This window comes from Podarcis gaigeae (assembly GCF_964106915.1).
Source record: "Podarcis gaigeae genome assembly, chromosome: 6".
In the NCBI taxonomy this organism is placed as follows: domain Eukaryota; kingdom Metazoa; phylum Chordata; class Lepidosauria; order Squamata; family Lacertidae; genus Podarcis; species Podarcis gaigeae.
In genome coordinates, this window is record NC_139682.1 from 43,461,143 (window position 1) to 43,742,414 (window position 281,272).

A 281,272-nucleotide genomic window follows, 5' to 3' on the forward strand; every position below is an offset into this window, starting at 1 on the left:
AAAACACATACTAGATCACTGTAGCACTTAGGTTTTTGTTAAGCTTTCCTCCCTACTCCCAGCTATGTCAATTTATTTTATATTATTTACTCACAACGTTTATAGACTAAAACAGTTTTCAGGGTGGCACATAACAAAAAATTAAACGTTTAAAATTCAATAAATAATAAAACCAACTGAAGAAAGGTTCTCAATTCTCTCTGTGTTAATTTTCTTTAATGATGACAGTGTTAGCTAATCAGATTGTTGATTACCAGTTATTGTTTTGTTTTTCTAATATGGTTAGAATGCCTGCTTGTTATTCAGTTACCACTCACTATTAATACTCCAATAATAATAATAATAATAATAATAATAATAATAATAATAATAATAATAAAGTAGTGGGTTGACAAAGCAGACGACACACAGATTTCTCTAAGTGGTTCTTTATAGTAAGCTAGAACTGAACTGAACTGAACAGCTCAGCCAGCCTGCTTTTATAGGCGGCTGGCTGTCAACATTGTAACAACCACACATCAGGGTTTCCCGCGTAAATTAACTGATGTGGACCTGAGTGAAAACTATATACAGTACACAATACCCCTGGTGGCCAGGGTGAGCACTTCAATACATAACAACAACAACAAATTTTTAATAGTCCGCCATTCCTGGTACGTGTTGGGTGAGGGAAAGGCATTGTCTCTTCATGTATAAGATCTTCCTGGAACTTGGTCCATTCTTGGGTCTGAAGATAGTGTGGTAAGACAACTTGGGATTTTAAATGGAAGAAGCTGCTTGGAATAGGCATTGGTCCAGCAAGCCCATAAAGTCCATATCAGCTAGCATCAAAGCAACTTCACTAAAAGTATTTGATTGATAAAGTTAGGTCACATGTACTTCCTTGGTCAGAATATGGACAGGATGTAAGGCTAAGGGCATACACCGCCATCTTTGATGGGAATGCCCCTGCATATGCAACTTTTAGTAAAAAGTATGCCAGGAATTAGTATCACCAGGACCTCCACTTTACAGCTGAGCTTTTCCTGCTACCAATCTTTAGAGGCCGAACAAGGATGTTTTAGCAAAGGAGTTGTTGTAATTTCTGTTGATGGCTGCCAGAGAAACCATTGTCCAAACGTGGAAAGCCCTGGACAATTTGGACTTACCTGCCCATGGACAATTTGGACTTACCTGCCCATGCAATAGGAATGCCTGTTGGGTGGCTGTAACAGGAAAAAATAATCACACATAATTTGCAAGGAAAGGAACAACCACAGACTTTCTATGCCACCTAGTGGCCCTTAATTACATATAGTTCTAACAAAAACCTGCAAATATATAAAATAACCACTATTATACGCATTTTGACCATATGATTTCATTGTGACCTTACTTGGGACTTCACTATTATTGATCTTGATTTCCTGTATGACTGTAAAACAGGTGGCATTGATTAGTTACTATTGTCACAGGTCATCAATGTGGCAATCACAGACATACATACACAGATTAAGAGAACAAAGGAAAGGTGATGGGCCATTAAGAAAGCAGGGAGAAGGCAGATGGGAAAGCCCCTCTCCAAGCTGCAGGACTGCATGAGGCTCTGAATCTCAGAGTCACAGGTTCAAGCCCCACACTGGGCAAAAAGATTCCTGCATTGCAGGAAGTTGGACCAGATGACCCTTGTGGTCCCTTCAAACTCTATGATCTAAAGTGAGACTGAAATAAAAGCCTCCCCTGAAGATCTCCAAACCTGGGCACGTTCAGTCCTTTTCATGAGTGGTACCTCTCAACTTACTTAGGCCATCTACATTCATATCACAAGATATAGCTACTTACAACACAATCCTATGCACATCTACTCAGAAGGAAGACCTGTTGAGGTGAGTGGGCATGGGACTGCAGCCTCAGAGGACTAGCTCTTCTCTTCATAGAACTTCAGGGTCATGTAGTCGAACCTCCTGCAATGCAGGAATCTTTTGCCCGTGGGGCCTGAACCCACAACCTTGAGATTAAGAGTCTCATGCTCTATTGACTGAGTGAAACCAGCACCCGCCAGTCTTAGTGGTGATTTATGAACATAAGAAACTAAGAAGAGCCAGCTGGATCAGGCCAATGGCTCTATCTAGTTGCCGACCAGATGCCTTCAGGAAACTCACAAGTAAGATACGGGCACAAGAGCACTTTCCACTTCTGCGGTTTCCAGCAACTGGCATTCAGAAGCAGTGCTGCTCCAAACACTGGAACCAGAGCACAGTCATCATGAATTTGTATAAACCTATTTTAAAGCCATCTAGGTCAGTGGCCATTATTGCTTCCACAGCTTAACTATGTGCTGGTTGAAGCAGTGCTTTCTTTTAGTCTTCCAACATTCGGCTTCACTGGATTTCCAGGAGACCTAGTGTTGAGGTGGAGTTTTCTTTTCAGTTCTTTTCCTAATAGTCCCTAACATGGAATTTGCCTTTTTCACAGCCTCCACACATGGGCTCGACACCTACCACGACCCCAAGGTCTTGTCACCGCCATTTCTGACCCCACAAGGGCAATATGTGAAATTAAGATTGGAACCATGGTCTCTCAGGTCCTAGTTCAAGCACAAATTACTACACTGCAATTTAACGCACTTAGCCTTCATTTAAAAACAACAGGCTAAGTACTTTGAATGTGTAGTATGCAGAAGATTCTTACTGCCGTTATTCAGTGCTCCCTCCAACAGGGGCTAGGACAGGACTGGATTTAGGTTTGATGAGGCCCTATGCTACTGAAGGTAATGGGGCCATTTATATGTCCAGCTGTAGGTTTTATTTTGTTTTTTATCTTAAAATTTTGAAAATGTACATTCAGGTGTTTTTTTCTTTAATTTTTTTTGGGGGCCCCCAACAGAATGGGGCCCTAAGCTATAGCTTGTTTAGCTTATACCTAAATCGGGCATTGGGCGAGGAAATGGAGCGGTGCAGTTGCAAGTTTAGATTCACAACCCACGTCAGGGCGGTAACTCGGTGAACAGCCTGCAAGCCGTCATCTCCCTCAGCCTTCCACCTTCCTCCCTAAGTAGTTGAAATGCGGAGATAACGACACAGCCTTGACTAGTTAATGGAATGGAGAAGAAAGTACCCGCGCAATGCGCCATTTGACCAACTAAGCCTTATCAATCGCCTCGTGCAATTCTCTTTTTCCGCTTCCATGCAGAAGACGCCTGCAGCGATCTCTAAAGAAATCACACCCATATAGATTTTATGCCCGTTTGGCAGCCCCAGGGAGACGCAATCGCTTCCCGACAGCCTTTCGCAGCTGAGGGGGATTCTCAAAAGCGGGCCTTCTCCTTCTCTGACTTTCGGTTTCAGCGCGCGCGCTTTCGCCGGCTCACTTCTCCCATCTGCCTGCAGGGGAGAGCAGAGCCCGCGCCAAGGTTACTGGGGGTGACAATCGTACACAGGCAGAAGAAGCAGCGGCGTTGATTTGGAGCGCCTTTGGGCGCCTCTTCCTCTTTTCGGCAGCCGAGGCGCTGAGAGCAACTTTTCTCCTCGCTTTCTCTTTCAATGGGCTGCACTCGTCTTTTCGCAACACCGAAAGGCTTCAGCCAGGTTTGATTTGGTACGGAAGGCGCAGCGTGCAGCTCTCCTCCCAACCACGTTTCTTCCAGCAACAGAGAAACAGCGACTGGAGCTCAAAGGTAAAAACTTTTGCAGGATCCTGCTGGTAGAGGCTATAATATGCTGCTGACAGACCTCTGGGAAATGAAGTTCATTAATGTAACTGCCCCCACCCCCAAACAAAAGCCGATACTATGGAAATGCATCCCTGTTCCTTGAAACAGCGATTGTATGAAGGGCGGGGCGGAGAGCGACCAGTTGGGTTTATGCTGCGTGGAGGAAGATGCTTTCCTTAAGGAAGAGGCCTTCTTGTTGGGAAGGAGAAGGCTTTCCCTTTTTAAAAACTACCCGCGCAGAAGGGCAAAACTAGTTTCCTAAATATTGCGATCACCGTATTTTGTAAGGTAAGCTGCACATGGGCACAGCTAGGACTTTTGTTGGGGGGCAGAACCGACGTGATTGGTCAGTTAAGTATTTCTATTGTTTTACTTGACCTGGGGCTATGCCCTTGTAGCTGCACAAGTTTTTAGTCTAGGGCTAGTCGTTTCAGAGGTATTGTTCCCCTCTCCTTCAGTACTAACCGTTTAAGTTATACTGCTACAGAATTTTAACTTTCGTGGTTTCAAGGGAGTTGTAGCTGTTTTGGGTCATAGCCAGGAGTTATTTTGGGGGTGGGCAGAACCGAGTTATCTTTGACTCAATTGGTCAGTTTAAGTATTTTTATTTATTTACTTGATTTAGGGGGCGCAGCTGCACCCCCTGGCTACGCCCATGCCTCAGGCCCTCTGATTTTGTATGTGGTGTTATAAGAAAAACTGCTCCCTTATGGGGTATTCCGGAGCCTGTATAGAGTCCTTAAGTGGGTTCTCTATGGGTGGGTGAAAATAACAGGCCAACCAGAGTACCATCTTTTTCTGTGTATAAGATGCCTCCATGTATTTTTGGGGACTCAAATTTAAAAAAATGCGGGGAGATGGCACGGAGTTGTTGAGCTTTTTTTGCGGAGGATTGTCCAGAGTTCTTACATTTCTTATGTTCTTCATCTAACCCTTTATTCACTGTGATTTGCAGCAACTGGTGTTCAGATTGCTTACTGCCTCCGATACCCAAATAGAATGCAGCCATTGTGGTTGGTAGCCTTATGCGCCATGAATTTGTCTAATCTTTAAAACCATCCAAGTTGGTGGCCTCATGTAGAAGCAAATACCATAATTTAACTATGTGCTGCGTTGTTACCCTTTGAAAGGAAGGTCTGAAAATACGCCTCGTCCTCCTTCTTCCCAGTTCCAGAGAAAAGGTGTGGTGGAAAGAGCAGCTTTATTACTTATTGAAGCAAGAAAGAAAGGTGCCCCAGTGGATAATTCCAAAAGCTGAGGCCGCAATACAAGAATTCAAGGCATCTATATGGCATTCTAAATACATGAAACCCTCATGCCTGTATCATCTCTGCAATATTATTGGTTACAGCAACATCTGAACAGCTCATGGTTCTTTACCTGGCCTTCAAGTTACCTAAAACTCCCTGTATCTTATCAAGGTCTCTTCCTCAATCGGGGGTTGGACTATATGATGCCCAGGGTCTCTTCCCACCAGGATGGATAAAAATCAATGATTTTTAAAAAATATATATCAGATTTTTAATATTTAAATTAGATTTTTCAAAAATAAAATGCTTTTGGAGGAAACATCTTTCTAAAGAGAGTTTTCTGTTTAAGTTACATTATAGTCCAAAGGCTGTTCATTAGGAAATAAGGATTTGTTTTTCATGTGTGCTAAACAAAGTCTGAGTTTTTGTTTTTGTTTTAAATTGTTTAACTACATTGGTTTACAAACTTGGATACATATGCTATAATGTTATTGTTTTAGTTAAATAAATTGTTTAAATTGTTATTAAGGAAATGATTATTTTTCTCCTTCTTGTAAAGTACAGCAGAAAAGTTGTCCAGATATAAGCAGTAAACTTATTAAACCTCACAATAATTTCATAATGATCAGTCTATGTATTTCTAATAGTATAACCAAACCAGTAATTTTTGATATGAATGTAAAAATGACACTGAAAATTTATTATTCCAAAAATGAAACCTTCATCTCATTGTAAATATTAAGATTATACCAGCAAGAATTAGTCTTTCTGTAAAAAAAATGATTTAAATCAAGCCTTTACTGACTAGTGACTTAAATCATGATTTAAATCAAATCCACTCTGCTTCCAACTCTACAGTTCTATGATCTTCCAGCTGGCTCTGGTCAGTGTAATTGACTCTGTACCAGCCTTTCCTTTACACTAGTATGCATACCTAAACTCTGTTAACTGGGCAGAGGCCCCTGCAAGTGCTACATGCTCTCCTCACTTGCAAATAATGGTACAGCTTTGGTAAACTGAAAAGAATAACAAGAATACAGAAATACAGAGAGAAGCATACAATACAGAAAGGCACGTTCTAAATTGGGCAAAGGGGCTACCTATGTGGCTATTTGGCCGCAGTGTGAAGATGTACTTTCTTTTGTCTGTCCTAAATATTTCAACATTCAGCTTGTTTGGATGACCCTGCATTCTAGTACAACGAGTGAGGGAGAAAAAAGCCCTCTCTATCCACTTTCTCCACACCATGCAAAATCCTATAAACTTCTGTCATGTCCTCGCTATTCATATTTTTAATAAACTGAAAATATTGAAATCTTTCCTCATAGAGGAGTTGCTCCTACCCTTGGATCATTTTGTAGCTCAAACCATTCCAGATCCAGAGCAGACAGCATGACAAAGTTTGGCAGTAGGAAGTCTTGTGCAATGACTTCTGCTTGCACAATGCAGATCTCCCCCTTCCACCCACATGGGAGAGTTGGGAGAACCCCAAAACAGTGTGCTTGGGGGGGTTGAGGGCATCATCACCTCGCAAGCTGAAATGCCTATGCAGATGGAACAAACATTCATCATAGCACAAGACTGATTTCCACCATATATAGCTAAAGCACATTTATACCACTTTCAGAATCATGGCTTCCCCCGAAGAATCCTGGCAACTGTTGTTTACTCCTAGTAGAACTACAATTCCCCTGGCAGCAAACTACAGTTCCCAGGATTCTTTGGAGGAAGCCATGTTAATGTTGTATAAGAGTGCTTTAAATGTATGATGTGGATGCAACCTTTCTCACACCTAAAGTCTGCCCACTTCTGATCTAGATAGCAACAAAGTGAGAAGCTATGGGCAACTCTTGAGTTCAGTTATAAACTAGAAATGCCATGCTTTGTTTTAAAAACAATTCTTTCATCTTCGCTTGAGTACCTTTGTGCATAAGCAGAGTACAGTGGTACCTCGGGTTATGAACTTAATTCATTCCAGAGGTCTGTTCTTAACCCGAAACCGTTTTTAATCTGAGATGCGCTTTTGCTAATGGGGCTTCCCACTGCTGGCGCGCAATTTCCATTCTCATCCTGGGGCAAAGTTCTCAACCCAAGGTACTACTTCCGGGTTAGCAGAGTTTGTAACCTAAAGTGTTTGTAACCCGAAGCGTTTGTAACCTGAGGTACCACTGTAACTTTCTGTTTTAAAGCAGATACAGTGGTACCTTGGGTTACATATGCTTCAAGTTACATACTCTTCAGGTTACAGACTCTGCTAACCCAGAAATATTACCTTGGGTTAAGAACTTTGCTTCAGGATGAGAACAGAAATTGTGCTCCGGCAGCGCGGCGGTAGCAGGAGGCCCCATTAGCTAAAGTGGTGCTTCAGGTTAAGAACAGTTTCAGGTTAAGAACGGACCTCCAGAACGAATTAAGTACTTAACCCGAGGTACCACTGTACTCCCTCCACTTTCTGGGCATGCCCTAGATCAGGTGTGTGGACGCTTTACTCCTTCAGATGTTGTTGAACTACGAGTCCCATAGTTCTGGTCATTACCTGGGTATGTTGGGACTGATTGAAGTTGTAGTTTAGCAACAGCTAGAGGGCCAAATGTTTCCCAGCCTTGCCCTAGAACCTGGAATTGATGCTTTTATCTCACTCTGATTCCCTAGGGCAGAGCCTAGGTCAACTGGCTGAATGTGACCTAAGAGGACAGGCAGCTGTTCAGCTGAGGAAGAGGCTTGGCCTGTACTCTGAATTGCCTGGTTCATTTGCACAGTAGTGGCTGAAAAGCTGAAAGTATCCTGAAATGTCTTTTTTTACCTCCTTCCACAGGGCTTGAAATATGGAGAGGGGTTACCCCATGTTCTGGGGTAGGCAACAGTATGGACCTGGGTTTTATGCAGCCGTAAGTTGTTGTTGCTGTTTTTGCTTAAGTTTTTTTTACATTCCCCAACACAGTCTTGATCTTTGGTTGACTCAAGTAGTTTTAGCATATATTGATGCTGTAAAAGAAACAGAATATCTATTACTGAAAGCTGGAGCAAACTAGAATGGCTTTTGTCCCTAAGGAATGAAGATAACATGCAGGGAGCTTGATCATTTTCTGCAGAAAAAGAGCTTTAACAAAAACTTTTCTACCGTTGTTTTTTGCTCAATAATATTTTCCAATTCTAAAAATGAGTTGTTCCATAAAATTAATTGGAAACACAATAAACCCGTGGTACCTCGGGTTAAGAACTTAATTCGTTCTGGAGGTCCGTTCTTAACCTAAAACTGCTCTTAACCTGAGGTACCACTTTAGCTAATGGGGCCTCCCACTGCCACTGCACCACTGCCGCCCGATTTCTGTTCTCATCCTGAAGCAAAGTTCTTAACCCGAGGTACTATTTCTGGGTTAGCAGAGTCTGTAACCCGAGCCACCACTGTTTATAATACTAGTCAAAGTGTAGTTTTAAAGTTTTAATTAACAGTACCTTCCTATAAAGATGTTGTGGAGTTCAGTATACCCAAAGTATCATTTTTTGCTGAATCAGTCTGAGTTTTAAATCTAAAGAAAAATATGGATTCTAAAGCAAATTCAATTGTTTAGACTGTACAGCATATTCTAACTCCCTGTTCCAATGCTTCCAGTAAGCTAGCAGAATCTTAGGAGTCAGCACTCACAATACTCTACCTTGAACACCATTCATTATGATGGGGAAAAGGGACCTATGGCTCTCCAGGCAGTGTTGGACTATAACTTCCAATATCCTTTGGGTAGAAATGGTTCAGAATAACATCTGACATGGCATGGGGACAAAGGAGGAAGGAAAGAAGCAGAGTTGGCAGCATTGACCAATTACGGTAATAATCTAATCAAGAATCATCAAGTAAGTTATAAAAGTTACAAAGGAGGGAAACTGGGGTTGCTGCATTGCTTCTGGTACCTGAGATTTGGAGGTGAGCTATCCACTGTTAGTAAGTTGCAGTTCTTGCATTTGCAAAACTGTTCTTTCCCTTTTCCTGTTTTGACCAGTTAGTCTAGTTGTGGGTTAGTAACAGTGTGAAATGTTTTCCCCTGCCCAGAATTCGCAAAATGAAAACTATTGGAGGGGCTCTTGGGATTGGCAGCAGGACAACTACTGCTCAGATACACCACCTGCGTGGTAAGTGACTTCTGCATTTTATTTTTATTCATATTATATATGCATGTACACATATTTGTCCCCACTTTTTCAAAGTGTAATATAAATTAATGACAAAATTAAGTTAATAAACAAACTAAAAACTAATAAAAAGATGCTAAACTTTAAACTTTCTAAGAACATGAATATGTTCATCCCACACTTTTAACAAAATGTATTTTCATAGTAGCTTATGAATTAAAATTAAGTTATGAAGCGACGTAAAAACTAATAAGATGTTAAAATTAACATTTCTAAAAAAGCAGCTCAGTAGGCTGTTGGTCCTTCTAGAAAGTAAAAACTACAAAACATCCATTGGTCATGCTGGCTAGGAGTGATGGGAGCTGAAGTTGTACCACATATGGGTGGCTACAGATCCCCATCCCTGGGGCTATGCTGGGCTGAATCTACGAAGGTGACTTGACCAACTCTGGTTTACAGCTCATGATTGATGGCAGTAAAGGCAACTTATGCAGAATACTGTGTTTGTGTTTCTTCAGGGTACATCGTGGCAAACCTCACAACTACAACGTTGCTTACCGAGGCCGTGGTTGGAATCACTCTCAAGGATATTTCAGTGGGGCACATTCCAGCCGAGGCCATCATAGAGGAGCTAAAAGTAGTGCTAAATATTTGGGAGCAACAACCAAAAACAGAGGCAAGGCTGAAAATATATATGTGGGATTGAATATTGGACCATTTCCTCCTCTGATCCTCTACCCATTTCACAGCTATGTGGTGGACAGTGCCCCCGTAAAATCTTACTCATCCATGCTATGTTTGTGGTTGAAGGAGCACAGTTTTATTTGTGATAGATAGTTTTGTTTTTATCTTGTTTTTATTTTTTAGGAAATTGTTGGGTTGAAATAAACAACAGACAAGTGACAAGTGTCATATGGGAGGCATCTCCCGAACATGTCTCGGGGAGTCCCTTTTATTGAATATTACATCATTGCCACGTATGTGCTTGTTGCTGATTGGTTAACACAAATACAATGCAAAGGTTGCATATAAGCATTAATCATAAATAGATTAAAGGTTGGGAAAGGGAACACAGAATTGGACAGGCATGAAAACCTCCTTATTAAACTGTTACTAGTGACTGATGTAGCAAGACTTAAACTATTACTAGTGATTGATATAGCATTCATCCATAGATGTGGTCAACCATGCATTAAGAACAGGTCAGGATGCAATGTTTCATGAACTCAGTGTGAACTGAACATTCTAGGGTGGATGAAGAAGGAATGCTTCAGCTGAGAACGGTTTGCCAGAGTCATGTGCAGAAGCAAAACTTCCCATCAGGAAATGTTACTGAATGCCACTTTTAAATGATTTTTAGATTTTTATTAAGTGGTACAAACATGAACAAAATAATAATAATGTGGTGAAATGTACACGCTATCTTCTTAGTTGTACTAGTTCACTTCTCCCAATATCAAAAGCTTGCTTTTCACTAGAACCAGCCTCTCTGGTTGAGAGAATGGCCCAGCTAGGCTGACCTGTTTGGCTCATTGAGCTTTCAACATCTAGGATCTGCAGTTGAAGCCCGAAGCAGCTAAATAAAAAAGGAGAGGTTCTGGGGCTCAGTTCTGCTAGGAGTGCCTGCTCCAGATGTGTGGCAGGGACAGCTTTGTGCTTAGAGAAAAGACACTGGCATTTAGCATGTACTCAAAAGTAGTGTTCGTTAATATTGCTTCAAATATCCCAGAGTGGAGATCTAGTCCATACTTGACTTTTGCCCTGTGCTTTCTAGGCACAGGTCTGCAGTTTCCCAGTCCTTGTCTGAGGGCTTTTTTCCCCTCTTGTCTTACACTTTCCTCAGGAGAATCTGATCTTTACCACTGAATTGAGTAAATTGCCATTTGCTTCAATTCAGCGGTAAAGCGTAGGTTTTCATGGGGAAAGCAGTGTGGCAAAAAATCATGTTTGGACACAAACCTGGAAAGCTTGGAGCTGTCCTTAGAATTGTAGAGTAAAGCTCAGGTTGGTGAGCCCCGAATGAAGACTGGCTCAAATTAAAAGCTTGTCATAGATTTCCCGCTCTGTAGATATATACAGTGGTACCTCGGGTTAAGTACTTAATCCGTTCCGGAATTCCGTTCTTAGCCTGAAACTGTTCTTAACCTGAAGCACCACTTTAGCTAATGGGGCTTCCCGCTGCTGCCGTGCTGCCGGAGCACGATTTCTGTTCTTGTCCTGAAGCAAAGTTCTTAACCCGAGGTACTATTTCTGGGTTAGCAGAGTCTGTAACCTGAAGTGTTTGTAACCTGAAGCGTATGTAACCCATGGTGCCACTGTACAATAAATAACAGCAGGAGCTTTCAGGAATATGTCGTAGGAAACTGCATTCTACCTAGTCACACTATAGCTGGCAATGGCTCTCCAAAGCTTCCAGTATAAACTTTTTGTAGCCCTACCTGAAGATGCTAGGATTTGAAAGTGGCACCCTTGTGAGTGCAAAGCATTTGCTCTATCCACTGAGAGAGTCTCTCCTCTCTTTTACCTGATCTTTGGAATAGCATGCCATCTATCTGTAACTGAAACTCCAGTACTCATCCATTTGCCCTGAAAAGACTTAACAAAGCAAAGTTGTCCCACACATCCAAACTCTCAGGTTGTGGCAGAGGCATTGCATGCTGAGTTTGTTTCTCTATCTGCAGGAAAAGGTCGTTCTAAAAACTCATCCCGTTCCTCGTGCTTAATCAATATGACGGTAAGCGATGAACCTATGCTGTGGCTAGTTCCTACAGGGAGGGTGTCTCTTACACGTGTAGCAGAGATCAAGGGATGGTGTGATGTGGGGCAAAGTTTGGGAAGAAGATTTCGCATGACTATGTGCCTGGTCTGTATGGTTGAAGAAGTAGCTAACTAATTCAGACGGCCTCTGAGATACACAAGCAAAATTTGCCATTTTGCCTCTTTTTGACATCCCACTGTTCAGGGTTTGTCAACATTTTCCAACAGGGCTCTTGTGCCTTGAACAGCTGTCTAATATGGGGGGAATAGCTAGAGAAGCTTTTCCCATCACTTTGTGACAACACCAAAGGCAGGGGTGGGGGGAAGCTTCACCTGCTACACTTTTGTTGGTAAAGGTGCTGAAGCTCTGTCAAAACAAGCTAGAGTTCACAGCACTAGACTCATCTTTCTATTCCTGTGCTACAGCCAAATAAAAAGGGAAATAATTCTGAAAAAACTGGAGGACCATCAGCAACACCAGAATCTAATCAAGGGCAGAAGAATTCAACAAGTTTGAGGAAAGAAACTGACACGTCCAAGGTAATTGTAGGAGAAGTCTGGGCCACCTTGCAACAGGTAGTTCCCGAGGAAGGTGGTGAGTTCTCGATCTGTGAAGGGACATTTTTCCTGTGGTTTCTCAGAGCAGGAAGAACTTGTAACATTTTGAAGAGTAACATGGCTTTACCTGGTTGCTGAGAGAATAAAGGTTTATGCATTAACTGAATGGAAATGTAGATACAAATCATGGAAATGTGTTCTGATGTTTGTCAAAATGTGGCTTATTTAACAAAACCTGCATACTGCTTGATTGAAAGGAAACCTGTAAGTAGTGTTGCAGCACTCTGTGGGAGCTCATTTCTCTCTCATCCCCCCTCCCCACAATCAATGAGAGTTATTTTTCTTCCTCCTTCCCTTTCTCCCATGATTCCATCTAGATCTACCTCCTGCCTTTCTGTTTCACCCCTCCCTGCCTCTGCTGTGAGGGTTCTCTAGCACAACAGACCCCAGCAGAAAGTGTTGCTTGAAGTCAGTGCTTATTGCTTGTCACTTCAATCCTCACTTAACTGGGCCAAAATCCCCACCTCCCCAGGTGCTACAAAGGGAAAATGGATCACCTGATGTTGTAGTGTTATCAGGCGATTGATGGATGAGCCAGCCCGCCCACCTTTCAAAATGACCCACCGAGGGTGGGGGAAACACAGCATCTGACCCACCAGCTGGCTCCAGTTCTCCAGGCCCTGATCCGTCTGAACATTGTTTCTTATTCTGACTGGCAGTGGCTCTCCAGTGGCAGACCCTTTAAAAATGAAATAACCTTGCAATCCTTCTCATAGTTGCATAATTCCCAAGATTCCTTGGGATCGAAAGCAGGTTTTCAGTGAGTCTTTCCAGAGCCATGTTGGATCCTAAAGCAAACACAGCACTGGCAGCAGTAATATAAGTGTCTCTTATTTGCACATTTCCCCCTTCCTGCTTGGCATTTCTTTAGGTGGATCAGATGTCCAGCAAAACCATCATGTCTGCAAAGGATTTCAGTTTTCATTTGCCCTCTGTTTCCTCAACACGCCCACAGAGCAAACAGGAAGTGCCATCAAAGGAAAAAGAGGAAACTGAGGTAAACAGCTCCCTACACATTACTAAGAGCAGATGTAGCTGGGATATGGAATATGGGTGGAAGATGGCATCCCTAGTGACCTCCTTGTCTCTATTAAAGGTCACAGTACATCACACTTTCGCTGCATGAGAATACTTGTGTGTAGGCACCTCGTTAGACGCTTTCGTCCATTTAGCAGTGTTTCTGGAAGCAGTGATCAGCAATTGAAGCTACACTTTGAGAAGAAACACTCACAGGCCTTGTACAACTTACTGAAGTGATTTATTGCTTGACTGGTCATAAATGCATCATGCAGCACTATTTACAATCATAATAGCAATAGCTGTAATGGCATACTTAGGTTTCAGTCCTTTCTCTTTAGCAACGATGTAGGCATACACAGTCTATCGGCAGTCGTGATGCAGCAGTTTGCAGACAGCATTTGTTGGTCAGTCATCTGTGAGTGTTTCATCTCAGTGTAACTTCAACTGCTGACCACTGCTTCCAGAAACTCTTCTAAATGGACGAAAGTAGCCCTCCTTCCCCACCCCCACCCCCAGCCCTATATGTTTTCACCTATTGATAGCTGGGCACCATAACCCTGAAGCGAGCATATCACGTACATAGCTGTCCGGTCTGCTGAGTTGCTGAGCCTGCATAATGATGTTCCCACAGTCTCCCCCACAAGGCTGGTTATGCCCAACCTGAGATAAGGGAAGGCCAGGGACGTATCTTGAACTAAAATGTAGCAACCTGAGGCTCCCAAAAAATATTATCACAATAAAACCCCATTAAAATTGGTATCAGCTGTTGTGACTGGGAGAACTTTACATCAGTTATAAAACTGGATGTAGGTATTCTAAATAATAATAAAACCTCACACCTTAGCAGTAATATTTTATTAGGATACAAGGCCGTTTTTGTTCAAGTATCGTCTCTCAACACTGGTTAGGTTAAGTTCAACTCTCCACTGACAAAGCAGTCCTTATCATCCTCATCATTCCTGCATTGCAGGGGGTGGGACTCGATGACCCTGGGGGTCCCTTCCAACTCTATAATTGTGTGATCATCATCCTCTTAACGAATCTCTGCAGGTCAAGTTGGAAGACAGTCAGACCTCTGAAGACCCTCCCACTGAGACTGCTCCTTTGTCACCTGTGCATGCTCCATCCAAGACAGCAGCAGAAGGTCTTCCAGCCACAGTAAAGGAAGTACCTGTGGTGAGATGAAAAACCTTCTCTTTTTCATTTGCATAGGGGTGTGGATTCTTTAGCTTCAATTTCACTGCTGTTAGTATTTTGCTTGTGCAGCCTGCCAGTGTACAAGTGTGCCCATGAGTTGGAGTAGTCCTGAGCAGGAGTGAGTAGTGGGGATTTGTGACTTGTTTTTCTCTGGGCTGGGACTTGTTCCTCCTCTTCAGTTGAACCATGTGCACCTCTTGAGACTGGAGAGCCCAACCCTTGCTCAGGAAGTGTGAAAAGGGAGCTGGTATTGTTCCGTTAGCTACCTTTTTCATTCTCTCTTTGTGTGTGGTTATGTACATACACATGAAGGAGAAAGCTCAATTTTTCTTGTGTCTTTTGAATCCATTTTTGTAGCATAGCATAAGGATGTGAGTTGTAGCTAACCCATCTTCAGTAGTAGAGTGTTCATAATCACTATAGAAACTTGAATGTCCCCACCCCACCCCCTTTGCGGCCTTTTATACTTTCCTCCACTATGTCTTCTGGTGCTGCCATTGTCAAACAAGAACTGCTGGTAATTTGGACTCCTCCTGCCTCACTCTCATTCACGAGATGTTTGTGTATAATCTCCACTTGTGTTAAAGCCCATGGGCATACCAATTAAACTCTTCCCTCCTATAGCCTTGCTGCACTGGTGTACTCAAGTGTATTCTCTAGAGGTTCCTCCTGTTTTTGTTTTTACTTCTCCTGAATGCTCTACAGGATTTCTTTCCTCTCTTCATGCCCACTGCTGCTTCATCTTTCTCTTCCCATGCCCTTACGTCAAATAAACTCTCTTAGAGGCCGCATCTTCAGCCCAGATTTGCAAACAGAATACAAGATTTACTTTGCAAAGGAGATGGGTAGCTAGGATGAGAAAGGTGAGGTATAAGTGCTTTGTTTTTTCATTCTGTATTGCAGTTGTATATTCCCTTAGTAGTGATTTCTACAGCCATATTATATGAGATGTGGCTTTTAATGAGCAGGGAGGCTGGGGTGTGAAAATGAATGAACTTGAGATGTCTGGGTCTGAAGGTTGGGAAATTATCATCTAACGGAAGGAGGAACAGTTGGATATCATCCTGGAGTAAATACTTTGAATAATCTTTTTATATATAAACTGACAGACAGAAAATCGAAAGCCCTTTTTATTTATTTCTTCTATTCTTACGATCTTCCTGCTTCTTTTTCTTTGTGGCTGTGGTACTGTTTGGGTGTATCTACTTGTGGTTCAAAGAGAAGAGGGGACTCTCACTCTTAGTAGAGTCATACCTCGGGTTGAGCATTTTCGGGTTGCGCCCCGCGACAACCCGTTACTTCCGGGTTGCGCTGCTCGCGCATGTGCAGATGCTCAAAATGACGTCACACACATGTGCAGAAGCGGCGAATCGCAACCTGCGCAGACGCGGGTTGCGTTCGCTTCAAGATGCGAACGGGGCTCCGGAATAGATCCCGTTCGCATCCAGAGGTACCACTGTATTAAGATTGTAAAGATTGCTTGGGATATAGGGATACTCTTGTCTTGTATCTTTTATCTTTGTTGGAAGCTGCCCAGAGTGGCTGGGGAAACCCAACCAGATGGGCGGGGTACAAATAATAAATAATAATTATTATTATTATTATTATTATTATTATTATTATTATTATTGAAGTCTTCTCTCTGAAGCTTGGGCTGAGTTCCACTCCCCTCTGGAACAACAGAATTTCTCTTTCCCTATACAACTTTACAGGTGGAGTTGAAAGATAGGCAGGCAGCTGAACAACTTCCCAGCCAGGCCTTACCTTTTCCATCTGCTGAAGCATCTATAGGAGACCAGTCACCACTTGTGACCACAGAAGGCATTCATACTACAAAAAAGGAACCGTCTGTATTGGTATGAACCACTTTTTTTTTTCCCTTTGCAAGTCAACCATTTGGGTGAAGTAAGGTAGGATGAAATTGGTATCCTGCCTATTGTTTTGGAGATGAGGGCTTTATTCTCAATGAGTTAGCTGTCACCATTGAGTTGATTGCTAGAAAGCCGCTGCCCATCTTCTGCTGAAAGTTCTGTGAATATCTGCCTAGGACATTCTTTGGCGCTAAGTTCTTAGTTTATTTGGAGCTGGTATTTTACAAAAGACTCTGCAAATGTGTAAGCCTTGTCATGTTTTGGAGTGGTCCTAAAAAGGGATAAGCAATGAGGCTGTTTGTGCTCCACAAGGTCTTGTTCAAATCTTGAGAAATTTGTTGTTGTTGCTTTAAAAAATGGATACTTCTAGCCCTTTAAAGTGTGGAGGCAAACTTTTGAATAAGATGACAATTGTTGGGAAGTTATGCACAAACTCTGCTGATGGTTTGGAGAATATTCTGGGTTCAGAAATAGCATGAAAACAAATGGTTTGTTTTAAATTCTGACCCTGCCACAGACAATGTTTGTTTTGGTCCTGACAAACCATGATCTCAAACAATGAGTTGGAGGTAATCAGCAAACTGGAGTTTGTATTAACTGTGATTTGCTCTTATTTCTGCATAACAGCAAACCAAGTGTTTGACATTATTTGTGGGCTCCTTAAGTGAGTAGGATATTTTCATCCTGCCTTTTAAAACAGAATTGTCATTTACATTTTTCTTTGTTTTGTTATATGCCAGTTTTAGTGTATGTGATTGATTGTAAGTTGCTTTGAGTTACCTTGCTAAAAAAGTGATAGGTACGGTAACTTTAATAAATAACAATCCACAGGCTGTTAATAGACCACAAGCCTATCTAATCTTCTCACGTGATTTAGGGTTTGCATTAACTGAAGCCATCAAGTAAAATCACTTTGGGTAGGATCCAATGAATTCATTGCATGAGTGGAATGGCTTTTGCTTGTGCAGTGGGGGTTTCCCACCTTTCAGGTGTAAGATCTTTTAAATATATATATATATATAAACTCAAATCACACAGCAAAACAAATGGGGGGGGGGGCGGAATCCAGCTTTTAAAACAAAAGGGACATGAGTTTTGTTTAAGGTTGCAGTGACTTTTGTGAGCTAAAGCTGTGGGAGGAATGGCAAAAGGAATGTTTGAACTTTGCAAAGCCACTGCAGTGGCTACAATTGCTTTTCATGCTTTTTGTTCAGTTTTCTGTTGGTGGCAATGGAAGCATGTTTATGAAGTACTTGAATTGCCCTTGCATGAAACGCTCAGGCATTATATTTTGTCACATTGATTGCAATTAGGATCTGATCCTTGCAAACCCACAGTTTCTTTCCTAACATCCTAATATTTCTTTCTCTCCTGAAGCTGGAAGCCATCCCACCCAAAGACGATTTCAGCCATGTTGGCTCACCTCCCGCTGTAGAAATACCATTCCTTTCTGAGACCACAAATGATAATCATTCAGAAGGAAAGGAAGACATTGAACTGGTATTAAATTACACTCTCCTTCTTTCCCTGGAAGTAAACTGCTTTTGTAAGGATTCTAAAGTGAGAGTTGGTTAGCCTTTTTCAAAATATCAAGTACGGTAGGAGGAATAGGGAGGAGGGTAAATCAACTTCTGTTGTATTGCTACAGAGCCAAACTGTCTTGTTTTAATTTTAAATCACATAGGATTCAGAGTGAGAATCAAGGAGGGGTGAAATTCCAGCATGCCTCACTGCTTTGGCCAAGTTTCCAGTCCAATATTTATAGCCTTAAAATGTTCTGCATCAGCTTGTTCTGTTACAAGTAACTGAGATAATGTGGGAGGAATTGGCAAAGAGGGATGGGGGGATGTGTGTCCTAGAAATGAGGAAACAATACTGATCAGGTATTTCATTTGTGTTTCACTAGCCAGTCATTTACTCATCTCAGACTATTCTAACCCTGTTTTCACTTGAAACTGATACAGAACCAAATCACCAGCAGTCTTAAGGATGAAGACCTCCCAAGTACCCTGAGTGATGTTCATGTTGTGCCTGTGCTGGTGAGAGAGAAAAAATATGAAAAGGTAAGACTGCGGGAGCTTCTTCGTGTCTTTGATCCCTGAGAACATGGCTGGGCCTACTTAGTATATTCTGAATAATAATAATAATAATAATAATAATAATAATAATATTTATACCTTGCTCATCTGGCTGGGTTTTCCCAGCCAATCCATTTGTATCCAGTTCTGCAAGGTATGGTAGAAAATCCCAAAGAGGCAACTCAAATGGAACTTTTCAGGCATTATATTTGGTCATATTGATTGCAATTAGGATCTTATCCCTGCAAACCCACAGTCCTTAATATTTATTTCTCTCCTGAAGCTGGAAGCCATCCCACTCAAAGACCATTTCAGCCATGTTGGTGTTGGTGCTTCTGGGTGGGAGACGGCCTTCTTCCGGCACTGGTCCAAAACACATAGCACAGCATTCACTCCTCCAGACGTTCAAGCAAGCAGCAGAGCTTAGAAGAAGCTCATACTGAGGATATGTAGCATCTGGGTTTAGTGATTTATTTACAGGATCAAAATAAAGAACAGAGCCATTATGGCATGTCTCTTCTCCTCTGAGAGAGGACAACAACAGAACAAAGAAGACGGAAGCGGCGTACAGTTCCTTCTGTTTGCACGCTTCCAAAGAATAGAATGTCAATACACAGAGCATGTGATCTAGTAGTCACACACTGTGGCACGAGAGAGAATGAAACTCCTGACAGTTGGCTCACCTCCTGCTGTAGAAATACTGTTCCTACCTGAGACCACAAATGATTATCGTTCAGAGGGAAAGGAATACATTGAACTGGTATTAAATTACACTCTCCTTCTTTCCCTGGAAGTAAACTGCTTTTGTAAGGATTCTAAAGTCAGAGTTGGTTAGCCTTTTTCAAAATATCAAGTACGATAGGAGGAATAGGGAGGAGGGTAAATGAGGGTTCTTCTGCAACCTTCTAAAAGAGTTAAGAATTTCATCTTAAAGTTAACTTTGGGTTATGGCCAGTTTCTACTGATCTGTGGCTTACTGGGAAGCACATATTGTTCCACTTTAATTTACATGATGGAGAATACTGTATCTGGCAGGAGGAAAACCACTTGCTGAGCTGAGAGGATTACCTGTTGTAAAATATTGACCAGGCGAATCCTTTTCTCGCCCCAGTGTTTATCAACTCCTGTTATATTGCTACAGAGCCAAACTGTCTTGTTTTAATTTTAAGTCACATAGGAATCAGAGTGAGAATCAAGGAGGGGTGAAATTCCATCATACCTCACTGCTTTGGCTAAGTTTCCAGTTCAATATTTATAGCCTAAAAAATGGTCTGCATCAGATTGTTATGTTACAAGTAATAGAGATAATGTGGGAAGAATTGGCAAGAGAGATGGGAGAGGGTATGTCCTAGAAATGAGGAAACAAAACTTCATTTGTGTATCACTAGCCAGTCATTTACTCGTCTCAGACTATTCTAACCCTGTTTTCACTTGAAACTGATGCAGACCCAAATCACCAGCAGTCTTAAGGATGAAGACCTCTATCAGTCCTCTGCTGTGCTAGCTGCTAGCTCCTCCAACCTCCCAAGTACCCTGAGTGATGTTCGTGTTGTGCCTGTGCTGGTGAGAGAGAAAAAATATGAAAAGGTAAGACTGAGAGGGACTTCCGGTTTGGTGTCATGGAGGAGGCTGGAAGTCCATCGCAGACTTTCGCACGGGTAATTAGAGGCTGAGATTGGAGTAATCAGCCTCCCAACTCCCCCAGGGTCAGGGGTGGCAGTCTCATCCTCATTTGCCCAACACCTGGCCCCAAATCTGGAAGGAATGAGGGGGCAGGGGCCGCTGGATGGAAAGCACCGTGCGTTTCTTGGCAACTCTCCAAAGTCGCCTCCGTGAGCAACAAACTTCAATTTCTTAAGATGAAAAATCGGATTTAAGTCATGGACATGCTCTGAGTGAGGGGGGAGAAATTACTCTGCTAATTAATTCAGCCACTGAGGTGCTAAAGTGGAAGAAGGATTATCACCTGCGTGGAGCTGGTGTGTCGGAACGGAAGGGGGGGGTGAGCATTCTTTGTTTCACTTCGATACTTCCTTTTGCTATGTTACCTGGCAAAATCTCCTCTGGAAGGACTGACTACCGGATTATTTATGCAAGCAAGCGAGACTGGAGAATATTGCATTTACTGATGTAATATGGTTCTAGCAATTATTAACTGTGTGGAAATGGCTTTGCAAGCGAAAAATCAAGGCTGTTGGCATTAATTGCTTGGACGAGAAAAGGTGGAGAAACTTTTGACATATGCCTGGTACAACTGGCAGAAAGTCAGATCTCCTCCATATTGGAATGTCACAGGCAACTATAAAAATCAGAAAGTGAAAGTGGAATGCCATAGCTGGATTGGAAGCACAAAGAAAGAAAGAAAGAAAGAAAGAAAGAAAGAAAGAAAGAAAGAAAGAAAGACATAAGAACCCACACAGAAACACACTGTTTTGATTTATCTCACTTGCTGGATGAACTCAGAGGCTGTTGAAAACAATGAAGGATTAACATCAGAATGACTTATGGGAACTATCGGAAATGACTACAAAAGCAGCAGAAATTGTTGAATGGTTTTTCTTTAAATATTAAGGTTCATTATTGTTTCACAAGATGTGTATCTCTTTAAAGGCCAGAGCAAATAACATGACCTAGTTTTACAGCTGTGAAGCAGTATAGCAGGTGCTGTTAAGTTGTGGTAATCAAGCAGTGTCAGAAATTGGGTATATTATATAAAGAACAGCATATAGCTCTCTCAGTACCCTGGTGAATGGGTCATACTCATACCTTCTGCAGCACAACTAATCTGCAAAATAACCAACAGAAATATAAGATTATTTGAACCCCCCCCCCGACCTCAGAACATGGGAAGTCTGCCCAAAAATTTATAATTTGGTATTACATTTGGATTGTTTGATTATTGGATAATTTGTATAATTTGGAATGTTTAATGTGGTTTGATTGGATTGTTAAAATGGAAAATTTAATAAATATCATTTACAGAAAAGAAAAAGAAAAGGTAAGACTGGGAACTTCTTTGTGTGTTTGATCCCTGAGAACATAGCTGGGCCTACTTAGTAAATTCTGAATAATAATAAAAAATAATTTTATTACTTATACCCCGCCCATCTGGCTGGGTTTCCCTAGCCAATCCTTTTGTAACCAGTTCTGCAAGGTGGGATAGAAAATCCCAAAGGGGCAACTCAAATGGAACTTTTAATTCAGCTTCTAGTGCTTAATTAACAAGGGCTATGCATTTTACTGGGCACAAAATACCACAACAAACATAATGAACAAAATGTTCCCCTTTCATATTTTCATTTTTAGCTTGTCCTCTTCTGCCTGCTGCCATCTCAGAACCTTCAGAGTCATTTCCTTCCTATTTCCACATGACCCTTCTCTCAGCTGTAGTGGTTTTTATTCTCTCCCCCCCACACCCCCCCCCACCACTGGGCATAAGGAAGATGTCTCTTCTTTCACTAGGCCCTGCCTTCCCCAAGCATGGCAACAATTCAGAAGCTCCTTGGTTTGGTTGCAGTACACTGCTTCCTGTGGGGTAGAAATGGTGGTAACAATAAGGGGCAGGATCTTACAAGTGGGATGTTCTTTTATTACCTAGAAGAATATTGCTTATCCTTATATTTCATTGCTGTCCTTGTTCTCCAATCTGGCATTGTTAATCTTCCTACCCTTATTCCTGGGAAACTGCTTCTTTCCAGGCTGAAAATGTATGGGCACCTGAGGACCGTCAGGCGCCACCCTGCAACGTGAATGAAGCTGGAAAGTGTCACAGAGTCTCTGAACACGACAGTGACTTGGTAAGTTGAAAAATGATGAAAATTGTTTTTATGGAGGGGGGTGTAGGGGGAGAAAGAATAGAATCAAGAAGGCAGGCAAGGGGTGGAAGGAAAATAGCTGGCAAGAGAGGAGCAAAAAAAGCAACTCTCTCTCTAACCTCTGGCTTTCCAGAAGTTGTTAGACTAAAACTCCCATCATCCTTTATCATTAGCCACATTGGCTGGGGCTGATGGGAACTGTAGTCCAGCAACCTCTGGAGAGCCCAAGGTTCCCTGCTATTGCCCTAAAGGACATGAAGGGGAGTGTTAAAAAGAAAATGGGAAAAGAGGGACACTCTCACTACTCTTTTGGTCACAAATAAAAACGTGGCTTTCAGGGCATCCTAAAAGCATGACTGTGGTTTTAATCATTGTTTGTAAGGATTCTGGGATAATCAAACTAAGAGCACTAATGATTGGACTCTACAAGGAAAGGATGGGAGACAAGGAAATGGTCCTCGGAAGAGAGCTAGAGAGGGATAGAGAAAAAGGAGACAGCTTGTAGCACCAGGCAGCAGTGAGTCCATGAGTCCAAAGTCCTAGCCCAGATCAGGAAAAGTTTAGCTGTGTCTGCTTAGCATTTGGGTTCTCCTGAGTTCTCACTGAAAGCAGTAAGATATTTAGGAAGAGGGGAGACTTGTTTTATATTAACTTATATAAACTTCTTAGAGATTTTTGGCAATTAAATAAATATTGTCAAATGAACAAAATTGCTGTTGTATCTTATTTGATCACCCTGCTCTTTTGCCAGGTGCTCTCACAGTCCCCACCTCACAGTCTCATTTCCTGTGATCAAAAAAGTGATACTGAAAGATGGCTGGAATACTGTTCTAGTTCACCAAAGAACCAACACAGCAGTGATTTGAGGCATTCTAGCGCAAATAGGACCTCAAGACAGTTGCGTATTCAGCGTTCAAGATCCCCTCACAGACGAGAGCGATCCCATGGAAGCAGCGACCGGTCCCCTCGTTCACAAAAGGGCCAACACAGCAGTGATTCACAGCATTCTAGAGCAAGTCATGCCTCAAGGGAACTGCATATTCGCCGTTCAAGATCTCCTCATAGACAAGAACGATCCCGTGGAAGCAGCAACTTGTCCCCTTGCAGGCAAGAACATAACCTGAGATTCCCTCAAAGCTAGAGGGCAGGGCCAGCACATCCATAAGGTGGAATGAGGCTGCTACCTCAGGCGGCAGAAGCATCAGTGCTTGTGGGTACCCCTCTGCTAGCGGCAGCAGCATCAGTGCTGATTTTGGCCAAGATCTCAGGCAATTTCAGGCGAAATCTCACTCAAAATCAGTGCTGGTGACAGTGCTTCTTCTCTGCCAGCAGTGGAGGTAGCAGGGCAGACAGCACAAGTGACGGCAGGGTGGCCGGGCTCAGCAGAGTGGCACTTCCCATTTTGCCTCAAGCAGCAAAATGGGACGAGCCGGCCCTGCAAGAAGGCTACAGTTCTTGGAACTCAGTGGGGGAACACCAGGGTAGCGGGCTTCTGTTTTAGAAACTGGGTAGTTTTGAATCATATAAAATGATATTGATGCCAGGCATAGAGAAGAAAGGAGTCTGAGAGAACTAGGATAATTTGGAGCCTTCTTGGTGGTGCTTATGTTTAGAAAGAAATGAGCCATGGGAAATGGGGAGTTCTGTTGCAAAATAGGATAGATTGAAAGGATTCCGAATTGAATGGGTTTCAGGCTGAACTCAATGGCTACATTTGTACTGCAAACTGAAATGAAACTGGCTTAGCTATCTGGCTTCCCTTGGTGAATCATGGGGACTGTAGTTTTGTGCTAATTAGTCTTAGCCACCCACCTTTCCAGTTGGCCTGTTCCCAGAGTTTTGGGATGCAGGGAAGCAGCAACAGTCAGGCTCTTGATGATGTGTTCAAAATGCAGGCGGGCGCAACTTTTCAAGTGAGTCATGTGCTTCTTTTCACAGGAGAGAGCACTCCAGCTTCTGTCACTGTGGATATTGCTACAATCCACACCGAAAGAATTTATATGAGAGAGATTCCCCTCCCTCTTACTTGGTTCGGAAAAGAAGTCATCGCTATTCCCCAGAAGGTTTGTTTTTATTGGGCAGTTCAGTGTGGGAATCTTCATGTTCCAGCTGAAGGGACAAAGATATTAGTGTTTACAATATTGTCTCCTTGGCATGAAAGGGTCCTCTTCAAGCTGTGTAGCCTTTTGGATCAACGTTTGATGCTCCCATTGTGCCAGTGGCATTTTGCCACTGGCAAGCAACCTTTTGTGACTGTATGAAGATGTCTAGGAGCTATGGGTGCGCCTAGGATCTGCACCCCTGCCCGGCTCCAGTCTGCTGGTCTGCCAGACACAGCGGGAGCAAAAGATGCACACCTTTTGCTGCTGCTCTAGCCCGCAAAACACCTGATTTGCCCAGCAGAGCAGTAGCAAAAGACATGTCTTCATGGAAACAGGACTTCACGGAAACAGGAATCACAGTGAAAGAAAGCAGTATTTCAAATGCAGTTGCAGAGATGACTGGCTATTCTCTCAGAGACTTCAGGAATGTGTAAAAGGCCCCTTGTCGGATAACTGTGTGAAAGAGCAGGTTTCCCAGCATATCAAGTCTATCTGACTGTCACATAACTTAGCAGCTTTGCTATCCAAGCGTTCGGTACAATCACTTCGTCTGAACCAATTTGGACCCCGGTGTACTGAAAAAAAGGGAGGATAGAAGGGAGAAACCTTGAAACACAACTTGGTTTGTAAGCAGCCACAGTTCTCTTTCAGCTTAAAGATCAGAGACACTCATTCCTGGCACTGGAATGTGAGCCAGAGAGATTTTGGTGCCAAGAAAGGAACTAGATAAGATCCTCCTCTCAGCAGATGGTGCCTCTGTAAACTTTATGGTCTGGGTCTTGTCAGTTTCCTCAATTAAAGATGATACAACAAAGCAAATGGTTGTCTTTTGGCAGTGAGGGATTGATGTTACAAAGTATCCTGGCTTGGCTGTTCGTAAGTGCAAATGTGGTTCTTTAATTGGGGTGCATATGGGTGAGATACCAAAAAAGTTGCAGTGCTGACAGGGGAAGAAAATGATATATGTGAGGAAGGGGAAAGAGTTTCGTTCTTTCTTGAGGCCCTTTGTTTTTTGCTCTTTCCCTGAACTGAGTATTTCATAGATTGTCTTCACATGTTGTTTTCACAGTTATAATTACATACATTTCATCATTTCCCTTTTTTCTATTAACATGTTTTCTTAGTGTTCAGTTCTTTTTATATTACATTTTATAATTGCTGTTTTTCTGAGTAAATACTTATTTCCCCCATTTGGCATTATATATATTTTTTGTTGATCTTCTTCAATTTATATCTTTTTCATAAACTATTTCTTTCAAATTAACTTAAGGATTCCCCTTAAGTTTTATCCATCAGCTCCATGTTTGCTTGGTAGCTATGAATACATTTTTAAATATTCTTTAGCCTAGACTTTTTAGACTTCTTGTTGAATTAATTTTAATGTATAATAGGAATATAGCAGCTTAACAGAGGATATTTTGAAGCAATGTTAATAGAACTCTATATAACCTTATTCTCTTGCCATTTTATGCACTTTCTATATAATTATTCCATGGATATAACTCTCTTTTCAATATTCCTACACATTTTAATGTTGATCTTAGAGTTTCAACATTTGTATGCTGCAATACCAGTAAAGCTCTCAAGTCCATTTTATACATAATCTGGCACTTGGGTCCATTTCCAGTTGCACTTCTTGGGTCACTAGAGCCAAAAAAAGAACTTGGTCTTTAATCACCATTAGCAGTCTTTTATCCCCAGAGTTAGGAAGCCATGCCTCCCCACCCACAAATCAAAATGCTGTCTAACATCTCTGTTTTGCAGCAAGAAGTGAATTGTACGAAGCACCACATTCCTACAATCGTGAGAGCCCCAGAGAGGTAAGAGAAGATGCCTATATCTTACTGGCTTAAGTTGGCATATGCTTGATAATTGTTGGCATCCATCTGTCTCAAAAGACAATGGAGTGCACCTCTGGAGGTGAGGTCAAACCATTGGAGAATCACAACACCTGCAGTGGCTGCAGAGACTGGTAACTCATAACAGCTGCCTTCCTTGTTCTTGCTGTGCTAGCAGCACCAAAGTGACCTCTTTAGGATGCAAGCCTGGGCAATGTGTATGGAGATCCTGGGCTGCCCAGGCAACAAGACACCCACCCCACCCCCTTGGCCTTGCTGATGTGGTCCAAAAGAAAGCAGAGCACTACATATGGCACCAGTTTGGCTGCAGGAGTTGCCAGAAGGAAGTGTAGAAGGCACCATCCAGCCATTTTAGGGACTCCACTCTGGATTTGTGTAGAGTTTACTCCTTAGCCTTTTCTTCTCCACAAGGCAGCATGTTATGCTTCATTAAGCTGTGAATAGATCTCTGACAATATCAGTGGAGGAGTTTGAAAGAGAGCTGAAATGAGATTCCTGTTCTCCCTGTCTCTCGAAATGAGCCCTTGAGCATGTACAGTTCATGTGCCACTACAGTGGTACTTTGGTTATCAGACATCTCTGATGCCGAACGTTTCGGTTTTCGAACGCCGAAAACCCAGAAGTAAATGCTTCTGTTTTCAAATGCACCTTGGAAGTTGGAATGGCTTCTGCTGCATGTATCTTGTTGCTTTCCACAATTGTCTCTATTGAATTGGCAGGCCGCCTTTTGTGCCTCAGTTTTCGAACCTTTCGGAATTCGAACGGTCTTCCAGAACAGATTACGTTTGAAAACCGAGGTACCACTGTATAATGATTCCTCCACTTAAATGCCAAGATAACCTCTGCCTGGGATATGGAACCTTTGGTCATGCAGATCTTGTTAGACTACAGCTCTCACCATTCCTCTCCATTGGCTATGCTGGCTAGGACTGATGCGAGTTGGCATTCAGCAACAAATAGAAGGCCACAGGTTTCCTGTTCCTTATCTAAGCAAACACTGCTTTTGGTCTGACATGGTGCACTAATTTTACAAAGGTGGGCATTTATCTAAGAAATCTCTGGTGGTGGCTTATTTCAGACTCCCTTTTATTTATTTATTTATTTCTTCCTCCTGGCCTGTAAAATGAAATCCAATTCACAGAAGTTAAAGAAAAAAATACCATCCTCTCGGAAAACTGAAAAGAAGAAGGCAACAGCAATTTCAGAGACAACAAGAAAATCTACCAAGGTAGCTGAAGAAATGTATGGGTGTCTTAATATGATGTATATGATCTCGTGTCCTGCTTCTAGCCTTCCCTTAAGCAGTTGGTCGACCAGCACAGGAAACGGTATACTGGACTAGATGAGCTTTCTATCTGATCCAGCAGGGTTTTTGTGTACATAACCCAAGTCAAGCCAGTGAAATGAGTATAAAACCTGCATGGTCCCAATGATAGCATGAACTCTCAGTAATAGAGGTTCTCCAGTACAGAGCTGTCTTCTTAGTGGAAGGTGGTGGTAGTGGTGGTTGTCATCATCATCATCATACCTTGGCATGTGTCTTTCCAGCATTTTCTTTAGCTGAACAAATGTGCTTCCCTTATACCTCTTACCCTTGTGGTACCATGTAAATGCAGGCAAGTTGAGGTGGCAGTGACTGCCTATTAATAAGTGGAGTTTTCCAAGCGGTATCAGTTCACTAGATAATACCTTTTCTAACATAAGGCACTTCAGAATGCTCCAACTGGTTTAGCAGCATGAAGAGATCTACCCCTCAGTTTTGGAAACTAGTCATAAGACTAGTGGGTATAGTCTGTTGACTGGATAGTCAACATCCTTGGGAGCTCACGGTGGGATTTTTAGTCCACAGAGTAAACGGTAAGAACAAATGCATTGGTGTCCTTAGGTGTCTTGGAGTTATTTCACTCTGATGCTCTGATTAGTACCTACCCTTCCTCTACAGAGCTCAGGATGACATACATGGATGTGGATTATACCATTACCTTTGAAATAACCCTTTCACATAGGCTGGAGAGTGGCTGCTCTTAGTAAGTTTCATTATGTGAGTGGAGATTTTAACTGATCTCCCAGCCATTCTGGCCCTCCATCCATTTGCTCATCTTTTGCTGGAAAGCTAGGTCTATGTCACACCCTTTCCTCAAAGAATTCAAGGTGGGGTATATGGCAAAGGTTTTGTTTTTTGATATCCTGCCAAGGTTGATATCCTGCCAATCCTTTGCATCCTCCTTGGGTTGTTGGCAAACGAATCCAGCTGTAGCAACCAGTATGCACTACAGAGTTTCCTGCTTGGGTAACAGTGTTAATTTTTGGCATGAACAAAGCCTTGCTTTGTTAGTGAGCAGATCCAGTTAGGTCCTTTTCTTTTCGGTTTCTACAGACTAAGAAGAAAACCAAAGGGGACCAAGCTGGTGGTGCACCAATCTCATCAGAGACTGCACAAAAGTTACAGCCGGTGGAAACAGAATTGCCTGACCCGGTAGGAAGGAGGATTCAATCTTGCAATGGCTGGTCTTCGGCCTGGACTAAGCAAGAGTCTTTCCCCTTAGCCCTCTTTTCCACATGTTGGTATTTGTAACTGATGCATTTATTCTGCTGGCTGTACAAGTCATTTGCTGCAGAACAGGGACTGGGAACAGTTTTCAGCCTGGGGGCCTGCTGATTCCTTCTGCATAACCTTTGGAGAGTCACAAGCCAAGGTTGAAGCAGCAGAGGCCAGAGTGGGTGGAGCAACAAATGTGTCTCTCCCCCCCCCTCTTAGTTTCTATACACACTCAAATGCCCCTCTCTATCCTCCATCCAGACAAGTGAGAGGGGAGTCATCAGAGCTCAATGACATGTTCAAAAAGGAGTAGGAGGCATTCCACAGACAAAAGCGCTTGGTTTTGTGGAAAGAATGTTGGAAAGTTTCCTGTGTAGTTTTTGATTATTTTTTAACTTTCTGTTTAATGTCACTGAGTAGAGGTTGCTAGCTTGTATTGTACGCAATCAAGTACTTTGTGGCACATACACAATTGAAGGCCAGACATCAGGAGAGGGATGTTATGTAACAAGTACAAAGAGAACTGATGTGTGCATGTCCCTTGCTTTATTTTACCAGTTATGGAAATGTATAAAAGCTGTAAAAACCCTTTGCTCAGTGACGTTCCCTTCAGACTTGCTCTGGGGGTGCTGTCCTGCAGCAATAAATAAAGCGGATACCTATTGAGTGCCTTGCTTGATATCCTGAACCTTGTCTATTATTTAAACTGATTCCTACCTGGGGACAAACTGGGGAGTGGCCTCCCTTAACTATGGGGGTGCAGAGCAGTGAGGAAGTGTGGCCTGGAAAGGGTTCTGACCACCAGATAGACAGGCCTAGAGGACTACATTCAGCCCCCAGGCCTGAGGTCCCTGTTCCTCCCACTGTAAAGGCCAAGATGCAAAAGATAATGGAATCATTTCCACAGCCCATAGAAGCATCTGGCTTAATGAAACATCATTGTGTGATACCTAGATCTTAGTTGTGACACCTGAAAGCAGCCCCCCCCACCTGGGTTTCACTCCAGGACTACTGTCAGCAGCCTCACCAGAAAAATACTTCATTCTGTTGTGAGCCAGTGATCTTGCCTTCCTTTTGCAAGAGCAAAAACTATCTTTGACACACCCCTAGTTTTGTTTTAGGCCATGTTAACACCTTATCCCATTGGGAAAATCTCTATAGATCCAGGCAGCAACCTGCAGTGAGGATGCAGACCCCACTCATGCCCTGTGTGCTGGAGAGAAAGATGGCTTTTCATCATCCTCAAGGACTTCTGAGGACCGTTCTGCAGCTGTACTAGCAAGAAAGGAAGAGATAGAGCAGGTAACTGAGCCTCTTCGGCATGTCAGTATGAACTGGGAGATCTGAAGCACGATTATTGTGAAGGTCACATGCTACTTTCGCTCCTGTATCAGACACAAAAGGCTTGTGCGAGGCCAAGCATAAAGGGGCCTGTCGCAGACTTAAGAGGAGTTGTAGTCCAAAACATCTGGAGGGAACCAGGTTGACAAAGGCTGTTTTAGGGGAGTAGTCCTATCCTCCAGCCATATTTGCTGGAGGGTCCCAGTGGGGCGCCTATAAACAAACATGGTCCCAAGACTCAAAAAAGGTTCACACCTCCGACAGCAAGTTTGCGAAGTGTATACATACTGCTTTGCGACATCTCAAATTGTCTTGACTGACATTTAAAATTAAACAAAGCAGCAAATACTTTGTAAGCACATGTCTTGGTCCTCATACACAGGGCAACACCATAGGAAGACGCTTTATACTTGGTCAGATCATTAGCCCATTTATCTCAGTGTTATCTACACCGTCAGCAGCTTTCCAGAGTTTCAGGCAGGGCATTCCCAGCCCTACCAGGAGACGCTAGGGATTGAACCCAGGATATTTTGCAGGCAAAGCAGATGCTGTACCACGGAGCTACAGCCTATCTCCCCACTACAGCATTAAGTAAATAATTCCTTAGAAAAATTATTTTCTTACAATCTGGGTTTTTGGTGTGCTAGGACTCTGGACTGAATGTGACCAGCCCAGTAGATAAGTGAGGTAGAACTGTGTAGAGTGGCAGTCTTCAGATCGCTGGTGCTTTTGCCTGACAGACACTTTGCCCTTTCCTGCAGGCCTATCAGCGAGTCCTCCTCAACTTTGCAGTGGTGACTGCCATGCTGTTGGAAACAAAGCCATGCATGGAGGAGGCGATGGAAGCAGCCTTGCGGGCCAACTTGAGAAGGATCGGGAACTACTATGAATGCATGCTGAAGGAGTTCATTGACAGCTATGACTTGGCCAATGCCATCTAATAGGATGATCTGACTAGTCTTAAGGCATGTTGCACAACAGAGTGAATGGGATGGGAAGCTGCATGATTTGGTAGCTGAGGCACTGAGGTTACCTTCCTCTTGGAGGGAAGATGAGAAACTCCGAGGGGTTTGACTGCAGCAGCAAGGGTAAGGCTTGAAAGTATTGTGCAGATGCTTAAGAGTATGGGAGAAAAAGAACACCACCTCATAAGGACATTTTTTCAGAAGTAGATTGTTTTGAGAAGTGTTGACTCACCCCAGGGACTTCTGAAGGTGTCAGAAATTCATTGCAGGAGTAAGTTGAATGGGAGTGGTAACCTGGTTTTGGCATACTACCCTGTTAGGGTTAGCTATTGGAAAGGTTTGCCTTTTAATCTTGCATCAAGATTTCCAAGTAGGATGGCTAATTTTGCATTTTTTAGATCTCTCTAACCACGGCTCTCCTGCTATTATAGGCAGAGAGAAAAATGGAGGATTCCTGCCAGTGCAGAAGCTTTAGTAGCTCCCCGCCCACAAAACTCTTGTGAAATGCTTTTTAGATTTGTTTCTCGAGAACTTAAAAACATCTTTTTAAATAAAAATGACTGATGAAGGCAACACATCTCTTGGAGCTGCCTTTATTTGCTGAGTGTGGCTTCCCTGAACTATCACTGTTCAGACAACTATAGATAGAACTGTATAACTTTTTTTTAGCATCCTGCTTACAGTTGCCAAGTCAAGCATTCAATGATTAAGGCAGGGTTAACCTATTTATTCTTCACACTGCACCTTTTGAAAACACAGAAATTGGAAGGATGAGCTGGTAGGGAGCCAGAAGGATCTTGGAACTTGTGCAAAATGTCTGCAGGTGGTGAACAAAGGGGTACAGGCTTGTTTCACACGCTCTACACTACAGCATGTGCTGGCCAGTGAGCTTCTTTAAGTATTCATGCTGTAGTAGAGAGTTTAGAAGCTGAGAGTGTCCTGCCCACAAGGTGCTGCTGAATTATACTAATCTTTACATGGGGAAGGGGGAGCTGCAGGCCTTTGAGGAGGAAAATGCCAGTTCTAAAGCCTCTGAAAATGCACAATGTGACCAAATTGGCAATGCAAACCTCTGTATATGTGAAAGTCTTGCTTCTCACTCAAGTCTGCTTATTCGCAGTTCTTCCTCAGCTTTGCACTTGTAGGGAGATGATTTTTCACTTTTCAGCACGCACACCCATCAACCGCATTGCTACATAAGATGTCTGCTTGTGACACTATTTCCACCTCCCCCCCCCCCCCCGCAAACACTTTTCGGGTATCCAAGAACTACGTTCCCTTTCTCTTCTCCCTCCTCCTCACCAGCCCAAACTAACATATACTGCAGTGTTTGTTGCTCGAACGTGCTCTGGCTGCCCACCCTATGCCTTTGCCAAGTGTCTCTTGCTCCATATCGGGTAGAACAATCCGCCTGGCCCCAGGCTTTGGGATGGGCTTTCCGAAAAAGAAGCCATCTGGCTCCGAGTCAGAATCTGAAGAAGACGAGCAAGTAGGGCACCAAACATCGTCTTGTTCCACCACAGCTTCCTGCTTGCCCGTGCTGTCCTCGGGTGGCATTTGCGAGAAGTCCCTGTTCCACACTGATGCATGTGGGGCTTCGGAGGCGCTGCCCCTAAAGGGATCGTCTCCAACTTGCTGCTGAGGTGTTAGTGGGAAAGTGGACCCTAGCAGTTGGTTCTCCGTTAAACTGACAGTGCTGTGAACTACCTCTAGCCTAGAGGGGCTAGAGGTTCCCCGCTCTGCTTGAGGAGAATCAGTCAGAAGTTCAGTTTTATCAAACTGCTGGGAAGCTATTCTCTTTCGGAAAATAGTGCTTGCTTCTTCTTGGCTCCTGAACTCAGGACACAGTGATGAATCCCCAGATGTGTGAAGTGTTTCCATTGCTGGTAAAAAGAAGAACAAGCATATATTAGAGAATTGGTCTTCAACTGGTGGGTCATGCCTTAATCCAAGGTGGGTTGCAACAGGAGCAGCCGCACCGCCATGCAAATATATGGTAAAGTATTAAGAAATGCATCCCCAAATACAGGTTTGCTTTAATAGTGGGTCTTGGGTCTGAAAAGACAGAAGTCACCTGTATGACGACCCTAAACTCCCAAGTCTGACTGCTGAATAAAGTCTATAAGGCAAGGGCGGGGGAGGCTGTGTGGCTTTTCCTCCAGCTGTTGGTCTTACCCAGCATGACAAACTAGTTGGGGATGAAGGAAGGTGCAGTCCAGCAACATCTAGAGAAGGGCAGTCCAACTTTATATACCAAGAGAACTTTGACATGGGACCTGCAGGCTGCACACTGCTTTGTCACCAAAGGGGGAGTGGGAGCAAGGCCAAAATTTTACACACAACTGCTGGCTAAGCAAGGTGCCGGGCTTTGGGAAAGGGATGCAAGGACCCTGTCAGAACCCTCATGCCTCCTTCCCAAAGCCCAGCATCTTGCTTAGCCAGCTTTGGGAAGCTAGTGTGAGGGCTGGCAGGGTGTGTGTCAGTATTGCTGAGGACCACCCTGATCTAGAGAGCAACAGGCTCCCCTTCTCCATTATAGATAATCTTATCAGGACAGACATGTAAGAAGCATAAACATCAACCTTTTCTATTACCGGGCAGAGATGCTATCTGGAATCAGAATCTGGCATCTAGTGAAGCCCAAACCTCGCCAGGGCTGAGCCCTGTGGCCTCTTTTTGAGCCTTGACAAGGGAGGAGCAAGCAAGCGTCTCTTGCCCCTTCTGTGTAACAGTGTGGATTGGGCCTCATGGCAAGCAAATGTGCTGTGGTTACGGCAGCAAGCTCACTCAGTAAGGGCAGCTAACTAAGTCACTCAAGAGACCTTTCCCCCCACCACCATTTAAAAAAAATCTGGAATCAACACTACATTAGGAGTAGAATAAGGTAGGACTGGGGAGCCTTCTATTGGTTTGGCTCAAAGGTGCCTATATCATTATCCCTGCTGCTGAAGGCTGATCACCACAGACATCTTACCATCTGAATCTGCTGTTTCCTCACAGGCATTAGGGTTGGTTCTTGCAGCTGCAGAGGAACAGCCTGGGCTGCTGTATCTAATTCTAGAGATGGGTGTTGAGTCAGGGGATGGAACAGAGATGAAAGCGGAGTCAGAGGAATCTGAGCCAGTGGAAGACAAGGCCGATTCCTTCTCTAAGCTGCAGGCCTCAGAGCAGAAGAGAAGCCCATTTTGAGTAGTGACCAGCTGGCCTTGCAGTGCTTTTTTGCAAATGCTGCAGCAGAAGCAGCAGGATTTGGCGTGCCAGTGCTGACCTTGGAGGGTGGCTTGCTCACTGTCAACACCTGCAAGAGCAGAACAAAGCACACTAGTTTAACTATAGGCAATTTCAATGCAGAACTTCGTTTGCATTTATTGCTGATGTGGCCTCCTTGCGCCCCCTTCCCCGGTTAAATAGGGGATATGTCCAGGTACATTTCAGACCCCAAATGAGAAAATAAAAGGAAAACTGGCTTTCATACTGCTAAGACAGTATGATGATGAGATAATACAGGCTGAAAATTAATTTGGCCACTTCACCCAGCCAGCCTATGGTTTATCACATTCTCCACCAGGAGCCCCTGCATGATACAAGCTAAACTTTTACCATCTATCTGCTTGATCACAAAGAGAGTTTAGTTGTAGTGCCAATGGTGCTACAGAGTCATACTGATGTTTCTTCATCATTTACCAGATTGCCTCTAGTTTGAAGAGGGTGTGACTGGATTTTTGTAAGGCTTTTACATTTACCAGTTTTGTGAATAATATTAACTGAAAGGTTTAGAATCTGTCTGATTATTATACGATTGCTTTAAATGCTTATACCAAGGGGAAAGCTTTCTAAAACTATACTATGAATGATTAAACCAATTACTGCAAATAATATTTTAGAAGGCTTGGGATTAGTGAAATGCATGGAGAATAATAGTGCAGTGCAATACCTTACTCAGAAGATCCATTGGCTCATCTTGCATGCTACAGTAACATAAGCCATAGCTTAGTCAGTGTGCAGACTTCTGGGCCACTAGAGAGGAGATCACAGCCACTTTGCTCCTTCTCCAGTCCTACTGCTCTGAGCCAATCCATTTTTTGGATCTGAACCCGGGTTCATGGTTTGTTACATTTCAGACAAACCATGAGCCATAACCAAGGTCTGTTATGATTTGCGGTTTGGCTGGAGTGAGACGTGTGAAAAGCATGGAAGTCAAACCACGGCTCAGTATGCAGCAGTACTAGAGGAAGAGCAAAGCAGCTGTGATATCCTGGCTGGCAGCTACATGCAGAGGCATGGTTTAGCTTTGTATTACGTGAGCAACAGGTTATCGAGTTCACTGGAGTTCACTCAGTATAGGACTGCAGTTACACTACTGCATTCTATGCAAGACCACAGAAATGCTCAGCACCTACCAATGATCTCTCCACAGGCTTGGCAGACATCTGCGTACAGACTCTCAAAGCAAGCACAGCAGCAGGGCTGGCCACCCTTCATGACATAGCGCCGTGCCCCCAGGGGCAAGTCACACTCAAGGCAGCAAAAGTGCTCTTCATGCCAGCGCATGCCTTCTGCCTCCATGCACTCCGAGGTGAAGATCAGCTAAAGAGGCAAAGAGAATGCCAGATATCAAGCATGCAGTGTGCTGAGGGGTGCATTTTCGCCCCTAATTCTTTGAGGTACTTTTGTCATTGTAGACCAAGAAAATAAAGCTTTCTTCACCAAAGCTTTACTACATTCAGCAAAATTGGCAGCATAGTTATTGTACCTAAAAGCAAGGCTGTACGTAAAGGTAAAGGGACCCCTGACCATTAGGTCCAGTCGTGGCCGACTCTGGGGTTGCGGTGCTCATCTTGCTTTATTGGCTGAGGGAGCCGACGTACAGCTTCCGGGTCATGTGGCCAGCGTGACTAAGCCTCTTCCGGCGAACCAGAGCAGCGCATGGAAACGTCGTTTACCTTCCCGCCAGAGCAGTACCTATTTATCTACTTGCACTTTGATGTGCTTTCGAACTGCTAGGTTGGCAGGAGTAGAGACCGAGCAACGGGAGCTCACCCCGTTGTGGGGATTTGAACTGCCGACCTTCTGATCGGCAAGTCCTAGGCTTTGTGGTTTAATCCACAGTGGCACCCGCGTCCCTACTCTGTCCCAAAATAAAATTCTCTGAACTGAACACATTGTGGAAACATCATATATTCACGTATTGTTTTATTTTGATTTTCTCCTTAATGGGAACTGTGCCGCAACATTATTTCCTGGCTACTGGAATTTAAGGCTTGAAGGTTTCACCAAATCCAGCCTACGTAATTTCTAACTTATCTTCGCAAATACAGAAATTTAAACACCAACTCGCATAAAAACAGAACAGATTTTCAAACTTGGGTATTATTTTTTGTGTGGAAATGCAGAATGCATAGCACTAGCCTCAAGCCTAGTATATACACACAGACCTAGTTTTGTTGCACTTCACTTTGTTGCACTTTGCAGATATTGCTTCTTACAAAGATGCAGGTGCAGCTGCAAGCAGCCTGGCCACTTCCTGCGGAAGGAAGCCCCGCACCTCTACAGCAATGGAGTTGGCTAGGGCTGGGGCTGGGTTTCCCCCCTCCTACATCCACAGCTGGGGGGGGGCAGGCTTAATAGAGTGCAGTATAGTGTAAATATAACTTTTATATGCACCCGGAAACACCCCCAAAATAGTGTGTCTCGGTTTATTACTCTATTTCCTTTATTATGGGGGTCAGGAACTGAACCCACAATATCTCCAAGATATGCCTATATTTACTTAGCATGGAAATAAGTTTTGTGCCTTTAGCAGGTCATACCACAGTGAACCAGTGGGCCTGCTTTAAGATACCACTGTAGAACTTTTCAGATTAAATTTGGGAAGGCTCCTCCACGGTATCTGGATGCCTTCGTGGGATAGTCAAAGAACACACAAGGTGGATGAAACTTCATTCCCCTGTATAACTACCAACCTCATATCCCTGCTTACAATATAACATCATTTTAATTGATACTTCTCACTACAGAGAAAGGTAAAAGGGATGCAGGTGGCGCTGTGGTCTAAACCACTGAACTTCTTGGGCTTGCTGATCAGAAGGTTGGCAGTTTGAATCTGCACGACGGGGCAGGATGCCATTGCTCTGTCCCAGCTTCTGCCAACCAAGCAGTTTGAAAGCACACCAGTGCAAGTAGATAAATAGGTACCGCTGTGGCGGGAAGCTAAATGGTGTTTCCGTGCTCTGGCACTTGTCACGATGTCCCGTTGTGCCAGAAACAGTTTAGCCATGCTGGCCACATGACCTGGAAAACTGTCTGGACAAGCGCCAGCTCCCTCGGCCTGAAGTGAGATGAGCGCCACAACCCCATAGTCACCCTTGACTGGACTTAACTGTCCAGGGGTCCTTTACCTTACTACAGAGAGAAAAGTTTGGTCTTTTGGAGACGACAAATAACCACCTCATTGTGGATAGGTGGAGATTATAAATAAGGTAACTGCTGATCTCTAGAAAGAAATCTTGCAATCCCTATGAAGTTTTCAATCTTTCATTGCAAGTCCTAACCAGATTGAAGGTGGTAGATTAAGATCAATAGTTTCAAGCAGAGATTAGGAATTGACACAAGACCCCAAGTGTTTTTATATGTGTATACCTACTTGATCACATGAAGCACAGCGTGGGCGGAAGAATTCTGCGTGGTGCCGGCCACAATAGATCTTCCCATCTCGCTGGAAGTAGATGAGATCTACTAGGGGCTGGTGGCAGGTGTGACAGACAAAACAGGCAGGATGCCAGTAGCTCTGGTCTCCCAGCTTAGGTGCATAAACACCTTTTTCACCTCTGATCAACCTCTTACCACACTGCAAATCAAGCAGAAAGGACCTTTTTATCTATGGTGCATCTTTATCTGCTCTTCCTGCAATACAATATTGCTGGCTACCCACAACCCAGGTTGTGATCTTCATGGACATGTGATATCCTCTTATTAGCCTTTTGGGGAGGGGGGGAGAGGGAAATCAACTTTTTCATTTCAACAATTTTTTGTGAAAAAGGATTTCATTAAATATTGTGTCTTTCTGCCTCACAACAGGCTTCCAAGGTTCCTGACATCAGTGAAAATTAATACATAATAAAAGGGTTATCCACAGTTACCTTTCCTGGCACAGTCCGCACTTTAAAGCTCTGCATCCAAGAGCCCCCCTTTGCATAATAATAATAATTAATATTAATTTTATTATTTATACCCCACTCATCTGGTTGGGTTTCCTCAGCCACTCTGGGTGGTATACAGCATTTCTGGGCAGCTTACAGCTTTGGACCTTTCCCCACTAAAACCCACTCAGCTCAACTGGAGCAAATGGCAATCCATAGAAAACATGTGTGTAGCGTCAATCTTCTCTAGTTCTTATGCTTAGCCAGGGGAAAGCAAACCCAGATCGTAGGCATCTCAGCCATGAGAACACTAGTGTCCAGTTTTAAACAAAGGATGGCTCACCTTTTTACAAAAGCACCCGTGAATTGTGGGGGGCACCAGGCATGTGACTCCCTGTCCCAGGGATTCCTGCCGTCGCTGTGAAGCAAATATCCGTAGCCGCTCCCTTTCCTCCTCACCAATGGATGGGCAATATCTTGCCTTAATAAAAGCACAAGATTGTGTCAAGACCCAAAAGAGCATTCAGATTTTCTCCAGGCAGACAGCTGCTATCAAACAATCCACAATTGATTTCAGAAGAACTGGACATCAAATATGTTAAGCTGTTGGTGAACATATCAGACGACACAGCGATTCTTCAAACAGCTCTTGTTTATTCACAGGCCAGAACAGAACTGAACTGAAGGGTTCAGCCAGCCTGCTTAGATAGAGCTCCACTAGAACGCAACAGTAACCATTGTCAGTAACTATCCAATCATTGAACGTCACTTTCGATCCCTTATTTGCATATGTGGACCTGAGTGAAAACTATCTACAGTATCCCCCTGCTGGCCCAGGGTGAGAACTTCAGTACATAACAAAATAAATTCTACTTTATTTCTAATAGTAAATCCTGATACCGTAGACAACTGTCACCCAACTCTTAACACATGCAATGCTGCACGTGTCTATTCAGCAAGCCCCACTGTGCTCAATGGGACTGACTTCTAACAAGTATGTTGAATATGACTGCAGGCTAACTGACTTTCCTTAGTGCCTTGGAATGTTTTTGTCCATCACATACATCTTTACACTAAGATTTTAAAAGAACAAAGGCATTGCACTATTGGGTTTAATTGAGCCAGTCTTTCAAACAGAGTGCAAGGAGAACTTATTTGTGTGGACAGTGTCAGTGCATGGTCCAGTCACTAGGTGGCAGCAGACTGACAGGTGGAGTCAGGATTTTCCTGTAGCTGTTCTGTCTAGCTTCCTAATTGGTGTGTCTTATAAAGCCTTCCATTAGTACAGTATTTATAGCAAACTCTGGCTTACAGGTCCTAGTATGTCATTAGAGCTACAAAACGTTTGAGGCAACAAAGAATTTGTGATAGGAATATGTATGTTACCCAAGGGGATCAGCAAGTGCAGAAACAAGTACACAGTCTCTAAATTTCTGAATGCTAAATTTTGGGAACAAATAGCAAGGGCTAAATAAGCCAATCTTCATTTCCTGTTCTTCCTTCCCAGTAGCACCCTTTACCTGTCTTATTCCATTAGAGGAAGGAAATGAAGGTAGAAGATTTGAACTGAACCAATGTTACACTTTTACCTTCACTTATAAAGGGGCTTCTTTTGCAGTACTTCCATAGAATAAGTATGAAGCTATGTGGTTAGACTTTAATTAGAATTACAGTGTGCTTCCAAGACTATAAATAAGAGCACAAATCTGTCCCAAACCACTTTAGAGGCACTGGCTGTGTTAACATTTATTAGTTAATAAAATGAGTACCCAACTATTTGTGGTCTGGAAAAGAGTAGAGTTTTAATCAGTTTTTCCAACCAAGGCAAGATTGCCTAATGAAGACAGAATGTAAGAATGGGAATCTTACATCGCAGTCTTGCGGGGGCAGCTGCTGAAGGAGAGTTTTGATGCGGAGCTGGTTCTGGGTGGCAACAGGGACTGCATCTGATGAGTGAGAGTCAAAGTTTGGTGACACCTGCAAAAGCAAACAAGATTGAGAAGCAGAGATGGAGTTGTGTTTTCCCTATGAGTTTAGGGAACAATGCCTGCTTGCACCGCTGTCTTCCCTCACAACCCTCCCCCTGGCAGAGTTGGCTGGAGATCTGAGATGTTTCCCCTGGGAAAGGGTAAAGCCCAATGGAACTGGGTCTCCTGCTGAAGGACTAATGAAAAGGAACTGGCAGAATAAGGAGAGGAGAGCTGGCTTAGCATTCGTCTGCATTAGCATGCAAAAGGCTTATCCCCCAAAAGGCTGTGTTTCTCAAAAGCTAACCTTTCTCTGCTGCATTTGTACTTGGGCAAGCAGCAATAGACAGCCAAATTTGCTCTGCTGTTTTTGACTGCCCTACCCACAACTCTTCTTCTTTCCATGGAATCAGAACCCAGAAAAGGTAGGGTATGCCACAGCACTGATGGAACAGATCTGGGGGTACTTTCCAAGCTGTTGCTGCTTTGGAGTGGAGCTGAATCACATACCATCAAATTCAGATTGCACAATTAGAGTTGATTGGGAGTTTTGTGAAAGCTAACCAAAATAATGGACTTTTAGTAACAAGGGAATGAGGAAAGGTGATGAGGACAGGCAGTGGAAAGTGTGGAACAACAACTTGTTTTGACGCAATGTCATCTAACCTCCCCACAGACATATAAGAAGGAATTCACTCATTAAATAGACAACATTGTCTAATCCAGGGGTAGGCAACCTAAAGCCCGGGGGCTGGATCCGGCCCAATCGCCTTCTAAATCCGGCCCGCAGAATCAGCATGTTTTTACATGAGTAAAAATGTGTCCTTTTATTTAAAATGCATCTCTGGGTTATTTGTGGAGCATAGGAATTAATTTATTTCTCCCCCTTCAAAATATAGTCTGGCCCACCACATGGTCTGAGGGACGGTGGACCAGCCCATGGCTGAAAAGTGTTGCTGACCCCTGGTCTAATCTACCTGCAAGCAAATCAAGATGAATGCTCAATAGAAAAGGTTGTCTAGAATTGCCCTGGGTGCTTTTGGTTTCTAACCCCAGAGGGAAGTAAAATAATAATCAACAGCAGCCTTGCCATTGTCAGCAATTATAAGTGATGAAAATGGAGAAAAGGCAAACTTGCCATGAGATTTCCAGGAAAAACTATTGCAACATTTAGAACAGTCTTCCACATAAATATATCATCAAGTTCTGCCTTACCTCTGCTGGGGGAATTTCCGTGACAGGCCCCGAGTAATCTTCCAGGGCGCAGCCAGAATCACTGTCTGAAGATGAAGCAGGTAGTAGGTATGCCAGTGTTCCACCGCATGGAGCCTTGTCTCTCTGGGACCAAGTAGGGCTTGGTTGAGACATCAGCAGAATGGAAGCGCTGGAAAAGAAGTGCCTGTGTGAAGTGACTGGGCCCCTCTTGGATAGACTCCCCAAATGCACATAGCAAAGTCACCAATAACTGTGATCATCTCGGTCATCCATCTGTTCAATGGGAAGCATCACTGAGAACTTTAGGAGCATTAAAACTATAGCAGGATCATTTGGTGTACAGTAAGAGGCAGGGAGTTAATGCAGTACAAAAATAAGAGCACAGCCAAAATATTGCTATATCCAGAAGAACACTGTGCTGCATGGGCTCCTGGAACCGGGATCCTCCCAAGTGCTGCACAAAATTTTGGAGATTTGCTTCCATAACTAGCAAGGGGTTAGAGTTCAGGTGCTGTTGTCATTTTTGTATCACCTGTTGGACTTGGTCATGTGTGCTGTAAGAATGCTAACTGGGGGTAAATGAAGGCAACAAGTCACACACACAGATTTTCAAAATAAAAAGACCAATATGACCGAGCTGCATTTTACCACCTTAAGCAGTGTATTGGGTTTTATCTACTTGAGTAGTGTTGAGACCCTGAGATGAATGCTAAAAAAAGATGCAGAAAACATGTTCAGAGAAAGAGTGCAAGTACCTACAGAGCATCTTTGGTCTTTGGGTAGCTCCAAGGAGAAAAGGCAACTAAGAAAATACTTCACACATTTATAGGAAGTTGAGACCTATTTCCTTAGAAAGAATGTGGTATGAGCCAGCAGTGAATTGTGACAGGACTGGGCAGAGGCAGTAGCATCTTTCTTGCAGTAGTTCTGTTACATTTGTTGAGATGGCGATGGAGCAGGATGAGGTGGCTGTGACATGGGGAGGGGGACAGACGGACTCTGGAGTAGTGGTGGCCACCAGCAAAGACCCAACTGCCTATGCCTCCCTTCCTCACAAGCAACCACTGGTGTGAACCAATAGAGAAAGAAGCTCTCTGTCTCTGATGTCATTGGTATAAGTAGCCAATCATAAAGATGTGGGTTCCATTTTCTTGATAGCTCTGAACTTCCATTACAGAACAACTAGCTAGTGTAGACCAGCTGAGATGTTGTATGAAAAGCATTTCACTAGAAAGATGTACTGTATTGGAAATAAAATCCATGATATTGGTCCATTTAGGAATTCCTTGCAGGGGTTCTAAAGAGGGTTACCAGGTGAACTTTAACAGTTGTGTAGAAGACAGAATTCCAGCAGAGGTGGCTTGTCAGTTTTCCTCAGCTGTTACAAGGTGCAGAAGCCCCTGTCCTTTTTTTCATCTGCTACCTTAGTTTGAAACCCCAGACACTCTAGATGGCACTGTTACATCAAAATATAAGGGTTCTGTTTTTCTGAAAAAGGACCCTCAGAAGTGGAAAACAGAGATGCTGTATGTACTTTTGTAATCCAAGATTTTTTTTTTAAAAAAAGAATTATTTAAAAAGAAAAAAGGGTGTTAAAAACTGCTGAAAGTTTGGCTCAAACCTTGATAACTTTTCTTTATGATAAGTGTTAAAACCTCTCCCCTACCCCCTTGATCTAAAGCCAAATAGTTTACACAAGCAACCAATGAAGTGCAAAACTATAGCAGACCTGTAGCACTTCAGATTGTGGAAAGGAAATTGGATGGTTTAATGCTTTTCTGTTTTGGGGGTTGGGATGTGAGAGAAGGCTAAGCTGGAATTTGTCTCTCCGGCATCCCCTGCCTGCAGTCTGAAATGGTAAAATCCAGGAACATTTGTTGCTTTTGTTAACTAGGCCTAATGCTTTGCAAAGCCTGCCATTTTAGGCAAGCCTTTGGAAATCTAGCTGCGGTTTTAATTTTGCTACTTTAGGGTTTCAATACCGCCAATTTGCTGCAATTATTTTTATGTGGTCTTTAAGCCTCCTCAGGGATTTGAGAGGCGGGATAGAAATTTCAATCAACACACTTTTAATGTTCGTGTTGTGACTGGTTGCCTTCATATGCTTGGCACATGCCCAGATCACCAGCATAATCCATTACCATTGTGTGCAAAATGTTATACAGTTGCTGATATGTATGCTGGCATCTGGGTGTGTAGCAAACCTATCAACACTGTGACTGTGCTAATTCAGATGAGGCTGCCATAGAATCTTCTCAAAAAGGTTGTGTGAGTCAGAGCGAACTCTGCTGTATTTTCTCTAGTGCTGCCATAATTGCAAGCCAAGTATGTTGCTGCTGCCCATAAATTCATTTTCGGGAGACAGGCACACTTTGACTTCGGGCATTAGGATGAGCTGTAATCTATTCTTCCCCTCTGTGGCGGCGGCGGCGGGGGGGGGTGGGTGGGTATTTTTCCCCTCCACACCCTTACAAACCTGCAGTGTTAATCATTCCCTGAAGCTTGGGGCACTGGGGGCTTACACTGGGTAGCTTTCCTGGTTAATGGTTACACCATGGAAAGAAGTGGACTCATCTCCCAGTTCTCTTTTCCAGGACTTGCTCATTTCCTTCCTCCCGTGTATCTGTTTCCAAAACAAAAGAGAGATTGCAGTTTGATGGCTCAGTTCAACTGCTGTGATTGCTTGGATGCCTTCCCAGAGTCTAACACTCTCCAGCTAGATTTCCTGTCCCAGCTCCAAATGAAGGAGAGAGAGAAAAGAGATGATTCTGGATGGGGGCTGGGGAAGGGTTAGTTAGATGCAACAGAGTCATGATGAATGATCAGCAGCTATGCTTTTAGGAAAAGAGTGGAAGGAGGTGACAAGATCATATATACAACAACAAGGATACTGTTTCAGCATGCAGGGATGTGAAAGCTCCTTCTGTCTAACTAGCACAAAATTCCTTGTTCAGTCAGAAAGACAGACACACAGGAGTTCTGTCTGATATAAAGACAGCCTTCCACAGCCTGCGGCCCTCCAGATGAATGTTGGACTCCCAATTCTCATCAGCCCCAACCAGCATGGCCAATGGTCAAGAAGGATGGAAACTGCAGGCAACAAACTTCTGGAGGGCTTGTTTCATGCAGAAGGTTGTTTAAAGGACATTTCACTGAGCCACACACAAAGGGGTTCTAGAAAGTCTATTTTATAGTTTAACCACCCACCCAAGTGCTTTGTACTTTAATAAAAAATATTCCCTGACCTCTTTTGTTAGCTTACATAAGACTGAAAACAACTTTGCACAAATTCACCTTTACAGTTCTGTTAGTTATACCATTACTCTTGCTTTTTTCAACACTATTCACAGAAGCACACTGGGCAACTAGGCACCTGAAGGAGCAAACTGCAGCTTAGAGAATGGAAGAGCCAAGCTGCAAACTTTCAGCTTCAGCCTCAAACTGAAATCCCTTGGCCTAATAAGCCGGCTGTTATTTTTCTCGGGTCTAGCCACACATGCCTGTCGTTGGCTCAGAGCTGCCTCTTCCAATGTAATTAGTGCAGAGAGCTCAGGGTTATGCTGCTGTGCACTTGGGTCAATAATTAACTCAGCAAATTAGCTAGCAAACAGGAGAGAAAACAAAAAGTTCAGATTCTGCTGGTTCCCATCACCTTACTTCCCAGAATCCAGTAGTAGCACAGATAACTTAGAAGTTTCCAGAAGGGTAGTCATGTTAGGCTGCGTATACACACATCCCCTAAACAATCCTGGGAACTGTTTGCCCCACCAGAGCTACAACTGCAGCACCCTTAAGCTACAGTTCCCAGGATTCTTGGGGACGGGGAATATGTTTTAGATGTATTACATTTTCATAGCCAAAGTCTGTTGTAGAAAAAACAGCAGTCTTGTGGCACCATAAAGACCAACATATCTATTACAGTAGATTTGTTTGTGAACCACAGTCTGCTCCACCAGACTGCATGAAGCAAAAGCCTAAAATGTAATCCCACCAGGGCACTTTCTAAGATGGCCATATTGAATAAAGGAACTTTGAAGGGAAGGGAAACTTCAGCAGGAAACCACTGAAATACATTTTTCCAGACAATTAAATTCTATCAGCTGTGGCTGTAATCAAGACTGGGGGTTTATCACCACGCTGTTTTTGTTAACTAGCTAACCAATGCCAGCATCACCAATAGTGCTTTGTTGACAGATGACCCTAAGAATTTTGCTTTCAGGTAATTTGCAGTCTGTTCTTTTTGTGTTTAATTTCTCTCTGATCTCACTCTTCTACATCCCCCCTCCACTTGCTAATTTAGGATTACACTTCATTCATCTGATGAAAAAACCACAAATTACGTCATAATACAGTTGTTAATCTTTAAAGTGCTAGCTAAGGAATAAAAGGCATGGGAGACTGCTCTTTCTCTGGATTCCAAGAAACAACCATGTTAAGGTTTGTCTAGCTGTATATCACATCTCTCTCCAAGTCCAGTACATTTTAACATGTAAAAACGAAGCCCGGCTTGATTTCACCAGGAGGGCATTATCATGCAAAGAAGGTGGTGTAATCATGCAGGTGAGAAGAACCTTGCACCACAAAATGCATATTCAACAGGCATTCAAGAGATGCAATCTTGTTCAGCAAATTGTTGAGAGATTTGAATAGAATAAAAACCTCACTTATCTCCCTACATCTGTTTTACTTCAAAGCTTTTTCAGTTATGAATTCAGGACACTACAGCACATAACGCCCATTCTCTCTGGAAGTAGATTTCTGCAGGATGGCGCCTTGGATCAAAACTAAAAGCTCCATACACCTTGACCACCCATAAAACATGAAGGCAACTGTTGACTTAGTACAATTGTCACATGACAGTCACTTGAGACAGCTTTCAGCTGACAGCTTTTTGTACGCAGCATCTGTAATGCGTACAACAGGTTGCCAGGTGGATCACTGCCATTGTGTGAAGAGAGTCCATGTCGTGAGCAAGGGGGATCCACACTTGAAACAGCTTGCACATTGTAATCATAACATACGGGCAAGACCAGCCTTGCTACCCTGGGTCCTCACCTATAAATACCATCATGGGTCCAAAGGCAAAAATACAAATTAAAAGAACAATTTTAAACAGCTTGTGCTTTCCCCCACTATAGTTTATGGTATTTGAATAGCTGGAAGGGGAAATAATTAATCTCTAATAGTCCTAGAACACCATTAGTGGATAATTCCTAGCTGGGAGGACCATCCCTATTGTAACACCCCATGACAGGATACTAGACAAAGGATGCTTTACTGGACTGGAGCTCAGCCAGCACTGGACTGGGATTCAGCGGGTCACATATATGATGAATTATTACACCTGTTTTAAGCACACCCCATCCATTCTCTCATGACAAAGTAGGTTGACTGAGCAATGGAAAAAACCCAAGCTTTCCCATCTTCCACCTGGTCAGAAGTGGCAATGACATCTGCACTACCTGCTTTGCTTATGGCTGCGGTCTCCAGCAGCGCCATAAACTAGAAAGCTTTAGTAAGGTAAAGGTAAAGGGACCCCTGACCATTAGGTCCAGTCGTGACCGACACTGGGGTTGCTCATCTCACTTTATTGGCTGAGGGAGCCGGCGTACAGCTTCCGGGTAATGTGGCCAGCATGACTAAGCTGCTTCTGGCAAACCAGAGCAGCGCACGGAAACGCCATTTACCTTCCTGCCAGAGCAGTACCTATTTATCTACTTGCACTTTGATGTGCTTTCGAACTGCTAGGTTGGCAGGAGCAGGGACCAAGGAACGGGAGCTCACCCCATCGCAGGGATTCGAACCGCTGACCTTCTGATCGGCAAGTCCTAGGCTCTGTGGTTTAACCCACAGTGCCACCTGCGTCCCAATAAAGCTTTAGTAGCACTCGTTAAAAACAGGCATTCTGAAAACTGTGTGCTATGGTGATGAGAGAACGAGATGCTGAGAGAAATAAATCAGTCAAAACAAGGGGTCTCAAGAGACCCAAGTACCCACCCAAGAGGTTATCCATTTCCTGTCTGTATTGTTTATTGCTGGGGCCTGGCCTTTTTCCAAGCAGCTTGTGCTGGGGCATGGTGATTCAGCCATGACTCTACCATCAGGTGTACCAGCTCATTCAATCACACATGATGCAGGCACATAGCAGATTAATCCAGCCTCAGAGAAGATGGCCCTATCATTGTTCTTCGAGTCAAAAGTAATGCCTACAACAGGAACTCATACAGAAACAATGCTGAGGGTGAATAACCTTTATTCTTATACAGGCACGACCATTTTAGATGCATCCAATTGACGTGTAATTGCAGACACACGGGTTGGACCCGAAGGAAGGAAGAACGGGGGCAAAATGGGATGGGGAGGGCACTTATACAAGCTATGCCGATGCACACAGGGTACAGGAACTCCTGCACAGAATAGTTGTCGCCTGTATAATCTAAAATAAATCTTCTGCAATGTAAGGGTGAAATGTGCCTTCAATTTTAATTCAGGGGTGGCTGGGGAGAAAGTGTAACTCATCAAAAATGTTGTGAACCCACAACATGAAGCTGAAAAAATAAACAAAACTGTGTTACCATCTGGCTTAATCTGGCAACTATCCTTCCATGAGAATTAATCCTTTCATGTGCTTCTAACTCAATGGTTTTATGTGACTAATCAATCAGACCGGCTGTTGGCTGTTGACAATTCTTTGTAATCAGTCCTGGTAATTAGTAAATTCCATCCTGCCTACCAGCTCAAAGGGAATGGCTTCCTTTACTAAACTTACTCCTTTTCCCACTTTGCATCTCATCTTCCTTTCAAAATGAAAACCCAAAGCAGCCACCACCACCAAAAGTACATTAAAAAAACAAACAAACCATATGAACAGTATAAAGAGAAATTGTTACTTTATGGAAGTAATTAGCACATGTCTTCTTTCACCATGTCCTCCTACTCCACTTCCAAATTACTTCCACCCCCATCACCAAATTTAATATCCATGTATAGGATTTTCCAGGACAGCCTATGCTCAGAGGAAACAATGCTGAAGACAATGAACTTAGTAAAAATAAGTCTGATTAGAAACGTGTAGGCAAACACTGGAATAACAGGATTGGAGCAGCAAGCAGAGACAGTGCTGCTCCAAGACACAAGACACAATTAAGAACAATCTTGGCCACCATTCAAGACACCCCAAAGTGCCACAGCACACTGTCTTAAAAAGCTATTACACAAATCTATGGTGCAACTGCATTTGAAATACTGTATACATTTCTGGTTACCTCACCCAGAAAGCATCTTTATATAGTTGGAAAGGTTCAGAAAATAGCAACCAAACTGATCAAGGAGATGGAGAAACTCTCTCAGGAAAGGTTGCCCACCATATGGAGATTTTTAGTTAAGGCCAGTCTGAGGTGATATGAAACAAGTGTAGAACATTAGGCACAGAACAGAGAAAGTGGACAGAGAATTTTTTTCTTCTCCTCTCCTAACACTGGAACTCGTGGACATCCAATGAAACTGAACATTGGACGATTCAGATCAGAAAAGAATGTACTTCTTCACTCCCACAGGAGGCAGCGATGACCACCAACTTGGGACAGCTTTGAAAGAGGTAAAGGCTTTCAAGGGCTACCAACACAATGGCTATCTTCACGTTGAAGGCAGTATCCTTCTGACTGCGAGTGCCAGGTGTTGGAAAATGCAGGAGGGAAGAGTGCTCTTGCACTCAGGTCACACTTGTGGGCTTCCCATAGACATCAGGTTGGCCACCGTGAGAAGAGAATTGCTGGGCTGGGTGGTCCATTGGCCTGACCCAGCAAGCTCTTTTTACGACTTCATGAGTGGTGAAGCTCTTAACTCATAGGCCAGGTCCAGTCCCAAAGGCACTCCAAACCAAAGCAACAGTGTGAATAACACCACAGCACCAGGTTGAGAGGAGAGGTTTAAACCTTTTCTGCCTGGCTCATTTCTGCAATGGGAAGGAAAACTGCACCCTCTGTTCTTCAAGTGATCTATCTAAAAGATCTTCTGCAATGATATTCCCCTCTAGTGCAGCCCTGGGTCAGGCAAGGGAAGTTTCCTCAATGGTGAGGAAAATAACCCACCACACCTGCATTGCCCTTATTATAGAAGTATAACATGAAAATCCATTCTGTAGATTATCCATGCAAAATGGCGATAATGTTCTTAAAAATATTTTTTTTTTATTTTCCAATATCATTCCAATAGCAGCCTCATAATAACAACACCAATTTTATCCGATTAATACAATTATTCATGTCTTCCTTCACCATGTCCGCCTACTCCACTTCCAAATTACTTCCACTCCCATCACCAGTGATAACTCAGAAGTTGAACGGAATCCATTCTGGAAGTCTGTTTGACTTTCAAAACGTTTGGAAACCAAGTTCTTGTAACCAATCAGAAGCCGTGGAAGCCCCGTCAGATGTTTGGGTTCCAAAGAACGTTTGCAAACCAGAACACTCACTTCCGGGTTTGCGACATTCAGGAGCCAAAACATTCAACTTGCAAGGCGTTCGGGATCCAAGGTACTACTGTATACAATTTAATTAAACTGCCCCCTCACATGCTAGAGTTGATGGCAAGAATGTTCTACTTTACTGTTTTGTAGCCTCCAATAATAAAGCCTAACTCTAAATAAACCTCTGATGCACATCACACTATTCCTGCCTACTAGAATACACAGGTATACCTGCCTCCCAGACCACAATGTGATTGGTCTTCTCTTGACAAGCAGCATATGCAGCAAAAAATGACAATTGTCATCACATGAATCCTTGGTACCTGGGGTAGACCTGGATTCACTGAATCAGAACGAAAGAGGGATGGGAAAGAAGAGTAGAAACTGTGAGAAGTATCCTTGTACAAAACACACGGCAGGTGTTATTTCATATCTACTATCCCTAACAGCACAAACACCCAGAATGCATCCCCAGAGGAAATTGTGCTCATGCTCACAATCTGCTGTGTTTTCCCATGACTCCCACCTAGTGCTATGAATCGAAGGCTGTGCTTCTGGCTCCCACTGTGTGGAAAGGAAAGGTTAATTTCCATCCCGACCTGCATTTGACTTTCGGAGCTACAATGTGGCATGCAGCACCCCCCACGGCCGAAACATCATCCTGAAAACAATATTTTCAGTTTACAGCTGTAATCAGCCTGGGTGTGGTATCAGCGTGGTCTTATCTCATGCCAAACTGTATCTCTTCAAAGAGGAACAAATTTTCCCCAAAGCAAATAGAACAGATTTGTATAAATCTGAAACAATAATGTTCTGCAATAAAAAAATAAAGAAGAGAATTGTAGCTGAGATAGGGAAGCAGAGAGAATGCCAACTGGGGAACGGTTGCAAATCTTTTCATGATGAACCACAACTGACACCACACCTATCAGGAAGAGGCTGAGGCTGCAAGGTAGACAAACCCTAACGCACCTCTGTGATGGGATAGCATAATAAGGAAACTGTGGGTAAGAAACAGCATAAGGGGGGAAACAACATGACATTCAAAATTACCATGAGACCTTGACGTTGCAACACAACAGTAATAACCTCAAAAGCACTTTCTTATCTATACAACCAGTTATCCAGGGATAACTGCTGCTGTGGCTGTTGGGGGGGACTGCCATCTTCCCCACCCAGAGACTCCTGTTGTTGTTGTAGTGGCGGCAGCTGTTGGGGAGACTGCTGTCTCCCCCACTTGGAGGATTGCTGCTGCTACTACAGAAGTGAAGAGGACTGCAGAGACCAGGTCCCTGGGAAGGCAAGCAAAGTGGGAACAGTTGCTGCCCCAGCTGGGCCTGGTCCAGCTGCTGGGACAACGCTATAAAGCCTGCTTAGAGACATCTAGTTTGGTTGTCCTGGGGATTTTAACATCCATACCAAGGGGCCTTACAAGGGGCCACTCAGGACTTCATGGAAAGCATGGCCTCCATGGGGCTGTCCCTGAATAAGTTTGGCCCAACTCATAGCCATGGACATGCCTTACACCTGGCGTTCACCTCTATGGACATAGGTGATCTGACACTAAGTAAAAGTGAAACAAAAGAAGTGCCATTGTCGGATCACTTCCTGGTGCAACTGGACTTCTCTGTGACCCTTACCCTCTGCAGGGAGGTGGGACCAATTCGGATGGTCCACCCCCGCCACTTAATGGATCCAAATGGTTTCCAAAGAGTGGTAAGGGATGTTTATTGCATGTTGATGGCCTTTCAGCTGATTCCCAGGTGGCCTGCTGGAATGCGGAGTTAACCAGGGCTATCAACTGTCTGGCTCCAAAGCATCTTCTCCAATTACATAGAGCCTGGACGGCCCCGTGGCTTTCCCCAGAGCTGAGGGAGAGGAAACAATTGCTGAGATGGCTAAAGCGCTGGTGAAGGAAAACTCATTCTGAATCAGACCAAACACAGGTTAGAGCTCAACGTCAAGCCTACCAAGTGACGATAGCGACAGCGAAGAAGACCTCCTTTGCCACCTCTATTGCATCTGCAGAAGACAGCAGCAGGAGACTCTTTCAGGTGGTCCGCAATCTACTGGAACCAACTTCACCACTGGGGTCTAGTGAGGACCACAAGATCTCCTGCAATGATTTTGCAAAGTGTTTTACAGATAAAGTTGCTCAGATTTGGAAAGAGGTACCATAGATTTCACCGTGGTAGTGGGGCCAGGGCAGGAGAGTGCTAGAGTCCTGTCTGGTCAAGTTGTGTGGGATCCATTCCAATCTGTTACCTCCAAGGATGTGGACAGGCTTCTTGGACAAGTGAAACCAACCACCTGTCTCCTTGATCCTTGCCCATCTTGGCTCATAAAAAGGAAGGGCTGGGCGATGAGCTCCACAGGGTGGTGAATGCCTCCCTCTGTGATGGTGTCTTCCCAGACCTGCTTAAAGAAGCGGTTATTAAACCACTTCTTAAAAAACATCTTTGGACCTGGCCAATATGGCCAACCATCACCCAGTCTCAAATCTTCCATTCTTGGGCAAGATGATTGAGCGGGTGGTCACTGAACAACCCCAGGCATGCCTGGAGGATGTGGACTGCTTGAATCCCTTCCAATCGGGATTCAGGTCTCATCATGGGACTAAAACTGCCTTGGTTCAGCTGGTCGATGATCTCCGGTGGGCCAGGGACTGAGGTGGAAGCTGTTTCCTGGTCCTGCTGGATCTCTCAACGGTTTTTGACACCATTGATCCTTCTGGACCATCTAGAGGAGTTGGGAGCTGGGGGCACCGCTCCTTCCTCCTGGGCCGTGTCCAGAAATTGGTATTGGGGGATGAGTGTTCAGACCCCTGGGCTCTTCACTTGTGGGGTGCCTCAGTGCTCTGTCCTCCCCCCCAATGCTTTTAACATCTATATGAAGCTGCTGGGAGAGAGAATCAGGGGGGTTGGGCTGGGCGTTCACCAGTATGCAGATGATACCCAGCTCTACCTCTCCTTCAAATCTGAACCAGTGAAGGTCCTGTGTGAGTGTCTGGTGGCAGTTGGAGGATGGATGGCGGCTAACAGATTGAGGTTGAATTCTGAAAGTGCTGCATTTGAGGGCCAGGGCAGGCAGGTGTGGAGGACTCCCTGGTGCTGAATGGGGTAACCGTGCCCCTGAAGGACCAGGTGTGCAGCCTGGGAGTCATTTTGCATTCACAGCTATCCATAGAGGCACAGATCAGTTCTGTGTCCAGGGCAGCTGTCTGCCAGCTACACCTGGTACTCCGGCTGAGCCCTAACCTCCCTGCAGACGGTCTCACCTGTTTGGACTACTGCAATGTGATATACGTGGGGCTACCTTTGAAGGTGACCCGGAAACGACAACTAATCCAGAATGCAGCAGCTAGATTGGTGACTGGGAGTGGCCGGCAGGATCATGTAACACAGATCCTAAAGGATCTTCATTGGCTCCCAGTGCATTTCCAAGCACAATTCAAAGTTTTGGTGCTGACCTTTAACGCCCTAAATGGCATTGGCCCAGTATTCCTGAATGAGCATCTCTACCCCCATCGTTCAGCCTGGGAACTGAGCTCCAGTGCCGAGGGCCTTCTGGCAGTTCCCTCACTGCAAGAAGCAAGGTTACAGGGAACCAGGCAGAGGACCTTCTCAGTAGTGGTGCCCTCTCTAGAACACTCTCACTTCAGGTGTCAAGGAAATAAACAAGTATCTGACTCTTAGAAGACATCTCAAGGCAGCCCTGTATCATGTTTTAATGTATTAATGTATCATGTATTAATGTTTGATGTTTTAGTATGTTCTCATATATGCAGTGAGCTGCACAAAGTGGCTGGGGAAACCCAGCCAGATGGGCGGGGTATAAATAATAAAATTATTATTATTATTATTACAACTACTACAATAAATCAGATGAAACATTTTGACAAAGAGAGACCACTCCCAACAATACAAAAAACTTTGGACTCACTTCTTTTTCATGTTGTATTTTTCACTAAAAAAATAAGGTGGGATTATCTCTTTGGGTGCCCCAAACTTAACCACTGATATTTAGAATATTCAGTGGACAGCAAAGGGGTACGGCTAGAATAGTCTGGAATTATTTGCTTGTGTGGATGGAAAATAGTATTCAGGATAACTACCTTGTGATAACAACCTCTGAATCTTGAATTTGTGAATTACCTACAGTGAACAATCATACACCTGCTACTGTTGATTGCAATGTCTGAAGAAACAAATACCATGTCTACTCAGAATAGGACTTATTTCTGAGTAGGCATGGGATTGTATCTAAAGTGGTGCTACCTGATTCACTCCATAAACAAAATGATTTCTGCTTCAACAATGAAACCCACTCCTTTTACACTGCCTAACACCCTAATCTGTTCTTGAGATTTTCGTAACACCCCAGAGCTGATTTGGGGAAGGCATGGGGTACTCATGGCAGAAGGAGGGAGGGAAGTGCTGTTGCACACACGTAAATACTTGCAGTCATGGAATGATTAGGACTGCACTATTAGTGGCTGATCTATATCATATAGTAGTACAGTATTCTCTTAGAGATGTACTGCTGATGGCTACATGTAAGGGATTGTATTTTTGAATGCTTTCCCATGTAACCTCCTCGCATGAAGAAAATAAGCACATCAGGCAGAGGGTTAGACGGGAGCTTTTTCCTTTGGAAGATGAATTTGCAGGGAGCTTTGAAGAACACTTAAACTCCATGCACACATCCTATCTGCAGCCTAAAGATTGCCTCTAGCATTTAAAAGGCTTAATGCAGACTGATTCTAAACAGGTTTACTCAGAAATAAGTCTCACTTAGTTACTTGTGACCAACATGGAATTAAGTGTGCTTTGGATTGTGGGCTTCCCCTTTCTACCAGCATCCTACAGGGGAAAAAAGCCTCAATAGTTCTGAATTAGGGTTGTTAAATTTTAGCCTGGGCACTGACTTTTTAATTTTGGGAAAATTTGTTTATTGGCTGCTCCCCCTGCAAATAATAGCACAAATCTCAGTTAGGAACTATCTGGCTGTGGGGAAGGGATTGACCTCGACGTGACAGAATTAACTGAGGAGCCTGATGTTAGTCCACTCTACAACAGAAATCTCCCTAAAATATAACTGACATAGGTAATGTATACTTTAGTAGATCCAAAGCAGTGGGATGCATTATGCCCAGGCTTAACCCGAGAAGGTGACCAGCAGGGTTTACATCAGAAGTGGAGAATCTTTTCCAGCAAAAGAGCCACAAGCCAGTAGTGGGTGGTGCTGGTAGTAGGTGGTGCCAGAAGCAAAAGATGGTGGAGCAATGAATGCAAATTAAATCTTTATACAATCCTTTCTGCTCTTCATCCAGGCAAGCAAGCAAGCAAGCAAGCAGCATGATCATACTTCCAAGAACATAGTCCTGCCAGACAAAAATGTTTAAGGATGATGCAAAGCAGAGCCAGCAAGGGCTGGGGGAGTTTAGGGAGGGTGTGTGGCCTGCAGAGTCTCCAGGGCCAGAGAAAGAGGTTTGGGGAGCACATTTCACCCCCAGGTCTGATGTTCCCCACCCTAGTTTAGACTCTAAACTTGTTTCATTGACAGGGCCCATTCTGGGAATATGTGATGAATCTGAGAACACCCCCTGAGCATGTGCAGAATGCAGTTAAAAGGGAAGTAGGAGTAAGCAGAGCCAGCCTTGCTTCCCTTATCTGAATTGAAGGGAAAGATTTCCAGGTTTTAAAAGTTCAGGCAAATTTAAACTAAAGCCCTGACAGCTCCTGTTTCCTTAAAGGAAGTATTAACCGTACTTCTCAAATTATCAGACTTCTTTTTGGAACAATACAGAAAAACCTGGCGGACACACCAATCTCGACATTATTTCAGGTCCCCTATCAGTGCTGCACCGGCAGATGCACCTGTCAATAATGTAGATTGCCCAGGACAGATCACAATGCACCTGAATACAATTAGATTCAGCACTGTAGTCACAAATCTCAGCAGACCAAATACTCAAAACAACTACCTAACATTTACATACACCTGTCAATCTATTAATTATCTTTTCCAGATTTCATTTTAAACTCTGTAACAGAAAGAAAGTAGTTTCTAGGTCAACCTTTGCCAATCTAGCACCCTCTATATATTTTGGACTGCAACTCCCATCATCCCCAGCCTAGGACTCATGAGAGTTGTAGTCCAAGACATCTGGAGGGCACAAGGTTGGCAAAGGCTGCTTTAGGAATAAAAGGCTACAGGCTCACCTTTTGAAAGGGGCATATTTCACAAATGCACAAATCCTACATGGGTATATCCTCTGTACTGAAACTCACATGTACCTTATGTGTGTTCCAAGGCTGCAATATTCTGAAGTTACCAACCAGACAATATGCAATCTATTTTTTAAAAAAAGTACCCCAGCATCTTTGACTTTGCTGCAATGCACCCTGGGTCATACCTTTCAGATTGTGTGCTGCTGTCACACTAACTAACTTGTCTTCTACTGATCTTATGCATACACAAGTTTTGCTCCATGCGCATGCTAGAGGAGGTTCCAGCTGGCAACATGTTCCTGTATATGCAATGAAACAGACATGGGTGCAGCCACATGTTAATAATGTAACTTGTACCCTATGGAGCCACAAAGAGGGGAAACATTTTGCATGTACTGTTATTTCTGTCCACAGGTGAGGGATAACGAAGAAATATTTCTTTCTCATCCAAATTATCATCATCTGGTTCTGTTTTCAGTAACTATCAAGGCAGGAAACATTTTTACAGGCCGCCTGTACACAGGTACACACTCACTTGCAACAAAAGATTTAGAAGAGGACTAAAGATGTAACCTGTAATCCCAAGTAAACAAAATGTGATATTTGTGACCAATTAGGATCGAAACGTTATTCTTACTTACCAGGGTCGAAGTTCCATTGAGCTCCAAGGGAGCTCTTACTCCCATGTAAGGGTTGCAGCTTTACTGTAAATAGTTTGAAGCTTGCAACAACAATCTGGGAAAAATAAACATCAGCAGATGTCCCTTATTTTAAAAGGATTATCCCTTATCCCAGACTATCGGTTTTTCTCTCTCCAGACACAAGACCTCCAGGATGCTGCTGGTGCAATCCAGAGTCTGTCCAACAATTGCCCTGGCTTTAACAGAGCCTCATTACCCCCTTGTTACAGCACTTTGGTAAACCTGCACAGGACTGAACCACTTCATGCCCAGCCTCAAACCACGGCTCCCTCTAGCTCAGTACTGCCTACACTGACCGGCAGCTGTTCTCAACGTGGGGGGGGGGTCTCCCCCAGGCCTACCTGGTGACGCCGGGGATTGACCCAACCAACCCCCCAGGCCCCTTCTGCCAGCAGAGCAGGTGCTCCTCCGGCTAAGGAAGACTAACAAGCTTTCAGGTCGCAGGCGGCGTCTCCCGTCCCTTTCCTCTACCAGGAAACCAGCAGCCCAGCCCGCTGCTTTCCCCTCCCCACACTCTCCAAGCTTCCCGGGGGGGGGGGGAGCGCCGAGAGTGGCCCCTCAGAAAACCGCCCGCCTCCTCAGCGGAAAGCCGCCCCGGACACCTTCATTACCTGCTGCTGCTGCCGCCCTGGACTCCCCCCCGGGCTCGGCTCCTTCCTGAGGGAACGCAAGAGGCGGACGCAGCGGCAGGAGCCAGTCGCGCCCTCGACGCTGCTTTTTTTCTGGGGCGGAGGCGGCGAGGAGCTCTTTCCCCGCGCGCTCCACCTGCCTTGGCAACAGGAGCCTTCCCGGCTCAGCCCTCAGCGGTGGGAACTTTGAATGCCGGGGAGAGAAACGAAACCAGGGAAACGAGGGGTGTCCGGACTCCCCCCCCCTCCGGCTCCTTTTCCTTTGCTGCGTCTTTTCCTCGCCCAGGAGACGGGCTCCTCTTCTGTGTCCGCCAGCGGGGTCCTAATTACAGAGCTTTCTGTGCAGCCTCAACCGGCGGAGGGAGCCAATGGCAGAGAAAGCCGAGCAGAAAGCAGAGCGCCTGTCCCTCCCTCTCCTCCCTCTCCCTCTAGTTTTCCTTTGCTTTTATTTATGTTAGTTGCTTCCCCCAGTCGCCTTTCGAGGCTTGAACGCCTTCTCGAGATGGCTTCCGCTTGACAGCGAAAAGACAGTCCCACCAAGAAATAAATAAACATGGAAGCTGCAAGACGCCGTTCGGATTGCAACAAAGCAGCGGGTTTAAGCAAGCCCTGAAGTCCCAAGTAGCAGAAACTGACACCCGGCAAACGCTTCTTGCAGAAGCATGTACAATAATAAACACTTCAGTTAAAAGCCAGGGGAAGCAGAGGTCTTGGCTTTGTTTTTTTAAAACATTTATCCAGAACAGTGGCTCTCAAAGGGTGTGCCAGGAGAGGGTGGCAAGTGTGGCAGGAAGGTTCAAGGGCAATCAAAGGAACATTTAAATATTTCAGTGTACTATAATAGAGTATCAAGATATTATTTTTATTTCCAGAATATGGAGAGGTATCTTTTCAAAATGAGAGCAAGAGCATCAAGTGATACTGAGGACGATCCTAGTTGCGCTTTCCAATGTATTTCTTATCAATAAAAAATTTCAGTGTAGGAACCACGGATCTAGAACTTGGAAGTGTTGTAGTCAGCTGCTGCTGACTGGAAGGGAGTTCCAAGGGGTAGAAGCCACCAATGGGAAGGCCCCGTCTCTATGGCTGTGGTAGCTGCAGTGTGACTATAATTTGAGAATTCATGATTCATCATATTCCTATAACTGTAATATTAGAAGGGCATGTAAGAAATCACATAAATAATAATAGTCCTGTGTGATAGGCCACGCTAAGTAAATATATATTGTATACATAAGCAGCAGTTCTTGCCCATAGATTGTTGCAGGAGGGGACACCCATATACAATATGGTGTGCCCAAGTAATCCTGGTGGCATCCCTTTTTCATTCTGCAATATATCATCTGTCCCCTGTTTGCTAGTAATTAAAGGAACATGTACAGGGGCTCTATAGCAGGGGCTCTATAGCAGCTATAACAAAGGCAGCATTTTTTCATCTCCGCCAAGCTAAGCAGTTGGCTCCTTACCTCTCTCGCCCTGACCTAGCCACTGTGATCCATGCAACGGTCACCTCCAGACTGGATTATTGTAACTCGCTCTATGTGGGGCTGCCCTTGAGACTGACCCAGAAACTCCAGCGGGTGCAGAATGCCGCAGCAAGACTCCTTACAGGGTCTTCGCTGCGAGATCACATTCCTATACCAGCTGTACTGGCTCCCGGTGGAGTACAGGATCAGGTTTAAGGTGCTGGTTTTAACCTTCAAAGCCCTATACGAGCTAGGACCCTTGTACCTATGGGACCGCCTCTCCTGGTATGCCCCACAAAGGAACTTACGGTCTTCAAATAAAAACATCTTGAAGGTCCCAGGCCACAGAGAGGTTAGGCTGGCCTCAACTAGAGCCAGGGCTTTTTCGGCTGTGGCTCCAACCTGGTGGAACGCTCTGTCACAAGAGACAAGGGCCCTGCAGGACTTGACATCTTTCCGCAGGGCCTGCAAGACAGAGCTGTTCCACCAGGCCTTTGGTCAGGGCGCAGCCTGACTCCCTCCTTTGGCAATCTTTACAAAACTTTAGTTTATGGTTGCCATCAATTTTGATTTTAATTAATTTTTATAATGTTGCACTGTTTTAGTGTTGTTAGCCGCCCTGAGCCCGGCTTCGGCTGGGGAGGGCGGGATATAAATAAAATTTTTTTTTATTATTATTATTATTATTATTATTATTATTATTATTATTATTGAATCCAAAAGTCCTGCATATTTTCTCAAGAATGTTGAGGCAGGCATTATAAAGATACAGTTCCCACGAAGCCCTTGCTTGCTAAAGAGTAATCTGCTATTTGGGTTCACTGAGGTTGGAAACTCAGCCTCGTTATCTCAGTTGCCCTCTCTTCTGGACTTTGTTCCATTACCCTGGTGGGCCTCTTTCCCCTTTGTGTATTCCTGGTATGATTAGTATTTCCCTCCAGCATTTCTTTGTTCAATAAGTTAAATGGCATTGTGTTAGAGAGACAAAGCTGAGAGTAAGTATTCAACAGTGCAATCCTATGCATATGCACTCAGAAGTCCCATTGAATTCAATGAGATTTACACCTAAGAATGAGGGTTAGCAGTCTTTTGCAGCAAAAAAAAAAAAAATCTTCCTTGCAACTAGTCCACAAAAGCTTATGGCTAATAAAATTTGCTTCTCTTCCAAGTGCCACAAGGCTCTCTGTTGTTCACCTAATGTGACCTGCACCACATCTGGCAAGCATTGGGAAGCGGATGAGCTCAAAGAGCTGCTCTTCCTGGGGAAGATGGCCCCATACCTTGGTGGGACAACATGGTAGGTTGTGTGAGGAGCTGCTGGGACTCAGTGCACCCGAACTTCAGGTTGCACCATCTGTCTATGCAGGCCTTGGACTGACTCCATGCACCCAGTTTACCACTGGATCCTCCCAAATGGGAAGAGGTACAAGGAGGGCTTCCTAGCTCAGTCAGATGGGCTGGACACAGTATTCCCAAGCTTTAGTATGTTCCTGGATCCTTTGGTCACCTCCACACCAGACATTTATAAAGAACATGACTTCCCCCAAAGAATCCTGGGAACTGTAATGCTCCCACCAGAATTTCCAGCACCCTTCACAAACTACAGCTCCCAGGATTCTGTGGGGAAGCTGTGTGCTTTTTACACATGTGGTGTGGATGTAACGAGAGATTGTCCTCCGGTCCTGGCTTGTGGAGTGCTTCATGCTCCTGGCTTGCCCTATGGTTCTGAGTACTGGCTTTGCTCCTCAACCCATGGCTCCCGACTTCTGGCTCATCTCCTACCACTCCCTATGGCTCAGCCCTGACAGGTGGAGAGGCTTTCTAAGCCCAGATGCTTCAAAATGAGAGGAGGATGTCTGTCTGGGAAGGCTACTGCTTAAGCTTCCTAAGAGCTAAATTAACCCACATAATCCAGACCACAGTGTGCTGTAAGCAAAGAGCAAGAATGAACAAGGTACCTACCCCAAAGTTAGTTTTTGTGCACAATGTAGAGCTCTACATGCTTCTAGCAGCTGGACTATTGATTGCTGGTCAAAGAGAGGATTACTACCCCTTTGATCCGAGTAAGAATTCATCCATGTATTTTGATCTACTTAAACCTGAGGGTAGAGGGGTCTCTCCAACATTATTTTTTCATTGGGGTAGAAGCCAGTCAACACTCAGCATTTTATCAGGAGCTCTGGGAATCGCCGATGCTTTCCAGGAAGGAGGTCCCTTTGCCCCCCCCCCCCAATAACTAAGAGTTGGGCAAAACATGACTGAGAGACAAAAATAAGACCCCATACAATATATGTCATAAGTGTATCCAGATTTGTCTTGGAACCATTGAGTGTCTTTTCTTTCATGATGCCTGACCTAATTCTACAGATAGTTCCTGCTAGCCTCTGTTTTTCTTTGCCCATAGTATTTTGTCTTAAGAACTTTGTTCCAAACATATATTTAAGGGCACAGCATAATAAGCATATCTTCTGTAGTGGGTTAGGGCTAAAAATGCAGCAACACTTTCACTTCAGAGGAAAATGTAATTCTTTTGCTATTGCAAAGTCTGACTCATAAAAGTTAAAAAAAAAAAGACGACTGCATTGATCTTCAAAACCTGGTGCATGTAAAGCACTGGAGGATGTCTCTGTGGAACTGTGATCTAAACAGACATTATTCTGTGTAATCTGTCTAGGCGCTTACTGTGGTACGTGGGTGTAACATATTGTACATTACTATTTTATAATGTTAATTAAAGCTATTGAGGCACTACTAGTGCTTTCTGGCATGCATCAGTGGATGTACTTGACAGTTATAAACAGACATATGGAGCAGGAAAAACAGGGGCACACCTTTTTTTAAAAAACAGCATTCCATGCCATGGGTATTTTTTTTTTTGGAGGGAAAACTAAATATTTTGCCAGCACAAACTGTTTTGAGTGAAGGCCCCATGTAGCAGTTGGCAAGAGAGAGTAGAAAGAGAATTATCTATGTTGTGGTTTTTTTGTGTGGTGTTCCATCTGTGTTGGAAGAATGCATGCGAGTTGTTTGACAACTGTTGTGGCATAAGCTGGGCGCAGAGTGTTGCGGTGTGCACCCTAGCTGTGCCTCCAAATGTCTTTTCTTGTCTTCACATGCAAAAGGTCTAAAGCTAAGCTATTGTTCACAACCTTTGGGTGGGGATAGAAGGAAGGTCTTTTACCCAGAGGGTGTTTCCAAGGTTTCCTCACAACATTGCCTGTCTCAGGGGTGGGCGGACTTCAGGGCAGAGGGATCTTCTTTGTTTTTTTTACTAGAATCCCGAGATCCATCAATTGGAACAAAGTACAAAAGGCTTACAAGGAACCTTGAGCCCATTAATTTTCCTCTGAGCACTAGAACCAAACACACTTTCAGTCCTTCAACACAAAAATCCCTTCCTGGTTACCTACTCACTCCAGTTTCTTCATTTAAGCAGCATAATATTGTCTGTGTGTTGTGGGGTCATTTTGTTGCTGATATTGTCAAACCATTGTGAGTCAGACATCCTTGGCAATTTACGGTACTTCAAGTTCCACAGAGATCAGGAACAGCTGGTGTGGAGGCCTGGTGCGCAGGAGCCATCCAACCAGTAGCAGTGTCAGTGGTGCTTACCTGCATGGGGCAGGCAGGGCAGCAGCGAGGTCAGAGCTACCAAGGCACACCAGTTGAGCCAATCCAGCACTGTTGCTTTTGTGCCTGTGCAGTACCGAGCCCACTACCACCATGCCCCATTCAGACAAGCAGCAGCAACATCCCTGTCAAGAGAGTGGCTTGGCTTCACCACCCTTCCATGTCAGCTGTTCCTGCCAAACATACCAGTAGTAGATTCATATCTCCCTTCTATCACCCCCTGCTAAACTACAGTGGTACCTCGGTTTTCGAACACAATCCGTTCTGGAAGACCGCTTGAGTTCTGAAACCGAATACAGAAAACTCAATACGGAAGCTGTGTGGCATGTTCGACTCTCGAGGCATGTTCGAAAACCATTTACTTCTGGGTTTGCGGCTTTCGAAAACCGAAATGTTTGTCAATGGAGATGTTTGAAAACCGAGGTACCACTGTATACCAATGAGTATACAGATGGAGATGTTTGAAAACCAAGGTACCACTGTATACCAATGAGTAGAAAATATCACTGAGGGGTGTCATCTTCTATAGCAGGGGTCAGCAAACTTTTTCAGCAGAGGGCCGGTCCACTGTCCCTCAGACCTTGTGGGGGGCCGGACTATATTTTAATTTTTTTTAAAAAATGAACAGATTCCTATGCCCCATAAATAACCCAGAGATGCATTTTAATAAAAGCACACATTCTACTCATGTAAAAACACCAGGCAGGCCCCACAAATAACCCAGAGATGCATTTTAAATAAAAGGACATATTCTACTCACATAAAAACACGCTGATTCCCAGACCGTCTGTGGGCCGGATTGAGAAGGCGATTTGCCTTAGGTTGCCTACCCCTGTTTTAGCATCTTGCTGTTCAGCTGTTTGTTTGTTTTTCCCCTAGAGGTGCTTGTTACAATCTTGCTTGCAAACCAAGTATTTTGTTTGCAGAAAAATGAGTACGAAAACTAAGTTGCGAGCAGTAAACTGCTCACATATTTTCTCGTTTCATAATCCTATTTTGTTTATCCTCATTTCAAAAAGTCATTAATATCTTATTCTTAAAACATAAAGAAAGGTGCTGCCGCCACTTAGTACTGTCCAACAGAATCTTCTCAGTAGCAGCCCCTCACTTATGGAATGCCCTCTGTCCCCTTCATTATTTGAGTATATATTAATATTCATGCAGGCATTTATGGTTGTAAGAAAATCTCCCTGCCAGCCTTGAAATTATTTAGCAGTGAGTATATTTGATTGTGTTGAAATGTTTGAATTGGTTCCATTGTTTGCTGCCCTTAGGCTACGCTAAGAGGAAGGGTAGGATAAAAAAATAATAATCTATTAACTAAACAAATAATGATGCACAGAGCCACTCAACACAGATCCGAAAGCAGTTTGCTCCTGTGAATGGGATGCTTACAGCTGAAGGCTCCCAGCACAGTAGCATGCATGCAATGGCCTCATTCCCAAGCCCTAATTTAAGAACCCTTGTGTCACACCTTCTGCAGTAGTGAGAAGACAGCAGGGAAAACTCCAGAAAAACTAGTTTGGGAGAGTAAAGGAGTGGCAAAGACCATCGTTGTGGAACCAAGGAATAAATTACGCAGTATAGTATAGAAAATCGTAATATATGGTAGCTGAAAACCTGGAGGAGCAGGAAGTATTTTGGAAGCGACCCATCCTGCCTGCCTAGAAACTGCTCTCCACATGTTCAAAGGCAGTTTTATTATTATACCCACACAGCCAGATATAATATCATTGCCAACTTCTGTCATTCAGAGGCAGGTTCCACAACTGAGCCCTGGCTTAAATGAAGCCCTGCGCATGTAATATTATTGCTATTACCGTATTACATTTATACCCTACTTTTTCTTCATTTTTATCCTCACAACAACCCAGTAACTGGCCCAGTGGGTTTCATGGCTGAGTGGGGCTGTGAAGCCTGGTTTTCCCCGCACGCTCCCCAGGTTCTAGCTCAGTGCTCTAGCAGCAAAACCACGTTCAGGAGAGGATGGCTATTCTTGACCGCTTCGGTTTGCGTCCGCTATCGACAAGCTTAAAGCCTGCGATCCGAGCCATGCGCGCGCAGCTCCCCCTGGCGGCCATTGAGAGAACCCTTGGGATCCCGAACACTAACCGGCTTCCGGTTTGACTTGGAACTTTCATTTTGCGCCGGGCGAGCAGAGCTGCGAGAGCATTAAATTTCCAGCAGCCAAGCGCCGGTTTGGGGGCTGAATTGCAGCCCCAGGTGCTACGTCGTAGGGGCGGCGGAGGCAGCGACACAAAAGTCCCGTCGCAGCGTTTTGAAGCGCTACTTGCTTGACAACCGTGGGGATCCCGGTACTCCCGCTCCCGCCGGCCCCAGCCAACGCGGCCGGTGGTCAGGCACGATGGGAGTCGGAGTCCGTCCACATTAGGAGGTCCGCACCTCCAGCCGCGCCGCGCTGCCGCTGCTTCAGGGAATCGGAGACTCATACAATTGTATAGTTGGAAAGGGGTTCCGAGGGTCATCCAGCCCAACCCACTGCAGCGCAGGAGCCTTTTGCTCAACTTGGGTCTCGAACCTACGACCTTAAGATTAAGTGTCTCTTGCTCTACCAACTGAGTAGAGCAGAGTGGAGGCCATTTCTGAGATCAGCCTCCTCGGATGCTTTGTCACCCGCGGAGGAGGAGGATGAGAAGGGCTTTTCGCCGGCAGGAAAGCAACTGCTAGAGTCCCCAAAACGGGCCGATCGGGAAAGAGTTAATCCGCCCCGCTCCTCCCTGGCACTGTGGCCGAGATCAGCTTCCCAGCCCCTGCCAGGACTACGGACCGAGCAGCCAAGGTGGGCTAGATGTTTCCAAGCACACAACGACCCTGGGCAAAGATTTCTCCTCCTTCGCCTCCTTTCCATGTGGGAACCATAACACAGAATATGGAGAATCGTAGGGTTGGACGTTGGGCGACATTGCAGCTTTTGTTGACAACCCCCTTTCACCCTCAGCTGCGCCTCCAGTTTACAATTCCAGCAGTGGGCTACCCCGCAGGGTTGTCGCTAGCCATTAGTTCTCAGCCCCCCCCTCCGGGTAATGTGGCCAGCATGACTAGTTCTCAGCCCCCGTTCCCTAAATCTGCAGCTAACGGAGCTCGTATATATTGCATTTGGGTTGACCATTTTTAATGCTTAAAAACGCATTGCTTTAACATAATTTCACACGAAACAAGACCTGAGTTCAGAAGCCTTTTTTGGAGGGGGGTCACAGGCGGATCCACCTCCCCCCCCTCCCTCTTTGCTTTCTTAATGGCAGCTGTCGCTTTGCCCCGCTGCAGGGGGGGGGGGAGAAAGGGAGGGAAATGGCGTCAAAAGCATCCAGGAAGTCCCGTCATTAGACCATGAAATCATCACTCTACTTTTTCCCCCTTTTTACAAAGTCTACGCTGGTGGGCGCTTTCCCTCGCCTGCCCGGCTTACCTTGGGCCCGGGTCCTCCTGCCGGCGAGTGACGCTCTAGGCTGCGTCCGCCCGCTCGCTGCTCCCAGCGTCCCCGGCCGGAGCTGGACTTGGGGAGAAGGGGCGGCGGCGGCCACTCTGCTCCCCCCGTTACTGACGGCTCCCTCCGCGCCTGGACAACGCCGCAGGTACGGAATAATTTCCCCTCTCTGTCCCCGGCCAGCCTGCGCGGTATCCCTAGGCCAGGCTCTCGGCCAGGTCCCGGGTCACCCCCTCCCCTCCCCAGGACAGCAAGCCTCCCCCCCCCTCGCACCTGCCGTATCTCCTCCACAGCCCAGAATTTATTCCCATTATTCATTACTATTATTACCCTCTTTTTCAAGTCATGGCCCCCTCCCCCCCCCATACATGGGCACCTCGCACGCCTGTTTTCCTCGTGTGCTTCTCTGCAGCCTCTCAGGGGTCGCCTCCCCCCAATAATCTCCCTCCTCCCTTCACCATCTATCTCCCAGGGTTTGCATCTTTTTTCATGGTTGCTCTTCACCTCTCAGCCATTGCACTATTATTGTCAAGCAAATAACAGTCAAGCGAACAGCAAACACCTCGTTCCCTCGCATGCAAGTGATGAATCACTGTAGTTGGTGTGCTACCCTGTAACTCTCTGTGACGCTGCTCTCACCCTGCGTCCCTGGTTGTGTGAACGCGTCTGGAGGGTTTTTTCCTGCTTTCCCGGACTAAACACTGAAGGCAGTTGCTGGAGCCCCTTTTTTTGCATAGCAGGAGTACATTTTCCCAGCCCTGCCCAGCAGAAGGGTGGCACTTAGGATGTTCTGCATCTTTCATCCTTGTCAATCGCCTCGTCTTGCTTTGGCTTTTTATATTTCTTTTCACTCATCTCTTGTATATTGCTGCCTTTTTCACAAATGCTTTATGGTTGGATGTCAGGACCGACATTGGATGCTGAGCCAGATCCTTGGGTTAGCAGTGCTTTCGTTGACTGGCAGTTGCTCTCTAGGATTTGGAACTAGTTAAGCATGCTAATTTTTCAATGTTTATCGAGAAGCAAGTCCTTTTAAGACATCACAAAGTTTGCATACAGCTGCTCCATGTATAGAGGGAAGGGAAGCTAACCTGTGATGGTTCAGGAGCTCTGAAGAAGCAGAAAAGAATAAAAGGGTTTCCAAAAAAGGTATGGCTCACCGTGCAATCCTATGCATAGCTACATACTCTTAGTGAATTCAATGGGACTTACTCCTAGGTAGGTTTATATTGGATTGCAGTTTCAGACATGTTTTGGATTGGAATGATACAAGTGGTACCATTTTCCATTTATATCTATATTTCTAAATATATCGGCACTTTTGGGAAACTTGCATTGATAACTGTGATGAGTGCATTACAGGTGCTAAGTAGTGCAAAGGCCATTGGCTAAAAGCAATAAATATGACTGACAGTCATATCCTAGGCTCAGAATAATTTATGCAAATTAGTCAGATTTCAGGGGTCAGTCTTCGAAATGATTTCTATTTTTTGTCAAGGGTTTTGGTGGCATAAAGCAGGAAGTAAGGGAAACCAAGACTGGGCGGCAGTAGAATTGGGGTGCAGGTAAAGTATCCAGAGAGTTGTCCAGGGCCCAGAAACACTGTTACTCTGATAAGCAGAAACTTCACATATTATTATTTTAATGGGCAAAACTAGATTTGAACGGTATAAAAAATAAGCCACTTGTACATTGCTGAAAACCATTGACTTGGAACCAACTGGAGTTCTCTGTGAGGTGGTTTTAAAAAATAGAGTTGTATATCTTTCAGCCATGGCTTTAATGGGAATGCAGTTCTGATTTATAACATCTGCAAATTGAAACTGTACATGTAAAGCTGCCCTTAGTGTAGATACAACCAACATAGTTTCCAAATTTTCCTTGGAGTCATGGGGGTTTTACACAAAGCCACTGCTGTGATTCTCAACTCCAATTTTTGCAGTAGCTAACCGTTAAATCATCAAATTGTAATGTTGGGAGGGACCCTGAGGGTTATCTTGTCCAACCTCCTGCAATGCAGAAATCTCAACTAAAGCATCTGCAACAGATGACCATCCAACCTTTTAAAAATGTCCAAAGAAGGAAGGAGAGTCCACCACCTTCTGAGGGACTCCATTCCACTGTCGAACAGCTCTTACCATCAGAAAGTTCTTCCTGATGTTTAGTCAGAATCTCCTTTCTTGTAACTTCAATCCATTGGTTTGGGTCCTACGCTCCAGAACAGGAGAAAACAAGCTTGCTTCATATTCCATGTGACAGCCCTTTAGATACCGGTATTTAGATGTTAGATAACCAATTCTGTAATCTTACAAACCCAGAGAATATGGAAGAACACTGAGTATATCCTTCGCTTGTGGTCTGCTTGAGAGCCATATAATTATTTGAAATTATCATTAGTTCAGTGCTAGTGAACTCTATCTACTTTCACTTTTTGCAAATACAACCAGTGAAACAAGAAAAGGTGGTTCAGTTAGCTATCCAGGTGTCAAAAGCAAATGTGATGTCTTGACATCAGTGTTTGTTTGTGTATAGGCTGCTGGGATCTTCAGTTGATAGAGGGAGCAGTTGTCGCAGGGTAGGAAAGGTGAATATTGAAAAATGTATTCAGGAACATGAAATTGAAATAGGTAGCAAATAAAACACTTAATTTCACTACCATAGATCAACTGGCTTTAAGATGTATTTTACATCATTTGTTTTCTGAAAAGGACTCATATATTCAGGATAGATTTGTCAAAAAAGAAATTCTTCTCCCACTGGGGGGATGGGAAGTGTTTCCCCCCTAGAAGTTCCTGGGGAGCATTTTGAGAGTGGGATGGCTCCTCCCATCTTGCAAACCATGGCTAAGGAAACTTGGTTTTTGTTAGTGCATTGTAGCATGGAACCATGGTTAATACTGGGAAGGAAATAAGGAAATTGTTTGCAGGAAACAAATGTTAATTATCTACAAGACTGAAGTGTTTGAAGACAGCTTTTAACTGTCTTAAAATGAGCAAGGAATTTTGTTGTGTGCTAGACACATAACTGATGCATACAAGTTCTGTAATACAAATTTATGTTTGAATATACTACTACTTTGACTGATGAGACCTGCTTGTGTTGTTACCAGGTCCCCTCTCATCCTAAATATATATTGGGAACTTTGAAATACAGTGAAACCTTGGTTTTCGAACATCTTGGCTGCTGAACGCTTTGGAAGTTGAACGCCGAAAACCCAGAAGTGAATGCTTCCGTTTTCAAGCACGCCTCGGAAGTTGAACGGCTTCTGAGGCATGTTTCTCATTTTTCCCCCATTCACTTTGCCGACAGCTCTTTATTCCTTGGTTTTCGAACATTTCGGAAGTCGAACGGTCTTCTGGAATGGATTACTTTCGAAAACCGAGGTGCCACTGTATATAGATTGCCCAGCATTTACACACCTGAGTGCTTAGTGCGGATCACTGTCTGTTTTGTTTCCTGTACGTTGTTTGCCTTCAGGTATGATGCTCTATATTAGAAATTTGATTTACTTTTTATAGGAATATGCATTACAGATTTACATTCTCTAGGACTGGTAGATCATTAATGTTCTTTAGGTTAAGACCAGCTTTTCATTTTGATCCTGGCTGTACACACACACACACACACACACACACACACTGTGAAAGCCTATTATACTTTAAATTTCATTTTAATTTTCACTCAAAACCTACTTGATATGCTTTGTATGTTGTTGTGTTAAGATAATTTTACAGCAGGCTTTATGTCTGAGGCAAGTTACCATATATTAATTAACATGATGACAGAGAAAAGGGAAATGTATCATTATGAAGGCACTTCCTGTTGCATAGGTTGAGCTCTGTTAGGATGCAATGGTAACTCTTTCCTGTTCAGATGCCGTGGGAAATAGCTGCCAGCAGAACAAATTTAAAGTAGCAATCACCTGTAAATATTTTGTGTGGAAGCAACTTAGAGGTTTAAATAAAAAGTTACATTTTGATACCTTTTATCAGCTTTCAGTTGTGATGCCACATCCCCTTGATGTTTTTAGCGATGAATCGGCTATTTTTTTTTTCAAAAGAGTTGATCATGTTTCACTTGAAATTCATTAGCATGTCACAACCCTACTTTTCCTCCTTACATGCTAGGTTGAGACTGGTGCGCTTTGTACATGATGCCACTGTGAAAATATTCTGAGTCATGTTCAGGGTATAACCTGAAGAACTTCTCTGTGAGATACAGTAGTGATGTTTGTTGTATATTAATTGGTTACAGAATGTTTGGCACTTCATGCCTGTGCAAAGGAAATATAATTTACAGCCAAGCCGGAGGCAGCAGGAAAAACAGCCAACAAAAACATGGAAGACAGGTGAGCTTCCAGAGGATGGAAAAAGGCAGGCACCATTCCTGATGATAAACCAAGACACTAGAGGCTTTTTAGTTTGCTTTCCATCTTAATTTTTTTTAATTAATCGTTTTACTGAGAGCAGGAGGAGTTTTCAGTCACGGTCAGGAAGTGGAGCAAATCACTCAACGAATTTCTGGAATCCAGAGCATTAGGAAATTCTAAAACTCTGGTTGATGAAAATGATCTTACGATCCTCTTTAGACCTCAGGTGTGTTGTAATTTCTTGAATGACTAAGTTGGCTTGTCTTCATTTTCTCACTTTTACTAATTTGCCTTGCTGCAATCCCATTGCTCGTTTATTAAAAATTACCCACCATATTCCACACTAGTCTGTGTGTATTTCTTACTTCTCAGTTCTAATTGGCGTAGTTTGAGGCTTATGGCTTTCAAACTTTCTGCTTGCTTGAAATGCTTCCCACATCAACTTCTCTGCCAAGGAACACCTGCACAGGATTTTGGGAAGCTTTGTGAGAGGGACAAACTCAGTTCATAAGGGACACTGGAGAAGACTATTAGACCTCAAAGTTGCCCCATGAACTGTGCGTGTGCCCTTAAAGACACCCAGCCTTTTCCTGTGGCAGCACATTACAAGGGGAAATTAGTAGTAATGGGAAGGAAGTTTTTCTGTCACTACTCGTCTTTTCCATTGCAAGAACTCCTGATACACTTCTTAGGAACCTCTGTTGTCCCCCAAAACATGTTTGGAAAACCACTGCTTTGTGCGAAGGTCATTCAAAAGTATGTGTTATCTGAGCTTTAGACCATCTACTAACTTATTTTATACAAATATTGGGCCAAAATTATGTCTGTATACCCCATATTTTAAATGAACGATAGACAAATGATCTGGGTGGTGTTAACCCATCTGAGTAAAGGCTATTGCCTATAAGGATTAAAAAGTTAAAGGGACCCCTGACCCTTAGGTCCCGTCACGGACGACTCTGGGGTTGCGGCGCTCTCATCTCGCTTTACTGGCCAAGGGAGCCGGTGTACAGCTTCCGGGTCATGTGGCCAGCATGACTAAGTCGCTTCTGGCGAACCAGAGCCGCACACAGAAACGCCGTTTACCTTCCCGCTAGAAAGCGGTCCCTATTTATCTACTTGCACTTTGATATGCTTTTGAACTGCTAGGTTGGCAGGAGCAGGGACCGAACAACAGGAGATCACCCTGTCGCGGGGATTACTTCTGCAATAACTACTTGATATATGGGTGTGGGCCAACCTCTATGGAAGGTGTTCAGCTGCAGCTTGGCTACCTGAGACATTTAAATGAAGGAAGCCACAACTTAAGATCTATTAGCACAATTCTGTATATGTCTACTCAGAAGTCCCATTGAGTTCAGTGGGGCTTACTCCCATGTCAGTGAGTATAGGATTACATTCTAAATTGCCTAAATATGAGGCAGTCATGTTTTCAGGGTTGAGTGCATTTTAAAGGAGCAATTGAAAATTTCACTTTTATCAAGTATCCGCGTCCAAATGGATACAAGAAAAATGTATTTTAAATTATTTATAGTCTCTAAATTAAAGTTAGATCTCCTTTAATCAGTCTGATATGGTCCAATAGTAGTTTTATTCAAAACACTGATTTGTCAGAAGAGGAAGAGAAATACTAATTGCAAAAAAACGAGCTGACATTATGCTGTAAATCGTTGTACTCAACTATGTTGAGAATGCTATCCAAATAAAAATGCATGTGAAAAATATCAGTAGCTTTTAGCCCCAACCCCCAGTCATAACCCAGACAGTTAAAACTAAAATAGACAATCCTTAGGGCACAAAGGTTTAGTCTCTGGAAGGGCACCCCAAGAGCCGTAGGTTTTTGTGGATAGTCCTATCTGTGGCCAGAGAGAGGTCTGCCCTTGGAAGTTCCCTTCCAGCCTTCACAAAAAGGACCACTGCCAATGCCTTCTACTGACAGTGGAGAAGGCATGAACAGTTTTTTCTTTTGGGGGGGGGGGATCAAAGGATGCTGAGAGATCCAAAACCCTTCTGGTACCCTTGAGGAGGTGGGGAAGAATGCCAGCCCTGGCATTGGCATATATATTTCTCTCTCCTCCGACCACCCAGCTTCTACCCTGACTGGTGTGAGACCAGTAAAACTCTGCACAGACCTGCTCTCATTGAATTGCTTTGTCTGTAACTATTAGAAGCCAAAGTGATGCCTCGAATGCACTTGTACAGAGAACAAGGTGTCTGTTCCTAAATGGCATCTGAACGTATGAACAAACCCTGCCTGACAGAACAAAATGGAGCACAACATCATTTCACTCTGGATTCCTGGGTCATTTTCCAAAGGCAATTTCCTTTCTTGCTTTTATGCAAATGGTCATAGTGAGAAACTGAATTAAGGCTAGAACATAGTAAAGGTGAAAGTGATACTGTTGCCAATCCAAGCGTTCATTTTAGGGTGAATTGCTATCCATCGTATTCTGATAGATGAATTTTTAAAAGTGATGACAAACCTTACTGATACAATTTTACTTTACAGTAAATAATAGGCAACCCTTAAAAATTGTGATAACAAATAATGCAAATTCTGAATGCGGCATTCTTTTAAATATTCTTTCTGTTTCTCTTGATTCCATTCTCTGTATCAGGTGAAGGATGGCACAGTTCCTCTGAAGCTGTAGGCAACGTCTTGACATCCTGGTTACCATGACACCCAGTAGAGGACCGTGGGGGGAAAGTGGGAATTCCTCCCCTTCCCTTAAATGCTACTAACGGCCATGGCTGGGTAAGGATTAAGCAAGGCATTAAGATTCCAGAGCTTTATTTCCTCATTTATGTTTCATCTCTGAAATCCTACCCTAAGGTTTGACGGTACTATCCTGATGGAGTAATTCCAAATATAGAAAGCAATTAAATTGTCCCCAAATGGTTGTGCCATTGTTTTGGTCTTTTCCATAGCATGGATGGAATACGAACATTCCTCAATTTGAAAATAATCACACTTGCGAAACACAAATTCCCTTGCAGCCGCTCCGTGATGCTGCTCACATGGACTGACATTAATTCTGAAATGTTTCCAAGGTTTGGCAGAGGGGAGATGGCTTGTGTTTTGCTTTTCTTCAAGCTGTGTTTGTAGGGCTGGAAATCTTTTTCTCCTTACATTCTAGGATTTGCCCAGTGTGCTGACATCATGGGGAGTTGCTGTAGCTGCCCATGCAGAGACAGTGTTCCAGATCACCACCCCACCAAGTTTAAGGTAACATGCTTATTCATCCTATTCAAAGTGTTCTATCACTAGAATTATTCAAAGTTAGTTAAGGCACACAAAACTTCATGCTGTCAAGATATTAAAGTAGTTAAGAGAAGCCATTTCTACAGAGGACACAATTGAAATCCTCCTGTGGTTTTGCATTGCTACCCCTTGAGTTCTCTGTGCGTTTTATTTGGTAGTAGTGTAGAGGTCATGCCGTTCAGCTTCCCAGTTAAGTTGCCTCTTAAGGTAAAAGGTAAAGGGACCCCTGACAGCTTCCGGGTCATGTGGCCAGCATGACTAAGCCGATTCTGGCGAACCAGAGCAGTGCATGGAAACACCATTTACCTTCCCGCCGGAGTGGTACCTATTTATCTACTTGCACTATGACGTGCTTTCGAACTGCTAGGTTGGCAGGAGCAGGGACCGAGCAACGGGAGCTCACCCCGTCGCAGGGATTTGAACCGCCGACCTTATGACCAGCAAGTCCTAAAAGCAAGGAAAGCTATCTTGGTCTGTAAGAAAAATACACCCCAACACACATTTGGCTTACTATCTAGCCTGATGAAGAGTTATGAAGAATCTGAAAGCTTGCTCTCTGTTTTGTGATATTTTAGTTGAACCTCACTCTGGCTCTTGAAATTACTTATGAGATCAGTCACTTTAATGGCTCATTCCACTCAGTAGTTTTAGTTATTAGGCCAGTGTTGGGTAGTAAGTCTTGGGTTAGCTTGTAATAGGGATATAGCTTGAGTACAAGTATGGCCATTAATAGAGGCAGGAGTCTCTTGGGGTACAGAATAACAACTCTTGTGCCTAAAATCTTGTTGTGGACTGGGCTAGCAGCCTCCAGGTACATTGGACTGACTGATATATTTCCCTGACAGCAAAGTCATCCCAAAAGAATTTCACCATTCTACAAGAGCCAAAGTAATTGTATCAAGGAGATATTGTTGGGACTGTGTTTTGCTATGCAAACACAACCCGTTTGAATATTGTTTTATATGGTATTTGTTCTGCCCACTAAGGTGCTATTTGGCATAATGCCTGGAGCTCCTGACAACAGGTTTTGGTGTTTCTGCAGGTGACAAATGTTGACGATGAGGGCAACGAGCTGGGCTCAGGGATTATGGAGTTGACACAGAGGGAGCTTGTTTTGCACACACACAAACGTGATGCTGTTCGGTGGCCATACCTCTGCTTGCGACGCTATGGCTATGACTCCAACCTCTTCTCCTTTGAGAGTGGGCGCCGCTGCCTGACTGGACAGGGTATGTGCTTTTCTCAGCAGGGACAGTGGCTTCAAAATGTTCTTGCTACAGAAGGCTAGGCAGTTGGGATAACAGCAAATTTCTCCCCTCACGGCATGCTGTAAATCTGATCCTTGTGCAGAAACCATTCTCTCCTCCTGTAATATACAGGGCAAATTTTCAGTACCACCTTCAGTTAAATGTTTATTATGATCATTTGTGGATGCAGTGAGATTCGGGACTTTGAGATCTGTGCTTTGCTAAACTTTGAGGTCACTCAGATCGTTCAGTTACTGGCATTCTGATAGCAGTTATACCACTTTTAAAATATGTCTGATTATTGGATATTTTAAAATTTTAAATTTACTATTAAATGGATAATAGTGAGACAGTCAGTTAAGTTTTAATATAATTGAAAGCTGACCCCATATCATAAGAAGATCAATTCTGCCCTGCTGGGTCATATCAAAGGTCCATCTCTAGTCTCCATAGGCACCCAGCCAATATTTTTGTAGTAATATAAATTAGAAGGGAAAATGGTCACTAGCAGAGTACATAACCCCTGTTGCAATATCCCTTGATATTCCTTGAGAACTACATGCAAGGGTTTCTTAAGATATGCTTTAGATAAATGACCAATCCAAACCAAGTTCCCCTGAGTAGCCATGATTGGCAAGTGCTATTGAAACCATGGTTTGAACCTCTGTTTTAACTAAGGAAACATGTATTTGCAATTTGTATTAATGCACATGCAATATCAGGGCTGTCTTTAGCATATGTGGTGCCGGGGGGCAAAGATCCGCCCAGTGTCCCCAAATTACCAAAGTATTTTCCTGTGTATTAGATGAGGTTGTCCTATACACGGATAGTGCGGGGAGAGGGTTGCACACTGCCAGCCGTCTGGTTGGCGGGCGCGCAACCCTCTCCCATGCCGCTGTGGGAGGAGAGTGTTTCCTACAGAGACTTGGGAGGGAAGCTGCGCACCTGCCAGCCACCTGGCACCCCCCGGAATTCGGTGCCGGGGTGCCCTGCACCCCGTGCACCCCTGGGTAAAGACGGCCCTGTGCAATATGGTACTATGGGCCATGTGGAGGAAGGGCAGGGATAATGGTGGACTGGGGTGGATCGTGCTGTGGTTACTCTGGCTTGCTCCCAGCTTGCAAACCACGATTTGTTCAGGTGCCAACTTCGGTTTGTGCCAGCAATTTGTGTCTGCATTACCCAATACATAATGATAAATCACAAAAAATGCTCAAAGTGCTGTAGTTAGAAAGCCAGGTTTCATATTCACAGGCTGTAGGCCCTGCTGTTTCCTTGGACTTCTCTACACAAGTGAGTGCTTTTGGACTCATTTGCATTTCCCTTCTTTTCTTTATTCCCCTTCAAGTTTTGTTTTTTTAAACAACAAAAACAACAACAATACATTTTTCTTTTCTTTGAATGATCCTTGCCTTTATGCTGGGAACAATAAGGCAGAAACAGAGTAGGAGTTATTTGGGTTTTGTTTTTTCGAAAACCGAGAACATTTTCCTTCAGAATAGCAGCTGTTGTTGCCATGCTCTTGTCCTGGTTGCTATGGTTTTTTTGTGCGTGTTTGTGCGTGCCGATGTCCGATTGGTTAACTCAGTATAGTCAGACAATTGATAGAAATATTTATGGGGGAAGGGGAGGTGTTGGCAGTTTGATATACCATAAAAATGGGGGTCCCTTCCCGTTCGTGTACCCATTTCAGTTCATGCTGGTCAATAAGAAGTCAATGAGAATGATCTGGTGGAAAGGAATAACTCCAAACCTGAGCTGGCAAATGAAATGCAAAATGGCATGTTTTGCTGTTCATGCCTTACCTCTGCTATTGCAGGCTTACCGTGCCCAGCACAAGCCTTATTTTGCTACTTCCTTTCTCACCTTTTGTCTCCCTCTTTTTAACTGGGATATAGAAAGGGGCAGGATGAGTGGATAAGAGAAGGGATAGAATTGTTGAGAAAAAATATATTTCAATTTTTCATTAAAACTTATTGGAAGACATCCACCTCCCTAACATTATAATAAAATGCCTCATTTCCGCCAACAGTTCTGGATTGTGCTCTGATCGCGAAGAGAATTCTCGCTTTCTGTGGCAGAGGAATGTGTTTAAACAGGTTCAATGTATTCTTCACGGTCAGAATAGTGTAACAAGCTGGTCAGACCATAACTTCCCCTCCCCACCTTTTTCTGTCTGTCTCTGTAGCTTTAAATAGCTGCCTGCAGAGAAAAATGTACAACATTCAAGGAGCTTCAACGACAAAAGCCAGCCCTGTCTCCTATATGAAGTGTTCTTTCTTCCTCTTGCAAATAGTGTGCTTGCATATTTTCAGAAGGCATTTTCTGGTGGCCTCAGCATGCAAACATCAGGCTGGTGACAAGGAGCAGGACTTTTTCAATGCCTCTGGAACTCTCTCCTCAAGGACATTGGTCTGCAGTAATGGACAACACAGAGGGACCACGCCATTTACCCAACCTTCCTCCAGCTGAGTCGCTGCTGGGATGGAAATGGGGAGGGGCAAAGTGGCTGCAAGGTGGGTGTGGTGCAAATCCAGTGCTCCTGCTGACTTGTTTGCACCACTCCAACCTCATTGCCACCTTGCGCCTCCTTTTCTCTGTCCCAATATGCAGCAGCAATTTGGCTGGAGGGAGGTAAGGTAAATGATGCAGCTCCACTGTGCTGTCCACTACTATCTACCTGGCCTCCCTGAATTTACTCTTTTATTCATTCCTATTAAATCAGTCCCCCCCCCCCCACAACCCTGCCTAACTCTTAGCACTGGCATACGTGGCAGTAAATTTCATTGCATTATGTAAGTATCTTCCGTGTAGAGACCCAGACTGCATGGCATTAAAACAAATCTTCCTCTTTTCTCCAACACTCTTGATATTTGCCTAGGAATTTTTGCATTCAAGTGCTCAAGAGCAGAGGAGATTTTCAACTTGCTGCAGGAACTGATGCAGTGTAACAGCATCAATGTGGTGGAAGAGCCTGTTGTCATCACAAGGAACAGTCATGCTGCTGAACTGGAACTGCCCCGAACACCCCAGACACCCAATAGTAAGGTCATCTCTCAATTTGTCAGACAGAGAGGGGAGTGGGGGTGTAGAGTTGTGTACTAGCCTTATGGCATCAACCACAGTTTGTTCCAGTGAGCAGGGCGGTAGAATATTTGTATGAAGCCAAACTGGCCTTTTCAAGCCTTCAAGTAAGGCCCTGTGAAAGGCCCAAGAGTGTCCCTGCCTTTTGTACAATCCCCAGGGGATTTGGCATGATCAGTGTTTGGTTGGAGCTCAGCCGTTCCACTGTAAAGAGCTTATAGCTGAGGCCAGAAGGCCAGTATACCAGAACCTAGTCTTCTGGTGGGCATTGCTGCAATGCTAGCTACCATATACTGGGAAGGTGAGGCAGTGAGGAGTATGCCATGGTGCAGGTGCACTAGCGGAGCCAATCCAATGCTTTCATTATTTTGCCTGCATGATGCCAACATGCTTCCCCCTCCCCCTTTTCCTCTTGGTCAGCAGCAATAACACACCTGCCAGGAAGCTAGCTCTGCGACGTTGCCCTACCAGGCAAGCTGTTTCTGCAGTCTCCTTCTCCAGTGTAGCCCTAGCACTTGTGCCCATACGTCCCGTGTGGTATGCTTACTGTAATGTCTTAAGTTTTGTGCTCCCTTGTTTCCAAGGCAACTGTTTAAAACATCAGTTGTCAGATCATGTTTTGAACTTCACTGTAATTTCCATCAGAATCCGTCCAAGCGACTGTAGAAAACTTGCCTGGAATCTTTAGATTCTTGATGTCTGTATTGGGTCGAGAAATAAAGTTTTGTTCTGTGCTTGGATCTGGCTTAGGAATTTCTACATCTCTACGTTTTGCCGCAGGTAACCATATGGTTTGGTTTATAAGCAATATCCTTACAGTGGAAACCATCACTGATCGATCTACTTCCGCTTGCCTTTTGCTTGTTTTTACTTTGCAAATGCGTACAGGATATTTTCTAAGGCTAGTTTGGAGGCTCTGCTACATGTGCTCATGTTCTAAGGCTAATCTCATCTTTCTCCAGCTCTCGGATATACAGTTCCAGGGTTTCCCAACGGATTCCACAGCTTCCCTGTGGAGGCCCCATCTTGCCCTGCTGCCAGACATGCCTCCATGAGCAGCCTAAGGCATTCCTCAGTTGGCGAGGACTCCACACATGCCCTCATTGTCCCTGATGAGCAAGTAAGTTCTCCTTATGGTCAAGGCCAAATTAAGGTGGTTGGAGGCCCTGGTGCAATTCCGAAAATAGGGCCCACCTGCCCCCGCAAAAGGAATGCAAGGAATAAGGTAATTCAAAATAAGTCATGTGGTATTTTAAAGACTAATGCATTTATTACGGCAAAAGCTTTCGCAGACTAAAAAAATACTTGTGGAGTTTCTCAGCTCTCAGCAAAACCCAAAGAATTTTTTTTTTTTTTTTGCCAGGCTTGATAAACAAAAAGAAAATACTCTGAACATGTGCAGTCTCACATTTTAAGTGCACTAAATGCATCATTGTTTTTGCTTACTTCCTGCCTTGAGCCAGTCATCTATTCTCAGCCTTACCTATATCACATGGCTGTTATGAAGATATGGAAGGTTGCAAAAGGAGACACTGTACTTGTATCACAGGCATCAAACTTTGGTTCCTTTTAACCAGAGTGATTTATCTTTATATTATAGCTGGCTGTATTTTTTCTGCCTCCCTGCCTGACTATTTCATGATAAGATGCATGAGTCCTACCTGGATTCATTTGTAAATTGTGAATTCATTAATTCTGTGTTCACAATGAACAGTGCAAGGTGAAGAAAAATGCAGAGAAAAACAGAAGGTAAATCAAGGATTTTAAAAATAATAATGAGAACTTTGATTAGTTGAGCTGTGTGATGAAAACGAACAACCGTTTCTGCTTTGTGGGAACTAAATCTAAACCTTTGTAGTCATTTATGTATAAACTAGTACAATCTTATGCATATTTACTGAGAAATTCCAGAAATTCCAAATTTATGGTATACTTAGAGAAAACTGTACATAAATAGACACTCACAGGACTGAAATAAAACTCATAATGTTTATTGTAAACATTTGGTTAGACTACAAGATGTAATGCTGTAACATAATAAGGAATGTATGTCTAAAGTATACTACAAAATTATTAATGAATTGTAGACATTTATAGAATGCATATATAGTAATCACGCTTAAGGAAGAGCAATGCAGAGAAGCCAGAAGAGGGGTGGAGGGAAGTTAATTCAGATAAGATATAGATTGAAAGGAGAATAATATTGTTAAGCTGCATTTGTTTAAGATATTTGGAAAAAATTAATAAAAAATATTGGAGGGAAAAAAAGAAGTAGTAAGTCTTGCCATGTTTAATAGGGCTAATTCCCTAACAAGTGTATTTAGGATTGCAACTTTCTTATCAAGTTTACCTTCACTTTTGAAGGTAGTCATTTTAAGCTTAGTACGTGGTAAGTTGCTTCAGGGAGGTCTCATGCCACCTAATGGCAGAGATAGGGAACCTCTGGCCCTGCAGATGTGGTTGGACTACAACTGCCCCTATTGACCAGGCGGGCTGGGACTGATGGGAGTTGCAGCCAACATCATCTAGAAGCTACAGGTTCCCCATCTCTGCTTTATGCTTACTTTGCCTCTCAGACCCATTACTGCAAGTCCCTCCTCTTCTGAAAGCAGACTCTCCTCCAGCCATGTCAACACCTTGGTCCTTCAGCATACCACCATGTATAGGTTTGCTGGCAGCTCTTGTTCTCCTCTTTGCCACCTCCTCATCCATCTTCTCTCCTTGCAGTCCCACACCTACGTGAACACAACCAGCGGTGAGGAGGAGATGAGGGGCCGCCACTGCATGCACTCCTTGCCTGAAGTCCACCCTCCTGTTTCCCATCCCAGCCATAGCTGCTCGCTAGAGGACCGGAACCCCCAGGTTTACTTACAGCCAGGGGAGGTGAAGTTCATGTTGGGTCCTGCCCCTGGGTACAGGCACATGATGAAATGCGATGGCTTCTGCCGGCCCCACTGGGAGTGTGCGGGGCATATGTGCACCCACAACAACAACAACAACGAGTGCAAAGACGAATGCCTCACCCCCAAGTACGTGTACGAGAACATCAACGGCCTCCTGCCGTCCCGAGGTGCCTTGCTTCGCCGGGGCACCAGGCGCTTGAAAATGGCCCGTGAGGATCTGAACCCCCCCGGCTGCTCTCACCGCCGGGCCACCCTGCTGCACTACGAGAACCTGCCTTCGCTGCCGCCCGTGTGGGAGTGCCAGCCGCTAAGGCAGGACCAGGAGGAGGAGGAGGACTCTGGCGACGCAATGACACCTTCCCCTAACGGTTACCCGGAACTCGAGGAAGACGACCCTTTGCAAAACTACATGAACTCGGAAAGCGCTGTGCTGCAGGGGGGCCTGCGCAGGGGGGGCTGCTTGCAGCGGCGCCGCAGTTGCACGCCCAACGTCTTCAATTTTGACTTCCGCCGGCCCTGCTCAGAGCAGACGAGGCAGCTCAACTACATCCAGGTGGAACTGGAGGACGATCCCCACAAAGGGTGCCGGAGCACACCAGTCCCCTGTGCCTCACGTTCTGCCGCCCACCCAGCCCGCAGGACGGATTCCTATGCGGTCATTGACCTCAAAAAGACAGCAGCCATGTCGAGCCTGCAGAGGGCGCTGCCTCGGGACGACGGGACTTCCAGGAAAACGCGGCATAACAGCACTGACCTGCCTCTCTAGGAGGAACGGCCGACCTGAGCACCGCATTGTGGCTTCACACCGGCTCTTCAACTAATCATAGCATCATTGCCATCTTCCCATTGCTCCTCCTGTTTCCCAGTGCGACTCACTGGGATGGCTCCATCAAGCTAACTTGAGAAATGTAGCCTATTTGTGCCTCTTCCCAGCCCCCCCATTTCTCCTGCCGTGTAGTTCTGGAAGTCTTGCCAAGTGTTTGAAAACTTGACTTGTTTGATAGCAGGGAGGGGGGGGAGCATTAGTTTTCAGTGCTACTTGTTCTCCCTGCCCCTTTATATAGGAATCATGTTTGGAAAGCCTTCCCGTTTTCATCGGATCCTCTTGAGGATCCTTCTGACAGAATGTGGGGTTTTTATGTAAAGCAAAGGAATATTTGTGGAGGAAGAAACACCTCCAGAAACAGTACAGGTAGGGCATGAGGGCTAGAAAGTTTATACCTTTTTATTTTTGAAGGAATGCAGAAATATATTTATTTTTAAAATCCATGTTAATTTTATTTATTCATTTATTTATTTTTCGGGGAGGTGGGGTCTCCCTTTATTTATTTATTTATTTATTTATGTGTGTATGTATGTCAAGAGTTGAAGTGCCAAGTAAATATAGAGTATAATGACTTTGTAGTTCATTCCTCTTTTGTGACAGTGGGGATGGGGGAGGTCGTGTGAGGAGGATCGCACCCCTCTGTGCCAGTTGAAGGCCAGATAGTGGCAGTAAGGAAGGAAGGGATTTAGTTTAGCGGCCTAGCACGGCTCCTTTGCAGAAGTTTGGAAATGAACGCAAGGATGGTCCTAGCAAGTTGGCTCCACATGCCGACAAATTTGATCTTGTAGCTCAAGTTCCTTTCTTCTTATTGGGTGTGATACACATCTCTCCACCGTTGCAGCAAAAAAGAACCATGGGACTGTAAATTGCCAACCCCTAACAAAGTCCCTGGGACGCGGGTGGCGCTGTGGGTTAAATTACAGAGCCTAGGACTTGCCAATCAGAAGGTTGGTGGTTCGAATCCCCACGACGGGGTGAGCTCCCGTTGTTTGGTTCCAGCTCCTGCCAACCTAGCAGTTCGAAAGCACGTCAAAGTGCAAGTAGATAAATAGGTACCGCTCCTGCAGGAAGGTAAATGGCATTTCTGTGTGCTGTTCTGGTTCACCAGAAGCGGCTTAGTCGTGCTGGCCACATGACCCGGAAGCTGTACGCTGGCTCCCTCGGCCAGTAAAGCGAGATGAGCACCGCAACCCCACAGTCGGACACGACTGGACCTAATGGTCAGGGGTCCCTTTACCTCTACCTAACAAAGCCCCTAACAAACTTTTCAACACTGCCTTGCTAGTAGCTCCGCAGAAACTTCCCAAGAAGCCAACCTTCTTATAGTAGTTCTAGGGAGGGATGTGGATTTAGGTGCAGCTCACTCTTTTGCTGGTGTCCTTTGGAACTTCTCTCCACCTCACCTGATTGTGCCCATCTCTCAATTTCAGCAGCCTTACTGACCCCCTCACACTGCTTCTTTGAATACTTTGGTGGATCCCAGCCCACCTTTTGTGTATAATCGGCGTCTAAATAGAGCTTTTTGCATAACTTTATGGACAAGCACGGCTTTGTTTCACTGTGACTGCCAGGGCTGGTTTAGACTAAAAATAACCCTACAGTAGGGATGTGATTGTGGCCATTTCTTTTTGCTGCTGCAGTTCTTCCTCCAGAGGTGGCTTTTCCGGAGATAACTGCAGCACCTTACAGTCCTGAGAAGTTGTTCAGCTTTATGGACTTTGTGGCCCAGAAGCCATTGGAAAAGCTCAGTATGTCTGAAGCCACTGGGAAAGTTCAGTAAGCCAAACAAGAAAGTATTTTAGAGCTTCTGGAAGCTGCTTCATGGGTACAGTATTTTTCTTAACTACTGTATTGCAGACCACTATTCTGAGTTGTTTCTTTTTTGTCAGTCACCATATTTTCATATTCAGAGGGAAGGGCCCATAGCTCAGTGGTAGAGCTCATGCCTTGCAAAGCATCAGTCTGTGGCATCTTCAGGTGGGGCTAAGAAAGGTTTTGAGAGCCGATATTGGCAGGTCCGAGGCATATAGACCGATGGTCTGATGGTATACAGCTGTTTCCCATGCTCTTATATCCTACAGCTTCCATGTGGGAGGCTGTGTGAAAAGCTTATAAACTAAGGCCTGTGCACAGACTCCTGTTTCCTCTGGCTCCAGTGCACTCCATCCATGAGTCTCAGTTAGCCACATTGCACATGCATCCTGTGTTTTCCCAAGAAATGCTTCTGTTTGATGTGTTTCTCCTCAAATCAGTTTCCACTCAATTTGGTTTAAGCTGAGATGCGCACAGTTCAGACAGCCGTTGTGCATGCGCAGAAGACAGCACATGCGCAGATGACTGCTTCCTGGTATAGGAGTCCAGAAGCGTTGCAGATATGGGGGAAAACAAATCAAGCACCACACATTGGGTGATGGCACTCCTGCCACTCTCTGGTGTGTACAGGAAGTGTAAAGGCAACTTGAAATGCAGCAGGGGAAAGCAACCTTGCTGTGTCTTAAGCTGCTCCTGCGTACGGACCCTCTTCCTCCTTACAAGCTATTTTCCCCCTGCTCACTCCCCTTTGAACATCTTGTCTTTCCCACTTCTGTGTGAATACAGCCAGTGAAGATGTTTGTCAGTTACTGTACTGGGATTCGAGACTGATTGTAATATTGCAGCTGCCACGTGAGAGGTCACCTTGGAAGGCTTGCATGGGGCGGCTGCTCCACATGGCTTCAGCAGGGCAGATGACCCCAGTGGCAATGTCAAATCTTCAGGATTCCCCCCCTTGTTGCATCCATTGCTGTCTCGTGGACCACAGTTTAAGAGCCACAGGTGTAGGGGGAAAGGGATCCCAAAGTTAAGGTGGACAGTCTAGTCAAGAAGGTGTTTGGATTTATCTTAAATATAACAATGGAACGTAGAGATGGATGTGCTAAATTTTAGAGCCCGAACCGAGATTTCTTTTTGGTGACGAGTAAAACAGCATGAAGAATAGTTGCAAATAAGTTTTCTTTTTTTTTCTAAAAACATATTTCAGTGCAAAGTTTGTTTTTCAGGCAAAGGGCCATCAGTAGCCTTTCTTCTTACCTCATTTTGTACCATTTCACTATTGAATATAGTATGAGAAAGTGAACAAGCAACCAAAGTGAAATCTGTAAGTATTGTTGTTGGGGAAAGACTAGGTACATGCTCTGCATGCCCTTTCAATAGTTTTTCTTCTTACCTTATTTTGTACCAGGTTTTTTTGTTTTTAAAATAAAGTTGTAGGGGAATCTGATTACCTCCAGCATCATTAAAGAAGGTGTAACTTTTAGCATTGATCTGCCCTATGGAGACACAGACTGAATCAGTTGCAGTGAAACAAGCAGAGGGCTGCCACCTAGTGTTGTCTTTTGGAAGTGTATGTCCCTTTGTCAACAACTCTTCCCGTAGTCTGCCTGTTAATTTTTTAGTAGATCTATAAGCACTCTTTGCACAGCCACTGACCCAATGGAACGTGGTGCTCTTCCAATCTTTTTGACCAGAAGTGATGGGGTGCCACTTTCTCCCTTGAAAAAAGCTCATTAATAGGTCCATGATGGGCACAAATTCAACAGGTGCAGCTTCCCCCATTATAGAGATGAGTGATGGAGAAAGCTACACATCTGGGGTAGCTGCCTGCTGCAGACCTATTTGGGACAGACTTTCCTCCATCACGAAAAAAGAGGCTGGGGTGGGGGAAGGATGATAATTCTAAAGAGAGTCTAAAATTGATCTTATAAATATTGATATTATAAAAATGGTCTTAAATAATTGTAATTTTCCCAGCCACATGTGGGACCTTTCTACTCTTCCTCATAAGCCTGGAGCTTTTAATGAAAACTCATGGATAATCTATTTAATATAAATAAGGAAAATGAAAATCCAAGGTGCTTCAGTTCAGCCCTTGATCAACTTCCACAGCATGAAACCAGATACATTTGGTTCTAGTAGTAGGCCTCATCAAGTCCAGCTTATGACAAGAAAATATTTTCTTTGTTTCCTAATCATTTTGTGTTGGTTTTCATGCAGTGGGTTGTCTTTGACCTTTTGATTTGCACATACTTGCCTTGCTTTTAAACAACCATTGACAAAATGTGGCTTAAGGGTGCAAGTGGAGCTTATTTTCTCTCATTTGTTACATGTGCCATGCTAGCCTTAATTAATAAAGCAAATGGAAGAAAAAGGCCTTTTTTTCTTTTGTAAACCAGCTGCTGTGCCGCCCCATCTCTCGATATAAGGTGCTCAGCATCCCAAGTGGATATCTACCTGCTTTTAAAGCTCTATCTGGTGCTATGAGAAAGACAATTAAGTTCAACACAATGCTTTGGTCAACTACCAAGGCAATGTCCTGTTCTGGCCTAACTTGGATCGCCACGTTCCCCTCACCCTGCAGAAACCCCATGCTTTTAGCAACAGTGTGTTAGGCAATCTCCCTCCCCATAGTACAGCATGGCCAATGTAGAAAGCTGTCATGATTTATTGCCTCCCACACAACTGGTAAATGCACTGAGTCTCCCTGTGTCGGGTGGGATGAGCGGGGAGGGAAAGTAAAATGGCAACCTTAGACTACCTATGGTTTTATGACTTCTGTGATCTAATCCCCATGTTAGTCTGTATAGTCTGCATCAACTTTGTCTCATAGTAGGGAAACAATAATCTGTATCCTAAGGGGATCTCCCAGCTTGCTGTTTTTAAAACTTTTCTTAGCCTTTAAGCTTCTGGAACATCTTAATATGTTTATCCACAAATCCCTTGGGTAGTAAAAATCAGCATTTAAAAGAGGAGCCTTAGTGGGTATGTTTGTTTACCATTACAATGTCCACATCATTTCTCATGAGGCAGGAGCAGGAACGACAAGTTGTGAAGCTGAGTAATGGTGGTACCTACTCACTTCATAGAGGTATTATGAAGATTAACTGGTGTTTACAAAGGGTTTGAGTGACATAAGTGCCAAGCAAGAATCGTTAGGACTGAAGTTGGTTTGTATGTCAAATGTAATCTCTGGTTGGTTGTGACTTTAGTTTTGCAGCCAGTGTGAAAGGGCTGTCCACATATCTCTTAATTCCCAATATACTTGTCATTGCTCCATAATGAGTGTATCTGTACTTCTGCTTGGGGAGTCATCTTGTCCCTTGTGGAAGAAAGGGTGGCTATTCTTTATTTGCATTCGTAACTTTTTTAAACATTTGTCCCCAACTATTTTGCTTATATTTTCGTGTGGCTTGTTGACCCTTTCTTTAATTGCTGGATTGCATAAAAGCAGATTGGCACTGTCTTTTTAACAGGTGTGCCAATGACACAAGGTGCCATTTTCTCTCATTCTAGTGGCAAGACAACCTGCCTCTGCTAGTATTTTCGCTGATGTGCAGGCAGTAAAGGCACAGGTGTTCTGTTTCCTAGGGATTGTGGCCACCTCGTCACGGTGTCCTCTCAGGAACTTTAACCTCTGAACTTCTGTGAAAATATGCTAAATTCCTACAGCTACTTTAGGAGAAAGAATCTAAACCATTAGCTAAGGAAGTTACCAGATTGGCATATGCGAGCCAGTGACTAGGATGAGTGAGGGGATAGATTGGGGAGGAATCTGGGTACGTAAAGGGGATACCATTTCCTCTGCAAGTGATTCATTTTGAAAAGCCCAGCTTTAGCTAGGCAGATCTCAAGCTTTTACCCTGTGCAGTTTTCTTCATAGTTAACTAATACTGATGTCTTTGCTGATTATCTGATGTGGCAGGAAAGCAAAGGCACTTGGCGATGCCCAGCTGCTCTGGCCACAAAAGCTGCTCTGTGGTTTCTTTCTTCACTGGTTCCTGCTGTGTATCCTCCCTTCATTCTCTCTTTGTATCTCATCCGATCGTATCCTTCAAAGCAAATAGCATTAGCAGTGCCATGTGATTGAGGAGCGCTCGTGTCTTATTTTAATGTGCACTACGAATGTATCCAAAATAAATGAAATCTGATTACTATCTTTTGGAAGGCGTGGCTTGTTTTGATTTGTGAACAAATCATGAGTCAAGATTATTTTGGCTGTGACAAAATCTCCCTTCTTTACCTGCAATCCCCGACTTTCCACAGAACTTCTACATAATCTCCATCCTTACTCTGGGTATCATATCACGTGAAAACTCTCAGAACTTATAGTTCTAGTTACAGGTAGGTAGCCATGTTGGTCTGCCGTAGTCGAAACAAAATAAAAAAATTCCTTCCAGTAGCACCTTAGAGACTAACTAAGTCTTTCGTGCATGCACATGAAAGCGCATACCAATAACTAACTTAGTTGGTCTCTAAGGTGATACTGGAAGGATTTTTAAAAATTTTTATCTTATAGTTGACATTCATGTTAAACCTATTCTTGTGTAGAGCTTGGCCCTATTTGGAAAAATAGTGGCTCACTCAAGCTGCAGATGGTTTTTCACCGTGATGCGACTGCAGAAATCCACTGTGCATTCAAGAAAACAGCAACTGCCAACAGCAGCACTATATACTGTGTGTCAGAATTCAGGGCATGCCTTTGAATGTACTGTATGTGCTTAGCTATGCTTAAAGGATGGAGGGTTTCGACCTGAGTCACAGGCAGGCAATCAAGGAACTGGTCCTTAAACACCAAGGTAGAGACAGCATGCCAGATGCGGTACAGAATTTGGCATCCAGTAAGAAAATCAGGGTGAAAATAGGCGCACTCTCAAATTCAGAGTCTCATTCTTGGATTGCACCATGTTTGGATCAGCATGGCTCATGGCATCATCAATAAAGTCCCCAAACTACTTGCAAGGGTTGAGGTTCACTGACAAATGTGTCAGTTTCTAAGAGCCTAAAGCAATCTGCACCCTGATTTGAGTTTTCCACTTTTTCTGAACTATGGGAAACCACATCCTCCACGTGAAGTTTCAGTCATTGGCTTTAAGAATTATCCTGGATCTCTACAATGCATTCTCTCCCACTGCATTATCTGGAAAATGGGGGTGGGGGGATATGGAGATGGTCCTACATGACTTAATCCAACCGAGACAATTTTGTTGATTATTAAATTTATTCCTGCCCTTCCTCCCAAATGAGCCCAATTCAGTACAAGGTGGAATGATTTAAAATATTTGGTTTGGACATGTGGAACCCTGATTCAAATCTCTCTGCTCAGCCATGAAACTCACATGGCCTACAGTAACTGCAATGTAGATTAAATTCTTGGCTGGTTGAGTCTAGAACAACCATAGGATGTCACAGAATGACGAAGACTTAACCTGAACACAAACACCTGAACACAAACACCTGAACACAAACACAATGTTCCTCAGCCTCAGGAAGAAATGCCGTTGTGTAGAGTCAGATCATTATGAATTGCTCCATCTCAGGATGTGTCTAAAGATGAAAGTTGGGATACCTGTGTAGGAGGTTGGGTGGGATTGATTGGCTGGATGCTACATGCAGCTGCATTTCTGCTCATTTTAGTAGAAAAGGGTGGTATGCTGTTCAATGCAGGGTGGTCAACTTTCCTACTGTTGTACTGGAAATCTTGCAAATGGAATCAGATCAGACTACATACAGTGTGCACACACATTTTAAAATGCCTTTTCTAGAGAGCTCCTGTACATTACAAACTGCAGTTAGGAGCCACTTCATTTTATCATTCTAATGCCTATTAAAATAGCCCTGTTCCCATCACAATCTTATCCAAGGTGGAAAGCAAATCCTATTTCGCCTGAGTAAGGACAGCCAGAAGCAGCCTTGCTGGTTACCAGATAAGCAGCAACAATTGCTCACCCGGTACCATTCACCTCAACCAGGATCTGGCAGGATCCGCACCACGTGGAAAATTTAGTGCCCTCTGCAGATTTAATTATAAAGAGGGCAATGATAAGCAGCCATTCACTTAAGGTGAGCCTTATCACACCTGATATGCATTTGCCAAAGCCATTTTTCCTGGAACCTCACCTCTTTTCCACCCCCTTAGGATTTTTAATTTTTAATTTTTTTTGCCACACACATAACGCTGAATGTGCACAAGTTAAATTCATGTAAGTTTGGGGCTTACTGTACTTCAGTTCAGCCAAGTTGGTCGAAGCTACCTCCTAAGGAGCGCTCTGGAAAAACCCACAAACCTGACTGTACAATCTATTTAAAAGTGTATAAACACACACAATAAAGGAGAACAAAAGCATTTCCATATTTTAAAAAATGCATCTTCAATGAAAGTCATTGTTTTGTTGCAGCAAACTATTGTTGCTTCAGGAAGAAATGTTCATGTAACATTTGATCCGGTATGTCTCTGCAGAGCCACAGCACTTCCTCCATCCACCCTCTTGAGCAGGGGTCAGCAACCTTTTTCAGCCGTGGGCTGGTCCATCGTCCCTCAGACCATGTGGTGGGCCGGACTATATTTTGAACAAAATATATGAACGAATTCCTATACCCCACAAATAACCCAGAGATGCAATTTAAATAAAAGGACACATTCTACTCATGTAAAAACAAGCTGATTCCCGGACCGTCTGCGGGCCGGATTTAGAAGGCGATTGGGCCGGATCTGGTCCACAGGCCTTAGGTTGCCTACCCCTGCTCTTGAGGCTACATATTAACGTAGCCATTAGTCTATATCAGGGGTCTCCATCCAACATCCCACCATTGGCTGCACATTTTGGCACCTGAAGCAAACCACAAAATGGGGGGGGGGGGTTGTCTAGGGAACAAGGGGTGAGAAAAGATCAGGAATAAGAGCACAACAATAAAGATCTATATCGGGAACAAGCAGGGGAGATCAGCAGCAACTACTATTTGACAAGAGGCTGCTGCAGAGGTGGCATGACAAAGAAGGCTGCTGAGGAGATTGTAGATTCAGCCTCTAAGGAGCTTAGCGCAACTGCTGCCACCACTGCAGCAGTGGGCTATGCATTCCTTAGAGGCCAGATCTGCTGTCCCAGGGGATCCTGCCACCTGAAGCAGACACTTTACCTTGCCTTATGGGTGGGCCGGCTCTGCACAGAGGCCTTCCTTCATGCCTACTGTGTCCCCTCTCCCTACTGAAATTAGGCTTTTTAGAAGTGTTATGCCATAGGCAGAAGGTTGTGATATGTGCTTGACTGTGTGTGTGTGTGTGTGTGTGTGTGTGGTGCCCAAAACAGTTTCTCGAGTTTGCACACGTGTCCATGGGCCCCAAAGGTTGGCATCTCCTGATCAATACGGTAAGTGGGCTGATCTTTCTCCCTGTTCTACGTAAGACCCTTTCCGTGCCCCCAGAGCTCAGTAAAGGTAAAGGTAAGGGGACCCCTGACCGTTAGGTCCAGTCGCAGACGACTCTGGGGTTGGGGCGCTCATCTCACTTTACTGGCCGAGGGAGCCGGCATACAGCTTCCGGGTCATGTGGCCAGCATGACAAAGCCACTTCTGGCGAACCAGAGCAGCACATGGAAGCGCTGTTTACCTTCCCGCCAGAGTGGTACCTATTTATCTACTTGCACTTTGTGCTTTTGAACTGCTAGGTTAGCAGGAGCAGGGACCAAGCAACGGGAGCTCACCCTGTCCGGATATTCGAACTGTTGACCTTCTGATCGGCAAGCCCTAGGCTCTGTGGTTTAACCTACAGCACCACCCACGTCCCTAATCCCGAGCTCAGTACATAGTGGCAGTTCCCCTATCACCTAACAGGGAACAATGACTATGTACCTCATGGTGGAAAAGATTGGGAGCTTACACAGCTTGAAGAGTGAAGAGCAGAGTGAGCAGGCATGGAACAGAAGAAGGATGTATATACTGTATATCACAACGCAATTTCCTATCCCAGGCTCAACAACTATGGGGTAAAATTATAAAAAAAAGCTCAGCAACTTCAATCCTAAAAAAAGGGGAAAAGGTCAACAACTTTGGTCGGCCCTCACGCAGGTTCACTTCATCAAGTCTGGCCCTCTTAGAAAAAAGTTTGGGCACCCCTGTTCTATTCTGAGCTGTTCTCTTCATTCTATATGACTGGATCCTTTTGGGCCTTTTCTGTTCATGTCAAATAATTTGACTTTCAATCTCGATCATGGTTCTAGTGATGCTGATAATCCCTGGGATGGAAACAGTGAAGATCACATGACGGTTTAGGGCTTCGTATTTTTCCATTCTAATCAAAGTTTTGCATGTCAACACCCCCTGCATGCTAACACCCCCTTATGAAAACACCCCCTATAACTATCATATCTGATACAAGTAAAAGATAAAACAAGTGCTTGCTGGAGATGTAGTTTGCAAGGACCTTGTGTGTGTGTTTTAAAGAGAACTGAATATATGATGATAAGAACCAATGTCAACCTCTACTTCCAAAATATGAGCTTAGCACAAAACATCATTTGCTTTTCTGATTAAATAATAGCGATTGAGATAAAAGTTCTGCAATGCCTTTGAAAAATTGTTTGACCCATTGTTAAGATTCTGATATGTGACTTGGCTGCATGTTGGTGGTGAAAGCAGCACCGTTCAGGGTATATAAGAAGGGACCCTGCTATGCCAACACTTACCCAGTGTCTTAAGACCAAGGTGCAGCAGTGAAAGAATACACTTTAGAAACTGCTCAGAAGAAAGAAGGCATCATGAAGTGGCTGGTCCTTGCCCTGGTGTGCCTTCACCTCTGTGAGGGTGCTGTTGTCAAGTGAGTATGGAACAATGGCATGTTGCAGCCTCTCCGGGTGATTCTTGGCTTCAGTTGTGCTTGGTAGCCGGAAAAAAAGAGCAGCAATGAATTATGAATGTTTAGCACAATGTGCCTATAAAGTAATAATGTGCTGTTCATTACTTACTCCTATCTGGGAGTAAGCAATAAGCATTCGGGGTGAGGCTTAATCCCAGATAAACATGCCTAGGACTGCTGCCTAGGATCTTTAAAAACCTATGGATCAAGTTAGTCATTATGACTAGCCTGAGATCCATTGTTTTCTACTGGATTTCAGTAGCAAGCATATGTCTACAGAACTCTGTACTGAATTCAGTCGTTCTGAGTATAGTAATGATTGTGACAGTTAGCTCATAAAATTTAGATAATGGGTGCCCTCCAGATGTTGTTGGACTTCAACTCCCATCAGTCCTAGCCAGCATGACCAATGGTCATAGATGATGGGAAAGCACAATGTTGGCTATTCTTGATTTAGATAATAGCACCGATGCTCTTTTATCAAGTTGTTAAGTGAGAAATATAGCTGTAAAGTGCAACACAGAGCATTTTATCATTGAAACTTTATTTTTATAAAAGCCTTTAAAACCACAATATTCTATCCAAAGGCAGAGATTCTCAGTAAGCAACTGAGACCCAGTTTTTTTTAAAACTGAAACCCTTTTTGTTTTGAAATTTTCAAGACATTGGAATCAAATTGACATGACATTTCCTGCAAAGATGCATAGCATTTCCCAATAACTTCTGTTAGAACAAAATGTACATTAAAAAAAATAAAATACTCCTGAACACACTTACCTGAAAGTACCGTGAATGCTGCTGAACTCATTGGGCCGAACTTCTCAGGAGATGTGCACAGGAAGGATTATACTGTTAATGTTCTTTCTTTCATTCATTTGTATTTCACTGCATTATTAGAACTGCATTTATGATGCAAAAAATGGAAGGAAATTAAAGGAAATTTAGAAAATTGGAGTAAATTGAAGCTGTCATTATGGGGCAGAATATCAATGATTAAAATGACAGTATTTACTTTGCAATAAAAATTAAATTAAAAAAGGGGGGAAAAGAATTGCATGTATGATGAATGTATGTTTCCTATGCAGGCCTTTTTCAGTCTCTATTCAATTCACTCCCTACATCAATTGCTTTAATGTATGAGACAAATTATTCATTTAGCTCAGCATTTTTTCTCAAAAGTAGCCAGGCAGATGTCCTTGGGAGGCGTGATGGTGACAGCCATCATTTTTCTGTCCTCCTCAGCAAATCAGAGTTATGCTGTAAACACTGAAAAACAACAGAAGAGTTTTGTGGAATCTTAAACACTTTTCATTGTTTTTGCTGCAAGAAGCTAACACAACTGCGGTACCTCTCTGGAAATTGTGAATATGGAGATTCCAATCTCAGTGATGCTAGTTAATAGCCATGGAATCTTACTACTCATAGTATGTACAGTATATGGGTAAAAAACTTATTTTCCTAAGAGCTAGGAAGGCCTGATGTATGTGTCTCCACAAGCAATTATTTGGTCCCGCAAGATCACTCTAATTCTGGTAGTGGTAGGAGAAATGTTTTTTAATTATTTAAGTACAGTATATACCGTAGGTATTGGGGTGGGCAGAGAGAGCCAACTAGAGCCTTAATTGGCATGCTAATTGATCCTTCCTTGATTGTCAGGTGTAACATTAGCTGATGAACAGCTAGTGGGCAATAACACACACACACACACACACACACACACACACACACACACACACTGCCCAGCTGCTCAGCTGAAGAGGGAGCTGTGTGCCTCTGTGTGTATGTATGTGAGACTGTGAGATGGGCACACCTACTTTTGGCAGCACCCATCGCTGGCACGCAGTCCTAGAACAATGGCCAAGGATGAATGTGGCCTTTGAGCCCAAAACGTTTTGCCATCCCTGCGGTAGATATCATTACCTAAACAGACAAAGCTCAGGAAGGCAAGAGAATCACTGAGAAGGGCAAAGACAGGATCCAAAATAGTTTAGCTAATACCTTTTTATTGAATCAGCAGCTGTAGGCATTGGTTAAATAACAAGTAAGATGAAAGATAGACAGAGCACTTTTGGGCAGGGAGGGAAGGAGAAATGTGCAATATCGCAGAAGAGAAGTCCAGTGGAAGAACCTGTACAAGTGTCCCTCTTGGCTTTCCATTCCTTGTTAACAACACAGTGCATGAGTTAGTGTGGCCTTTTAAGGTTAGGATGGTGGCAGGTTAGCTTGAACCCTGATGGAATTAGATGGAAGTTAGTGTGCTTGCCTTAGGTATTATATGGTTCAGACCAGAGAATTCCATCAATGGTCTGAAGATATTCCATTGAGCATACTTAATATGCAAAAAGTTTACAGCTGTCTTTTTGACTCTGCGTCTAACTCTTCATCCCATACAGAGTTCCCCTGAAAAAGTTCAAGTCCATGCGGGAGGTGATGAAGGAGAAGGGTGTCCTTGAAAAGTTCCTGAAGGACAATCATTATGACCCTGCCAGCAAGTACTTCAACAACTATGCCAGTGGTTACGAACCCCTTGCTAACTACATGGACGTGAGTATACGGTTGGCTAAGAAAAGCTACCAAAATCATAGAAAGAGCAAAACTAGGAAAGAGTAAAGGCTAGGATTTCAACATGTGCTGGATGGAATAAGAAGTCCAGATTTAGCTGAATATCAGTGTTTGAGTCCTAATATGTGACTATTAAAAATCATGGGAATTTTAAGTTTTGAGAATGGAATTGTGGTTCTCTTTGTGCATCACTCTAAATTAAAATATATGGGAGAGTATAAAAAATCAAAAGAAGAAAAACATATCAGAGGAATGTTTTCGGGTAGTTACAGTAATGGGTACTTTTTGCTTCCTTTTGGGGCGGTTGTGCAAAATGTTCTATTGAATGTGCTGGGAATTTATGCATATATCAATGGGGGGAAGCTATTGTTGATGGCAATGTACTCTTTTCTCTAGATGTCCTATTATGGAGAAATCAGCATTGGAACTCCACCACAGAACTTCTTGGTTCTCTTTGACACTGGGTCATCCAACCTCTGGGTGCCATCAGTCTACTGCCAGAGTCAGGCCTGCAGTGAGTATCCTCTAAACCAGTGGTGGCCAAACATGGCCCTCCAGCCATTTGGGGACTACAACCAGTGGCGGAGCTTCATGCTCTGGCACTGGGGGGCGGAGAGCAGGTGGGGGTGGGGCTGGCGTGTGTCCTGGAGGCGTGGCACACCACCTGCAGGGGTGTGGCACCCAGTGCAGGGGGGGGCACCCGCGATGGCACCCCACCGGGATCGCGCTGCCGGGGCGGTGCACTCCCCCCCACTCCTCTTCCTCAGCCAGTGACTACAACTCCCATAATCCCTAGCTAACAGGACCAGTGGTCAGGGATGATGGGAAATGTAGTCCCAAAACAGCTGGAGGGCCAAAGTTGCCCACCACTGCTCTAAGCAAAACAAAGGTGAAGAATTATTTTTGGGTTTATATTTTGGTGCTGGAACTTTTCTCTCTTGCAGCTGTGGATTCAGGTTCAATGGTGGATGAGAAGAGAGAGTGATACACATGGTATTAAAACCTGGTTTTGTTGTGATCCTAAAAGTGATACAAGTCTGTTTTTCTTCAATTTCTACCACTAGCAAACCACCCATTGTTCAACCCCAGCCAGTCTTCTACTTATTCCACCAACGACCAGACCTTCTCTTTGCAGTATGGAACTGGGAGCCTCACTGGGCTCTTTGGCTATGATACCGTAACGGTAAGCAGTAGTGCACCCTAAATTGGTTTCAATTGTAACAACAACAACAACAACTGTATGCCACCCATCTGACTGTGTTGCCCCAGCCACTCTGGATAGCTCTCAACAGAATAATAAAAACTGCTTCTTGCAGCAGAAGCAGATAGATTCAGTAGACAGGAAGGAATCCATTCTAACATTCCTAATGCAATGCACTTCGATCACACAGGTAACAAAGTATAGTGACCTTGAGCACAGCCAAAGCTGCAGATGCAGTGGAGGGTGGGGAGAAACTCTCTTGTACAAATATACTTGGAAATCTATTACAGCCAACCTCAACAATGGGTTCTTCAATAGCACTCTGTGAACTTAATGAAAGAGTGTGAAGAAAGCCCATCCACTGTGGCATCTGACCTATGCAAGGCAAGCCAGTTCAAGAATATGTGCAGCCATTTCAATACTATTATGAAGTTGCTACTATGCACCAGGCAAGAGGATTTGTGCATAGTCACAGTGACCAGAGAGCAGTCATTCTCAAACCTGTTGTCACTTGTCCTCACCATGTCCCCTTTCCCCCCAGTTGCATGGCACACAACAGCTTTGTGTGATGCCATTCTGCTATATTTCTTGATGGCACTTGTCCACTTTACAGTGGTGCCACTTTCTCTGTCACACTGGTATGAGAACTGATATTTCTACTTTGGAACAAGGCAGCTGGTAATGACATTGCACTAGCACAGTGATTGCTATTATACTCCATGCATAATACTCATTAACTCAAGGGATTTATTAGATTAGTCTACTATATATTTGAAGGTGGTAAAAGAAGGGAGCTAACTGCATTTCTAGGTATTGTTATGAAGTCCCAATGAACAGAAAATCAAGAGAGGAACACTTGAAAGTTCAACCATCTCCTCATCTTGATAATGAGGTTTCATTTCCCCAGATATTTTGAGTGACCCAAGTCCATTTAGATCATTTGTTTCTCTGGATAAAAAGTGGTTAGTGAATTGTCCTGTAATATCCCCATTGCATATTGGGCTATCTGATGCTGTGCTTCTCCCATTTGTAATGTGCTTTTTCTGCTTTGTTGTGATGATGACTCTTTCCTACAATTCCCTTCTAGATCCAAGGCATTTCCATCACCAACCAGGAATTTGGCCTGAGCGAGACTGAGCCTGGCACAAACTTCGTCTATGCCCAGTTTGACGGCATCCTGGGCTTGGCTTACCCTGCCATTTCTTCTGGTGGTGCCACCACAGTCATGCAGGGGATGCTCCAGCAGAACCTTCTTGATGCTCCTGTGTTCGGCTTCTACCTGAGCGGGTATGGATGCAAAAAATTCTTTTCTTTTGCATTTGCCTTGCCTCCATCTATCCCTCTTCTAAGTTTCTCAGGGCACCTTTCAGTAGGGAAGGATGGCTTGGTCTTTTTCCAGTCCATATCACTTTCCCGCTTTGTTCATTCATAAGTACAAATTTTAAAAATCTGCATGAAGATTCATATTTAAATACTTCATATTTAAATACTTATTTTTGAACATATTTTTCCCAACATGCTTTTCTGCATATATTTTCTCACAAAATATGCGCATTTGTTTTTTACAATGTGCACTTTAAAAAGCATTCTGATTTGCTTTTTTGTGTCAAAAATCATTTATTTGCAAACTTCAGAGAAAGGTGAAATCTGAAGGATATCTTCATTCTGATCCACAGGCCAGTCTGGGAAGGGCAGATCATGTCAGGTCATATTGGAATTCACAACACAAATTCCTCAGACATCCTTATCTTTCAGGAAAAGTCAATAGAAACCAGAAGCTACTCTCCTATTTTGTTGCCATTGCTTTAACCTTGAAGTGTACCTTCCCCCATCAGTGATGGGCAAACTAGACAAAGGAAGAGAAACTCTTTTGGGTATTATTGACTCACTTCTATCATAAGTTCATTCATTCCTGTTCAACACTATCCAATGACAATCTCCCCTCAGTGGTCATGGTTGGTTCTCTTTGACTACAGCTTTCAGATTCAACAGACAGTTTACTGAGAACTAGTATGGTGTAGTGGCTTGAGTGTCAGACTTGTAGCTGGGAAACCAGGGTTCAAATCCCCACTCAGCCATGACACTTACTAGATCACCTTGGGCCAGTCACTTCCTCTCAGCCTGACCTACCTTGTGGGGTTCTTGTGGGAGTTAAATGATGAAGGGGAGAACCATAAATGCCACTTTGAGCTCCTTGGAGAAAAAGGTAGAGTATAAATAAAAATAAATAACAATTTACAACAGTAATGGGATTTTTGAGGCATGTCAAATACATAATAGTCCTTTGCTATTTTGTACAACTGCTAGGGCTGAGCAACTAGCTTGAGGGAGAATTACTAGCCCAAGGTCCAACATTCTCACCAATATATGCCATTGCCTCTGATGATGGACCTTGGTTGCAAGGTTATAAAGCCACATATCTATAATAGCATTCAGCTCAAAGTAACTTAAACATAAAATAAAGGAGTTGTTTGCTGCTCTGTGTAAAACACCTTCCATTTTAGGTTGAATCCAGGCTTACAGTGCAGTCCTGGCCCTGCCTATTCAGAAGTCCTATTTAATTCTGTGGGGTTTACTCCCCCTTATAAGTGGGGTTATGATTGCAGCTTTAACCATGCTTAGAGTAGACCCACTTTAGTCTTGTCCCATAAATGGCGACAGGTCTACTCTTAATTATGGCTTATTCCAGATCAAGCTTTCTGTCTTTTTCAGTGAATGTATGTAAATAATGAAGTGTTTAACCTTCTTGTGCATTTGTCCTTCTAGGCAAGAGGGCAACCAGGGTGGTGAACTGGCTTTGGGAGGAGTTGATTCCAGCCTCTACTCTGGTCAGATTGTCTGGACTCCAGTCACCCAAGAAGCTTACTGGCAAATTGCAATCGAAAGGTGAGACTACCGTATTCTCATAGATAATGTCTACTGGGAGCCTGATCAGGCTTCAGTGGAAGCTTGTGATTGAAAATCTGAACAGTCCTTTGATTTGAGTTTTTGGGCTCTTTAAATCTATTTCCCCTTGGACCAGCTGAGTAATTTCCCCCATCTTATTTTGCATACCATGAAACATGACCCAAAGAGCAATAACAACAACAACAACAACAACAACAACAACAGCAGCAGCAACAACAATAATAATAATAATACTAATAATAATTTATTTATACCCCACCCATCTGGCTGGATTTCCCCAGCCACTCTGGGCGGCTTCCAACAGAACACTAAAATACAAATATCCTTTGCTTATGCTGAAAATTAGAGTTCAAAATCTGCAAGCATATCTTATTCCATTTATTTCTGGCTCTGGCTCTCTGCATCTTCCAGGACATGGAAAGAAGAGCTGTGATTATTATAGCCCAGTTACAAAAACCTAAGACTGCAATCCTGCTTTTGGTTATTATGAAAAGCTCAAAACCATGGCAGCTTTGATGATGTCATGAAAACATCAAAAGCAAGCAAGGAAGCATGACATCCTATGGTCTTGCGGCTCCTCGATGCATCACCTTAATAGGAATATAACTGCTGACAACTTTTTAAACTCTTTCCCTCTAGCTTCTATATTGGCAACCAGATCAGCAACTGGTGCAGCCAGGGATGCCAGGCGATTGTGGATACTGGAACGTCCCTCCTCACTGCTCCACAGCAGGTCTTTGGAGAGCTGATGCAATACATTGGAGCCGAGCAGGACAGCAATGGCGAGGTAGGGGGGGGACGCAGCTGTGGATTGGGGGCACGACCACTTAGCACCAGTAATCTGAAGATGCTCAGTATCAGCACCCATGAAACTTAGCATGTTCTTGTTTGACCCCACACAGTGGTTACAGTTCAAAGGATCATGCAAGGAGTGTAGACTCAGGGAAATATATCTCTCTTATTTGGCTGGTGGGGTGGGAGTGGGGACAGCGGCAGAGAAAGCCACTCAGGGCGAGGGCGAAGCAAGCTGTGGGAGCACCACAGGGCCTCTGGAGTCTGCCTGCCTCCTCCTACTCAGCCGCCCTGGTGGACTGTTTGGGCAGCGCAGAGTCTGTGCATGCCCAAGCCACCGCATCTTTCCCAGGAGAGACGCATGGCTCGGGTGCGCTACAGGCCCCACAGTGAGCGCTGCCCGGCATTTTGTCACCCCCCTCAGTGGTGACACCCAGGGCGGCCCACACCCACCACACCACACCCCACTTCCTCCGCCCATGAGTGGGGAGCGTTACCAGCTGTCAGAAAACTCCTCCATCATCTTCCTGCCACAAACTCCCGCCTTGACTTTGAAGAAACCATTGAAGACCTGCATTTCAGTTTTAACCACCAGGGAAAGGGCGCCTAAGGATCCTCATTTTTTTAGTCAGTGGTGGTAATGTTTGAAGTGCAATAGTGATTGAAATATGCTGCTGCAAAGCTCTTACCATACTTCTTCTCCCACAGTATGTGGTCAGCTGCAGCAACATCCAGAGCATGCCCACCATTACTTTTGTCATCGGTGGAAGCAGTTTCCCTCTGAGTCCCTCAGCCTACGTCCTTCAGGTATGTGAAACCACTGAAAAGCTATTCCCCGTTAGTTAGTTATTTGTTTGTTTGCTTATTTAATAATCCACACCTTCACAAAAAATGTGTTATTTGTTTATTTACTTAATAGTCCTAATCCACACCTTCACAAACAAATATCAAGGTAGTATACAACATGTAAGAATAAAATCAGCGAAAAGCATTAATGGAAACATAATTAAAGACATCAGTTAATACTGATTGATGGCACCAGGCACTGGAAAAGGTTTTATCTCTTTGCTGGTGTGTGTTTCAGGACTCAGGGCTGGTTGTCTCATCCAAGGTCTTGCTTCTGGCTAAACTGCCTATGTGGTTTTTCATCCACCTAGGGGAATATGTGATGTAAAGCAGTCTTTAAAAATAACCACTAGGAAACGTAGTTAGTGTCTATGCCAATGTAGTAGGATGCAGGTGTAAAGTGCTTCTACTGTAGTGATGGAGAACGTACCTGGACCATTAATTACTGGGATGCTGTTTGTACCCTTCTGACTGCAGAGCAGTGCTCTTACACCTCTGTGTAGGGTCAGTGTGCAACAATACTTTACACAGCTGCTAATGCAAGTTTGCACTCTTACAGATAGCTTTTTTTTTTTTAAAAAAAAAATATTTTTTATTAATTTTCCAATAAAAACAGCCAATTAACATATCCATCAAATCATAATCACAATCCGATTATAATCCAATTAAAAACAATAAACTAAAATAAAAAACAACCAAATTACAATCCAAATTATTAATCATTAATTTGTTCTGGGCTTCCCATAGTCTGGACCTATGAAGTATATCTCCAATCTTACAGATACCTTTTTAATAAAAGCCAAACATTGTCCAAGAAAATGGCAAAAATCTTGAAATTCAACACTGAGGTGCAAAGTTTGTGTGCTGAAATGTAGTGTTCTCTCATTACTCTGCAGTTTCTTATTTATGCCATGAAGTTGATGACAACTCCTAAGCCAAATAGATTTAACTGTGATTTTTCTTTCACAGAACAACAGCGGCTATTGCAGCATTGGCATCATGCCCACTTACCTGCCATCCCAGAATGGACAGCCTCTGTGGATCCTTGGTGATGTCTTCCTTAGGTCCTACTATTCCGTGTACGATCTGGGCAACAACCAGGTTGGATTTGCGCCAGTAGCATAAACACTCCCAGAAGTCTTTTGTGCTGCTCCAGGCCTTGTCCTGCTTCATTCCACCTGCTTATTCCTTCTGATACATGCTGTAATCCACCAGCCTTCCTTTCTAAGGACTTGGAGGTGTTTCCTCTGCAAAAATTTGAAACCTCTGCTGTGAAAATCCGCAACATGACTGTTGGGCTTCTCTCCAAAGTAACTGCAAGCAAATAAAAATATAATCTAATCATACAAATAACAATTTGAGTTGTATGAGTTCTTGCCTGACTTGCTTGGGGGGAAATGTTATTATTATTATTAAATATTTGAATGTGTGTGTGTGTGTGTGTGTGTGTGTGAGTGAGAGAGAGAGAGAGAGAGATTCACAGACACATCATAAACATAAGTAAGATACTTTTAAAAGGAGTAAAACAGTTGAAAATAGGTTTTAAAAATTGTACTATATTAAACAATTAAACACAATACAAAATGAACACCAAAGGCAGAAGCCTTTTCATCCATCTGGAAAAGTCTGGAAAAGCAAAAATGTCTTTAATTATTTCTGGAAAGTATAGCTAGTAGGTACCTATCATTTCTCAGTGGGAATGTTGTTCCAGAGAACATGGGCAGCCACACTGAAAGCCATGTTCTGCATTGCTGGAGAGTGGCAGCATCAGATTTAGGGCAGTGTGGAAAGTCCCCCCACATAGGGTGCTAAGCTGAGGGGGTGCAAAATGAAGATCCAAAATTGAGAAGGTCTGTTTGGGGGCCCCCAAATTATTGCCTCACACAGGGCACCATATTACAAATGATTACCAAAGTCCGCCCCTGAGAGTGGGTTTCTGAAACTGCTGACGAAGCATGATGAGGAAAAATGTGACATCTCAATGTTTTCCCTAAAGCTGCAGAATTTTGCATTCTCCTAGGCCCTGAGGAGGGTTACCAAAAATCCTTTATATTTGCATATGTAAACTGCTTTATGAAATAAATAAATAATTTCACCATCACACTACCCCAGAATTATCCCTCCACTAGGGTCTCCCAGGACACAGAGACCAGCAAAACTGGTAGTGTAACAACAAACTGAGGAGCACTTTTGAAAAGTCCATTGTTAAAGTCAGAATGGAACTTCAGATACTTCCTTTAAAGTCGGTGGGAATAAAAGCTTACCTATGTATGATTCCCCCCCCCCCAATGAGCAGATCTGTAACCTGCAGGTAACCTCCTGAGCTAAGCAGAAGCACATCACACAAACCCTCCAAGTGCCCCTATTTTCCAGGGACAGTCCCGAATTTACAGAAGCCATCCCAGTTTCTAATTTGAACTTGGAATGTCCTGCTTTTCCTTAGGACGTCCCTATTTTCATGGGAGAAATATTGGAGGGTATGGCAGGATATCCCTGTTTTCATCGGATAAATGTTGGGGGGGTATGGAGTTCTGTGACCCCCCAAGCCAAGGAGATAAGTAACTACATCCTTCAGAAGACATTTCAAGGCAGCCCTGTAGAGGGAAGCTTTTTAATGTTTATTGTTTTGTTATGTTTTTTATATATGTTGGAAGCTGCCTAGAGTGGCTGGGGCAACTCAGTCAGATGGGTGAGGTATAAATAATAAAATTATTATTATTATAGAATAGGACGTTCCTACTTTCATCAAAGAAATGTTGGTGGGTATGCATCACAGGGAGAGTTAATGAGCTCTTCTGGCAAATGTATGGTTCTCCATATTATACTGTTTTGCTGATGACCCAATCTCTGAGCAGCGAAACATGTCAGGGATGCCGACCTTGGATTTGGTTTCCTTGAAATAAAAGTCATTGGAGATTTCGGAGATTTCTATAATACTGTATAAGATTTTCACCTAAGTACTGGCTGAGCCTAATAGGGAAGGTTTACAGCAGTAACACTCCAACAGATCCTGCTTCACATCACATTTATAGGGGTCCACTAAGTCTTTCTGCCTCTCTCAGCCCCATTTCCAATACTTCCTAGCTATTCCTACATCCTTTCTGGAATGCTTCTGGGTTCAAAATCACAGTAACAGAAGCTCAGCTAGAAAGCTTATGCAGATTTGGGAAAGTACCACCAGGGCCAAGAGGATACCAACATGGTTAATGGACAGAGTCAATGAAGCTGTTAGAGACAGAAAGGCTTCTTGAGAAAAATGATAGTCTTGTAAGGGGAACAAAATGGAAGACAAACCTTGGCAAAAGAAATAGGAAGCCTATAAGAGATGGGAAAAAAGAGAGGAGCACATTGCTAAAAACATAAAGACCAACAACAAGCATTCTTTAAACACATTAGGAACAAGAAATACAATTAAGGAAATGTCAGACCTTTGAATGAGAAGGGAAACAAAAGTGTGCTAAAGGAGGAAAATGACACTGCAGAAAGGCCAAATGAATTAATTGCATGTGTCTCCACAGGGAAGATGTAGGGCAGATAGCTATGCCTGAACTTAGGAAGGGAGGAACTGAGGTAAATAGTGGTGACAACAGATAAAATCCTAGGCCTAATAGATAAATTAGTAACTGTCAAGTCTGGATGGTATCCACTGGATGGTGAAATTTCTGAACTCCTTAGCTTTTCCCTGACAGCAGTCTCATAGTTGAAGACAACAAAGCAGCCAAAATAACACCAAAAGTGCAAACCAAACCAGGTTCCAAAGCTCTTACTCCAATAGTTCCCTCCATAGTCTTCCATGTGTATGAGGTAGTTGTCTCCTATATTCTTCTCTGTGCATATATGAAATAAATAGTTGTCAACCTGCATAAAAGGATAAAGGCATAAAGCAGCACATATTTGACAGGTCAGTTTTCCCACTAGGACAAGTGTCCAACTCAGGTATATCAAGAGTAAAGGATAAGTCCATCATCCGAGTGCCAGCACCTGCCAGTCTCCAAAGAGATCAACGGCTCTTCACAACACAGAGTTGTTGGTTAGAATCATTTATTGTCCCTAACAATGCTAGCAAAGGGGGCACTGTATATTAATTGTACATTAATTCTATTTCTGCAGAGACTCCAATACCCCAAGGTGTGCATGATATCATATTGCCACCATAAGTGCAGAAAAGTTAAATTCACAAGCTAAAGATTCACAAACTGAATGGAACCTCTCTCCCATCCTAATAGAATCATAGAATTGTAGAGTTGGAAGGAACCCCAACTCTAGTCATCTAGTCCAACCCCCTGCAATGCAGGAATCTCAGCTAAAGCACCAATGACAGGGGGCCATTCAACCTCTGCTTAAAAACCTCCAATGGTTTGGATCTTTCTTACAAAATGACACTGCATGCAGGGATGTGCCCTCACTCCCATAAATCCTAGTAGCATGAATGCAAGCATTTTTGTACTTAGTACAGTGGATATTGGGCTCAGGGGAAAAGTGTGTGTGGTTTGCATGGTGTGTATATGGTGTGTGTGTGTGTGTGTGTGTGTGTGTGTGTGTGTGTGTGTGTGTGTGCAGCCAGTGAAACCCATATGAACCAGTCTATACTCTATGGTCAGAACAATTGGAGGGTATCTCCTACAGAATATCATGAACTAGATGGTCTTGGGTGTCTTCTATTGGCTGATTGAAAATGATGCAGAAGTAGAGTTTACTTCCTGCCTTTCCCATATGAAATTACCCTTAGGAAAATGTTTTAACTGGTGGAGATGATGACATGGGGCTTCGGGTGTGTAGTGCCTACTGCCTAGCTTCTTTAAATGGGAGCTGCCATAATGACCTGTTGCTGTCTGAAGGACAAGCTGCAGATGCATTCAAAACATGAGGCATCAAGGAGCTTCCCTGTATTAGCTGTTCTATGCTGTGGGTGGCCAGATGCCCTATTTTTAAAAGTTTATAATATTTTTTTTAAAAAATAAAACAAATAAATAGCTGAATCAAGGCAGTGTGCAACCCCCAGAGAACTTCATAAGTTGTTGTTGTTGTTGTTGTTTTAGAAAGAGTGTTTCCACATGGATTTGTAAGGATTTTCCATTTAAAATCCACCTGGAAATGGAATGAGATAGAATTAGCCCCACCCCCTAAGAAACTCGGATGGACCAGATTTTGATGGGCCCATCTATTCTTACCTGCTTCCCCCAAAAGTTGAATCTTTTAGGGTTAAGAAAGTGATGGGAAACTGAAGTGGAAAGTGTGGGATATGGATAGCTTGGCACACTGTCCCATAGCCACCCCCCCAAAAAAAATCAGAAAGTGTGTTCAATAATGACCGCTCCCCACTTAAAACCCACTTTGCGTGGACGCGCGCAGCCCTGGATCTGGAGTGGCCCCATCAACATAGGCTTTGCCTTCCCTCAGGTGGGATACCTGGAGGTCCCTGCCTACCCCAGTGAGTTGTCCAATCCCACCTGGGGGAAGTGTTGCCAGGGAAACCAGGCCAGGTAGGGGGAGGGATTACCTGCCCACACAATAGAGGGTGGATCTTAATTGGTAATCCTCACTTGGCTCCAGAGCAATAAACAGCCAACATTGCCCACTTTTGCAAACAAATTAGCATGAATGCTCAATAAGCAGGTCATCTGTAATTGACGCTAATCTGGAATAGTTTCTCATACTATTCTTAAATTTTATCTGTGGGTGAAGAGTTCCCTGAATTCCCTGAATGTGCTGACAATCCCCCTTCAGACCTTCCCACTCATTGTGGTGGAGAGGATGGGACTGGCATGCACAGATCTTCCATAGAACAATTTAAAAATGCCTGAATTGAACCACATAAATATGCAAGGAAGGTGTGAAAATGTGTTCATGCAACAGAAAACAGCTATTTCAAAACCTCATTAAGTTCTATTAGGGAACTCGAGCTGTTGACAATTATGGTATTATCTTTGACATACTAATCAACTGAAAAACCTAGATATTAAATGTGAACTGATCACAGCTTAGACCCAAACACGACATTAAATATAATGTTAGCAAGCACAGCTTCCCAAGGGCATGGTTCAACATGGCCCAATACCTTAGTGAAGATAACCTGGGGTTACAATATTTGTTCGACTCAGTGTATAAAAATGAAACGTATCTAGCCACAATTAAATACCCATCACAGCAGCTGTGATTATCAAATTGTCCTTCATTGTTTCTGAAAAGGGTAGGAACAGATTATAAAGAATTTGGCTTATTAATATCTTATCACAGATTTGTTTTCTGTATTAGCGAAAGTTTGTAGATAATCACTCAATTTTTTTTTTACAAAAAATGAAGGGCACAAGCTGCATTTAAAACCACTCTAACAAAGGACTTTCTATCACTCGTAAGCAATGGAAAGTGTAGATATTGGGAATGCATGGTACTGGAGGACATCAAGAGTAAACAGATAAGCCAGCAGAGGAGAGTAGCCCTGGGTATAAAAGTAGGGACACAACAGCTGTAACTGCGGAAGGGATTTCTAGATTCTCTAGAATATCACACTGGCCAAGACACAAAACATCATGAAGTGGTTGATCCTGGTACTGGTCTGTCTCCACCTGTCGGAGGGGCTGGAGAGGTGAGTGTCTCAATTAGGGTCTCATTCAGACTTTCTGTTGCACAGGTATGCACTTTAAAGCTCCAGGCCTGAGCAGCTTTTTGTCCCTGTGCTTTCCTTATGTTTTATCATTGAATTGAAGCAAATGGATATACATAGAGACCCAATTGCCATTTGCTCCAATTCAGCTGCAAAACTTGGGTTTTCCCAGGGAAAGTGCAGGGACCCAAAAGCTTGGAGACAGAGCTTTAAATCCCAGACCTGTGACACAAAAGGCAGTCTGGATGAGCCCTGTAGTAATGATCTACATGGAAATATTACTGGAAGCTAAAACAGATCACACATTTTCAGCCAATGACTACCCATGTTCTTATCTTTCCATAGAAAAATTAACCCTAGTTTTTTGGGCTTCAAGACTTATTCTTTCTGCCTTGTGCACTCCCTTGCTTTTATTTATTTAATAAAATTTAATATGATGAATAAAATAAATGATAAAGTAGCACGATGGACTGTTAGCAGTTCCCAGTACCAAAATAGAGGAGGAAGCTGATGAAGAAAGAGGGCATAGGAGAGGTACAGAAGGACCAGCACTGTTGCTTTTGGCTTCCTGAGATCTTTGTGTCCTCTGCAGAGTCATTCTGAAGAAAGGGAAATCCATTCGGGAGAATATGAAGGAGAAAGGAGTGCTGGAGGAATTTCTGAAGAAAAATTACGTTGATCCTGCAGCAAAATACCACTTGAATGAATACAACATTGCTTACGAACCAATAACCAACTACTTGAATGTGAGTATTAAAATAATAAAATATGCATCTTTCTCTCTTCTTCTGCCCACCTTGCCCTTTCACTTTTCAGTCTGTCAAAGGTTATATGGCCTCATAATAGCAGCATAATTGCTCCTGTCAAGACCATTTTCACACCACTGTCTCTGTCCATGATGAATTTGGGGTTGAATAGTGAAAGTGCTTCTCCACTTTTGAAATGATGGAATAAGTGAGCTTGCCCACTTTGTCACCTAGCTGGAGGGTTAGAGGTAACGAAGTATACAACAAAAGTGTAATTCTAATCATGTCACTTGCTAGGGCAGTGTAATGGTTAGAGAGTTTGACTAGGACTCGGGAGACCAGGGTTCAAATCCCCACTCAGTCATGAAGCTTACTGTATGACATTGGGACAATTGCTTTATTTTTATTATGGTGAATGAAGTATGCTGCCTGAAACCCTCTGTCCACTTACCTGAGAATAAGTTGCATCAATCTCTTTCCTTAAAACCACCAGTGTGGTGTAGTGGTTCAGAGCAGTGGACTCGTAATCTGGTGAACTGGTTTTGATTCCCTGCTCCTCCACATGCAGTTGCTGGGTGACCTTGGGCTAGTCACTCTTCTCTGAAGTCTCTCAGCCTCACTCACCTCACAGTGTGTTTGTTGTGGGGGAGGAAGGGAAAAGAGATTGTTAGCCGCTTTGAGACTTCTTAGGGTAGTGATAAAGCGGGATATCAAATCCAAACTCTTCTTCTTCTTAACTGAACAGGAAAACAAGCTGCAGAGTGCTTATCTTTCTATGACAACCATTCGGTAGCTGGTGGTTTTCCTTTTTACTATTTTACAAGCTTGAGAGAGAGCCACTGAACAAAAATCTAAGCCTGCATACACCGCTGATGAGATTTAATTTAGGTGCAGTTCCAAAATCAGCCCTATGCAGTGAGCAAGCATAGAACTAAAAGCTCCAAGGCACCCTACCAGGTCTAGGTTTCACCAGCCTCTACTGTCTACAAGATACACTAAGGGGGAATTACTGGGGTGAAAACAGCAATGGCTGGGTGTGTGTATCCCTTACTTGAATCTGATAATGTTGTGGTGGTTGGCATTTGTCTGTCTCAAGACGCAATGGGGTGTGCCAATAGGTGTGAAGTCTAACCAGCAATGGGCCTTGTAATTACAGAAGATGATTAAATGATGACATTTTGATTTTGTGTTCTTGCACTCAGCTTGCCACCAACGCACTGTATGATCTTGGACAGTACTATTGCTTACCTCCCATTGTGGGCTAGGATGCATTTTGAAAATGACCTGAGCTGCCATTTCTGTGTGGGAACAATAGTAGAAATGAAGGGGAAATGTTGAAGCTCAGTATTTAAAAATGTGACAAAATCTTTCTTCTTACCAAAATTTTCTCCTTGGACAGTCCTTCTACTTTGGACAGATCAGCATTGGGACTCCACCACAGGACTTCCTTGTTGTGATGGATACTGGCTCCTCCAATCTCTGGGTACCATCTGTGTACTGTAGTACAGCAGCCTGTGGTGAGTACTAACATCCAGCTGCAGAGAAATTTGTTTCTATGAACTTATTAGCCAATTTGGCTTGTTTTCTTTTTTAAAAAGCCAAACTTATCTCTTGTACTATTTTTAACGGGAATGGAAAAACTGTATATTATAGTGATATTTTAGAGATGGCTGATCCTTCTTTTTCCTCCTTTAGTTCAAAATCTTTATAACTTTCAGCACTGACATTCTGACATAAAATAACAATAGAATGTGCCAATGTATTAAAGAACATGACTCAGTTAGGAAGTGTTCATGATATTGTGCTTTTGGTTTTGTTTTGCTTTACTCTAGAAAACCACAATAGATTTAACCCCAGTGCATCTTCTACATACTACAACAATGGACAGACCTATACTCTCTACTATGGGAGTGGTGACTTGACCGTCATGCTAGGCTATGATACTGTGCAGGTAAGTGACCATTGGATCACACATTCACCCACCTTAAACTTTGTGGCATTCTAGGAATCATCAAACATTGGTCAATCAAAGAAAAAGCAGTCTGTTCGGAACCCAGCATTGCGACCAGAATTTACTTCACAAGCTAAGAAAGAAGGGGACCAAGCAAAGCTTAAGATGGAAGCTTGTGGCCCAGATATTGCTGGCTGTGTGCCACTACTGCAATAGGCAGAAATGAGGGTTTGCTTGGTTGTTTTGCACACCACTTTCTACATAATGGGTACTTTGCTGTGGTGGACAAGTAGTTTGAACCTGATGACTGCCGAAGCTGTTTTAACATCTGAGGCAGAAAACTCAAAAGGTCATTTTATGATCCCACCTTTTTTATTCATTCCTTTACAAATTAACCAGGTCTAGTGTAAGGAGAACTTCATAAGCTTTCCCAGTGAGGCATTGCAAATTATGTTTGTTTAGCTCACAGTCTCATTGCCTCTTTGTTTTGCATTATTCCTAAAAATGGCATGTGTTACCTGTTCTTACTATTGATAATTTGATTAATTCAAGCTCAAAATCATTGCTATGCCTCCGATTGCGGATGAAACCCATTTTTCCTTCTGTTCCTTACAGGTCCAGAATATTGTCATTCAAAACCAGGAGTTTGGCCTGAGTGAGAATGAACCTGCCACTCCCTTCTACTATGCCAATTTTGATGGGATTTTGGGCATGGCTTATCCTGCCTTAGCTGTAGGGGGGTCATACACAGCCATGCAGTCAATGATGAGGCAAGGGCAGCTCTCTGAACCCATCTTCAGCTTCTATTTCTCACGGTGAGATACAAAAATCTGTAAGTTTGTCAGGAGGCATTCAGAAGATCGAGCTCATAGATATTAATCTGGAATAACTAAATTACAACTCCCTGTAGTATTCTTACTGCTCCTTAAAACCATGAATATCATTCAGAGTTGAGATGGATGTCCCAGCCATTTAAAAATATTTCATTTGGGGAGGGTTGCAACACATGCTAAGGTTTAATTTCCTCACATAGGAAGCTGTCTTAGTATAAGAGTCTGGCCTTTACTCCACCTGACGGTAGCTAGCCGGGATTTCAGACAGGGAGTCTTTCACAGCCCTACCTGAAGATGCTGGCTATTGAGCTTGTGACCTTCTGTCCACAAAGCAGATGCTCTGGTAGTGAGTTATGTCCCTTCGCCATTAGCAGATCCTTCCTCAAAGACCCCTAGAAAGACAGATGCTCTACCAATAAGATGTAGCCTTTCTGCCTACAGTAAGAGTTTATGCATACGATCCCCAAATGACTATCAAGTCCCCTATTTGCCCTAACACACTTTAGCCATCCTTTTGGCTTAGAAAATGGAGTGGTGAAAGGATGGGTTTTCTCCCTCCTTTGAAATCAAGAGAGAATCTGATCTTGGGAGGGGTGAGAGGAACCCTGTGGTCATTCAGGATTTGTCAAACTGAAGTAGTGTGTCCCAATTGTTTGTTCCCATGTTCCCTGCTTTTATGTATGCAAATATAGACCTTGAAGACATTCATAAAGCTAGCCTTGACTGGTTTTGTCCATTTCCCCACTCAACAGCCAACCAACTGTTCAGTATGGAGGTGAATTGATCTTAGGAGGTGTTGACACTCAACTGTACTCAGGAGAAATTGCCTGGGCACCCGTCACTCGTGAGCTTTACTGGCAGATTGGTATTGAGGAGTAAGTGATATTCATAATTCTCATTTCATCTATAGCTAATCATGGTTTTTTGCTTTGATTTCCCATTGCCACGTCTCTATCCAGATGATAACAAAAGGTCTCCAGCCTCTTTGAATGTGCAGCATTTCTACAGAGGGGAATAGTCTTATTCTTGTTTGCTACTTTAAAATGTGTGTGTGTGTGTGTGTCTGCATGCTAGTACGTCAAGAGGTGGGAGGGTTTGTGTGCTCCAGCACTGGAAATGAACCTTCAAAAACCAGGAGGATAGCGATCCATTCAAAGTTAGGCACTTTAAAGTTCTATTAATTTCAATGGGATAGTTATGCAAAACAAAGAAAATAATTCTAAGAAGGAGCAATAGATAACAAAACGGTGTTCATTGCTGCAAGCACGAGGATATCCTTGCTGAAGTGTAGTAGTTTGTTTTCTTAGCAAACAAATGCTGCCTGAAAGCTGCTGACAGGTGTGCTTGAGAAGCTCTCTGTTTCTAAAAGACTGCCAAACGAAGGCAGCATGGGAAAATGAGATGAGTCACTCATCACTTGTCACCAGGGAATAGGGAGATTCGCACCACAATATTTTGTGCAGCACTTTCAGTCATAATGGATGGACCAGCTAATAAAAGGAAGCAAACCATGCTCTTCCCAGCACCTTGAACGCTGCAAAAATACAGGATTCCAGCAACTTAGGTTGGCAAGCCTATGATGATGATGCTTTACACTAAGGCAGCTTCTTTGGTCCATTTTGTCTAGCGTTGCCTAAATCTGCCTTTGCCAGCCTGATGCTCTCCAGACGCTTTTGGTCTACAACTTCCATCAGCCACAGTGGCTGGGGCAAATAAGACTCATAGCCCAATACATCTGAAGAGCACTAGGTTGGCAAAGGCTGTTCTGCATGGATTAGTAGCAGCTCTCCAGCATCTCAGAGGTCTTTCCCGTCACCTTTTTAACAGGACGTGTGTGGCAAATCCCTGGGTATTACCATTTTGTCTGCACCCCCCATATTACAAGTTTTTCCAACAGAAGCTTCTTCTTTTACTCAAAGCATAGTAGATTCCCAAATTTTGGGATGTCTCAGATTTGGTTTTCACATTTGAAAGTGGGAAACAGCATGGCGTTGAAAACTGCATTTTACTTTCCAGGAAAGATTGATCTGAAGTAAGTAAACCTCTTTGGGTTATAGTTTATGTGGCTATGTATGTGTTTCCATGGCCATAATAGCTGTCTTTGGGTTGTATCCAACTAAACTCTACTCAGAGAAAATCCATTTAAATTAATGGACCTACATTGGTCATGCTATTTTCAATGGGTCTGCTCTGAGTAGGACTAGCATTGGCCACAACCCTTTGTAGCTATAGATGAAGACTCCTCCATCTTAAATATGAGAAGGTCTTTGTGTTTCTCCTATTGCCTGCTTTGTTCTTTGTTGCTAACATTAACCTTGCAACATTCTTTGCTTTTATCTCTATAGGTTTGCCATTGGTGATGAGGCTACCGGCTGGTGCAGTGAAGGCTGCCAAGGAATTGTAGACACTGGCACTTGCCAGCTAACTATCCCTCAGCAGTACATTGGGACATTCCTGCAGGCTATAGGAGCTGAACAATACAATGGAGAGGTAGGTGGAGCAGGAAAATTCCTGCAGCTCACTCTTCATCACAGGGGAACAGGCTCCATCTGAAATCTTGCACCTAGGATGCTACAGCCAGGTTAAGTACAAGAGATGTGTGCTCCTAGATGAACACAGAGACATTGTCCTCACTGCTATGGTAAAGAGAATGCTGGATTAGAAGACAGGTCTCAGCCTGATCCAGCAGGATAATTCTGATGTTGCTTGTTTATTATGTATTTGGTATTTCCATTTGTATTTTATTTATATTAGAATTTGTTGCCATACTGTTCTTGCTTAAAACAAAAAACCAAAAACCCTCACGGCAGCTTACATAAAAATAGTCAAGTTCAGATAAAATTTTTCAAAAAAGGCTTAAAAACAAGGGGACTCTAAAAGGTGTCTGTTCTCTGTATGTGACTAGAATAAATCAAGTTTATGTCATCTGTCAGTCTATTTTCTAGTGTGGATTGAGTCTGACCAATCTATGGCCTGGTGTGCTCACTGAGTAAACCTTCTGTTTGTCTTCTTTCACAGTATGTGGTGAACTGCAACAATGTCCAGAACATGCCCACCATCACCTTTGTCATTAACGGAGTCCAGTTCCCACTGCCTCCCTCTGCCTATATCTCTGAAGTAAGTGTACAACATTGCTTAATGGCACATACTGTATTTGTCGCTCTATAGGACGCACCGGACCATAGGAGGGGGAGAACGGGGGGGGGGAATCTCCCCCTCTCTGAGCAGCGCCCCTTCAGTGAAGCGGTAGGAGAAACGGAGCCCCTTCCATTTCTCCTCCCGCTTCGCTGAAGGGGCACTGTGCAGAGAGGGAAAACTGTGCAGCGCCTCTCCAGCGAAGCAAAGCCTGGAGAGCAAGAGGGATCGGTGTGCACCGATCCCTCTCACTCTTCAGGCTTCAGACGGCTATCTGCAAGCCTTCGGAGCGCGGCAGGAACTCCTGCTGTGCTCCGAAAGCTTGCAGATAGCTGCTTGAAGCCCCCGGAGCACAGTGGGAGTTCCCTGCACTCTGGGGGCTTCAGGCGGCTTCAGTGAAAGCAACACAAAGCCTCCGGAGCGCTGGGGGAGCTCTCCCTCTGCACTTCAGAGGCCTCGCGTTGCTATCGCTGAAGCCAAGGAGCCTGCATTCGCCCCATAGGATGCATACACATTTTCCCTTCATTTTTGAAGGGGGAAAAGTGCGTCCTATAGAGCGAAAAATACGGTATTTTACACTAAGGCACTTAAGCCTTAGAGAGTATCTAGATATTGTACCAATGCTCTTGATAACACAGCCTTTGCTTTATGAAAAGATAGCATTGGTGGCATTTCACATCATTTTTTCTGATTCTTATTTTGGGGACCTTGCATGGGTCTCTCTTTGCCATCTTATTTGTTTCCCTACATTTGTAAATGCAAAGATCTTTCCATAGACTAGTCTGCTCTGGATTTTATCTCTAGAAGCAAGACTTGCAGTACCTACAAATGAGTGGTGGGGAATCCTTTAATTTTGTCACTTCTGCCAGAGTATGGATGGTGCTTGCTGCTTTGGCATCCCTATTGATCATGTGTGTATTACAGTCAGTTCTAAGCTTGCACATGTGGGTGGTCAGAGACTCAGAATTAGAGCACATGTATTATGGATCTAATTCTCATAGCTACCATATGAGCTATGCACTTGCAAACAATCTCTAGGAAGTATATTCACAGCTATATAGTTATAGCAAGTGGATGAGCAGCCACATTTCTAACTTGCAATCTAATCTGGACATGATTTCGTACACCTTTTTCAAAGGCTTTATCACATTTTCTTCCATCAGAGATGGAACTTATAACACATTTTCTTTTATTTCACAGAGCAATGGATACTGCATAGCTGGAATTGAGACCACATACTTGGCTTCCTCAAATGGGCAGCCCCTATGGATCCTCGGTGATGTCTTCCTTAAGGAATATTATTCCGTCTTTGACATGGCTAATAACAGGGTGGGCTTTGCACCATCGGCTTAGACAGCACGAAGGCCATTCCCTCTTTAGTCTACTGCTACTGTTCTCTTGGACTCAAAAGTAGTATATTAAATTATGTTTGAAGGAACATTACAGTTTCTGGATTTTCTGTAGGCTGCCTGTCTCGGTTTGTATGTCATCAGTTCTCTTGGGAGCCAATGTAATGGGGAGATAAGCTCCAATTTGCCAGATTGTAGCCTCCTCCTCCCCAACACAACTGCACTCTGCCCTGGAAGAAGCATACAGTAGTAGCCCTCTGGCAGGCTGGAAGGAGCCAGATTAGAATGGGGACGACCCTCCCTGTGCACTTTCCTTTCTATTGCAAGCACTGAGTGCTTGTGAGAAACTGAATTAGATCACCTAAGCAATCTTAAGCAAAAATATACATTTTAAATACTTGATTGAATGTCAGAACGAGGGGCCAAGCTGGAATGTTAACTGCAAGAGAGTTCCACTATTCCACCCCAAAGGCCCTGTCTTGTGTGCTCATCAACCTATCTGGTTTTCACAGGCAAGCACACAAACAGCAGATCTTATATTATGGGTTGGGACATAACTAACCAGACTCAAAACTATTTAGGCACTTTGAATTGGGCCAAGAAACATACTGGCAGCCAGTGTAATTGGCACATAATCAATGTCACATATTCACACCTTCAGGCTCCTGCTAGCATGCTGGAGGCCGAGAGGTTTTTTTACCAGCTGAAACTTCCGAACCATCTCCAGAAGCAGCCCCATGTAAATGGCATAGTAGTAACCCAACCTGAACTAACACATGATGACCAAGGCCAGGTCATGTATCTCCAGAGTGGGCTGCAGCTGGTGTTCAAGACTGAAATGACAGAATGCACTGCAGAGAACTGCCACTACCGATGCCTCTACTGACAGTGGCAAGTCCAGGAGCACTCTCAAGCTGCAAACTCTAAACTTCAGAGGGAGTGGAATCCAGATTAGTGGGAAGAGAAAAAAGCCTCTGATCTGAATTGTCAGCTATTTGTGAAAGAAAAATACTAGGCTTAAGGACAAATGATGGGATCAACATTTAGCTTGGCCCTCAGATGGCTTTAAAAACGATTAGTCAATCTCAGTTATCAGTTTCACCACATATGATAATCTGACCCAGAACACTGAATATGTCTCCAATAAAGTTAGTTTATATATGTGGGTGACATTTTAAAGATGATGAATACCACCCATAAACGATTTAGATTGAATGTTTCCTCACCTTCCATGAAATTATCTTCAGAGTTTCCTCTTTCCAGACATTCCATTCTCTGAATGATATAAGACATCTGCCTGATTTTCCCATGCTATTACCTTCAGTTGAACCGCAAGAGATGTGGCATACCATATTCTGTCCAGGGCATTTTGCTGCCTGAGTTGAAGCAGGAAATTGTGCCCTCTGACTTAAGGTGCAGACTCGTCCCCAAAGCTGGTCAAGTAATTTCGGTACTTGAGGCAGAAAACCCCACAAGCACCTTTCTCCCTTCTTGGGAGGATAAATGCAGCAATAATAAATTAAATAACTAATCACTTGCAGCCCTTTCATGGCACCCCATAATTAACTGCCTGGGGCAACTGCTTCATTCTGCTTATTGGTAGGGCCGGTCCTGATTCCTTCCACTCTTCAAAACACTTGTATTATTGTGCATCAGTGAAAAGATGTCCTGTGAAGAGTACAAACTGAAACATTTTTCTATCCAAGATTTCCATCCAAGGAAAGCTGTCAATAACAACAGAAATGCTTTCTGTGGTCAGTTCTGCTGTCCATCTGGAAGTTTCACTGAAGTCCAGAACTGAAAGATTTTGTCGTGTGATATGTTCACAAGCTGTGTTGACTGAAATCCATCACCTTGTGTCTTTCTTTTGTCTGTGTGTACATATGTATATGTGTATGTACATGTGTACGTGAAAAATGTTAACAATAAAAATATAATTAGAATGACTGAACCAATTATAGATAGTCTATCAATAGCTAAAATGGTTATGAGACATAATACCAGATACTTGGGCAAACAATAGATGGTTCTCTTCATTGCACCCTAGTTATGAGCTAATCAGGGGCACCTGATAGATGGCAAAATGGTGGCCTACATGTGCTTTCTGTTGCCACCAAGGATAGAATCTGGAGCAAAATGTATTTGCTCCATCGTCTATGGAAGAACACAGAAAGTATTTGAAGATGCTCCCACAATACCTCTTAATCATCTCTTTTTAGGGCTAAACATACCAATTCCATCAACCTTTCATCACAGGACAAGATTTCCAGGACCCTAACCATTTTTTGTTGTGCTCCTATGGACATGTTTCAGTCAGCAGTGTGATGTGGCAGCTAAAAAGGCAAATGTAATTCTAGGTTGCATTTTAGATGGCTTAGCCTAGACTAACAACATTTGACTTTTTAGCTGCTGCTTTGTATTGCTGGCTCATATTTAGCTTGTGATCTCCTAAAACTCTATCATGCTCTTTGGCTGTCACATTCAGCAGAGAGGCAGACCTAGAGAGAGTGGCAGTATCACCTGGAGCACCATCACCTCTTTCTTACAGACCACTCAGGCCATATGATGGGGCTTCAACAGAGTCCTCCAGCCTGGGGAACACCTGTCCAATTCATACCACTGCACAGCCATGCTGTAGGAGTCAGGGCAATGGTCCTTTAAAGACAGCTCTTCCTGAGTGAGTCCAAGCAAGCAAAGATTGTTGTGAGCTCTCCAGGGTGCTGACAAGCTGCCTTTTGACCCTGCCTTGCCCCCTGCTACCCTGATTGGGATCTGGCAGTGCCTACCATAATTGACTGGACTACCAGACCTGCCTTGCCAGGACCCTGCTCTTTGAGATGTGCCCTTAGTTCTATCGACCTGGCCTCCTCTAGAACGTTAAGCCAGAAGAAGGCAGGACTGATCCTTAGATCCTTCCAATTCCCATTCATGTCTCTTTTAAATGTGTTCGCCAGAAAGCTCCCCATGCAGCCACCCTAGTTTGTTTAGCGGTCTCCAGTTTCCTTGCTCACCATTGAGTGGTTTGCAATTGTGCCTTAAATATCTCATGAAGGGGCTTGCATTGCAACTGCTGCTAAAATGGTTTCAGTGCAAATCCTGTCTTAAAAGACGTTTGAGGACAAACACCTTCTTGATCCTGGAGCAAATCTCTCTGAAGGTGCGTTGTGAGCACGTCTTCAAAGAGGCTCATTACCTGAAATCCTTGTGACAACAGATGAGTGATGCCACCCACCTACAAAATATGACATACAAGGGGTAAGGCAGAAACAGATCTTGCCTGCTGAGGGGGAATATGCTCCCCAGTCCTGCTACAGAGCCATCAAAAACCATGGATTACACTCCCCAAACACTCCCTTACTGTCCCCCCCTTATGTATTAGTGGTTACCCACTCTGGCTTAACTCACACTCCTGTTACCTGTACATGATTTTATACCATTTTCTAGCATTTAATTGTTCTGCTGTGCAGGATTCAGTTTAAAGTCCTCCTGATCAGTTTTGTGTGACTCCTGCCAAGCATATCCTTTAACAAAAGAAAAGGAAAGCTACCGTACATACATTATACACCGAACTGCACATTGGATGAAGCAAGATCATTATGATCATTTGGCAAAATGTGCATCAATATTTGTGACGATACCAATGTACATATATTGTCAAAAGAATGGATCTTATATATGAACTTAGCAGCACAAACTGTAATTGCAACTCAGTGGGAAACAGTCCAAAATCTTACACTGGACACTTGGTACCACTCACCCTGGAATAAGAGCTATAATGGAAGAAATCATGTTGTAATTGTTACCTCCATTTTATATGCATTATAAAATGAAATAATAAAAAACTTTACAAAAAATGATATGCATGCAACTTCTAGCTGGTGGGAGTTAAATACTATGTGATCAGAGTTTTGATTCAAAAACCTCATTGATAGTAGTGGTAGTATAACTTTATATGGTCGAGCATGGGCCAATACCTTAGTGAAGAGAAACCTGGAGTTACTCTTGATATTGGTTGGCATCAATTAAATCAATATTGAGCCTATCCAGCATTATGTAAGCACTTGTCAGAATAACTCTGATTATTAACTTGGCCTTTATAATTTCTGAAAAGAATATGACCAACTTTTCAAGGAAACTGATTATATTTCTTTAGATATCTTGTAGATATCTTATCACCATTTTTTTTATTTGTTCCAATAGCACAGCTTTGCTCCAGATCCAGTTCTTATAACTAAATCTTTTTACAATCAAAAGCACAAATTGCTTTTTAAAACCCTTTAAACAAAAGAATTTGATTCCCTATCATTCATAAGAAAACAGAAAGTGTAGATATTGAGTGTACATAATGATATTGGAAATCTAGAGTAAACAGATAAGCCAGTAGAGGACAGTTGCTCTGAGTATAAAAGTAGGGACAAAGCAGCTGTAATTGTGGAAAGGATTTGTGGATTCTCTAGAAGATTGCTTTGGTCAAGACAGTGAGCACCATGAAGTGGCTGATCCTGGTATTGGCTTTTCTCCACCTGTCAGAGGGCCTGGAGAGGTGAGTGTCTCAACAATAGCAACACATGAGCTGAATATATGACTGGAAATTAAATCAAGTCATACAACGTCAGCCAATGTTCTTATAATGTTCCATAGCAAAATTAAATCTTTGCTTCTCAGGCTTTGACAGTTTCTCTTTCAAACACTCCCTTGCTTTTATTGAACGAATGGATGAATAATAAAGTAGCACAATGGGCTATTAGTAGCTCCCAATAACAAAATATAGGAAAGCAGATGAAGAAAGAGTGCATAGCAGAAGGACAGAAAGGCCACCCATGTTGCTTCTGGTCTCTTGAGTTCTTTGCATCTTATGCAGAGTCATTCTGAAGAAAGGGAAATCCATTCGGGAGAACATGAAGGAGAAAGGAGTGCTGGAGGAATTTCTGAAGAAACACCATGCTGATCCTGCATTGAAATACCACTGGAATGAATACAACATTGCTTACGAACCAATAACCAACAACTTGAATGTGAGTATCGCATCAATATGAATCTGTACCTTTCCCCTCCTCCCTCTCAGAGTGGTAGAGAAAATACATGAACTTGCACATTGAGCTCAGCAGTTGATAATGCCATCAAACAACCCATTTCCCCTACAAGAAGAATGAACTGAACACTCAACCGTATGTGCTCAGAGGTGTGAATTGGGGCTCTCTGTTTTATGACAGCAAGACACAGATGTTTGTCCAGTGTGCATTAACAAAACACACTGTAAATGATTTCAGCTTCTACTTTTAATTTTGGGGGTTATGGCTTCATGGTATCTTCTTTGCTTCCTGACTTGTCTGCTGAGCATTCCATGAGACACACTAAAGATTATAAGCCTGGGTAACTGATCCCGAAAGGACTTGAAGGTGGATGTTTTCACTACAGCACTTTCCTCTACTGAAGATACAAAACACGAAAATGCAACTGCCTTTGTTGGGATGAACATGGCAAGCAAAGATGCATATATCTCTTGTCTGGATGTTGGTAGTTAGAGAAGAGGATTAGGGATTATGATTCTAGCATCTTGCATAACCTTCCTGTTTGCTTTGCTGTATGCTCCTGGAGAGTAGTGTAGTTTACCTTCTTTGTGGGATGCATTGCTAAACTGAAGTCTTCATGATCTAAATAGCCCCTTTGAGATCATTGGTAGCAAAGTACTAGCAAGGCGTTGAAATGATAAAAGCATTAAAAGGTGTGGTGAAATGTCTTTATTCCACCTTACTCAAGTTTTCTCCCTTGGCAGTCTTTCTACTTTGGAGAGATCAGTATTGGAACTCCACCCCAGAACTTCCTAGTTCTCATGGACACAGGTTCTTCCAATCTCTGGGTACCTTCTGTGTATTGTAATACTGCAGCCTGTGGTGAGTACTCTACACAGTTGCTGAAAGTGGCTGTTTGTCTTCAAGAAAACACTTCATTTTGTTTAGAAATAATCTTACTGCAAACCTTATTTGCAGCTTTCAAACTTGGAATATCATAATAATATATTGACTGACAACCCTAAGATTCTCCTCCCTCCCCTGATTCTGGGCACAAACCCGTCTTTCTCTGAGTACAAATTCTTTATTTTTTCTCAACATATCATGAGATATAATACTAGAGCATTGTGTGCACACGGTATGGGTTAGAAACAGCAAATGGTGTTGTGATGGCCAGATACTATGGTGCTACTCAGCTAAGAAGTGCAGGAGGAATAGTCAATGCAAGCAGATCTTATGAAATCAATAGCATATTGCATTAATCAAGATGGACAAATCTGTCAGTTTCAGCTTTTCATTTTTTCCAGTCTTATGTTCAGTTTGTCATATTACTGCATTGTTTTGCAAATCTTCTTTTAAAAAGTCCTCACAGAAATGCACATATATCTTAGTGCACATTTCTCCCAATATACACATTTTTGTATGCCATTTTGTCTAATATACACATTTTCTGCAAGCAATTTCCCCTAATGTATACTAGCCACAACAGTTATTTTCTACCTTCTCTGTCAGAGTCAGCATGACTCAGAATAGTGGCTGCTGGGAATCACAGGTGAGAAGAGAAAACTGTTTGCACTCACATCCTGCTTACTGGCTTCCAATAGGCATCTGATTGATCATCATGACAACAGAATTCTGACTTAGATGGGCCATTACCATGATCCAGCGGCTCTTCTTATGTTCTTAAATAATGCATTTTAGTATATTATTTCCACTCATATCATACATTTTTATGTACAAATGTTCTTACGATGAAGATACATTATGAAGCTGTCCTCAAACCATGTTAAAATGGTGCAGGTCCTTCTTTTGACCAACAATGGGGACCTTCTGAGGTAAATGCACTCACAATGCTTGTATATTTTTGTGAGAAGTGCCCCTTTCCTGTTTGCCTCCTTTTTAGCCTCTTCACTATGTGTGCATATAAGAGTTCGTAGGTGGCAGGCTGGGTCTGTAGTAAAGTCAGACCTGTTGTAAACTGAATCTTGAGGAGAATGAACACTGCATGCTAATGGGCAGCTTTCACTGCCTCATAGAGATAGATTTGTACTCTGTGTTTCTTTTTTATTCTAGGGAACCACCATAGGTTCAACCCCAGTGCATCTTCCACTTACTCCAACAATGGACAGACCTATACCCTATCCTATGGGAGTGGTAGCTTAACTGTCATGCTAGGCTATGATACAGTGCAGGTAAGTGAACTTTGCACTGTGAGTCACTCATCCTTAAGTGTGCCATATTCTGGGAATATTCAAACTAAGGTAAAGCTAATAATTCTGGGAATCCAGTTAACAATGCCAGGAATCCTTTGCAGTTTAAGAAAGCATCCTGTTCTGAACTCAGCATCGAAATCTGAATTTAACAAGTGCAAAAAACTAAGTTCCTAAGCCACAGCAGTGACTGGTGGTACTCACTGAGATCCAGTTTTGCTGAGATTGACACCAGACCGCATTCTGAAGAATCCACTCCACTGGGTCTCATTGTCTCCCTGTGTAGCATTATTCCTAAACTGATGAGTATTGCCTGTCAGTTACCACGATTTACGTTGCAAGTGAACCCCATTGATTCCTTCTCCCCAGGTCCAGAATATTGTCGTTCAAAACCAGGAGTTTGGCTTGAGTCAAAATGAGCCTTCCAGTCCTTTCTACTATGCCAGTTTTGATGGGATTTTAGGCATGGGTTATCCCGGCTTAGCTGTAGCAGGTCCCACCATTATGCAGCAGATGCTAAGACAAGGGCAGCTTTCTGAACCCATCTTCAGCTTCTATTTCTCCCGGTAAGATCCAAAACCTGATATTTTTGTCAGGGGCATGTGCAAGACCACACTGAGAAATTACCGGCAATCTAGGATAAATAAAGTACTCCTAAATGGTTCCATCCTTACAGTAACAAAAGACAGTTGATAATGAGTGTACGAGCAATTGATGCAAATTAAGCTTTCTGTTAACTCTGTGACCCTTCTTAATCAACCTTCCCTTTTATTACCATCACTGGAGTGATGAAAGGATGGATTTTCACCAGTGGAGAAAGATTCTGATCCTTAATGTGGGGCAATCTGTGCCCGATTTGTTCTTTCCCCCTTTGACCTGCCAACTGTTTATTACTCTCCATTTATGCTTTCTCTAATCTTCTCTAGGCTTATTTACCTGTGGACTTATAGAGCACCATCAAATTTATAGGTAGTTAGAACTAATCCTTGTCTGTTTTAAACCATTTTTGTTTTCTCAGCCAACCAACTGCTCAGTATGGAGGGGAAATGGTTTTGGGAGGTGTAGACAATCGGTTGTACTCTGGACAAATTACCTGGACGCCAGTCACCCGTGAATATTACTGGCAGATTGGTATTCAGGAGTAAGTGGCACACATAATTTCCATTTTATCTATACCTAGCTGTGCCTTCCTGCTTTAAACATGTTCCTTTTCCAGATGACAAAAAAGGCTTTGCCTGCTCTATGGAGTGGCCGCCTTTCTGCAGAGTGGGGTACTTTTATTCCTCCTGCTTTCTGCTTTAGAATATGTGTCTTGTGGGCTTGGGACTGGAATGAAACGATTGCATCAATGGATATTCCAGCTGGGTATAGCATTTACCTAAAAATAAAAATCCAAACAAGTAACAATATTTTGCAGTATGACTACTGAGAAAATATAGATTTTCTGGAACTATAATGTTGTTTTGAGGAAGACATATAATGTCTGCATCTTTATTGCGTGCACATACTTGAATGCATGTAAAATCCAGAAAGGCCATTAACAACTCTGTCGTCGCCAAAGATCACTCTTTTGTGCCAGCCTCAAGAGAAGCAATAGGGTTAATATCTTAGCATGAAAATGGATTGGATGGATCAGTGCATAATCTACTCCAATTAATATATGACAAGATGAATCCTATGGGGAAACTCTGTGAACGGGAGGAAGTGTAGGTGGGGAGAACTGAATCTCAACCAGTGAATTTTCTGTATAATATATGTGGAAGGAGGTGGCGTGTTTTGTCTCAATGTACAATGCATAGCTACAGAGGTGAGTCTCTGAGAACCCATTTGGGGCCTTAATATCATTTCTTTCCTCTGCAGGTTTGCTATTGGCAGCCAGGCTACTGGCTGGTGCAGCCAAGGCTGCCAGGCAATCGTGGACACTGGAACATTTCTACTTGCTGTCCCTCAGCAGTACATGGGGAATTTCTTGCAAGCTGTAGGTGGTCAAGAATACAATGGTGAGGTGAGTAGATGAGGTAATTTCAGAAAGACACACCTCAGGAGACAGTGAGCTGCTTGTAGGAAACACAATGTGCTCATATAACTTTGCTATATGCACCAAAAAGAAAGGAAAACATTTTGCTTGTTTTAGCCTGTTTTCTACAGGGGACATGACTCAACCAACCTAGCCTACTCAAATAGTTAACCTTCCCTCTTTATTTGTTCATTTTCAGTTTGTGGTGAACTGCAACTATGTCCAGAACATGCCCACCATCACCTTTATCATCAATGGATCCCAGTTTCCACTGCCTCCATCTGCCTATGTCACCAATGTACGTATATACCATATTGCTAAACATAATTCCCCAGAACAATATGCATTTTGAACCATGCTATGTTTATAATAACTGTCTCCTTGATCCTTGCCCACCCTGGCTTATTAAAGGGAGCTGAGAAGGGCTGGGCGATGGGCTCTGTGGGGTGGTGAATGCTTCCCTCTGTGAGGGAGCCTTCCCAGACCTGCTGAAAGAGGCAATTATAAATAATAAAATTATTATTATTATTATTATTATTCCATCATTATCATATTCTGTCATTAAACCTTATAATTACCTGATTTCGGTTTTAAAAACAGATTACGAGTCTGGTTTTTTTTATACTAAAGTGTGGCATTTTATTTACTCAGGAAAACTGTTGTAATGGTGCCTTATATTTTTTTCTCCTAACCCTTTTTGTGGGGTCATTTTAATTTTATTTTTTGAGATAATGGACCTGACATGGATCTATCATTGATGTTAGAATTCTTTTCTAGATTTATAGTTGCAGATTGTTCCTAAAGAGATGTTTGCTCAGACTGTAATTGCCAAAAGCAAGAGTATGGTACTAGCACCTATAAAATAGTGAAAAAGAATCCCTCCATTTTGTCACTTCTCCCAGAGTGGAGATGATGCTCACTGGGCTGGCCTCACTATTGGCCCTGTCTGCATTGTGGCCAGCCCTGAAACTGGACATGTAGATGGTCAGAGACATACTGGAGCAAATAAAATGTGGATCTCTAGTGTGTCTTTGCGAACAAGTCTTTATTCCAGACTTCCTTGAAATGCCGTCTTATTTATTTCCCCAGCACAGGGTTAACTTGTTTTCTTTTGTTCCACAGAATAATGGATATTGTACAATTGAGATTGAGGCTACATACTTGCCTTCTCCAACTGGGGAGCCACTGTGGATCTTGGGTGATGTCTTCCTTAAGGAGTATTATTCTGTCTTTGATATGGCCAACAACAGGGTGGGCTTTGCACCTTCAGCCTAGATAAAGAAAAAAAAGCCCAATTCTTTTCTGGATAAATAGTGCTACTCTTTGGGAATTCAACAGAATCATTCTACATTGTTTGTAAAGGAAATTGCAGCATTCTTACCTTTCCACAATTCATCTGCTACTGCTTTTATACTATCAATTCTCTTGAGATCCATTGCTATGGAGAAATAAATACCAATATGCCAAATTTCTAGCTGTCTGTTTCAATACTGTATGTGTGGGTATCTGAGGCTCATTTTAGGAAACAATCTAGGTTGTTCCTTTTTTCTATGTCTTGTCTCTTCAGCGACTCCTCAGGTCTTAAAATCATGAGTTCTTAATCATGAACTAAGAGTCTATAATGAAATTTGAGGAACTCAAATTTGTACCCTCTATGGCATTGATTCCAGTTTTGAAAAACTGGATGGGATCAATTTCTCCCAAGGTGTAAAACCAACTTCAGTAATAAAATATCAGCTTTAAAATTTTGCAGGTTACCAAGAGAAACATAAAAAACAAGTACAACATGTGTCATAAATCTACATAAACACATTGATAGTCCAAAATGTCATTACTTTGGCAGTCATGATGTTTCATCTTTTTAGGACTGCCAGCGTCGATAATGGTAATCATCTAATAAATTTAGCCTAGAAAAATAAAAGCCTAAAAGAAGGCATGATATAATGAGCAGTGTCAAGAGAGTTACTAATTATTATCTCAAAATACCAGAAATTGATATAATTCAATGAAATTGATTGGCAGTAAGTTGAGGACAGCCAAACAGAAGCACTTCTGCACACAATGTGCAATTGACTTTTGGAATTCAGTATCACAAAAGTGTTGATAGCCGTTAGCCCTAGATGGATTTTAAAGAGGAACAGACATATTAATGAAGGATAATCTGCCAATGGTTATTAGCAATGATAGCTTAAATGGAGCTTCTCTTTTCAGAAACATTATTTCACTGATTGCCAGATTTGGGGGACAAACAGGAGATGAATATATTCATCATGCCCCCACTCATGGCCCCGTTACAGATGATAGTATGCTATACTAGACGTACCTTTGGTCTGACCCAAGAAGACATGTATTTGTCTGCCTATTAAAAAAGAAGAAACCTGTTAAGGAAATTCTATTTCATATTAGGCTATGATTTTCTGATACAATGCAGAAAAGAATCATTAATAAAGATGACATACTCCGAGACCTAAGTCTATGGTGTGTTTTTGTTAGGATATTTTTGATGCACTGATACTTCTCCCAATGGATTGTCATGAGGCTTTCTTGGGTTCTACTTACCTCCCAGCTACCATCCGGTCCCCTTTTGTGTAGAAGTAGTTGAGAGGGCATGCATATACTAAACCACTGCTATCTATGCTTCCAATTGCACAAGTTCCAATGCTGAGCATTGGAAGTAATCAGCTAATACTTGAAAGCACTACTCAGCTCATGTGTGGGTGTGGAAATATGCAAGCATGGTGATGGTGATAACGCCTTAAGCTGTACAGTGGTACCTCGGGTTACATACGCTTCAGGTTACACACTCCGCTAACCCAGAAATAGTGCTTCAGGTTAAGAACTTTGCTTCAGGATAAGAACAGAAATCGGGCTCCGGCAGTGCAGCGACAGCAGGAGGCCCCATTAGCTAAAGTGGTGCTTCAGGTTAAGAACAGTTTCAGGTTAAGAATGGACCTCCAGAACGAATTAAGTACTTAACCTGAGGTACCACTGTATATGCTTTAGTACTGAGGAGTATATGTACAGCTATCATATGCCAAGCATCAGAAAAAACAGGGGAATAAATAAATTATTGCAATACACAAGAGCTCAGTCATAAAAGGCTCACAGTGGCAAAAAGGTTTTCAAGAAATTGAGAGAATGGAGTAAGTTAGAGCCCTTTAAGACAAACAAGGTAAAGAACAAGGCTTTTGAAACTAAACAAGGCGGGTGGAAGGCAAGTAAGCTCTTGGCCAGCAAATTTGCTCAGAAAACTGGTATCGGAACATGAGAATACAGGAAACACATATATCACAGAAACTGGGATGCCTGTGACTGCCAGTTTATATTTGGAGTTATAGACCTCAGAAAGCCCAGCACCTGATAAAGTATGTGCACTTGTGAACTTGTATGTATATATATGAGAGGTCTTAATGGGGGAACATGCACAATTCATTGAAAAGGAAATTACCTGCTCAGAGGTACTAGATTCAATTAATGTGCTGAGGAATTACAAGTCTGCAGTTTTCTGTGAAGCCTTTAAATATAGTTTGGACTGGCAAAGTTTATTTTAAATCCTGCAGCCAAACCAAAGGCTTCAAACTCCTGCAGCATCATGGTATTAAAAGAGGTGGATCTGCCACAAATAGGAGGTCATCGGCAATTAATCCTATCTTGCTCGGCTCTTGTCCAATGGTGATTCCTTCCACATTGTCATTTTGTCTAATTAAAATTTCAAAAATGTGGATTACCTGCAGAAATTATTTCCCTTTAAATGGGTCACCTCCTCACTGAAATACTTAGGATTAAATATTTCTATTCAGTTTTCACAGTTGTATCAAACCATCTTTGCAACATTCTTGAATATGTCCGGAACAATCCGGACATGTGGTAACCCTAGACTGTCATGTGGTCATGTGGCCACTCCCAGTCACCAGTCTAGCTGCCGCATTCTGGATTAGTCACCTTCAAAGGTAGCCCTACGTAGCAGTCCAAGTTGGAGATAACCAGAGCCTGCACCATTCTGGTGAGACAGTCTGCGGGCAGGTAGGGTCTCAACCTGCATACCAGATGGAGCTGGTAGACAGCTGCCCAGCTGTGAGTCCAAAATGACTCCCAGGCTGCACATCTGGTTACCACATTCAGGACCAGGGAGTCCCCCACACCTACTCGCCCCCTGTCCCCCCAAAAGAGTACTTCTGTCTTGTCAGGATTCAACCTCAATCTGTTAGAGCACCCAGCCCAAATGATACACCACACCACATTTTCTGTGTTTGTTTCAAACACTCCAAGCTTACATCATGGAAGAACAATTGAGAATATGGCAGAATTATTTTTTAGGCTTTATCTGGCATGGGAAAAGGCACTATTTAAGAAATTCAAACATTATAAGGAAAACCAAAAAGTGGGGGAGCAGCAGTGCCAAATCTCTTCTACTATTGAATGAATGAATGAATGAATGAATTTATTAATACGGTCACAGACCAGCGTCAACACACACAATATCACAGATCATAAAAAATATCAGAAATACAAGGGACAGTATGAATAAAACAAGGCTTTAAATATAAAAATTAAAATTAATTGTTAGCGTGTCCCCTGTAATTAACATTTAGGGGTTTGAACATTATGGGATACCACTTGCTTCCTGCGATTGATTGCAGACGCACAGAATTTAGCTACATTTAATGTAGTCTTGGGATTCTTGTCCTCTAGCAGTAGTTTTAAACTATGGTATTCCGATTCTTTCCTGGACTTTTGCAAAACAGGTGTAATAAAAGTCAAACGTATATCCTCATAAAGACGAGAACATAATAGTACATGTGAAGCAGTTTCAACTTCCAACGAGCCACAAGGACAGACCCGTGCTGTGTATGGTTTACCCTCAAATCTGCCCTGAAGTAAGGCAGAAGGAAGAACGTTAAATCTGGTGAGGGTAAAAGACTGTCTGTATTTCTTCTACTATTATATTGCTTTACAATTGGCACAAATGGTAAAATGGGGAAGGGCTTTTTTGATGTCAAGCTGAGCAACATGTTGCCATTTCTTATTCTCTGGATCTACAAAGCAAAGTAGAAGAGTGATTCTTAATAAAAACCTGGTTACAGCCAGTAAGCTATGGGACACATGATGTATGCATCTTTCTTCAGGGACATCACTGCTAAATTGTTTCTTATTGCGTTCAGATGTTCATCAGAATATTTTTTTTCAACCAATCCTCATCCTAGGCTAAGGAGGATTTTAAAAACTTTATAGACCTAAGCCATTATCCTAATTTGCTTTTTTTGCACAGATTATGACAGTCTTAAAAAAAATAAATACAGAAGAACCAACAAATATTTTTATTCCCTGGTTTTCTGAATATTCAAATAACAAACATCAGCATAAAGCAGAAAGGCTATAACAATCTTCAACAGAAATTCCATTAACTTGATTGCCATACTTGCAATTCAAAGTCTTGTGCAGAAAAAGGACTTACAAAGGTAAGTTGATATGAATGTGGTGAACTCAGTCTACAGAGGAATGATCTCGTAAACAACTTCTATAAACAAATGGGAAAAAAATTATATGAAAAGGAATTGCAGAAGGAGATGTGCCAGCTCTGCTGTATCATCTTCAGAGGTAGGATGAAGTGCCCACCTCAGGTGATGGAAGTGCAAGAGGTGGCACTTTGCCCACCCCAACACTTCTGCCATTGTCAAGAGGGAAGCATTTTGGTGTGTGGCATTGCTATTCGTTCTCCCTGCCCACAAGGGACAAGCTGACTGGGAATGCTTGGAGAAGCGCTCCAGCTCCTGCCAAGTTTGCTGAGAGCCAAGGTGCAGCAGCGGTAGAAGTGGTGTGGTGGAAACAATTTCTGTTCCATCCCCGGTGGTGAAACAGAATGGGACTTTCCGCACAGATCACTTTGTGTAAATGTAAATGACCCTTTACATGCTGGAGGAGACTCTTGAAAATCCCATGGACTGCAAGAAGATCAAACCTATCCATTCTGAAGGAAATCAGCCTTGAGTGCTCACTGGAAGGACAGATCCTGAAGCTGAGGCTCCAATACTTTGGCCACCTCATGAGAAGAGAAGACTCCCTGGAAAAGACCCTGATGTTGGGAAAGATGGAGGGCACAAGGAGAAGGGGACGACAGAGGACTAGATGGTTGGACAGTGTTCTCGAAGCTACCAGCATGAGTTTGACCAGACTGCGGGAGGCAGTGGAAGACAGGAGTGCCTGGCGTGCTCTGGTCCAGGGGGTCACGAAGAGTCAGACAGGACTAAACGACTAAACAACAACAAATGATGCTTTCTTTCTTTCTTTTTAAATGTGTTTATCAGTTAAGTACAGCTATATGGCTAACAAATGGGCTTTCCTGGAGGAGATGCCTAGAACAAGTGGCACATGTTTATCATTGGAGGACATGGACTAAGATACTAAGATGCAGAAGTCTGGGAAATTGAGGCAAATTAATATTAACTGCATGGGTGACTTGTCCAAAGCACAAAGTGATTGCCATTATACACAAGGGTTCGAACCTTGGCTTCCCACATTTAAAACTAGCACAGTCCACTGGCTCCACAGTTGGGGAGGGAGTGAAATAAACAAGCATACTGAATACACATTCAGTATCTTTGTTTTTTTCACTCCCTCCCCAACTGTGGACCCTGTGGATGACCTTGAAGGAAACTGAACAGAAAATACACAAGTGAAACACTGCCTCATTCCTGTGCCCAAGTACGTGTAGTCTCAATGCTTTGGACTGACTACTTGGTAAAAACTCCACTGAATTGGAGGGTTTGTCTCTTCATTTGCCCTTAAGAGTCTTCGAAAAACCACAACGAGCCCTTTCAGCTGTTTATTCAGCTGATGACCGATAGCTTTCATTGCTCACTCTGATGGACAAATTTTATGTCACTTTACCCTGTGCTAGCTTTGGGATTGATAAGGATACTTTTCCATGCTGATACGATAGAGCGGTATAAATGGTGCCTGTTAATCTAATGTCCATGAAGGTCTTTAGCAGTGATTCCTGCACTGTATGGTTCCATCAGTGGGAAGAAAGGTCAACAGAATTAAAAGAACATGGAGAGAGCCATGCTGGGTCAGACCAAAGGCCCATCTAGTACAGCATCCTGTTTTCACAATAGCCAACCAGATGCCAGTGACTGTAAGCAGGGCCTGTGTGCAACAGGGCTGTCCCTACCTGCAACTGATAGACAGAGGCATAACTGAGTGTATGTCGGGAGGGGGCTCATTTAATTTCACTGCTCACAGATGGTGTAGTGACAATAAAGGTTTATTATTATTATTATTTATTATTATAATGCCTCTGACATTAAAGATAGAGCACAGTGATTTGATAGCCTTATCTTTTATGAATTTGCCTAATTCTCTTTTAAAGCCATCCTGGTTGGTGGCCATCCCTAGTTCTTATGGGAGCACTTTGTGAAGTACTTTCTTTGGTTCGTCCTGAATCTTCCAACATTGCGCTTCATTGGGGGGCCTAGGGTTCTAGTATTAGGAAAATGGAAGAAACAAACATCACTCTGTCTACTTCCTCTACACCACACAAAATCTTATATACCTCTATCATGTCCCCTCTTGCTCATCTTAATATACATACATACATACATACATACATACATACATACATATAATGCTGTAATTTTTTCCACATAGATCAGTTGTCCCACTTTACACTGAATCTCATTTGTTGTGCACTGAGTCATATTTAGAATATCCTTCTGAAGCTCCCCATAACTTGCTTAGAATGTCAGCATTCTGAATACTTGGGTTTATCCACAAGCTTGGCTACTCCACAATTCACCCTTGACTCTAGATCATTTATGAAGACATTAAATAGTATCAGCCTCAATGTAAGGCCTTGGTGGACCCTACTTCTTACTTCCTTCATTTGTGGAGACGGTTCACAGTATTTATTTGAATGCAACATTTCCTGGCCTTTAACCGGTTACCAGTCCAGAAGAGGAACTGAATCTTGAATATATATTTTTCTAGAATCCTTGATCTCAAAAGTCAGGCTGGATAAATCCCTACATTGATTAATCATTCAAATGTTTATTATTTTAATTGTTACTAGGAAACAGGAATATCATGAAAAATCTGTGGCAGACATAACCCATTTGGTGAACTGTTAAATATTGCAGTGGATCTGTCTGTCTGTCTGTCTATCTGTCTATCATCTATCTATATCTATATCTATCTATCTATCTATCTATCTATCTATCTATCTATCTATCTATCTATATCTATCTATCTATCTATCTATCATCTATCAATCATCTATCAATCATCTATCTATCTATCATCTATCATCTATCTATCTATCTATCTATCTATCTATCTATCTATCTATCTATCATCTATCTATCTAATCTATCATCTATCTATTATCGGTATATGCAAGTATACATATATACCCCCACATGCACAAACACTGAATCCCTTGAATTTTAGAAGAAACAATGGGATTGAGATGAAGTGAAATGGGGTGAAGAACAGTGATTGTTCCTTTCTCATTCTTGATAACCCCAATTTTTCCCTTGCTGTATCAGCACATGTATTGTTTCTTATCTAATCTTAATTGCTTTATATACACAATTATTACTTTTAATGGAAAGTCAATGAAAGGATAAAAAAAAAAATCTTACCATACCTGATTGTGTTGATAGTGGTTGGGTAGTAGGCTACAAGGAATGGCAATGCAAGCCAATAAGGTGTTTACATTTTTTTGGTTTGGGGGGGCATCTGTGGTATAAAAGCAAGGGCTGAAAAGTGAGACTTCAGACCACTTTCTTCTGAGGTCTACTAAGCTCATCAGGTGTTGTCGTGGGAGAAACCAAGCATCATGAAGTGGGTGCTCCTGGTTCTGGCTTGCTTCCAGCTGTCAGATGGACTAGTCAAGTGAGTGTTCTTACTCAGTTTAATACTATATATGAAACAGAACAGCATAGAGACCAATAAGATGCAAAAATTGTTCACTTGCTAATCAGGTAGCATTAGAATTTTTGAACTTTCATGGTATAAGTCAGGAGTAAGGTAAAATTATATAGCACAGAGAATTAGATGACAGTACAGGGATGAGTGAAGATGTGAGAATATTTTTCTCCACATGGTAAGGAGGAGCCATGTATAAAGGGTGTTTCATGCAATAATACTCACATACTCAGTAAACCTAATTTCTTCAGTTTGTTGAATGTGCATCCTTCCATCAATTGCCATAGAAAAACAACAAGTGGGCAAGGGGCAGTCTCAGCGCAGCAACAGGAACAAATATGGTGGTGGTTCTTTGTCATCCAAGTTGTGTGGGGTCCTTGAATGGCAAGTATCACTCTATTAATTATATATCTATGCTCTGCTTTTTAATTCCATATAGTGTCCTTCTGAAGAAGGGCAAGTCTATCCGAGAGGTGATGAAGGAGAAGGGTGTGCTGGAAGATTACCTGAAGAACCACAAACTTGACCCGGCCAAAAAGTACATCTTCAATGAGTACAATGTTGCTTATGAACCAATGGCGTACATGGATGTGAGTCTCCTGTCCTTTCTGAGTTAACTTGTCTTTGTATCTTTGATGTTCTCTTTAACAAGCCTATATTTTTCATCACTACAGCAGAATGCTATTAGGCTGAGAAACCACATGGAATGTAGCATTCCATTTAAGGATGCATGAGTATTTCTAGGCTCAACCCTCATAACAGTTCAAGCCTTTTTGTGAGTGCTGGGCCTGAGTGCTCACAAAAGACTTATAAGCACTCGAAATGTGCACCACTGCCTCCCCCTACCCCAGTGTGTGTAACTTACCTTTGGACCAGGGGAAGAAGGCAGCAGCAGAGGAGTTGACAGTGGGCCCTGTGGAGACCCAGCAGCATGAGATTCCACAATGATATAAGGCTGGAGAACTACCTAAGCATAGAAAAGATGCTATTTGCACAATTTCTGCTGGGAAGAATCCCCACTGCATGATGGAGAAACCACTGGTTGCTGCTGTTGCTGATTATCTTCTTCCATCCATGGTCGAAAGCTCAATCCTTTAGAGAAGGGGGAAATGGCTGAGGTGGTGGTGAAGCTATCTGAGACTCCATTCACCCTGCATGTAGTAGTCTATGAGCAGTGTCTTTCTTGCCTCAGTCCTGTATGAGGGCATTCAAACCCCCCTATTTGAGTGATCACAACATCCCAATGTGTAATGCCAATGTGTGTGTGTCTTTTGAGAAATCCTAAGCCTTGGGAAATTGATCAGGTTGGGAGCTTCGAAAATTCACAGAATCACTCATTCCATGCAAATCACAGAGCTAAGTTCATGCCTGAATTCTTATGGAATTCACATTGTGAAATATTTTGGATAAATTAACGGGGGAAATTCGGAACCAACGCGATGAGAGATTCACCGAGGACTGGAATAAATTTACAGAGTATATCAAAAATGTATGTGAGGAGCAATTAACGCTTGTTGGCTTTCAAGAAGCTCTGTGAAAATGATTGATAGAAATGTTGCTTAAAAGATATGATGACATTAAGATTGTTAAAGCGCAATATAAATTTAAGAAATGTGAGTAATTGTGATAATATGGAAAATTGTCAGACAGGCTGAGGGAAGTCTAAAAGATGTATATGTTAGAAGTGGATGTTAAACATGGATGGAATGCATATTGGAAATTGAATATATATATATATATATATATATATATATATATATATATATATATATATATATAATGTGTGTGTGTGTATAAGGAATTCACATTGTGAATATTTTATCCCCAGGCTTCTTACTATGGAGAAATCAGCATTGGAACACCACCTCAGAATTTCTTGGTGCTGTTTGACACTGGCTCTTCAAACTTGTGGGTGCCTTCTGTCTACTGCAACAGCCAGGCGTGCAGTAAGTCACCAATCCCCAACTGTTCAAAAGCTAGCTTTATTCATAAAAGGTAAAGGTAAAGGTACCCCTGACCATTAGGTCCAGTTGCGGATGACTCTAGGGTTGTGGTGCTTATCTCGCTCTATAGGCTGAGGAGTTGGCGTTTGTCCGCAGACAGCTGCCAGGTCATGTGGCCAGCATGACTAAGCCGCTTCTGGCAAACCAGAGCAGTGCACAGAAACACCGTTTACCTTCCCACAGGAGCAGTACCTATTTATCTACTTGCACTTTGATGTGCTTTCGAACCGCTAGGTTGGCAGGAGCAAGGACCAAACAACCGCCGACCTTCTGATCGGCAAGCCCTAGGGCTCTGTGGTTTAGACCACAGCGCCACCCGCATCCAGCTTTATTCATAGCTACAGCTAAGCCAGCTGTGGTGTGATGGAATACAGACAGAGCTTCAACAGAGCCTCGCTGCCAAGAAACTGAATTTCTGTTATCCATGATGCCAAGCAAAGGCTTTTCTAACCGTACTACTTCTGCTGATGCTGTGCAACATTTAGGGTATATCCTATGGAAGCTTTCAGCCTTTTATTATATTTCTCCCCACAGCTGGTCATTCAAGATTCAATCCCAGCCAGTCCTCCACCTACTCCACCAATGGACAGACCTTCTCCCTGCAGTATGGTAGTGGTAACCTTGATGGATTTTTTGGCTTTGACACCATGAGAGTAAGTGTCACTTGATCTTTTATGGGGAGGGTGAACTAGTCCAATGCTGCCAATGAATCACCGTTGAGTGAATCTGCTAATTCAGGGGTGGGGAACCATCCCTCTTAGCCATCATTGTCACAGTCCGGTTTACAGGTGATTGAAGTCCTGGCTGAGGACTTTGGGACCGGGAGCATGATGGCGGGGTGGGAGCAGGAACGAGAGTCCAAAAGCCAGGGGTCTGAGGGTCAGGAAGCAGGGAGTCACAAAGCCAAGGGTCTGAGGGTCGAGAAGCAAGGAGTCACAAAGTCAAGGGTCCGAGGGTTGAGGAGCAAGGAGTCACAAAGTCAAGGGTCCAAGGATCAGGAAGCAAGAAGCCCAAGGCAGGAAATGTGTTGCTGTGACAAAGAGCACAAGGGAAATGCTGACCTTATATCCCTTCCCGGCTCTTGCCACCAGGTGCAGCGAGTTACCAAGTGGCCTCACCTGTGCAGCCGCGCCTTGCCTCTCCAGAACAAACTTAGGAAGGCCCCAGTCCTGTGAAGCCCTACTGGTCACAGGGCCTGGCTCCTGCACGTACTCCTGACAATCATAAGCTAAGGGATGATTCAGGGATGATGAGAATTGTGGTCCAACAATATCTGAAGGGCACCATGTTGGCTACCTCTGTTCTAGAAGCTCAAAAGCAGGCCACTAAGATGGTGGATGCCCTCTTTTGACAATTTATAATTCTTTTCATTCCTATCCTATCTATGAATTTTACGATGACACTTTCACTTTGTCTCCTTTAGCTCCAGAACATTGTTGTCACTAAGCAAGAATTCGGCCTGAGTGAAAATGAACCTGGCTCCAACTTCGTTTATGCCCAGTTTGATGGCATCTTGGGGATGGCTTATCCTTCTCTTGCAGTTGGGGGTGCTACAACGGCCTTAGAGGGGATGTTGCAGCAAAACATGCTTTCACAGCCAATCTTCAGCTTCTATCTGAGCTCGTAAGAAAAAGAAGCCATTTCCCCTTTAGTTTTAATGTCCCACACTCCTTTGCTTTTCATACATCACAGCATAAATATAAATGGGTTGGATCTAGAATAAATTAATCATGCTTTACTGCCACAGAAATAGATGAGATTTCAGTTAGTCATGAAGGGATGGAATTTTCTGAAAATCTCAGCATTAAGCATAATTTTTCGAACTTCCTTCTCACTCCATGATTTTGATGAGAAGAAAGTTATGTCCCTGTGTGCGTCTGCTATAAATGGAAACACTTCTCAAATGTTATATGCATGTTTATACACATTATTGTATGTGTTACTATACATGTTAATATTATGCATAGATTATATTCACCCCAGGTTTCCTAAAGTAACAAGCAAAAAAATTATACGTACAACAGTGTACATGGCTGTATAAAAATACATATATATTAATACTTATAAAATTATAGTGCAGAAACAACATATTGCATGGGACTAGACTCTCACACATATACGTATTTTGGGGTATAATTTTGCATTAAATGTTGTATATAGTCAGCCATTTAAAAAACCCAACAATGCACAAGAAATTCATATGTACAGTACTGTACTCTCACTGTGTATTTATTGCAGGTCCTTAATTTTCCTTGAAGGGAATTTTGCATTTATACAACCCAAATGAGGGCCATCCCTTTACACAATGTTCTTTGCTTTAAACATTCCAGAACAAATTAATCCTTTCTTTTTGTTTGTAGCCAACCAAGCTCTCAGTATGGCGGTGAGGTTGTCTTTGGAGGTGTAGACACTCGACTGTACTCTGGAGAGATCTATTGGGCTCCAGTCACCCAAGAACTTTATTGGCAGATTGGAATTCAAGAGTGAGTTGAAATTGTGAAAAAAATAATTCAAGAGCATTGGAGAATTCCCATAAATATCTATATAGTGCTGTGCTTTTGAAGTTTCTTGGATTTGAGCCAGACTCTTCTAGAAGGAATGCAGATATAAACTGAAACTTGCACATTGTTTCTCAAAGCATCATAGAGATTTCACCAAAGTAAATGATTGCATTGTCACTTTATGTTCACATGATTTCTGGGATAAGAATATTCAAACTGCAGTGGATTAAAATGGAAGTAGGATGTGGCTTTGCTCATGAGCCTACAGCTATGTATTATAGTGGTGGACTTGTAATCTGGTGAACTGGCTTCGATTCCCCACTCCTCCACATGCAGCTGCTAGGTGACCTTGGGCTAGTCACACTTCTTTGAAGTCTCTCAGCCCCACTCACCCCACAGAGTGTTTGTTGTGGGGGAGGAAGGAAAAGGAGAATGTTAGCCGCTTTGAGACTCCTTAGGGTAGTGATAAAGCGGGATATCAAATCCAAACTCTTCTAAAGTACATTGAAGTCCCTAGGGAAGATTATTTCTTGAACGTGTAAAATTGGACTGCAAGCCTAGATGTTTTGCATGCCACAAGCTTATTGTTTAAACTTAGGCTAGGAACTGAGCCTGAGCCCATGCTCCATGGTTTCTTTATCTCATGGAGATGTTGATTGGAGGATTAATAGGGCCAAGGAGGTGAACGGCATATAGCACTGGGTGGGAATTTATATTTATAACTTATATCCTCCCCTTCTATATCAAGAGGGCAGCTTGCAAGAATTTAAGATATCTTACCATATTATAAAAACCTAAGTGTTATCATCACGCTGCAATGCCCTCAGCTGCAGGTGGTGCTGTGAACTGCAGAATCATGGGAGGCAGTGGATGGGCAGCCCAGGCAAGCCAAGGAGTGACAGCCCAAACAGGCCAGGGCAGCCCCTCAGCTGCTCCGGCTCCTCTGCCCGCCAGCATCCAGATCCCTAGACCAGCTGGCACTGTTACTGCCCACCATCCTGCTTCATGGTTGGCCTTGGAATCTGCTGCTGCCATGGCTGATCCTCATGAAGAGTGGCAGAATGAGCAGCACAGGAAGGGAAAAGGTGGCTGGTTGGCACCATGAAGTAGAAAGGGAAGCAGTGGATGGCTTTGGCAAGGGTGGTTGGTGGAGGTTGGGTGAATGTAGGTGAGGTTGGTAAGTGAAGTGAGCAAGGGTACAGCCCCTAGTAAAACATTGTTATGCAACTTCCATCATATTAGATTTCAGGACAATCCACACCATGTTATGGTATAGTTATGCACTGACTGAGTACTAATCTGTAAGAAAGCTATGATACACAAATGACAAACTAGGAAGACTGCAGGTAAGACTGGCTTGTTAAGAGTCAGCATGAGGTTTATATCAGTATCAGCAAGGAATCAATCCACTCTTTTTGGTGCATAGAGAAGCACATGGCACCTCCTGGTCCTCCCACATCAGAACAGAAGGCAGTGAAAGGGAGGCATGAGCTTCACAGTAATAAATCTTTTTAAAGAAATTTAGTGGCCAGCAAGGACTTCATACATTTTTTACAGAAGATACAGGCAAGACTGCACATGAGAGGTATGGTGGGATTTTCAATGTGTTCCCTGTTCTTAGGTTTTCTATTGGGGGAAGAGCTACTGGATGGTGCAGCCAAGGTTGCCAAGCTATTGTGGACACTGGGACATCCCTCCTCACTGTTCCTCAGCAGTACATAGCGAGTTTTGCGCAGGCTGTGGGTGCTCAGCAAAATCAGTACGGAGAGGTAGGTGAAATTACATATTTTGAAGAGCTGGAAGGGTAACGCAGGATGCAGGGTGATGTAGGATATAGCTGGCATATGCGCAGTTTGTGTGGATGGCCTCAAAGTCACCAAGAATCCTGCCATTATAGAAGTAATTGATGCCTACGGAATGACTACATCTCAGTTCCATGCAGTCCTAGCTGTCCTCCTATAGGAGATTAACCAGTCATTGCATTCTTCCTTCACAGTATGCGGTTGCTTGCAGCAATGTTCAGAATTTGCCCACCATCTCCTTCAACATCAATGGGGTTTCCTTCCCTCTGCCCCCCAGTGCCTACATCCTCAATGTAAGTTTTAGAGATGTGGACATCATTAACCCGTTTGTTTTCTTTTAGCATAAGAACCAATAGAAAGAATTAGAACTTAAGGTTCGGGACAGGAGAAGAAAGACAGGGCTTTCTCTTGAGTGCCATCTGTCTTTATAATAACTGGGCTAGCATCTTTATGGATCCTACTCACTTTCCCCTTTCTATTTATTGCTTTACAGAACAATGGCTACTGCACAGTTGGGATTGAGCCCACCTATCTGCCTTCCCAAAACGGACAGCCTCTCTGGATCCTGGGAGATGTCTTCCTCAGGAAGTACTATTCCGTCTATGACATGGGCAACAACAGGATTGGCTTTGCAGCTGCTGCCTAAGCTTCTTTGCTATTATACCCGAGTTGTATCTATTACAATGCCTTTCTTTTAAGATTCTTACTGAGATTAAAGGGGTAGTTTAAATGCTTGCCCTTATCTCTGTTACAATTTCTTGCTTTCCCTTTAAGCTTGTCTTGGACCATTCTCCTTGAACTATCTGCACTCTGGGGCCCTGGGTTTTTTTTTCTTTCTTGAATCACTGGCTGCTGTTATAATGATGTTTGTGGCAGATTGGATAATAAATGGTCAAACCTGAGATATTCATGCTCAAGTCTGCTCAGCTACTGTTCTGCTATTTACAGAGGACATTAAAGAAGAGTGCTCTTAGCTGGAATCTGTATACCTGGAATAAATCTTAGGCTAAATAACGGTAGCTCCTTTAAATGACGCTGGCAGCCTCAGCTCACTGTTAATGTTTTGGAAAGGAGCAATGCCAAATGTTGCTCTTGTTATGGCAGCATTGCTCTTGGCCCCACAGATAAATGACACAGGGGATTGCTCAAGGCCATCCAGTCCACCCCACCAAAGACAGAGCCATCCATCCACACCACCTCCATAGGTAAATAGATGCTCTTGAGAGACAAGACCACAGTGCTTCCCAAAAGAAGTCAGGTACACAGCAGGAGATTCTTACCGACCAGTATGCATTCAGATTACCCATACACAGGACCCAAGCATGAACATACACACACACAAACACACCTGACCTGCTATATTGACTCCTTTCCCTGAGCCAAGCTGTTCCTTATTCATGCACAAAACCTCTCTGGGAATTTGAAATAGTGTGCAATCCCCGTACACTCTACCCTGCCTTACTTCTGTGCAGTTCACACGTGTTTCTGAAGCAAGAGAACATAATGCAGTTTTCTAACCAAGAGTGGGAGGGGAAGTGGCAGAAGGCCAGGGACCCATTGACAAAGACTCCTGGCACTGCCTTATAAATAAACAGGCTCAGGTGTAATGCCACCATGCTAGTGAGACATTACAATTTATCAATTCACAATGATATTACTACCTAGGGCATTTTCCCACCAGAACAGCATTACTGAACCCTATGTTTCAGCAACATGAATCGTTGTAAGCTATTTAACAGATAGCTCACATGTGAGTTCCCTGCTTCAAGCAATATCTATTTCCTCCCAGCGCTGGCCATGTTTTAATAACTGGTTTTTCTAAGTAGTAATTATGCTACCTACACATATTTCCTAATGAGCCCAACGGAGATTATTTCCTACTAAGCTTATGATTATAGCCTGATTCTTTCCATGTTTTACTCTGAAATAAATTCCATCCACAGGACTCCTTCCCAAGTAGGTAAAGAATTTCAGTTTCCCCTCTTCAGATAAAAAGTTCAACACGCACAGCAATTGCTGGATTGGGAACTGTAGGTGTAAATACACATGTGAGAATCAATACCCTGCAGCACATTGCTTTCAATGCACACACTTCCCCATTCCTACATTAGATGGGGATGCCCATTCATATGCACGTCTGAATTTGCACCCTTTAAAGTCATGAACAGCAACCCATTGCTTGTGTTCTCGGTCTCTAGCAAGTCATATGTGTGCAGAAATGTATTTAGCTTAGCAGATCCCCCTTGTTGGGTTGGATTGGCAACTTGCAGACTCACTCAGCCCATACAGAAAGATATGTGACGGTGCATTGCAATATTGCCACCTAGTGGGCCTTGATCTAGTTGACCAGAACATAAGGGCAGCGGCTCATCTAAGCCAGTGTATTGTTCTTACAGTGCCCAGCCAGATACCCATGGGAAGATGCAAACAGGACCTGAGCATGACATGATTCTCCCTTTCAGGGATATTCAGAAGCAAAGCAGAGCCATCCTGCCTAGTAGTCATTGTTAGTCCCATCCTCCATGAATTTGTCTAATCCTCTTTTAAAGCCACCCATGTTGGTGGCCATCACTGTCTCATGTGGGAGGGAGTTCCATAGTTTAACAATACACTGCATGAAGAAGTATTTTATTCTGTCTGTTCTGAATCTTCCAACATTCAGCTTCATTTTATGTCCCTGAGTTCTAGTGTTACAAGAGAGTGAGCTAAACTTTTCTCTAACCACTTTCTTCATACCACATATAATTTTATAAACTTTTATCATGTTATATCTTGCATACCTTTTCCCTAACCTAAAAAGCCCCAAATGCTGTAGCTTTAAAGAGCGGGTTTTTGTGGGCAAAGCTCCAGGGCAAAAAAAGGAGAGCACTTAGCCACTGAGCTTTAAAGTGCAGACCTGTGTCTAGAAAGCACAGGGCCAAATGTTAAGTGTCTATAAGCTCTTACATCTCTCACCCCTTTTTTGGCAAATATTTTGAATATGGTGTAGTAGATACTACAACAACCAGTTGTTAATATTTCCTACCTGATTCTTTGGAAACCATAGGCTAACCTGATACACATTCATTTTTTTAAAAAATGTATCCCACAAAACCAGCTAATTTAGGTTCTTGCGATAGCTGTCTCAGTGGTGGTGGTGTGTGGATAGGCTACTGTGAGAATAGGATGCTAGACTTAATGGACCATTGGCCTGATCCAGCAGACACTTTGAAATATACTTGGAGCTGAGTGTGAATTTCATACTCTTTATTCAGCTCATAGTAGCAATGAATAAATCTTTCCCCCAAACGTCTAGCTATATATACATTATTTATACGAGCACTCCTCCTGCGAGTACTCAGGTCTCTCCTTCTCTCAGACCTGAGTCTCTGCAGCTCGACTGGTAGTGGAGCAGCTGTAAGTGATGGCCCAGCTGAAGGCAATGAAGTAATCCCTGCATCTGGAGCCAGGGCAGGATCAGGCCCCTGACTCGGCCCTGCTGGTGTTTGTTGCAGGGGAACCTGTGCAGACTGGGACCCTTCAGGATCAGGCCCCAGACTTGGTTCAGATGATGCCTGAGGCAAAGGAGCCAATGCAGACTGAGTCTCCTCTGGTTCCGAGTCCAGGCCCGAGTCCCAGGCCATCACACTGCAGGACAAGCAGGTTGCTGATTCACTTCCACCTGGAGCTGGATTGGGTGGCTCCTGCGGACCAATCAGACTGCTGCATTCTGGATCCTATTGTTCTAGGATTCAGCTCAGTACATAGTACACTTCTTATGTTATTATGGGGAAGAGGGAAGCAACTGGCTAGTGCTACTACTAGGTGTGGAGCAGGAAGGCATCATTCACATTTTGAGAGCCAGACCACTTTCTTTTTGCATCATAACCATTGAATCTTAGAGGTCAAAATAGGCTCCAGGATTGAACCCTGATTCAGATTAAGCACAGTTAACAACAACTGCTATTATTTAAGCAACTGATTCCCCGTTAAGCACACACCACCTCTTTTCTTCCAACTTTTGGTGTATTGTTATTATTTCCTACTATTAGTTGGTTGGCAATTTAACTGTGAGGTCTCCCACAAATCTCTGGAATGTCTCCATCCCTCACTTGAGAGCCACGGATTTAAACAACACTGAGTCACACTTTAGGGTTTCAAAGCTTCTCCAGGTGTCTCAGTTACTGGCACAGGTAGGCATCCATGTACCTTTGATGCTTTTGAAGTTTATCACAGGCCTATAGAGGTTGCCACTCCTGTTCATTAGTCCTTTCCTTCATCCATACATGTGAATGATGTCCACAACTTTATTGCAACACATATGTAACTCATGATAGGAGAATTTGTTGAAATGGGCTGTTGTTAGAGAGGAGAGGATATGCTCCATAACACAGGAATTTACCACAGGGATGATATATGCTTTCATACATCCACCTAATTGCTAGCATTGAATTGCTAGCTAATCTGAGATCCTTGCTTATAGGGACACAATGATAATTCTGTCTTTTTACTAAGATGCTGTGGCTGGACTATATACAGCTGTATACCATTCTTATGAGGGCTAAATCAATCTGTGAATGAATCTGAATCGACTAAATCTCACATATAAATAAAAACGGTAGTTCTGAAGGTGTGTGTTTCCAGGGGGGAATACTTCCCTTATTTTTAGATGATGCGAATATATGTTCCATATAGTGTGATGGAGAAGACAGAATGCATCTTCTATGGTGTCTTTAACCTACAGTGTGTGTGTCTATCTATCATCTATCTATCTATCTATCTATCTATCTATCTATCTATCTATCTCTATCTATCTATCTATCTATCTATCTATCTATCTATCTATCATCTATCTATCTATCTATCTATCTATCTATCTATCTATCTATCTATCTATCTAATCTAGTTTTAAAATAACTTGCCATCCAATTAATACATGGCACTTTTAAAGCAGTTTAAATGCTTTAAATAGATTACTCTAACTGAAAGATTAGAGTAATTCAGTCCTAATGGTTATACATTGTCATTCACTGTGCATCATTGTAATTAGAAGCACCACTTCTTATAATCAACGGCTCAGTAACAATTTTGGAATGTTGATGCTGTGGTTACTCATTCATGATACTCGTCTTAAGGAAATTATCTTCCTGTCTTTTTTGGTTCCCACGAACAAGGCAAAATCACAACAATCTGCCCCTCTTAGTTGCTCCCGGTACTTCCTCTAGTGGTACAAATGCCATGCCAAGAGAACTGTGCTGTGAGGCCCATCTGGTCAGCTGATGATCCGGCATCATCATGATGTTGGGTGATTTGACAGGTGAGTAGCTATGCCCAGTTGTCAAATTGGGGGCTATAAAAGAGTTAAGGATCTGGACTGTAACCAAATCAAGTCCCCCACCCTTGATCTAAACAATTGCCATTCTGTGGCCATGATTTTAGATAGAGCGTGCTTGTAAATGCTCATAGGATTGGCACATTTGATCTCTTCCCAACTCTTAAAAGAACTTCTCAAGAGAAAATATTATAAAAATATATTATATGAACAGTTTGCATTCTCACCTTTTCCTGTGCAATTTAAATCAACTCATTCTGAACTCATGTATTTCAACCTCAAGGTTATAAGCAGATATTTCTTGGCGAAAGGAGAGTTTTCCACTACCCTATGGGTGTATAGTGATTAGAGTGTAGGACTAGGACCTGAAAAACCAGGATTCAAATCCTCACTCAGCCATGAAGCTCACTGAGTCTCAGTGTAACCTACCCCACAGGGTTGTTGTGTGTTTCAAATAAGGACCAAGTATGTCACATTGCGCTCCTAAGAGAAAGATGTGGGATATAAATGCAATAAATAAGCAAGTAAATAAAAACCCTAGGGCACCTTTTCCCTTCTCTCTTCAATCAGATCTCATATTTAAGATTAGGGAGCATCTTTTCTGATCAGCAGAGTAGTCTGTGCTTTGGGGAGCTTTTGTGTTGACAATCATCTCCAAATTGCTTGGGAATGGCAACATATTATCTTTTAAAGCGTTAGTTTTTTATAAAGTTAACTCATTTCAGTTACAGTGTTGCTTAAGCTGCCCTTTTCAAGTCGTGTAACATTCATTTAACAGCATCTCATTCACGACAGGGTGGATAATTGAGAGAAAACGAACGCGTAAAGAACACGCAAAACCGCGGCCGCCTGCCTACCGCCGACCCTGCGTGGGCGCTCCCAGGAATTGTTTTGAGAACCAGTGCGATTCCGCTTGGGAGAGGACCTCTCGAGTACTACATTTCCCGGCAGGCTACGCAAAAGGGGGCGTGGCCAGCCATGGTTGAGTGCTGCCCTCTCTTGGGTACATCTAGGAAGTTGAAGAGCGAGAAGGTGACAGTAAATGAGGGGGAGGGAGAGCTGTCCGTAAGGGGTCCTGGGGGGGTGAAAGCACCCCTGGCAGCGCACAGGAGAGGATTGCAACAGCTGGAACTACCTGGTGCCAGGAGAAAAGCCAGAGGAGAGCGGCGGGACAAGCAGAGGGCACCCAAGTTGAGCCGAGTTGGCCAAGTGGCTGGGGAAGTGGCGTGTTTTTCTCCCCCTCCCCTCCAGTGGCTGCGCAGCCGACTCTGACCTTCACGGGAGGGTAAGTACGCCGAGAGCGGGCAGACTCGGGACGCGCGTGCCACTTCCAGGCAAAAAAGCTACAATCTCCAGACTGGGGCGGGCAGGCTGGCGTGTGAACTGCCCGCCGAGGTGGCGGCAGCAACACCCGCTGTGTGCGCGTTGGGGGTGGGGGAATAAAATAAAAAATAAATAGAAATTCCCCGGCGGAGGTGGTTGGTGGGAGCGAGGCGGGATAATCCTAAAGGACCCAGCGCTCCGTTTCACCGACGGGGCGCGCGAGGTCGCCTTAAAGCGGAGCAGGTGGAAGAGGGAGAAGGTGTCGAAGCGGGGGTCGCGAGTATGTGTTTAGCCGGAAGGAAAGTGCGGGGGAGGGGGGGGGGAGAGAGACGCGTCGTGGGATCCAGAAGTTTGTATGCGTAACTTGGGTCGCTGAGAAGGGTAGGCAGGTGCGGGTGGACCGTGGAGGGCAAGCAGCTCTCTCCGCCGTCTCTCTTCCCACCTACTCCTTTGCAAGAGATCAAGCCGGCTTTGGAGCCATCACAGTGTGCTTGGGTCCCGAGTCGACTCTCGCCACCCCGACGGGAGGGGGGACGACGCCGTTGACCCATTGCCGGGAACTGTCAATGTGTGGGGGGGGGGAGGAGCGCGGGGGAGGGGAGAGCCGATGGCGGAACCGGAGAAGTCAAGCAGCAAAACAATGGGGGGGGGGAGAGAAGGGAGGAGAGCCGCTCAACTCCACCCGCTCCAAGGCGGAGAGGGGTTGGCGAAGGGCTGCTCGCTTCTGCCCTCCTCTCTCTGCCTTCTCAGCAGCAGCGCCGCCAGCAGCTTAGAGGGGAGCCGTGGGGGCCTCTTACGTAACTGCCGAGCCGGGAAAGTGCCGGCTGCTCCGAGCGGGGCAGCGGCGGAGTTTGCAAAGTCCGGCGCGGGGGCGGGGGCGGAGTCGGGCTGCGCTGGTTGCTGCGCTCCGTCGGCGCGCTCGGCATGGGCGCGATCTCCGAGAGCCGGGCTTGCCTCGTTCTTGGCGCGAGACGGAAGTTCCCGATGACAAGCGCTGCAAGGCTTCTCATTAGTTTAATGAGCGCTCATTGTTGTTAATTTCCATGTCCCGGGAAGCTCCCACGTGCGCTGTCAGGAGACGGTGGCGCAAAGGGATACCGGGCGCGTCCTGCCAGCGAGCAGCCACCCAGCCCGCCCGCGGCGCTGTTTTGTAGCCAGGCTGTTTCCGTGTTGGGAAGAGGTGCCTTCACGTGTCTCACCTTGCAGGCCTTGGTCCGAGGCAAGAGAACATCAAGGCCTGTGGCTTCCTCCGGAGTAGGGTTGCCAACTTTCCTTTACTGCCTCTGCTCCAGTGCTTCCAGCTGTGGTCCAACCCAGAGAAATAAAATCTCAGGAACAGGGAGGCCAAATTGAATAAAATATTGGAAGGACGGACATGTAAGCCCCACATAACTGATCACAAGACTCGGTTCACACCCGCCACTTGAATGGCAATGCCCATCAACTTTCAAATATTTTAGGGGGGCTGAAAGGACCTAGGCACCTAGGAGTTGGCTTCTATGCTCAGGATAGGCTTCACCTGCTTAATTTATAGTCATAGGGCTGCTCTTCGCTGGCAGTGGAGAAGGCCCAGTTTAAAAAGTGGAAGAAAGCTTAGTTCAAAATTTAGTTCAGCCCTCTAAACTACAGCAAATCTGATGGCCAGCAAAAGTGTGTGTTTAGTATATAGGTATTATATAGAATGGGATATGGTACTCTCGGCTCATTTCTTTGTGTCATGAAAACTTCAGAATTATGAAAACTGCTTCTTTTCCTGAATAGTTTTGTAGTGACTTTCTGAACACTTTGAGGGCAACTGCTCTGAGACCTGGTGACTTTTTCCCCTTAACGCACGTGGTAGAAAACCGAACAGATGGCCAATGTGTGGATATTCCCTCCCCCCTCTGTGCTGTTAATTTCCTCTATCATATTTGTTTGACTTCATGCATGGCTGCCCTCCATCTCCAGCATGGGGGTTTGAGTGGGGCTGCGTTGACAGGTCTTTGCCTGCTTTTTCTCGGGCCCCTTGATTTTCTTTCTGTTTACAGATGCTAGATATACAAGTGACTCTGTATCAGACAAGCAGATCTGGCAAATAATGAGAGTGTCCTTCAGAGCTCTTATTCCTTGGATGTAAACTCAAGCTGAGTTTTGTCTCTTGAATTAAAAACTAGTCCAGACTGTGGATTCTAAGTAAATGGAAGGCTCTGTGGCCTCTGCCTCATCTTAAAAGTGAGATGGGGGATTTTAGGTGACTGAATGTTCATACCTGGGGTCTTTTATAGACAGGGCCTGGATTTGGCAACTCTTAATGGGGCACCTTTATCTTTTTAAGTGTTGGCTAGAAGAGGAAAGGTTTTTGCTATCATCTTGCTACAACAGTAGGAGAAACTGCATTTGATTTCAAAATAAAAGATGACCCAACTGTCTTACCAAAATGGCCAGAAAAAGCCACAGGCTGAGATTGCCCCCAAAATGTCACATTCCTTGCATAAAGGCTTGAGGCAGATAGTGATGAAATGCTGCTGTTATGAACAGTCTCTCGGTCCACTTTCAGACATGCTTTTTTGAATTTTTGGCATCTTTAGTGAGAACAGAAAACCTACATTGGTAGTAGCAGTAGTAGTAGTAGTAGTAATAATAATAATAATAATAATAATAATAATAATAATAAATTTTGTTTATACCCCGCCCTCACTGGCCAGAGCCGGGCTCAGGGCGGCTAACACCAGTAAAATTACAATAAAAACATAATAAGAAAAAAAATCCTGTCTATGCCATTTAAAAGTGGCTCTCTTCTGGCATGAACAGCATTCTCACATGCACACAAAATCAAGTGAGAGAGGCTCAAAGATCCATTTAGTGACATGTGTGACTACGGGTAAAGGAGCCCTTGTCTCAGACTGCCAGTGCCACTTTAAAGATAGCTAGATCCTGAACCCATAATAAGCTCTCCAAACAGCTGAGCCAATGCATCTTACTGAGTTGGTGCACCACTCGTTCTTGTTGGCAGGAGCTAGGAAAAGCACACCATGTGCACTAGGTGATTAATTAGCCAGAAAACACGTGACTGAGGCAACCATTTATTCCCTGTCAGTATCAAAGGAGAAATTCCAAACTACTACAAGGGAAAAGGAGCGGTGACTGTAAATGTTGAGTCATTCAGTGATACGTAGTTGGCAGAGCCTGATTTGATACCATAACATAAAAACTTGCAGTTGCTTTTCAGCTCAAGTGCATAGGAAACCTAGTAGTATATTTTCAACGCCAGAAGTAATCGCTATGCAAGGCAATTTCTCTCAAGAGAGAAACTAAAGTTTTCAGCAGATGTCCAGGTTCATGTAAACTACAGGGAAAAGTTTATGGTGCCCACTCCTCTATTCTTCTCTGTATCCTTATCCTCTGCACTGTTCTGCTACTTTCTATTACTTCATTAAAAAAAGGAAATAATAACAAAAAGTATGTGTGCACATGCTCATACACAAACACACACATAAATATGTTGCCTCTACACATGTAGACACATATGCTAATAGGCTGGGGAACCTGTGGTCCTCTTGATGTTGTTGGATTCCAGCTCCCATCATCCCCAGTCAGTATGGCCAATGGTCAGGATGATGGGAGTTTGAATCCAGCCACATCTATAGAACAAGAGGTTCCCCACCTCTCATTTCACATGGAGGGGCCAAAGGTTGGTATTAGCTCATGCACTTTCTTATCCCCTTGTGCCTGGCGATTCCCTCCCTTCTTTCTTGGTTTGAGGCAAACCATACTTTGCTGAACTGGCAAGCAATGGCTTGCCCTTGTTTTGCCACAAAGGATTATAAACTGGGATGGGATCCTGGTTTGCAGGCCAAGCACAAAGAAGCAATGGGGGATAAAGAAACAATTGAGTTGAAGGGTCCAGTCTGGCTCCCTCAAACAAAGCCAAATCGCGGATAAGCATTATGTTTGAACCATATCTGAACTACAGTCATTTATTCAATGTTAGTAAGTGCAGCTTGTGAGTGTCTGAAAATATGCCTTTCTTTCTGGCTACAATAAGTTAAAAGTGTGTGTCAATCCAGGGAGATTCTCACTACCACCTTCCCCATATTACTTTGTGTTTCTTGGGATTGCAGTGTTCCTGGACTGTTCTCCACCATGGCCTCAGATTGTGGATGAGGCCATCATTTTCCAGCAATGGTCATAGGGATGTATTTACGGTACATTAAAGTAATCATTCCCTCTATTTCCAAAGTTCGGAGCTGAGTGTGGATACAGTCAAAAATTCAAAATGGCACCATCCACATAAAGTATCAGCAGTTTGGGAGGAGCCTCAAGATTTGTAAAAGAACAAAAAAAAAAATCACTTAGAGGGGCCTTCCTTGCCCTCCTCAAGTTTTAAAACAGCCAAATGAGGACTGAACATACTTGAATGGACATGGAATGCTGGCTGACTGGTGTGTGTGTGTGTGTGTGTGTGAGAGAGAGAGAGAGAGAGAGAGAGAGATCAGAAAACAGGGGGGAGCATATGGAATGGCATATCCTGGAAAGGGCCATGGTTTGCTAGAACACTAAAGAGGATCATTCCATGCTGCAACATTTTGTTACTTTGGTTATTCTGTGGTATCAGGATATCCCTGTTTTGTGATTTATGAAACAGATGCTGTGGTTTCACTATATACCGTATTTTTCACCCTATAGGACGCACTTTTTCCCCTCCAAAAATGAAGGGGAAATCTGTGTGCGTCCTATGGGACGAATGCAGGCTTTCGCTGAAGTGTGGAGAGGGAGAGGGGTCGGTGCGCACCGACCCCTCTCCCTCTCCACGCTTCAGGAAGCTATCTGCAAGCCTGGGGAGCCCGGCGGGAGTTCCCGCCGGGCTCCCTAGGCTGCGGATAGCAGCCTGCTTGCCCGGAGCATGGGGCGCGCTGAAGCAGAGCACCCCCCCGCTTCGGGCAGACATCCACAGCCTGCTGCATGGAGCGTGGGGCACCCTGAAGCAGTCCGCCCTGCGCTTCGGGCAGATATCCGCGGCTGGGAAAAAATAATAATTTCCCCCCCAAAAAACTAGGTGCGTCCTATAGGGCGAAAAATGCGGTAACTTATTTAAGAGGTACTAAAGAGAATGTGATATTCATTCCTTGTAAGCACATAGATATAATTTCCATAGTATGTATTAGTGATGCTTTCCAAGTGACATTGGGTGGCTAAAGTCCAGGGATTCTTCTTATCAGCAGGAAGCTGCAGGAGGGTGTGAATCTAGTTTCTTTTCCCCCCTTCCATGTGCCTTTGTTTTCATTCTATAGCAGCATTGCACATGGTGACGTGCTTGAAATTTGGACTTGGTTTTCCCTTCCTTACCTAAGATTTATGCAACGGACAAAAAGAGCTTGGTTAAACACACACACACACACACACACCGGTTTTTCTCACCACTGTATTTTTTTTAAAACTAGGGAAGAACCATATTGCAGGAAGTCTATCTTCTGTCATAGTTATTACTGCTGCTATTCTCTGGTGGTGGCCATCCTTTATTAAAATTTCAGGACTGCAGGATCCTATGCAGTTTAGGGCTCACTTCTGAAATGAGGGGTAGTTGTTAAGGTTTAGAATGACCAGCAAGTCTCTTCAGACATCTGGCCTGGTATGGTTGTGGCCTGGCTTATAAAGCGCTTTGGAATTCTGGGATATATTATGGATTTCACCTTGACAGAAGAAGTCTAGGTAGAGACAGCAAATGAATGACAATTGTGCACACACACTAATAATCTAGAAAGGCCTGGGAATGCTGCTATGTAAGGCTGCCGTACGCCCAGAATTTCCTGGACAAACCTGGAATACTGCAGTCATAAGCAGTGTCCGGAGGAAATTGACAAAAAAAAATGTCCTGGAAAATCTGGACGCATGGCAACCCAGTGTTGTTTTCCCTTAAAAATAGCTCAAAAATGTAAATTTCTTTTTGCAATTTTGCCAAAAAAGCCTAACTTAATTGCCTTTAATGTGTGACACACAACTGAGAGATGCAAAACTGTTTTCATCCACTGGCTGGAGCAGTGCTAAGGTTGCAGCAAACGCTGTTGCAGTGATTCCAACATGGAACCCTTCGCAAGTATATAAGCAGTGTGGCATGAAGATCTCCTTCAGTTGCATGGTTTGCATGGAACTTACATCACTAATTCTGTGTGGGCTTTGGTGCAGCCTCCCCCAGCTTTTGTTCATTGCTTTAATGGCATTAGCTGAGTTTTCCAGAGTTGCTTAGCAGCTAGCGCTGTATAGAGTATGTTTTTGGCAAGAAGCCTATGAACTGCTGACTTAGACATGAACATGGCATTTTGGAGTAAGTCATGCTAAACCTCGCTGCAAGGAGCTGCAGCAGAGGCACCAGAAACTCAAGAATTTGTCACAGGATAGGCTTTCCCTTAAAGACATTTAATTGTTCATGAACATGATGAGCTGAGGTTCCACAGGAAACGTGTTATCAATGCCGTGTGTGATTATTGTAGTGGTCTTTGTTAATCGCTATCTGATACACCAGTCTTTACCTCAGATAAACTACCGAAGAGCTTGCTCACACAATCAGGATTCAGTTTTGACACACAAGGCTTAATATGGCTCACGCTTCAATTAGTTTTGTAATGTGTGACTTTCATTGCCTGAAAGACTAATTCACATTAGAAATAAATTGTCCCCAGATTCTCCTCCATATGAATAAGGGTAAGCTGCTAACATAAATAGCAGGAGTGAGACTGAAAACCGATGGACCCCTCTCATGTGTAAAAAGGGTACATACAGATGCATACAACATGATTCACATTCATCTCTTTTCAATCAAATATACAACCTTGCTAAAAGGTTCTTTCTGGGGAGCAGCAGGTGCTTCCTAATTCCAGTAGAAGTTGGTTGTGTGAATTCTGATTGGTTAGCTTTTGTGACAGTCAAAGCGACTCTCCCAACACCCCTCCCCCCAATACACACATGATTGGCTTGAAAAAGCAAAACTGAATAAATACTTAACTGGATAAATATTTCAGATAGAAAATAAAATAAAAGTCTGCCTGAAAAATAGCAGAGGGTTGAAAATGTGTGTTTATGTACATCATTATAATAGTGTAATTTGAAGGGACAGCTGAAGGGGAAATGATGGAAGAAGTGTGCATGCACATGGAAGCTTATACCAAGAACAAACTTAGTTGGTCTCTAGGTGCTACTGGACATTTTTTAATTTTTTTATATATTATTATTACTGTAAGATTGTGAAGTTCAAGTTGTGTCCTCTTCTACAGTTTAGTGCCTGCCAGGCAATGAGTTTCGTGAGCCACAAAAGCATGGCTGTTGCACAATATTTTGATGTCTTCTCCTCAAGAATGTGATTATCTTTCTGAGATACTCAGCATTCGAAGCCACAATCTACTGTGACTTGGGAAATACCATTCTTTTCTCAAATAGCAGAGACCTGCGCTAACCCTACCATTAAGCAAAGTGAGGCACTGCCTCAGGTAGCAGATGCTGAGGGACAGGGAAGGCTACCCGTTCCATTCTGTAAGAACAGAATACTGACAGTATATCACCAAGGGGAGTACCTGGCATGTCAGTTAAATGATAGATAAGCCCTTGATTTAAACTGATCCTTTCCATAGATAAGTTATTAAAATTCAGGCTTATTTAATGAACACTGGAGGAAAAGAATACATCATTTGGCGGGAATTGTTTTCAGTAAGTGCAATATTAGCTGTTTTTTTTATATTGGAACATCACCAAAATATTTGAACTAAAATTAGAATAAAGGAAATTAAGGGGATTGCCTGAAGGTCTGCCGCAGCTCAGTGACAGACCTTGGATGAAAACACAAGCTTCCTGTGTGTGCACCAGTGTGATGCCTTGTGGCTTGCTACACCCCACTATTTTCTTGGCCTCGCATACTGGCATTGCACGAGGCCAGCAATGGGTTTTTCTGGTTTTGTAAGAATCCCAAACACAGAAAGTGCAACAGAAGTGGTTGAGTGGTGCTTTTCTGAGGATGAGTCATATATTTGGTTATGATGGCCGCTTATATACAAGTTCCAAATGTACTTTGTTTTGCGCTGGGAAATTTGCGGGGAACTTTACAGCAGCAAAAGCTGCAGAATTCACAATGAGACAGCACTATAGGGTTTTAAGGGTAGGGTGAGGAAATCCAGCAGGAGAAGCTGAACTGCTGTAGAACTGCTGCCCTGGTAATTACTGCTATTATTACTAATAGTAATAATAATAAGTAATAATTATTACTAATAGTAGTAGTAATAATAATAATATTAATTAATAGTACAACTGGGAAGGGGGGAAGGGATGGAGAGTGTTTAAGCAGGCAGCTTGATTCTTTAAAGAGGAAAACTGTCCATGGAGTTGCCCTAGCCACTCAGCTAATCCTTGGCTGTTGCAAGGCATTGACTCATGTTATCCACATTATATCAATCCACATGCCTGTGGTGCCACTAGAATTCAAGGAAAGCAGTGGCAAAACTCAGGTAGCTAGCCATGCCACATGCTCTGGGGAGATCACATGCTTGTGTCTTTTATTACCATATTACTTTCTAAAATACACTTTAAATGTAATAAGAAATAGGAAATATACTAATTTCTAAGGATTTATATTAAAAATTGTTTACAATTTCTGTAAGTGGTTGAGTATAATTGCAGTGAAAAGGCTTTAAATAATTCTAGTTGATGTTTCACGTATGTAGAAGACAATAGAGTCTCAAAGCGTTAATTTCTTTGTCTAACTTCCCTTGACTAGACCATTTCCGTCAATTTTTATCATTGTGGCAAAAGACCAAATTTTATTAAACCATTTTCTGTTGGAATTGTCAGAGGATGCCATTTGTCTGCTTTCATCATTTGGACAGCAGTTAGCATTACTCCTAATAATTTTTTTGTGTTCTTTCTGTTAGACCCTTCCTAGCTTCCAGTAATTTATCTAGGAAAAATGATAGACTGCTTAAGCAGAAAAATCTCTATGCAATGTACACAATGATTATCAATAAAACAATGATGGAAAATATTTTATCTGTGTTTTAACATACTGTGTAGTGCACCTTCCCCAGTGTTTTGAAAGCCTTTAAAGCTGTGTCCAGTTCTGTGATCTTGTTTCATTTCACCTTTGTCAGCTGTTCAGAATCAGGTTTACTCAGGTACCCTCATATGTTGTAGCTTTCCTGGGCCTCATTTCCCCCCATACTTAATGATGAAATACCTACTTTTCCAAGGGACCATTCTGTAAACAAGACACCAGAGAATCATGGACGTGACATCAAAGTAGACTCAAAAGGGTGGGCAATTTATTCCCGACTCTTGTTACCTGCTGACCTGGCATACAAGGGATTTCCCCTTTTGGTACATCTGTTTTCCCTTCAGTTATTTGAGTTGGATGCATGAAAAGAGGACGCTTGTGGGCCAGTGTGGTGTAGTGGTTAAGAGCGGTAGTCTCCTAATCTGGGGAACCGGGTTTGTGTCTCCGCTCCTCCACATGCAGCTGTTGGGTGACCTTGGGCCAGTCACACTTCTGTGAAGTCTCTCAGCCCCACTCACCTCACAGAGTGTTTGTTGTGGGGGAGGAAGGGAAAGGAGAATGTTAGCCGCTTTGAGACTCCTGAAGGGGAGTGAAAGGCGGGATATCAAATCCAAACTCCTCCTCCTCCTCCTCCTCCTCCTCCTCCTCCTCCTCCTCCTCTTCCTCCTCTTCTTCTTCTTCTTCTTCTTCTTCTTCTTCTTCTTCTTCTTCTTCTTCTTCTTCTTCTCTGTATCTGAGCAAAGGACCCCAGAATTGTACTATGGCAACCGACATGCATAATGAAAAGGTCATGCTCCATATAGGCTTATATGCCTTCTTCGGAAATACTTCCATCCAATTAATATAAAATTTGCACAGCAACGTGGAAAAGAATGCAACAGATCCACGGCCAAGTGTATTAGTTTGTTCCATTCATAGAAGTTTCATGATCATGTACAGTATACTAGGGTCCCCGCCCCCTTTCCCTTTGTTTTCTTCTAAAGGTGTGCACTTTATATTTTAGGCATACAGAATTTCCCCCCAAGTGTGAATGTGATAAAGAGGTGTTTGAAAACATTTATTATCAGAGGTGCACTCCTGAGAATAGGCTGTATTCCCTTATTGTGTATATTTGACTGCAAAATTAGTTTTGCTGCTATGTAATCAAGGCCACAGAAAGGAGACATGAAATCCAGGGCAAAACACAGGGTTGCATCCAACATGGTGTGAGCAGAGTTGCGCTTGTGCAACAAGACTTCCGTTTCCTCTCCTTCTTCAATGATTTTGACAGTGGTTTTTTGGGGGACGGGCAGGGGTGGAACTGGAGTGGACAGAATAGGAAGTTCTGTTCCACTCATGGAAGATATTGATGTTAACAGAACAGCAGTGTCCATTGCAGAGTCTTGGGGCTATACATAGCGTGTTTAAGCACATAGAATAGCAATAGAATAAATGTATGTGAGAAGAAGAGGCTATAGATGTTTGGAGGTCATCACTTTTTCTAGACCTCCATTTCCCGCGTTGTTACTGAAAATCAGGTTGGTTTGTAATAAGATTGTGCTTACCTACAACTTGATAATGAATGAGAGGAAGAAAACCTGGACTGTGTTACCGACACCTGGATGTGTGTGCTGGTTGGGGTAGACCTAAACCTGTGTGCTTGATGGAGTATCAACATAGGCTGGAGGGTTGGGGCGGGCTTTCTGTGATCTGTAAAGATTCCATTGCCAGGAGACCTCTCCGTTCTCTAAGGACCTGAATCTGATATCCAGCCCAAGAGGTAGATTGTGACCGCTGCTGGTGTACCATCCATTCTGTTGCTCAGCAGCCTCCCTGACAGAATAGGCTTTCAGGCAATCAGTGTAGAGTTTTTGATAGGGCTTTCTTACAATCCTGAGCTTTAAAAAAATATTTGTATTGAAAAGCCACATCTCTTCACACATTGCTCCATGGTGTCCATCTGTTGGCTATGTTCCACTGAATAACCCAGAAGGGATTACAATGACTTCTTTGTATAAAATGGCTGAACCAATATGCTGGGGGTACAGCTTTGTGGGGTCACAGAACAATTCCCCACTGCACCCTTGTGTGTAATGTATGTAATCAGTGCCGGATTTATGTATAAGCTAAACAAGCTATAGTTTAGGGCCCCAATCTATTGGGGGCCCCCAAAAAAATTAAAGAGAAAAAAACCTGGATGTATATTTCCAAAATATAAGATAAAAACAAATAAAATAACACCTACATACAGCAACAGTGGTTTGTGTTGTGTATGGACCCATTAGGTCCATAAATTACCATATAGCATATATTCAATACAAAAAAAAGTGAAAATTTGTTGTTGACAAAGGACAGCTGGATGTATAAAGGGCCCTATTACCTTCAGTAGCTTAGGGCCTCATCAAACCAAAATCTGGCCCTGTTTGTAATAGCACCAAAACACCCTCCTTGCTAGGACATAGTGACTTCTGTTCTTAATTGGGGAACAATGCACAGGTCATTAATAAGTTACTTCAAAGAACTGAGTGTTCTTGATCAAAAGATTCCACAACTTAAGGGAAATGAATAATATTGACTGCTAGGACATTCCTAGCTCTTCCTGACTGCTCTGGGTGCTTTACTCTTTTGACCTCTGAACCAGGAACTTCCCTTAGAACGTTTAGAAAGAGAAACAGTTTTGAAGATAGAATATATAGAATTGATCACTAGGGATGAGGGAGAAACTCAGTTCACTTTTTAATGTGAACTACCTATCGCTCCCTGAAACTATATTTGGACTAAAATGCATCTATACTTCGAAATCTGCAATTTTTGAAATTTTGCCGTGCAATTCTCAGAGCGAATAATTTGTGCATAAATGTGTATGTTAGTGGAAACAACATACAAAAAAAATATTACAGGGAAATTCTTGCAAAAATACATATATTGAGACAAATGTGAACTAAAATGCTGATGAATTTTCAAGAGAACATTTTATTGTTATTTTCATTGCAAACTGATGTGGAAATGTGCTGAACTGAATTTAGCATTGGATAAATGAGACATCTGAAATGACATATTCATCCATCCGTATTAATCACACCATCTATATTCCCCTTGGCACTGAATGGTGTTTTAACTGTACCTCTTTGCTATGAGGCTAAGCCCTACCAGAGACAGAAACTAGAAACATAACCTGCAGAGTACTGAGGCAAGCCCATTCCCTCATTCCTTGTGAAATTTGAGGTCACTGGCCCGGATTTCACAGTAGTGGGTCATAGAAATCCAAAACGTTTGAAAGGTTTTCATTGAATGCTGCTTTAAAATTTATTCCTCCATTATCTCCTGCAGTAGAAAGACCATGGGAGTGGTTCTGGTTTACAAAGAGTAGAATTTCACAAGAGTAGAACTTCCATATTTGAACGGTTGCAAATAGCTCAAAAAGGAAAGGGCTGTTGTTTTTAAAAGAACTGTGAATAAAACTAGTTTTATTTCCTTATTTTAAAAATAAAATTGAGACTCAACATTAAGTTGCAATTGCAGTATCTCATGGAAGTTAGAATTGCAGAATCATTATTTCGTGTGCGTTTCCTCCACTATTCTGCAGAATGCAGGGGATCTCAACTAGCTAATTGCCATTGCTAGTATTGTGATGTTGGGAAAGATGGAGGGCACAAGGAAAAGGGGACGACAGAGGACGAGATGGTTGGATAGTGTCTTTGAAGCTACAAACATGAGTCTGACCAAACTGCGGGAGGCAGTGGAAGACAGAAGTGCCTGGCGTGCTCTGGTCCATGGAGTCACGAAGAGTCGGACATGACTAAACGACTAAACAACAACAACAAATATTGTGATATAAATGCCAGCCAAGAGCAACATCTTTTTAATACTATAATGTTTTATTTATTTTTCATTTTGTTGAACATATACTATTGAATATTTTCATGATATCCTGAGAGAGAAGTAAAAATGTGTACCTTTGTGACAACAAGCTAATTTATTGATGCAGAAACTGTACGGCCTAGGGTAGAAATAAGAATACAATTGTGTGCATCATGCATTCATCAAAACCTTAATCATTATAATTAATTTGTTGAATTTATACCCCTCCATTCCACCTGAAGAGACTGGGGCAGCAAACAGCCACACAATTTAAAAACAAAAACAAAGCAGAACATTGTAAAACAGTCAACGCATTCTAAAAATAATTACAATCTAAAACGTCTAAAATATTCTAAAAGCAATGCATAGGGGAAAATACACATTTTAATAATAGTGCAATGAGAAACTGCTTAAGTACACATTGCAGATCAAAATACTTTTGAGTTAAAATGTTAGTCATCCAATGATAATTGGCCTTGAAAGGGCCAGTAGTCTTCCGTCAGCAGATGCCTCAGTAAACAAGAATGTTTTCAAATCAAATTCCTCTTGAATGTTAATAATGATGGAGACAGGCACACCTCACTAGGAAGGGCATTCTATAACTGGGGAGCCACCACTAAAAAGGCCCAGTCATGGGTTTGTGCCTCTGGGTGGCCCTGGTGGCCTCAATGGATGCTTTTAGGGTCCAAGGGCAAGGAGGTGCTGTAACTCAGGACTGGGGACATTTTTAAAGGCTAAGGGCCACATCTCACATGGGCAATTTTATGGGGGCCGCATTCCAGTGGTGGGCGGAGTCAGAAGCAAAAGTGGGAAGGGGGATATGAATCTTACCTTCGTACAGTAGGTTACATTTCAATCACACAAAAGTGAGAGATTCCATGCAGACCCTCCTCTCCATCCTCAAAACTTTCCATTCAGATAAGCAAGATGATTTATCACAGTTCAAGGACACATTCCAGCCAGGTAAAATCACACAAGGGTGTAGAGGAGGGGCCCAGTAAGAGGTGTGGCCAGGACAGAGTCTCAAGGGCCAAACAGAGGCATGTAGGGCTGCATTTGCCCCTCTGGACCTGTGGTTCTTTACCCCTCCTGTAACTAAATTTAGGCTCGGAGTTGTACTGTACCAGCGAATAGTAGTGAGATTTAGACGCTTGAGGTCCACAGATGGGTCTTCAAGGCACATCCATAGTCTTCCTGCCTAAAGGTGGGTTTTGTGATGATCAAAAGCTTGTTACTCTTATCAGCAAAAGCCTGATAAGCATGCAGTCAAAGGTCACTCTCAATCTACTGTGGTTTGTTTGATTTTCTGGGACTAGCACAGCCGGGCCATTGGGGGAAAATAGATTTAGTGATCAAGTTCATTTTATTGGGTGAGAAAATTGTCCAGCTTCCTAAATCAACACAAATCTCGCCAGCGTTAGGCTTTCCTCCCATGACAAAAACCTTAGTGGCTTAAATGTTTGCTTCAGGAAGCCATATGACACAGGATGGGTGAAACTGTTTTTTTGGCATTGTGGGTGCTGAAAGGAAGCCCATCCCTGTTGTTCCCCATAGCTGATGCTAGTTTTCCAATGCAAATAAGAATGGCTGTTTAAATACTGTCTCCTATGAACAGTGGGGTTATGAAAAAAAATCTATTTTTTTTTTTGTACATGAAGGAAGAAGTCAAGTGTTGTTTGGGGGTAGTATGAGCTCCCTTTGGGACAGCTTCTTTCTGAGGTGTTTTTTTGCTATTACTGCTATGAATTGCCAATGCTTAAAATAGAGCTTTCCTACTTCTTTTTTTGAAGCATATTACAGAACCTCTGGCAGGCCCTGGTTTTTCTGTTCATGAGCTGACAGTGTTTTAACACGAGTCCACATTTAAAATTGCCTTGTGGCATCAGACCCAGTTCCCTCTTGTCCTGCTTTCTGTTCTGAGTTCCAACCTGATGCCTTTAGGCAGAAGCTCGTTTTTATAGCCATTTTTAAAAGGGCTCTAGCTTACAAAGGCATTGCCACATGTTGTGGCAGGGAATTCCACAAGGTAGCTTTCCCATTTTTGTCAATGAGTACTTCTGTCCGTCCTGAACTTGGTACAAAACACCTTTTTTGTGGCACTGAGCTCTTACGTCACAAGAAAGAGATTCCCCTTTCTTTTTGTGGGTCTTTCTCTTTCTGTATGGGTATTATTTAGGAAATGCAGGAACAAAAGCAGACAGCTTGATTCTTAATGCCTGAAGATTTTTGTGGGTTGCAGCCTAAATGAAACTACCATGGTAAAATGTTGTTTGGCCCTGCTAAAAAGATACAACTGAGGTCAGGTCTGCCACCATAATGGATACAAATTGTGCCTAACTAGCTCCAGGGCTAGTGTTGCAGATAGGATACTTGTTTGCACAAAACTGTTCCACACTTTCTAGTGCAATTACAGTATCCCAATTCTTTTTTTTAACTGCAGAAAGTCCAATAGGAAAATTGATGGAAAATTGCACTGGAAAGTGCTGGGTAACAACTAGCCACAAGAAGAGGGCATCAGGGCAAAGTTAAGCCTGAAATGACTTACGAAGTACCCAATACCTGAAAGGCTTCTTCCTTCGCTACAGACCTCCTTGGGTGCTAGGCATGGCAAAGGGGGGCCTCTTAGTTATTCTTCTGTCTTTAGAGGTTGTTGCCCAGAACAGGGCATTTGCTGTGGCAGCCCCTAAGTTGTGGGACTCCCTGCCCTCAGAAGTACGCCTAGTAGTTTCATAGTATAGCTTCTGGTGAATGCTAAAGACATACCTCTTTATCCTGGATTTTCACAAGAGCTGTATATTTTTAGGACCAACCTTATTTTTGTGATTGTAAGTTGTTTGAAACTGTTTTTAACATGGTGTTTTAATGTTGTAACCTGCCATGAGACTTTAGGGTGAAGGGTGTGTAATTAATGCTAATACTAATAATCAGTGCTTTTTTCTGGGGGTACACAGGGGTACACATACCCCTAAACATTTTGTGAATCTTAAGTTTGACCTCACTGAGGGGCAGTATTTCAATGTGATAATGAGAGTACCCCTAAACATTTTTTTTTAAGAAAAAAAGCACTGCTAATAATACTAATAATAATAGCAGGCGATGTCATGCAACCTTCATGCAAACATGTTGGGACGAATGCTCAATTAGCAGGTGATGTCATATAACCTCTGTGAGAGTTTTGTGTAAACATATCCATCTGAATGGTCAACAAACATCCTGTCTGGAAGCTCCCTGTGCCTTTCACCCAAACTGCTATGTGAAGTAATGGGGTTATTGACCTGAATTGATTTGGCAAGATGAACAAGCCCCTATCGCAATGTTTGACCCACTTCCTGTCCCTGTTCCCTAACAAGAATTTGGGTGTAAATATAACTAAAATGAAACCTGAGAAGGAGGCGATGGTGGGGGAACTTTGGATGCTGTCCGGCATGATGGTGAGGTATTCCTAAAATGTAAAAGGTTGTCCCAGAAGAGCTAACGGTACCAAAACATTCTACAGAGTTCTTGCTACCTTGTTTTTTGGCAACCCGTGCCTAACTGACATTTGTAAATGTATAGCTGTGAGAAGAGGGCGTCAGGCTTAAGGTGAGTTTGATTAGAGAATGGGTAGGCAAACAAGGGGCCGGATCCGGCCCAATTGCCTTCTAAATCTGGCCCACGGATGGTCTGGGAATCAGCGTGTTTTTACATGAGTAGAATGTGTCATTTTCTTTAAAATGGATCTCTGGGTTATTTGTGGGGCCTGCCTGATGTTTTTACATGAGTAGAATGTGTGATTTTATTTAAAATGCATTTCTGGGTTATTTGTGGGGCATAGGAATTTGTCCACCTCCCCCCAAAAAAATCTAGTCTGGCCCCCCACAAGGTCTGAGGGACAGTGGACCGGCCCCTGCTGAAAAAGTTTGCTGACACCTGGATTAGAGCAACAGTTGAGGTCTTTCAAGAAGTCACAGTCTGTCCTTTTCACTTGTTTATTATTGGGAATGAAGGACAGCTGCAGCCCCTGTACACAAGAGAGGGTAATACAGCCATTATATAATTACATGTTGGTAGCCCTCCCAGCTGGGAACTGCGCATTTATAAATATTCTGCTGCCTAAGACTGTGGTTTGCTTTTTAAATAACCAAGGGAAAGCAAAGAGGCAGGCTATAATTTCAGGAGGACTGGTTTTACCTAAGTGAGGTACACACACACACACATACACATACACAGAGTGTTCATATAGCTAACCATCACAGTTTTGCTCCGGAAGCCACCATGGATGTGTTTTGAAGAGGTTGCATACATCAGTTTTTTGTCTGCTAATGAAGGTTAAGCTGCACTTTCATTTTGCCATTGTATTAGCCCAATTTAATACAGTGGTACCTCAGATTACAGACTCCGCTAACCCAGAAATAGTGCTTCAGGTTAAGAACTTTGCTTCAGGATGAGAACAGAAATCGGGCTCTGGCGGTGCTTCAGGTTAAGAACAGTTTCAGGTTAAGTACAGACCTCCGGAACGAATTAAGTACTTAACCTGAGGTACCACTGTATATTGGTTAACCTAAATTATTTCAGAAGCTGATTTCTTTTGTTTGTCTTTCTGGCTTGAGATGAACTTGAAGTTTGCGGTCCTTAGTCTTAAATTTCATGTCCAGTTGGGATCATGGCTCCTTATGTTCTTTGTACAAAATAGCATTCACTCTATCATATGAGATGTGCATTCACAAGCCTTTCATGGCATGCACATGTGTGAAGAAGCTATTTTCTGTTGCAGCACCCTAGTGTGTGTACTGTACATGCAACAAAATGCACAAGTGTGACTTGTGCATATTGTTTCCTTTTACAGAACTGTTTTTATTAATATAGAATATTACAGATACTATGTACTTGTATACAAAATATATAGATGATAAAGAATAAATGTGAAATTTAAAATACTATTGAAAATATTTTATATATGAATATATCATAATTTGTCCCTCCCTACCTCATTTCCCTTCTTTCAATTTAATTTATTTTCTTCATATCCAGGCAATCAGCTATTGTATGTATCATATATCTCTAATGATACATATAGATTGATCAAGTCTTGCCCTTTATCATTCCGATAAATAGTGAAACTCAATATATCTGAAACTCTGGTTTTCCTTCAAATTATATAAAATCCTTCAGCTTTTACAGAAATGCTCTCTTTGAAGGGATTGATTGCATTTGAAGCAGTCCCAAGATAGTGCAAAAGGAAAATGGAGAAGTGCAAAATCCAGTTCCTCCAATCTTTCTGACTTTGAATTGCCTTTGTATCCTTATTTTTACTGTCGTCCTGTCAATTTCAGTGGTGATAGAATTCTGATGATTAATTTTAGGGTAGCTGGGATGAGAATTCAGTAGTGGGAAGAAAGGAAAATTTCTTTCGCCTCCCACAGTGAAAAATATTGTTACATGCCAAGCCAATTTCAGAGTGGTGAGAATATCCAGGGGTTCCACACATTTACCCAGATTCTGTTTCCTTGGAATGAAGGTCAGTGGATACAGTGATGTCTATATGATATACGGTTTTATTTACACATATATGCAACCTGAGCATAAGATGGAGGGCCTCACACAGCATTAACACTCCAACAGTATCTGTTTTTTCCAGTGCCATCGAGGTCAAGGAAGCCAAGATCAGGGATGGGATAAAATCAACAATTTCCCCGCTCCACTACATGCTGCAACCTTCTCCAGTGCCTGATAATGAGCTACTTTGAAGCCTAGATGATCATTTATCTTTCTGCCCTGAGTTTATCCCTGCTCTTCCTTCCAAAAGCTGATTGGGTTTTGAAATCTGGGCTCAGGGAAAGGCCCAGTGTTCTAATTTCTTGGAAACTTGGTGGTCTGTAGTTGCAAGTAGAGAAATTTGATTCAGTTCACATTTAAAGGCAAATCTATCTAAGCTGAGTTTTCCAAAACAATACATGAATTGAAACACAACGCTCCTGCAAAATTTGCACTTCTCTGAATTTGGAAATTCTGTTCCCCAGTCAAGTAATGTATAACAAGTAATGTATAACAGGAGCAGCAGCAACAACAACATTTTTATTTATTTATACCTTGCGCATCTGGCTGGGTTGTCCCAGCCACTCTGGGCAGCTTCCAACACAAAAACATAATAAAACATGAAACATTAATAGTAACAATCTGATCCAATATTAAAGTCACAATAACTTTAAAATAAAAAAACTTATATCAAATATATACATATATCAAAAAGCATACACAAGGGTTACGTGTGCTTAAACTGCACACATTAGTGAAAATAACATGCAAAAATATGTTATATTAGGAAAAAATTCTTTGCAAAAAGGTGTATATTAGGGGAAATTGTCTACACTAAAATTCTGGTGCATCTTTGGCAGACTTCAAAAAATAATAGTTGGAGACTGACCCGGAAATGTGGAGAGCCAAACTTAAGAAAAATGAGAAAATCAGAGAATTTGAAAATTATGGCTTCTACCATCCCTAGCTGCAAGACAAAAATCCAGCAGCCACTTGAAAATCTGGACCAGATGCATAGTAAGGCTGAATAACTACCTAAATGGAGGCTATGATCATTGCAATTAGCAACTAGGCAATTAGAACTGCTATACACCATAAGCTTTTTTTGAAGTGGCTGTCCTATGGTTAGCAATCATGAAAGCAGAACGGATCCTGACATCTGCAAAAATATTTTGGAAGCCCAAAATGTACTGGTACAATACGTGTATTGGCAAACTAGCATATGTTAAATGGCACATGCTGCTGGTGCGAACACTATGGTGTAGGTAGCAGCCACATGGGTGGTTGCTGTTAAACCCAGAAACCAAACTGAGACTGGCTTGGGGTTTTTTTTTTTGGCCTACTGCATCTACATATAGAAAGTCTCTAGTTCTTAGTGTTCCACAAAGACAGAAAGGGCATTGGGGCACTGTTATAGGAGGCAGGGCTTGGAGTATGTGTCCATCTTGTGTGATTCAATGGAATTTCCAAGTAAAGAAAAAAGGAAAGTATTGCAGCACCTTAAAGACTTGTGATGACATAAGCTTTTGTGGCCTGCAAGTTGCTTCAGCAGATAAATGAAGATAAACAAATAACTGTGCCTAGAGCTCATTTCACATCTTCAGTTTATTTATCTGGCTGCAATGGTGTGAATTGGGAGGCTTTTTGCTACCTATGCCCATCTCTCTGCCAGAGAGGAACTTCGTAATACAGTTTTCACCATTGTGTGCTTTGTTCGGTACCAGATAAGCATTTGCTGAGGATGCTGTTGAACAATTTGCTGAGGCGGCTGTTAACATAGATACTTCTGCACCCAAAGTTCTATAGGGTGTGTTAATTTGTACAAATAGGATAATTAAATTCATTTGCTCCTATCTCTAGAAAGATGGTTAACAATTTCCAAAGTGCCATTCTGTTGTGTGTTGCCCACCTGCCATGGCTGTTGTTTGAATCAGAATCGCCTGAATTAGAGTTTGTGCTGGTATGCCACAGTACCCTAGATGTTTGATAGTTCTAGCAGTATTTTCAACTGTTGATAGTGCAAACCAAAGGGATGTTAGGCCTTCCAACGGCATTTGCATGGTAGTTTGAAAAAACTGATGTTTGACTTTGCTCAGACAGCTAACAATGATTTCTTAAAAAAATTATTGAGTTGATTATTTCTGTCATTGACAAAAGACTCTTTAATCCAGGAGAAGCTTCTGTCAGCAGAAAGGCATGTGTGAGGTAATTTTTCACTGATGCCCTTGCTGCCATCTGCTCCAGACTATCTGTGGAGGGGACACCTAGAAACTGTGTGGAAGGTGGTATGAGACACTATAGGAGAATTTATAAACATCTCCCCAACCTAGCTTCAGGCAACAGAAGTCTCTGCTGGGTCAAAGAGCCTTCTGTCATGGAGGGATACAACTGGATCTGTACATGCTGCCATGATGAACAGGAAGCCATGAAAGAGTCAGAAGCTGCAAAGAGGAAGCTACTACTTAAAGGCACAATAACCCTGAAAGCCCTGTATAGTGTTTTGCCTGCTCATACTGAAAAGGCTTGCACTACAATTGTGCTGTGAATAATAGGGGGGAAATCACCAGGGGGCACAGGACAACAATACCACAGAAAACAAGGGAATGCAACTGCTCGATAATTATGCCATTTGTGTTTTTGTTGTTGTTTATAAACAGTGAGTGAGCAAGGAATGGCAATTTCAGATGAAACTGCTAATGCAGAATGCAAGCAGCCAACCACATCCTTGTATTCCAATAGCCAGCATCTCCCAATCTAAGGGAATGGGATACAGATACAGGATAGAATTTGCTGAGTTTGCTCAAGAGGACATAGATTTGCACAGAATTTACATATGCTAATTTTAGATGAATAGATGCAAATCTAGAAATAATTGGTATTATTTAAATAGAAATACTGTGAATCTCATCATAGTGTGCCTGCTCAGTCTTCTGTCCAGGTACTAACTGTTGATGGCCCCTGAACTTTCTTCTCATGGTTCTTTATCTTGAAACTAGGCTTGGACAGCCTTTTGCCTCTGTAAAGCAGGACATATCCAACTAACTTGTTCCATCAGCATAAGGATTTCTGCATGTGCAATGGAACTTCTTTTTACTCTCTGTCCTCCCTAAATCTGCTCTGGAGGGTTGGGAATAACCCCAAATTTAGTGGGGCAGGTGGGTGGAGTGGGGAATTCCACCGTACAAGCAGAAATCCTTGTGCTGACTGAAATAATTACTTGGAGACTGCCTATGGGCATCCTATATCAAACGGAACTAGAAGCAGCAACCTTGTCCAGCGGTGAACCTTGGGGTCTCAAATGTTGGTGGCACTCTCACCTCTCGCCTTCCATTCTACATCATTGTTGTGGCTTCTCCTGCAGCGCCCTCGAGGCTCTGCACTCAGTGCGACCAAACCGGTTATGAGTTCCCAAATCCACCTCTGCCTTGTCACTCACTCATGCTGTGTTACCTCCATTCAGGGGCTTTCAGCCTTAGTCGGCGTTTCTTGGCTTACCTTTTCCAGCAGTCAACAGCCTCTTCCTGCGCAGAGGCTGAGGCATGGCTGCAGGAAAAACAGGAAAGATGTTTAGCTGAGATGTTTAGCTGAGCCATGCTCATCTACTTGCAGCAAAAAATAAAATGAAAACCACTTGCTCTCAGACGACTGCTCCAATTCTCCCTGGCTGGTGGCAGCACTGAGCAACTCCCCTTTCTTGGGTTATAAGTGATGCACACCTTCATGTGTGCATCCTTGTGTCACAGGGATTTTATTGCAGCAGGAGGGCAGAGGAGAAATAGTTTGTTTATTTAGATTTTGGCTTGGCAGTGCATGCATATAGTTGTTGGTTTTTAAGCATGATCAAAAATTTGGGCTTTCGGGGGAGGGGACAGTGAGTGATTAATATGTGATAGGACTTGGGCAATCCTGGATGCCCTGTGCAAATTGGGGACAGTGGAACAGATGTTAATGTGCATTAGTTTTTAGCATGACTGCTAAGTGGAAACAGGGCTGACTTTTTTTGCACACAGATCTGGCAAGTGGCTCAGCTGGATCAGGTAGGCAATCCTGTCTTTCGGCAATCCTAAGCCAAAAATAGGCACTAGAGTTCTCTATAATGTGCCAAGGTTCTTCAGTGCACAAGGCAATGTGGAACGGATTCCATGAAGAACTGAAACCCCCTGGCTTAGATGGTACCTGCACAGCAGTATTCTAGACAAAAGCCATGCTCAATGTACTTGGTGTATTTAATTTTTTTACCATTTATTCTCCTGAAACATCACAGGTTTGTGTGTCGAAGGGATGAAGAAGCTTCAAGGAGTCTGTGTCTCAGGTAGCCAGGGATTTTATTGACTTCATAGCATTAGGAGATGCAACGGTGGAAAATGAGGTCTGCTGCTCATGTAGGTCTTCCTACTTCATTTTGGGGGCTTTATCTTTCAGGATCTGCCGCCCACCCAGAGCGGTAATGTTTTCACTGTATTGAATATCTGAGCTGCTTCTGACTATGGTATTTCAAGCATGGAAAGGAAAACATTTGGCCTCTGACCCAACTGCTTGTTAACAACACAGCAGCCTACGTTGCTGAAATGCCGCAGCTAAAACAGTCCTGGTGATTCAGTTGCTCATTGGCCTTACCATTCAGACTCCTGCCCTTATTTGCAACGCTTCTCCAATCTGCAGAGGCTGTGGAGCTGCTGCCACTCCTTTTTGAGCCTGTGTGTCCTTGTCACAGAGACTAAGGGCCTCGATGTTGCCTCTATCTTCTCTCCATTAGCTTGGTCAAAACATAAAGGGCAGAACTTCACAGCTTGCTGTTGTGCTCACAAATGTTTAAAAATTAGGAGCTACCTGACTCTGTTGCACTGGGAGGAAACTTCAGTGAGAAGATCAGCAGCATCAGACAAATGTCCGTGATAGACAGTTTGCCTGTTGCTGCCAATCTTCTTGTGCAATGTGTAGTCACAAGAGAACACTGAGTGTGGGTCTAGGGCACACTTTCACACAGATCATAGTTCATGTGATACAACTATGAGACTCAACCAGTCTCTTACATGAATTTAGCAGCCATCCTGAAACACTCCCCCTTATCCTCAGCAGGCAAGTAAATATGGAGAAGAGTTTCTGAAGTTGAATAAAGGTGGTTTTTATTTTGTATTTTAAACTACATTAGTCAGACCTAAAGTAGTATTGGCTCCTCGTTTTCGGCAAGATGCTTTCAGTGAACTTACCCTCCTCAGTGCTGTTGCTGCTATCTGTCTGCATGTTGTCTTCCTTTGAGTCCAATCAGCTAGTCATGGAAAGCTGGGAGGACACTCCACCAGAAAGCTAGACAAGAACTTTATTCCCTCTCTTAAATGATGCAAAACAGGGGGGGGAAACAACCACCCCAAAGTCCTGACTTTGTCCAGATGCAACTAAGTTCAGTGCTACCTAGTGATATAACTATGCAACAATGCTGACTTTTGTTTAAAGAAACAATTAAAAAGCCACAGGTGAAACTTCGGTTAGTTGAAATATTCAGTCGCTCATTTCTAAATCTTGAGAAGCATTCTGAATGACACAAGTAGAGCGAGTGGTGATCCAAGTCACAATATTGCTATCTGTTGTACAAGGTGGCTGATGGAGAATCTCAGGAGGTGAACTTGGGTTTTGAGGTGCTGCTTGTGGCATTTGGTCAGCACTTGCCCACACAGGAGGTAGTCTGAAGCAGCTGCTGGGGTTGTGTAGCAATGGCAGCGGCAGCAGTTTCTTCTCTTGAGTTCCGGCAACATCTTGCTGGAAGCCACTGCTGCATGAACCCAGGAAGTGAGGCTTCAGCGGGGGGGCGGGGGGCGGGCGGTGTCACCTTTGGCTAGGGTCCATCAACTTCCCATTTCACCTCAGGTGGCGAAATGGGACAGACTGCCCCTGCATTTGGTGACTGTACTTCTCAGAGTTAGGAAGAAGGTGTTTGTTTCCATTAAGTAATTCATGCTCAGTCTCAGCAGAATATAATTTGGGTGTTTCATCCCACCTCCCTTGTATAGGAGCTGGCATTTGACGGGTCTCTTCTCCATCAGTTTGTATATAAACTTTCTCTCCTGGCTCCAAATGAAGTAGCTCTCATAATGAGTTGCTCTGGTTATATAAAGGCTCATAACCTCTCATAGCTTTGTAATATGAAGAAGCAACTTTTCCCAGGTCAGGTCACTTGGGAATAAGATCTAGGGTTCGAATGGGTGTCCTGCCTTCCTATTAGCAGCTCTGCTGGGCTACATCCAGAAGCTGTTGGTTGACCTGCAGCTTAAAAGAGCAACATGTAGGTCATTCTGTCTCAAGATATTCTTTGCCATCTGTACTGCTGTCTCTGCTCACTGTTTCCTTGAGGATAGTGATGGCTAGTGGCAATGCTGCAAAAGCTGTAAGGCGTCTGGAATGACTGGAATTCTGTTACTACAAACTGGAGTTTCAAATGCAAGTTCATCTGGAATGCCAAAATGAACAAAAGTCTTTCTTCCGTTGTGCACTAATGCTGTGGCAGTTACTGCAAGGCAAAGAGCATACCTCAATGCACCTTGAACAGTAGTCTACAATAACCAAATACAGTGGTACCTCAGGTTATATACGCTTCAGGTTACATACGCTTCAGGTTACAGACTCTGCTAACCCAGAAATAGTACCTTGGGTTAAGAACTTTGCTTCAGGATGAGAACAGAAATTGTGCTCCGGTGGTAGCGGGAGGCCCCATTAGCTAAAGTGGTGCTTCAGGTTAAGAACACAGGTTAAGAACGGACCTCTGGAACAGATTACAGTGGTACCTCGCAAGACAAATGCCTCGCAAGATGAAAGAGTTTTTCGTTTTTTGAGTTGCTTCGCAAGACGATTTTCCCTATGGGCTTGCTTCGCAAGACGAAACGTCTTGCGAGTTTGTTTCCTTTTTCTTAAAACCGTTAATACCAGGGTGCATCCGTGCTTCGCAAGACAAAAAATCCGCAAGACGAAGAAACTCACAGAACGAATTAATTTCGTCTTGTGAAGCACCACTGTAAGTACTTAGCCCGAGGTACCACTGTAGTGTCAACCTTCCCGTTCACACAGGTTGACTGCTAGCTTTTTCCAAGGCCTTTTGGATAAGGGTGTGATAAAAGTTCCTCCCATTGTTTTGATTTATTTCTTCTGGAGTAGTAACAGGATAAGGTTTTGTTTTTTCTATCATTTCCAATACCAGCCACAATACTGTGTGCTTGATTTGCTTGTCACATTTGGTTAGATATTGATTTCCCCGGTGATAAAGAAGATTTATTTCCTCCTAGATTGCGGTTCAGTGTTACAGTTCTGTTTTGTTATGAGGCCTTCCAATTCACTCAGTTGTGCACAGGCAGCAAAGTACTTTCTAGTCTACTTAGAAGCATTACTGAGATGCTTAGGCCATCCTGATCTGATTTAATTTAAGACTTTTTGATGTTCTGGATTTCATGAGCAGCTGCATTTGAAGAAGTCTCTTCAGATCCTGGTAGAGAAGTGTGCAAAGCATTAATGTAAGCTTTAACTTCCTCCATGTGGTGCTTTGTGTTTAGGCGAAAGCAAGCAGATCTTTCTTTCCCTTCAGGATTATTAAGCTGAAGTTCACACTGGTGCAGGGAACTGTGCCATTTTCTTTGTGTTGTTAGAAGTTTGTGAGTTTAAAAGTTGACTTCTGACACCATATCAATGAAAGCTTAAGAAGACACCCCAGCCAGGAACTAAGACAATAATTTAATTGTCTCTCTTTCGGCTCCAAGGCAGAAGAGCAACAGAAGGTGCCTAACTAAACCCAGATATAACTAGTTCCAGTGCCACCTGGTGACAGAACTACATCATTACACTATCCATACACTGTCCAGCCACCCAGAGGGAGGGGGTTAAGCAAGCAGGGGATGTTTCTCCTCCTCCTTGCTTCTGACACTGATTGTTCACTTAGAGGGGGAAATTGAACAGGCAACAACAACGAGGACGGTGGGTGGCAACAGGTTCCTTGTTCAGGTGTGGGCTTCGACAGGTACCCAGTGGTACCAAACTCTAGACCTGATAAGTGGTGCTGGGGGGAGGGGGCAGTGCCCTTGCTAACAAGTAGTCTTGCATTTCTGGACCCCTATAGGAAATTTTAGCAGAGCCACATACATTTAGAAATTAAAATAAGGCTGAAGTCTTAAGCATGCTTACTTGAAATTTAACTTTGTCACACAATACAGTGGTACCTGGGGTTACATACGCTTCGGGTTACATATGCTTCAGGTTACAGACTCTGCTAACCCATAAATAGTACCTTGGGTTAAGAACTTTGCTCCAGGATGAGAACAGAAATCGTGCTCCGGCAGCGCGTCAGCAGCAGGAGGCCCCATTAGCTAAAGTGGTGCTTCAAGTTAAGAACAGTTTCAGGTTAAGAATGGACTTCCGGAATGAATTAAGTACTTAACCCGAGGTACCTGTAGATAGGACTGTAGATAGGACTTGCTCCATAGAATTATGTTTAAGATGGGATAATTAAAGTGTATGTTCCATTATTTCTATTTTAGAAATGTAATGTGGGGCAAAGGCCCCCATCCCCACGGATGCCCTTTGCCCTTTCCTAGGTCGTCTCAATCTTTTTTTTGGCCCCCCCCAGCACCACCACTGTTCTGAATGCTGGTGAATGTCAGGCCACAGCTGAATTCTCATCAGCCCTAGGTAATGAACTTTCTGCTTAGGGGATGCTAGTGCATTGGGGAAGGGCCGTAGCCTAGAATAGACTAGTCTCCTTCCTGATGTGCTAGCTTTTCACAGGCAGGGTATTTTTAACGTGGGATGAGTATTCAGGCACGCAGTCCCCTCTCCACCCGCCCACCTGCCGCCTTAAGTGGTAAAGTAGTGTGAAGACAATAAAGCATTTCACCACAACCACCCCTTGGAGTGTGAATTTCCCCTAATTATCCCCTTTTTGTTTGTGCAGGACTACCACAGGCCATTTTCCAGCATACACTTACACATGCTTACTCAAGAATAAGACTTGGCATTTTCCAGTGGGTCTTACTCCCTAGTAAATGTGTTTTAGGATTATAGCTTTAGTGCTTGCATGTTACATGGAACATGGAGATGTGTAGGGTGAGGACTGTGGCTCCAGCAAGGACAGTTCCTGCATCTTTTCCATTTGCAAATGTTGATTCACAAGTTCTTTTTTATATACTAAAAAGTATGTGTGTACACACTTGCACATAGTGATCAGGGGATTCAGAGCCATTGATCCATGTTATCCAAGCTGAGCGAGCTGTGCAAGTTCTGGACCAGTGCCTGGATGCAATGGTGGGATGGATGAGGGCCAACCAGCTGAGGCTGAATCCCGATAAGGTAGATAGAGGTCCTTTAGGTAGAAGATTATTGTGCTCAGGAATTAGATCTGTAACCTGTTCCACTTGAGGTTGCATAGTGTGGGGTGCTTCTAGGTCCAGTTAAAGCCACAATATGAAATCATGAAACAAGGGCAGATAAAACAATATAAATATGGAAAAAGAAATAAGCCAGTACAGCAACAAATGAAGACAAGCACTGAAAAGCTACACACACCCAAGCAGGTCTTTAGCAGTCAATGGAAACACAAAAGAGTCGGCACAAGCTGTGTCTCTGAATGGAGGGCATTCTATAGTTGGACACTCCATAGGCAGACGTGGGAGTATTTCTTCCATAGATAACTTAACTGAGACCTGATTTTTTCCCCCAGGTGCATCTTTCACAGAGCACATTATTTTTTGAGGTGATAATGGACTGTTAGTGGTGTAAGTGACTTCTGCTGTGCAATGTGACTTTCCCTCTTCTATCCCTCTGTGCACCCTAAATCTGTTCTGGAGTCCCGCCCCCCTGGATTTGGGGGTGGTGCGGAGTGTGCAGGGGTGAAGAGAGCGGGGACAAGTCCCACCATCCAAGCAAAAGACATTGTGCTCACACACGCATATATTTTTAGATGAACAAAGCCATATATATATCCACCATTTTATATGTAACTTGCCCTGGGACTTAAGGGTGAATGGTGGGCAGGTAAGAAATACTGTAATAAGTAAATAAATAATATTTCTTATGAAAGTGATCCTGCTTGGTGAGAGTTGACATTTACCATGTCAGGTAGCATAGTGTTGTGGTAAGTACCATTTGTTCGCGGGGTGTTTGTGTGCACTGACAGAGCAATTTTAAAAATGAAATTAATGGAGTTTCATGGTGACCTTACTTTTGACAGTTCCTTGGTAACGAGTCTGTGGGCGTACAACGTCTCACACTTACTCTGTACAATTTGCACAGTTCTTCTTCCCGATGTTCTCTGCAAGAGCTTTCCTGGCCTCATAGAGTCCTTACCTAATATAGCTCTTTGCATAAGTGTGCACCTGTCATAGCCATAGATTGGAATGGAGGGAATAGGCTGGTCCCCACCTCTTTCCTTGCCCTGCCTATTTAGTCTGGCTAAGCACGTAGGAGTGCACCAGCCTGCTGTGACTAAATCCTAAATGGAGGAATTCGTTTCTTGTGATGAAGTTTTCAGCAAGTCCTGTCAAGGGCTGAGAAAAGCCTGAGTGTCACTAGCAATCCACTTGGTGCTTTGCCTTTCAGGAAGGGCTCGGGGTGTGTGTGTGTTGTTTTGTGTTTGTTTCCTTAGGGACCACCATGCAAAAATTGGGTGTTCCAGGCCTTTGGGTCATAGCCATACTTGAGAATGGAAAGAGAGTGCTTGCCTGGCCTTTCATTAGAGTTAGTACAGTATTAGCCTGAGGACTTCTCACTTCTTGGATGCATTAGGGTCAAAGCAGGTTGAAGAAATGCCAGCACCCTGACCACAGGCTGGCAGATCCTGGAGGATCTTGCAGAACTTGATTAAGCAGATTATATGCAAAGCCACGGCTCACTGTATAGGTGTGGCTTGGTAGATTCATAGCCAGTATCTCTTGCGCTTTCAACATAAAAAACCCTTTCTTTAAAATAAGCAGGTACATAATTGGCTGTGGCAAGATACCTATGGTCTGTCTTGCACTGGTAAAAACCAATGGGAGCTGTGGCCTACTCCTGTTCAAATTCAGTGGTTTCAGGGAAGCCTCCTTGCACAGAACTGTGTTCTGTGTTTAGTAACTGAAGCCTTCTATGTTTTTCATGGTTATTTAAAGCCTCTGATAAGTGAGGAGCTAAAGATAGGCTCCTCAGCTGGCCCTAGGAACATGTCACAGAGGGAGGCCTGCCTTGGGGGTTCTCTCTGAATCCCAAACACAAAGAGGAAGATGTGGCTCATAGCTTACAAGAGAGGGAGTGTGCTGAGCTTCTCCCTGGCATTAGAAGCCAGCTGGGCAAGCCTTCTCACACAAGAGCCTTATCTTCTTGCAGCAGGGCTTCCTAGAATTTCTGGTTGTGAGCACGCAGGCTCCTGGCACTTATAAGCTGTTAGTGCCAGGAGCCCCCTGTCTCTTGCCTCCCCAGAATGTCGCCTCCCTCCCACACCATGCCCAAATGTGAGACTTCTGGGTATAAGTGAGTCAGTATGTTTATGAGCACTGTAGCAGACAGTGGTGATTTTGCAAATGTGAGTGTCTGGGGCAATATTTGCCTCAAAACCATTGGGAGCCCAACTGGCAGTAAAATATTGTTATAGAACTTCTGGGGGGAATCCTCCTAAATACTAAAATTAATAAATGCTAGGATTTGGGTTTATTTGTGATATGAAGGGAGAATGTAAGATGCAAATGAATTCCTGGGTAGCCAAACTAGGGCCTTTAAGAGAGCCATTGTGAGTCCTGAACAAGACAATGGCACTTCTAGCCCCAGGTGTGACTAGAGATTGCAGATTTGGAAGGTTGCCATGGTAACTGCTTTGGGGGAGGGCAAGGGGCTTCTGGGAAGAAAGGGGGAGACAGAAGGACTGCCTGCAGTGCTTTGGGCCATGCTGTAAGATCTGGACCCCCTCCATGCAGACTGAAGGTGCAATTATATGAATAAACCCATATTTCTTAAAGCTTGACAGTCTCTGCCATGTCGTCCATTCTCCAAAGGGACACAGACCCTGTGTGTGTGCCTGTGGCCCTACGCGCTCCTGCCACTGCTTAGCAAAGAGAGGGGTGGGCACTGGGCTTTTATAACAATATATAACAGTGCAAAATTAAAGAGAAATTGAGTTTTTTCTGCGTACTGTATACATGTTTAGGATTGTACTATTAGTGTTGTTCATCAGTCACGATGGCCCATAAGAAACCCCCTAAATTCCCTATTAGGGCAAAATGTTGCAAAATAATGTGACATTTTGATTGGCTCCAGAGGGAAAGGGAGCAAATGTCCACCAAATGTTAGTAGCTTCCCTATGTAGTTCATAGCATCCCTGAGTTAAAAGGAATTCAGTTTGTCCTATAAATAAAGTTTCACTGACAGGTGCCAGTCCAGTTTTCTTTTGAAAACCTTAGAGGTTGAGAATTCCACCCAGAGGTGCATGAATTTCAATTGTTTGGAAACAAAAAAAATACTTGTTTGGCAACCATTGTGTGTCTGAGAAGCCTGGTTGCTGTTTCTTCAAGGCAAAGTGCAGCAGGCATGTGTGATTTGTAGGAAAGAAGCAACAGGCAAGAGAAGGGTGCTTAACCATTTCCCCCCAGTGGAAGATCCCACAGCGAGTCTTGCTGCTATCACAAAGGAAGCGTCTTGGTTTCAGTCCATACACGATTTCCATTTGTGATACTCATTTATTCGTTTGGTGCTTCCCCCCCCCCAAAAAAAATGTTTAGGGTACTCTCATTTTCCTACTCATATTGAAATACTGCCCCTCAACGAGGCCAAACTTAGATTCACAAAAGGTTTAGGGGTATGTGTACCCCTGAGTCCCCCCATTCATTCATTCATTCATTCATTCATTCATTCATTCATTTATATTAAACTGCTTGTTTCATTTATTATGCACATGAACTGTGAAAGGGAAACTGTCAGATTCTGGTTCCTGTGTATTTTAAGGAGTGACAATACTCCTATTTTAATAATTTTTGTGCCCACTACTTTGAACTGATACGCAACACGTGCATTTTGTAGTTTGTCTTAGGAGTGCGCACAAAAATATCCTATGAAGTACCCCTCATTTGTACAAATGAACTTGGCAGGTACCAAAGACCAGAGGTTCTTTTAAAAAAACACCAAGTTCTATTTCCATTCCAAGGGATGTGTTCATAGATGGCTGTGCCTTTGCTATACGCAAACACATTAGGAACTCTGGGAGTATAGTGCTGTAATTGTTAACGCAGAAAAGTTGGAGTTTCTTGTGTGAGAGGGGGTTAGTTTGAGTGTAGCTGCATACCTGGCTCAAACCTCTGGATCTACCATCTCTGGGGGGGGGGGTGTTGTGAGGGGAAATTTTGACTGAACTATGAGAATCTCAGCTTACATCCTAAAATGGAAAGTTGTATGTGTAGTGGTGGATTTAAAATGTTATTTCCATATGTATCCTGACTGTTTCTCAGTCACAGCTGGTTTATTTTTTGTACTAACAGCTGTCCCTTCACCAAATGGACCCAGGGCGGGTTACAAAAAATGCCACAATTAAAAGAAATACTGTGTAAAATAATAAAATGAAACCACACAAAAAACAACCGATATCAGAATAAGGAAGCAGCAGCACAAAACAGCAATGTACAGAAATGCAGGAGGAAGGAAGACATCCACTCAGCAAAAGGCCTGGGCATAAAGAGTGTGACTTGACTAGGGATGTTGGAGAACTTTGCAATAATTGAACTTGTTAGCGGGTGGTGCTGTGGGTTAAACCACAGAGCCTAGGGCTTGCTGATCAGAAGGTCTGTGGTTCGAATCCCTGCGATGGGGTGAGCTCCCATTGTTCGGTCCTAGCTCCTGCCAACCTAGCAGTTCGAAAGCTCGTAAAGTGCAAGTAGATAAATAGGTACCACTCCGGCAGGAAGGTAAATGGTTTCTGTGTGCTACTCTGGTTCACCAGAAGCGGCTTAGTCATGCTGGCCACATGACCCAGAAGCTGAACGCCGGCTCCCTCGGCCAGTAAAGCGAGATGAGCGCCACAACCCCAGAGTCGTTTGCAACTGGACTTAACTCTCAGGGGTCCTTTACCTTTTTATACAGTAATAGCCAAAGTAAATTATTTCCCTTAGGGAAAAGTAAATAAAGCAAAGCAAGCTTTGCAATCTCTCTCTCTCTCTCTCTCTCTCTCTCTCTCTCTCTGTGTGTGTGTGTGTGTGGTATCCTCCAGTCTCTCTGCCATAATCCAAAATATTGGCCCATTTAAAAAAAATACTGTTGCTCTCTCTGCATTTTGCAGATTACCACGTTTTCTTCTGCATGTGGCTGTTCACAGCTTTGGAAGTAGGAAGGGAAAGTGAGGGAGATGATTGGATTTGTTGTGGAATTACAATGGTTGTTTCTCCGTTGGGGATGTCTTGCTTATGATCTGTGTCATTCACACAAAGATAATGACTTCAAATCTTTTGAAATAAATTAAAAAATTAAAAAACTGTCCAGTAGCACCTTAGAGACCAGACTTAGAGACTAAGAGACTTAGACTTAGAAACTAAGTTTGTTCTTGGTATAAGCTTTCGTGTGCATGCACACTTCTTCACACTTCTACCTACCTGAATTTAAAATCTTTTGTTTTATTTCCCACCTTAAGTAAATAAGGTGGCAGGCCTGCCGTCATGATATCCGTTATATAAGAGGTGGTTATGCCTCTATAACAATGACATTATTTTCACAAATCGCAATACTGAGTTTATTTAACAAACCATGAACTGCAGTGGACCAAGCTTGAGTAATGATAATGTGATCAAAAGATGAACAGGTAGGGAACAGCAAAGTACACCCCTAGTCTTGATCAATAATCAAAAACACGGTACAGTGGTGCCCCGCAAGACGAATGCCTCGCAAGACGAAAAACTCGCTAGACGAAAGAGTTTTCCGTTTTTGAGGTGCTTCGCAAGACGAATTTCCCTATGGGCTTGCTTTGCAAGACGAAAACGTCTTGTGAGTTCTTGCGAGTTTTTCCCTCCCCCCTTTTTCTACGCCGCTAAGCTACTAATAGCCGCTAAGCCGCTAATAGCGCTAATCCGCTAATCCGCTAATGGCCGTGCTTCGCAAGACGAAAAAACCGCTAGACGAAGAGACTCGCGGAACGAATTATTTTCGTCTTGCAAGGCACCACTGTACAAAGTACACCTCAGAGGGGAAGTCATTCCATAATGTGGGGGCCACGACAAAGACCTTCTCACATGCTGCCAACCCTTAAACCACAGAAAGTGGTGGCACTGCCAGCAAAACCTCCCCTGCTGATATTAACACCTGGACAAATCAGTGCAAGGTTTGAAGGTATGGGAGGTGCCTCAGATCTGGGGCAAAGAAACCAGGCAATTAGTTTCCACTGCTTCAGATGCTTTGAGTGATTGAAGTGGAACAGGAAGACCTCTTCCTACTCCTCCTCTTCCTGTTTGCTGTAGCATCACCCACACATCTCTGTACTGGCAGCATTTGGGAGTGATGGCAAAGTTTTTAAGTTCTTCTACTTATTCCTGGAGGCATGTCAAACCCAGCTGAAGTTGTAGGCGCAAGTATGGGAAGGAGAAAATGTGGCTCTTTTCATTGAGTGCCCCGAGTTGAGACTCTGTGGGAGGTGCAGCGTAGACTTGCTGGCACTGGCAGCTCCCAACTCGTGGTGTTTGGGTTGTTTGTTTAGCCCCACCAGTGATGTCTTGGTCACATTTAAAAGAATGAGCTAAGCAGCCTTGCAGTTTTGCAACTTCCTCTCCCCACAGCTGCTGAGCACTAAATTAAAAGCGAGACCCTGAAAAATGAGGAAATGCCGGGTGCTGTGTGAGAACTGGAGAAAAAGAGCTTGTTTGGTTACAAGGCGATCTGGCCGGTCACCTTCTTTCTTTGGGAACTGTGAAATTCTCTCCTTCTTTCCCTCTTCTTCCTGGCGCACTGATCACTAAGGTAAAAACTTTTGGGATTCACAAATGTGTTGTGCATCTGCATTTGGAATTAGAGATCAGCTTGGAAGGCGGCACCCTTCCATATTTGCTGTCGATAAGCTTGATGGTGCATGAGTTAGTTGTGTGATTGCTCTCAAGGAGCTCCCATGAAGTTCTCTTCTTCTTTGCAAAAGAGATGGGAGTGCGTGTACTGTGTGGAAGATGCTAAATCTCTTGTTTTTGAAAGTTGAGAATGTGTGCCAAAAGTTTAGTCCGATGTACTCAGGAGAACAGTAGAATATGAGAGTTGAGATCCTGCCACAGTTGAAAACAAGTCAGTCAAGTGCACTTCAGGCATGCTTGCCAGCATGATAGGCATGCCTTACCTAAGCTATATTTCAAATTCTGAGTGTTAATTTTAATTCAATAAATTCTTAAATTCAAATTGCAAGCTTGAGTAGTTTTGTCTGGCTCTTCAAACTGATCAAAGCAAGCTCTTTGTTTCCACAAACTATGCCACATTAGAGTTGTCCAATGAGCTTCTACACATGAATTGCCCAGTGCTGAATTCATACGCCCATGAGTGTTTGTGCAAATAAGAAAAAGAGTACTTCAAACTTGCAACTGTAAGAAGAGCCTTGGATTGTGATAGTCAACAGTTGGGAAAGCCATTGATTTGGAACTGTATCCTGGCCAGGCCAGATGTGAGAGGCACAGACTTGGCTTATATGCTAGCTGTGTTTCCCATGGTGTTTATAGCTCCATTTTACCCTGAAGTACTGCTGCTAGAGAATGGAATAACCATTCATCAAGCAGTATTGTTGTCACTTAAACGTTATGCCGTGCACTGTTACAAAGCTTCAGGGTTTATTTTTACTGTGTCATAAAAACAAAAAATATTAAAAATCCACTGCTAAAATATCCTCTCTACTTACTCCTGTTTGCCAGCTACATGCCTCAGAATGACTAAGAACCTGCTGAGCGTAAACTATTAAACAGATGTTAATGGCTGGTGTTATAAAAGTGAGAGGGATTGGTCAAAAGACCTTGCCTCACAGTTCTCCCAACTGTATCAGAGTTTCCCTCACTCTTAACTCACTCTTAACTCTTAACCCATAAAGTCCACAGCATATCAAGTATTAGGGTGTTGTTTGGCAGCCCAACTGAGTTTAGTCAAGGTCACAGTTGAACATTTGACTGCCCACAGTTTCACATGTAAAAGAAAAGAGAACTGTTCCATTTTTTTAAAAAAATAACACCTGCCTCTTTATACGTAAAATATAAACTTTTGTACTGCACAAGTAATCCTACAACTGAGTGCATATACCTCATTGCCTGGAAGCCATTATTGCAAGAAAGTGCAAAGTTTCGCAGTAATATATACTTCTGCATCCCAAGCCACTCTCAGAGGAGGGCCTGAGAGGAAAAAAAGACCATCCTTTTGCCAAAGGCACTCGTGAACCTAGCTGGCATGCCTAGTATTTTATCACACAAGCCTCTGGCTGGGCATCCTTCTTGCTTTGGAAAGCTGGAGTATTTACACTTTTAAATTGAGTCTGTGCAGCAGGACTGGTGGGGCTTGTGCAGGCTGCCTTTGAAAGTACCACAGCTAGCCTCTCTCTCTGTGTGTGTTGGTCTTGGCCAAAGTTTGGGAACGCTGCCCTCCAGGATGCAGTGCTCTCCACTTGCTTCTTAGTGGCACTTAGAAAAGAAAACCCAAGAAGAAAGACTTGTTGAGAGGGCTGCGGGGGGAGCTACACTCCGTTGTTTATACTTCTTTGTCCTCTATTTCCTTTTCTGAAGACTTGTGTATGTGTTGAAGATGTTTCACAAAACAAAGGGCAAAGGTGAAACTTTCCCCTCCACCTCCTTTCTCCTGGAGCATTCAATAATTACCGGGTCCCTCCTGGGACATTTGCGCTGGCAATTTTTTTCTTTTTCTTTTTGAAATGGACTCGACGGTGAAATTGATTTTTCCATTCATAAAACATCACTGTCAAATGTTAAGCACAGGAGCAGGGACATGGCTCTGAGATGAAGCAATTGCTCTGCAGTTTCTTTTGTTTTTGGGCTTGGGTGGAGGTGCAAAAGTTTGACTTTCTTATTGACCCACGGGTTCTTCCAGACATGAGTTCATTGCTGAGTTAATGCTGCTCACGGCCACAAGTTGCTGTTTTTCCACACAATGTCCTCCTCAGAATTCACTCCCTTTTTTATTTTTATTTTTTACATTTAATCTGTATTTTCCCATACCACCTAAAATCTGATAAGTAAAAAAAACAAAACCTATTATGCATCTGTAGCCACATTGTGTGTGTGTGGTCTGTCATGCATGTTGTTGTATTTCAGTGCGTGGCCTCTTATTGTCATACCTCTACTTCCAGTGGCTCCTCACCTGGGCACAGCTTGCCCATTTTTGTTTCTAGTGGCCCAAAAGACCAAAGGAAAGGAACCTATTTCCATTTATTGCAGCAGACTTTGGAGGAGATGGGTACAGAAAAGCTGGGATGCTCAAGAGAGTCTCTCTCGTCCCTTTCCTGGCCCCACAGCACTGCTTTCCTATCTGGTAGTTCTTGCCACCACCCTCTTTTTATAGGTCACTTACAGCCTCAGAAAAGGGGGAAACTGGGGTGACCAATTAACTGTTAGACTTGGGGATCCCAGACCAGTCAGTGCTCCTTGCACCCCCAGCCAATCCCTTGCAATCTGCTGCCCCTCACCCCAATATAGCAAATTCCTGACCTTGACCAACTTTGATCCTAGACCTCCAACAGGGTGAAAACCAAAGCAGTCTACCTGGGAGCAGGCGTTGGGGATGGTCAGCTTCCCAGTGGTCTGGAAGATGGGTATGGATCCCGTGGTGGTGGTGGGAGGGGACAATAGCACCTCAGTTTTGGCTCTTTCTGACCAATGCGAGCACCCCATTCTCTCAAGATATCCACACAGTAAATGCTGAGTGTATCCCAGGACAGAAATCACAGCATGTACATCATGGAATTGTTTTAAGTTAATACAGAAGTTTTGCGCTAGACTTCTTTTATCACTCTTTCTCAAGGCCTTAAATTACTTTATCATTTTTTTTTTAAAATCAAAATGCCCATTACACTGCTGAAAAACCCACAAGCCCTCATTTTGCCATTGTGAAACACTTAACTGGATTAATAAGGCTAGTAATGCTCCTTCCTTCCTGGGAATTGACCCGGCCCTGTCTGGAAGCTCTGTGGATGACTATTTATTTTCCCTAGAAATGTAAGGGCAGAAAGAGGCTGGTAGAGGGAACCACACACATGGGCTCTCTGCTCATACTGCATATCCCACTGTACTACTTCCCTTTTCCTGGTGCTCCCATGGAACTAGGGAACAAGAGAACTAGGGCAGGTTAGTATTTCATCCTGGGGCAATACTTCCCAGAGTTTTGTTTTCCTGCAGTTGCTGCTGCTGCTTATTCTTATTTATTGAATGAATTAATTTATTACGGTCATAGACCAGAAAAAACAACAACGATAGTTTACAAGGGGAGTAATGGTGTCAATTAAAAATTGTAAAATTATACATAAAAGCAATACACATATGCACACACACACACACACACACAAATTTATTAAATTTCTGTCGTGTCCTTCTTCCCAAAGGAGCCCAGGGCAGCAAACACAGTAGTAAAGTGATACAGTTAGAAACAAAGACCTATTTAAAAAATGGAAAGCAATTAAGAGCATTTAAAAACATACACACACCACCACATCTAATTTCATGGTTTTCTGTAAAAGTATTTTTCAGCCATCATATGCCTGGGTGAATGACGTTTTTCAATTCCTCCTGGATATTGTTAATGGGGAAGACAGGTGTACCTCACCAGGGAGGGCATTCAAGTAATGGGGGAACTGCCACTGGGAAGGCACTGTCATGGGTCAATGGTGACCAGGGAGCATCCATTGGTCCCAGTGGGGAGTGCAGCTTATATGGACAGCACTTGTTTGGGACACTGTGGCAGCCCCCCAACGGCATCCTAGGCGGGTTTGTCTTCTGCAGATTGACTTGGAGCTTGGCTGAGCACTGAGCTAAATCCCGACTTTGAGCCAAGCAGTGTTGCCAGCTTGAAGGTAGGGCAGAATGCACAGCTGCATTCCCCTTTACTTGGCTCAGCTGGTAGGACCATGCAGTTGTGGAAGAGATTGACAATCTTAAATTAACGTTGCCTGTTGCCCCATACTACTAACCCCCCCAGCAGCTGGTGGGAAGTGCAGGCCTGCCACGTGCTCAGGGCCATGGCTTGTAGAGTTTTGTGAGCGGTGAAGATCATTCTGCGGGGTCTACGTTCTGCAGGGTTAGGGCTATAATATGCACAGAGAAGTTCTCCGCCTTGCAGGGCCCCCACAGTGTCTGCACACTAATCCTGAGCAGTGGTTTTTGTTTTTTAAAAAACATGAGGAGGTGCTGACATTCACATTTTGGTAAAAGTGTTGCAGGCAGCAGCATAAAATGGGTGTCATGGGCAGCATAATCCGAGATATTATGGTGCCCTGTGTCATAACAAAAAAAGTGCTGGGCCTGAAGATGTCTCTCTGTGCGTGTTTATAGGCATAATGTATATAATGTGAGGTGAGGGGATTTCTTTGAGGTCTCTTGAAGAGTTAAAGTACAAATCCTTATTTTAGGTAGATGTTATGTTGTGTTTTTTATTATATATATATTTTTTCTGGCAAGCCAATAACTAGAAATAGAATCCATCTCCTATCACCTCCCAAGGAAGAATGATTTTAGTAGACTGGCAACACCTCCTTCTTGAGTAGGGTGAGGGATCTGTAACCCAACCTACCCCTGGATGTTTTGCCTGTGCTATATATAGTAGCTGGCCTCTTGGAAGTTTGTTTTTATCCCTCTTGGTAAATATATTTTTTGCAGCCATCAGACACCCCTTCCCCCACCCCCACCAAAGGTTCAAAATAGGAGTAACTGGTGGAATTAGGAGTCTATGCTCTATAGGAAAAAGGAACATGTGTACTGTACTTGTTAGCCTGTATAAATGACTAAAGGACCCTCCTTTTCTTTTTACTAAATATTGAGGAGGGATGGCTCTTGACTGCATTAATCATTAACTCCCCTGAGCAAGCACAACAGTTAACTTGAGCGTACAACTGAGCTAAAGTAATGGGAGATACAGTCTGCTGCTAGATTTATGAACTGTGAATGAAAACGACTCCTCATATCTAAGGCACTGCCTGGACTGCCAGGTTGAATCTTCCTCACTTTGCAACTGGCTGTGTCATCTGCTCTGGTGCAACATGCTGCCCAGCATGAATTCTCTGCTTACACCTACAGTGATGTTCACCCGCCTGAGCTTTGTGCCGTCTTTGAACAGCTTTGAAGGACTCTTCAGTGTGCAAAACTGTTTGGGTGTTTCAGCCTCCTTGTGGGTGGCACTGTGAAACAATCCTGTTTCTCCTTGGGCTATGATTGCACTTTTTGTTCAGCTTTAAAATGCCCTCATCTGAAATTTAGAGACAGGAGAAACTGCAGATGGGTAAACAGCTGATAGTGGAGGGGGCAATAGGTCAGGGGCAGAGCATTTTCTTTACGTTCAGAATATCCCTGGTGTCCCTAGCTAGGGCTGGGAAAGACTCCTTCCTAGAACCCTGGAGATTTGCTGCCAGTTAGCATGGACAGATCTGAGCCAGATGGACCCAATGGTCTGACTTGATGTACCTCAAATTCCTATGTTTTTGACAGTTTTATCAAAGGCCAGCTCCCTTATTTGGCCATCTGAAGCCAGTCCCTCTGGTGACGGTGTGGGAAGTGAACTTTCAAGTCAGGTGTCACAAACTCATGACTTCTTGAATTGCAGACTGTTATGGTGGCATTTGTGGGTTTTTAATACATGGCTTGCTCTTGCTGGATTTCCCCTAACCACAAAATCTCCTCTAGCGTACCATGCTTGTGTTTACTACCTATCCAACAAATTCATTCTCAGTGATGGTTGCAAAGCTAAGTGCCATATGGGGACCAGCAGCTTTTTGCCTGGCATTATATTATAACAATTGATCTTGACTTTTTAAAACCTTGTATCTAAGACCTGAAAAATTACAATGGTTTGGATAATAGGTGGAATTAGGAATGAATGTGCTGGGATGAATTTGCAATGCTATAGCTTCTCTTCTACATTACCTAGGCTTTCATGACTGGAGTAGATGCTTTTTTTAAGAAAAGAAGAAGACATGGTACAATTTCCTGCCAGTTACTGATCTTGGTTTTTCCCATGCTTTTCTCCATTTTTTGAATTCTAGAAAGTCATACCAAAGGGACATCTGAACAAACGCTTCCTCCCATCCCATATGTGCCTTCCCAATCCTTGAGGTCATTGGAAGAGGCCCTATTGTGGGTGCCCCGTCCATCTAACAGTTGGGTGAGTAACAACCAGCTTTATGAGGTGTTGAGAAGGGTTTGCTTCTGTTTTTGATTAACTGTGGCATCATATTTTGTCCAAAGCCTATAAATTCAATAATTCCAATATAGCAGTGCTAGGTTTGTGCTGCTGTGTTTGTATTGTTTCTGTTTTGAATCTTTTTATATGTTTTCTTATTGTTGTTATATTTTCAATACATTGTGTACTGTCCTGGGCTCCTTTAAGAAGAAGGTAAAGGTAAAGGGACCCCTGACCATTAGGTCCACTCGGGACCGACTCTGGGGTTGCGGCACTCATCTCACTTTACTGGCCAAGGGAGCCGGTGTACAGCTTCCGGGTCATGTGGCCAGCATGACTAAGTCGCTTCTGGCAAACCAGAGCAGCGCACGGAAACGCCATTTACCTTCCCGCCGGAGCGGTGCCTATTTATCTGCTTGTACTTTTAAGAAGAAAGATGGCACATAAACACAATAAATAATAAACAACATTATTTTACTTTACTTTACTTTACTCATACCCCGCCCATCTGGCTGGGTTTCGCACCCCACCTTTCCCCTAGGCATCTCAAAACAGCACACATGGTTCCTGCCTATTTTATCTACACAACAACCCTGTGAGGTAGGTCAGACTCGGAGCCAGTGACTGGCCAAAGGTCACCTAGTGAGCCTCATGGGTGGAGTGGGGATTTGATACTACTACACTACACTGGCTCTCTTGTGTAAAGGAGAGAAAGTTGGCAGATGAAACTTTTTACATCGTAGAGCTGAAACTGACAGGATTTGCATAGTAGCCACTTGGCACTACATAAAGGCCAATTCACTAGCACTAGAAGTGTTTGCAATCAAAAGCTCCTCAAAAAACCAGACTAGGCAGCCAGAAGTATAGTTCCTTCAGAAAACACAAAGCAGGGTGGGCGGGTGCCTTTTTAGTATCATCTCTCCGGCCTATGGAGGATCAAAAGCAAAGTATCAGGTGTCCATAACTTTAGGGCTGGTTTTCGTATACTGTCTGCCTCCACAGAAATACTTTCGGAATGGTTCCTGTGGAAGGATGTGTGTGGAAAATGAATGTCTGAAGGTTGGTAACAGGTGCTCAAAAGGAGAATGGAAATGTTTGTGGGTTGTGCTACAGTTTTCCTGCATTTGATGTAACTGATCCAAATCCTTAGCATTTAGGAAAGAAGAGAGCCTGGATTGTAACTCTTGACTGGTTTGCCATTTGGTATGAAACAAGCCTAATAAGCCAGAGGCTTGTACTGCAACACTAGTCCGAGTGGCCAAGGCAATGCAAATTGGCTTATCCCCATTCTGGCATAGCTGACACTGGCTAAAAGCTGAGGAGGGGCAATGGTTTCCCTGCTGTCAAAATTCCTGGCCTTAACCCTTGCCTAGTTCTGCAAAGCTGCCTTTTGTATGCAGCTCAGTGTGGCACACACTAGTTCTTTGTTAGCCAGAAGCTCCAGTTACTAAGGCTAGGATGCTCAGCAACTCATCAAGGGCAGATCTGTGTTTTGTATTCTGTGCCGTCCTCAAGGAGTGCCAATGGTACCAACTTCCTGCTATCTTCTTTCTGACTTGATTGGGCAGCATGGGGGACAAATAAAAACTAAGCTTTTATTATTATTACTTTTAAAGACTTTAATTACAACAGAAGAGGGTTCTGGTGTAGATAGATATATATTTTTTTAATGAGCCACTTTTTAAGCCAGCATAAAATAAAGTGTACCCAGTTTTTGCCTGGCAAACATTGAAGGTCATGGTGTCATAAAGCCCTGATTGTAATCACAGCCTTTCTTGCTAGGAGGAGGGTTGAGGCCCAGCCTCAGTTTCCTCCAAAGCAGGTGTGCTGCCTAAGCCACAGCAAGAAGAGTTTGCAAAAGTTTCTATAGCTCTGGGGCATGAGGTTCTCAGGAAGGAAGGAAAGATGAGAGAGTGATTTGGGTAGTGGGTTGGCATTTGGGGCAGCTGTGCTTTAGCCTCTGCTTTTGCCACAAGTCTTTCTGTGATCATCATTCAATAAGCCATACCTTTCTATTTGGGATGGGAGGTGTGTGTGGGGGGGGGGGAGGAGATATTAGCCTGTATTACGGAATGGCAAGAAAGGGGTTATGAGGTCAAGACATACTGGGTGAATATTTGGTGACCATTTCTCAAGCAGTAACTTATAACAGTGGACATGTAGGGAGTGGGTAATTGCTAGCCATGATTGTGAGTAGAAGTTTCCTTCCTGCTCAGTAAGAAATATGAGAAAGTGGAAGAGGGTAGAATTCTGCTCCTGCTGCATGGTTGCATACTGACCACTTTATAGATAGGAGGATTTTCACCCAGAAAAGTATTTGGGCCTCCATTCAACATTTGAATTTCAAACATCAGAGTCAGACTCCAAGGACAGCATCCCAAGTATATCATACCTCCTCCTCTTTTTCTTCCTTCTCGGTAGTTTTTGCTGAAAAGGACTGGAGCCTGAATCATTAAGTTCCTTAACTGAGCCCATTACAGTGCAATGCTATCTTAGTGGGGTAGCATCAGGCACCTGAAAAGCATACAAAAAGAGCAGCAGCTCTGGAAGAAGGAAGGTTAGTCCTCCTCCACCATCCATGGTATTCTCTATGCCTTTCTGATGTTGCCTTTGGCAAATTGTTAGCATCCTTTTGTGAGGTGGCTTGTGCCTATAGTAAAACAGACAGCAATCATTTTGTCCCCTTTGCTACTGGTATTTTAAATATGGTAAATATTCTATGAGGCATGTGGATCACATGAGGCAGTTTGGAGCCAAAGGGTTCAGAACAAGCAAGGCATGTTTCTCTCACCTTGAAGTCCCTGGGGCAAATTCACCTCTGGTTCCCAGCCCAGCTATTGGTTGGGTATCTTCACATTTACTGATATCTACTTGGCTGCTCTGTTTCATTTGCCACAAGCTGAATGTTTTGTGGACCACTGCTCAGGTGTTATGTCCGAACAGGAAATATCCACCTCTGTTGGGGACACAGGGCTGTGCATGTCCTCATCTACCTCAGCACTGCTTTCTGTATTCCAGACCTTCTTGTGTTGAGCAAAGGAAGGTCTGAAGGTGGCTTCTGCCAGGACTCCTGATTCTGCAGTGGCGTCTAGTGTGTTCAGTGTGGGCAAAAGCCTCCTTCTGCCATTTTCTGCTCAGCACAAGAGGGTCTGAGACTGAATGGGCAAGGACAGTAGTATTAGATGCTGTTGTCTGGTCCTCTGTGACCCCAACACAGATTGTGATAAGATTCAGGCAACCTATTCACAATCTTAGTTAGATCTAGGCAATGAGCAGAGCTTTACCCATGATTAGTGTGGTTATCCCAGTCAATGCCAATTCTGTTGTTGTTGATGGAATTGGACTTTGAAGTGGCTATCAGTGGGGAAGTTCAGGCCATTCAGATGATGTGTATTTCCCAGACTTGCACAGGACCCAGGACAGTACATCCTTACTGCCTCCCTATATGATGCCAGTGGCCAGATATTGGCACAGAAATTGAGGCGGAGATTAGTGCTGCATAGTTTCTTCCAGCTCCAGTAGTCATAGAAGGGTCCATCCATCCATGCAGTTGCAGGGAGAAAAATATATATAGCTATAAATATGTCTATGTCTATGTCTATATCTATAGATGATATACATAAAGATATACAGCCGTACCTTGGATCCCGAATGCCTTGGTACTTTGACATTTTGGCTCCTGAACACTGCAAGCCCGGAAGTGAGTGTTCTGGTTTGCAAACGTTCTTTGGAAGCAGAACGTCCAACAGGGCTTCCACAGCTTCCGATTGGCTGCAAGAGCTTCCTGCAACCAATCAGAAGCCGCACTTTGGTTTCTGAATGTTTTGGAAGTCGAACAGACTTTCGGAATGGATTCCGTTTGATTTCCAAGGTACAACTGTAGATCACTTGTGGGAGGAAATTAGCAAAAATAAACAAAATTAACAAAATAATTGGCTGGATCCCTAGATCCAAAGTTCAGGGCTAAACACACTCTCCAGCAAGAGAGACCCCCCCCCCCCAGCAGAATTTAAAAGTCACAAAAGCAACCAGCAGGGAAAGCGTGGGAATATAGGCTGTAAAACCCTTTTAATATCCTGGCAAGTCCACTACCAGCTGTTTAGTTTTTTGATATATATGAGGGGGGAAAGAGGGAGCAGTTGCTAGTAAAATGTCGTAATTGCTTAAAGCTTCATATTCGAATGCAAATCACTAAATAAATAGTCAATTAAATGTCACAGTTAAGTCACATACTTCTGTTATGCCTGTATAAGTATTCTAAGGAAGTCAGTGAGCGATTTAAGGATTATTATGCTGCTTCATCAAAGTACCTTCTGTGGTGTCGTATTGATTTTTACGTGCTCATGAATAATGGTATGTTAAACAGGATTGTTGAATGGCATCCCATCAGGCATTTCTAATTGTTTTGAAACTTTCCTTTTTTAATAAAATTTTTTATTAAAGTTTCAGAGATTTATATATAAACAAAACAAAACAAAGATAAGAACAGACAAAAATAACAAAAAACAAGTATAATTTCAATCCCTTATTTTCTTGTAACTTACTTCCCCGACTTCCTCATACCTCCCCTTTCTGTATTCCAATTTCTGATTTATTAATTCAGCAAATCCTTTCCCTTGTTTTTCATTTAATTTTTAACCTTTCTTTTCATTTTACTTATCCATTATAGCTGAAAACCACGTAATTTCTAAACCAACGTCATTCTAACATTCATTAATTTTGCAATGTTTCTTAAGATAGTCCTTAAATTTATTCCAATCTTCTTCCGCTGTCTCTCTCCCCTGGTCTCGGATTCTGCCAGTCATTTCTGCCAGTCCCATATAGTCTATCACCTTCTGTTTTGAAACTTTCCAAGGCATTGCGCTGAGGCACTGAATTCTGCATGATAATAAAGAGGCTCTCACCAACTGGAAAAGCTAGAGTCTACTGAAGAATATTGGAGTTTGCAAACTAAACATCCTCCTTTGAATGCAAACCTTTGATTTCATTTCATAAAATTTATGTACCACTTATTTGTAACAAACAAACTACAAAGTAGTTTACAAAAGAATACACGGATAAAATTAGCAATCAAAACTGCTATTTAAAACATTCAAAAAGCAATTTAAATCAATGATAATCTAAAAACAGTATTTATTTGTTTTGAACTTGCATCGTCAGTCTGCTCCACTTCCTGAGATGTAAGTAGTAGTACAAGATCAATTTCAACAACACACTAGTTACCGTATTTTTCGCTCTATAAGACTCACCCAACCATAAGATGCAACTAGTTTTTAGAGGAGGAAAACAAGAAAAAAAATATTCTAAATCAAATGTTGTGGAAGAGCCTTTGCACGGCTATCTCTGAAGCCAGAACAGCAAGAGGGATTGCTGCGCAGCTCTCCCTCTTGCTGTTCTGGCTTCAGCGATAGCTGCGCAGCCTGCATTCGCTTCATAAGATGAACACACATTTCCCCTTACTTTTTAGGAGGGAAAAAGTGCGTCTTATAGAGCGAAAAAATACATTTAGCATTTGGCTTAGTTTTCATTCTAGAGGAAACCATGGTTTGTATCTTAACATGATGAGCTGCAGTACTTAGTAGTGCATGCTGCCCAATCGCTCCCCCTTTTTCTCCACTGTTCCTGGAGCTGGAAGAAACAAACTATGAAGCTTGGCATTACACGCAAATCAGTGCTTGTGGTTTGCTGCTTCCCCAACAAACCATGAGTGAGAAGCTAAGGTTTGCTGTTGCCTTACTGCTCGTATTTTGCTTGGAGCAAACAAATCACTAGCATTGGTTCACGTGCAAGTAACAATAAGCCCAAACCTCATGGTTTGTTTCTTCTAGTTCCAGGCCCAGGCAGGGTCGTTCAAAGCAGGAGCAATTGAGCACTATGCACTAACATGCTGCTTGTTCACAGTAAGCCATGGTTTATTGCTTACCATGGATTACCGTAACATGAAAGCTGGGCCTATTCTGAACTCAAAAACACATGATATGTGCACATATGCCCAGTAAAGCAAATTATGTTATACACAAACGTGGGGAAATACTACAAGTATTAGTGGATCATCATATTCTGCACTTTAAGCAAATGACTCTTAATCCCCCTTCACCTGTTTATTGCATGGAGGGGTCTCCTCAGGATAGTACATGAGGCTATGGAGTCACACTGCTGGCCCCACCCATTGTCACACAATTTACCTGGTCCCTCAGGTGTCCATACATTGAACTTGGGACATCTGCATAGGGGTGGCCTACATGTGTGTGTGCCCGTAACCCAAAATATTTTATAAACCAAATATAAAATAATTTATTTAAAAGAGTCTTGAATGCTACTCAGCTACTCAGTGGGCTCTGAGTGGAAAATGCTGACATTTTCTCTCTCAAACGTTTTGCGCATTTGGACACTCAGTGATGAGAAAGGAGAGCATGTATTAAGGTACAGTGGCACCTTAAAGACGCTTCAGGTTACAGACTCCACTAACCCCAGAAATAGTACCTCAGGTTAAGAACTTTGCTTCAGGATGAGAACAGAAATCGCGCGGCGGCAGCGGGAGACCCCATTAGCTAAAGTGGTGTCTCAGGTTAAGAACAGTTTCAGGTTAAGAACGGGCCTCCAGAACGAATTAAGTTCTTAACCTGAGGTACCACTGTACAGCAGAAACAAATACTATGCTGTAAGAACAGCCATGGACATGACATTTTGGAAGTTGGTCTAGATTGCTAGTGGGTCCCCCGAGACTGCGGGCGCACGGCCACAGGCCACATAGCCCATGCTTTAACCTGGCCTTGTGCTTATGACTTGGTACTCTGGCATTTCACTAGCTGTTTCTGTGGTGATTCACATCAGGATGTGAAGGTTTGTCATTCTGTTAGCAAATGCCCACTCCTTCTTCCCTTGTGTGTGGGTGTATGTTCAGGTGTCACTTTAACCCATTCCTTTCTTCTTGTGCAGCTTAATTTTTCAAGGCACACTTTAGGCTCTTTCATGGCACGCTGTTGTGGCCTGGTAAATTGTGTGAGTAATCACAAGGCCCAGATGTGGTTTGGAGAGCAAACTCTGAGGGCTCATCCTCACTTCTGTTTGTCTCTTGGTTTTCAGGCATGGGTCTGATAGGTTTTTCTTTTGTTCCATTGTTTTCTCCGGGAAAACCCACTGCAGACCCTCCAATTTCCCTATTTTCCAGGGACATCCCTGATTTAGAGAAGCCATCCTGGTTTCTGATTTGATCCTGGAATGTCCTGGCTTTGCTTAGGATGTCCCTACTTTCAATGGAGAAATGTTGGAGGGTATGGTAGGATTTCATTGGAGAAATGTTGCACAAATACATACAATTATTGAAGTAACGCTTTGACAATACAGTGGAACCTCGTGTTACGTACCATCCTCCTTACGAATGCTTCTGGTATCGAGCTCCACTATCCTGGAAGTAGATGCTCCTGGTTGCGAACTTTGCCCCGGGATGCGAGCGGAAGTCATGCATTGGCGGCGCAGCAGCAGCAGGAGGCACCATTAGCGAAAGCGCGCCTCATGTTAAGAACTGTTTCGGCTTAAGAACGGACCTCCGGAACAAATTAAGTTTGTAACCGGAGGTACCACTGTAATTGTCCTTCCCTCTAAGTTTCTGTATGATCTACAGGTAACTCTAGGTTGACTGTGTAAATTTGCTTTGATTGTATGAAATTGCACCCCCCCCCCAACGATCTAAAGGCAGCGGAGGGCAAAAAATAATTTTATTATTTAATTTCTTAAATGAAAGATTGCCCTTCTGTGCCCGTCTAAATTCAAGGGTAGGATAATTCTGACTGCACATTTCCTCCAGGAGTATTTCTGAGAATCCTGTGCCCTGCTTCTATAAGTGGAATACATTACAAAATGTCCCTTCGGCTAGAGGCTAACCCTGTGAACTGTTGTGCACTGCGACCCACAATGCTTGTGCAGTACAGAAAGTAATCCCTCCTCAATTCATTAAGAGCATAAGGCTGCAGCCTTGGGATAAAAGTCTAAACATGCCTACTAGCACTGAAGTGTGAGCGAGACTTTCTTCCAAGCAGACATGCATAAGGTGTTTCTGTTAGTGTTCCATGTGGCTCCACTGCTGGTTTACATTCTCCTTCCTTCAGACGTCCTGTTCTCTTTCCCCGCCCATCCTGTGAATGAGTCAGAGTGAAAGCAGAAGCTGATGAACGTTACATAGGGTGAAGCCAAGCAGAGCCAGCAGGGCTATTTTAAAACTCTATTGGTTTCCAATTCTCCCTGTCTTTTATGCAGGGCTTAGGCTCGCCTTGCCCTGTTGCTCTAGATGAAGTTCTCATTCTGAGGTGATGAGTGCTGGAATTTCCTTCGGGGAAAACCTGCATAGAATTCTCTGCTTTGTGACCTTGGTGAGTCTTCTTTTATGACAAAAAGAGTGGGGAAGAGACCCATAGTAGTGGAAGCAGAGAAATTGCTGAGAACCAGTGGAAGGTTGAGGAAGCCAAGAATACTGTATATTCTAAATTGCTAATTCATCCAAATTTGGAGAAGGTAACAAGGTTTCAGCTGATCTCTGGATTTAGGGATTTGAGGGAGGCAAAGCTCATGGGACTTGCCTTTCAATTGTACCTGGTTATTACATGGCCCATGACTGTGTGTAATTTCTGATATGCTTTCAGGTGGTCCATGAGAATATAACAATAATTTAATTCCAGAAGAATAAACATACAAGTCGTATGCACAAAAGGGCTTGTGGTGGCTTGAAAGATTGTGCCATAAACTTCCATGGGCCAGCTAGAGTCCACTTTATCATCTAGTAAATGAAGTGTTATACTGAGTTGGCACACACACACACACACACACACACACACACACACACTGAGAGAGATGTCAAGGTCAAAAGACTGAGATGTACAGTCTCTGACATCTCCATGCAAAACTGAAATGTACACAAGATATCCTGTCCTTATCTTGTATACACTGTTGTTTTGCATAGAAATCTCAGACTGTATCTCTGCATTCCGTGGCCTTTTGGCTGCTCTGTTTGCATTTACTTTCCCCTCTAAACTTTGTGTGCACATGCATTTCTCCTCCTCACCCCAGATATATAATCCCCCAGGTGAGAATAATACTTCTTGTACCTAATTAATTGAGCTGTAGTACGTGAAACCTTATGTGCTACCTCAAAAATAAAGCAAATTAAGGTATTTCCCTAAGCCAGTGGTAGTGGTGGCCAAACTTGGCCTTCCAGCTGTTTTTGGACTACAACTCCCATCATCCCTAGCTAACAGGACCAGTGGCCAGGGGTGATGGGTATTGTAGTCCCAAAACAGCTGGAGGGCCAGGTATGGCCACCACTGCCCTAAGCAAACAGAGATGGACACAGCTGGATGTGTGGTTGTGGGGAGGAAGGGCTGTAGCGATCCGTAATGTAGATATTATTTGCAGAGATTCCAAGTTCAATCCTTGTCGTAGGGCTGGTAAACACTTAAAAACCCGGACAGCTGCAATGTAGTTAGTGTAGACTATATTGATGTATTGATGTAGATGGACCAGTGGTCTGACATGGTAAGCATCCTGGGTAAAGGGAAAAGTTTACCTAGGCAACAGATTGATTCATACTCCATGTCATTGAGGTGTTTGCTGGTCAATTATTGAGGGCAGATTTAAGAATTGGATCTGCATAGTGGTATAAACTGCGGGAGGCAGTGGAGGACAGAGGTGCCTGGCGTTCTCTGGTCCATGGGGTCACGAAGAGTCGGACACGACTAAACGACTAAACAACAACAACAACAACAAGTGGTATATTACTAGCACATGTCATAGTTGCATATAGAGGTTTGTAACTATGTCTGTCTACTATTTTGTAACCCTTTCTCCATGCAGTCGTCGTTTTGTTTGGAATTCACAGTATAGCTACATCAGAGTAAAGAATGGGTTCAAATTCTGGAAGCCTTTCAGGCTGTGTCCTACAACACCTTTGGGCAACTGCTAGGGGCCCAGTACTCCAGCAGAACCCACTGACACTTGGTGTGGGCCACTCTTTAACACAGAGGTAGGCAACCTAAGGCCCGGTGGCCGGATGCGGCCCAATCGCCTTCTCAATCCGGCCTGTAGACAGTCTGGGAATCAGCATGTTTTTACATGAGTAGAATGTGTCCTTTTATTTAAAATGCATCTCTGGGTTATTTGTGGGGCATAGGAATTCGTTCATTTTTTTCCTTCAAAATATAGTCCGGCCCACCACATGGTCTGAGGGATGGTGGACTGGCCCACGGCTGAAAAAGGTTGCTGACACTTGTTTAACACAAGAGTAAAAAAAACCCTGGTACTCTGAGCAGTGCTAGGCTAGACATTTCTCCAGGATGCTGTGAGAAATTAAAATGGTGGGTAGACTAAGCTGCCCAGCAGTGCTCAAAGTATCGTTCCTGCTGCCATTACCAGGTAAGCCTGCCTGCCCTCCCCCCCATCTCTCTCTTACAAACAAGTCAGAAAAGCAGGAATGTCCTAAATGGAGATCACAAAGTATGCAATTTTAGATTAATTGGCAAACTAAATGTTAATAAGTCCATCAAAGCTGAATGGAATTCACTTATCAGTCCTTATTGCACACATGATGATTTGTGGTCATGATGCTACTGGAGCCTTCACACGTGATCCCGCTTTCAGTACTCTTTATTGAAAGAGTAGGCATAAGGAGGAGGGGACAAGGAGAAAGGGATGACAGAGGACCAGATTCTTCATATCCCATAGGTTTCTGCTGACATCCCGTAGGTTTTTATGCCACACGTGTTCTGGGCCTTTCTTGCCCCACTTTCATTGTGCTACAGCCCATCCAGATAGCAATAATGTGGTGGCATGGAGGAATCTTTGCAGAAGGTTCTAAAGCAGAATAAATCCACCACTAATGCACTACTACAGCATCAATAGAGCTGTATTGATGCACCTGCAATAGAGCACTGCTTGCAGTGCATGTACAATGTGATGCACACATGTCCTTTTTTGCAAGTTGCTTTGAAAGTGCTCTATAAAGAAAAGCAGGTTAGAACTTCTTGAAACAAATAAAAATACACTCCTTAAAACACACATATAAAAAAACAAATAACAAATTAGAAGGCTGTACATTGTTAAGAATTTCAAAACTGAAAGAAACACTTAGGGCTCTAACATTTAATGAACCATTAAACTTATCATTTTTAATAATCTTTTGATGCATTTAAAAAGCTCCCCCCAATTCAATGGGTAGTGATTTAATAAAAGGAATATTTACTTTTTATATGAGCACTTAAAATGACCATAGGCAATAGCAACTGAGAACAGGAATTCATTCTTCATTCACTTCCTACACATAAGGGAATTTCACTTACAAGATAGCGCCGGTTCTGATGCATCATATTCAAAACAAAAGAATGCCCCGTGTCACCTGCTTGAAGAAATCTTAGTCAACCAGTCATATGACTTTTGGTTGATTTGCATATGGATGAAAGCAATTATTTTGAAGCAAGAAGCATGCTTATCTTTTATTTTCTGGGTAGGCCTTGAGTGTTAGAAAGGGGGTTTTCTCCTGGACCTTAGAGACAGCGATGAAGGGGATAGGGGGGATTCTACCAGCCCGCCTCTCTCAAGATCAGTCTCTTCCTCTTCTTCTGACACTTCCTGCCCCTCCTCCCTCATCTCCAGCTACTAAAACTCTCTCCCTTCCTCCAGCCCTGGCTGCAGCCTCATGGGTAGCACAGAACCCCATAAATCACTGCCCCCTTTGCCTGTATCATCACTGCCCTGCCTTTGCCACACACTCCTCGAAGACCTGTCAGTACCTGGCACCTCCCCCTGTAGCAATAATCTCTCAGGCCACTTCACCAGGAGAGCGCATGAAGTACAGCAATCTATACCATAATCTCAGCATCCTATCACAACACACCAACCTCACATAACTCTGACAGGGAGTGTGGAACGGGGTTGCATTTCTCTGACCGCAGGTCTTGTGTGCTTAGAATTCGCTGATGGAGTACTAAGGAGAAACAACACTTTGTTTTGCGTTTATTAATTTATTGAAAGCAATTCATTTTAGCAATTGTATACTGCTTCATCATAGCTGTCTCTATGCAGTGTACAGGAGACTAAGTCTTCAGTAAGTGCCTCTTGTACTTCAACTGGAAAGGAGTTGCACAACATTGTGCCCACAATACTGAACACACAGCTGCTTGTGGATATGAGCCCAAGCCATGGAGGACCACAAACAGTGACTCTCCCAATGGCCTTGGTGGTTAAGCAGGGGTATGAGGGATCAGGGGTTATGCACCAGAATGTGCATAATGTGTCATCTACATGTTTTATGCATAAAAGTGGCACCATAGAAAATCGTATGCATTGTGCATTGACTTGAAGCTGGAGATGAAAGCATATTTACCTTGAGATCTTACACACGCAAATGGTTGTTGCCTTCCCCAAGCCTAGAACATAGGATAGGTTCGACCTAAGTGAATCAGTGCATTCTGTATTAATTTTAAGGCTGAGATGTGTTGAGATGTTCTCTTTCAGATGGTGTTTGGCTCATTTGTCTGTCCCAATTACAGTCATACCTTGGGTTACAGCTGCTTCAGGTTGTGTTTTTTCGGGATGCGGACTGCTGAAACCTGGAAGTACCGGAATGGGTTACTTCCGGCTTTTGGCATGCGCAGAATCACAACCCGTTCGTGCGCAGATGCGGGTTGCGAACATGCATCCCGCACGGATCACTTTTGCAACCCGAGCGCCCACTGTATTTCAAGAGATACTGGGTGCTATACTGAAGATAATGAAAAAGCTAGAGAGGTCATAAGGAGGATCCTGGGAGAGTTTCCCAAGTACGAATTTGGGAGACTTATCACACAAGTTGGAACATATATTCCTACGGTGTAAGGAATGTTCTTGTTTCAGTTTGTTTGAGGTTAAGCTGATTTCTGAGCCAGAGTGCCTGTAGTCTATGAATAAGCTAACCATCGTGTGCCAGTTGTTATGTACTGCCTGTGTTATGACAGCAAGAAGGAATATGATCACTTTATCTATGCCCAGATAGGGCCTGTAAGCTCTTCACACTCCCTGACTGAAGAAGGCAGCTAGTAAAAGAGCTGAGGCACTTTGAGGACAAAAGCTTAACCAGCAGGGTGTAAACTCCTGCTTACATATTTAGGAATCTGAAAAAGCAGCTGGATTCTTCCTCTGAAGTGCTGAGGAGGCCATGCAAAATTGCTCTGAAAGCATATTCGCTATAAGAGCTTACATATGGTTGCTATTTTTTACCCATTAAAAGCGCCCTGCATGCCTGATAAACCAGCTGCTTATTCCAGGAAATAATCTCAAAGATACATTTTTTTTCCAGTGTAGCATTGGTCAGACCACACCTGGAATATAGTGTCCAATTCTAGATTCCACAATTTAAGAATTATATTCAAATGTCACCCCAGTCATCAATTTGCTGTCGACCTTGGCCAAACCATGGATTCCCCGTCTCTGCTTCCTACTTGTACTATGGACTTCATCGCACTGGGCTTTGTTCGATAGAATTGATTTGCCCCTGAAATGGTCCTGGTTTGACAGTCAAAATTACTACCTATATTGGAGACCACTGGAATATGAGACAAGTTTGCTGGATGGGAGATTGATGAAATTTTTGGCAGGTGGGGGGCAGTGGACAACAGAGAGGCCACCACCCCTCTAGGTAATTGGTTCCATTGTTGAAATTCCCTTGCTGCTCAAATGAACTTTATCCTCAATAAACTTAAGCCTCTTAGATCTAGTCCTGCCTTCTGGGTAGTAGCAAACAAGTGTTTGCCCTCTCCTAAATGCTTGTATTATTATTCTTATTAGCTGATCAAGATGTGCTTAATCCCTTACTTCTCTAGCAAAATATTCCAGCAAATTGGTTGCATCTAATCAGTACAGTTTTATCTATGGTGTTTTCTTTATTTGCAGCCTGAGCATCTTTTCGTGATCCTGGCATAGGCTGGGCTATTATCCCTAACATGGGAAGAAGTGGAAGGACTGCAGTTCTCTAAGTAGTGATACTCTGAACCATATTTCATCCTCATGCCAGAGCAAACAAGGCCCTTATCTCTCTTGAATTCCATCTGTCTCTCATGTTTGGAGTCCAGGGACTCGGGGAACCACCTCTGCCTTCATTCAGCAAAGTTTAATATACACTTCTTGTCACCTGACCGGAGATGATAAGAAATCTGAATGAGGGCAGTGGGTTTCCATTTTCCGGGTCATTACAGGGCAAAGATTAATGTAGAAGGAAAGGGGATCATTAACTCACTTTGATGTTAAACTTATTATTTTTTAAGTGAATGAATGAGGAGGCCAACACTGGGAACACCATTTTGTTAGCAGTTTTTGTGGTTGTGTTTTTTGAAAGGAGAGCAAGAATTCATGAACGATAGCTATAGCTCATTCTGACATTTTAAATGAGGGCTATGTTACGTTGTCTCTGCTTTAATGAAAGTTTTTTGGTGGGGAAGCTGCTGTTTTTCTTGTTGTTGATTTTAATTATGATATGGTGTTTTGTTTTTAGCATTGTTTTGCTTGTAAGCTATTTATTGATAGATGGCTATATAAATTCAAGAAGAAGAAGAAGAAGAAGAAGAAGAAGAAGAAGAAGAAATAATGTAAACAATTTAGCCTGCCATCAAAGAACCAAGTCCAGTCTTTGAAAAGCACTGGTGATCTGGAAAGTTTGTTCCTGACTTCAGGAGTGCCTGTGATTTCTTGTTTAGGTTGTTAACACGCATCTTGAAAGAGCAATTGTGTGGCTGTTATTGAATTGGCACTGCAAACCTGTATTCTTTTTGCTAGGTGAAAGTCCCATTGAAATCAGCTGGACTTAACTCTGGCTTCAACACACTTCACTTGTCCCATGCCTGGAAAACACAGGTCCAAGCAGTTTTCTGTTTGCCCCACAGCTTGCTCTGATTCAGCATAAAGAGTGGATTTCCCCAGGAGGAAGGGGTTAGGACAAGTGGAAGTGTGGACAAGCCTCCTGAGTAGACATGCAGTGGGTGCCTACTGAGAAGATCCATAAAAATGCAACTGTAACAAAAGGAACTATTGTGAAAATAAGAAATATTGGGGGGTTTTTTGGAGGAGGGGCACCAAGAATCATATAAACTGAGGGGAGGAGAGAGACCAGCACAGCCAAAGAAACATGACCACCTGCTCCTCTTCACAAGTTCACTTCATCTAATGGAACAAACACATTACAGTGGTACCTCGGCTTAAGTACTTAATTCGTTCCGGAGGACCGTTCTTAACCTGAAACTGTTCTTAACCTGAAGCACCACTTTAGCTAATGGGGCCTCCTGCCGCCGCCATGCCAATTTCTCTTCTCATCCTGAAGCAAAGTTCTTAACCCGAGGTACTATTTCTGGGTTAGCGGAGTCTGTAACCTGAAGCGTATGTAACCTGAGGTACCACTGTATAGTCACTGTTTGCAATTATGTCTGATATAGGGCCTAAATGTGTTTTTCTGTCCATATGAGCTTTCCTACCCTTGTGAAATTAGACCAAGCGTCTATGAATGTATTCCCCCCCACTAACATTTAAAATCCATAAAATTAGAATACTTATAGAATACAAGCATTCATTCAAATGTGCATGTAAAAAGCAAAACAAAAAAACAACCCAAAACAAACAGTAATGTGCTTCATGTTGTTATACTTAAAATATGTTATTGTTCTGCTCTCGTTTTGTAGTTCCTGATTGTAGTTCATGTGCAGCTAGGATCTAGAAAAACATCTTGGAGTGATCTGAGCTCCTGCAAGAAACTCTGAATTGACATAGCATTTCAGCTCATGCAACACTTATCTTGCCTAGCTTTTAATTGCCATTATACTTGATATTTGGGGAAGTTCAGTGAAAAAAGAATTACATATTTTGTTCTGGTCAGCTTCACAAAAATAATAAAAGATGTTAGAAAAGATACATAAAGCAACCGTGGGGTCATAGAGTGTCCACACTAAGCTCAAGTCCATTAACACAGTCGAGCCAAGAGTTTTGCTGCTGCTGTACCTATTAGAATCACTTATGCTAAGCAACTTTCAGTCTTGGTAAAATTCAGATGCATATTTCGTCCATAGCCATATATCTTCTATAAGGGCAAAGGCCACATTTTATAGCCTTCTTTTGATGCTGAATGCTTGTGCCTAAATCCTTCCACTTTCCTTCTCAGGTTTTTAAGTGTCCCGTGGGAAACGCTGATAGATCCAAAATACCCGCCATGGCGTCGCGAATTGGCTTGCGGATGCAGCTCATGCGAGAGCAAGTCCAGCAAGAGGAGCAGCGGGAGCGCATGCAGCAGCAGGCAATGATGCATTACATGCAGCAACAGCAGCAGATGCCAATGGCTCCAACCCCTGCCATCAACACACCAGTTCATTTCCAGTCACCACCGTCTGTGCCGGGAGAAGTCTTAAAGGTACAGCTTGAGTAAATAAAAGTCTTGGCAATGTGTTATGTACTGAGTTGAATAGGATCCAAACTGCAGCAGTCTAATTGGTCCTAGAACAATAGGATTCAGAATGCAGCAGTCTGATTGGTCCTAGAACAATGCAGCAGTATGATTGGTTGGCAGAAACCACCCAAACATGCTCCAGATAGAAGTGAATCCACAACCTGATTGGCTTACAGTAGAATTCCGGAATTAGCCAATCATGTGCAGCCCATTGTGTGAATAATGTATATAAAGCAGATACTTTGAGGGGACATTCATTCATTCCTCCTCACCACTATGAGCTGAATAAAGAGCATGAAATCACTTTGCGACTCTGAGTATATTACACAATGCCTAGCGGGGAAGCCAAATGGAGGCACTATTTATGCTATGGAAATTGCATAGATGGATGTCTTGTGTTTGCAAATCAACAAGTAATGGACAGGGATAGCTCGGCCATAGTGATCCACGTGCAGGTAACTGGGCTATTGTAGTGTGCTCTATGTTGGGCAGCTTGTACAAAATGCGGTTGTTAGGTTGCTAATGGGAGCAGCCTATTGCATTCCTGCAAAATCTCTGCTGAAAGATCAACACTGGCTGCCCATTTGCTACTGGGCCAGTTTTAAGATTCTGTTGTTATGTATAAAGCCCTGAACAATTCAAGAAGACCTGAATCTATGCAGACCAGCCTGTCTGCTTAAATCTTAGGATGAGCTTCTCCTGGTTGAGCCACAGCCTGTGGAAATACATCTCCCAATGGAGAGTTGTAGAAAGTGAGTCCCAAAGAATCAGTATTTTGGGACCTGTGCTGTTGAACTTGTTCACTGATGATCTAGAAAGTTAGGGCTCAGCAGTGAGGTAAAGTTTGCTGATGATGCCAAATTGTTCAGTTTGGTTAAAAAAAGAGAGAGAGATTGTGAGGGGTTCAAAAAAGGATAGACAGAGGTAGAGGAAAATGTGAAGAATTGCAATTACACACAGTTTTGAGTATGGTTACGATTCAAAATGAGGGCGGAGGGGTTTCAGGCAAGCCATAGTTGTGTGGAGTCAATACTATATAAGAAAATAAAGCATATTTGTTCCTGAAGAGCTGCTCAGTTGAAATCTCCTGCTACTTTTTATATGACAGCCTTCTGCTTTTACATCTTTCCTCTCCTTTTTCCTGGATGCTTTCAGGTTCAGTCCTTCCTGGAGAACCCTACCACATACCACCTGCAACGGTCACGAGACAAGAAGGTCCAAGAATTCCTGTCTGAAACCTATGGGAACAAGTTTGCTCCACTGCTCAGCGCTCCGTCTCCTAAGCCTCCTCCTTCTGTCTCGCCTGGCGTGAGGCCAAGCCATGTCATGTCCTCCTCTGCTGGAAACAGTACTCCCAACAGCCCAATGGCAATGCTCAACATTGGCTCCAACCCAGAAAGGGAGGTGAGTGAGTGGCTTCTATTCCTGGGGAACGGCGGATCTTTTGGGAGGGTTGGGAGATAATTCTGAATTCAGTTGCACTTTTCCTGGGACTGTACAGTAGGAAGTATTATAGGAAGTAGGAGCATTTGTTGTGGGGGAGAATTCAAGCCTGCAACCACCTCCCCTTTCTGCAAACTGAATTGAGAAGGTTCCACTATATAGTTGCACTATATAGTAGTTTTCTCCTAGTTTTGCAGCTTCAAGTTTTAGAAATGTTTTGCAGCTTCAAGTTTTAGAAAAGGGACAAAACAGAAGTTTTTGTATCACTGTAGGGACTGTAATAAAGGAACATGGTGACTGTTGGGGAACTTTCATCTCCATTCTTTTTTTGGTAGGAGGTGCTGTAGGAGCACATGAAAGAAGCAAGTACATGGATGCATTTATTTATTTTTAGTGAAAAAGTCAGTATTGACAGGATAGAGGAAATGGTTCTTATATCTCAAAGGCTACTTTTCCTTCCAGATAGATGACGTCATTGAAGACATAATGCAGCTGACAACTACTGTGGGGTGCATTAATCCAGAAATTCATATGCCAAATACTGTGAGTATCTCTGGTTTTTTGCTTCTTGTTGTCAGAAAGGGAGGGAATGATGGAGGAAGGAAAGCTACAAGATCATCATCTCCTGGATGAATAGTGGTCAAACTATGAAAACTATCCTAATGGGGGAAATAAGCTGCACTGTGTCCATGCTGTGGGCCTATTGGGATGCTATTTTGAACAGCAACATACCCTGCTACAACATTAGTGGCTATAGAGTCTCTAATGTTCTTTAAACTCTGGCAGTCAATATAGTTTTTTTGCATTCACATCACTGGGATGAAGCTGGCTGTCTCTAAATCAGAAGCTACCACAACGATGCCCTCTAGAAGTTGTTGGGCTCCCAGGTCCCAGCCATTGTGGCCAATTTATTTATTTAACCTGTATACCACTTTATATTTCAAGAAATCCCAAAGTGGTCATGGATGGTGATGATAGCTGTGGTCCGACAACATCTGGAGGGCACCCCCCACTTTGTAACCAGGAGCTCAGTCAGTAGAGCATGAAACTCTTGATCTCAAGGTCATGGATTTGAGCCCCACGTTGGGCAGATGATTCCTTCACTGCAGGGGGTTGGACTAGATGACCCTCGTGGTTTTTCCCAACTCTACAGTACTGTGATTTTACTATGATACTTTGTATCTGGCTGGAATCCTATTTCTTTGTCCCTTCCATTCTGTTGTATGTTATTCCTATGCATTTTTTTAAAAAGTGTTTTGTTCCTTTCCTTTGTTTTCCAGCTGCCATTGTCCAGCAGCCACATGAATGTGTATAGCAGCGATCTTCAGATGACACCCTCTGTGGTGGGCATGACCAGCAGTTCCTGCCCGGCAGATCTGACGCAGAAGAGAGAGCTCACGGGTAACTTGACAGGGCTTATGATCCTTGGATCCATGCTTGAGTTGATTTGTGGGGACCGTATCCAGCCCCAGCTTTGACTCAGGGTGTAGGTCACTGGGAAGTCTGTTTTCATGTGTGCACGTGAGCCTATATGCACATGCACATGTGCAACAGCACTCTTGTTTCTCTTGACCCACTGCTTTGCTTGACAGCTTGGTCTTTTGTCTCTAGATGCAGAGAACCGTGCATTGGCGAAGGAACGCCAGAAGAAGGACAATCACAATCTGAGTGAGTGGTGCTTGGTTAAAACCATGTGGCCTGAACGTCTTCCCAAATTGTCTTCAGTGATCCCTGCTCTCTTCCTCCTTATTCCTTCTAGAGAAGACATGAGTAATCTCTCTCTTTCATGGGCAGTGTGGCAACCCAGTGTGTACTGGCTTCTTTCAGAAGCAATACTGTCTTGCAAGAGTCTTAAAATTTCACTCCTTTGTTAATGCAAGTATCTGACTGTCTTGGTGCAGAGAAGGACTCCAGAATGTGGAGGTGTTAGGAACACTCTGTACCTGTTGCATATGCACAGAGCTGGGTCTGTCTTCATGTGGACTTCTTGTGTTTTAGTCTTCTGCCGTCAGCCATTCAACTTGGAACAAAAGGGTGCTCATGTATCCAGCAAGCCTTTTTATCACCTGAGTGGTTCATAGAAGGCATGGGGTTTGAAGGTGGGCAGCTATTTCCAACACTGCTAAAGCATGGATTCATGTAATTATGCTGCCTTGGTCTGGAAGAAATCAGCAACTGCAACTTTGTATTTCTTCTTACATTTCATTTCAAAAGCAGACACCTGTTTTAATATAATAAGCTATAAGAATGGAAGACAATCAGTTCGGTGCTGCTGCTCTTGGGATAAAGAAAGAAAGCCATGCTGTCAATCTGAGGAATAACCATTTTAGTCCCGGTGTTACCTGGATGTTTTTGGAGGAGAAATAGCTGGTCATATGTAGTATAATATTTGTATTGGTTTATTTAAAAATATGCAAGCAGTGTATAAATGAAAGCAATTAGCATATTAACTCCAAACAGACAGAGGATCCATTAGCTAAAACAGCCAGCCAAAAAAAGGCATTCTGAACCGCAAGTTATTTCTATCCTATTGGCTAACTCTGTCTCTAATTGTGACCTTCTTTCTGCTACACCAAAACTGCTTTTTTAAAAAAGATATCTATTAAAATTTCAGAAAAGATTACAAAAGTAGTAAAAAAAAAGACAATAGAAAAAAAGAAAACAAAAAATACAAGATACAGAAAAAATAAAAACAATTAAAAATAAATGCATCTTTCTATGCCTTGCCTTTCATTTACTTGTTTCTCTGACCTCCTCGCACCTCCCTTTTTTGTATTTCAGTTCGAATGGTTAATTCAGCAAATCCTTTCCCTCTTTGTTTTTATTATATTATTATTAATCCTTTCCCTCTTTGTTTTTATTTTAATTCTTAATCTTAACATGTTATAACTTTATATTTTCATCTATTAACAATCCATTTTTACATACTCCTTTTTTTCATTCCAACATCATTTTAACATTCATTGATTTTACAATGTTTCTGTAGATAGTCTTTAAATTTCTTCCAATCTTCTTAAAACCTGCTTTTTTTTGTTATGCACACTGCATATACTTACACATGTGTATGCACACAGTCACTGTGTGTGTGTGTTTGGATGCAAATACATGCAGCTTTAGGATTGTATCCAAGGCTGCACAGGTAGTGTTACACTTGCACAATGAGACTTCCTTCTCCTCTCCCCCACATACCTCCCAAAACTACTCCAGAGGGTCCCCCAAACCTGTTAAAAAGATTCTGAGGATGTGGGGGGGGTGCTACAAGAGAGAGGAGGGGAACTTCTGTTGCATAAGTGGAACTCCCTTGAGTGAGTGGAACGGCAACATTAGATACAGTTCTCAATTGATTCATAATTTCTTTCATCAGATTATATTTATTCCTTTATTTTGGCACCTTTGTGTTCATTTTTTATTGTATACTTTAATAAATGTTCCATTTCCCCACTATTTTTGTTGTTCTCTTAGTTGAAAGAAGACGAAGGTTCAACATCAATGATCGCATTAAGGAACTAGGAATGCTGATCCCCAAAGCTGGAGACCTGTAAGTTGTGCTCAAATGTTCAATTATCCTAATGCCTCCTGAAGAGCCACGAAGGACCTCATGCTCTGAAACAGGCAACGGGAATAAAACCTTCTGGGAAATCATTGTTCCATATTCATTGAAAACACTACTTTCACTTCTGCCCCCCAAATATTCACAACACACCTTTTGTCTCAGCTAAAATTCCAAACTTTTTTAAGCCTTAAAGAAAAGATTTGTTAGAGGCAGATAAAACTTAGTATAATGGCACAAATGTTTGAGCTTTCCCCCCTTCATTTGTGTTTCAACACTAATTATGCTCTGAGCATGATTGCCTCCAGAACTTTCCTGAATCTAGAAGTCATGCTTTTATTCTTCTGCTCCTATGTCTTTTTCCAGGGATGTGCGCTGGAACAAAGGGACAATCCTGAAAGCCTCTGTTGATTACATCAGGAGGATGCAGAAAGACTTGCAAAGGTCACGAGATCTTGAGAATCATTCTCGGCACCTGGAAATGGCAAACAAGCAGCTCTGGCTCCGCATACAGGTGAGTCCCCATCTTTTTGTCTTGTGCTCGCACCTCCTAAATCTCTTATGTGCATATAGCAACTGCCTTCATTTTACTCATTCATTCCTTCAACCATCACTTTCCTCATCCCTACCCCTATTCCAGTTGGTAGCCCTGTCTCATAATCTTGTGCTCAGGGAATAGATGAGAGAGGTTCTCAACCTTAGCTTCAAAGCTGATTCTTACTGTGGCCTTCACCCTCATGAAAGCAATACTGCCATTAGTAATGCCTATTGGAACTTTGGGTGGGTGGGTGGAGATCATGTTGATTGCTCACCTGTTGGACTGTTGTCATGTTTGTGTGCCTTGTCCTAAAGGAGCTGGAGATGCAGGCCCGAGTCCATGGCCTTCCAACTGCTTCACCTTCTGGCTTGAACATGGCTGAACTCGCTCAGCAAGTTGTGAAGCAAGAAACCCCTGGAGAAGAGGACACAACAGAGATCCAGCCGCCACCGCAGCCGCCACTCCACCCTGAGCAGGAGGCTCAGCAGCACCAGCCTCACTTTGCTCCTCCTCAGTCCCCTTACCACCAGCTGGACTTCACTCACGGCCTGAGCTTTGACGACAACTCGAGAGGCTTCCACGACCCTCTGGACCCCAGCCAAAATGTCTCCTTCCCTTCCCTGTCCAAGAAGGAGCTGGACTTGATGCTGATGGAGGATACCATGCTGCCCATGGCGTCTGACCCCTTGTTCTCCGCCGTGTCCCCGGAGGCTTCAAAGGCTAGCAGTCGCAGAAGCAGCTTCAGCATGGAGGACACAGATATGCTGTGATGAGAAGCTTCTAAGCCAGAAAAGACTTGGAGTCAAAATATTGTTTGTTTTCTGAAGATTCGTCCCTCTGCCTTATCCCTGCAGGCTTACTCAAAGGGCATATGAGACTGAACAGAGATGCTCCTGAACTAGGAGATTGTGTTTGTGTGTGCGCGTGGGGTAGGAAATGCTCCACACAAAGCTCACCCCAGCTCTTGGAATGTTACCCCCAAGTTTCTCTTCTGCCTTGATTTGCCAAACACAACCCACCCCCAAGCAGCCTTGCCTCCTCTGCCGTGACCACAGGATGATCATGGTTTTCTTATGGCCTCTTTATGGCCTTTCAGATCCCTGCAGGTGTATCTCAGGGCCCTGTGCCTTTAATACTACATGTCCTGCAGATCCAGTTTGAGCATTTATGCAACAATGTGATTTTAGTGTTGACGGCTGGGTGGCAGCTTGTCCTGTTTGAGAAGCAGCTTTAACCAAGGCTTGGTGCTAATCTCTTTTTCTTCTTGAGGGACTAGCACATCCCTTAAGCCTCACTGTGCCCCCTGTTCCTTTTTAAGCACCGCCTTATGAGAAACTGTTTTTTCTTAAAGGCAGGATATAAGTTCGCTAAATAAATAAAACTCCTGTTGTCATGCTGACTCCCATATTGGGGCTCCTTTCCTTATACAGTGGTACCTCTGGTTGCGCACGCTCCAGGTTACGAGCTCCGCTAACCTGGAATTAGCCGCTCCTGGTTGCAAACTTTGCCCCAGGATGTGAGTGGAAATCGCGTGCCAGGGGCGCCATTAGCAAAAGCGCGCCTGAGGTTGAGAACGGTTTCTGGTTGCGAACAAACCTCCGGAACGGATTCTGTTCATAACCAGATGTACCACTGTACAGGGCAGGGATATCCAGTAGACCCTGCAAGATAGTGTGGTGGTACCACTTAGCAGTGTGGTGCGATGGGTGGTGATTTTGTATCAATTCTTTGGAGAGATGGAAGGATAATGTGATTGCTCTTGCAGAGCTTTTGCTAAAGTCAGAAGCCCAAGTGGGATAATGGCAGCCTTAATTAACTTTTTGACGGCTTTCAAAATGCACACTCCATTAGATTTCGATTAGACCTTTAGTCTGAGTTGTCCAAAGCTTGGCCTGTTGATGGCTAATTTTGGCTTATGTCCATCCTCCATTTTAATCTTTTTGATTGACATCCTGGGTAGCCATATGGAGTGCATGTGTGCACCTTGATATATTTCAAACTATTGCCATCATTCACCTAGCAAAATGGGTAAGCTGTCTTTCCATTTAAAACCACTGATAGCTGTAGCAAAAAAATCTTGCAAAGTATCTCCACCTGCATGTTTGCTGACCCCCCACCACCCATGTGTATGGTAGTTGAGGACTGAGGTCACAGCCCATCAATCTAGCTGGCAGCAGCTCAATCTGTGGCCCCTTCATGCTGGATGCCATACATCAGTAACTTTGCTACAAATGAATACATTTTTTTGGAACCTTACAAATTCCATCCCGTGTCCCTAAGCCCTCCTTGTCCCTGAAAGGAGCTCAAAGAATCTTCCTTTGCACCAGTTTGATTAAGCTTCTTCAGCTAAGCTAGTGCAAACTCTAGTGTGGTTCTGAGCGCATTTGTTTTAAACTGATTTTAATATTGTATTTTTAAATTGCTGTAACCTGCCCTGGGACCTTATGGCAAAGGGCGAGTAAGAAATCAAATTAATCATAATAATAACAATACATACATTCACTTATGCCTCTTTATTTTGGAATGTATGTATCACTCTCCCACTTCATGTGCAAATGTTTGGTGCGCCTATTTCCAGTAACAGCTGCAAATCAAAATGTCATGAAAAGCTGCTATTATTTGTGGCCTGCTACTTTTAAGTGGTTAACACAAGTTGGTAGTTTGCACATGGACTTATATCCGTGGTGGGGAACACCACAAGCATACACAATTCTCCTGACCTTGCATTTCCTATCCTGGACACCCTCTTATACAATTCAAATTAAGATGGAGACATTGCAGCAAGGAATCCCCCCCCCCTATTGTCAAACAATGTATGAATGAGAAATTCTATCAGTTCTGAAGGTGTGTGCCTTGGTTTATTTCACAGCTTTATTTGAGTGTTTTGGCAACTGCTATCTCCTAGAACTGATAAGATCACCAGCTTTTTCTTTTTGCAGCCTAAGTTCTCTGCACCTCACTCTTCCAGGCAGTCTTGGGCAGGTCTCAGAGTAACTAGATTTTATGCCTACCATCAGTGCTTCAATGTCTCAGGGCATTTTGGTCAGGGCTCAATAATCCTTCCAGTCACTTAGGAATTGTGGTGCTTTGCAGGTCCAGCCCATTAGTGCCTGACATTATCTGTCCTTGACCAGCCCCTGGTAGCTGTGGCTGAATTGTCTGCTCTACATTTCTTCAGCCCCACTGGTAACTCAGGAAGTTCAAAAGAAGCAAAGACCTCCTTTCTGACTGCTTGGCACCTTGTATGTTGCATCAGATGAAAATCCTCTATTGCACTGTGAGCTGCTTCACGTGTACATTGTAGAGAGACTTGGCCTGATGTTTTTGGCAAGAACAATATGCTTGGTGGTGCTTGAATGTAAGTAATCACAGATTGATCAATGTTCAGTGGCCTTAGGGTAGATTGCTGCCACAGGGCTTGTAAGCATGGGTCTGAGCACTTTTGCCTTCATCCCTTTCCATTGGAAAACCCGCTCTTTAACACTAAATTGGAACAAATACCAATCTGTGGAAGACCTGGTTGCTGTTTGTTCTGATTCTGTGCTAAACCATGGGTTTTCCCTGGGGGAAAGTGGCAGGGCATAGATGAGCCTCTAGTGTCACCAAGCCTGTGAAGTTAGGAGACTTTGGCTCCAACTGAATCTCAGTTCCTTGGTTAAGTTGCTCTGTGTGTGATAGAGATATTTTGGAGAAGCAAGTGGAAACATCTAGTCACATGGGGACAGGGACATGTTGTGTTTGTGAGCCTGGGGAAGTGTCAAGTGATACTGTTCGGATTATTACATTTAGCTTCTTAAGTCTGCTCTAGTCTTTTTGGACTTGCAGTGTGCCTGCCTTAACGGTATCTAGAATCTGCTTCTCATTTTGGATCTATGGAGAAAGGAAGCTCTGACTTCTTCTCAGAATGCTTATTGACATATTTGGAGAGCCCATGGTTCAGTGGAAGAGCTCATGCTCTGCATGCAAAAGATCCCAAAAGGGTCAAGTAGGAGGTGATGCAAGAGACCTCAGCTTGAGAACATGAAGAGCCTCCTGCTAGTCAGAGCAGACAAGACTTGAGCTAGATGGACCCAAGTATCTGACCTGGTTATATGTCAACTTCCTCTATTAAACAACTGAGGAAAAACCCGAATGAAAGGGAACTAACTTTAGCATTTCAGGTAACAGCTTCCTTTTTCTCTGAAACATTTTTTTTTGGTAGAGATTTCAATTCCATAACCATGAGCCATCTGCCAAAAAGCCACCAGCATATTCCTTTCAGACAAAGCAGTGCCTTCAGTCTCCAGTGCTTTTGTAGTTTTGTGGGGTCTTTCTGCACAATTGGTCAAAGAAAGTTCTAGCTGTATATTTAGCTATTTATGATGCTCTTGCAAGTCCTCCCCACTCACCTTCTTACAATGTTCCATCTGTGCACTCTAGAAATGAGGGAGGTAGACATATGTAGGAGAGGGAAAGGACACAACATCCAAAGATTATTTTTTTAAAAACTCAGCTAAACAAAATAATGGTGTGTGGCCTTTCTGGGATTTGCTACTTTTTAAAAAAAATAATGGCTAGATGACTACTCAGTTGCTGAAGCTGTCCAGCAAGGGACTGTACAGCCTTCAAAGAGTGAAAATAATAAACAACCCAAAAGTTCACAAATTGGTGTCTGCTTGGAGGGAGAGTAAATCACTAGTCAGTCATCACTTATCCAGTAGAAGCATGTGACATGCTTGTAAGCCAATTCCATGCAGCAGTCACATAATCAGCAGATGGGCTGTTGAGGGAAGGTGGTACTTCTTTCTTCAAGCTACCTGCTGAATTTTATCTGCAGCAAAATTCAGGTGGGGAGTATGTGGCTCTGCCTCCAGCAGATTGGAATATTTCAAAAATGAGGAATTTGGTAAAACCACTTGGACAACTCAGCTCCAAGTTCACTCAGGGCTTGTTTTAGTGTTTTCAGTGCCACAGCAATGAGCATTTTGTATCACTGAGGTATCTGTATTCTGAAAACATTGCAATCCTTTTGTGACAAAGCACCTTCTGCAAACGCATGCAGTGTCACAGTTTTGTGCCACAGTAACCCATTTAAAACGGATCTGATTGTTTTCCAATTCACTTCTGTTGCTTCTCAGTCAGAAGAACAGAAGATTTAAGGCTATGTGAACATCTGTGCAAGAAAACAGCGAATCAGAACTGAGCAAATTTTCATCAACAGATCATGTAGGACAGTGGTTCCCAATTACCCAAATACTATGGATCCCCTACTTTGAAATTTTTAATATTTCTGTGGTAGTTTTTGTTATGTGGATGGTGCTAGAAGAAGAAGAAGAAGAGTTTGGATTTGATATCCCGCCTTTCACTCCCTTTAAGGAGTCTCAAAGCGGCTAACATTCTCCTTTCCCTTCCTCCCCCACAACAAACACTCTGTGAGGTGAGTGGGGCTGAGAGACTTCAGAGAAGTGTGACTGGCCCAAGGTCACCCAGCAGCTGCATGTGGAGGAGCGGAGACGCGAACCCGGTTCCCCAGATTAGGAGACTACCGCTCTTAACCACTACACCACACTGGCTCTCTGCATGGGTTATGTGGACTCCCTGGGGTCCGTGGACCACCAATTGGCAACCACTGATGGAGGAGATGCACTTTCCTCTGCCCACAGCAACCACAGCCTTTGCTGTAATTGAACAAGGTTACACTAGTATCATGGTACACATCTTGGAAGATGCTTGTGATATAATTGCAACCAACAAAATTCTTTCTTCTTCCTACAAATGCAATGCTATTTTATTTTCCTCCGTTTGGGTGTATTTTTCTTCAAAGGTCTAGCAGTGGAACAAGCACATCCCCCCCCCACACACACTATTTTTTTTTTAAACCTCATTCCCCACAGTAAGGCAACTGCTCCTGCTTTGCCCATAAAGGAGGATGTGGATTATAGTGCCTAGTGGTGCTGGACTAGGGCTTGTGCTGCTTTGGTAATTGACGTAGCAAGTACTGATTTAGTCATCCAGAAGAACATACCTAGACATGCAGCCATGTGAGACCAAAACCAATCGGACTTGATTTTGCACCATAGTGCATTTTGCAAAGTTGGAATATTTTTATCATAAAATATATAGTCGGCAGATTTCCTAAAGAGGAATTTGGTAGAACCAAGGATGGTCTGGATGACAACCTAGGGCAGCCTTCATTAACCTGGTGCTCTCCAGATGTTTTGGATCCCAATTCCCAGCCAGCCAGCCAGTATGGCTTTACTAGTTGGGGCTACTGTGAGTTGTAGTCCAAAACACCAGGTTAGGGAAGACTGACCTAGACTTTCATGAACCACCCCACCCCCCTTTCCGTTGTTCTTTGCTAACATATGTACAGTAGTTCCATAACTATTGGTTTATTTCAAGTGTCTGTGGAAGGATAGCGGGCATTAGAAGTAGGCCCTTTGAGACACAGTTTGTACACTGTTGGACTAGAAAGTATTGTGAACTCCTGCCAAAGGCCAATGGGTGTGCAAGCTGTGTTATCGGCAGTAAAATGTATGGCAGCTTGAATGCAAGCGTTCAGTGCATGTTGTGAGTTTGAGGGGGGGGGGGGGAAAGGCAGGTGATATTGGAAACCCTGTTCGGGGGCAGAAGGAGAGCATAAGGTTGGGTTGGTGCTTTACAATCAATTGTAAATGTATTAAGCATGTAATCATATGTATTCAGAAAAAGCCTCCGTTTGTACAAAGACTATATTGGAAGGATCTGCAGCAGTTATAGCGCAGATACCTGGAAAAGACTGAGTGGGGGAGGAATAGAGAAAATGACTTATTGGAAGGTTCTTTCTCAATTCATTATATTACATGTTAGAACTCTCATGTTCATGAAGTGCTTCTGCAGAGACAGAATGCGGTTATTACATGCATTATGCAGTGTGCTTGATTTACAAGATATAGGTATAGGATGTGAATGTAATATTTGTTCAAAAAGCCTGTGGTTTTCAGCCTCTTTTCTTCTCAGGATTTTAAACTATGGCATATTTGTATTTCTTCCTTATCTGGGACAGAAAAATCATGTTATCTGCAAAACAAGAGCTTAAAAAAACCCAAAACCCAGTCTAACAGCACAATCCTGAGCCCGTTTACTCAGATGTAAGTCCCCTTGAGTCCAATGGGAAATACTTCCAAGTAAGTATGCATAGGCTTGCACAATCTAACAGTGCAACACTATGCCTGTTTATTGATAAATCCCACTGCGCTCATTGAGGATTGCTCCTAGGTATGTGTGCACAGGATTGTAGCTTTAATGTCTGATCTGTTTGTAATCTTCAACTCAACATGATCCAGTAGGCTTTGAAAAACATGTGAATTTGAAGATAAAAGCCAGAATGTTCCCCCCCCAAAAGAAATCTAGCAGTTTTTTTGATGCCTCAGCTTGCAAATAAGATCAGTCTCAAGCAACTGAAAGGGACCTAAATTTCAGAAAGTGTTGTACTCATAAGTTCCTTTCTTTCAAATATTAGACTATTGAGATGTCTCATGCTGGGTACTTGAAATCAGTGGTCACATTTCTTTAAACTTTGGGGGCAAAGATTTTTATATGTTCTCTTTACCTTCGTTTCTACATGCTAGTATATGCCATAGCACAGCATGCTTTGTTGACTTATATGGTGAAGTTGTGTATATTGTATACACAGCAAGGATTAATTATAAACTATGAAGTATATATTATATATGGCTCCCCACTGGAACAGATAAAAGGTACTTTACCAAAATCTCTTCCAGTGTGAGAAGTGAGGAGCTAGCCTTTTTTGAGAATTAGTCACAAATTTTTAAAAGAATGTTGTTTTTAATAAAACAAAGAAAAAGAAAAATGCACCACGCTCTGATTCTGAAATGTTACTACTGTTTTATAAATAAATGTATAAAATAATGGACTGGAACAGAGGAAAAAAATCATTAAAATTTATTTATTTACAATCGATTGAGACATCTGATTCTTTTGGGATACAAGGGAGCACACCAAAGCACTTCAATAGGAACTGCCACACTATAGTGATTATAGAAGTGGCACATTCAATGTACAGTAGTTTAGGGAGGGTGAAGCCTTTTGAGAAAGACTGTCTTCAAAATAGCACAGAAGAAACAACGGGAAGGACAAACTAATTACAAAAACTGGAGACGCGGGGATCTACTTTCCATCCACTTCACCAGATGTAGCTTTCAGAGAGGAAAACTTCAAGCCAATTCAGGGTGGAGTGAGACAAAATTGCAATATACAGCAATTTGCAAGGTGGTGCTATCTTTGATGCTACAGGTAAACCATTTCCTTTGCAAATCTGGAAACTTACATAGATTTATGCTCTTTAAACAAATTGTGCTTGAGGATTAAGAGCACAAGGTGGTGCTGTTGGCATGGCTGTCCCAGAGCTTTAAAACTCTCGTCTGGCACAGATCTCTGACTTACCTTTCATGCACAAATGAACATAACTTTGTCATACTTTCTTTATGGCATGCGAAACTGACAAGTTATCTATGCACGCCCATGAATAGCAAGCAGTGTGGAAAGAGGGATTTAAATTTGTTTTGTGTACAGTTAGTCCAACTGGTTATGTGCTACATTTCCTATTGCTTCCCACCCCCCATTCAATTTGAATATTTGATCCCAAATCCCATTAAATATGTGTAGTTTTAAGGGTCAGAATGGGGAAGAAACAGACAATATTTGTTAATACCTTGCTGTTTGAGATCTGGCAGTACCAGTTGGCTTCCTGACTTTCATTTCTAAAGATTGTGATGTAAGGCACTTAAATTTGATGTAAGATTGTGATGTAAGGCACCTAAATGTTTTGGACTTTAATAAAATCATGCTATCTGCAGCTTTACTGTCTAAAGGGAGACAGGGAGGGTAACATAAAACTAGTATAGTGAAGAGACTGAGCTATGATCAGGGAGTCCCAGTCTGAATCTCATCTCGGACCTCTGCTATGAAATTATTCTGCTTGCTCCTGCCGGTGACCTTGTGGCTTTTCTCCATATCTCTGCATGGGTAGCTACTTATCCAGGCTATCCTAAGGCCCAATTGGTTGCTTCCATTACACCATACCTGATGGGACCTGCAGAAGTAGTAGTGGATTCACTTGTCATCAGTGATGATAAAGTGCAGGTGCAGGGATCCTTTGGCCCTCCAGAAGTTGCTGAACAACAACTCTGATCACCCATTGCCATTGGCCATGCTCTGCTGGGGCTAATGGGAAGCCCAACACACATCCCCAAACAGTGGAATGAAAGACTGGAGCCACCTGTTTAATGTGGTTGAAATGGCAGTTCATTCAGTGGTTATGGAACTAGTAACACTTGAAAAACCCTGATCATTGAGGTACAGAAGAAATCTATATACTTTCTACCTTTCCCTGTGACATAAGGAAACAGCAATACTGGGCACTGGAGATCAATACATGATTTTCTCCTGCATCTGTGGGGCATGGAGGGGGTTTGAGGTGCCACTCCCACCAGTGGCGTAGCGTGGGTTGTCAGCACCCGGGGCAAGGCAAGTAATTTGCACCCCCTAACCCGTGGATTTGCGCCCCTAACCCGTGGATTTGCGCCCCCTAACCCTAACCCCCAGATGTTGCGCCCGGTGCGGCCGGGCCCCCCTGCACCCCCCACGCTACGCCACTGACTCCCACCAAAGCCCACGATACATAAATGTTGACGTTTCTCATTCACTTACCAGAAGGTCTCTTTTTGATATCATTCCCCTAACCTAGTACATCCTTCCAGCTCACCAGCTCATAATATTGCAGTTGGCCAACTATATTTCCTGTGTGTTTTAGGTGATGGATATTCTAGAGGGTATCATTTTCATCAGGTTTTCCTTGGGGGGGGGGGGGTAGAAGGTTTCAGCGTGAGTGAGAGAGAGATGAAACATTCAGTGTGCACTTAAGGATATACCGACAATTAAACTGCAAGTAAACAAACAACCCAAGTGTGTTTTAAGAGCATTAATTGCCCCCTTCTAATGATCAGAGCTATAGCTCCCCTGGGGAATAATCTCACTTAGCTTGAAGTGCAAGAGAAGCCTTCCACTCTCTAAATGGCATCTCTGGGTATTCCCTTTAGTATAAGAGGGTAGAAAGCCATTTAAATCAAACAGATTTCTGCTGCGACGGAATGAATATCTCTGTAACTCCCCCTATTAGTAAAGTAGGGGTCCTCCACGCTGATATGCAGGGAACCAACATAGCAATGCAGGGGGTGGGAGGTCTCTTCAGATAGGAGGGCAGGAAAATCTTGCTTTAATAAAGTCCTCAGCCAAACTGTTGATGCAAACTCACAAGCGCAATTAATGATTAGTCTCCCACCCCCTAAGTGCAAACCTGGCAAAAGAAAATGGTCACAGGTTCAGTAAATGGAGCATAGTGCTACATCCTTAGTGTAGTGTTTCCAGCTTGAGTTTAACATATGAGGTCCCAAAGACATGTCGATTTAACATCAGACTCTTCCACTGCAGTTCTTCTGAGGCCCCTCATAAGCTGCCTTCTGCTCACATGGCATTTGCTACTACTGCCCTTAATATGATTGTCTCATCGCCAGTCTTGTCAGAACATAAGCTAATCACATCACTCCACTTGCCTCAGAGATGGCAGCTCAAGTGGCTGTTGAGTAAAGAGTTGACTGAGGACCCTTCTCAGTGCAGGACTGATCTGGCTAAAGACTCCTTCATTATCCTCTTTGTAATTGATCTGGCTGTGCAGGGTGGGGTCTTGGCAGCAGCTACTTTAGAAGTTTGAACCACTATTGCCTGTTTTCCTAACCAGTCCACACAAGTCTTGCGATTGGCACCAGAATTAAAAGGTGCCAAATTTAAGCCCCCACTTGCCAAGGAACAAGTGTGAGTGTACTTTAAGGCTCCTGATTGCTCCTTTGCAGCCACAGCTTTACCTGCCCCACATCTGAGGTGGAAAGCTGGAATAATAATAAAAAATCTTGTATGTAAATATGCATGTATTTTAAATTTTGAAGCGGACTTTTACCAGGATTTCGGTGTTTGCAGAGGGATCTACCTAGTGGATGCTATGTGCATTGGCTGTTCCTTTAGTTCTGGAATATGACAGCAAGAGTCTTGATTTTGACACTAAAGTTAATTGCAACAGTTGTGACCTGCGAGTAATAGTGATGTTGTGCAATGTCACAAATACTTGCTTACAGCGGACCCTCCATACGGTTGCACTTACCCTTTCAGTCTCAATTTGTGGAGGATGAGAACAGCAGACACCCCACGTTGCCCTTTATTGCCATATGAAGGTTCATTCCTTACTGTATTGCTAGAGAAATCTTCCTGCCTCTTTGTGTAGGTTTGCAGTGTGTGTGTGTGTGTGGAATGGTGGGGTGAAGTTGCAGTGGAGGGTAGTCTGTGGTAGAAGCAATGTGGAGAGGTTGCAATGGGGCATTGTCCCCCACAACAACTTCTGGGATGGAGTCTAGCAACAACTGGAGGCCCGTTATGCTGCAAAATTATGTAAAAAGTGGCCTGAACTGTTTATTTTAATACCTTTAAAGAACGGCTGTTATTCCAATGGGTGTAGGAGCACAGCCAGTGCTTTTCTTCTTCTTCCAGGGGGTACACAGTACCTGCACCTCTTTTCTGTTGTTGTTAAAAACAACAGAACTTACTCTAACAACTTCATGGTGAGTACCAGCAGCTATTTTTTCTATAAAGGTACAGCCATCATACTGTTGAACCAAAATGATCTTCTCCTTCTCTTCATCCCTCTCCTCAGCAAAGACCCACACACTCTGAAGGGTATGCGACACATGCATGGCTCCTCAGGTAGTTTCCTATCTGAATTGTTTTTGTCAGAAATGTACCTACCACCTTCCCTGAGGGTTTAATTACTGAGCCAGGCAGCTAATCAGAGGTCTGCAGCTGAAAAGGTGTCGTCATGGTTACAGACTACCTAGGCTCACTCACAAGTCCTCTGACTCATAGCATCATGTTGGAAGGGCACAAATGGGAACGGTGAACTGAGGACATGGGAAGTTTAAAACTAAAGTACGTAAGTCATTGCTTGGGGCCCCCATCTGCGCTATACGTTTAAAGTAGTATCGTAACACTTCAAACATCCATGGTTTCTGACAAAGAATCCTGGGAACTGTGGTTTGTTATGGTTGCCGAGAGTTGTTAGGAAACATCTATTCCCAGTACAGAGCTTACAGTTCCCAGCATTCCCTGAGAAGAGGCCTTGGTTGTTAAGCCACTCTGGGAATTGTGTGGAGGTGCTATGCGATATTTGAGAGCTCCTCATTCTTTATCTCTTTTACATGAGGTAAACGAAGAGGGAGAAATTTCAGGACAGTGAGACGAGAAAGGCACTGGAAGGGGAAAGGTGGCCGTTTTAAACCTTGGCAAAAGTTTGAGTAAAGTTTGAGTAAAGCAGGGGTGGCTGTGGAGAGGCAACGGGATGCTCCTTCACAGCCGCCACTGTTGTCATTCAGAACAAGCACTGCCCAAGCTCAGCAGCAGAGGCACTGGCAGGGGAAATAGGGACATTCTTGGCTCAAACCAGAAGCCGGGATAGCTTTTGTAATTCCAGGACTGTCCCTGGAATTCTGTTCTGTTATTGGCTGGTTGGCCTCCCATGGAATTTGGAAACAGCTGAGTTAGATTCTCTGCTCTGCAAAGGATTCCCTGACAAACTTCATATATGCGCTATACTAAATTAGTGAGGACCAGGTTAAATATCAGAAATGGAAGAACATTTCCCATCTTTCTGGTTTCATGGCAACACACTGAAGATCTGCTGGGATTTGTGGAACGTATTAAAACTTCTTTATTTCCGTGTGCATTTCTATTTTATTCAAAAGGTGGTTTGGGTTGTTTAAACACTATTGTAATGCCAGCAGTGTGCTGATCTGCATGCTCCGCCATACTCAGCACAATTCTAAAGTTTAAAGTGATGGCATTCATTTCTAGAAATGTCCCTTTCACACATGTGCTGAGGCGAACCATGTCCAGGGAACTGTGTCAGTTTCCTATGAAAAGATGCAGCTACATCTCAGATTGTTCAGCTGCAACAAAGCCCCTAAAATAGACTCGTCAGGATGTGGGTAAAAAATTACCAAGACTAATCTTGGAAACTTTATTAAAAAGAAAAGGAGAGTGAAAAGAGAGAGTTCAGACACTTAAGGAAAAAAAACCTTCATCCTGATTTATCTGGGGAGTGTGAACACTAAATAGAGAACAACGCCTGAAGTGTGAATTATTTCCTATATTAACACAGAGGAAAAACTGATAGCCTTTTCATGTCAGGAGAATAGCAAGGAGGGGAGGAGGGGAAGAATGACATTGTTCAATCTCAGGGTTTGCTCACTCTTTATCAGGCGGAGATCAAAATTTATTCCCAGGATGAGGCCTGCGGCCTGGCTGAGGCCCTAGAGATTTTTAAGGGCCTAATTAAGAAAACAGGATGAAAATGGTGAAATAAGAGGCCAATTTACTTCTTGCAGAATAGGGAGATCAAATCAACTTATGAGCAATTAATGTGCACAAGGAGAGAATAAAAGAATGCTGGGAGATGGTAGAGGGCCTCATTTTAATGACATGCTCTGGTGTTGGTATAGAGGATTACTCTGAAGGTCAGATGTAGATTGAAACGACCTTGCAAATTCTTAACCCTCCTTCCAATTAATAGAACCAACTCAGAAATGCAAAAGACCAATCTAACAGCGCAGGCTTCCCTTTGCGATCAGAAGGGAGAAAGAGAGAACGAAAGGGGTTTCCTTCCGTTAAACAGCTGCCACAAAAGGCAGGGCTTGGAAAGGGCTGTTGATTACAGAATACAAGCCACCCGAAGAGAGGAAATTTGTGTCAAGGCCCTAAGTGGGATATAAAAAGCCAAAAAGGGGTTGCTTGGGGTTGAGATTCTTAATAACTTCCCTGCAGAGTCTGTCACACGTATACGGCACATTAAGATCCCCAACACAGTGTCCTTATCCCCCAGAGAGAGAACAGTGAAGTTAACATTTAGATCATTATTACTTACTTTTTATAGAATGTTCTGAAACTCTCTGCCATGTTACGCTAGGTACTGGCCAAACTGAAAATAAGGCTGTTTCCCCATTTTAAAAAGAATTTAGCTTGAATGCGATGTAGATTTCCTTCCACAAGTTTCCTCCTCTTTACACTGTTGCTTTGTGAAAAGACTTGTTCATGCTATTAAAATAATTACCTTTGAGCCATATATGGTTTTTTTTAGGTTTTGTGAAAACTCACATACTGAGAAGAATTAGTTATTTTGTTTAAAGCCACGACACATCCTTTGTTGAAGATGGTTTTGTGTTAGAGCTAAAACTGTGATTCCTTTAAATAATAATAATAATAATAATAATAATAATAATAATAATAATAATATCTCAGAATCTCCTTTGCAAATGAGAATGTAGGGGCAGTCTCCCAGTTTATTCTCTGTGCTCAAATATTTTTGAAATATTTAATTACTATTTTACAGTATATCTATTTCTGCCAACAATCTTACTTGATTTCAGTATTTGATATGCAGCAGCTGATATGTTGCCATAAATGATTGTTGACAGTACACTATACAGAAAGATCAATACATTTTTGTAAACAATTTAGCTTGATAATACACATTTTTGCAAGCACTTTCCTTTAACACAATGCATTTTTGTACATTATTTTCACTTAATAGAAGTGTTTTTGTGTAAACCTTCCCCTAATACACATTTCTGTATACATTTTGGGGGATGAAAAACAACCACAAAATTCAGACAAGTGGGGATCTTTGAAGGATAGTTGTGTTTTCAGTTTCCACATTGGTTTCTGAAGCATGAAGGCTAGACAAACACATTTCTCTGCCATCCCTGAAATTCCTACATGCAAAGGGGTAGGGATTCTAGTCATCATGTTAAACTTATTCCAGTGGACCTTTATAACTGGAACTCAGTTCATTTTAACCATTTATTAACTATTTTTCAATCTATTGAATATTTGTAACCTATTAACTATCTCAGTAGTTCCATCGATTGATTGATTATTCAATTAAATGTTGTCGTGTGTGTGGTGTCTGAGCTATTTATTAACAATAATGTTTCCCCCTGTTAAATAACACAGATAATGAAATAATTTGTTATTGCTAATAGTTTTTCTGAGATAGCTCTGAGATATGTGTACATAGCTTTGAAGTGCCCATGAACTGCTTTGTATCTCCTTGAGTGTACCTACTGGTCAGGTGGCCATTGATATCAACTGTGGTACTGCCAATATGATTCCCTTCAAAAGATGACCAGTGTTATCAAAGTTGGTGGTTCCAGCCATATGGTTCACAGTACAGCAATAGGAATGGTGCATAGCCCAGACTAACAGGTGATGATGGCAGTGTTCTAGCTTGTGCTTCCTCCTCTAACTAGAGTGTGGAAATCTACTGCTACACATGCTACCCTACACTGTACCAGGGCGACTGGACCCGATCCAAAGACCCATCAAAGCAGCAAAATGGAGCAAGCAATAGATGACTGTGCATACACTGTGCTGCACTCATGAAGCAAAAGCATCTCTTTCTGTATAGGCTTCCATGAAGTTCCCCTGTGCCATGGGATATTACATATGCAAAGCTGCAACTTTTGTGTTTCTGTAGCATAGTAATATGCAGGCTTAGTGGGTTCACTGTGTTGTGATACACAGTTACTGATGTGCATGAAAGGGTTAACCTTAGCTCAGGTTGGCAGTGCAGGTAGGTTCCCTATAGCCTTTTGTTTCCTCATTCTCATTCTCTTTTACTTTTGCTTTGTGCTTCCTTGAACAAGTAAGAAGCCATGAAGCCATGGCTCCCTGCAAATGAATTGAATCTTTCTAAAAGGAGATTTTTAAGCCTGCATCTTTGCCAATCCAAAGATTACACGATCCCTTTTTAAGTTGTTTGGAACCTGTTTTCATATTCACTTCACTGCCAGTGGATGGAGATTTGTTTGCTGTAACTTCTAGAAACTCTATGAGTAAAGTATTCACATATTTGCAAAGCTAAGTGTCTGTGATTTATTCTAGCCTAAGTATTTTTTGTGGAAACATTTGTTTAAAGGTGGTTGAGGGCAGATGTAAAATCTAACTAAGTTTTAATGTGCTTGGAATGATTGCCATTGGGCTTAACTGGAGAGTAGGAATCTCTCTCCCAAACCTCTCTCTCCAACATACTGTATGTGTTTCCCCTCCCTCCCTCCTTCCTCTTGAAACAACAGCCTTTGCCACTATTCTTGATGGGCTTTTCTAAGTCTTAAGGTCCTATTTCCTATTTTGTCAATTTGTCTTTCTGTAAAGATCCGGTCCTATATTTTAGCTGGTCTTTGGAACTTGAGGTGCAGTAGTTAAATGAACCATTACTCACATAGATAACTGCCAACTATAAGTAGGTGATATCCTCTCCGGAGCATCTTAAGACACAGGAATCATCAAAATGATTCAGGAAGAAGCTTTGGAGACCTGCTGTTTGCCAAAATAGATCTCCAGTACTTCTGCAGTTTATGGCATCCACTATGGATGGGAATAAGTGTCCTTCTGTTCTCACTCTTCTCAGCACTTATCTGAGCCTTGCCTTAAGACAAGGTGAACTCACAAGATGTCAAATACCACCTGCTAACCATAATGTATGCTTGTGCTCTCAAGTCTACACAGATGGATTTTAATAGTTTAGTGAATTAAATATACAATCACAAGCAATGTTAGGTTCCTCTATCCATACTTTGCTCCAAATCTCCCATTTTACACACTATCTGGTATCTAAGTCTGTATATGAACAAAGCCAAATCTTTATAATGCTGAATGTCTTATTGTAAAATAGACTGAAAGTTCATTTGTTAATATACTTGTGGCTTCAAAATGTAGGCTTTGGAGGAGGAGCCTTGCTTTGACAGATTCCATGCTTTGGTACCCTTACCTGTTCCATGTCTTCTTTCGTGGAACTAACAGCTTTTGTTTTGCTTGATATGTATTCCATCACTTAAAAGAAGCAGAAGTACCAACTTAACTGCATGCAACCATGTATAAGAATAGCCCAGAGGCCCTTTTAAAATGGCAGAAACGCTGCCTTGGAAGGGGGCAGTTAAGAATAGATGAATGTGGGTGGCTGCCAGGAGGGCATTTAGCTCTCTTTTCTCCAATCATTTCTCAACTCCGGTTCCCCCGTCCAGCAACTTTTCTCCTTATGGTGTTCCAAATTAGAATTAGTTTCGATTGGTATTGGCTTTGTATGCTACTTCTGAATGAGAAAATTGTCCTCAGTTGCTCACATGCATACCAATACAGCAATATCAGCTCAATCAAAAAAAGAAAACAACACACAAAAACATCTGAAATGCCATGGAGGGGGTGAGCGAATGTGGGGTGTATGGAACAGGAAGCAGCAGATAATGAACTGCTTCCTTTCCTCTTGCCCCTTCCCCACCTTCAAACACATCCTCCTAACATGTCTTTTTTGATTAAAAAAAAAACCCCTGTTGGACTATTCTTTTACATATTTGTATTTGATGTGCAGTTTGGTCCTTGTGGCACATTTACCTGTTTCCATTTGTAGAACCCCTGTGATGTAAGTTCCAAAGTATAACAAGATAAAAAATCTGATCAGCTTGGTTCAGGCCAAGTTTGTTGAGGATGGAGTGACACATTAGCTCTGATTGTTTCCCACAGAAATTGCAAGTAGGGAAGAAATGGTTATTCTCATAAGTGAACACAGAAAACAATTCCAGTTGCCTCTCTGCCATCACAGCCCCAAACAGGATTGCTCCTTTTTGGCTGGAGCCACTTCCAACAGGATACGGAAACTAGGGACAGATGTCGAGACTGTTTCCTCTTGGGAGAATAATCCTCCTCCTTGCATCTTGCAAGGAAGGCAGGTGTTAAGGAGAAAGCTTGTATGGAACATACATGACCACAAGAGAGAGCCAGATAGTTACTGGAAATAATTCACTGAGGACTCATAGTGCCTTGATTGATTTTTAACTATGCCACTGCTATTAGAGCTGAACTGAATGGTTGTTGAGACATTTGTATCTGACAGATTTAGTGGATTTGCATTAGTGACAATCTGGACACGAAACTCCTAATTATATGAATTTCAATTGCAAAATGTGAACGGCTAATAATTTTCAAAAGCTGGTCAGAACGAAACAATTGGGAATTTTGCCTTCACTTATTTAGTGATGTGGGTCATAGGCTACTGGAAACCCACACCTCTGGAATGAATGCTTCCACAGGAGAATTTCTGGGTGGGTTTTGACCCTGGAGGTAAAAGAAAGCAGCTTCAGTTCCAAAGAGCTGATTGATGCCACTGTTGTGGAGTTTTCCACCTTACCTGCTTTTCTTTTAGGAATACTTTAATGCTATAGTGCCACAAGATGATTCATATTGTTTTGGGTTGTTGTTGTTTTTTTGGTTTCCCAGTTCCTGTGTTCTAAGCTCAGTCTATGGTTCATCTAATGGGGAAAGGATAGTTGAAGTACTGGCTTGCACTATTATAGAAAAATATACAGTACTGGCCAGAATATACAATATAGTACAGTGGTACCTCAGGTTACAAACACCTCAGGTTACAAACACTTTGGGTTACAGACTCTGCCAACCCGGAAGTAGTGCCTCAGGTTAAGAACTTTGCCCCAGGATGAGAACAGAAATTGTGGGCCGGCAGCGTGGTGGCAACGGGAGGCCCCATTAGCTAAAGTGGTACCTCAGTTTAAGAATGGTTTCAGGTTAAGAACGTACCTGCAGAATGAATTAGGTTTGTAACCCGAGGTACCACTGTACTGGGATTAAATGGATCAGGGTTCCACATTAGTGTGGGCCTTTGGCATGCCCCATCCCCACTTCACATAGTACAATGCATTGGATCATCCCTGATACAAGCTGTTTTGAGGGAAAGAGAATTGGGGGATGCTGATGAAATGCACATATTTCCAGTAATTGTGTGGTAGGATAAAGAACCCTGTTTTACTCAAGGAAGGTAATGCCAGCAGGCGTGTTCTAGATACTTATGCCTCTAAGAGAGTAGGTTAGATGAAACCCCTTTATTTCCCACTGCAAATCAGCAACTGTTGCAGAAGGTTCCTGCAAAGAAGGCTAGAAAAGGCTTCTGATTCAGTGGATAGATAGATAAATTGCATGAGGAATATTTCAAAAATGTTTCCAGTGCAGCATTGATCTTGCAGTTTGGTGAGCAAATGTGGCTAAATAAAAGTTATGTGTTAATTCTAATGTTTTGTATTTGAAGCCAATCCTCATTTACTCAAAAGTGAGAAAGAAGGCTTGTAAAGTGAGTGGGAAGGGGAGGTGCTGGAAAGGGTGAAAGGATTGGGGGAGGGGGGTTTCATCTTATTTTAAAGCATTCTTCTTATGCTTCATAATAATTGGTGGAGAGTTTCTTCTTTCATGTCATGGTGCAGTTGAAGAACGGATTGTGGGTGGAGGATTGCTGGGGTGTGGGTTTGCTCTCTGTTTCCCCTCTAGTTTTTCAGATTCTGTCAGTGCCCTTGGCATGGAAGTGGGAGAGGGGGCGATGGCAGAGCAAAAAGAACAGGTGGTACCCCATGTGCCCCCCATTCCCTGTTCTGCTCCCTATGATTCAGCTCTATAAAATGCTCAAACATCTTGTGAAAAGTGCTTTTCCAGATTACTCGGTTGTTCCTTTTCTTTCTGGGTAAGGAAAAGTCCTTGTGCTATTTATTCCACCTCCTCCTGCCCTACCTGAAATGCCTAATTCTCTGTTAGTTTCATCTGCAAAACTGTTGTGGAAACAGCTGAGATCACACAATGGAGACTGCAGCTTGAGGTGAGGATATTCAGAAAGGCCAGATCAGCTTTTAAGACAGGGGAAAAAAATGTATTTTCATGTAAATCTCATTGAGTAATAAAAGAGAGAGAAATGTGAAGAACCCAGAAATATCTGATGTCTCTCCAAACCAGAGCTGTGTCCAAAGAGGAAAAGGGCTGGATTCTCTCAGGTGACAAACCTTTGGCTTTCGGGGAGCAAGGCCAAGTGTGCATTTGGCATGCTGATTTTCCATCACTGGCTTTTAAAGGCATTTGCTGATGGGGTCCTTTCAGACAGTTTAATTGCAACTGGGGGTTATATGGAAAGAGAGAGATTCCAAGCAGAGACCAATGCCACAAGTCATTAAAGAGCATCAGAACAGGCGACATCAAAAGTTGTGACTCATCAGACATCTCTATTGTGTGGTTGGGGAAAGACTTGGCTGGCTCAGATCTCAGAATCCAAGGAGAAGGGATGCCGTGCTGGGGAAATGATGCAATATAATGCTTGTTTGGGATGCATGTCACTGCAGGAGCACAAAGACAACCTGACTGCTATTCACAGTGCTAACATACACTTGGCAGAGCAATCCAGGCCCCCAGTCTGCTATGTTGAAGGGGGTTTGGATGAACCAGGGTACCCTCCTTAGCTCTGTTGGCCTCCACCACTGGGGGTGCTCTAAGACTAAGGAGAGTCTCGATGCACCTACCCAACACATGGTCAACAACAAGCGGCCACTGGTAGTATGTATCACTACTGGTGATAGCCATCATAAAGGAGGAGGGGACAGATCTGGATCCTGAGCCAACCCTGCAGGCCCAATCCAAGGATCTGTCAAAGTGTAGATGCATTTTTTACCAGTCGCCACTTTCTGTCTTGGTTGGCATCTGCAGCATGGCTGTGAAGGCATGGTGGCTACACTGCTCCTTGCTCCTTGCTATGGGCTGGATTGCAGCCTAAAACTTTATTTGAATTAGTGAGACAGTGTTCCCAGTATATATCCTTCACCCCTTTGTCAATGGCTAATCCACAGTGTGTGGCCACTCACCCCAGCTGAATTGCATTGTATTGGTGATGAAAGGGTCATCTCAATCTCTCATTTAGTTCCTCCTCACAAAGCTTCCTAAACAGTAGGTACAAAATCCTGGCCTGGACATGGAATTCGCGTTTAAAGTAATCTATACCCAGCATTTCACAGTAACAACCTGGAATATATAACAAACTGCATTATTCTAAGTCGGACCATTGGTCCATTTAGCTCAGTATTGTCTACAGACAGGATCCCCCAAAGTAGATTCTCCAGTTGTTTTTGGACTACAATTCCCATCATCCCTGGCTGTTGGTCCTGCTAGCTAATGATGGACATTGTAGTTCCAACAGCAGCTGGAGACCCAAGTCTGGGTAACCCTGGTCTACAACAACAGTGGCCCTCCAGGATTTCAGACACGGGACATTGCCAGCCCCATACAAAGATTCTCGGGAATTGAACCTGGGAATGTTTGCATGCTGAACATGCTAAGCTATAGTCTTTCTCTGAAAGAAGAGGACAGTTGTGTCAACATGGCTGTGGGCTGTGTGGGATTAAAAGAAAAGCAGACCACCACCTTGAAGTTTCAGCGCTTTCACTGATATTTTCATTTTTATCCTGTATGCCATGTTCGGCAACTTGTTCTGAAAAGGTAACTTTTAAATGTAAAGAGGGGAAGGGGGGAGAACTTCAACTGGCATTAAATAACATGGACTGTGTGCTCGTTTATCCTCTAAACCTAAGGAAAGTGGAAGCCTTTTCGCTATAAAAAGATTTTCTTTCTAGCAGTAGGACAGTTGTCTATAGTGTATCTTGATTTCTTTGGCCAGAAATTAGGGTGGCTGGATGAGAAGTCTCAAGACAGAGGCAGATATTTCCTTTTGGCAGCACTAGTTCAGGTAAAATAGACTCTAGTAATTCTCAAGCAATTTGCCTGCCACTTTTTTTTAAACATCCTGAGTTGAATTGGTGAAAATATAATACTATTTTCAATTTCTTTTTGTTCTCTCGAATGCCTGAATTTATGTCCCTTCTTCCCACCCCTAAATAACTATTGCCTTTAAAGTAATTTCTTGTTTTGCATTTAAGTCATTACAGAGTTAGAGGAGAGGACCACAGCTCAACCATAGAGTATGTCGCGTATGAGCTTTGCATGCGGAAGGTCCCAACCCCCCATAATCTCTGCTTAAAAAGAAACAAGGGAGCAGTCTGGAGATGTGCTGTCAATAAGAGTAGAGATGGTCAGCTCAAAAGTAGCTTCATATGAACATTGCCTGCCAGTCCTCAATCACTTGGTGGCCATGCTTATCAGTTCTTTGCCCGTTTGTAATAGTCATGAATCCCATGAAAAATGTGGTGGCACCTATTATTCCTCAGGAGAAACCTGCTTATCTCACTCCCATTCTCAAAAACTAAAAAGGTCCACCACACACCAGAGCAGTTGTGTGAGTCATGAGGGTATAGGCCACCACATACACTCTTTCCTGGCAGGTTGCAGTGGAGTTAGGTTTTTTCATTTTAATGCTTGGGGTTCCTCAAATGAAAGAAAGTAGACTTATAATCCCAAGGGCCATGCAGTGACCTCTGTGAGCATTGGAAATGATCATTATTATACAGTATATTTAAAGGCAATCCCCTGTTTACACACGTTCAATAGGTGTGCAACAGCTTCTGGTTTTGGTGCAATGTATGTGTGCGACGGCACATACATGCATTGCACTGAACGCAGAAGTGACCCCAAAACATCACAAAAAGTCACAAAAAGGGGTGGGACAGGGTGGATGGGTGGGTGGGCGGAACAGGGTGTTTGCAGGCTTTTTCAAATATACGCGAAACCACTAGAGACCACCCAAATTGAGTTGATTATTCACTTAAATGTTTTATCCTGCCTCTCCATCTGTTCATGGTGTCTCTAGCCTCATTAAAATAAGTAAAGCAAGCACTATGATCATAAAACCAAGCACTGAAACTATTTTAAAATGCTACATTACAATAAAACAGCATATTACATCCCCACAGATATTACTGCCCTATTACAGCATTTTTACTCCCAAAGTCTGCCCAAGTGGATAGACTTTACTCTCCCTCCTGAGTCAATTCATTGTCTCATTCCATCGTCTTGGGGCTACTACTGAAAAGATCCTGCTCCTCCCTACAACTTGGGTAAGAAATTTTGATGAATATACTAGGATGGGATTCTTATGAAGAGAGACTGTTTGCTATACCAAGTTCCCAAGCCACAAAGGTTTTTAAAAGTCAAAAGCAGCTCTTTGGACTGGGTCCTGAAACTACCTGGCAACCAGTATTATTGCCACAGTTTCAGTAATATATGATCCTACTTCCCTATATATTCCAGGAGTTGCTTCCTGCCTGTTTCAACATTAGCACTGATGAGAACTCTAAGGTTGTAAGTTGGTGATATTCCAAATGTCTTGGCTTGTATTCCACAGGCACTTAAATGTGCATTTGTGAGGTCAGATGATAGTTTCCTAAATGCTGGACCAGCCCAGCTCTCCAACTCAGAATGAGCTGCTCTGCATTATGCTAGATCAATACAATTGTCAGGATCTACTTTTATGCCAGCAGCACTAGATTTCTAGAGATAATCTACTGGCTTTTCTAGTGCTGGGATGACGAGAGCCACAGGGATTCCATTGTCATGTTCAGCATTTTTATGCCTTCCTATAGTTTGGCCATAGATGGCATCTAGCAGTCATGAAGTCGCAAGATATGTGTCATCTTTTCAGCCATCTTTTCATCAGGTTCTTGGAAAACTAAATCAAACTTCCCAGAAACAGGCACCAGGAATCTAAGGGCTCTTCCTTACTGTTTAATTCAGACAGTAAACTTCCTGTACCTTCTTTAATTCTCTGTTGTCCACATGACATTCTCCGTCAAATCACTTCCTTCCCACACTCTCCCCTTCCTCAGTCTGGATTTTTTGATACCAAGGATACTCCGAAAGGAGATGGTATGAGAAAATCTGAATTGAGGGAGGGGGAAGTGTGGGAAGGCAGTGATTTGGAGGGGAATATCATGAGGACAATAGATAATTAATGGAGGTATACTGGGAGCTTACTATTCACATTAGAGAACAGTATGGAAGAACAGTGGTTCTGCATTTTGGGGTTCATTCCACTCTCTCATTATATAGATCACCTCAGTTTGTACTGGAATCCACCAGGTCTCTTCCCCACCCCCCATGCATAAGCCATTTCAGATTTCTCACAGTTTTCATTTCAAGTCTCTCTCTCTCTCTCCTTTTTAAGGGGGCACTGAAATTTATACAATATTTAAGTAGCATAGCGGAGTCCTGGAAGATATTATTAATGTAAAAGGGACAGGCTGGAAATGCACTTGAACCTGGTTACAATTAGAGGGTGATTTTTCTAAAGGTCAATGAATTCAGATAATATCCACAGGGGGGAAAAGAAATTTAATACCTTTTTAGTGAATTAATTAATTATAATATTATATCGGCTTGGGGTTCTTTTCCAGAGTGATTAAGGGAGCGATCTGTCTTCGGAGAGGCTGGGGGAGTCAGCAAGTGAGCGAGAGACTGACAGAGTGAGGGAGAAAAGGGGGGAGAGAGACACTTTAATGCAAGAATAATGGAGCCTTTTCTTTCCTTTAAAAACTTACTGTATTTCAAGGCCACGCGCTCCCTGCCTTCCTGGGCCAGTTTCTTTCTGCTCTTTGGCTAGGCATTTTCATCATGCTTGCACCAAAGCCCATAGAAAGCAGAGGCCATTATTCCTTTAGGATGAGGGTCAAAAGCGGAATGTGGAGGATATGTATGCTTATATATATATGCATACATATATATGTCGCAGACAAAAGCACAAGGTAAAGGAAAATATCTATATTGACTTCCTGCTACCCATGAGCCTTGTTGAACAGTGGAGCTCTTAAAACGTTTTAGCTGATTAATTATCTCCCTTTTAATTGACTAATTGCTTGCTTGCATTTCAATAAATGTGCATCTTGTCAACAGTTCAATAAAGACTATAGACCTTTTTTGAGATATTGAAGGAAGTATGAGATAATCCATTATTTAATAGAAAAGCTGTCACACATTAGATGTTAACTGTATTTTTCATGCTTTCATCTTCATTTATTAAAGAAACTAAAATAGGCTTAAAAAATAAACAAGTGTGTACTTAATTCTTAGCCCTGCAGATTAATGAGTTGTGCTCATTAACCACTTGGCTATGCATGGCTGCAATCCTAAACACATATACTGAGGAGTAAACTCCGCTGAAAAGGCATAAGACCAGGCTGCACAGCTTCAGCTGACAAATCCAGCAATTGAGTCAGTTAAGGCTGCCATCCTAAGCCAGTTTCCTAAGGAATACATCCAACTGAACTCAGTAAGGCTTACTTCTGAGTAAGCATGTCTGGCAGAGCTGTACAACCTGCAGTCCTACTATCCACCTGTGCATCTTGCTCGTTGAGGTTTTCTGTCCCTGTTCTCTGGCGATTTCTCTTGCCAGAAATTGAACACACAGGAGCTTCATTGATGCAGCAGGCAGCACATCACCCTCCTAATCTGAAAGTCATGAGAAATGGATTATGTTTTTATTTCAATGGGCTTTGAATGTGCAACATTTAGTTTTGCTGCTGCTAGTTTTAATATATAGCACATTTTACTCTTGCTTTGTTCCAAACCTTGGGTGTATCTTGTTACTACTAGCTTTAGAAACCGTCCGTTGTATTTGCATTTTTACTTATTATATTATATGGATTCATGATAATTTGTACACTACTCTGGGTATTTTAATAGAAGAATGGGATAATAATACTGATTAATAATGATATTAATCTCTGCCAGTGAGCTGCTGTGCACATTAGAAAGTTCCCATTGAGATAGTCATATGGAACTTGCATTATCTTTAACCTTATTGCTTCAGTGGAATGCAGCCAGTGGACCCTGGACCATTAACTCTGGCTGGAATGCTCTTAGAGTTCACACAGGGTTGGCAGTCAAAAGAGGGAGCTCTGCACCAGTAGAGTGACACACATCACTCCACAGGTGGCACAAGGCCAACGGACATTGGCAGGGCCAAGTCAAGGGACAGCTCCGCCCAATCCAATCTCCTCCAGCCTGGAACAAGCAAGGCCTGGATTGCTCTATAGGTAAATAAGTAAGCAAGATGACTGGAATCTAGCTTTTAGGACACATCTTTTAATGAAGTCTCGTTTTCTGGAGCATCTCAATCTTTCCTGAAAGCCTTGTGCAAGTTGATGGCTGTTCATTACTGCTTCGCATTCTGATTCACCGGGGGGGGGGGGGAGTCTCTCCTAGTGGTCCTGGAAGAAAACCTCTCCTAGTTATCTGTAAGCATATATCCATTGTTTTATTCAGGAAAACAATTATTTATGCAAGGGTTAAATAATTTGTCATCCTCCAGATGTTAATGGACTACGACTCCTATCATCCTTGGCCATGCTGGCTGAAGCTAATGGGAGCTGTTGTCCATCAACATCTGTAGAGCCCCTGGTTCCGCATCCCTGCCATAGTCTGAGGGGCACCATATGTAGGCTTCTCCAACATTTCCTCCTTATCCACAAAATACCTAATGGCTGTGTAAGTAGGATCTGATGAATAGGGTGATCATGTGCCTTCCCTTACAGAGGACAGCCCTGTCCTCTGAGGGCTGTCCAGTCCTAGTTTGGTTTACTGATAGGCCATTGAAACGTTAGGCCTAATTATTATGACGCAGCCCTTGGACCTCTGCAAGGAATAAGTGGCTTGAGAACTGCTATGGTCAATGTTGCACAGCAGTTCTGTGGCAGAGCAAGCTATCGCTGCCCTCTTATCTCATCATGCTCACTTTGGCTGGAAAGAAAGGAACAGGGCCAGTGAGGCTGACAAGCTGGGTTTCTCTACTTCTACAGCTGATTGTCTGAGATTTGTTTTGCCCACCTATAATGTGAAGGGACTGGTGCGCGTCTTTCTTATGAAACACCTTTTCAAGTTTTCTGAATGCCAGTCACTGTTCAGTACTGGCCTTTTCTCTGACCATGTTTCAAGAATAGGAATGAGTTCTGAAATTGGGTCTGATGGGAAAACCTTGAGGTATGAGCATGCTTATATACCTCAAAATCCTCTTCTGAAAAAAGAGAGAAGCGGCACTTTTACAGAGGGATATAAGATCTGCAGATAAAGTGTCCAGCGTTTTTTATTATTTTATTATCTCTCACATGCAACAGCTCCAAGCATCCCCACGAGCCTAGCAAAATGCTTAAGACCCAAGTGCCTCGCTCCATGGTGTTCCCTGGCATTAGTTTATCTGCTGCCCAAGCCAAGCCTGAAATTTACACTCTCGGCTAATCCACCCAGCCACTGAAATTAATTATAGCCTCGTACATTAAAAATTAACATAACCTTTCTGGATATATATACTTATAAGCAGAGGAGCATGCTGGATTCCCTCAGCTACTGTAATTGGAGTTGCTTTCCCCCCCTTAAAGCTTCCTCTTCCACCACCTCTCTCTCTTTCTCTCTCTCTTTTTTTAAAGATGTGGACATTTGAACTCATTAATCATGGATCCTTAGAAACTGGTAAAGTTTAAGAGCCTGTAATTGCATTCTGTCCTGAAACTGTCTGTCTGTGGGGGTGAAGTGGAGGTGTGTCTTTTTCCTCATGAATATTCAAATATGCATATAAACAGAGGGGGGTTCTGAGATTTAATCAATTGCCTTGCTAGGAGACCACCTGTCAGACAGTGGCTTTCTTCCGGTTACACAATATGGTGGGTCTCCGAGAAGTCTGCAAGGCTGACGGCCTATTTCGCACCCTTCAATGAAGAACATATGATTAGTTATCTTGTAGTATCACCATACAAAGAGGAATGCTTGATTTGTGTGGGTGGGAAGTTAGCTACCTGCAGTCATGGTCACCATTCACAAACCACAGAGCCTAGGACTTGCCGATCAGAAGGTTGGCGTTTCAAATCCCCATAATGGGGTGAGCTCCCGTTGCTCGGTCCCTGCTCCTGCCAACCTAGCAGTTTGAAAGAACCTCAAAGTACAAGTAGATAAATAGGTACCGCTCCAGTGGGAAGGTAAACGGTGTTTCGTGCGCTGCTCTGGTTCGCCCGAAGCGGCTTAGTCATGCTGGCCGCATGACCCGGAAGCTGTATGCCAGCTCCCTCGGCCAATAAAGCGAGATAAGCGCTGCAACCCCAGAGTCGGCCACGACTGGACCTAATGGTCAGGGGTCCCTTTACCTTTATTAATACAAGCCTACCCTCACTTTCATTTTGTACTCTCCCTAGGCCTCTCCCCTACATTTATTCCCCTGCCTGCCTGCCTGCCTGCCTGCCTCTGGATTTCTTTCCTGCTACACTTGCTTTTAATAATAATAATAATAATAATAATAATAATAATAATGGATACATATGAAAGCACTTCTCTTACACCCTAATTTTTGCATCTTGCATGAGATGGAGAGTGAGCTTCAGAATTACCTTGAAGTTCTAGACATGTCTTCTCAGAAATAAGTCCCATTGAGTTCAATAGGTTAAGTGGGCATAGCATTGCAGCCTTAACATGTGGAATCAAATTCTAGAAATCTCCTAGTAAGAGCAGAAACTGCATGTTGTAGTCTAAAGTGAATCATGGCGTATAAGCAAAGCAATGATGTAGAAATCTGCTTCTGAACATTTGCACTCTTGGCTCCAAGGGCCTGAGAAATGTAGGAGAGGGGTCTGTGTTGTTATGCCATGTTCTTATGATGTGTATGGCAAGTACACCAATTCTCCCTGATTCTGTACTTCCATATTAAAGTAGATGCACCTTAAGCATGCACCAAAAGAGTACCAAAATCCTACACTTTGACCGCATTTTAACCAGTACTATTTTTCTAGAAAAGGAAGTGCTGGAACTCACCAATAATGCCTCCCTTGTTCTCTTATATACTGGCATTGAGTTCTGGCGAGTTCCAGCTGAAAAAATGCCCAGACTTTAACTATCCAATGAGTATACTTAGAAGGTTAAAAGGTATTACAAGAGAGCTAATTTGAATGATCTTGAATTGGACTCAAGTTGCTACATTCAGCAGAGACTCTGAGCTGTGTGTTCTACAAGCACACAAAGTTTTCAATGATTTGGCCCACGACCTCTAAGCATATCAGTAGCCTGATAAGTCCTCTCAGCTTGGGTCTTCAGGCTTATCCACACTTCTGTTTGCTCCGTTGCTTTCCCCTAGGGAAACCCAATCTTTAGTGCTTGACCCAATTGATGTTTACTCTGATTTAGCACTAAAGAGTGGTTTTCTGGACCCATGGCTAGAAAGCAGAAAACTGCTCAGACCTGTGCTTTCTAGGTGCAGAGCAGGCAGAAGTGTGGACGAGCTCTTCCCAATGGTAATGCACACTATGTTCATTCCTGTAGGGTTCCTGATTCTCAAGAGTTTCCTTGGGTGCAGTTCAGATTCCTTTATTCTCTAGGGAACACTGACTGCATTGCCCACTGATGCTATGCTACTTAACCTTGTCCTTTGAAATAAGAACAACACAGGGAGGAGCTGATCTGGTTGCCTCCATGTTCACCCAGATAAGTGGAACCAAAGCATATTTGATACCAGTGCTTGACAGCACTAGACAGTGAACAGGAATCATGATGGAGCAAATGATCAGGAAATATAATTATTGTTGCCTACCAAAATGTAGATCAACATTTGTATGCCCATTTCTTAAAAACAGGAGGGGGAGGGAGGAAGGGATAAGTGATAATGAAACAACTTTTTCATTTCCATAATATTACCCTTTTAAAAATAATGGATGAAATAGATGTTTTTCTCATAGTAAAGTATTTCACACTGAAAATAATGAAGCCCACATAATTTCAGATGAGGAGAGGGGAATTAGCAGCTCTGTTGGGCAAAATGTGGCTCATGAGATGAAAAAACAGGCAGAGATCATTTGACCACAGTCTCAGATCCCTTTGGATCTGGCATGTGTGTCAATCTTCTGACACTTATGGACAATCTTGATCACTCAAGCCTCACCCATAAAGCCTCACACCGCAGACTGCCTCCTCCACACAACAATGGTGTTCTCTCTCTCTCTCTCTCTCTCTCTCTTGGGTTTAGCATACCTCCATTTGGGTCTCCTCATCTCCATGTTCTTCATTCTCTCCTCTTAAAAAACAAAGCCCACCATCTTTCCTCAGGCAAGCTCTTTCTTCCTCACCCACCCCTGGCCTCCCTCCTCCCTCCCTGCCTGTGCGGCTGTGCCAGAGAGAGCCTGTTCGCTCCCATTGTGCTATCTTTGGGTCCTAAATTAAAATTTATGACATCTTGAAATGAGCAGTGAGGGTAATTTTGCTTCTGAGTGAAGATGCTAATGAGTCTCCTTAATGGCGTGAATAAGGAGTTGACGGGTCGTGTGTCACTTTGTGCAGCCCGCGCCGGTGGTGTAATGGCCACAGTAAGTGTCTGTAATTATACCCTGTCTCGCTGTATTTTGGCAGCCGTTGTGGGAGAACAGGCGGCTCAGTCATATACACAGGAGGAGGGGGAAAGAGGGGAAACAGATTCCTTGTACTACTCTCTGCATCTCTAGGGCCAGCCTTTGCTTCTTCCTACCCCTCTCCAATAAGCAGGTTTTCTGAACTTGGCCCATTCGAAGAATCAGCCTTGGATATCTCTCTGGGTTTCTCTTCTGGTTTTGTCTCCTGAGAAGGTGGGACTCCTTATGGACGCGCTGGTGCCCTCTTCTCACTCTACACCTCCTGAAGAATGGTCAGTCACATCAGGACAAAGACCAGAAGCCACAGATCAGTTGAACTGAAAGGACACCAAGTCCATAGAAAGGCTAGGAGAATAGGAATTTATTGGAACAAAGGCTGAAAGTTTGAAGTTTCTGCTTTTTGCCTTCCTTTCTCCTTCCATACCCCCTACCCCCTCACACAACCCCCCAGTTGTGATAGCAGAGCTTCCCTTCCATCCTGGCTGCAATGCTGGGACCTGCTTTTCTGGTTGACCCCAACAGATGTACTGTAGCCATTATCCATTTTTCCAAACGATGCTTTAATCAGCGTTTGCATTTTCTGTGTTTCTAAATCAAATGGTACAGTTACATTGACTAAAATGCACATACAGTTTTCAAAAGACCCATTTCTACTTTCTATGCTGCCATTAAGAACTTTCACAAGAAACACATTCTTGACTAGCAGGTATAATGGTCACTTGTGAAAACAACTTATATCCCTTCCATATTTCACAAAACAAGTGCAGAACAGTTTCCTCCACCTTATGATTGCAGATGGGTCTGCCTAACCTCTCACAACCCTTTGGGAGAGATGTCTTCTGCTACTACAATTCAATTTAGCAAGCCAAAGCAGTCACATGACAGAGGGAGATGATTTCCCTACCTGGTTTCATGCTTCTGATAACAAGTGACTTCCAGACGACCTGTTTATTGAGCATTTAGCCTGATCAGTTTGCAAAAAGTATGCAGTGAATTTAAGAGGACGCCAGCCATTTACTGAACATTCATTCTCATTTGTCTGCAGGGAGGTCGTACAATCCAACCACTATAATCACACACAAAGTGAAGTCCAGCTACTGCTGACTGTCTTGCTACATTTCATCTGCAGACTAGACTAGACACCAGCTGACAAATCCTTGCAGCCTGCCACAGAACTCCTACAAGGTGCAAAGTATTCTGGGAAACATCATCAGGTATGACCTTAGTTCATAATGGGTACTGGTCAAACCTGTCAGGCCTGAGTGTGTGCTCTACCATACACAGCAATCCTCTACACCTGAAGACTATAGAGGAAGACCAGTCATGAATGGGCAAGCTGCCTTTTCCACTAATTTATCATTGAGGAACCCCCAACTAAGCTTTTGAGGAGCCTCAGAGCTCCTCTGTAAGAATGAGAGCAAGTCCTTTAGAAGCTTAGCAGAATGGTGGGCTTGTATTAAGATTCAAACCAAGTCAGGAACATTATTATAAGTAATAAAGCATTTACAAAAACAATATAGAGGTCTATATAGGCTGTTGTTTGCATCAACAGTAGGTTTCCCTGACTTTGTTATGATGATACCCAAAAGTTACAGGTTACATACAGTATCTGGGTCTTAGAAGAGACCTCTTGGTGGAGAGCAACAACAAGCGAAGTTCAGTGTGATTGCATATGAAGATACTTTAAAAGTACACAAACCACTCCTGAGTCTGGGATTTGGCCACTTTATAGCAAGATGCTGCTGCTGATTTATTAGTCACTTTCCTCACAAAAGTGACCCAAAGAGACTTACAAGATCACCTGGAAATTTGAAAATGTTGCCATCATTTGTTACTGCTGTCAAGGAACCCAATAAAAATATAGGAGCATAAGAAGCTGCCCTATGCCAGGTCAAAGATCAAAGAGAGGACACTTACGTTGGTTGAGCTAAGAGGAAAAGGAACACACCACACACTGATGACCCATTTAGCAACTCACAATGCATAAAGAAGGCAGAATTTTTCATATTATCCAGCTTAAGTCAGAAAGGAACATCAAAGGGATGATACTGACAGGTGTTAAAAGGTGGCATTTCCATTCCTCTTTACAGTTATATTTAATATATAAACTGGTGGGGTGTGGGCTTCCCTTCTGGAATGGCTGACCGGAGACCCATAAGATTCAACATTATAATGTTGTGAATGTAGCATATGATTTCAGATAAAGGATGCTGCCATATTTGTGGCAGGAGATGCAAGTTCATTTCTTGTCTAATATGTCTAGTGTTTATCAGATTCTCCCAAGATTTCTGGTGCAGATTTTTACAAACTGATCATCTTCCCACTGTGTATGTTAATAATTTGACACTGGGAGAGGTGCACTCCCATGCCTCTCCTTTTGCTAGGCTCCCCCCAAAATGGGGAGCTGTCATAGTCATGCAACCCTGGTTGACATCAACAGCAGCACATCACATTTAAAAGGCAGTTTTCTCTTGGTTGTTCTTCCAGCAACTTTTCTCATTAGGCAAAGGAAGAGCTAAGTCAATTATTCATACATCTTCCCCTATTATCACTTGTACCGCCCAAGAAAACTGTTTCCTTTTAAAATCCAAAATGCATGGAGGCAGACTTGAATAACCACATTTCCCTGCTAAAAAATTGACTCTTAGTGCCACATCACATGGATCATATTCTTCCTGCTTCTAATAACCAAACAAAATGCTCACCTGCCCAGATCCCAGGAATTTCAATATCTCATTCCATTAAAGACACAGGAAAGACAAACCAGGAAGGCTGTGCTGGGGCTGATGGGAGTTGTAGTCCAAAACAGCAGCAGGTTAGGGGGTGCTGAACTAGACCAAGGTCTCCCTTTAACTACTCAGTGACATCCCTGGGCAGCCGAAAGCTCTTTTTATGTCAGTGGCGCACGCCGCTGCAGTTGCCTTGGCATTTTGCCAGTCAAACCTCTCTGAGGGGCAAAATTTGGGCAACCCCTGTCTCCCCACCTCCAGGTTCTGTGAGCCGAGATCCTTATCCGGACAATTACAAAATGAAACCCTCTTTCTACTAATTCCATCTGTCATGGGAAAACACAGATGCCAATGGATCTGTGCCGAGGAGATTGGGCACATCAGAGAGAGGCAGCTTCCCACGAAAATCAATAAAAGTGTCTATTACAGAGATACAAGCCGCAGTGTTTTAGAGGACAATATCAATAAACTCTGGAGAGCTGTTCACACACTCAAATCGGAGGTTGGCAAGCAGATTGCTTCCCTGCGTCGGAGAGATCACGGCCATTGAAATATTGAAGTACTTGCATATAAACTGCTCTTTCAAGTATTTTTGACAAGGGTACTAATTAAATCTTAATTGACACTGCACTAATTAGCTTCTTAATTACATGGAACCACATAATTAGCAGCACACTCTGCACTAATTGTTAATTAGGAAAACCAGGCCTCCCCCCTTCCCACTCCCCCTGTTGTCTTTTTTAACTAAAGAGCCTCTTGTATAAGAGAGGCTTGAGGAACAATAGGACTGGTAAATCCCTCTACAGAGAAAGGAGCTGCTGCTCTGGTCTCTGCCTTTGCTGTACCAGCTCCGCTGCTGTTGCGCTGAAAGATGGGAGTTGGGAGGATGGGCTCAGAAGGCACCCCACTTGTACAGAGCTGGAGCTCTTCCAGGGAAAGGTGCTCCGACCACTAGTGACACTTGCCAGCTGCTCCTGAATGATTGAAGGGTTATTATTCAGAAACAGAACATAAGTCTACCATCTGGAGAGCGAGCCAATTAACCACTCCTGTGCCGGTTTTGCACTCAGTCCTGATAGTACCCCGTGTATTGAGGCCTTTCTCAACCCAACTTTCCCTTTTTTTTGTATCACTGTTCCAGATCTCAGCAGTTTAACCCTCACATATGCCAGATTTTTCATTTTGCTAAACTCTCTGATCTGGCGAGAAGATTATCTGCTTGCCTCCATAGAGTCACCAGAATCAAATGTTCTGTTGCATTTTTTTAAATTGTTGAATTCTACATCTGGAGAGTGTGGTTGTTTTTTTTTTGGTATTGTAAATCACTTGTAGATAATCAGTATGTGGCAGTTAATAAATTTAATAAATAAAAATAGTCTCCATACTTTATATTGCTCATTGTAGGGGGTAGATATGTGTGTTTGATGTTTAATGCTACTCAGCCTCTTATGCACTTTGATTTATTTATTATTTGAAGATTGAGGGGAGCAGGGTCAAAAAGTTTTCACTTGTTAAATCTTTAATCCCTTCCATGGCAACCCAAATCAGCTATGGTGACCAGATGCACTAGAACAAATTGTGGCTATGTACCTTTTAGAGGTTGTGTAGGAAGCTGACACAATAATCCTTTTGAAAAAATTGAAATTATTTGTCATCTCGTGGGGAGGGGGAAGAGAAAAAAGCTACCTACCTCCTATAGGAACTCCTTGTTTTAATAATTACCAACAAGTCTACTTTTCCTGTTCAAAAGCTACATTAGGAGGGGGTGAGGTGGGAATATCAGGCTGCTAGGCCTAGCACAGCATTTCTTTCTAAAATGTTTGCAGGGCAAAAAGAAGCACAGTATGTTCAATAAATTTGGCCATTCTATATTTCTCCACATTTGAGGACTTTTGTTTGCATGTGAAACATGCTGATTTCACAAACAGATTCCCCCCTCTATAGCATAGCTGTCAACTTACAGATTTGAAAATAAGGGACCAGCAGCCTCAAAAATAAGGGATCAGCAGCCAAAATAAGGGATTTTCAGAGCACAGCTATGTTCAACTTCTGAGCCCCTCCCAGCCAAAGGCAGAAACCCCAGCCAGCACCCAAACAAAGCCTCAAGCGGTGGTTCCCACAGTGCAGCAACTCGGCAAAGGGGCTGCAGCAAGGAAAAACACGTCACCTCTCCGCTGCCAAGCGCTGAGCAAAGGCGAGTCCCCAGGCAACACAGCCGATTGGATCAGCACAAGGCATGCAAGCTCCACCCCCCCAGTCGTTCTTAGACTCCTTATTGGGTGAGCAATGCAGCTAAGCAACACAGTTGGAGCCTCCCTGGCCGGCAGGGGAGGGGGAGAGGAGCTGCTTCCTTTGAAACCCGGGAAATTTAAGGGACATCATCAATAAGGGACAGCAGTGGGGCACAGCGCTGGGATAAGGGACTTTCTCGCCAAATAAGGGACGCTTGACAGCTATACTCTATAGATAAAAAGGGCTTAGTTTAGAGAAGAGGGCTGAAGTGATGTAATGAGGAAGGAGAGAGCAACATTGAAGCAGGGATGCATCACGTAGAGCAAGAGAGGCTGCAGATGCTGCTACTAGGGAGTGAGCTATCACCTTTTGGGGTGCTACTGCTGTGAGGCCCTCAGGTTGTATATCTGTGTAAATAAACCAAGGTTCTTGCTGTGCTGCATCCACGGCTGAAAAAGCAGCAAGGCACGAGGGACAACAGGGCTGATGCTGAGACAGGAAGCGATGGGAGGTCTGGAGTGGAAACACCTTACGCTCTGGAGTTGCTTTTTTGCCTGCACCAACAAATGTGCAAAATCCGTCATCCCTCATAGCTCTCCCCAGAGTGCCACCTGAGGCGACTGCCTCAGCAAGGCTAATGGTGCCGCCGGCACTTCAAAAGGCATGTCTCAAACAGCATAGCAAGGCCCACTTCATCTTGATTCTGTTGTTTGATATCTACAAGTGGCCATTCCAACTGGTTTTCAGTGCACCTTTTTGAAGGTTCCTCTTGATTCCTGCACTGCTACCTTTCCTCAGGAAAGAAGAGAGTGGCTTCCTCTTTTACCATACTGACTTTAATTTGCCACCAGCGTCACGGAGGAAGCTGCCATCTGGATACGGCCTAAGGCACAGAAAATACATTCAGAGGGCATGAACCAGACTGAGAATCACTTTTAAGGCCCATTGATCTTAACAGGAGAGATTTAGACATATGCTTAATTCTCCTGTTGAAATCAATGATGTGTAAAATCCTTAACTTTAGCTAGATTGTGCCCAGCCTAAATATTAGGATGAATTTTCCCAGGATATAAGAACTGTTGGACAACACCAGAATAAGAAATGCTATGCTATCTCTACCAACAGAAGTTTTAAAGAGCCACTGGCTGTATCTTTAAAAATGCCAGGTTAGATCATTATTAATGTAGGGATTGGCCTAGAAGATGACCACTGATGTCCCTTTTACAACCAGGTTGCTTTTATTTTGTGTAATTTCTATACAGTGGACACTTCGAAGCCTTTAGAATACCATCTTTTAGGGATGCTTCATATATGATATTTTTAGCGGGTACATACAGTGCACACAAGAAAGCTGTAACCTGGGAGGGAGATGTGTCAGGAATCTGTGGGTCAAAGAGGGGTTTTTTAATATAAAAAAACCTTTTAAGAATACATTTTTGCCTCCTGTGATGTGTAAAGCAACCTTTATTTAAAGTTCACTTTGTTCTGCTAACACTGTTTTAAGTGCATGATGTGCCTATGCCTTAGATTTACTCCTGTGTTGGTAGTAGATAGCACTAAGGAACTATGCCCATGTTCTACTATGTGCCTCACTTCTATCTCTCTCTCTCTGATCTACTTCAGACTCACATTGCCTTTGAAACACCCTCTTCCTCCTTCGGCAGCCAAAAAAATCAGCTACAATAGTCTCTTATTAAGTTGCTTTCATTTCCACTCACTGCTTCTGGTCCTGCAGCACCAGTTCTTGCGCCTTTGCAAAATGAAAACCCCAAGGCACCGGTACTGAGAGTTTCTTTCTGCCTGACTCCCTCTCTCTCTTTTAAAGCACCATTTTCCAGGAAATATAAAAGCGGCTTAACACCTGCCATATGGTTCAACTTTCACAAGAATTCGAAATAATGCAGCTCTGGAACAAGAGTGCAAAAAGGGGCAAGTGGCTCCCACTTTCTGAGGAAAGAGGGGATGGTGGGGCGAGGGAGAGAAAATATCTAGGTTTTCAACAGGAAGGGTGGAGGAATAAAGAAGCAAAGGAAATTATTCGCATTTGACAAATCTTTCTAATTAGGGGCCAATTATATCCTCAGATTCCTAATTGGGATTCTGGCAGTTTTTCAGGCTTGTAGGGTAATTACAGGCTGGTAATTCTATTAAGAGGGAAATTTGGGAGAAATACCTTATCATAACATTTAGCTTTTGCCATCTGTGCTGACAAGCCATGGCAGGGGTGGAAATAGAGGGACTTTTCCACTGAGGCTTAAAGATCTTTCCTTGTCTGACTGGCATGCTTGTTGAATTGGCCTTCAGGTGGTGTAAATTGGCATCTCTTCCAGAGCAGTGAAAAAGGAGATGCCCAGACTTGTAGCTGTGGAGCCTCTATAAGAACACAGAAGGTGAGCTGTGTTCACAACACTGACGCAGTTTGCATATCACATTAAACCATAGTTTAAAACAAGCAATGGTTTAATGTGAACAAGCAGCGTGCTGGCACATGCTGCTCAAAAGTTCCCACAGCGCTCCTCTGCGACACCACAGATGAACGATACCAAAATGTATAGATATGAAAAGAAAAATGGGCATTAGCAACAAATGATATCAACAGTATTGTCAGTTTTTTGTTGCTTAGGAAAAGAAACAGATCCTGGCTTGTTGTTTCATCTAAACACAGGGCTGTTGTTTTGTTTCCCAAACACAAATAGTAAGCCAAGAGTGTTTATGGGAAGAAATTTGATTCAGTTTGTGTTTAAAGGCAAACCTGTCCTGGGCTAGGAGTCAGCTTCACCTGCTGAAGAGCAGCCTGAAGGGGGAGAAGGCAGAGTGACTCCACCTGCAGCTGATCAGCCTTCAAGGACTCAGAGGAGAAAGCCCTGATGAGAACCAGCTGGCTTCAGTCTCCTTAAACAGAGCTTCTAGCACCAGTCAGATGCTGGTAACAATGCTTGAGGTTTCTGGCCCTACCTTGCTGCTTCCTGCTTGTCTTCACCCTTGACCCCATGATCATCAGATTATCTGATCCCTGGACCATCTGACCACATGGATTGCTGTTCGGCCGACCCTAGGACTTGACCTGATTTCAGGTAAGTACATCTCAGAGACTCTTCTGGTTGGTTGGCTGGCTAGTTCTACTCAGCACAGACCCACTGAAATTAATGGACATTACTAAATTGGCTCCATTAACTTCAATGAGTAGAACTCTGAGGAGAACTTGGAGAAGGCATTCCGAAGTCAGTGTACCATCAAAAGGTGTTTTGCTTCCTTTCCGACGACATAACACTGTTAAAGCTGAGGTTTTCAGTTTCTGCCTTTAACAACAACAGCAGCAAAGTAACACAAGCAAGTGTTCTTCAACTGAGCAAACAGGAAGTCAACAAGATGCAGACAAAACAATGTTTGAAGCCACTTCATAACATGGGTGGATTCTAATATATCCTCTAGAAACTGATCCCCGCATTAAGAAAAGGATAATAGCCCTCACTGTTTAATGAAGAGGTGGGATTGACTGAAGCTTAAAATCCAAAGGTTCTAATATGGCTTGAAACTCCCATATTTCCTGCACACAGGTCATTGGCTTCTGTGCAGAGAAAAGGCTGTGAAACACACCTTTGGGAGGCTGGTCACCAGGGCAAGGTGGACTAGAGCTCAACCAGGATCCTTTGGAAGAGAGGAAGTTGGGGACGGGACCAGAAAAAACCTGCCCAGTCTCCAGTGACCCCCTTGGCTGCCCCACCAACTCTACTAGTTACCACAACAGCAACTGCGTAGTCTAATACTACTACTGTCCAGATCCCCCAAAGTTGATGCCTACTTTCTTCCAGAAAGAGAAAGATGCATTTAAAACCATGAAGTATTTCATATATATATATATTTGAGCACATCTTGGAAGAGCCTTCCTAAATTGCAAGACTAAAAGAGAGTGCCATTCAAACAATGCCACAAAGAACCCAAGTAATGCTTAAAGACTGCTGTCCTATCTGTTGTTTCTTTTTTTAAAATCCCACCAGCAGCCACCATCTGCACTTCCAGTCTAATGAAGGTGATTACTCTTAAATTAGAGTGGTTGCTCCTAAAAATCCTCACTTCAAATGCAGCTCACAGTTGAGGACAGGAAGAGGGGTAACCACGATGAGCATGCAGCAGTTCAGACGGTGGCAAAAACCCCGCCCGACGCCCCTCTAATTATAATTCAAGTCAATTATTTTTCTCAGCTGCATTGGGGACTAATTCCCTCCCAAAGTCTCCCAGTAAACATTTTCCCAGTGCTATCAAATTTGCTACACAAAGGCAAGACGGGGCTGCAGCTTATCTCAGCTGAGTATTATTCCTCTATCTTTCACTATGTAAACCTACTCGCCTGCCGATAAGAGGCCTTGCACAAAGGATCAAAGGAAGCAAGGCTCTTATGGAGAGAAGGGTGTCCCCCCCCCAATGTTATTATAAATTTGCAGACACAGAAAGAGCTGCTTTCCATCCCAATAACCCAGATTAAAATAATTACCCCAGGCAGGTTTCATTAGCAAAAACCAAATCCCCCCCCTTCCATGGCAAGCACTGGGGAGAGGAACCCCCATGTTAGCTGCCTGACTTAGTAGGACTTCCCTGTGTAGGGCCTCAGCTGAATCTTTCAAAAACCATCCTTTCCCTTTTGTCCTTTTTTTAGGTGTCTCATCTGCCTTTCATGCAGATGTCATTGAAATAAAATGCTACCCAGAGGCTGCAGTGGAATATAAATAAAATAAATAAATAGCATTTGTCTACCCAGAGATGTTTGGCCTGAAGGAGAGAATGGGCCTGTTACTTTGAGGTGATTTTAGTGGTAGAAGCCTGAGTTGTGATGATACTGAAAGTGTGTCTTGAATACATTTTGCACTCCATATCCAGTTGATCCACAAAGGACCAGTCTAACAAAGATAGGCACCTGTCATAAAACTGGGCCCATTAGTGTTCATCATGGAGCAGGGAATCTGAGGTATTTCAAGATGAGGGTGGACTCCATCTTCCACCAGCCTCAACCAGCAAGGCCAATGTCAGTAAGGATGGGAACTGTTGTTTAACAATATCTGGGGAATTGATTGTTCATGCCCTATTGTAGTTGCTGGTCAAATTGTTGTTGGGCGTTTTCATATCACTTCAACTGTGCACTGGGAAAATGAAAACTGGTTCCCACAGGTACTGCTGTAATAATACATGTTATGTTTTGGATTGACTGCTGTGGGCAGGACAAGGAACGCACTCTAACTTAACTCCAGCTCTCATCCCCTGCCAGTGCTCAAAGCGGTCTGGAACTGTATCAAAAGTTGTTCTTTAAATAAAAAAGAACCTCCATTATGTGATAGGATGTGTCCATATCCCCATATTAATATGTGTACGAAATTTCCCTTAAGGGTGAAACTGAATACAGCAGAGGCAGCTTGAAAGCTGCTCTAACAAAAGGTACCACTGCATTGATGATCCTGCTATGATTACAAATTAGGAAAATAAAGTGATTGGTCTTTTGCCTTCTCAGCAAGGCTCCCCACCTCATCCCTGCATTGTGCTGGTAGACATCTATGATGCAGAGTAGGGGATGGGGAACCTCAGGCCCTCTCCATCCAGCCCGGTCTTAGGACTTTCTCAGGTGGCCAGGCCCATGGGCTGGATATGCACCTCACAGGTCTGCTCTGCACTCCCCTGAAGTACGTTTGCCTGGTTGGCTTGTGTCTTTGTGGTGATGATGCTCTTGCTTGCCTGGATGTGTGTGTGTGTGTGTGTGTGTGTGTGTGTGTGTGTAAATATCTGGGGGGTTTTGTAGCTGCAATGTAGTCTATTGTAGAAAATAAGGGTCTCCTGTGTGGCTCTGCCCACTTTTAACCTCTGGCTCTTCTCATTGCTGGCATGTGGCCTCATGGAAAATTGTCCATGAGGGATTGTGGCTCCCTCAGCCCTGATGTTGTGGTATCAAAACTGCCAATGCTGGATTAACACTCCAGACATAGCAGCAACAAGGAGGAATTTGCTTTTTAGGAATAATGTCCCATACAAAAGCTGGGTATCCTTCTGCCAGCTCAATTATTCCCTCAATAAAAGCAGCACAAGCTCATGGAGGCGTCTGTTTCAGCTGCATTGCTCTGGGAAGATGGCACTGTCAGCTCCCCGATCCTGACAGCAGCTGCACCTTTGTGGTGGCAGCCTTTAGGGCCCTCACAGATTTCCCTTATGAGGTGCAATGAATAAAAGCTTTGTCTGTGCCAGGACATATTTATGTGCAGGAAAAACATACAGTTCCCTGGAGCAGGGTAAAGCTTAAGAGTTTAACTATATGCCAGGAAAGGTGTGGAGACTTGCAGAGCTGTTGGCATTGATTTCTATAGCTCAGATTAGCTTCCAAATGTTTGGGCTAAAAGTCACATAGCAAGTGAGAAAATTATGGATACAAGGAAGTGGACTCTCATGACACCCAGGAATTGCAGTTGTATTTGCAGGCCCAAGTAGGCTAACTGCTTGTTTTCTATAGAGTGAAATATCTGATTTAAGTGACCATCTCCTGCTAAACTTGTGGCAATTTCAATTAGTTAACAAAAATGACCCAGTTCAGAGTGTGAATTTTTTACTTTCTGCCTGCTTCCACACTGAGCATTTATTGTGGAACATCCATGTTTCTTCACTCAATTTCTATAAACCATTCAGCTTCAATTTTTTCAAGAGTTCAAAAATCCAACTTTCTAAATACAGATAAATTTCTTCAAGTGTGGATGGCCCATCCCACTGCTATTTTGACTCATTCTGGCCTGTATGGTTCACTCAAGTCATTTGCTAGATTGCTTTAGCTATTTCCTTCTCAATAGTCAGTCTCTGGTCTCTAAGAATAAACTAAATTGCTTTAACTCTTCACTTTCCAAATAGCTTTGCCTCCATATACATTTCTCTCTATTTGCCTGCCTGCCTGCCCCCCCTCTCCCCCCCCAACATCTCTCTACCATGAAGAGGGAGAATCATGAATGGTAGTGCAGTGTGGAATAGAAGGAATATTTAACACTTTCCCTCCACACAATGGTCCCAGTGAGAATCGCCACACACACACGCCCCCGAGAAAAACGTTTGGGGCTGGGCAAAGAGGGATTACATACTTGTTCACAGAGTGTGAGAAGTCTGGAAGTGTAAGAAGTCTGCCATTCGACTTCTAACTCAAGCAACAATGTCTGGATGCTGCTAAGTCACCCACACCCTCCATTCTGTGATGTTTTGCTGATTTTCCATTGAGTTATATACACCTATTGGACTAGGAATCTGGATTCACATACATTAGGACATTCTCTTGTCATGGACATAAATCTGAATTTATCACAACCTTGGATTACTTCATTACTTTGCCTCAAGACATGAAGGTCTTAAAACCTTAAAGGTCATTGAAACTGTCTACAAACAAGATTTTGAAACACAGAATCATCATGGAATTGTAGAGTTGTAAGGGATCTTGAATGTCTGTTCAAAATGAAATAGAAGCCCAGCACTGGATAGGAACTGATAGATGTATTTTTGTTTCCACCAGATATTACAGTGTAGATTTTTGACATGGAAAATCAGCTCAGCACATGGTGAAGCAATTGCTCAGCTGTTGCAACAAAATCCATTGAGTTTCCCCAAAGAAAATGCATCTATGTTGGCACTATGAGCTGGGATGTCAGTGAGGCACAAACTGTACCAACAGCCCGAGTGCTTTGTCAAACATGCTGAGTTTCATTAGATCTACTTATGTTCTCATCAGCCCAATGGGACAGCACGAATCCCCCCACCCTACCCCATTGTAAAGGTAAAGGTACCCCTGCCCGTACGGGCTAGTCGTGTCCGACTCTAGGGTTGTGCGCCCATCTCACTTAAGAGGCCAGGGGCCAGCGCTGTCTGGAGACACTTCCGGTCATGTGGCCAGCGTGACGAAGCTGCTCTGGCAAGCCAGCACCAGCGCAGCACACGGAAACGCCGTTTACCTTCCCGCTATAAAGCGGTACCTATTTATCTACTTGCACTTAGGGGTGCTTTCGAACTGCTAGGTGGGCAGGAGCTGGGACCGAAAGACGGGAGCTCACCCCGCCGTGGGGATTCGAACCGCTGAACATACGATCGGCAAGTCCTAGGCACTGAGGTTTTACCCACAGCGCCACCCACGTGCCTCCTTACCCCATTGTGCCAATGAATATGTGGGAAGCAACATTCCATTTTGACAAACCTGAGAGAGACTGAAGTGGATGTGGTCAGACGGTATCTCCCATCTACAGACTACTTGCATCTCACTGTTATAATGTGTGCTGAGGGCCAGGTGATAAGTGCACATCATCAGCCTGCATGAATACTACAAATTGCTGTCAACAGACAGAACTCTAATGCTGGGTAGAATTCACATGGCTGTTTTTCCCCACTGGAAGACATCCTTGCAAGACAGTCCCATTTAAATTCTAGTGTTGTAAATAATTCAACACGCAGCCCCATGTGCTAATACACATAGCACATACAGTGGTACCTCGGGTTAAGTACTTAATTCGTTCCTGAGGTCCGTTCTTAACCTGAAACTGTTCTTAACCTAAAGCACCACTTTAGCTAATGGGGCCTCCTGCTGCCACCGTGCAATTTCTGTTCTCATCCTGAAGCAAAGCTCTTAACCCGAGGTACTATTTCTGGGTTAGCGGAGCCTGTAACCTGAAGCGTATGTAACCCAAGGTACCACTGTACTGGATTTATTTTTTACACTTTTCCAGAATGCACTTGGTGTTTATAAGGTGATTTTCCTTATACTGTAGATCGAGACCATGAGCTAACTGCAAGGGGGGGGGAAAGCTTTTTTTGTTATTATCTACCATTCACTTATTTCTATCATGTGTACATGTGTGTCTGCATTCTTGTATATCTCTGCAGGGATGTCAATGAGCAATGGATGCCTCTATTCCAAACATCACCTTTTTCTCCAAATCTGACATTTCCACTCCTCATAAATGTGTTGATCTGACCCACCAACAGAATCTCAGAAGAACAGACTGCCTCCGAACGATGAGTTTGGGGGCGGGGGAGAAAGGAATAAAGGCGGTGTGGGGGTGTGGGAGGCAAAATATTAAAAATATGATGGATTTCCTCTATCTTCTTTGGAATGAGTGAGCCAAAGGGACATGGAAGGGACTTGAGCAAGTGCCAGAAGGAATTTCCAGACTGCTCTTTCAACAGCCTCTCTGCCTTCTCAGCAAGGACATGACTTCTTACACACCAGCCAAGAGACAATGAGTTTGGGGTGGGGAGGGGAGCCAGGGCAGGGGGGGGGAGCATGGAAGACCCTTCTGCCCAGTGTAGCATAATCGGTTTCCTATTAATCTGGCATTATTATTATTATTATTGTTATTATTATTAAACATCTCTCTTCTCCCAAATCATCTCTGAGCTGCAACGATGTCCCCAGTAATAGCTCCATAAATTTCAGCCATAAAAAGTAATGGAGGGAGACAAATGAGATAATTAGGAATAAATCTTAGCGAGGTCTCTATTCATCAACATCCCCCGGAACTGGCCAATATTCCAAATCATTAGCAAAGCCCGTAATTAACAAAGAACCCAGGCTTCCAACGTTAATAAAGCTTTCCCGACTCTATATTATCAGGTAGCGGCTGACGAATCGGCCCCGTTAATATTATGGCCTTTGTTAAAGATCTCTCTCTCGTTCACTGCTCTTTTTTTTTTTAACTAAAAAACCCATGTCAGGTTTTTTTCCTCCTCTTCTGCTAAATTTTAATTAGATTTTGCATGTGCATCTTTAGAGGGCGAGTGTAGGGACAAAAGGACAAGGGTTTTCCTTTTATACTCAGCAATACTGGCAAAAAGAAGAATTCTAACCGCTGGCTCCCCACCTCCCACCCCCAAATCTCTTTCTTCTACTTCTATTCAGGAATATAAACCTCTCCTCTGGGTTCCTTTATGAATCAGAGACCTGGACTCATCCCGGAGCAAGCCGGAATAGGGTTTTAAAAGGACTCAAGATCAGTTTTCAAGGACTTGGTTCCCGCCTAGATAGTACTACAAAGTTACACATTTCCAAAAGTGCTGAGCACCCAGTTGCTCCCATTGTAGCTTGCCTAGAAAGATTTTCAGAGAAGTCCAGCCCCTCTGTTGGCCTACTAGACGTATTATTTCTGTGGTGGACTGTTTCACGGAAGATACTTTTGAAGCATTAAATACTTAAGATATCATAGATTAATCATAGAATTGTAGAGCTGGATAGGGATCCTGAGGATCAGTCTTGTCCTGCCCTTTGCAATGCAGGAATCCTGTCCACAACCGTCCCTGCGTGGGCTCGAACCACCCACCTTCTGGTTAAGAGCCAGATGCACTGACCCGTTGTGCCACAGAGCTGTGTGAGCCTCAGTGACTCACTGTTTATTTACCCATTTGAGAAGGATATCTAGGATACAAAGCTGAGGGAGAGTTATAGGAGTCCATTGGAAATGCAAGTTGTTTCAATCCATCTTCAGCTATGGGAACTGTTACGTACTGAAGTTCTCACCCTGGGCCAGCAAGGGGGATACTGTAGTTAGTTTTCACTCAGGTCCACATATGCAAATAAGGGATTGAAAGTGACGTTCAGTGATTGGATAGTTACAGAAAATGGTTACAGTTACGTTGTACTGGAGCTCTATATAAGCAGGCTCGCTGAACCCTTCAGTTCAGTTCAGTTCTGGCCTGTGAATAAACAAGAGCTGTTTGAAGAATCGCTTTTCGTCTGATATGTTCACCCACAACTTAACTGCAACCTCAGTGTATACTGGGCCAGACCAGGCTTTCTCTTTTCTGTTATCAGCAGCAGTGGGGAACCTGATTTCCTGTAGATATCGCTGGACTCCCTGCGGGGCTGTCCTAGGATGTTTTGGTACTTGAGGCAAAACTAAAAATTCCCATTCCCACCACCCCCTCCTGTGTTAGTCAGCTGCCACTACCCCTGTCACCTGCCACTTGCCAACGCCAACACCTCCTCTTCCTCTGCAGCCACCTGAGTCAGCAGGGGAATAAAAGGAGACTGGAAAGAGGTGGGCAACAGTGGAGGAGGAGGAGGCAGCAAACAAGTACAGGAGACACTGAGTGGTGCACTGCTTGCAGGTCAGATCCACAGATAGCAGCAGCAGTCATCACGATCCATTTAATTCACCCAAGAATGAATTGGATTGGTGGGCCAGTTTAATTTTAAATTTTAAATATGCAATAAGTGAGCGTTGATTAAGAAGATTTTTGAAGAACAAAGTCAACATCCTCATGACATTTTTTTAAAAACAATTTATTTTTTAAAGGGATTCACATTTGCAAATGAAAATCCAAAACTATTTTGAACCGTTCAGGCTGCTTGAGATATCTGGCAGCAGTCCAGCTCAGTAGTAATGTGCAAATATTGTCAGATCAAGGCATATCGGTTTATTTCTCTATTTCTTCAGCTGCAAAATATCTCGCTGTTTAAAAAAGAAAACACCTTTTGGTTCCTAAGGTCTCGGAGCAAGAATGATTTATCTGAGATCACACAGCTTTGTCTGAGGCACTGCTACAGATTATCTCAGAGTTTAATGTTAAAAAATACATAAAATAGCAGAGTTGTGACTCCAGCCCACATGGAATCTGCAGCCACGGAGATTGGCAGCAAAGGGCTCCTACTCAATAGCGATGGAGGAGAAATTAAGCTCAGATCACATTTTAATGAAAACCTACCTACTTCTCCAAATTTTGTGATGTAGCTCACCAAACAAACAAACAAACAAACAAACAAACAAACAAATGCAAATATTACGTGAAAGTATACATCAATTGTATACTTTGTATACATTATAAGTGCTGTAATCAATATATTGGGGGATTCATGTAATTTACAGTGCAGGGGATACTTCAATATAGGAACAATGTAATGTGAAAAATGGGCTCTGACGTCTGAAATAATTTGTGTGCAATTAGTGATTATGAGACCAGGAAGCTTAGCACATGTTCTCACCAGATACATAGGGATGATGATGATGATGATGATTCACTTCATTTCTATACTGCTTTATACTTTTAAGAAAAAAACCTCAAAGCAGTTTAACACTTACATTAAAACATCAAATAAAACAATTCAGAAGAAAACGTTACAGAAGTCAAATATAAAATAGATATCCAAAGCAGAATCATTAATACAAAACTAAAATATTGTCTTAAAGATTTCAAAATAAAACAAAGGAGGTTAACTACAGAATGCACATTTAACATAGCAAAGGTAACAATAAACATTATTTTAAATGTTTCAAAAGAAACATTACTAAAGGAAGTCAAATATAAAATAGACATTTAAAACAGCATAGTTAGCAAGAAAATAAAATATTGTCATGAGCATTAAAAATATCTGCTGCTGTTGCTGCCAGTCCTGCCAATGGTGGTTCTTAATGGGCAGAGACTGTGGAAGTTCAGGCTCGATGGCCAAGATGGTCTCTGGCCTCTTCAGCAGTCCTAGTTTTTGTAGCTGGAGTCAGTTTTTTTTCCTGGTGAAAAAAGGCCTGCGAGATAGGGAGCTGGTCTTGCAGGTCTCACAGCCTGTTCACATGGCCTAAATACATGAACTGTCAGACTCTGATTCCAGCCTAAGTATTTGGGCTGGATTTTTTTCGATGGGCTCAGTCCAGTATACTTTTGTTCAGATTAAGAACTAGATGAATTGCATTCTATTTGGACTTACTGCAGTAGAATAGGGGTCAGCAAACTTTTTCGGCAGGGGGCTGGTCCACTATCCCTCAGACCTTGTGGGGGGCCAGACTATTTTTTTTGGGGGGGGGGGAACCAATTCCTATGCTCCACAAATAACCCAGAGATGCATTTTAAATAAAAGGACACATTCTACTAATGTAAAAACACGCTGATTCTCAGACTGTCCGCGGGCCAGATTTAGAAGGTGATTGGGCCGGATCTGGCCCCTGGGCCTTAGTTTGCCTACCCATGCAGAAGAAGAAAACAACCCATGCCTTATCAGCTCGACAAGTTTGCCATTTAATGAAGTTTAGGGTCAGTTTTGCTTTGATTCAGTGAGTATATGCACCTTCAGGTGTGAGGGCTCCCTTTCGCTCTGAGCACTGAGTGACTTAAAGTGTAGACCTGGTTTAGGAACCTGTGCAAAGTTTCAGCTACTTCTCTTCTTGAAGTTTGGTCATTAACTGCTGCTTGAAAGTCAAGTATAGGCTGATGGGATTTCTGAAGCAGATGCCTCTTTAATGCGGCACACAAAGCAGTAAATGTTCTGAAACAGCGGCTGAGAAAGGTGAGCGCAGAAGATCTTAACAATTCATTGAGTTTTGGTGAAGCATCTTCCCACCTGAACCCTGCTCTCTATTTTGCATGGCTCATGGGCACAAACCAAGTGAGAACCAGCATCTTTAGCTCTCTAAAACCCACCCCACAGATGAGACAATTGAAGCAGCCACCTATCCCACACCATCTCCCATTAGCACTGGCTCAGCGGAATAATAGGACATCACTGCTGGGAACAGGATTTCTCAGTTTTGTTTCCCACTGCTCCTCCTTGTTCCCCTCTTCAGTCTGCGAAATCACTGTGGGTCATTGGTTTCCTGGTACATCAACAGAGCTAATATGACTGCAACATCTATGTACTAAAAAGCCAGCAAAAATAAATTGATGGAAACATTAGAGCCTGAGATTTTGCATGGGGAAACTTGTTTCTAATTTTTGTTTCTATTGCACATGCCTCATATGAGTGTGTGTGAGAGAGTGTGTTCACACACAAAGATAACCTGCAGTTTCCAAGCCAGATGAATTGGAGCCCTTTGCCTTACCGTCCCCTTGATTTTAATGTGGATGAACTCTGCCTTTTTCTGGATCAAACTTATGTGGCGAGCAATGCTGGAAGTATGTGACATAATTCAGGTTCTCAAATCCTGGAGTGATCAGATCCATGATTTTGTTTTTCCACATGATACAATTAAATTTAACAATATCAGCTTTTTGTTTTGGATTCAGTATTCCATTTTATTCTTTTCGCATCGTTCCTGAAGTAGCACAGCAGGCAAAAGAAATTTCCTTTGACAGCATCAAGGGTTATAAGATCGTGTGGGTTTTAAAGCAGTGGCTAGGAGTCTACAGCAGTACCAGCTCCCACTCTTGAGTGGCATACTTGAAGCCTGCATGCTTAAACTAAATGAAAACTGATTTAATTGTCACATTCCTTGCCTCAGGGAACCCTGGGAACTGTAGTTCTGTGATAGGTTTAAGGCAGCCTTCATCAACTGAATGCTTTCCAGCTGTTTTGCACTATAACTCCAGTGAGCTCCAGACAGCACAGTTATGGTTGCAGGTGCTGCTGGGAGTTGTGTTCCCTATTGGGAAAGGTTGGTGAAAGGGGCTCTGAAAGAAAATCCCCATCACCCCTGCCACTAAACTCAAGAATCTTTGAGAAGAATCAATTTAAAATAATTTAAAATCAACCTTTCCCAGTATTTTGATTGTCCTTGATCTTTCAGAACAAAAAAGTGGAAAGAGGTCTCTGTGCTTCTGAACTGGAAAGCACTTCAGATAAACTCTGCATAACATACCGTAACAGTCTGCACACTACCATTTACCACAGATAATTGTAACGGCTGCTTTTTTTTTTACTAGCACTGAGAGATGCTGCTTATCATTGCTGCCTTTTAAATCCAAGCCTGCGAATAATATTTTGTGACCATTTCTGTAACACAGAACCAGATTTTCCAGAAAGTGTATTAAGATTGTTGCTATTGGGTTTTTTATTTTATTTAAATAACTTAATGGTTAAGGTTAAGCTTGAAAGCTGCTGCTGCTGCTGCTGCTGCTTATGGGGAGAGGTAGACTTTTCACACTCTGAGGTGAAATGCTGCCGAATCACGTAAGCTTTGCGTAGCTCTCCAGTTCTGCAAATGGAACACCAACTCAGCCACACACCGGGGACAGGGCAGAGCTGGATTCATCAGCTGTGAGATAGGCCCAAATCATAGTTAAATAATAGTCCCTGGAAATATTGAGTAGCTGACTGGTACAGGAATGTGGAGAGAGTGAAGTGTTGTGTGGTGTGTGTGTGTTGAGTGTACAGAAGCCATTGGAGGGGAGAAGCATATTTGCCACACACCCATTTTGAATATTATTGGTCTCAAATTCAAGAACATTAGTTTTCTCTTGCCTCGGCAAAACGTTTCTTGTCTGAGATTGTCCCCAGATCCCCAGCTGCCATAAACTGGAAATTATTATATGGAATTCAGAACAGATGAGTCCATTTTTCCCCATAGAGGAGGGCTACCCCAAATTCTGCCTATTACTTTCCCTCAAAGATAAGCTCACTCTCTCAGCTTTGTGGTTCGATTCCTTTCTGGCAAGTACATGCAGAGGGTATTATTGGCAACTCAAGGTCATGTATTAAATGGTAGGGTCAGTCGTCTGCCCTCTGGATGGAGGATGATTGGATTAATAGTCAGATGTGAGACAGGCCATCTTTTAAATGCTGGAAAGGACGGCTGCATTCTTGCAGCTGAGGAGGAGCCGAGAGAGTTGCTGACCCAAATGGCGTGTGGAAGAATAGCATGCAGGCGGAAGGATAGAGTTGATTATTTGATAGCATCTGGAAGCCATTTATGAACAATATTCCCAGTCAGACTGAGGTGTAGAATTAGCACAGCAGTTAGGCTGATTTCTGTAAGAGGGCCCACTTATGTGGGCCACAAAGTAAAGGGGAGGCACCTTCAGTAGTGGGCAGGATATAAGATTCCTTTCATTGTTAACTATAATGTGCTAGCATCCATAGAGACTCTTATCCAACAATGGAGTTTTCTTCGAGGGTAGTGTATAAAGGGGAAGTCACTCCTGAGCCTTCAGTCTCAGGAAGATAGGCAGCCAAAGCACTACTAATCAATCTAAATCTAAATCAGTTATATTCACATTCGGCAATTTCCCTTTTTTGCGTATGCACTCTAAAACTGGATATAGTACAGGGAGGGTTTGAAAGGAAGAGCAGAGGGATTTGGAGCCACCACCAGCCATCAGATTTTGAACAGATCAACAAATATATGACTTTTAGAAGACATCTGAAGGCAGCTCTGTATAGGGAAGTGTTTAATGTTTGGTGTTTTATTGTGTTTTTATATTTTGCTGGAAGCTGCCCAGAGTGGCTGGGGCAATCCAGTCAGATGGCCAGCATATACATAATAAAATTATTATTATTATAGTATGCCTCTGAAGACCAGTCACCAGGAATCACAAGGGGGTGGGAAGAAGGCTGATACACTCAGGTTTCTGCCTTTGGGCATCTCACAGGCATTTGGTTGGCCACTGTGAGAACAGGACGCTGGACTAGATGGGCCATTGACCTGATTCCTCAGGGCTCTTATGTTCTCTGGCACTCCACAAATTGAAGTCCTCTGCCCCACAGCGACAAGGCCATTAGAATAGTGTGCTGTCTTTTTTTGGCAACAGGAAGCGCCACAACGAATCAGTTCACAACAAATACATGTTACAAGAAGTTCAAGAAGCTTTTTGATTCTATCAAGCAACAATAGGCCTCATCTTGGCCTTGGGAAATCTATCCCTGGGGGTTAAGACAAAGGGAACATTTTTCAGTCCTAAGAGAACAACCTGTCCCATGATACACATGAATCCAAAAAGCTAGTAAATGAAATCCAGATTCATCCTCAAAGCAGAAACTGTAGTTTGTTTGTTTTGGGGAGGAAAGAACTCAGGGCATTAAAAGAACACAGAGTTCATGTGGGACTTTGAAGAGGTAATTGGTGAGACTGAAATCTGCAGCTTCTGGATCCAAAACGCTAACCTCTTGTGCCAGGAGAATTGTGGTGCATCACACTCAGTTACTGTACAAAACCGCTAGGAGTGCTGCTATTACCAATACCTAAAAAGAAATAAGAGAGAGTGAACTTGAAATAATAAACTCGAATGATTCCAGGGCCCAAGTATAGGATGGGGCAGAGACTACACTTCACCAGGGCCTGGAGATCCATTGAGGGCCATCCAGGCTGCAACTAAGAATAATTTGTGGATCATATTTGAGGTCGTTTTGTGGAAATTTGTTTTCAAGTATCTATGTCCAAGGCTTGTGAGATGTGCTGGCACCAGTCAGAAGCAGCGTAGAACAGAATAAGCAACATTCGGAACAGTAAGCCTTTCTAGAGTATGTCTGCCAATGCAGTTCAAAGCGTGGCAACTTTGCTCAAAGAAGCTCAACAGCTTTTCTGTCCGGATTTTCACTGTTTGAAATATGGCAACCTGATACAACATGTTCTCTTGAAATCACCAGCCCCCGAGATCCTTGTACATGGGCAGGATGAAGAGACACAAAACACCGTTATAATGAGGGGGCATTGATCCTAGGGACAGCAAGAGCCAATGCTCTGGTATTCAGATGATCATGCTTAGAAGGCTTCCCATAAACCATAACTCCTAACCAGAGGGGAACTTCTAAGCATGTTCATCCAATGTGCTTAGAATTCCCCTTAATTAAGACATTCCCAGTAAACACAGAAAGGTTTGCAGCAAAGCCAGTGAATGCTGGGGCTTGCATATGGCTTGCATGGGGCTTGCATATGGCTTGCATGCATGCCCCTACCCCTTACCCATTTTAAGCCTCTGCATGTTCACATGAATGCATGACTGCTAGGTGCATCCTGGTAACATCAGCTTTAGGAGGTAGAGGAGGGGAATGGAGGAAGGCATGGCAACACCTGGAAGGCAACAGATGGGGGAGGGGCTGCTCTAGACACTGAACATTCCCTTCTCTTCCAGTCTGAGTTCAATTCAGTCTCCTAGGTCTGTGCTGAGGAGCAGAGATGCTCTTATGCTGCATCTTTGCTGTATATACACATGTGTGAACTGAGACCTCAAATAAGATATTTTTTCAAGCTTTGCCAGAGAGTTGGTGGTAAAAAGGGGGGGGGGGCGGACTGAATGTGTCTGAAGTTTCTTTCTCAGGCTTTTTCTGAGCTAACCTTTCTTTCGCTGCCAGGCTTTTCATTCCCGCCGGCAGAGGGCAGTGGTGTGTCTTTCTGGTCCGCACACTTGCTCACCAGTTTATTGTGGTGTCAATAAAGCAGGCATTCAAGTCGGATGAAAACATTATTTAAAAGAACCTCACAAAATAGCTGGCTGCTATAGGCATAAATACCTATGTAGGCATAAATACCACACAGCAAGCCACTTCTCGCCCTTGCTTATACCCATGCAAGCCATTTTTGAGCCTCTGCGGTTGCAATAATGCAATTAAAGGCAGGATTTGGCCAGCTGCCTTGAATAAGCAAGATACAGCCCAAGTTAATTACAAAACCCATCCAAACCTCAGAAGCAGCTGAATACACACTCACTCCTCAGTGTCTTTCCTCTCCCAACAAGTCCTGTCTGCTTTCAGTCCCAACTTCACGGTTCTTTACAGGGCAGGGCGTCATTCACAAAGTTTCCAACACTGAGACTCCCCCTGGTTAAAAAAAAAAAAAGTTCCAAAATCTAATTTGAAATTCACTATAAACTACTTCTATTTGAGCTCAGGAGTAAAGAGGAATGGGAAGCCAAAGAAAACCATGAAATACTTCCCTGGGTAAAGATGGCTCAGCTCCAAAGGTACTGCTCTTCGCTGTCTGCATGGACCTAGCCCTTAAACTGTGTCCTGGCAATAATCTGATTTCACAAGAGCTTTATGTGTTAGTGGTCAAATACATGGTCAGGGAGGCAGGGGAAGCAAGGGAAGTTGTGTTGGTCCATAACAAAAACTCCAAAATCCACCATTGCACAATGCTTTTATTAGGACCTAGTGAAGGTTCAGTTTTCACCCAGGACTGCTGGGACAAAGAAAGAAATAAGGAATGGCCAATCCCCCCTCCCCCCATTTTTAAAATTCAAAATCCAACAGCTATCCAGTTTTCAGTTGTGAGCAAAACACACAGGTTTCTTGCTAGGTAGAAAAGTCAAGTAAAGTGAAACATGGCAGTTTCTTATGTTAGCTGAGCTGGTCAGGAAAGGCAGCGTTGGAGGAACCTGTTCAGGAACAGTTATGGATTTAACAGTAGGCCAGAACCAAAGGCAGGTGGGAGTGACCATTCCAGCTCCATCCCCTTCCTTCTGCCTGCTAAGTCCTACAGGGGCAGCTCTGAGACTAAGGAGGAGGAAGCTGACAGGATAAGCAGTGCCACTTGCTGGACTGGCTGTAAATGTGGAGGTAGACAGGACTGGCTGAAGGCACACTCAGGTTGGTGAGGCAGTGCTCCATCCTAACTAAGCAGGCTCCACAGCCTAATTTGGAATACGGTATTCATTTCTGGGCTGCAACATTCGCAGAAGACACCTGCAAATTTGAAATGACAAAGTGAGACTTGCAACAAACGTTGTTGTGTATGCTCCCACTCCTAACAGGAGTGCTGGGCAGCCAGGCCCTCTACAAGGGGGGAAATTCTGTAACTGCATATGTTTAGGTTGGAGAGATTAAGATTAAGTGAGAAACATACATTGCAAAATGTCGCGATTTGATCAAAGGTCTGGATCACTCTATCAGGCTGTGTACCAGCTGAAAGACACAGCTAGGTTGTTCTTTCTCTCAGTTCACATTGAAGCTGTTTTGGAGGCAGATGCATCAAAAACAGTATACAGTATTTCATAAGAAACAACAGGCAATTGTGGCCAATGCATTGTGTACACTGTTTCCCAAACCAGTAGGGGGATGGGAACACACTGGATGAAGAGTAAATAGGAATGTGTACATAATCTGAGTTCCCTCTTTTTCATTTAACAATGGCCAGGTCCACTGAAACCGTGGAACAATTATTCCCAATTTTGATTTATTTTTTGCAGTGAGTGATTTATTTACAAGAATTATAGGAATCACAGGTAATCTGGTGTGTTTGTTGTGTTTCGGACGTTGTATTACAGAGGATCCATGATTTTGCATGTGGCCATTAACTACGAACTCCCAAATTTGGGATTGCTCCTGAGAAACTTCCAGTGTCTACGAAACTAATGTAGTGTGTAACAGGGATCCGAATACTATGAAACACCAGGGAAGCTAGGATGTGCAGGAGCAAACCTCTGTATTAAATATTTCTGCAGCAATAAAACTCACCTTTTGTTGGGGACAGGGCCAGCATGCAGTGTGAAGATAATCTGATGGCGTGTTTGCGTTGGGATAAGAGCTGCTGTCTGGGGTGGTCTTTAAAATCCTTCCTTGGGCAGGGGGTGGTTTGTAAATAATCCAGTTTCACAGAGAAATCTCATTGACAAATGTTAACCGAAGTGATAAGGAGAACAATCAATTATTTAGAGAGTGGAAACAGCCTCCAGTAGGCTGTACAACTGCAAACAAACACTCCCTAGACTCAACCACTTGGCAGGATTTCAGACCACATCTGAGCTTTACCCTCAGCCCAAGAGATCCAAAAACTCCTCTCTCTCCTCCTCTCTCTCTCTGAGCAGAATTTCCAGAGGACTTCAGCTTCCATGAACAAGGTACTGATACTTTAAGACATTATGACCCTGTTTCCCCAAAAGGAGGTTGGTGGATCTCACCAATCAACTGGATGCTTTCTTCTGCATCTTTCACTGACCAAGGGTGTCTCAATCCTGGATATCATGCTTCCTTAAGATACTCTGCTTTGGGAAATATGGAGGTCAGGTGTGCAGCACAGACAACTATCAAAGTGCTTGGGACTGATAGCAACCCAAGTGGAGCGGACCCAGCTTTAATTTATTAGTGCTTTTGAAGCATTTTACACATTTTGACGTTCTTAGCAACAATGTATTTCACTTCCAAAGAAAAGAGGGATTCAAATTGGTTGAGTGAACAATGTAAACCTAAGCACCGAGGAGGACCAGACCCCTGTTCAGCTGTGTTGAAGAGAGAAGGAGCAGCTTTTCACACTCTGTCCCCCACCTCAAAAAAAACCCTTCTAAAGAACTATGAAAGTTACTGGCACCCTATCTTCCTTTGAGTCTTAGATTTGGGGTGGGGAAGCCATGGCCTTCCCGATGTTGTTAGATCCTTAATAATGTCATAGATCTGAACTGTTGGTGAATGGTAGAAATCAACAAATTGTAGCATTTAGGTAATATCTGAGATATGAAGGGAAAATACAAGCTGCAGAACTGTACTAAGAAAGAAATTTCTGGATTTGCTTATGCAAATCAGTCTGGCTAGGCCAGCTGGGTGCAGAGCCATTGAGAAACTATGGGGAAACCAGGTACTGGGCCATTAAGTGCAATTGGCGATGCAGAAAGCTATCCTTCACCTCCTGCCCTGAGAAGTAGACAGAGACAAGAGATTTGGGAGGTTGCCAAGGCAATGGGGGATGATGTCACAGAAAAATGTGTCCTTTTTGAAATCTAAAGATGTTCTGGGGACATGGAGGAGGAGGTAGCCCAACTCCATGAGGTGCTGGTGGCTGGAGGAGGCTGCTGGAAGCCTGCTACTTTGGACCCAAGCTTGCTGAATCTATGAGGGAACAATGAGAGGCACTCTTGGGGGAAACAGCTATTATTATTATTATTATTATTATTATTATTATTATTATTATTAAAATAGAAAAAATACCTCTCACAATTGTGGGGAAGACTATGGTCATGGGAGCTGTTCTCCTGCTCAACCTGCTATCTAGGTGCAGCTTCAAAGTGCTTCCTGTTCTCCCTGCCTATGGTTCTTTTTCTTTTAACTGGCCTTTGTCCATATAACCCTTCAAATAGAGAGCAGTTCTCTCGAACGTAGCACTCATGGTCACCTTATTTCCAACTCTAGCACCACCGGAGCACTGGCATTGGAAGAGGGACAGCCATGGAGCTTTCTGTATGTGCAATGAGGAGGCGTCGGATGGCAGACCCCCCTTTCCCCCTGCAATGAGGTCAGTAATATTCTGCGGCTCCTGCAACACCCTCACAGTGACCACAGGCTTGGGCTCTTGCACATTATATCAATTTGAACTGGGTCCTCCTGCTGTCAGGTGCCATATAAACATTCCATTATTGTTAACCTTCTTTGTTCATGTTATCAGCAAGCATGCTGGTTAGGGAGTCTATGGGCGTGCAGACATTAGCACCTTAAAATGCAGCAGGGTCGTTTCCCCCTGCTGTGTTTCAAACCACATTTTACTTCACGCCATTACCTGATTTGTTTCGCCACATCTGCAACCCTTCTGAACTCCTATTCAACAAAGCAATCATCTGTGCATGTGCTGTCCTCTGCACATGCGCAACAGGTGTCTCAAATATACACACCGCAGCTTAACTGTGGCCTATGTTTCCGAAACTCCAGAAACTACTGAATACATATAGCTTGTGGCTAACGTCATGTGTGCTCTGCTTCAAGCATCAGCCCGGGGAGTGTGCTGGAGCCTGAGTAAATGGTAATGTGTACACAGCCTGGGATTTTGTGTTGTTTTGTTTAACCACTGAGGATAACCATTTGGGATAGAAAATGTGTTCGGTTTTAATACAATTTTCTCTGACTTGGTTACTGTTTGAACATTGCACTATTTGATTTGTGACTGATGTCTGAGATACATATGTCCCAGGGCTAGGCCTTTTTTGTTGTTGTTCATTTTGTTGATTACGATGGCATGTTTCCCCCTTTGGTTTTTGAACTGTTCCCTTGACTTTTGCTGTTGGCTTAGGTTGCTCCTTTTTTATCTTCCAGAAGTATTCTACTATTAGAACAAAGGGCTTAGAAGAAGTGAGTTTACTAGGGCTCAGCCTTGGTGCCTGTGTTTTCAACGCCAGGCAAGTCTCAGCCTTGGTAGAGGTGGCATTAATAACTGTTATGTACTGAGTTGAATAGGATCCAAAATGCAGCAGTCTGATTGGTCCTAGAACAATAGGATCCAAAAGGCAGCAGTCTGATTGGTCCTAGAACAATAGGATCCAAAAGGCAGCAGTCTGATTGGTCCTAGAACAATGCAGCAGTATGATTGGTCTGCAGGAGCCACCCAATCCGGCTCCAGATGGAAGTGAATCCACAACCTGATTGGCCTACAGGAGAATTCCAGAATTAGCCAATCATGTGCAGCCCATTGTGTAAATAATGTATATAAAGCAGATACTTTGAGGGGACATTCATTCCTCCTCACCACTATGAGCTGAATAAAGAGCATGAAATCCACTCTCGACTCTGAGTATATTTCAATAACAAAGCAGAGGTTAGGTTTCTGAGCACAGCAAAAGTATATTTCCCTCACTCAGTGAGTAACTGCAACTCTTCCACCCACAGCTGGAAGGAGTGTGTGTGTAAGGTTCTAAATGCATAGCTTCAGACCCCGAGACCCAGAGCTTCTCTCTTTTTAGAACTGAGGTGTGTGTTTGTAAGCAAACTGCCAAAGTTGTATGAGGAATGTAGGCAGACCATTCTCTTTTCTTTTTCAAGGCAAAAAAAAAAAAAAAAGTTGCCATATTTTCACTCCATAACTCACAGAGACATAAGCCCATTCAGTGAATTTCGAAGTGGGTTAAAGGTATGTCTCTTAATTATCCTCCCAAAATATTCTCGGTTAATGGCTTTCAAATGTTGGCATCTGTCCTTTCCTTGTGCACTTTGGCTGCTGGCTCCGTCTCAAGCATACAGCAACTCCTCCAGGACTGAGATATTTAAACACCATCTCCTCTCCGGTTTCAGCAGCGTGTTGTAAAGAAAACAACTCCTGCCGGCTGCAGCAGGAAATCACTATTTGCCTTTATGAGGCACCTCTTCCTGACAGCCCTCACTGAAAAGCCTTTGCGAGATTTACAGGGTTAGTATCCCACAGCCAGTCCAGCCCGGTCTCCCTTTTTGCTCCCATCACAACTCCTCTTGGAAAGAGCAGAGCGGTGGGCCTGGAATGTGGCACTCTCCAGAATAAGAGACCCTCCACTCTATTCGCTTGTTAGGCTTGGCCATGACTGGAGACAAGAAATGGATGAGGAAAGGAGGCCCTTGCTGACAGCAGATCCAGGAACCAGAAACTAGGGGTATAAAAACAGGGAGGTCCAAAATACAGTCCAAATGCAGAATAGAGTATCTGTATAAACATACCGGAGTAGAGGCCCAAGGCAGAAAAAACATCCTTTGCTCCAATGATCCAAACAAAAGAAAACACAACACTTGCCTTACCCAGCCAGTGATAATAGAAGAACTTTCATTGAAGAAGAAAAAAAGCCACCCCCCCCCAAATAAAATCCACCCAGAAATATGGATTCTGGCACTAATAAGAAGGAAATAGCTTTACGTACAAAGGTGCAACTTGCTATTGGACCAGGCAAATGGATATGAGACAAACCCCAAGTACTGTGTTTGAGCCAATCATAGATGGAAGACGATTCCTCAATTCTGCAGACATACCTTGCCTTGCCCACAGCACCACGTTATATCCTCCCAACATCTGACACACAGGATATGGGCTTTCTTTTTTGTAAACACTAATCAGCAAACTAATTTCTTAGGAATAAAACTCCATGTTTCTGGCCAGTGTAGGATTCCTACCAATCTTCTCATTGTACTACTGCAGCCAATTTGGGGGGGGTGGGGGAGATTGAAATTAAGAGGAATTTGGAAATCCAATACAGTCTATTAGCATTGCCACCAGCTACACCAGCCTTCCAAAAAGCCTACAAGCTCACATGGTTATTTAACTACACTATATTCTACCTCTTCCTATGTACTCACATTTGCTATGTATGGTCTAAGAAAAGAAACAACTTATATCATGTTTCATTGTCTGTTTGCCGGAGAGCGAGACCAGTTTCATACATGCTAACAGCTTAGTGCTGTTAAACCTTTCTCTCTGTACTATCAGTGTACAGTTTCTAAGGGCCCAACTACTTGTGATATTAAATGCGACTCTGCATATAATGTGCTGGTTTTCTGAATTACAAATTGTATCAGGTTGTGAAGGGTGGGGAGCTGATAATAGGATCAAGGCAGGCACAGAGCAGGAATGTAACCCTTTCATTCCTTGCAGCCCCAATGAAAACCCTTTTTCAGAAGCTGGCATTGGCTTTTGGAGGAAATTTCCGATTGGCAAACAAACAGTGGGTGGGACAGGCTCTCTAAAGCTCATATAATTTGCATTGTATGGATTTGAAACCATGTTTAAACCCCTACATGGTCTCTACACAGCATGTATCACATGGCGTGGTGGCCTTTTCAGAGGTGTCTCCTCACCTGTGTTAGCTCTCTCCATTCTAAGGTGCATCTTTACCATTTTAGATTGTTGGTAAATACACACCCCACCACAATTTAGATTACATAAATGGATTAGTTGCTTCTGCTGTGTTTTGTTTTTTGTTTTTGGTTTTGTAAATTACTATTTAATGAATTGTTATGAGTGGTAGTGTAGTTTAAGGACTGTGTTGTTTTATGGATTTATGTACTATGCGAAGGGCAGTACAGTGGTACCTTGGGTTAAGAACTTCATTCATTCTGGAGGTCCGTTCTTAACCTGAAACTGTTCTTAACCTGACATACCACTTTAGCTAGTGGGGCCTCCCACTGCCGCCACATGATTTCTGTTCTCATCCTGAAGCAAAGTTCTTAACCTGAGGTACTATTTCTGGGTTAGCGTAGTCTGTAAACTGAAGCGTATGCAACCTGAAGCGTCTGTAACCCGAGGTACCACTGTATATATATAATCCGAAACAACAACCATTATTTGCCTATCTAACTAACAAATTTCAAACTTCCTGCACATATGCTGTCACCTGTGATAAAGTATGTTCTGTCTGAAGTGACATGGGCATCTGTTTCTCCATCCCCCTCCTCCAGACTCGGGTGAAATGGATGAAGCTAGAGGAAAGTCTCATTTCCCTTGTTGGGTTTCTTTAAAAAATAAAAAAATATTTTGTATGGTGCATCTATGCACATGCTTTTGAAGAGTGGCAGTGTGGGCAGGGAGGGGGGACTTCTGGTAAATCTGATAGGGTTTTCTTACACCCCTGTCAGTTTCACTTGAATCCAGAGACAGAGGACAAACTTGAAAGGCTAGGCAATGCCAAAAGGTGGTTTAAACACACTCCATTCCCAACCTTGTTTTGCTGGGACAGCATCCGAATGAGCATGCAGGGAGGAAATGTCTTCCCCCACACTAAGCCGAGGGGGAGTGGGTAGGTTTAGCAAGATAGAAAGAAACATTGTGAACTGTGCAAATGTGTAAAAGCAGGGGAAGAATCCCATGTGCTCATGAAATATGCCAGTGCGATTTTGTCCACATTCTTACTTGCTTCAGGAAATGTAGAAAAGTGGCGATTTATGAGCCTGAGTTAAACTGGTACAGTTGGGGAGTATGTTGCACTCCCCCTTCTCTCAGTTTGTTAGTCCGTCCCTTCCCTAGAGTACCATTCCAGGAGCCAAGAAGAAAGAGCCACCAGCTGCCACATTATCTAGGCCTGTCTGACACTACACTTGATACATCAGCATCGATACAGAGGCTGTTTGTTCACCTATATTCATGCAGCTGATTCAAGGTGGGCATCTGAGGATGAAGCTTAACTATATGGGAGTTGAGAAGAATGCTGGTATTTAATGAAGTGAAGGCTGCTGGGATTTCTGCATTTTGGTTGGCTCCCACAGTGCATGGATAGATACATGTGTGGGTGTGCACATGCACGCACACCTGTGGATTGGGAGAGTGAGCACAAGCCATTATAAAGGCAGCAAACATCTGCTAGCATGTTGCGATGGCCAACATTTATAGCAGGAAACTGATACCGGTTTGGTGTGCAAATGAAAAGCGGCCCCAGACACAGCAAAAGTTGGTCAGCAGTAAGAACTGATGTAAACTAAACTGAACTAGAGTGGCCACCCAGGGCTTTTTAGTTTTGGAGAGGGGGCAGGAGGGGAAGAGGAGGTACCATTTATTACCTTAGTTGGTGTTTATAACTTTGAACCAAACCAGAGCAAATTCATTGTTTAAACAAGGCTGCAGTCTCACTGGGCTGCCTGGGAAATGGAGATACCCCCCCCCCCCATGAAAAAGTGGTGTCCTCTGCTTGTTTAGTCTCTCTAAGCTAGTCATGGGCAATTGCATTCCACAAAAGTCTGAAAAATCATAACAGGTGTATTATGTGACTTAGACCATCAACACCTCTCTGATTATAAGAACTCTCTCGTGGCAAAATTCCCTCATGGAAATCATTTTGGCAATCCTATAAAGAGGTAATTTACTGTTTGCAGTGGAGTGTGCAGCACATGTACCACAAAGCCACAAAGTGACGAAGGATTCACCCTTACGCAACAGACCTGCCTCCTTCACCTCCCCATGTGCCTCCAGTGTGGTGTAGTGGTTAAGAGCGGTAGTCTCATAATCTGGTGAACCGGGTTTGCGTCTCTGCTCCTCCACCTGCAGCTGCTGGGTGACCTTGGGCTAGTCACACTTCTCTGAAGTCTCTCAGCCCCACTCACCTCACAGAGTGTTTGTTGTGAGGGAGGAAGGGAAAGGAGAATGTTAGCCGCTTTGAGACTCCTTCGGGTAGTGATAAAGCGGGATATCAAATCCAAACTCCTCCTCCTCCTCCTGTTCTTCTTCTTCTTCTCAAACAGGGGTGGACTTTGGTAATCTTTCGTAATATGGCACCTTGTGCAAGGCCAAAATTGGCACCCCCAAATGGACCTTCTCAATTGTAGATCTCAAATTTTCATCCTCTCAGCTTGGTGCCCTGTGCTAGGGAACTGCCCATAGTGCCCTAAATCTGGCACTGCTCTCCAGTCTATTATGTGGTTTGTGCAACACTCTGGAGCAGATTTGTGGAGGGTGTGGGGCATGAACAGGGGGAAAGTGATGTTGTGCAAGTGGAAATCTTTACACTAATGGAAGGAGGATGTTGGATACTGCCCATGGGTGTTAGGCTCTTGAAATGGTTGTGTGAATGTAAGTACTTGTACCTCAAATTGCTGACCATAGTTTTGAAAGTGCATCATGTCAAAGAGCAGGGGTTCTCAACCTGTGGGTCCCCAGATGTTGTTGGACTACAACTCCCCTCATCCCTGAGCCTTTGCTAGCTAGGGGTGATGGGAGTTGTAGTTCAACAACGTCTGGGGACCCACAAGTTGAGAAAGGTTGTCATAGAGAAACCTAGTTGTGCCACCAGGGCATTTTGGAGCAAGAAAAAGTTCTCACACTTGACTTAGGAGAACTTTCCTTATATAGCTGGGTATTGCTTGAGACAAAGCTCATTCTCTTCGTATCAACTACTTATTGAATCCCTTCCCACTCCCCCACCAGAGTAAACTCCACCCAACTACCCCTTTTCTCCTCCAACCTGGTAGCAATGCAGAACTTAGAGGAATACAGACTGTGTTCACTCAGGGCTGTGCTGCCGGAGAAGCCAAAGTTCCCAGACAGACTGCAGTTTGGCACACGGAGGTCTTGGGCCTGCCAAGTTGGCCTCACTTCCAGTATTGCAGGATTCAGAGTGCTTCTGTTCCCACAAGATATTACATGATAGCAACGCAGATCAGATCTGGCTCTTCCACTCCTAGGCAACTATCAAACGACTTCAAGGCAGAGCAAAAGGGTTGTTTCTGTGGAGTCCTGGAAATAAATGCAATGCAGAGTGCATTTATTCATTCATCCATGTACAGTATTTATAAGCCTGCTCTTCGTTGAATATTTTCAATCCTAGAGTAGGGGGGACTAAGTAATAAAGCTAAAGAGTGGGTACCAACAACATATAGACTTGTGCAACAAACAGCTAATGAATAATTCTATCATCAGGTAGACAAGCAAAACTAAAATGGCAAAAATTAAAACAACCCACTTAACCAAATACGTAGGTGGAAAAACACACAAGGCCTTCCCATCAGATTAAATGGCCAATGGTCTTAGCCATGGGTAGGCAAACTAAGGCCTGGGGGTCGGATCTGGCCCAATCGCCTTCTAAATCCGGCCAACAGATAGTCCTGGAATCAGTGTGTTTTTAAATGAGTAGAATGTGTGCTTTTATTTAAAACGTATCTCTGGGTTATTTGTGGGGCATAGGAATTTGTTCATCTTTTTTCCAAAATATAGTCCAGCCCCCCACAAGGTCTGAGGGACAGTGGACCAGCCCCCTGCTGAAAAAGTTTGCTGACCCCTGGTCTTAGCAATAGTTCCCACCCCATTTTTCACTTATGGCTGACAACACCCCCCAAAAACACACAAAGAGGTCCCCAAGCTGTGCCAACAGATTCTCACTCAGTGGCTTTTGAAACAACAACTTAGCAACTTTCACCCCCACTCTCCAAGCCGTCCAGGCTCTCGCTGTGAGTGGTATGAACTGTTGTCCACAGGCATCCACAGCAGGAAGCTCTCACGACACGGGGTTCGTGCTACAAAACTACAAAACTTTGGCATTGGTTTGGAGGGCACCCAAAATTTGGGGGTTTGTAGTTAATGAAGGTAACTTCATACCCTTCAACATTCCTCAGAGCAAATTAGAAATGTGTAAGCAACTGCAGCATCTTGGGTGGATTAGCTGACAGACTCCCCTCCCCCGACAGCCCCCCCCCCAGCTGCCCTGAGACTCCCTTTCACCCCAGTGCACAAAATGGGGAGACTCATCAGATTTCAAAAGGCATCACCAATTCAACTCATGGGAGAGATCTGCTTCCTGATGACCTGTTTAGTGAGCATTCATTCTGATTTGTTTGCAGGGAAATTATACAGTGTTGCAATACCATGCAATTGTTGCCCCTCACTTCCCAGTGCTTTCCCCCATCACATTCCTTATTGCAAAAAAATCCACTTTTGTGGGCAAGTAGGTTAGTTGTGCAAAAACGCAAATCCCCTGTAATTGCACAACCTAAGTTCCTTGGCATGTGATTGAATCCTTCCCAAAAACAATCTCTGGATCCCCAGAGATGTTTGCTTGATATAATAATTTAATGATTTATCTCGCCCTTTTTTATTTATTTATTTTTTAAAAAATCTATGCTTTCTCTATATACTACTCTGGGAGCTGTAGAGCAGCTAACAAACATTTTAAGTAACAAAGAGCCTGACTATTTTTAACACCTCGAAGTCAACTGGCAGTGATATTTCTGTGGATTCTGGTGTACCAAAGTCGTTTTCACTGTGTGCTTTTTGTTGACTTTTCCAGCCAGGCCTGTAAATGATAACAGCTTTCTGTACTCCTCGCAGCACAACTTCTGTAGCGCTTTTCTTTCCTCGTCTCATTGCAGGTTGGGGGGGGAGGAAAAGCCCCGCACAGGCAAAATCAAGCCAGCAGTTGTCTGAAGCGAAGGGGGACAAGGTGAAGCTGCCTAGACTACAGCCGTCAAGCCATTTGTTTTCTGGAGGGAAAAGCAGCAAGGCGGCTGATGGATCTGAAATGTTAATTTCTTCCAGCTGTTGTCAGTCTGGCAGGCTCTCAAAGGAAGTTTAATAGACTGCAGCCTTCTCTGCTTGTCCCCCCCTCCCCATTCCACCAGCTCCGCTTAGCAGAGGCAGCGCAGCACAACCGATGATTAAACAAAAGTCGTGACTCCCACGGAATTGTTTTTCTTTTTGGCTTGGCTCACTTTGGTGCCATGTGTTTCCTTGCCCTTTAAATTTTCAGCTTCTTAAAGGGGAGGAAACGGTTTCAGCCAAGGGGGTAGGCAACCAATGGGGGGCACGTTTAGATGTGACTGAAAGTCAGGTGACTAGCCTTGGACGCCATTTCACAGCACTCCACAGCATGTGCCAGTTTGGTATTGCGGCCAGACAGGAAGCAGGATGGAGAAAGTTTCTGCGATGAAGGCAAAGAGAAAGAAGAAAACCCTCACATTTTATTGATTTTTTTCCTTTGAAAAATGTGTGGCTAGAAATAGCATGTGCGGTTGAAAGCAACGATTGCCATAAGGGCAAGGAAAGTACCATATTGAACCAGAATACAGATGTGTTTACTACAATATCCTAAGAGCCAGTGCCAGCCCCATTGCATGGTAGAGCAAAGGATAACCACAACCTTGGCTACTCCACTTAAACACAACCCTCTACAACTGGCTGAGTGGAGGGTCAGTGTAACTCTACATCAGCCAGTGAAAACATCAAGAGAGCTGTCTGTCATTTAAAGCTCTTTCTTTTGTGGTGAGAGTCACCAAAAGTAATTCAAGACACATCTCAATGAGCCACACGCTCCTCCACTTCAGATATGCAAGTGTTAGTCCCTCACCTTTCTACAAAGCTGGTGGAGACCAGCAAGAGGCCTCTCTGGTTCCTACAAGTGAGCCTTGCATTCCCACATCCCACTGGATAAGGTTTTCCTTGCCGAGGTTTGCTAGGTCACCAGAACAGGAGCACAGAGCCTGCAGTTTCAGCATCCCCTTACTGTTTGTTGAAAGTTAAGCTGGTGCCATTTTATAACAGCAGACAGAAGAGGAGGAAATCAAACCCTGCCTGAAAAAAATATATTTAAAAAGATTTTCTGACGTATGTCATCCTCTAGGCTTGGGATGAAAAGAATGCAAGCAGGATTTAGATATAGATCTTGGATATTGCTCTTGAAATAGCAACAGAAACTAGTATCAAAAACATTTATATTTGGGAAGAAAAGGAAAGAGATGTGATGCGGGGCGATTTTGTGAGAGGAGCCAATCTACACTAAAGATTTTGGGTCAGAAAATTCAGTCACACTCTTTTTGTATTATTTATTCAAAACCCACTGACTCCTCATTTTAATCCTTTTGTTTCATATAATTCTCACAACTACTTATAGGTCTCTTGTATCCTAATTTTATCAATGAGGAATTGAAGCTGAAAGGGGTTGTAATATGACCAAGGCCACACAATGAGGTGGTGGCCAAGGTGTGATCTGAAGTCAAGCTTCCCAGGGAGAAGATCAGCTTAGGACTGCAGTGTCTCAATAATTCAACTTCAGCTGCCATCCTGTATATACTTACCTGGAAGTAAGTGCCACTGGACTTAAGGGGATTTAATTTCTGAAACATTTGTTTACAAAAGCAAACTGGTCCACCCTGGCAGAAATAGCTTGGTTTCTTTCGAGTGAGAATAAAAAGCTTTATAACACACAGAGTGTCCTTCTATGCACTGACTGCAAAAAAAAAAGAGAGAGAGAAAGGAAGGAGATAGATTAAATCACTATAAATTGTTGTGGTGATTTGGAGGCTAAATTTGAAATCAAGTTGGATTTGAGTTTATTGATGTCTCTGGTAACCTCTTACATCATGGATGTTGGCTCATATTATGGATGTATGATCTGTATTGTTTTAATGGTACTGTTGCTGCGGGTTTATCATGGCCTTTAGCTAGAACAAGAAACATGTGTTGTGTTGTAAGTATTACTGACACTCTAAACTGCAAGACTACTAAGGTGATGGCTCCTATACTACCAGGTGTTGTTTTGTTTTTTGATGTAGTTGCTGTGGTGCTTCTACTCAAATGTTTCTCTCTATCCATTAGGTTCAAGGTTAATATCCTTCATCTCCATCTGGCTGGACATCTTCCCTGGGCCAGCACTTTGGCCGAACCACAACTCTTAATAAAGGGAAGTGCATTTCCAAAAGCAATTTCCATGCAGAGGCACTGCACGAAAAGAGCTCTGTGTGTTAATGCCTTTTCTCGAGCTGGGGAAGCAGAGGCAGAGCTCAGGGAATGTAGTTCCCTTGCAGTCAATTAGCAATTCGACAATAAACTTTCATTATTAATATGCTCCATAATAAATTGCTGGTGGTTAAGCTGATGAAAATTAAAGCTCCCCTAAATGTAATCCATCAAAAGGGCCCTCTGGATGAAATTTGCTGGAAAGGCCATCTCACAAAGTCCATCTCACTTGCTGTTTAATAGATCTGTCTGGGGTTCCAGAAAATGGATTCCTATCTAGTCTGATCTGTTGGACCCCCTGACGGTATATGTTTCAGAAGGATTTCCATATTTATCCAGACACTGGTTTGGAGCAGGGAAGGTACTAATCCAGGGAAACGACTTATCTTAACCCCAGGAAAAATAGCAAGGCTCCAGACATTAGTATGGGTGCAGGATTGTTACCCAGTACTGGAGCATGGGATTCTGCTCAAAACCAAGTCAATCTATGAGCCCATCTAAGTCACTTCGTACTGTCTACATTGAGTGACAATGGCTTTGCAAAATTTAAGAAGGGCTTTCTCCCAATCGCATCTGAAGATGGCAGGGAATGCACCTGGGACCGCATGGAAAACATGTCTCTACCACTGAACTACTTAAGAGTCGCACGACAGAAATCTGCTTTGTGGGGAAAGCATCAACCCATTTCTTTGTCCTTTACTTGCTAGGGTGGTACATTGTTTCTAAACTGATTGCCCCTTGCCCCGAGAGTGTTTGGGGTCCGTACCATAATTGATTCATACTAACTCACTACTCAGCAAACAGCATTTTGCTACACAGGGCAAAGGAAGGGATGTACATATTTAACTCCCATTTGTAGGACTTGCACCCATGGTGGGGAAAACAACCACCAGCAAGGCTACTATCATTGCAGCAATGTAGTCGTGAAAACTACCCCTGGTGCAGTTCTCCTTTCATGAAACTCCTTTCATAAAAAGTAATGGTGGACAACTTGTGACCCTTCAAATGTTGTCGGCCCCCATCTCCCATCAGCGCCAGGCAGCATGAATAATCCTCAGGGGTTAAAAGTGCAGAAGTCTTCCCAGGGGTCTGCAAGGACAACCTCCTCAGCAGTTATGTAGCACAGATTGCCACTTAGAAACCATAATTTTGTCTTCAATTGAAGAGATAAATAGCCCATCTGATTTTTTAAAAAAATCCCATCTAAAATTCTGCATATGTGCTCGCCATACAGTTTTAAGTGAAAACTGATCCTGATTTAAGTGATCTAAATTCATATATTTACCTAATCTGGACTGATTTTCAGAATCCCCCCTGAACACACAGGGCCAGGTGGCAGTAATTGCTGGCCAATGACCCGCAACCCCTTGGGAAATAGTCTGAGAAGCATGACGCTCAATGCGTCACTGCTGCCAACGTCAGAGGAAGTGTGCCTGTCTGGCCAGCTGGCGCTGCGCAAATGGGAGAACAACAAACCCATTTACTCACTGCCCCTGCCCAGTCAGGCTGCTCAAGGCCCACGTGACCCTCCAGGCCTGTAGGCATGGGACTTGCCTTGGCATCTGGACAGCTCTTCGTTTTGGAGAGGCTTCCAAGGGAACTGTAAAAACCAAGCGTGGCAGGAGATTAATTAATTGAAACTGAAGACATCTGTTGTTAATTAATTCCCCGAAGCATGGTTAACTCTTCCTTTGCCCACTGCCTGCAGGTTTCAAAGCTTGCAAACCCCTCTGTCCTACTAAGATTCAGACTTTATGCAGCCTATGTTTGGTACGTAGGTGGCTTTTTTGGGCAGGGGTAAGTTGCTCAGATGGGATAGAGGAAGCAGGGAGCATTGTACAAAAGGGGCATTTCAACAAATGTGGCTTTCCTTGCCTCTGCATTACTGTATCCTGGCAAGTGGCACCTGCTAAAATTCTCTTGTTGTTGTTGTTTAGTCGCTTAGTCGTGTCTGACTCTTCGTGACCCCATGGACCAGAGCACGCCAGGCACTCCTGTCTTCCACTGCCTCCTGCAGTTTGGTCAAATTCTCTTATGTAGTGGCAAAACTTATAAATAAATAAGGGGTGGGGAAGATACTTGCTTCAGTCAATAGGAATTCCTCCCAATGAGGAGGAAGATTTTGTATCCTTAAGCATCCACAGACAGGAATAATCCAATTCAGAAAAACCCCCTAAACATGGGGGATGGTTGAACAATTCAGTGTAGAAACTACTTGTGTTTATTTTTCTGTAAATATGAGTGTCCCAAAAAAACCTATGGGTATATATGTACTTGAACAAGTTCAGAGTTCCTTTCTTTTTATTGCCATGTAGTCATTGCCATGTAGTCATTATTTTTCAAGTATAAAAGTGGATTATAGGGTCACTCAACAGTTATATCCAATTCTACAGTACTAATGACTTCCCGCTCACCCATCATCAATGTTTATAATAAAAATTTCCAACAATTGCATTTTAAAATTGCACCTGATGTGGGAAAGCCCACTGTCACACAAGCCCCTCTAGGAGATACACTGATTTATGGAGAGATGACCATCTATGCCTCTCCACCTGGGAATCCTGCACAATTGGGCTTCCTGGTTGCAAGGAGGAGTCCTAAGTGCAAATGGGCCTGTCTCATGAGTTTTGAATGCACAGCCGACAAGGGTAGAGATGGCAAGAAGCTGCATTGCATTTGGGGATGTGACCAGCAGTGTGCATGGGATGGGGGAATGTCTGTGCATCCTAATGTTTATTGACATACTGGGGAAAGCTTTATGATTGATTTACACAGACCAAGCTGCAGCTAAAGGCATAAAAGCAGAGCAGGGCTTTTTTCTGATTAGTTGGCAAACTTACCGCTAGTCTATTCCTAATTGGGCTAGAGTGATGTTATTTATGCTCCCCACAAAGGTGGAAGAGATCAAGTCAGCCATGTCATATCCCACCCTGCTCCACCAAGCCCTTCCCAAGCATTAGGTACATGGTGCTGCTTGAAAGCTTTTAAGCAACAGAATTAAAAAAAAAAATACTGCTGCAAGCCGCACATTCCAGTTTAATGGGAATCCTTTGTCCAGCCAGCAACCTTTGCACTTCTATCTGATAAGCTGCATGGACAGGGGCTAAGCGGAAAGGCAAAGCATGTAAGGAACCAATCAAAATAAACTTCTGGGTTTAGAGGTTAAGAGTAAGCATCACTAAGGAGCAGATGCTCTGAAGGGAATGGGAATATGCAGAAAGAAGGAATTTGGATTGCAGGGGATGGAGGGGGAGCAACTGAGGAAGAGTGTGGAAGAAGCACAGAAGAAGGATTGGGGAGGCTGAGCAAACAAGAAAAAGGGGGCAAAAATTGCACATATACCTAAGCAGACCAGACAGACAGGATTGTCATTGGTGCATTTACTAACTAGCTGTCTGGGAACTGAAAATGACTAAGTGATAGGCTTCTGGCCAGGGTAATGTGAGATGCCCAAGGCCAAGAAAGAAAAGGAGCTGATAGTGTATCTTCTAACCAGTCCAGCATTGGCCTAATGTCCAGCAGATGAATGTACATTGGACTTCAACTACTGAGTCAGGCCCCACAAAAGAGTTGAGAACAAAACAGGTTTATTAAACAGTTTCCCTCATAGGGGAAGCAAGTGGTAACCAGGAAAATGACATTTTCAGCAGTGATGTCCCATCTATGGAGGACCTTCCCCAGGGAAGTTCACCTACGGCATGCCTTGTTGTCTTTGGCAACCAAGAGACATTTATTTATTTCCCCAGCCTTTAAAGTATATAAAGTACTTTTGAGAGGTGGGTCTCTTGCTGTTTCTGCCATTGTTTTAAGCCATTTGATATGTTATTTCTGCATGTTGTGTTTTATTTGTTTTAAACCATGCCATGCACTGCCCTGGAATCAATGATGGAGGGAGGCACAGAATTTTAAACTCAAGTAAACAGATGTGACCTGGCATTCCTCTGCCCACTCCACCCACAGTTGTTGGGTGTATATTTAAAATGTCCAAAGCAGCAAAGGAGGATGGAGCCATTGTTCTTCCCACATCACCAGCTCAATTCTCCTACCTTGTTTGTGCAGGGAGAAACTGAAATCCTGCTGCTGCTGCTGCATTTTCCTGGAGGCAGGAGAGAAGGGAGATGCAGGCACTGGGAGCACTGTAAGATAGTAGCTCCAGTGACAGCTTATCCCAGGGGTCAGCAAACATTTTCAGCAGGGGGCCAGTCCATTGTCCCTCAGACCTTGTGGGGGGCCGGACTATATTTTTTTGGGGGGAAATGAACGAATTCCTATGCTCCACAAATAACCCAGAGATGCATTTTAAATAAAAGCACACATTCTACTCATGTAAAAACATGCTGATTCCCCAACTGTCCGCGGGCCAGATTTA

At 43.2% G+C, this 281,272-nt stretch overlaps 8 protein-coding genes and 2 long non-coding RNA genes across 14 annotated transcripts; 7 read left to right on the forward strand and 3 right to left on the reverse strand.

The window, feature by feature from the left end:
* The first annotated feature begins 3,600 nt into the window (after window positions 1–3,600).
* On the forward strand, window positions 3,601–31,806 carry LOC310847319 (uncharacterized protein). The gene is made up of 20 exons (XM_083744951.1): window positions 3,601–3,655; window positions 7,757–7,829; window positions 8,990–9,069; window positions 9,588–9,745; window positions 11,751–11,803; window positions 12,253–12,366; window positions 13,316–13,441; window positions 14,515–14,640; window positions 16,374–16,517; window positions 17,910–18,032; window positions 18,497–18,595; window positions 20,057–20,197; window positions 22,309–22,407; window positions 23,177–23,532; window positions 24,364–24,488; window positions 26,292–26,347; window positions 27,528–27,614; window positions 28,764–28,862; window positions 30,087–30,227; window positions 31,028–31,806. The coding sequence occupies exons 2-20, from the start codon at window positions 7,767–7,769 to the stop codon at window positions 31,205–31,207; spliced, it is 2,370 nt and encodes a 789-aa protein (XP_083601077.1). The 5' UTR covers window positions 3,601–3,655; window positions 7,757–7,766; the 3' UTR covers window positions 31,208–31,806.
* On the reverse strand, window positions 26,031–26,761 carry LOC310847388. The gene is made up of 2 exons (XR_014565789.1): window positions 26,373–26,761; window positions 26,031–26,171 (listed from the first exon to the last, which is right to left on the reverse strand). It is a non-coding gene; the product is annotated as an uncharacterized lncRNA (long non-coding RNA).
* A 2-nt stretch (window positions 31,807–31,808) lies between the features above and the next one.
* PRICKLE4 (prickle planar cell polarity protein 4) lies at window positions 31,809–57,986 on the reverse strand. 3 transcript variants are annotated; one of them, XM_083744996.1, is made up of 8 exons: window positions 57,565–57,986; window positions 41,553–41,721; window positions 40,240–40,347; window positions 38,714–38,851; window positions 37,875–38,078; window positions 35,632–35,818; window positions 34,206–34,529; window positions 31,809–33,114 (listed from the first exon to the last, which is right to left on the reverse strand). In XM_083744996.1, the coding sequence occupies exons 2-8, from the start codon at window positions 41,703–41,705 to the stop codon at window positions 32,543–32,545; spliced, it is 1,686 nt and encodes a 561-aa protein (XP_083601122.1). In that variant the 5' UTR covers window positions 41,706–41,721; window positions 57,565–57,986; the 3' UTR covers window positions 31,809–32,542. The 3 variants fall into 3 exon arrangements, with proteins under 3 accessions (XP_083601122.1, XP_083601123.1, XP_083601121.1); XM_083744997.1 differs by lacking the exon at window positions 57,565–57,986 and adding an exon at window positions 57,295–57,372; XM_083744995.1 differs by lacking the exon at window positions 57,565–57,986 and adding an exon at window positions 56,894–56,964.
* Window positions 57,987–66,134: 8,148 nt separating this feature from the next.
* Window positions 66,135–87,788, forward strand: FRS3 (fibroblast growth factor receptor substrate 3). 2 transcript variants are annotated; one of them, XM_083745963.1, is made up of 8 exons: window positions 66,158–66,271; window positions 70,378–70,471; window positions 73,111–73,247; window positions 73,630–73,718; window positions 74,797–74,983; window positions 77,883–78,044; window positions 79,048–79,205; window positions 80,813–87,788. In XM_083745963.1, exons 4-8 carry the CDS (start codon window positions 73,653–73,655, stop codon window positions 81,752–81,754), a joined length of 1,515 nt encoding a protein of 504 aa, XP_083602089.1. In that variant the 5' UTR covers window positions 66,158–66,271; window positions 70,378–70,471; window positions 73,111–73,247; window positions 73,630–73,652; the 3' UTR covers window positions 81,755–87,788. The 2 variants fall into 2 exon arrangements, with proteins under 2 accessions (XP_083602090.1, XP_083602089.1); XM_083745964.1 differs by lacking the exon at window positions 70,378–70,471 and having other exon boundaries at window positions 66,135–66,271.
* A 4,412-nt stretch (window positions 87,789–92,200) lies between these two features.
* LOC310847792 (gastricsin-like) lies at window positions 92,201–102,123 on the forward strand. The gene is made up of 9 exons (XM_083745886.1): window positions 92,201–92,438; window positions 94,871–95,021; window positions 95,436–95,553; window positions 96,104–96,222; window positions 97,328–97,527; window positions 99,007–99,126; window positions 99,787–99,934; window positions 100,648–100,746; window positions 101,755–102,123. Exons 1-9 carry the CDS (start codon window positions 92,380–92,382, stop codon window positions 101,908–101,910), a joined length of 1,170 nt encoding a protein of 389 aa, XP_083602012.1. The 5' UTR covers window positions 92,201–92,379; the 3' UTR covers window positions 101,911–102,123.
* Window positions 102,124–107,248: 5,125 nt separating this feature from the next.
* LOC310847793 (pepsin B-like) lies at window positions 107,249–117,354 on the forward strand. The gene is made up of 9 exons (XM_083745887.1): window positions 107,249–107,371; window positions 107,982–108,135; window positions 109,535–109,652; window positions 109,968–110,086; window positions 110,702–110,901; window positions 111,672–111,794; window positions 113,265–113,409; window positions 113,938–114,036; window positions 115,255–117,354. Exons 1-9 carry the CDS (start codon window positions 107,316–107,318, stop codon window positions 115,405–115,407), a joined length of 1,167 nt encoding a protein of 388 aa, XP_083602013.1. The 5' UTR covers window positions 107,249–107,315; the 3' UTR covers window positions 115,408–117,354.
* A 2,478-nt stretch (window positions 117,355–119,832) lies between these two features.
* On the forward strand, window positions 119,833–126,110 carry LOC310847794 (pepsin B-like). Its single transcript, XM_083745888.1, has 9 exons — window positions 119,833–119,946; window positions 120,265–120,418; window positions 121,180–121,297; window positions 122,489–122,607; window positions 122,995–123,191; window positions 123,644–123,766; window positions 124,486–124,630; window positions 124,842–124,940; window positions 125,765–126,110. The coding sequence occupies exons 1-9, from the start codon at window positions 119,891–119,893 to the stop codon at window positions 125,915–125,917; spliced, it is 1,164 nt and encodes a 387-aa protein (XP_083602014.1). The 5' UTR covers window positions 119,833–119,890; the 3' UTR covers window positions 125,918–126,110.
* A 7,288-nt stretch (window positions 126,111–133,398) lies between these two features.
* LOC310847795 (gastricsin-like) lies at window positions 133,399–140,775 on the forward strand. Its single transcript, XM_083745889.1, has 9 exons — window positions 133,399–133,534; window positions 134,007–134,157; window positions 135,396–135,513; window positions 136,105–136,223; window positions 136,994–137,193; window positions 137,931–138,053; window positions 139,693–139,840; window positions 140,068–140,166; window positions 140,367–140,775. The coding sequence occupies exons 1-9, from the start codon at window positions 133,479–133,481 to the stop codon at window positions 140,517–140,519; spliced, it is 1,167 nt and encodes a 388-aa protein (XP_083602015.1). The 5' UTR covers window positions 133,399–133,478; the 3' UTR covers window positions 140,520–140,775.
* Window positions 140,776–146,201: 5,426 nt separating this feature from the next.
* Window positions 146,202–211,141, forward strand: TFEB (transcription factor EB). 2 transcript variants are annotated; one of them, XM_083745016.1, is made up of 10 exons: window positions 146,202–146,469; window positions 187,061–187,179; window positions 203,363–203,608; window positions 204,800–205,048; window positions 205,550–205,630; window positions 206,368–206,488; window positions 206,699–206,755; window positions 208,550–208,625; window positions 209,004–209,151; window positions 209,490–211,141. In XM_083745016.1, the coding sequence occupies exons 3-10, from the start codon at window positions 203,411–203,413 to the stop codon at window positions 209,943–209,945; spliced, it is 1,386 nt and encodes a 461-aa protein (XP_083601142.1). In that variant the 5' UTR covers window positions 146,202–146,469; window positions 187,061–187,179; window positions 203,363–203,410; the 3' UTR covers window positions 209,946–211,141. The 2 variants fall into 2 exon arrangements, with proteins under 2 accessions (XP_083601142.1, XP_083601143.1); XM_083745017.1 differs by lacking the exon at window positions 146,202–146,469 and adding an exon at window positions 180,653–180,801.
* A 143-nt stretch (window positions 211,142–211,284) lies between these two features.
* Window positions 211,285–218,608, reverse strand: LOC310847390. The gene is made up of 2 exons (XR_014565791.1): window positions 214,722–218,608; window positions 211,285–214,473 (listed from the first exon to the last, which is right to left on the reverse strand). It is a non-coding gene; the product is annotated as an uncharacterized lncRNA (long non-coding RNA).
* Window positions 218,609–281,272: the final 62,664 nt, after the last annotated feature.

Bases quoted from the DNA above. Each gene is read 5' to 3' on its own strand.
- LOC310847319 (XM_083744951.1), top strand. From the start codon at position 7,767: ATGGAGAGGGGTTACCCCATGTTCTGGGGTAGGCAACAGTATGGACCT. The intron at 16,518-17,909 runs GTATGAACCACT...TCTCTCCTGAAG, and splicing joins AAAAGGAACCGTCTGTATTG to CTGGAAGCCATCCCACCCAA. The intron at 18,033-18,496 runs GTATTAAATTAC...AAACTGATACAG, and splicing joins GAAAGGAAGACATTGAACTG to AACCAAATCACCAGCAGTCT.
- PRICKLE4 (XM_083744995.1), bottom strand. The intron at 40,348-41,552 runs GTAAGGCAGAAC...TTGCTTTTGCAG, and splicing joins CGGAAATTCCCCCAGCAGAG to GTGTCACCAAACTTTGACTC. The intron at 38,852-40,239 runs GTAAGATTCCCA...GCTTTTATTAAG, and splicing joins TGCCCCCGCAAGACTGCGAT to GCAAGATATTGCCCATCCAT.
- FRS3 (XM_083745964.1), top strand. From the start codon at position 73,653: ATGGGGAGTTGCTGTAGCTGCCCATGCAGAGACAGTGTTCCAGATCAC. The intron at 73,719-74,796 runs GTAACATGCTTA...GTGTTTCTGCAG, and splicing joins ACCACCCCACCAAGTTTAAG to GTGACAAATGTTGACGATGA. The intron at 78,045-79,047 runs GTAAGGTCATCT...ATCTTTCTCCAG, and splicing joins AACACCCCAGACACCCAATA to CTCTCGGATATACAGTTCCA.
- LOC310847792 (XM_083745886.1), top strand. From the start codon at position 92,380: ATGAAGTGGCTGGTCCTTGCCCTGGTGTGCCTTCACCTCTGTGAGGGT. The intron at 97,528-99,006 runs GTATGGATGCAA...TTGTCCTTCTAG, and splicing joins TTCGGCTTCTACCTGAGCGG to GCAAGAGGGCAACCAGGGTG. The intron at 100,747-101,754 runs GTATGTGAAACC...TTTCTTTCACAG, and splicing joins CCTCAGCCTACGTCCTTCAG to AACAACAGCGGCTATTGCAG.
- LOC310847793 (XM_083745887.1), top strand. From the start codon at position 107,316: ATGAAGTGGTTGATCCTGGTACTGGTCTGTCTCCACCTGTCGGAGGGG. The intron at 110,087-110,701 runs GTAAGTGACCAT...TGTTCCTTACAG, and splicing joins TAGGCTATGATACTGTGCAG to GTCCAGAATATTGTCATTCA. The intron at 113,410-113,937 runs GTAGGTGGAGCA...CTTCTTTCACAG, and splicing joins CTGAACAATACAATGGAGAG to TATGTGGTGAACTGCAACAA.
- LOC310847794 (XM_083745888.1), top strand. From the start codon at position 119,891: ATGAAGTGGCTGATCCTGGTATTGGCTTTTCTCCACCTGTCAGAGGGC. The intron at 120,419-121,179 runs GTGAGTATCGCA...CTCCCTTGGCAG, and splicing joins CAATAACCAACAACTTGAAT to TCTTTCTACTTTGGAGAGAT. The intron at 121,298-122,488 runs GTGAGTACTCTA...TTTTTATTCTAG, and splicing joins TTGTAATACTGCAGCCTGTG to GGAACCACCATAGGTTCAAC.
- LOC310847795 (XM_083745889.1), top strand. From the start codon at position 133,479: ATGAAGTGGGTGCTCCTGGTTCTGGCTTGCTTCCAGCTGTCAGATGGA. The intron at 133,535-134,006 runs GTGAGTGTTCTT...AATTCCATATAG, and splicing joins CTGTCAGATGGACTAGTCAA to TGTCCTTCTGAAGAAGGGCA. The intron at 136,224-136,993 runs GTAAGTGTCACT...TGTCTCCTTTAG, and splicing joins TTGGCTTTGACACCATGAGA to CTCCAGAACATTGTTGTCAC.
- TFEB (XM_083745016.1), top strand. From the start codon at position 203,411: ATGGCGTCGCGAATTGGCTTGCGGATGCAGCTCATGCGAGAGCAAGTC. The intron at 203,609-204,799 runs GTACAGCTTGAG...GGATGCTTTCAG, and splicing joins TGCCGGGAGAAGTCTTAAAG to GTTCAGTCCTTCCTGGAGAA. The intron at 205,631-206,367 runs GTGAGTATCTCT...TTTGTTTTCCAG, and splicing joins AAATTCATATGCCAAATACT to CTGCCATTGTCCAGCAGCCA.